The sequence below is a fragment of the Oncorhynchus keta genome, chromosome 27 (assembly GCF_023373465.1).
Source record: "Oncorhynchus keta strain PuntledgeMale-10-30-2019 chromosome 27, Oket_V2, whole genome shotgun sequence".
In the NCBI taxonomy this organism is placed as follows: Eukaryota; Metazoa; Chordata; class Actinopteri; order Salmoniformes; family Salmonidae; genus Oncorhynchus; species Oncorhynchus keta.
This window is the reverse complement of record NC_068447.1, coordinates 29,102,945-29,337,072: the sequence shown is the minus strand read 5'-3', so window position 1 is coordinate 29,337,072 and position 234,128 is coordinate 29,102,945. Positions and strand designations below refer to the sequence as shown.

General features: G+C 43.9%; 11 protein-coding genes, 1 long non-coding RNA gene and 1 pseudogene across 21 annotated transcripts; 6 read left to right on the top strand and 7 right to left on the bottom strand.

Annotated features, from left to right (window-relative positions):
• Window positions 1-1,702: 1,702 nt before the first annotated feature.
• On the top strand, window positions 1,703-19,942 carry LOC118359730 (leucine-rich repeat-containing protein 38-like). Its single transcript, XM_035738384.2, has 2 exons — window positions 1,703-3,903; window positions 16,842-19,942. The coding sequence occupies exons 1-2, from the start codon at window positions 3,276-3,278 to the stop codon at window positions 17,087-17,089; spliced, it is 876 nt and encodes a 291-aa protein (XP_035594277.1). The 5' UTR covers window positions 1,703-3,275; the 3' UTR covers window positions 17,090-19,942.
• A 10,221-nt stretch (window positions 19,943-30,163) lies between these two features.
• On the top strand, window positions 30,164-95,097 carry LOC118359729 (intermembrane lipid transfer protein VPS13D). Its single transcript, XM_035738382.2, is given in 66 exon segments — window positions 30,164-30,725; window positions 32,325-32,533; window positions 32,781-32,858; window positions 33,668-33,858; window positions 34,764-34,844; window positions 34,940-35,056; window positions 35,150-35,990; window positions 38,025-38,192; window positions 38,444-38,574; window positions 38,674-38,740; window positions 38,857-39,036; window positions 41,378-41,508; window positions 41,718-41,850; window positions 42,036-44,315; window positions 44,455-44,609; window positions 44,829-45,089; window positions 45,092-45,934; window positions 46,070-46,160; window positions 46,357-46,483; window positions 46,628-46,808; window positions 47,516-47,698; window positions 49,215-49,404; window positions 49,533-49,749; window positions 50,056-50,227; window positions 50,362-50,480; window positions 50,635-50,859; window positions 51,456-51,730; window positions 51,897-52,030; window positions 52,277-52,432; window positions 52,666-52,873; window positions 53,114-53,188; window positions 53,308-53,511; window positions 53,796-53,885; window positions 54,054-54,194; window positions 54,755-54,883; window positions 55,756-55,830; window positions 57,081-57,186; window positions 57,279-57,431; window positions 57,697-57,832; window positions 57,989-58,036; window positions 59,322-59,472; window positions 59,633-59,849; window positions 60,131-60,384; window positions 63,353-63,544; window positions 63,644-63,770; window positions 64,299-64,441; window positions 64,860-64,990; window positions 65,176-65,351; window positions 67,989-68,112; window positions 68,345-68,580; window positions 68,793-68,895; window positions 69,128-69,285; window positions 73,424-73,532; window positions 73,963-74,133; window positions 74,395-74,499; window positions 74,927-75,076; window positions 75,223-75,375; window positions 75,741-75,837; window positions 76,131-76,279; window positions 76,525-76,659; window positions 78,918-79,085; window positions 84,261-84,393; window positions 84,613-84,808; window positions 92,059-92,190; window positions 92,882-93,122; window positions 93,350-95,097. Coding segments are annotated over 65 exon segments (13,272 nt in total). The 5' UTR covers window positions 30,164-30,725; window positions 32,325-32,436; the 3' UTR covers window positions 93,482-95,097.
• A 7,552-nt stretch (window positions 95,098-102,649) lies between these two features.
• LOC118359728 (short-chain dehydrogenase/reductase 3-like) lies at window positions 102,650-113,101 on the bottom strand. The gene is made up of 6 exons (XM_035738381.2): window positions 112,492-113,101; window positions 110,554-110,700; window positions 108,458-108,577; window positions 105,049-105,287; window positions 104,471-104,596; window positions 102,650-104,243 (listed from the first exon to the last, which is right to left on the bottom strand). The coding sequence occupies exons 1-6, from the start codon at window positions 112,684-112,686 to the stop codon at window positions 104,159-104,161; spliced, it is 912 nt and encodes a 303-aa protein (XP_035594274.1). The 5' UTR covers window positions 112,687-113,101; the 3' UTR covers window positions 102,650-104,158.
• A 512-nt stretch (window positions 113,102-113,613) lies between these two features.
• Window positions 113,614-128,051, bottom strand: LOC118359440 (immunoglobulin superfamily member 21-like). The gene is made up of 10 exons (XM_035737962.2): window positions 127,686-128,051; window positions 120,407-120,519; window positions 119,515-119,636; window positions 119,189-119,307; window positions 118,410-118,525; window positions 117,774-118,290; window positions 116,304-116,404; window positions 115,707-115,899; window positions 115,587-115,625; window positions 113,614-115,479 (listed from the first exon to the last, which is right to left on the bottom strand). The coding sequence occupies exons 1-10, from the start codon at window positions 127,843-127,845 to the stop codon at window positions 115,400-115,402; spliced, it is 1,560 nt and encodes a 519-aa protein (XP_035593855.1). The 5' UTR covers window positions 127,846-128,051; the 3' UTR covers window positions 113,614-115,399.
• A 2,321-nt stretch (window positions 128,052-130,372) lies between these two features.
• On the bottom strand, window positions 130,373-163,655 carry LOC118359725 (rho guanine nucleotide exchange factor 10-like protein). 7 transcript variants are annotated; one of them, XM_052482113.1, is made up of 28 exons: window positions 163,637-163,655; window positions 157,819-157,882; window positions 154,412-154,693; window positions 154,215-154,242; window positions 150,654-150,718; window positions 149,182-149,259; window positions 147,752-148,051; window positions 147,526-147,665; window positions 143,906-143,986; window positions 143,434-143,542; window positions 142,727-142,908; window positions 142,341-142,520; window positions 142,049-142,165; window positions 141,635-141,727; window positions 140,538-140,708; window positions 140,228-140,373; window positions 138,680-138,834; window positions 137,945-138,060; window positions 137,693-137,820; window positions 137,144-137,244; window positions 136,849-136,970; window positions 133,846-133,932; window positions 133,418-133,638; window positions 132,903-133,060; window positions 132,477-132,619; window positions 132,078-132,249; window positions 131,734-131,859; window positions 130,373-131,536 (listed from the first exon to the last, which is right to left on the bottom strand). In XM_052482113.1, the coding sequence occupies exons 2-28, from the start codon at window positions 157,853-157,855 to the stop codon at window positions 130,965-130,967; spliced, it is 4,110 nt and encodes a 1,369-aa protein (XP_052338073.1). In that variant the 5' UTR covers window positions 157,856-157,882; window positions 163,637-163,655; the 3' UTR covers window positions 130,373-130,964. The 7 variants fall into 7 exon arrangements, with proteins under 7 accessions (XP_052338073.1, XP_035594266.1, XP_052338074.1 ...); XM_035738373.2 differs by lacking the exons at window positions 149,182-149,259; window positions 163,637-163,655 and adding exons at window positions 150,365-150,430; window positions 160,769-161,424; XM_052482114.1 differs by lacking the exons at window positions 149,182-149,259; window positions 163,637-163,655 and adding exons at window positions 150,365-150,427; window positions 160,769-161,424.
• On the top strand, window positions 162,502-169,724 carry LOC118359726 (protein RCC2 homolog). Of its 2 annotated transcripts, none has more exons than XM_035738377.2 (11): window positions 162,502-162,654; window positions 163,761-163,981; window positions 164,159-164,252; window positions 164,425-164,568; window positions 165,860-166,080; window positions 166,198-166,312; window positions 166,476-166,642; window positions 167,532-167,712; window positions 168,002-168,180; window positions 168,323-168,400; window positions 168,511-169,724. In XM_035738377.2, the coding sequence occupies exons 2-11, from the start codon at window positions 163,775-163,777 to the stop codon at window positions 168,613-168,615; spliced, it is 1,491 nt and encodes a 496-aa protein (XP_035594270.1). In that variant the 5' UTR covers window positions 162,502-162,654; window positions 163,761-163,774; the 3' UTR covers window positions 168,616-169,724. The 2 variants fall into 2 exon arrangements, with proteins under 2 accessions (XP_035594270.1, XP_035594271.1); XM_035738378.2 differs by lacking the exon at window positions 162,502-162,654 and adding an exon at window positions 162,823-162,986.
• Window positions 169,725-171,084: 1,360 nt separating this feature from the next.
• Window positions 171,085-173,807, bottom strand: LOC118359727 (60S ribosomal protein L22). Its single transcript, XM_035738380.2, has 4 exons — window positions 173,710-173,807; window positions 173,080-173,193; window positions 171,948-172,072; window positions 171,085-171,275 (listed from the first exon to the last, which is right to left on the bottom strand). The coding sequence occupies exons 1-4, from the start codon at window positions 173,719-173,721 to the stop codon at window positions 171,131-171,133; spliced, it is 396 nt and encodes a 131-aa protein (XP_035594273.1). The 5' UTR covers window positions 173,722-173,807; the 3' UTR covers window positions 171,085-171,130.
• A 4,459-nt stretch (window positions 173,808-178,266) lies between these two features.
• Window positions 178,267-180,310, top strand: LOC118360296 (RING finger protein 207-like; annotated as a pseudogene).
• Window positions 180,311-181,159: 849 nt separating this feature from the next.
• On the bottom strand, window positions 181,160-186,956 carry LOC118359724 (protein-S-isoprenylcysteine O-methyltransferase-like). The gene is made up of 5 exons (XM_035738372.2): window positions 186,690-186,956; window positions 186,172-186,260; window positions 185,583-185,752; window positions 185,123-185,340; window positions 181,160-184,781 (listed from the first exon to the last, which is right to left on the bottom strand). Exons 1-5 carry the CDS (start codon window positions 186,903-186,905, stop codon window positions 184,596-184,598), a joined length of 879 nt encoding a protein of 292 aa, XP_035594265.1. The 5' UTR covers window positions 186,906-186,956; the 3' UTR covers window positions 181,160-184,595.
• A 12,660-nt stretch (window positions 186,957-199,616) lies between these two features.
• On the bottom strand, window positions 199,617-209,308 carry LOC118359723 (uncharacterized). Of its 3 annotated transcripts, XR_008083025.1 has the most exons (5): window positions 208,530-209,308; window positions 202,218-204,192; window positions 201,924-202,093; window positions 200,925-201,361; window positions 199,617-200,648 (listed from the first exon to the last, which is right to left on the bottom strand). It is a non-coding gene; the product is annotated as an uncharacterized LOC118359723 (long non-coding RNA). The 3 variants fall into 3 exon arrangements; XR_008083023.1 differs by having other exon boundaries at window positions 202,218-209,308; XR_008083022.1 differs by lacking the exon at window positions 202,218-204,192 and having other exon boundaries at window positions 208,732-209,308.
• Window positions 209,309-214,561: 5,253 nt separating this feature from the next.
• Window positions 214,562-216,065, top strand: LOC118359722 (transcription factor HES-5-like). The gene is made up of 2 exons (XM_035738371.2): window positions 214,562-214,751; window positions 214,874-216,065. The coding sequence occupies exons 1-2, from the start codon at window positions 214,704-214,706 to the stop codon at window positions 215,294-215,296; spliced, it is 471 nt and encodes a 156-aa protein (XP_035594264.1). The 5' UTR covers window positions 214,562-214,703; the 3' UTR covers window positions 215,297-216,065.
• A 2,907-nt stretch (window positions 216,066-218,972) lies between these two features.
• Window positions 218,973-220,221, top strand: LOC118359439 (transcription factor HES-5-like). Its single transcript, XM_035737961.1, has 2 exons — window positions 218,973-219,086; window positions 219,235-220,221. Exons 1-2 carry the CDS (start codon window positions 219,027-219,029, stop codon window positions 219,673-219,675), a joined length of 501 nt encoding a protein of 166 aa, XP_035593854.1. The 5' UTR covers window positions 218,973-219,026; the 3' UTR covers window positions 219,676-220,221.
• Window positions 220,222-222,447: 2,226 nt separating this feature from the next.
• On the bottom strand, window positions 222,448-228,057 carry LOC118359721 (taste receptor type 1 member 1-like). Its single transcript, XM_035738369.1, has 6 exons — window positions 227,863-228,057; window positions 227,390-227,693; window positions 226,394-227,149; window positions 225,995-226,216; window positions 225,711-225,834; window positions 222,448-224,852 (listed from the first exon to the last, which is right to left on the bottom strand). The coding sequence occupies exons 1-6, from the start codon at window positions 228,042-228,044 to the stop codon at window positions 223,927-223,929; spliced, it is 2,514 nt and encodes an 837-aa protein (XP_035594262.1). The 5' UTR covers window positions 228,045-228,057; the 3' UTR covers window positions 222,448-223,926.
• Window positions 228,058-234,128: the final 6,071 nt, after the last annotated feature.

Genomic DNA, 234,128 nt, shown 5'->3' with positions numbered 1-234,128 from the left:
GTCTCATCTGTTTAGTCTTTTATCGTATTGTAATTACATTTCCAAATACAAGAATTAGAAGGCTTGATTCCAAGTTGTACATCAACAGTTTTCTTTCACTCACTGGGTCATTGTGTGGTCATGTGTGCTTTCGGAGAGAGTGCTGTCATTCTTTACCATCAAATGTAAACAAACTCGGAGCAAATCCGGATATATACATACATCTGTCAATGTAACGGACGTCGGTGCAACTTTCTCTGCTAGATTAGAGATTTCCTCAGCTGAAGACATTTGTGATCAAGTACTTCTGGATTCCTTTATTTCAGAAACATAATCTGGGTAAGTGCATCTCATTTCCCAGAAGGCACATTGTACTACACCCTCGAAAGCCCAACTGCCCATTGTCTGCCTGCCTGCCTGTTTGTCTGTCAAATTCCTGCAGCTTGATCTTGATTCTTGATCGTACAGAATGTAGCTAGACTTCAGTCAGATATCACAAAAGATGACTCACATAGCTGCCAACCTTGTTCAAGTCTCACAGTTGGCAGGTGTGGTGTTTGGACACACGCACGCACAAACTCACAGAACGACTGAAAGGTGGTCTCAGGTTTCTTTTGAAGAAGAACAAGATGTCTGTCTAACTTTCCACAGTGGCACTCCCCCTCAGAGCCCTAGCTCTCTGTCCTTGACTGGCACCCAGGGTATACAGCCAGCGGGCACAGTCACACCTGCCAACGTGCAACTAAAGAAGTGACAGCTGGGCCCCACTGTCTTGGATGCTTGGGTCACTTTGAAAATGACCGTTGGAAAGAGTGGCGCCATGCTTTTCCATTGGCACCTCCCTCCCTCCCAGCCCTGTATGTGCAGCTGTTTCCGACCCAGGGTGCCACACATCAGGTTACACTGACATTTATTTACATGCTAAACCTGAACTGCATTGGGGGAAACACATTAGCCTATTTTCACTTCATAGGGCCCTAACGGCCTCTGCAGGGAAGCTCCCTACAATTACACTAAAGAATAAAACTTAGCAACTAGTCAATAACAATAATAATTTTTGTGTTGGTGCCAATGAAATTAGTGATTAATGTTGATGCAGGCACGTGCACAGATAGGGCTCTAGGGGTGCCTGAGCACCTGCCCTGTTGCCCTCCTATAAGTGAAGTGCCCTTTCCATTTTTATTCAACTTTTAGTCTCATTTTTGTCCTGTTCTATAAAGAATTGCCCATCAAATTCGCTAATTTCTCATTTTTGAATCTTGGAAAATGTCCCCTCCCCCGCTCCTCTGCCCACACAGGAGTGCTCACTCAGCTGCACTGCACACATCCTCCTACTGCTGCACAAGCAGAAACTACAACTCAGATGTTAGCAGCAGAACAAACTTCAATCACAGGTAAAGACTAGTTACATTGTAACAACAGCATAGCTAACAGTTAGCTGATTTACATAATCTCAATTACTGGGATTCATTGGAATTTACCCTTCTTATAGGAACCTCCTACTCCAGGTGCACCCCCTACCTAACGTTCAAAATGATTTTCACCTGCAAAGACTGGGGAGTTTGTCAGGATCAAAAGAAATATGAAATCAAGACATCTTTTTTTTAAATGACATTTTATTATATTTTTTTAAATAGACTTTTTCTTCCACTTTGGAAATGTGGAGTACATTGGTAGGAAAAAAATCTAATTTAATAAATGTTCTATTTAATTTTAAGGCTGTAAAATGTCCAGATTGTGCAAGGGTGTGTAGACTTTTACTAGTGACTGTATACAGGTATTTGTTATACCAAGGCCTGATGGCCCTGTAGAAAATGTCCCTTCTTCAAAAGAAAAAACTATTTTTAAAAATGTATATTTAATTTAATTGATATTTTTCAGGGGGTGCTGCAGCACCCTCAGCACACCTGCTTCCCACGGTTATATCTGTGACATGCTATTCCCAACAAGCATGTTTGATGTATCAGGAAATGCTCTTGGTGGACATAGCATACATTCTGTATCTGTAACTGCGGTCTGTGGACATGATGTCTGACTACTGTACTGTAGCATAGAGGTACATAGCATGTAAACAACAGCTGGCAAATTAGCTGCCGTTGGTAAGGTAACTGCCATTGGGAACACATTGCTTAGTTTAAGGTACAGTATTTCTGAAGACCACTTGGCTTTTGCAGTGGATGTGTTAAAACTGTAGTGTATGTACTGTATGTTTTTCTAACTGTGAATGTATAGGACATGCATTAAAGCAACAGGAGTGGATTGTATGAGACAGCCATTCAGCTTGTTGCTCAGGAAAGGCACGAGACAAACGCATCACCCCGCTGTGGCAAGCTGTCATGTGATGGCGTTCCTCAATATGACACTTTTGGGATATTCGCCTGTGCTGCACAGGCAGCTTCACACCACGGTGTATGTTTAGAGCACGTTGTCATGGCAACAGAGCTGGGATGGCCAGATCGTGCAGCACAGTGAGACAGAGGACAGTTGAGGAGGAGATGTATGTGATGATGGTTCCCAAGGATCACGGTCATCAGGATTATATTCCTCCTGGGATTCTGCTGGGAGCCATGTGACATCATCACAACATGTGAGTTATCTGATGTCATTTGGACACGAGTCACTGTCGGTAGCTCCCCAGCCCATACGGTTGGATATAAATACCCATGCTTTCAGTGAGTCTAGCCTTCCAATGCTTAGATCCTCACAGTATATTCTTCTTCTGACTCACAGAAGGTGTCCCTCGTTAATTGTTCTGAAGAAGAAGTAATGAGACTCTGAGGGTCGACCCTCCTGCAAACTCACACCACCTTCTGGCTTACCCTATCGCCCTCCACCCCCCATCCCCCGCTCTCCCCACTCCCAACACACACCCTCCCCAGCGCACGTCTCTGGTTTGCTAGTTTCTATTTAACCCCCCTCCCTTACTCTCTCGCTCTCTCTCACTCACTCACTCCCTCTCTCTCACTCCTCCCCTTATTCCCTCAAAGCCAGCAGGCTGCTTTTCGATCCAGACCGCTTGCTACATGATCTCCTTGAAAACACCGTTGCGCATCTCTCTCGCCGCTCGATGGCTTAGCCTTTGTAGAGTACTCAACAAGAGGAAGAGAGATGCCAGCGCCAGGACATTGACTCCTTTCTTTCTTCTGCTTCCCCCTCCCCTTCCTTAATCTCCCACCCCTTGATCTCTACCCCCTCCCCTGTGCCCTCTCCTGTCCTGTCCTGTACCTCCTTCCTCCCAACCTCCTCCTCCCCTACCTAAACCCCTGCTCTCCCTCTCACCTCGCACCCCCTTGACAATGTTACCATGCATTAACTGGCTTCAGCCTTTCCTTGCCTTGCTTTCCTCCACCTTGCTGACTCGGGGCCACAACTGTCCGTCCAGCTGCCTGTGTCCGGACCACCACACTGTGGACTGCCAGGGTCAAGGTCTCACCAGCCTCCCTAGCCCCATCCCCCTGGACGTCCGGCGCCTCCTTCTCTCCGACAACTGGATTCCCTGGATCCCCTCGGACTTCCTGGTTCTGTACAGCGACCTGGTCTACCTGGACCTGAGGAATAACTCCCTGTCGGTGCTGGAGCCCGGCACCCTCAGCACCTCATCTCGCCTAGTCTTCCTGGACCTGGGCAGCAACAACCTGACAGAGATCCAGTCAGGGACCTTTGTGGAGTCCCGGAGCCTGATCAAGCTGCGTCTGGGGAACAACCCCTACCTTAGCCTGGTGGAAGAGGATGCTTTCCTGGGGCTGACCTCGCTGCGGGAGCTGGAGCTGGAGAGGAACGGCCTGCAGGGGCTGGATGTGGGGGTGCTGGAGCCCCTAACCTCACTCCGGGTGGTGCGCCTGGAGGGCAACCCCTGGGTGTGCAACTGTCACTTTGCCAAACTTTTTGTGTGGCTCACGGAGAACTGCCACAAGCTTCCAATGGGTATGTAAGCTGCTTAACAGCACGTATTTGTTTTACCATCTTTGCCTGTGCTAGGACATAGAAAACCAATCTTTTGTCATAATCCAGCAGCCCACTCGTTTCTGATTCAAACAATTTATAAGCTATCAAACCTTAAACCAATCAGTTATAGAATAATAATGTAAGACTGCACAGTACACTGAAAGACAGGTAGTGTAATGCATGTAACAGTGGTTAGTATTACATGAAATGTCTCTACTTGGCCCAATATCTATAAACATATCAAAATCAAATCAAACCAAATCAAAAATGTATTAGTCACATGCGCCGAATACAACAGGTGTAGTAGACCTTACAGACCTTACAGTGAAATGCTTACGAGCCCCAACCAACAATGCAGTTTTAAAAAATACGGATAAGAATAAGAAATAAAAGAAACAAGTAATTAAAGAGCAGCAATAAAGTAACAATAGCGAGACTATATACAGGGGGGTACCGATACAGAGTCAATGTGCAGGGGCACCGGTTAGTTGAGTTAATATGTTGGTAGAGTTATTTAAAGTGACTGCATAGATGATAACAACAGAGAGTAGCAGCGGTGTAAAAGGGGGGAGGGGCAATGTAAATAGTCTGGGTGGCCATTTGATTAGATGTTCAGGAGTCTTATGGCTTGGGGTAGAAGCTGTTTAGAAGCCTCTTGGACTTAGACTTGGTGCTCTGGTACCAGAGACAACAGCCACACTATGACCAGGGTGGCTGGAGTCTTTGACAATTGTTAGGGCCTTCCTCTGACACCGCCTGGTATAGAGGTCCTGGATGGCAGGAGGCTTGGCCCCAGTGATATACTGGGCTGTTCGCACTACCCTCTGTAGTGCCAAGCGGTCAGAGGCTGAGCAGTTGCCATACCAGGCAGTGATGCAACCATGCTCTCGATGGTGCAGCTGTAGAACCTTTTGAGGATCTGAGGACCCATGACAAATCTTTTCAGTCTCCTGAGGGAAATAGGCTTTGTCGTGCCCTCTACACGACTGTCTTGGTGTGTTTGTACCATGTTAGTATGTTGGTGATGTGGACACCAAGGAACTTGAAGCTCTCAACCTGCTCCACTACAGCCCCGTCGATGAGAATGGAGGCGTGCTCAGTCCTCTTTTTCCTGTAGTCCACAATCATCTCCTTTATGGTTCCTCCTCTTTGTTTTCAATTGTCTATCATTTAAACAGCTATTGGCTTTCAACCTCATCTTTATTTATTTAAAGTGCAGCTTGTTGCTCATACTACTGATAATCTGTATAGATATGGACAAGTCAATGTTGTTATGAATAAGATCACTCTGAGACATCTTGGTAAGCATGAGAAAAGCAGAAAGATAATTGTGGTAGACTAGTGGGGAGTCCCAGATTCAAGATACCAGATTGTGTCTGAATAATTAATTAACCATATGCCTCATTAGAGTCTGTTCTCAGATTGTGTGTGTGTGTTTGCATGTGTGTGTTTGTGTGCACACATTCTAAAATCACTGTTTATTGTTTACATCCTCAAACACTGTCCGACAAAATATACAGGGTATAGATCACGAGTAAGATCTTTAAGATCAAAAAGATATGAGGCCAGGGTAGCACATTTAATAGGATCTGAATCACTTAATAGATCATAATATACCTGCATTGTTTATTTAATTACAGACAAAAAGCATTTCTGATCCACTCGATGTACTGTTACAGTATGGACAGTGAGGCTATTAATATCTATTAATGTTTACATAATTCTTCCTTGTTTGCAGTGTTGACAGGTCATTGCACGCATTGTATAATGCTCACTGTCATTCTCCAGAGCTACTGTAACACGTCACATTGTATGCAGGTGCACAGTGCTGAGATCTGACCTGAACAGACATTCTATGCGTGGAAGTCCCACTGCATGCTAGCAGATACCCATAGACTTCCAGTCATTATGCCAATGCTAGTTAGCGTTGGCTCGCGAAACTACCTCTAACTTCCTTCATACTGGATACATACACATCAAAATGGTAGTTCATCTGAGTCTGGGGAAAATGGACAAATTCCCAAAGTATCCCTTTCACTGCTTCTCAAGAGAGCTTGGCTAGTGCTACTAAATACATGTTCTTACAAGTTTATTAAGGTCCGTCCAAATGAGACACATCAATATTATTTCCGCTAGAATTAGGGCCATATATGTGTCCCAAATGGCACCCCATTCCCATTATAGTTCACTACTTTTTACCAGGGCCCATAGGGCTCTTGTCAAAAGTAGTGCAGTATATAGGGAATAGGGTGCCATGTGGGAGGCAACCTATGTTATTACAGTACGCTAATCAAAGCAACAGGATGTTCTATGGATCATAATAATTATCAAATTGGCACATCAACAATCTTCACAGTGGATTTATTTTCAATAGCTGTGACCTGGACTCGTGGCAGAACACAATGTTATACTAACAACATTCTGTGTGGCACATTAGCGCCTAGCCTTCGGTGAGCCCAGACACATACAGTACACACACCGACACTATGGTGCTTTCTAAGTGCTCTTCTGTCCTCCTGAAACCCAGAAATGTATTTTTGTCCTCTCTAGTGGACATCAGTTCTTGGTCTGTGTCTCTGAGGCCATACAAGCCACTGTATTAAATCCTGTTGTCCCTTTGAGAGGACATTCTGGACTTTTCAATGATATCACGTGTAGGGGTGTGACCTTGACAACTTTATCTTCCTGGTTCTTTAAAAGATGGCTGGCATTAAAATTAGCACATTTTATGGACATGTGAAACGTGTGTGTAATTATTAATTATAGTTTTTGTGAGTTTGATATTCAAATGTTTTCTAGGAAGTGAGTATTTCAGCAATAGTTAAGTGAGTTGGTCAGGACTTTGTCATATTTATTTCACATTAAATAAGAGCTAAATATGAGCTTATCAAGAAATGTCCTCTGTAGTGGACACCCAGCTGCCACAACTATGTTTTTCACCTACAGTACTGTACCCATTGACTGTCATATTAATTTGTGTATATTTACATCCTAATGACCCCTACGGAGGACAATTTTGCACTTACAATAAAAATAACAATATTTGTTCCCACATTTTTTGGGGTTACATGTATTTTTCACCCCAAACACTTAAAAAAAAAAACTTGAAATCCCAAACACATTTTTTTCAGGTCTCAGGAGGCTATAGGCCTTAGCAACTTTAGGCTCCTTGCTAAGTAGGGCTCACCCTAGAAAACCTCTACTGTATGTTACTCTAAAGGACATATGGATGTACAGTATATTTTTACATATAGTCAGACTTAATCTTTCCCATTGCATTGGGGACAAACTAGTTGCATGCCATGCTAATCTTGTCATCATTCAGACAAGGCAGGAGACTAGAAACATGGATCGGAGTGTATATTCATTAATAAGACATTAAGATTTGATGGATTAAACAAGTCCTTTATTCGCTTATTACTGCATTCCTGACCCTCTGAGGCTTAATCACAATCAATACTTGTTAATTACTGAGTGTGAACTAGAACTGTGAACAAACTGGGGGCTGGAGGGCACAGGATAATGGATCACTTGTTGTCCTGGATGCTTCCACAGAACCATTCAATCTAGCGCAGTCACTTTGTGGAATAAGTCAAAAAGTACATTTGCTCTTGGACACTGTAATTTCACTGACCCAAACAGTAACATCTTTCTTTTACCCACTTTGCTATCTAGCATCAGTGACATTGCTCTGTCAGTTCCTGATTGAGATTATATTGATCTGTATAGCATCTGAGAACATAAATAGACATTTACAAACTATTGAGCTTTACTCATTGAGTTTGTGAGTGCTGGTTTCACATACACATTGTAGCCTGCTCTCAGGTACTGTATCATCAAGATGCAACAAAGCTCAGTAATAGGGTCAATCTGCGATTGGGACAGCTTTAAAAAAAAAAAAAAAAAAGATATATACTCATTGATTCTTGAAGAATATAACCACTTTGTTGTTGTTTGAACTGCAGATTGCCCCTTTAAAACACAGTAGCTGAGGATATTTCACAATGGTGCCTTTAGGTGAGTGTGTGTGAATGATTCAAAGCGCTAACCTGTATAATCATACCATAGAGTGCTGTTCTCTAGTGCTGTTGAGTCAAGGATGAACAATCAGCATACATGTTTTACTACACTTCATTTGATACTGACGACAGCTTACCATTGACACTGATATTGTCAAGACCAGGGATGGGCAAATGTAGGCCCGTGGATCACCCCCCCAAATAACATTTATATTAACTACAACCTGGGACTCAACTTCATGTTGAGAGTTAGAATAGTAGAATACACAAGATGCAATTTAGAAATGTGGTTGTGCATCGGCAGTTTTTCTCTTGTTTTGTGAGTCACTGACAGTCACTCAATTAGCCCATGTCAGCTAAAAGGTTTTTATTGTTGAGTTAGTCTAGCCAGCTATCCAAACTTGTAGTTATCATGGTCAAATTACCGACTGGGTGGCCCCCATTGATTTTTTTTAGTCACCCTTTTTAGTCACCCTCAATCAGATATCATATTCTAAATTGCTAACATTTCTCTCCACCCTATAGCAAAATGAGTCGAATTAGCTGTAAAACTGCAAATTCTTCTCTCTGCTCCATGGCAAAATGAGTAGAATTGCATGAAATTAGTTATGCAATTGAAAAATCTTCTCTCTGTCCTATGGTAAAATGTGTAGAATTGCATCATTTTCTCCACGCCCATGGCAAAATGTGTAAAATTTTATTTATTTCCGCTGTCAAGAGGAGGGCCGTTAAAATGTTTGGTTGCAAGGTGGGGGGGCTCCCCAACCAAATTTCACTTAGGTCCCCAAAAGTCTATGGCCAGCTCAGACTGCATGTGTGGGTATGGATGAGGGTATGCAGACCCATGAGTCACTGTGGCCCATCATAGTTAGTTCTGATTTTTTTGTGGACCCCAGCCCCATCGAAGTTGCACATCCCTGGTCTAGACTAATGTTCCCTCACAGTAAAAGATACTCCATTGCTCTAAGAGTGACACACACAGAAACGTATATATAAACAAACATACACAAAAGTACATGCAACCATGGATGCAGACAAGCACGCATGTTCATATGCAGATAAGTGTCACGTCCTGACCTTAGTTTCTTTTTTATGTCTCTGTTTTAGTTTGGTCAGGGCATGAGTTGGGGTGGGCATTCAAGGTTTTTGTTCTAGGTTTTGTATTTCTGCTTTTGGCCTGGTATAGTTCCCAATCAGAGGCAACTGTCAATCGTTGTCTCTGATTGAGAACCATACTTAGGTAGCCTGTTTTGTGTATTCACCTGACAGAACTGTTTCATTTCTTCCTTTCACTTTGTTATTTTGTCTCGTGTATTCAGTCGAATAAATAATTAACATGGACACTTACAACGCTGCATATTGGTCCGATTCTTCTTACTCCTCCTCAGATGATGAAGAGGTTTGTTACAGAACTACCCACCACAACCGGACCAAGCAGCGTGGTAACCAGGAGCAGAGGGTTCTGGACTCCTGGACATGGGAGGAGATTTTGGACGGTAAGGGACCCTGGGCACAGGCTGGGGAATATCGCCACCCCAGGGAGGAGCTGGAGGCAGCTAAAGCCGAGCGACTGCATTATGAGGAGTTAGCACGGCAGCGCAACAGTGTCCCCAGTGCGCAGGCATAGCCCGGTGCGCTACATCGCAGCTCCTCGTATCGGCCGGGCTAGAGTGGGCATCGAGCCAGGAGCAATGATGCCGGCTCAGCGCATCTGGTCTCCAGTGTGTCTCCTCGGCCTGGGCTATATAGCACCAGCCCTACGCACGGTGTCCCCAGCTCGCCAGCACAGCCCAGTGCGGTCTGTTCCATCCCGCAGCACTTGCCGGGCTACGGGGAGTATCCAGCCAGGACAGGTTGTGCAGGCTCGGTGCTCGAGACCTCCAGTGCGCCTCCACGGTCCGGTCGATCCGGTGCCACCTCCACGCACCAGGCCTCCTGTGGCAGCCCCACGCACCAGGCTGTCTCTCCGTCTCCTCCCTCCAGGTGCTCCCGCCTGTCCAGCGCTTCCAGAGTCTCCTTCCTGTCCAGCGCTTCCAGAGTCTCCCTCCTGTCCAGTGCTTCCAGAGTCTCCCTCCTGTCCAGCTCTTCCAGAGCCTCCCTCCTGTCCGGAGCTACCAGAGCCTCCCTCCTGTCCAGAGCTGCCAGAGCCGCCCGTCAGTCAGGAGCTGCCAGAGCCGGCCTTCACGCCGGCTGCCTCTCCGGCGCTGCCGGAATCTCGAGTCTATTCGAGGCCCGCTGCAAGGGACCCCAGGCCGAGGTCGGCAGCGAGGGTCGCCGCTCCAAATACACCACTTAAGCGGGCCAAGACTATGGTAGAGTGGGGCCGCGGACAGATGCCCAACCAGACCCTCCCGGAGTCTGAACCTTTGGGGGGGTTCAGGTCACGTCCTGACCTTAGTTCCTTTTTTATGTCTCTGTTTTAGTTTGGTCAGGGCGTGAGTTGGGGTGGGCATTCAAGGTTTTTGTTCTAGGTTTTGTATTTCTGCTTTTGGCCTGGTATGGTTCCCAATTAGAGGCAGCTATCAATCGTTGTCTCTGATTGAGAACCATACTTAGGTAGCCTGTGTTCCCACTATTATTTGTGGGTAGTTGTTTTCTATTTTGTGTATTCACCTGACAGAACTGTGTTGTTTCTTCCTTTCACTTTGTTATTTTGTTTTGTGTGTTCAGTCGAATAAATTCTTAACATGGAAACTTACCACGCTACATATTGGTCCGATCCTTCCTACTCCTCCTCAGACGACGAAGATATTCATTTACAGTAAGCACTAGCACGCACAGGCACAAAGTAAAATATAATTCCAACTATATAGCAGCATGGCAGCTATATATATATATATATATATATATATATACAGTGCCTTGCGAAAGTATTCGGCCCCCTTGAACTTTGCGACCTTTTGCCACATTTCAGGCTTCAAACATAAAGATATAATACTGAATCTTTTTGTGAAGAATCAACAACAAGTGGGACACAACCTAGAAGTGGAACGACATTTATTGGATATTTCAAACTTTTTTAACAAATCAAAAACTGAAAAATTGGGCGTGCAAAATTATTCAGCCCCTTTACTTTCAGTGCAGCAAACTCTCTCCAGAAGTTCAGTGAGGATCTCTGAATGATCCAATGTTGACCTAAATGACTAATGATGATAAATACAATCCACCTGTGTGTAATCAAGTCTCCGTATAAATGCACCTGCGCTGTGATAGTCTCAGAGGTCCGTTAAAAGCGCAGAGCATCATGAAGAACACACCAGGCAGGTCCGAGATACTGTTGTGAAAAAGTTTAAAGCCGGTTTGGATACAAAAAGATTTCCCAAGCTTTAAACATCCCAAGGAGCACTGTGCAAGAGATAATATTGAAATGGAAGGAGTATCAGACCACTGCAAATCTACCAAGACCTGGCCGTCCCTCTAAACTTTCAGCTCATACAAGGAGAAGACTGATCAGAGATGCAGCCAAGAGGCCCATGATCCCTCTGGATGAACTGCAGAGATCTACAGCTGAGGTGGGACACTCTGTCCATAGGACAACAATCAGTCGTATATTGCACAAATCTGGCCTTTATGGAAGAGTGGCAAGAAGAAAGCCATTTCTTAAAGATATCCATAAAAAGTGTTGTTTAAAGTTTGCCACAAGCCACCTGGGAGACACACCAAACATGTGGAAGAAGGTGCTCTGGTCAGATGAAACCAAAATTGAACTTTTTGGCAACAATGCAAAACGTTATGTTTGGCGTAAAAGCAACACAACTCATCACCCTGAACACACCATCCCCACTGTCAAACATGGTGGTGGCAGCATCATGGTTTGGGCCTGCTTTTCTTCAGCAGGGACAGGGAAGATGGTTAAAATTGATGGGAAGATGGATGGAGCCAAATACAGGACCATGCTGGAAGAAAACCTGATGGAGTCTGCAAAAGACCTGAGACTGGGATGGAGATGTGTCTTCCAACAAGACAATGATCCAAAACATAAAGCAAAATCTACAATGGAAAGATTAAAAAATAAACATATCCAGGCGTTAGAATGGCCAAGTCAAAGTCCAGACCTGAATCCAATCGAGAATCTGTGGAAAGAACTGAAAACTGCTGTTCACAAATGCTCTCCATCCAACCTCACTGAGCTCGAGCTGTTTTGCAAGGAGGAATGGGAAAAAATTTCAGTCTCTCGATGTGCAAAACTGATAGAGACATACCCCAAGCAACTTACAGCAGTAATCGCAGCAAAAGGTGGCGCTACAAAGTATTAACTTAAGGGGGCTGAATAATTTTGCACGCCCAATTTTTCAGTTTTTGATTTGTTAAAAAAAATTGAAATATCCAATAAATGTCGTTCCACTTCATGATTGTGTCCTACTTGTTGTTGATTCTTCACAAAAAATACAGTTTTATATCTTTATGTTTGAAGCCTGAAATGTGGCAAAAGGTCGCAAAGTTCAAGGGGGCCGAATACTTTCGCAAGGCACTGTATATACAGTACCTTCAGAAAGTGCTTAGACCCATTGACTTTTTACACATTTTGTTAGGTTATAGCGTTATTATAACATTTTTAAAATCCTCAGCAATCTACACACAATACTCCATGATGGCAAAATGAAAACAGGTTTTAAGACATTTTTACAAATGTACTAAAAATCAAAAACGGAAATACCTTATTTATATAAGTATTCAGACCCTTTCTATGAGACTCAAAATTGAGTTCAGGTGCATCCTGTTTCCATTGATCATCCTTGAGATGTGTCTACAAGTTGATTGGAGTCCACCTGTGGTAAATTCAATTGATTGGACATGATTTGGAAAGGCACACACCTGTCTATATAAGGTACCACAGTTGACAGCTCATTTCAGAGCAAAATCCAAGCCATGAGGTCAAAAGGATTTGTTCGTAGAGCTCCGAGACAGGATTGTGTTGAGGCACAGAGGTGGAGAAGGGTACCATAAAATTTCTGCAGCATTGAAGGTCTCCAAGAACACAGTGGCCTCTATCATTCTTAAATGTTTTTCAGCTGCAGGGACTGGGAGACTAGTCAGGATTGAGGCAAAGATGAACAGTGCCAAGTGTAGAGAGATCCTTTATGAAAACCTGCTCCAGAGCGCCTCAGACAGGGGCGAAGGTTCACCTTCCAACAGGACAACGTCCCTAAGCACACAGCCAAAACAACGCAGGAGTGGCATAAGGACAAGTTTCTGAATGTCCTTGAGAGGCCCAGCTAGAGCCTGGACTTGAACCCGACAGCTCTGAAGAGACCTGAAAATAGCTGTGCAGCAACGCTCCCCATCCAAGCTGACAGATCTTGAGAGGATCTGCAGAGAAGAATGGGAGAAACTCCCCAAATATAGATGTGCCAAGTTTGTAGCGTCATACTCAAGAAGACTTGATGCTGTAATCGCTGCCAAAGGTGCTTCAACAAAGTACTGCGTAAACAGTCTGAATACTTATGCAAATTCGATTTTTCCGTTAGATTTGAGATTTTTTAGCATTTTAATAAATTTGATTTTTAATAATTGAACAAAAAAACCATGTGTTTTTGCTTTGTCATTATGAAGTATTGTGTGTAGATTGATGAGGGAAAAAACGATTTAATACATTTTAGAATAAGGTTGTAACGTAACAAAATGTGAAGAAAAAAAGCCAAGGGGTCTGAATACTTTCCGAAGGCACTGTATATAACACATCAATATAGGACACTATACATACTCATGTCAAATATGATGCAGTGATTTTGTTGACGATGTTAAGTCTATAGGCAGCATCAGACAATGTAGGCATACTCAACCCTTCCCCACCCCCACATCCATCGCCATCACCACCAACACCGAAACCATGCGGACTCTGTCCATCTATTTACAATGTAGTATTCTGGTCCTCTCCACACGAGACACTATGGCTGTGGCGTGCAGAGCCAGGAATAGATCCAGAGACAGAGCCAGAGACAGAGAGAGAGACTACTGTATATATGCATAATATGACATTTGAAAAGCCTTTATTGTTTTGGAACTTTTGTAAGTGTAATGTTTACTGTTAATTTTTTGTTTATTTCACCTTTGTTTATTATCTATTTCACTTGCTTTTGGCAACGTAAACATATGTTTCCCATGCCAATAAAGCCCTTAAATTGAATTGAATTGAGAACAGAAGAGCCAGTGTCTGGGCTGAGTTTTGCTTGTTGTGCTGCGCAGTGAGGAGGAGAGGAGAACCACGTGACTGGAATTTCACAGAGCGATGAGGTCACTGAGTCCCTCCGCATGTGGAAAACCCCTTCTGGTCTAACTGTGACTCACCACACATATACACTTACACACACACATACATACACATGCACACACACCCACACACTTGATAATGATGTCTACTGACTGCTGGCCACTGCAGCTACAGACAGGCAGGATAAAATGGAAGCGCCCCAAACTGCTTTTTATTAGAACATGACTGAGGTACACCATATGTGCTTTTAGATTACGTAATGTTTTATTCAAATACTTCTTTCAAAAACACTGAATACTGATTGAAAATATAATTATAATTCACAATATAATCTATCTATATATAATTTGGTGCTGTTACATTATTGTCTGTTATCGTGTATTCCTGTATCTTATTACAATATTAACAAATCACCAGAGTGCAAATATCAGTCTCGTCCTTGTTCTGCACACTTCTGTTATTCTCATGCAGAAAGAAATCACGTGACTGTATATTTTCATCCTCTCAAATTAGGGTAGGCTGCTATAATACTCATACTTTATGCTCTGCTTATGCATTCTTACACGTCATATAGCAACTGAACACAAAACCATAACAAAACCTTTTGAACCCTAACTTATAAGTGAAGAGTTTATTTCCAAAACGCTATATCCACCAAGCTTTCACATTTGTGTGTTTTTGTCAGAAATGATTGCTTATGGGTACCTTCATCTGTGTTTAAAATGTTATTGTTCTCAGATGTCATTATTCATAGATTTTAGGTGTATGAAAAAAATGTTTTTGTGTGTTTTGCAAAACGCTAGCTATATATCCATGGTTTAGCTGCATCCTGTATATTTGACTATGATATGTGGTATTCTCACCGAGCTATTTTAAGATGAATGCACTTACTGAAAGAAGCTCTGGATAACAGTATCTGCTAAATGACTAAAATGTCAAATGTAAATATTTTACATACAGATCTGTTTTAACATGTTTTAAATGTTGATGTCAAAGATGTATCATTTGCACACTTCTTTATTAAAATGTAGTTATTTCTTACATTTGGCTGTGTAAAACCTAGAAGGACTACTTATAGCATTTAGCAAAATAAATCATTATTATTTGTCTCTCTGAAATGAAACCATCAAGTGATACATTCTAAACAAATACATGTCTGTCATTGAACAACCCCATTACATAATTAGATAGTGAAGTAAACACACCAATGTCGTTCAGAATTGATACAATAAAAGCTCATTTAGCAACGGATATATAGCATTTTGTAATTAAACTCTTCAAGTGTTGTGATGTTTTTTCTCCAAAACAGACAAGATCACAATGGACAAAGCATTTAATCTGAGTAGTGTTCTTCTAAAGCACGAATGCATCTGTCTCTGTTGTATTAATACCCAGGGGTTGTTCCCCTTTAAATCTGTCATCTGGTGTCTGCTAATAACACACTCGTTGGAGCAGAGATTACTCTCCTTCTTCTGTGTAAACCAAAGCAGATAGGTCTAATCGCAAAGTAGAAATTTCACAAATTAATGTTTGCCTCGGAGGGGTGAAAAATGCAAAGTTGGAGGGATCCATGGTCAAATCATATCAAGAAATTATGTAATTGGGGTGATGTGTGTGTCTGTGACAAGTGTTCAGCAAAGCCTCGTAGATCACACCAATCTACGACACCAGGAATATAGCACTAAACACATGTATTTATATGACTGTTTAAAGCATTGTGTTATCTCCAAATCGCCTAGCTATAACAGAGATGTGTTAAGACCACACACTTCTCTAGATGCATTAGGCCATTCAGCTCTGTGTGTGTTACTGTACATGTAGGTCAGAGTTTCCCAAACTCGGTCCTCGGGACCCCAGGGGGTGCATGTTTTGGTTTTTGCACCAACACTATACAGCTGATTCAAATTACCAAAGCTTGACGGTTATTTGATTATTTGAGTCAGCTGTGTAGTGCTCGTGCAAAATACAAAACGTGTACCCTTTGGAGTCAACAGGACCAAGTTTGGGGAACCCTGATGTAGGTGTTGATGTATGGTAATGCAGTCACTTGATACTGCCAAGAGACAAGCTTTTCATAATCGTTATATTTTTTAAGTGGGAAAACTAAACACAAATGATCAAATGGGTGGGTTTTTTAGACTTGATGTGACTCAATGTGTGGGAAATGGTGAGACACATGAACAGGCACAGTAGCTACTACTGTAGGCGTACTGGGCTATAGCTAATATATCAAACAACTCTGAGGCAAAACAATGGCACCCAACTGTTCCCTCAGTGTCCTCAACTGTAAATTGTTACAGTAAGATGATATCACAGACGAGACATTCTTAGTGGATTCCAACCACAGTGCCATTCCAAACTCTATGGTCAACATGCTTTTCAGCAGTTGAAAGTGACATTGAGTGACACAGTACTGTGAGCAGGCAGGACAGCTGATCCCCTGTGTATTTATTCAGTCATCTGAGGAGAGGTCAGCTCCACCATGCATTAGATCTGAAAGGACTGGATAGAAGAATGAAGCTGTTACTTTCACTGCTGCCTGTTAAGCTGTTACCATACTTATACATTTCTAATCATTTTAGATATACACTGTGTGTAGGCCGGGGTTGATTTGAGATTGGTCCATAGAGTGACTGTGTTCAAGACTGATGACATCATATCCTGTTCTCTCTCTCTCTCTTTCTCAGGTATGGAGGGGTTGCAGTGTTCCCTCCCCATGGATGGGAGTCTTATGTCCCTGAGCCTGCTCTCTGAGGCCAGTTTCCGGGAGTGCCGGGGCTACCTCTCTCTTACGGACATCCTCATTGTCATCTTCTCGGGCATCTCAGTCTCTGTGGTGGCCATTATAGCCAGCTTCTTCCTGGCCTCCATGGTCCACTGCTTTCAGCGACTGGGCAAAGCTGGTCAGGCGGAAGAGGAGGAGGGCAACGACTGAGGTGAAGAAAAAGCATGATCTGGGACCAGATTCAGTATCACTGCAGACATAGCAGACCCGACTAGGTGCCTCGTAAGAGTGCCAGGAAGATGGGCAGGACAATGGGAGAGCAAGGCATGGACAACGAGGAGGGAGTATATGGCCAAGGAATTGTGCAAGAAAGCTCTTACCATGTGAATTCCTGTGCGCTGCATTGGTGGCAGTCAGCAGCACACCAGGAGGGGTTAAACCATGTCAGGAAAGATTGTGTTAAATAACCTTGAATGATACACGTTTTCTTATCACTGAAGTACGAAATGTGCTACACTCTTAGAAAAAAGGGTTGGAAAAGGGTTCTTCAGGCTGTCCCCATTGGATAACCCTTTTGGGTTCCATGTAAAATCCTCTGTGGAAAGAGTTTTTACATGGAACCCAAAAGAGTTCTACCTGGAACCAAAAAGGATTCTTCAAAGGGTTCTTCAATGAGGACAGCTGAAGAACCCTTTCAGGTTTCTAAGAGTGTATGTTTCATTGATTGAACACAGCCTTACTACAGATGTAGGATTTTCATTCGACCTACACTATATTGTCACAGCAAAATGATCCTGCAGATACAGGATTTGAACATTTAGTCCATAATGTTGCTTGATCGGTGGTTAGGCTATTAGCTGGCCAAAAGTAGGCTACATGAAAAGTGCAATACAGTTAATATAACTGTGTGTTACTGTGGGTTTTCAGTGAATTTATGTATATATCAAAGCTCATCTGCATTTCATAGTAACAAAAGAGTGATCAAATTAAGATCATAAATCTGTACCTTACTTTGGAGAGATCGTTCAGCATTCTCTTGAAATCGTACTTGTACTATATTTGGCCTACAAACACCACCCTTTCAAAGAGGACTATTCCTCTGCTGCCAGGGGGTTCTTTAAGATCTGGCTTGAGCTGGGAAGTAAAGGGACAAAGAGGAGGACAAGGGACCGGCACACTGCAGTCTAATGCACACTTATGTCCATTGCATTGATTTGAGTAGCAACCTACGTAACCTTTGTTTACCAAAGAACAGTCCGAATGAGAATATTCTATTGTTACAATATAGAACACAGAAATGGGATAGCATGAGCAATCAAAATGGATGTTACACTAAACTTTGACACAAACTCAAAAAATGCAAAAAACTAGTAAATATGGAGGGCATTGTTACAATATCTGTTTTTGGAGCATAAATGTAGCCTGACAATGTTTGGTGTTACAAAACCCAAAGGAGTAGGCAAGAGAGCAGAAACAGACTGGCACTCAGGCTAGCATAAATGTGTTCTTGGTTAAGAAACAGTCACACGTTAGGTACAGTATAATGTATAGAACAATATGCTAAAATATCCTGCCAATTATCACCCATAAATGTAACTATGGAAATCATTATATTATACTTGTAAATGGACCAATGTATTTCCTTGTTTCAGGCATAATGTAACTTATTTTACATTTGACACTTATTTTACATATTAATACAGATTTCTTTATTCTTTTTTTTAACAAATTAAGTATCTTTTTTGTATGGAGATTTTACATCCGATGTGAGCGAAGTCTCTAATCCCAAGCTAACAGGGCTAAGGTTAAAATCTGTTAATTTATTTCAATATCTTGATCATCCTTGATGTTTGGGCCTTCCAGTCCTTTCCCATGTCGGCCTTTATTAAGACTGGGTACTGGAGCCATCCTCAATAGACCAGCAGCTAGTAGCAGCCAGGTGAAATTGATGAATGAATGCTTTTGGTCAATGATGGCATGTGTATTTTTTTGGCTTCCTGAAACGACTGGGAGATCATAAATGAAAACCAGCATACTCATAGATGCTTCAAGACCTGCGTTTTGAGAGGTTGTCTGTCAAACTATATCTGTCTCTGGCACTTGTAACCTACCAATGAGATTTGAGATCCCAAAAACAGATTAAAGGGCTTTTTTTCTGATGCACCATAACAAACACATTAAAAATATTAAGACGGGGTTGCAAAGTGCAATGTTACAAAATGTAAGAGAGAAAATGAAGCAGTAAAATAAACACATTATGCTCTGGAACTTTGCTTTTACAACTTTTATTTCACATAAACTTTCTGTTTCTTTGAATGAGGATGTACAGTAAGTACACTGTCGACTGAGTGTTCAAATCATTACGAACATCTACTCTTTCCATGACATAGACTGACCAGGTGAATCCAGGTAAAAGCTATGATCCTTTATTGATTTCACCTTAATCCACTTCAATCAGTGTAGATGAAGGGGAGGAGACGGGTTAAATATATACTTTTTAAGCCTTAAGACAATTGAGACATGGTTTGTGTATGTGTGCCATTCAGAAGGTGAATGGGAAAACAAAACATTTAAGTGCCTTTGAACGGGGTATGGTAGTAGGTGCCAGGCGCACCGGTTTGAGTGTGTAAAGAATTGCAACACTGCTTGGTTTTTCATGCTCAACAGTTTCCCATGTGTATCAAAAATGGTCCACCACCAAAAGGACATCCAGCCAACTTGACACAACTGTGGAATGCTTTTGACACCTTGTAGAGTCCATCCCCCAACAAATGGAGGCTGTTCTGCGGTCAAAAGGGGGGTGCAGCTCAATATTAGGAAGGTGTTCCTAATGTTTTGTACACTCAGGGTATGTAGAATATTTGTATTCTATTGATTTAACCCTTATATAACAAGGTGTAAATAGAGAACCAATTCTCATTTGCAATAACAACCCGGCTAATAAGTACACTTTGGAACCAACATTGTATACTAAACAAAATATAAATGCAACATGTAAAGTATTGGTCCCATGTTTCATGAACTGAAATAAAAAATCCCAGAAACTGTCTATACACACAAAAAGCGTATTTCTCTCAAATGTTGTGAACAAATGTGTTTACATCCCTGTTAGTGAGCATTTCTCCTCTGTCAAGATAATCCATCCACCTGACAGGTGTGGCATATCAAAAAGCTGATTAAACAGCATGATGCATCAGGTGGAACTTGTGCTGGGGATAATAAAAGGCCACTCTAAAAGGTGCAGTTTTGTCACACAACACAATGCCACAGATGTCTCCAGTTTTGAGGGAGCGTGCAATTGGCATCCTGACTGCAGGAATTTCCGTTTTAGAGAATTTGGCGGTAGGTCCAACCGGCCTCACAACCGCAGACCACTTGTAATGACGCCAACCCAGGACCTCCACATACTTCACCTGCGGGATCGTCTGAGACCAGCCACCTGGACACTTGATGAAACTGTGGGTTTGCACAACCAAATAATTTCTACACAAACTGACAGAAACCCTCTCAACGAAGCTCATCTGTGTGCTCATCGTCCTCACCAGGGTCTTGACCTGACTGCAGTTTGGTGTTGTAACTGACTTCAGTGAGCAAATGCTTACCTTAGATGGCCACTGGGATGCTGGAGAAGTGTGCTTTTTGTGGATGAATCTCGGTTTCAACTGTACCGGGCAGACAGCGTGTATGACGTTGTGTGGGCGAGGGGTTTGCTGATGTAAACGTTGTGAACAGAGTGCCCCATGGTGGCGGTGGGGGTATGTTATGGGCAGTCATTTTATCGATGGCTATTGGAATGCACAGAGATACTGTGACGAGATCCTAACACCCATTGTTGTGCTATTCATCTGCCATAACCTCATATTTCAGCATGATAATGCACAGCTTCTGAAAAGTGTCTCAGTTCTTTTTCTCTGTTAAACAAAACAAGTAAAAACAATCAATGTATGAAAATTGTTGACACTTTTATTGGTTGAAATAGTGGCCCACAATTTTCCATTATTGCTTTAGTTCAGGCTCCTGGATTTACACAAACATCTCAATGTGAGGAGCTGCTGTCACTGTCCAACCAAAGGACCCATATGGGTGCCCTTTACGCTCAATGAAATCTGTTTCTTCGGTCCAATAATCACAGGTGCCATAATGCTAAAGCTGGCATCCACATCACATGCCATAGAACAGAGAGACAGAAGTTTGTGGTGTTTTTGAACATGAGCTGTTCAATTTCATTTTGAAGAGCTGCCAAGGATGTTTTAATTTCCATTCAGGGTCAGGTCTTATTCCCATGTCATAACAGTACAGTAACAATTCTAGATGAACTCTACATAAAAGAGATTTAGTGATCATCACTTAATATAAATACAAACATTAACTATAGGCTTATCATTTTTTAGGTTTTGTTAAACTCAATAACACAATCGTGTATATTGTTCTGAAGATAATGCTAGTAAAATTTCTAATTTCGTGGTATCTAACTCATAACATCATAAAAATAACATATATTAATCAAGGCTTATGCTCCAGCTTGATGTTACAGTATTATACACACGGAAATAGTGCGTAATAATGGTAATCATGCACTGGGAGTCAGCGTGCTGTTAGAGAGTCTTTGCGAAGGGAGATGAACAACACTGTCTTGTGTGCTGTAAAACAACTGGACGGAGTACAGTTGTACCCTGTGGGCATGGACACAAACAAAACAAATGGATCAACAGTGGGGTGTGATGTCAGAACAGACCTCCGACCAACACGCCACTGATGAAGATGAGAGTGGAGGGAGTGTGAGCCTTCCTGCCAGTGCCATGCAGCTAGCTGAGTCACCATACAGAATGGATAGAAGTAGGATGAGAGAGGAGGGGGGAAAGAACAGCAGAAAATTTGGATTTTCCCGCATCCTCTGAATTCCTGTTGTCACCATGGTTACATGGCTGGAGGCCAGTTCAGAAAACGAAACAACCACTGAGGAAGAGCTTTCAAAATTGCTACGTCACTGCCCCCCCCCCTCCTGTAGCTTACACCGCTGCGTTAACTGCAGAGACAGTTAGAAGTAATGCTACATCTTTAGTGAGTTGAACAGTACAAATCATTTCTCTAAACTCCATAAAACGGATTGAAGTGACTTGAGGTTCACAACACTGTAACAAAAGTCATGACAAGACTGCCATAGCACCAACAAGTGACAAACTACTTAGAACCAGTTCAAGTTTAAAATCCGGTGATAATGATAGTGATCCAGTACGGTGTTAATGATTGAAATCAGAGGTTAGAACAAGAAGGAAGCACGATGCCAGAGCCCACACAATCTGCATGATCTTCTTTCCTATGCTATACATTGTAAATATTTCTGATACACCTCTGTGTATACTCAATCCCATGTTAAAGTGTGATTAATGGAACAACAGGTTGCATACATTCAAGCCTGTTATGTGCTGAAAGGGAGCTGCTGCCTGCTGCCTGCTGTAAGCTTTAGGCTTTTGTTGCACATTACTGTTGGTCACATCACATCACCAAGATACAGTGTGAAGCATGTACAAGATAAACAAATGATAACATAATGCAACCATATAAGGACAATATAGGAGGACGGTAGAATCCTATTACACCAGCTCCGACGCTCGTTATATGTGACAGGGCTTGCAGACTATAACGGATTACAAAGGAAATCCCAGCCGTGAGATGCCCTGTGATGCAGAACTCCCAAACAAACTAAATGCCTTTTATACTGAGTCTTGCATGAACACCCGTGTTGTTCCAGATGACTGTGTGATCTTGCTCTCCCTGGCTGATGTGAGTAAAGCGTTTATAAACAGGTTAACACTCGCAAGGTCTCCGGGCCAGACGGAATACCAGGGCGCATTTTCAAAGCGAACCAGTGCGAACCAGCTGGCAAGTGTCTTTGCTATCCCTGACCAGCTGTTGTTATCCTATCCCTGACCAGCTGTGTTACCAACTTTGTTCAAGCAGACCACTATAGTCACCGTGCCCAAAAACAGCAAGGTAACCTGCCTAAATGACTATCAGCCCATAGCACTCACGCCTATAGCCATGAAATGCTTTGAAAGGCTGATTATGGCTCACATCATCATCCCAGACACTCCAGACACCCTGGAGATGGGGAGCTTTGGGGAGGGGGGATGGAGGTGGAGTTTTTTTGGGGCGGACTGTGGGGGGTCTTGGATAGTTGAGCGGCTTCAATGCAGGTGGATTGTGGTTTAAAATAAGGTTTTCAAGAATGCTGTTCATTGACCACAGATCAGCATTCAACAGCATAGTCCTTTACAAGCTCATCACCTAGCTCTGGACCCTGGGACTGACCATCTCCCTCTGCAACTGGATCCTGGACTTTCTGGATTCCCTTGTGGGTCGCCCCCAGGTGATGAGGGTAGGCAACAACACATCTGTCACGCTAACTATCAACACTGAGACCCGTCAGGGGTGTGTGCTTAGTCCCCTCCTGTACTCTCTGTTCACCCACGACTGCATGGCCACGTATGACTCGAACACCATTGTCAAGTTTGCTGACGACACAACGTGGTAGGACTGATCACCGATGACAATGAGGCAGCCTATAGGAAGGAAGACAGAGACCTGGCAGCATGGCGCTAGGACAACAACCTCTCCCTCAACGTCAGCAAGACAAAGGAGCTAATCGTTGACTACAGGAAACAGAGGGGCGAGCACACCCCAATCCACATCGATGGGGCTGTAGTGGAGTAGGTCTTAGTGCTTCAAGTTCCTCGGTGTCCTCATCACTAAGGACATGGTCTACACACACCCACAAAGAGGGCACGACAGCGCCTTTTCCGCATCAGGAGGCTGAAAAGATTTGGCATGGGCCTTCAGATCCTCAAAATATTCTACAGCTGCACCATTGAGAGCATCTTGACTGGCTGCATGACTGCTTGGTCAACTACAAGGCACCCAATCACAGGGCGCTTCAGAGTGTCAAGCCCTGACCATAGAGAGCCCTTGGCATTCTCTATGGTGCAATAGGTCAGAGTGTGACTAGGGGGTGTTCTAGTCCTGTAATTCTATGTTGGTGTGAGTATGGTTCCCAATTGGAGGCAGCTGATGATCGTTGCCTCTAATTGGGGATCGTACTTAGTGTGGTCCGTTTCCCACCTGCGTTTGTGGGATATTGTTTCATTTTGGTTTAGTGCTATGTGCGCTACGAACTTCACGTTCGTTTATGCTTTGTTGTTTTTTGAAGGTTCACTTTAATAAATATGTGGAACTCTACTCACGCTGTGCCTTGGTCTGCTCATTATGTATACAACAAATGTGACAGAATATCCCACCACTACAGGACCAAGCAGCGTACCATGGAGGTAAAGGAGAGCTGGACATAGGAGGAAATAATGGGTGGATGCGAGACCCTTCCTTGGCGGGAGTCGCCAAGGAGTATAGGAGGACAGCGACGACGACGGGGTCCGCGGCCACAGAAACCCCAAGATTTATTTCTGGCGGGGCACAAGGGGCTGTCGGTTGAGCCGAGGAGAGAGCCAGAGACCATCGGGAGTCGATGGAGCTGTTGGAGGAGGGAGATCGGAGAGAGATGTTGGTTAGGTGTATTCTGCAAGGCTTTCGCCTGGAAGAGCGTGTAATCAATCCGGTGCCACCTGTGCCGGCTCCACGTACCAGGCCTACAGTGCGCCTCCCCAGCCCGGTAAGTCCTGTGCCGGCTCCCCGCGCTCGTCCACCAGTGCGTGTCATCAGTCCGGTGCCACCTGTGCTGGCTCCACGCACCAGGCCTCCAGTGCGCCTCCCCAGCCCGGTATGTCCTGTGCCGGCTCCCCGCACCCGCCCTGAAGAGCGTGTCATCAGTCCGGTGCCACCTGCGCCGGCTCCACGCACCAGGCCTCCAGTGCGCCTCCCCAGCCCTGTACGTCTTGTGCCGGCTCCCCACACTCGCCCTGAAGAGTGTGTCATCAGTCCAGTGCCAGCTGTGCCGGCTCCACGCACCAGGCCTCCAGTGCTTCTCCCCAGCCCAGTACATCCTGTGCCGGCTCCCCACGCTCGTCCACTAGTGCGTGTGTACAGTCCGGATCTCCAGCGACGGTCTACAGCCCGGAACCTCCAGCGACACTTCACAGTCCGGAGCTTCCAGCGACGGTTCACAGTCCAGAGCTTCCAGCGACAGTTCACAGTCCGGAGCTTCCAGCGACGGTTCACAGTCCAGAGCTTCCAGCGACAGTCCGGAGCTTCCAGCGATGGTTCACAGTCCGGAGCTTCCAGCGACAGTTCACAGTCCGGAGCTTCCAGCGACGGTTCACAGTCCAGAGCTTCCAGCGACAGTTCACAGTCCGGAGCTTCCAGCGAGGGTTCACAGTCCGGAGCTTCCAGCAACGGTCAACGGTCCGGAGCTTCCAGCGACAGTTCACAGTCCGGAGCTTCCAGCGACGGTTCACAGTCCAGAGCTTCCAGCGACAGTTCACAGTCCGGAGCTTCCAGCGAGGGTTCACAGTCCGGAGCTTCCAGCAATGGTCAACGGTCCGGAGCTTCGAGAGACGGTCAACGGTTCGGAGCCTTCAGCAACGGTCAACGGTCCAGAGCCTCCAGTGACGGTCCATGGCCTGGAGGGTTAGTGCAAAAAAGGGTCAATGCTGCTAGTTCGGGTAGCCATTTGATTAGCTATCTAGCAGTCTTGTTTAGCAGTCGTATGGCTGGAGGTAGAAGATGTTCAGGGTCCTTTTGGTTCCATACTTGGTGCACTGGTACCGCTTGCCATGCGGAAAGAACAGTCTATGGCATGTGTGGCTAGAGTCTTTGTTAATTTTTTGAGGCCTGGTATAGAGGTCCTGGATGGCAAGCGGCTCGGTCCAGAGATGTACTGGGCAGTACTCAACACCCTCGGTGTCACGTACTCGAGGGTGGTGAATTTGCCATACCAAGCGGTGATGCAGCTAGTCAAAACACTCTTGATGGTGCATCTGTAGAACTTTTTGAGGATCCGAGGGCCCATGGCAAATATTTTCAGCCTCCAGAGGGGGAAGAGGCGCCCTCTTTACGACTGTGTCGGTGTGTGGACCTGTCACGGACGTCGTCGTGGAAATGACCGGACCAAGGTACAGCGTGGTGAGCATACATTTTCCTTCATTTATATCAATGTCGCCAACAAAACAAGAAACAAAGAAACGACCGTGAAGCTTACTAGGGCTATAGTGCCACTAACAAAGTCAACTACCCACAAAATACAAAGGAAAAAAGGCTGCTTAAGTATGATTCCCAATCAGAGACAACGATAGACAGCTGTCCCTGATTGAGAACCATACCCGGCCAAACATACTGCATAAGCCAACACACATAACATGCACACATGCATACTGATGCCTCACACACACATTCACACTCGCCACATGCTCTGCTGCTACTGTCTATTATCTATCCTGTTGCCTAGTCACTTTACCCCTAACTATATGTACATAGCTACCTCAATTACCTTTTACCCCTGCAGATTGACTCGGTAATGGTACTTCCTGTATATAGACATGTACATTACTGAGGCCGAGCTCAGGGCCTCTATGTCAAGCGTTGTCAGAGGAAGGCCCCAATAACTTCCAAAGACTAAAGCTACCCAAGCAATAGACTGTTCACTCTGCTACAGTCCGGCAAACGGTACCAGAGCATCAGCTCTTGGGCCAACAGGCTCTGAGACAGTTTCTACCCTCAAGCCATAAGACTGCTAAATAGTTCATTAAATGGTTACCCGGACTACTTGCACTGACCTTACCTTACACTGACTCACAAGTCTAAATATAGACACTATAACATATACTTACTCACACACACTACACTCTCACACAAAACCCACACACATTCACATACAATACTGTACATACGCACACACGCACAACACACATGCATACTGACACAACACAAACACGCACGTGCGTACCGACACAACACGAACACATATACATACACATACCAACACAACACAAACATGTGCTGCTGCCACTCTGTTCTTTATTTGACTTGTATTGTTATCAATCCTGATGCCTAGTCATTTTACCCTGCCTTTATGTACATACAGTATCTTCTACCTCGAATACCTCGTACCTCTGCACATTGATCCGGTACTGGTACTGCCTGTATATAGTTCCACATTGATCTGGTACTGGTACTGCCTGTATATAGCTCCACATTGATCTGGTACTGGTACTGCCTGTATATAGCTCCACATTGATCTGGTACTGCTACTCCCTGTATATAGCTCCACATTGATCTGGTACTGGTACACCCTGTATATAGCTCCACATTGATCTGGTACTGGTACTCCCTGTATATAGCTCCACATTGATCTGGTACTGGTACTCCCTGTATATAGCTCCACATTTATCTGGTACTGGTACTCCCTGTATATAGCTCCACATTGATCTGGTACTGGTACTTGTTCCCTGTATATAGCTCCACATTGATCTGGTACTGGTACTCCATTGATCTGTACTGGTACTCCCTGTAGCTCCACATTGATCTGGTACTGGTACTGTATTTAGCTCCACATGTATATAGCTCCACATTTATCTGGTACTGGTACTCCCTGTATATAGCTCCACATGTATCTGGTACTGGTACTCCCTGGATATAGCTCCACATTTATCTGGTATGGGTACTCCCTGTATATAGCTCCACATTGATCTGGTACTGCTACTGCCTGTATATAGCTCCACATTGATCTGGTACTGCTACTCCCTGTATATAGCTCCACATTGATCTGGTACTGCTACTCCCTGTATATAGCTCCACATTGATCTGGTACTGGTACTGCCTGTATATAGCTCCACATTGATCTGGTACTGGTACTGCCTGGATATAGCTCCACATTTATCTGGTACTGGTACTGCCTGTATATAGCTCAATTATTGTGTATTTTATTCCTTTTGTGTTGCTATTTTTATTTCTATTAGAATTTTTTTAATGCATCGTTGGTAAGGGCTCGTAAGCAAGTATTTCATAGTAAAGTCTTCATCTGCTGCATGTGACAAATACAATTTGATTTGATTAAAATCATCTCAAATAACACATTAAGAAATCAGAGAGCTGTTGTGACAGGACGGATGTGTGTGTGTGTGTGTGTGTGTGTGTGTGTGTGTGTGTGTGTGTGTGTGTGTGTGTGTGTGTGTGTGTGTGTGTGTGTGTGTGTGTGTGTGTGTGTGTGTGTGTGTGTGTGTGTGTGTGTGTGTGTGTGTGTGTGTGTGTGTGTGTGTGTGTGTGTGTGTGTGTGTGTGTGTGTGTGTGTGTGTGTGTGTGTGTGTGTGGGTGTGGGTGTGAGAGAGAGATAGAAATGAGAACAATATCGATCCTTTCCCATTAGGGCCAGTTTGGGTGAGGGTGAGTGGGCCTCCCATCTTCCCCTTTCCTCGCCTCGTAGATGTGGAGGGTTACAGATCTGTGAGCTGGAACAGATGGCCTACTTTGACCCTGTGGGTTTGCCTTGGATTATGTGGTGGCACAGGACCAGCCTGTGGAGTGAGTGGGGGTGGGGTAGTGTTGTGGGAAGATTCACATCTGCCAGGACTAAATGCTGCTGGACGGTGATGGGAGATGGGGAAACATGGGGGGTTATGCTTGCAGGATATACTATAGGGGAGACCTAGTGCGGTTATTACCATAGAGATGCTATAATTAATGTGCTGTATTTAATGATGGGATTATTACACTGTTTACTCTTATCTGTATGTCTCGGCCCTTGTATAACTAATTTAACCACATTATTTGAAACAATACACCAATCCATTTTCAACCTAACATCATTAAGTATCTTAGTAATGGAATTATATCCTTTCCTGGTGAATCGACTACAGCCAAAGTAAGTAGGAAATCATTAAGATTTAGGTTTTGTGTGTGTGCATGCATGCATGCATGCATGCATGCATGCGTCTGTCTGTCTGTCTGTCTGTCTGTCTGTCTGTCTGTCTGTCTGTCTGTCTGTCTGTCTGTCTGTCTGTCTGTCTGTCTGTCTGTCTGTCTGTCTGTCTGTCTGTCTGTCTGCCTGTCTGTCTGTCTGTCTGTCTGTCTGTCTGTCTGTCTGTCTGTCTGTCTGTCTGTCTGTCTGTCTGTCTGTCTGTCTGTCTGTGTGTGTATATGTTATCTGATGAACTCTTGGGATCAGGCCAGCCAAGTAATTACAAAAGGGGTTTGAAACACAGTGGGGCCTAGAACGGGAGTCATTGTAGATGATGACAGTAGAGATGGATGGATGATGGGGGAATCATGGGAATCTAATGGATATGGTGTTAGTCCAGATGTAAATGTTGCCCTGGGATTAGAATTGGCACTTGGGCTCACAAGATTGCATTTCTGTAAACCTACTATAGAACAGCACAAACTGGACACTTTTTCCAGTGACAACGTTGCACAGGCCAACTTATTGCAGCATGTGGTAGGAGAATCAAATCAAACTTTTTTACAAGTGCATTTTGACTTTTTGAAACAATTTACAGTAAAATAAAAAACAAAGGTTACAAAAATATCTTGAAATGTTTTACATTTCAATTATAAAATATGTTAAAAGACAAAATGAAAACCTAAAAGAATGAAATTATACCAGTTATAGGCTATATTCTTCAAGGGTGTCTTGAAACCTCAATGGACGGCATCTTTTCCTCTTGACTCATTAAGATACAGCTCCTGGCAAACACACCCACTCCAAACACACCCACTCCAAATTCTACTTTGGACATCTACAATCTTCGGCCAAAGATGAGTTTTGTCAACATAGTTTCCTCGTTATTTCAACTTAATTCATCAACATGACTGTGTTTCACTATGGCAATTTGGTTGAATTAGTCAAATGTCATCAATTTAAACAGTTTATGGTCTATTGTAATTTATTTTCCCCATGGTATATGCCACAACTTGGCTACAATGTATCAGCCCAATGCCTGGAAATAAAAGCTCCTTAGTTTCTGACATTTTGAATGTTGGGAAGTTTGGTATGCCAGGTGATTTGCAGATCAGACTGCAGCACCAATAACTGACGGACAAATTGCACCCCCTTGTGATGATAGCTAGATAGCAGGATCACATAATTAAATGCATCTGTATGGGGAAGCTATAGTAATACATTTTGGTCAACTGTTGAGCCACAAATGACATAATTGCTATTTCTGAGGAAATTGAAATGGGCTCAAATGTTTAATTCTTGATGAATTTAGTGTCGCTCAAGCCAATGGTAAAAATCTCAGATCAATTTCACTTCCAGGCACTAGGGGTCCTCAGTGGCTAGCGGTGCATGATGTCTCAAAAAGTATTTGTTTTTATCACGTGACAGGAAAGTCCCTGTTGGAATGTTTGCCAAACAAGGAAGCAATCCTGCAGCTAGCTAATGCCCGCGACTTTGCTGACAGCTAGTGGGGGTGAAGTCCGAAACTAAATTTGAAGACGTTTATGATCACAGTCAGCTAGCTTCACGTCCTGTGGCTAACTTTCGGCACATTCAGCAAGGACTGTCTACTCGCTCTTGTCTTTCTGCTAATGCTATAAGATCCAACGAAGCTTGCCTGGCCAGTTTAGCTGGCTAGCTAGCATTCTCCTTGTCGACGAGTGTGTGGGCTGTCTGCATTCCTGTTTTGAGTTTTTGACAGAGGACTTTTCACTTAATTTGTCTTTCGCCCTAACGGTGGGTGACTGTCCTAGGTAGCTAGCAAGGACATTGTTCACCCAGTCACTTTTCATGCTAGGCTTTTGAATAGAGCGCTACGTAAGATAACTAGTTAGCTAGGTGGTTAGCTAACGGCGCTTTTCGACTGTCATACTTTTCTCTTGAGTTTTTGACACATCGCATCGGACTAGCTGTATCATGGGCACAAACACATTAACAACTAGCTAGTTAACTAGCTATCTTAAGGTAAGTTGTCTTCTAAAATCATTGGCAGCTGGGCTGGCAACTTTAGCCATAACTAACTACGTTATCTGATTTATCCAAGTAGTGACACAGCCATCGTTGTCAAAACAGAAACGACCTGTGATATCTGCCTATAATCTAGTCTGGTGTTAGGGTTATCCACTTCAAAAAACACGAGGATTTCGACACGCACCATCTGATTGTTCTGAAATCGTTTGTTAGAATTGATTGCATTTTAATTTATAGGATTCATATATTAATATTAAGTAAATATAATACCCAACATCCGATTTGGACCAAATGAATGGTCAAACGTCACCCATGGACACCCCACATTAATCCCACCCCAACAACCAATATATAGTAACAGTTCTGTGTCTGACAAGTAGTATGGAGGTGCGGCTCTGAGTATTGTTTCTTCATCCAATGTAATGAATTCCCAGTTAATTTGGTGATGTTTTCCCCTGTTAAGAAAAAATGGTCATGGAAATTGTTAGGTTTATGTCCCATCATACATCCTGATATTACCAGGTTCTGATCAATAGATGGTGCTGTTCATGCTATTAGGTGAAAAGTTTGAAAGAACCCCCCCTCTCAATGCTAACAGGGTACTACAAAATGACATTGGTTTCCTAAGCCTGTGAGCAGTCTATTGACATTGTATGACAGCAACTCATGCTTTAGTTTTGTTCGCCACTGTTCCAAATGCAAACCTTTTAGCATTTGTGGCACAAATCCAATGCAATTCAATGCTACCTATGTTAGTATTTTCACACTTAATGTTCAAATCATCCTAAAGTATCTGAAAATGAATTAAGGCAATAATGCTACTTATAGATTTGGATATGAATTTTGAAAATGGAAATATAGGTACCATTGACATGCATTGGATTTGTTACAAATTATAAAACGTTTTCGTTCAAAACATTGGCCAGGTAAACAAAACCAAAGCATGGGTTGCTGTCATACCTTGTCCATAGACTGCTTAAACTAATATGTAAAAAATATATATATAATAAATCACTTAATAGCAGGAACAGCACCATCTAGTTTTTAGAACTTGGTATTAACAGGATGCAGGATATGACATAAACCTAACAACTTCAATGACACATTTCTCTGATGATGAAACAATACTCTAAGCCACAGCTCCATACTACAGACATAGAAAACTAATACTGTATACTCGTAGTTGGGATTGGCTGGGGTGTGTGGGGTCCATGGGTGGATTTTGACAATTACTTTGGATTCCTCATGTGAGATGGTGGGTGTCCTGGCTTGCTGAAATGACATTGAATAATGGCCCATTAGCTTGGCATTTGTGTAGAGTTAACTCTAAAATTAATGCCAAACTTGAGTCAATGTTTTGGATAGTTGGTAGCATGCTAGTTGGCTACTGTCAGATTTAGTATCCAGGCTAGCTGTCAGGGAAACTGCCATCGTATGACTGTTGGGAAGAGCACCATCAGGTGTTAAGATTGCATTGCAACATAACTTTGTTCTAAATAATGTGTGTTGCCTCATACCAGTTCACTATAGAATGAGGACTCGAGCCATGCTGCTTTAATGTTTGGTTGTCTTTACCTTCTTTTTTTTAACCAGATTTCATGTTATTCTGGAGAGGCTGCAACTCCAAGATTCCAGACCTTTTCATCCAAGATTTCCCCCCACACCTTCCCCACAAAGCCCCACTCCCTCTCCCTGACCCCTCATAATGTTGGAGGGACTTGTTGCCTGGGTACTCAACACATACCTAGGCAAATATGTCAGCAACCTAAATACAGACCAGCTCTCCATCGCCCTCCTCAAAGGTACCCTGTCTGTCTGTCTGTCTCTGTCCGTCTGTCCGTCTCTCCCTCCGTCCGCCCGCCTCAGGGTGTCCACCATCAGTTTCTATGATGACATCATCCTCGCTCTTACCCTCATTGAATTTGACAGCTCTTCAACATGCTATGCTACCAGAATCCCTGCAGTATACAATATAGCACAATAAATATCATAATGTATCATGCATTTACTGTAGCTGTAGCACTGTATCTGAAACCCTTGTCTTCCTAGGGGCGGTGGAGCTGGAGAACCTTCCCTTAAGGAAAGATGCCCTCCGAGAGTTTGATCTGCCCTTTGAGGTCAAAGCAGGTGAGTGATCCATCAAAAAGCCTGACTGATCATTGAAAACATTCACAAGAACTATATAAAAAAAAATATAGAATTAAACTCAATATGCCCAATATGAGTTATTATGAGTTGAGCAAAAGATTGGCCTTAATTCCTGGGCACTCACCACACTTATCTTCAGTCCTTGCTGATCAATACTGCTTGTTTGACCTTTTGTTCACTAAAAGAATGTCAACAATCAGTGTTATTTAGTCTGGTAACAAGCATGCACCAATAATGGCAAAGGAAATAAATAAAAAAACATTTTTTTCACCTTTATTTAACCAGGTAAGCTAGTTGAGATCAAGTTCTCATTTACAACTGCGACCTGGCCAAGATAAAGATAAATGGTTCAACATGCCTTTCTTTCAACCAAACCAGTGATTGGTTTAATTGTTAAGACTAGTTGGATGGTAAGTGGCTGTATAGTCAGTGCAGCACAGTGATTAGTATGACAACAGTCTACAGTTCTTAGACATACAATAATAAATACACAACAGCAACACAATGCATTTCAAACAGTACATGACAGCTATACTGAGAAAGTATGCAAGTTCACAAAAGTCCTATTTGAGGTTGAGCAATGTTCATTTAGTCACTTCAAATGAATGTTATCTCAGCTTTTATGTCGTTTATCTTCATTATTTGATTTGAAGTTAGTGTATTGATAAGGAGAAGGGGCACCATTGTTATCTTCAGCAACTTCTTTACTAAGACAAAATCAAGACACAATACACAGAGAATTATGAGTACTGTAGTACTTCATGCTACACCATGCTTGCGCTCTCCAGGCTTCATTGGGAAGATCACACTCCAGATCCCGTTCTACCGGCCCCACAGTGACCCCTGGGTCATCTCCATGTCCCAGCTCAACCTCATCATCGGCCCGGTCCGACCCCAGGAGTATGACAAGGAGACGGAGAGGGAGGCCGAGCGCGAACGCAAGAAACAGCTGCTCAAGGCACTAGAGGACAAGTGGAAGGTGTGTGGGAATGGTGGCAAGAATCAGGCTCTGCTGTATTCTTATCTGTAGACTGTGTATGTATGCAGTATACAAAACATTATGAACACCTGCATTTCCCCTGACATAGACTGCCCATGTGAATCCAGGTGAAAGCTATGATCCCTTATTGATGCCACTTGTTAAATCCACTTCATTCACTGTAGATGAAGGGGAGGAAACAGGTTAAAGAATAATTTTTAAGTCTTGAGACAATTAAAACATGAATTGTGTATGTGTGCCATTAAGAGGTGGAATGTGCAAGACAGAACATTTAAGTGCTTTTTAACAGGGTATGCTAATAGGAGCCAGGCGCACCGGTTTTTGTCAAGAACTGCAATGCTGCTGGGTTTTTCACGCTCAACAGTGTCCCGTGCGTATCTAGAACAGTCCACCAGCCAACTTGACACAACTGTGGGAAGCATTGGAGTCAGCATGGGCCAGCATCCCTGTGGAATGCTTTTGACAACTTGAAGATTCCATGCCCCGACGAATTTAGGCTCTTCTGAGGGAAATGGTGGGGGGATGCGCAACGCAATATTAGGAAGGTGTTAATAATGTTTTGAAAACTCAGTGTTTGTATGTAGACAGTTGCATTACTGTACTTAGACTAATGCATAGTGACCTGTGTTTTATCTTATAAATGTGATTTATTGATTGCATGTAATCAATATGGCCTTACTTTTGGAATCATTGTATTATGCTATTGCAGTGAAGAGTGGATTGCTTCCTACTTTTGCTGTGAAATTATATGTATCCAAGTGGTCCACCAAGCGGCAGTTTACATATGATTGTGATATGTACAGTATCTTCAGCATTGTAATGATAGGGACATGTTGCTCATTAGACAACTAGTCGATGTTTTGATTGATGTACCTTTCCCTCAGAGCGAATGTGAACAGAAAGGAGAGTCGTACTGGTACTCTGTCACTGCCTCTGTAGTCACCAGGATCGTGGAGAACATAGAGGTAAAATATCACATTCCTTTGGGACATGTCATTGCAATCCACTTGACTTGTGTTTAGAATCAGAACTGACTTTTCCCTTTGGGGTTCCTCTTCAGCTAAAGATACAAGATGTCCACTTGCGATTTGAGGATGACTTGACCAACCCAGGGAAGCCATTTTGCTTTGGTGTCTGCATCAACAACGTATCTGCACAGAACTCTTCAATAGAACCGGTAAGAAACATGTGCCAGTCAGACATCGCTTGCCATATCAAGTGGGTATTGGCTGCTCTATCTAATAGTGAGTGTGTTCCTCCTTCTTTACAGGCACAAAGGCTCATGCGGCAAAAGCAACTGGAGATTAAAGAATTCAGCGTCTATTGGGACACAGTGTCGAGCATGTTGGGCGATCTCCCCGCCAATGAGATTCAGGAGGCCATGACCAAGTGCATGCAGAGCCGAGAGCACCAGTATATCTTTGAGCCGGTGTGTGCCTCAGTGCTGCTGAGGAGGAATGCCTCCAAGGAGCCTCTGAGGTCTCGTAACGTGCCCCGCATCGAGGGCCAGGTTCAGCTGAAGCCTCTATCCCTACGACTGTCACAGGTGCAGTACCAGCAGATCATGGCCTTCCTCAAAGAGCTGGACCGCAGGGAAAGGGAGATGATGTTCCGCCAGTGGAGACCCAAAGTCCCCGTCATCGGAAACTGCCGGCATTGGTGGATGTTTGCCATCCAGGCCAACCTGAGTGAGATTCGAGAGCAGAGGCGCAGGGGGAACTGGGAGTTTGCCCTGCAGAGGGCACGGGACGCCCAGCTTTACACCAACCTCTACTTCCAGAGGCTTAAAGGAGCCCCCCTCACCCCCCCGGAGGAGTGTGAATTGCAGAGAGTGGAGGATGAGCAGAATCTGGAGGAGTTGCAGAGCCTTAGGGGAGTTGTCCACGACTGCTTCCGCAAACAGGAGGAAATCGCAGAGAGTGTGAGAGAACCTATCGCTGAGAGCCCACCACCCTGTTCTGCCACAGAGAGCTCCATCCCCAAGAGTGGCAGCTCTGGCATGATCCAGTACCTGCAGTCTTGGTTCCCTGGCTGGGGCGGCTGGTACGGAGCGTACACTGAGACGGGCCCTGATGAGCTCCTACCAGGTCCTGGCACCTGGGATATGCTGGGTAAGCACTAAGGGACAAATTCTAACTTTCACTTAGTCATGCATTGATGTCAATGGGAGACTGAACATTTCAAGTAGAAGTTGAGATTCAACCCTGAGAGCTTTTCACCCGGATCGTGGAACAAAAAATTGTATGTACAGTGCCTTGCGAAAGTATTCGGCCCCCTTGAACTTTGCGACCTTTTGCCACATTTCAGGCTTCAAACATAAAGATATAAAACTGTATTTTTTTGTGAAGAATCAACAACAAGTGGGACACAATCATGAAGTGGAACGACATTTATTGGATATTTCAAACTTTTTTAACAAATCAAAAACTGAAAAATTGGGCGTGCAAAATTATTCAGCCCCTTTACTTTTAGTGCAGCAAACTCTCTCCAGAAGTTCAGTGAGGATCTCTGAATGATCCAATGTTGACCTAAATGACTAATGATGATAAATACAATCCACCTGTGTGTAATCAAGTCTCCGTATAAATGCACCTGCACTGTGATAGTCTCAGAGGTCTGTTAAAAGCGCAGAGAGCATTATGAAGAACAAGGAACACACCAGGCAGGTCCGAGATACTGTTGTGAAGAAGTTTAAAGCCGGATTTGGATACAAAAAGATTTCCCAATCTTTAAACATCCCAAGGAGCACTGTGCAAGCGATAATATTGAAATGGAAGGAGAGTCAGACCACTGCAAATCTACCAAGACCTGGCCGTCCCTCTAAACTTTTAGCTCATACAAGGAGAAGACTGATCAGAGATGCAGCCAAGAGGCCCATGATCACTCTGGATGAACTGCAGAGATCTACAGCTGAGATGGGAGACTCTGTCCATAGGACAACAAGCAGTCGTATATTGCACAAATCTGGCCTTTATGGAAGAGTGGCAAGAAGAAAGCCATTTCTTAAAGATATCCATAAAAAGTGTCGTTTAAAGTTTGCCACAAGCCACCTGGGAGACACACCAAACATGTGGAAGAAGGTGCTCTGGTCAGATGAAACCAAAATTGAACTTTTTGGCAACAATGCAAAATGTTATGTTTGGTGTAAAAGCAACACAGCTCATCACCCTGAACACACCACCCCCACTGTCAAACATGGTGGTGACAGCATCATGGTTTGGGCCTGCTTTTCTTCAGCAGGGACAGGGAAGATGGTTAAAATTGATGGGAAGATGGATGGAGCCAAATACAGGACCATTCTGGAAGAAAACCTGATGGAGTCTGCAAAAGACCTGAGACTCGGACGGAGATTTGTCTTCCAACAAGACAATGATCCAAAACATAAAGCAAAATCTACAATGGAATGGTTCAAAAATAAACATATCCAGGTGTTAGAATGGCCAAGTCAAAGTCCAGACCTGAATCCAATCGAGAATCTGTGGAAAGAACTGAAAACTGCTGTTCACAAATGCTCTCCATCCATCCTCACTGAGCTCGAGCTGTTTTGCAAGGAGGAATGGGAAAACATTTCAGTCTCTCGATGTGCAAAACTGATAGAGACATACCCCAAGCGACTTACAGCTGTAATCGCAGCAAAAGGTGGCGCTACAAAGTATTAACTTAAGGGGGCTGAATAATTTTGCACGCCCAAATTTTCAGTTTTTGAATTGTTAAAAAAGTTTGAAATATCCAATAAATGTTGTTCCACTTCATGATTGTGTCCCACTTGTTGTTGATTCTTCACAAAAAAATACAGTTTTATATCTTTATGTTTGAAGCCTGAAATGTGGCAAAAGTTCGCAAAGTTCAAGGGGGGCGAATACTTTCGCAAGGCACTGTATGTTGCCATTGAGTGAGTGTAGTCAAAATAATGGGATAGCCCTTTAATACTAAAGACAGCAAATGCTATGTTGGAGTGTAGTACAGATGCAGTCTGTGTCTTTTAAGGACCTCACACTCTCTCAATTGAAAATGGTTGCTTTTCCCCCTTGCCTATTCCCTATACATTTGTATCCCACTGTAAGGGACAAAAAGTCACAGTGCCATATGTCTGTCGGGTTCCAACCTAATCAACCAGATGGTGTCCCTCTCTGTTCCCTGTACAGAGGAGGATCTGTTTGACCCTCTGGAGGACTCTCAGACCCTCAACACCTTCACCAGGAGAGACCACCTTTTTGCCCGGCTAGAGTTCCAACTGGAGAAGGGAGCCGTCACCCTTTTCCACCAAGACAAGAGGGGAGCTGAAAGCGGCGTCATCGAGTTGAAGTTCTCAGGTACAGCATGGTGTCTAAAATGGCACCCCATTTCTTATATATAGCACACTACTTTTGGCCAGAGCCATAGGGGAATAGAGTGCCATTTCGGATGCAGATTTACTTTATAGTAGACTCCTCTCCCAAATACTGATATATGTTTGAGAACATAAGTTGATTGAGAATGCATGCTCATATGGGTAGTGGGTGCAGTGTGATAATGATTGCTGGTTTGCCCTGAGCAATGCTGTAACAGTGTCTCCTTATCTCAGAGGTGAAGGTGGGAGTGGAGTCTCTGCCCCGCTCGGAGTCCTCTCTTCTGTCTGTCAAGCTGGGGGGCTTATTCCTCAGAGACCTCACCACCCAGGGCACCATCTTCCCCTTCCTTGTTTCCCCCAAACCGGTGAGGGAGCAGGAGGCCCGTTTCAGTTGAACATGTGAATTGATTGAACCTGTGCTATATGTACAGAATATTAATCTGTCATTGTTATCTTCCTAAAAGGACCAGGTTGTGGTTGCCATAAACCAGCCTTTTGGCCAGCCTAGCGGTGCTGAAACAAGCAGCTCAGGTGAGTGTTTACGTTTACAAGAAGATTGAAAAATGCATTAATCACTTGTTAAATGAATTAATGTTATTTCATGAAATGGAATATAAATACAATAAAAGTTTATATTTTTTGGCCAGTCACTAGCTCAGAGTCATCGGCGTCCCCTGTGTTTGAGATGATATACGAGCGCAACCCTGTTAGGTGTAAATTTGAGCGGAGACTGGAGGTGAACACTAGCCCTCTGAACATCATCTACAACCCTCAGGCCATTAAGAAAGTCACTGAGTTCTTCTACAAAGGAAGAGTCCACACCTCAGGTAAGATATAGATGGATATATATAGATATCTATCTCTCTCTCTCTCTCTGTGTGTGTGTGTGTGTGTGTGTGTGTGTGTGTGTGTGTGTGTGTGTACGTGTGTGTACGTGTGTGTGTGTGTGTACGTGTGTGCGTGTATACAGTTGAAGTCGGAAGTTTACATAAACCTTAGTCAAATACATTTAAACTCAGTTTTCACAATTCCTGACATTTAATCCTAGTGAAAATTCCCTGTTTTACGTCAGTTAGGATCACCACTTTATTTTAAGAATGTGAAATGTCAGAATAATAGTAGAGTGATTTATTTAAGCTTTTATTTCTTTCATCACATTCCCAGTGGGTCAGAAGTTTACATACACTTAATTAGTATTTGGTAGCATTGCCTTTAAATTGTTTAACTTGGGTCAAAATTTTGGGTAGCCTTCCACAAGCTTCCTACATTAAGTTGGGTGAATTTTGGCCCATTCCTCCTGACAGTGCTGGTGTAACTGAGTCAGGTTTGTAGGCCTCCTTGCTCACACACGCTTTTTCAGTTCTGCCCACAAATTTTCTATGGGATTGAGGTCAGGGTTTTGTGATGGCCACTCCAATACCTTGACTTTGTTGTCCTCAAGCCATTTGGCCACAACTTTGGAAGTATTCTTGGGGTCATTGTCCATTTGGAAGACCCAAGCTTTAACTGATGTCTTGAGATGTTGCTTCAATATATCCACATAATCTTCCTTCCTCATAAAGCCATCTATTTTGTGAAGTGCACCAGTCCCTCCTGCAGCAAGGCACCCCCAAAACATGATGCTGCCACCCCCGCACTTCACGGTTGGGATGGTGTTCTTTGGCTTGCAAGCCTCCCCCTTTTTCCTCTAAACATAACAATGGTCATTATGGCCAAACAATTATATTTTTGTTTCATCAGACCAGAGGACATTTCTCCACAAAGTACGATCTTTGTCGCCATGTGCAGTTGCAAACCGTAGACTGGGTTTTTTATGGAGGTTTTGGAGCAGTGGCTTCTTACTTGCTGAGTGGCTTTTCAGGTTATGTTGATATAGGACTCGTTTTACTATGGATATAGATACTTTTGTACCTGTTTCCTCCAGCATCTTTACAAGGTCCTTTGCTGTGGTTCTGGGATTGATTTGCACTTTTCGTATCAAAGTATGTTCATCTCTAGGAGACAGAACGTGTCTCCTTCCTGATCCATTTGACGGCTGTGTGGACCCATGGTGTTTATACTTGCGCACTATTGTTTGTACAGATGAACGTTGTACCTTCAGGCGTTTGGAAATTGCTCCCAAGGATGAACCAGACTTGTGGAGGTCTACAATTGTCAATTAACCTATCAGAAGCTTCTAAAGCCATGCCATACTTTTCTGGAATTTTCCAAGCTGTTTAAAGACACAGTCAAATTTGTGTATGTAAACTTCTGACCCACTGGAATTGTGATACAGTGAATTATAAGTGAAATAATCTGTGTGCATATGACATTTTTGCAAATTTCTTAAAAATATATACACACACCTTGTGTGTGTGTGTGTGTGTGTGTGTGTGTATACACACATATCAAAAACAGGTTTGGACATTTTTGCAAATGTATTAAAAATAAAAAACTGATATCACATGTATTCAGACCCTTTACTCAGTACTTTGTTGAAGTACCTTTGGCAATGATTACAGCCTCAATTTTTCTTGGGTATGGTGTTACAAGCTTGGTACACCTGTATTTGGGGAGTTTCTCGCATTCTTCTCTGCAGATCATCCCAAGCTCTGTCAGGTTGGATGGGGAGTGTCGCTGCACAGCTATTTTCAGGTCTCTCCAGAGATGTTTGATCGTGTTTAAGTCCGGGCTCTAGCTGGGCCACTCAAGAACATTCAGAGACTTGTCCCAAAACCACTCCTGTGTTGTCTTGGCTGTGTGCTTAGGGTCATTGTCCTGTTGGAAGGTGAATCTTTGCCCCAGTGGATGCGGTCCTGAGCGCTCTGGAGCAGGTTTTCATCAAGGATCTCGCTGTACTTTGCTCCGAACATTTCTAAAAACCTGTTTTCGTTTTGTCTTTATTGGGCTATTGTGTGTAGATTGATTAGGAAAACATTTAATCTATTTTTGAACAAGGCTGTAATGTAACAAAATGTGGAAAAAGGAAAGGGTCTGAATACTTTCCGAAGGCACTGTATTTATCCACCACACGGCAGTGTTGTTTGCCCTTTTGTTGATGAGCCAGAAGGGTGGGATGTAAGGGCTGTATCTAGCACTGTAGTCTATATTTCCCATGTGCTCAGGAAACAACATTTCCATTCTGAGGAAAATAAAAGGTTTTAAAAGATATTATGGTCTGTTTGGCAGGTTTTGGGTACCAGTCGGAGCTGGAGGTGAGAGTGGCGGAAGCTGCCAGGAGGCAATACAACAAGCTCAAGATGCAGACCAAGGCGGAGATCAGACAAACCCTCGACCAGCTACTAGTGGGAGAGTTCATTGTAATTACTTTTGACTTCTTTCCTCTCACACCATGTGTCATTCTAATGTTGTAGTTGAACTGTGAACTTGATGATATGATCATTGATCACATAATTAATGGTTATTGTATATTGGAAAAATAATTCCCCCATTTTTTTTTAAGTGTCTGTAATTGGTTTATACTAATGTTGTGTGTGACTTTGTACTTTTGCTCTATTTGACATTACAGGAGAACAGTAAGCGCTGGACTATGAAGTTGGATATCTGTGCCCCCCAGGTGATCTTCCCAGATGACTTCCAGTCACAGGACCCCATGTTAGTGGTGGTTGACCTGGGACGGATTCTCCTCACTAACTCACAAGGTAAAATTAGCTCCCATCTTCGCACAACACATTTGACTAAGCTGATTCTTTCAAAGGTAGACTAAGCACAGTCTGCAGTCTTGTAAAATGGTTGTTGTTGAATAAGCAGGAATAGTCATTTTTCTTTGTCTATATTGTATTAAAGATATTCTGTTTAAAATGTACGTTTTATTTTCTCTTTAAAGATGACACTAAAACAAAGTCGAAGACCACTCAGCCGGAGGGGGAGGAGTATAACAGTGATGAAGAGTACCAGACTCCGCTTGCCACACCCCCAAATTCTCCACCCCCTGAAATGGAGACTGAGTTCAAAGACCAGAACAAGTACCCCCAGCTCGCAAGCCTTAAATCCCCCGAGGGGGTCCAGGCCTTCAGCAGAAACCTCTACGAGAAGTACTCTCTGTCCTTCAAGGACCTGCAGATCATGGTGGGACGCTACAAAGACAACTGGAAGCACCTGCAGGAGAGCGAGGTGGGGCCCACCCACGTGGTTGAGAAGTTTAACGTGCTGCTGGAGCTGGAGCAGAGGCTGCGCTACACCTCAGACCCCCAGCTCCCTGGGGCTGTGCTTTCCGGGACCCTGCCAGATCTTAAGGTCCACATCAACCTGGAGAAGATGACCGCCCTCAGGAGCTGCCTGGCCCGACTGGGCAGCCCCGCTGAGGAGGACGAGGGCCAGGAGAAAGCAGAGAACGTCAAGACGCCTGACCCCTCCAACCTGCGCCATGAGAAGATCTTCCAGAGGGAGGACAGCCAGTGGAAGCTCCAGGGCTCGGCCAAGAACCTTACCCAGAGCGTGATGACACTGGAGCAGCACACGAGGGAGGTCCTGGTGGAGTCGCGCCTCCTCCTGGCTGAGTTCAACATCAACTACATGCAGCTGGGCGTGGAGAGCAACGGACGATACATCTCCGTCCTTAAGGTCTTCGGCACCAATGCCCATTTTGTGAAGCGGCCTTACGACGCAGAGGTGTCCCTCACCGTCCATGGCCTGCTGCTGGTGGACACGCTACAGACCTATGGCTCCGACTTTGACCTCCTGGTGGCCTCCCACAAGCACCTGAGCTTCGATGTGCCTACTGGCAGCCTCCGAGAGAGCCAGCCCTCCTCCCCTGCCGGGCCCGAAGGGATGTCGCCCGAGCACCCTGCACTCCACCGAGACTCCTCCTCTGGGTTACTCTTCGACAGATCCTCCCCGTTCAGCTCCTTCCTCAGAGACCAGGAGGCCCTCATCAAACTGGAGTACCAGTTTGTCAGCTCCGACTGCCCCTCCATGAACCTGGACAGCTCCCTCCAGGTGACCACTATGCAGGTCAACAACCTGGACATCATCCTCAACCCGGAGACCATGGTGGAGCTGCTCAAGTTCCTCCAGAAGTCTTTCCCCAAGGAGGAGAGCCCCTTGGCCCAGCAGCCATCACCCCTTCCGGCGGGCCAGGGCCAGGAGGGTCAGGAGGAGACCTACCAGTCCACCTATGACCAGAACAAGGAGTTGACTGTGGAAATCCACAGGTTGAACCTGCTGCTGCTGAGGACTGTGGCCACTGGCAGCGTACTGGGCGGAGAGAAGAAAGGCTTGAAGATCGCCACGGCCAGTGTCAATGGCACTAAGGTCAACGTGTCCATGGGCAGCCGGCTGGATGTCAATGGCTCGCTGGGCTCTATCCAGCTAGTAGACTTGACCCAGGAGGGCGGCCGGAGCCAGTTTGTGGTCAGCATTGGCAACGTAGAAGATGACCCCTCGGCAGCAGGAGGCGTAGCCTTCTTCTGTGGCTCTGAAGGAGCCCCCTCAGAGGCGTTGAACTTCCGACTTCTGGAGCGCTCCCAGGGGGAGTGCTCATTAACACTGCAGATGGCCTCGCTGCACTACAACCACTCCGCCAAGTTCCTGAAGGAGCTGAGCCTCTCGGCCAACGAGCTGGAGGACAACTTCCGCTCCATGCTCAAGACAGCCGCCACCAAGGTGTCCACGGTGCTGGCAACCAAGACGGCCGAGTACAGCGGCATGGTCTCCCTGTTCGAGACGCCGTCGCGGCGCTCCAGGACCCAGAGCCAGAGCAACTGGAGCAACTATCCGTTTGAGGATGAAGAGGATTTGAGCGTGCAGGAGGAAGAACCCACCATAGACTCGTTTATGGTCAAGCTGATCCTCAATGTCAGCATCGAGTCACCAGTCGTGTCCATTCCCCGTAAACCTGGTCACCCCGAGCTCCTGGTGGGTCACCTGGGGAGTATCACCATCCAGAACTTTGTTGCCGGGCAGGACACGGAAGGGGAGAGACTACAGGTGCTAGTGAAGGATATCCGGCTCTACTCACTCAATACCAGTCACCTTGTGTTGAGGAAGGTAGCTAGAACTGACAGCAGTTCCTCTAACCAATCTCCTTCTCACAACGGAAATATCAATCAGGACGAGCCACAGTTTACTCGCCATGACTTCTTTGAATATCTGAGTCGGGGAAAAGGTGAGGAGAAATTATTAGAATGGGAAGTGAAGAGTTTCCCCACCATTTCCTTTCCATTGTTTTGCTATATTTAGAGTTACTGTATTGTTGTATTACTGTTTGGTTGTTATGATAACTCCCACTTTTCTCTCTCTCTCAGCCTTCCATATTCTGAAAGACACCACCATTCAGTTCACCCTGGAGAAAGTTCCTCCCATTGATGAGGATACCCAGTTCACCTTCCTAACCACAGACGAGCCCTATAACAGCACAGGGTTACTTCGGGTGGAGGGCAAGTTTGTCAACGCAGTACAGGTATACTTTTCTCACATTTGTGACTTACTGCTCATCTCAAATGTATTTTCTTTGCGTCTTTGACTGAATCAAATGACCCGAGTAGAATTAAATGTTTTAAATATTTTTAAATATAGATATTAAATATTTTCTGTTGTATTTTATATTGCAATGAGGGTAGTTTGCAAATGTTTACTGTCTATTTTGTTTTTAGATGATGTTTTGACTTTGTGCTCTCAGGTGTTCCTGGCCAAGCCTGTGTATGAGCAGGTTCTACAGACACTGGATAACCTTCCCCTCACTGAGCCCCAGAGATTGACGCCCAGCCAGCCTCCCACCCCACCGCCCCCCACCCCCTCCTCCACCAAACCCCACCGCTTCCCAGATCCCCAGGGTGGGCTCTTTGCCCGGGACCCCCGCTCATCGGCCTCTCCTACGCCTCCCTGTCCAACTCGCTGTCGTCCCCCAAGCCCCTGCAATCCCACAGTCCCCCGATGCAGACGCTCTCCTTCACCCAGGTCAGGGCCACCTTCAGGGTGGCAGAGCTCCAGGTGCAGCTGAGTGCTGACCTCAGCCAGGGTTCCCAGGGGCTGGTCAGCCTGCGCTTCCAGGACCTGGAGGGAGACTTTATCAAAGACCACCCCAACTGCCTGTCTGTCCAGCTCACGTTGCGCTCCCTCCTCATGGAGGACCTCCTGGAGCAGAACCCCGAGTCCAAGTACAAGCACCTAATGGTTTCCAGGGGTGCTCCCAAGCCCTCCACATTCAGCCCCAAGGAATACCTGTCCCAGTCGTGCCCATCGGCCTCCAACGCCCTCTACCCTGAGATGCCCCGCTCGCTGCCTGCCCACATGGAGGAGGCCCAGAACGTCTTCCAGCTGTACCAGAGACACCCCAGCACCCCGTCGGCCGCCAACCGTAAGAGCGGACCCAAGAAGGACCCTGCCTGCCCCAGCACCCCACCGCCCTCCCCCACCCGCAATACCCCTTCACCCCACCCTCCGCCCTCCGACTTTGACGAGTCTCTTGTTCACATCAACTTGCTGCTGGTGGACCCGCGCCACCCAGAGTTCCAGAGCCGATACGGTGGCGTGGGGCGGAGCATCGACGTGGACTTCAACTGTCTGGATGTGCTGATCACGCTGCAAACATGGGTGGTCATCCTGGACTTCTTCGGGATCGGCTCCACGGCCAACAACCACGCAGTCAAGGTGCCCTTCCCCCAGCAGCCTATGCCGGGACATCCTCTGTTCCAGCCTGGGAACCCACACAAGCAGGGGGACATGTACCCAGACCTCAGCCAGGAAGAAGTTGCTGAGGTGGTCAACACTAAACTGGATCTCAAGGTACAGTACTCACAGCAGCAGCAATGAAGACGCATCGACATGGCTTTTCGGTGATGTAGTGAGAGTTACAAGAAATCAAAATAAATATAAGTACAATGGTGAGCATGAATACATTTACCATGTTTTCCTCCTCAGGTCCATGCGCTTGCTCTTGTGCTAAACAAGAAAACCAATGAGCTTGCTAAAGCTAGCGTCTCCAAACTGTCTGCCCACTGGGAAATGATTGGTAGGTAATCAACTTAATGTTGCACTTAGATGTCAACAGTTTAATCATAGCAATTGAAAAAATGCTTGTATGAATATAATACAATATCAATCATGGTACATTCATATGAAGTATTTAAATTATGGTTTGTTGTATCACACTGTTGAAGAACAATGAGTTTGCATCTCATGCAGTGTGATGTCATCCTATATTTCAGATGGCGACCTAGCATTGCAGGGTAGTCTTGGAAGCCTGTCTCTGAGTGACCTGACCCCACATGGTGACCTCTACAGGGAGCGCTTCACCACGCGAGGCGGAGAGGCCCTTGTCTTCAACATACACAAGTAGGCTAGGTTTTCTTTCTACAGGAATCACTTCCCTACAGCTACATTAGCTTGACAGCTAGCTCTGGTCTTTGACAAAGAAATAGACCTTAATTTTCTCATTGTTTTAACACTGCATCTCACTGACTAGTGGTGTCTCTACAGATATGGGGATCCTGACCCCTGGCTTGAGCGGGAGTGTGACATGAAGGTGTCTCTGCAGATGGCCTCGGTGCAGTATGTCCACACGCAGCGCTTCCAGGCCGAGGTTGTGGCCTTCATTCAGCACTTTACTCAGCTGCAGGATGTCCTGGGCAGGCAGAGAGCCGCAATGGAGGGCCAGGCTGTGAGTACGGCCTTCGGGTCCACTCTGCTTTTCAGTTTCAAGCTGTAGTGTTCCTCAAGGCTGTGTCCGTGATCCACTACTGTTGTCATTATATATGCTACCTCTTGGGGATTTGAAAACATTGTCAACTTTCACTGCTTCTTAGACCATACACAGCTGTACATTTAGATGAAACATAGCTAATTGAACTGTAGTGTCTACCCTGGCGTTATGGCATTCCGTCGTACCCCCTGCCAACTAAGATGGCTGCAGGTAACCCAGGGAGTTGTCACCTGCTGTCACCGTCAGGTTGACCTTGGGTCACCTCAAGACAATATGGCCGTCTCTGTTGCGATCAGACTGGACACTGAGCACCATGTCTGGCCTGCTTGTTAAATCCCAACTGACATATGGTACAAGGCACTGCTTTGGACCAGCACACCAGGAGGCATCCAATCTCTCAAGTTGTCATTTATATGCCTCAACATGTATTTTAGATTCAAAGTATCTGAAGAAACAATTTATATATTTTTTTGTAATTGTAATTAATGTAATGAATATTTGGATTGTCCTTTAGCACTTTTACACCTGGTCAGCAGAGACGAGTGTGTAGTATTCAATCCCCTATCCATTTGATCCTAGGAAAATACCAGTCTACCTTAATGTCATTAGCAGAAGCTAAAAAAAGACAACCACCCCCTCACTTATTCCTGCCTCCTTCCCCACAGGTTCGTGAGCGACCTCAGCGGGCCTCCCGTGTGCTGCTGGACATCGAGGCGGGCGCCCCCGTGCTGCTCATCCCCGAGAGCTCGCGCTCGCCGCGCCTCATTGTTGCCAACCTGGGCCAGCTGCGCGTCCATAACTCTTTCCTGCCGGCTGGCACCCATGGTACCTTCTCACTCAGAGACAAGGTAGAGAAACTTACCATGGCCCATACCTTTTTCCCCTCTCTGGTGAGTCCTGACAGCGTGTCTACCGGTCACCCACATCCCTGCTACTGGACTAATATGGTCGTATTTATGAAGCATTTTACATTACTACATGTTTTCATATGACAAATGTGATGCAATGATTTATAACATTTTATAGGCCGATATGATACCTGTTTGAAATGTGATTTTGAAATGGCATCCATACTTGTCATCATTGTTTGGCTGCAGAATCGTCGACCACAAACATTCTCCAGTAACAATGCTCATTAAGCAAGGGTTGCTTTTTTGATGCCACTTTTCTTTATCCTCCATCAGACTTTGAATGAGGTGTGATGTTTGCTGGCGCCTACGTTGTATATTCAGCGTTTGTGGTACAATACGTACTTGCATTGTTGTTGTGCGCTCCAGCCTGATGTCTCTTTACTAGTGACATTCAAATGGAAAATGCTTTATGAATACAGGCCTCTCTGAGTTTTTAATTGAGCATGAGAACGTGGCCACTAAATACTAGCACTGTATGAGGAAATAGTTTTGTATACTTAACTCGTACTAACTTTAGTTGTTTTCTTAACTCTCATAGTAATGACTGCTTCAGGTGGAGTTTGATGTGGTAGCATAGTGTTTCATCACCATTTTGCATTTTTTGTTTTGTGAAGAATTTGATATTGCATGCTAATTCGTACAAGGACCCTTCCCACTACAAGGTACAAGGACATGTTTTTGGTGTGCTGCTTGGTTTGAGGTGTGAACCGTCTGCCCTCTATCTCAGATGGTTTTTCTGTGGACTTTCAGGGTCTTTGTGTGTTTTCTATCCTGAACCACTTGGATCAATTGCCTGGGTGTTTTTTTTAAATATATTTGTGTATTTATTCAGTGGTTTCCTGGTCATTTACTTAAATGGGCAATCAGCAGATGCTACATACATTTTTGGATTTAAAGTATAAATGTAATTCTATGTACACATTGATTCTTGAAAAATATAACTTATGAATGCATCATTAGCTTAGTTCAACTGTCGTACCCCATTAGAACCCAAAATATAAGCTTGTTTTTAAACAAAGTAAATGTTTTCAAATAAAGTGAATGTAAAAAAATATATATTTTTTTAAACTATATAGCCTCAACATGGCTAAAACTATAATTGTGATATCATGGATGGTCAGTCCTTGCATCCATAGCTCTGTCTATGAATTTGAAAGTGGTTTCATTTATCTAGCCACATCACTCAGCTTTTTATAGAAACAGGGCCAGGGAGATGGCTTTGTTATTGTTTCAACTGCTGATTGCCGCTTTAAAGTGATTTTTCAAATTCACTGTTTAGGCTGGGAAGAGCAATTGCAGCAGTTCCTTCTGACACTATGATAGAGGAACATTAGCTAAGTTGTCGTGCGAATTAGGTTTTGTCAGATGTGAAATAATAAGAGAAGGTTAATGTCAATGGTTCTTTCAGATGTTACAGTGTACGTTCATTAAGCAGTTCACCGTTCTTCCTAAGGATCGTGTGAGGGACAGCCAGTCACAGACTGGACCAGCAACGATTAGTGAGGAGGAGTCACCTGAGAAGCCCAAAACCTCCTCTAGCAACACCTCCACCCCTGCATCCTTTGGTTTCACCCTGGGAAGGCCCCAGGCCCAGCCCGCTGCTGGGAGGATCCCTGGCGAGGATGACCCACCCTTCATCCTGGGTGAGCCCAGTGACCACTAAACTCATATATTCTCTGCAAATGTGTATGAATCGCTGTACTTCAAGTCAATAAATAAATACTTGAAATTAATATTCAGAATAAGCTTCTTGATGTGTGTGTGTTCCCAGAGGATCATGTGTGTCTGCTGGACTGCATAGCCTTGGACCTTCAGGAGATGGACATCTTTGCTGCGGAGCGTCTGCCCTGCCAGCCTTGGGACAGCGCCGCAGGGAAGCAGCCTGACTCAGACCTGGTCTTCCCCTCCTACTCGGTCCGCCGCACCGCCGCATCTCTGCTCAAGGAGCGCTGCCACCTCAAACTCAAAGTGGAGCGCAACCTGGACAGGTGAGCCTAATATGAAGGATGGGCACTAATAGACATTGTTGGGCTTGCTTCAGCAACAACAATACTGTTCTCTTGCTTACATAATTGTTACCCACTGGGCAAAACTTGTGTCATTTCAACCATTTTTGTCTGTGGGTTAATGGATCTCTCAATGAGTTAAACTGACTATCTTTGTTGTATGTGTTTGAATGTTGCTGGTAACTATTGATTAATAATAGTTGTTCCTGTATGCTGATGACTTTTCCAAGTGGACAAAAAAAAAGATAGTATTGATTGGTGGATTTGACTGAATTATTGATTGATTAGTGCGCTGAGCCATACGGTACCAGACATGTCCATCCACGGCAGCCTGTCCTCAGTACACTGCTCCCTGGACCTTGAGCGCTACCAGCTGATCCGAGGCCTGTTGGACAACAACCTAGGAGAGCCTGTTGAGGAGTTCCTCCGCCCGTACAACCTGCAGGACCCCAGCAACTATGTGAGTACGCATACACGTACACACGCATACGCATACTCTCTGCAATGTGGCTGACTGCCAATTCTATACTTTTAATTGACTAACAATGTTCTTCTGAGAGTGATTCTTCTGAGTGACTTCATGTGTTTCCCCAGACGGTGTTGAGTGGTGATGTGTACACCAGCCTGTCCGTCCTGGTGGACATGATGAACGTCAGCCTGGAGTTGCTGGACAGCCCCAACGCCACGGGACGGAAACCATGCTCACTAGCCAGGTTGATATTAACGCTTCATTTTGAGCATGAGGAGATATCAAATGTTTTCTGTGTATTTACTTTTGCCAATTGGTTTGGGTTCATTTCAATTCAGGAAGTAAACGGACAATCCAAATCCGGTGTTCCTCACTAGCGCTCCTCTCCTTATCTGCAGGTTTGATTTCATGAAGTCTAAGCTGTTGTTTGAGAGTTTCTCCAACGGCTCCAAGTCGGTGAATCTGGTGTCTCACTCCCTCTTGGCATATGACACCCGTTACACCGGGCCTGGCATGGACGTAGGCAGCAGTGGCAGGGGCAAGCACAATGTTTTCGACTGCATCCTGCAGCCCTCCAAGACGGGCACCAACCGGGCCACACTCCAGCTGGAGCTGCATTACAGGTGCGGATAACATTTTGAAGTTGTAACATGTATGCAGAAAATAGCAGGGGTCCAAGCACAGAGCCTTATGACATGCCAAATACAAAGTCTGTGCCTATATTGGCAAATCTAAAATTACATAGGTAATAAGGTGCCATTTTGGACACGGTCATGGCCCTTTAAAAGCGCTGCTTGGTCAATCCGACGTCTGCATTGGCAGTACAGCATTTACAATGATACGGCCTCTGCAGAAGTCAGGACATTCATACTTCTCGCGCCTTGCGGAGCAGCGCAGCGCTTGTGATGGAAGTTGTCAAGGAAATGAACTTGTGTTTATATTGGACCTCCCACCCTCACCTACCGACACCCGACCATGTCAATATGGAGCTATACGGAGCCCTCCGCATTGTTCCAAAATTTGAGAGGGGGACGTCGATGTGGTACGGAGCTCAATTTGGCCTCAGCGTGCCTCTGAAGGCGCTGCGATTGTCACACCATCCATGCGGCGCCTCCGACCACATTTTCGGTTCAAGCATGAATTGGCTCTTAGGCCTGACGTAGACAGACACACAGACCCACATTTACTAATCATTATCTTCTCCTTTCTCTCCTGTCAGGTCCACAAGAGACTCGTCCTGTTTCACCATTGTCCTCAACAACCTGCGTGTTTTCCTCATCTTTGATTGGCTCCAGCTGGTTCGGGACTTCCTGCGCATGCCCATTGAGAAGGGGGCAGATGGTGCGCCTCGCCAGCGCTGGCCCAGTGGCAGCAGTGACACAGAAACCACAGGTGCCGTCATGCCCAAGACAGTCAAGAGCGGCGTGGTCACCAAGAGGTCCACTGTGCCCGTCATGCAGGATCGGTACCTGGAAGTCAAGATCAACGTGACAGGTGAGGAGCTACAGCAGGCAGACTCAGATATTGGCAAGCACAGATATCATTTGAATTGTCTCTCATAGTCGTGATGTTTCTTATGCTGCGTTGTCACCACTAGTTAATGACTGTAATCTCAAAAATAGACATAATGATAATACATAAAATACATGTTTTGTCCAAGGTACTGAGTTTGTGGTGGTTGAGGACTCGTCTTGTCTGGACACCAATGCCGTCATTCTGAAGGGCACTACTGTACTCACCTACAAACCCCGTCTGCTGGACAGACCATTCTCTGGCAGCCTGGCCGGCATTGAGGTGACTGACCACTACTTTCACACCTATGTCCTGAAACCACTGGACGACTAACCCAATACAGAGCCCTATGTCAGTTTGAGTTAGACCCATATTCAAATTGACACAAACTATGTTCCATAGAGTTAGAGGGTACAGAAGCTGTCACAGAAGTGATCATGCCAAAGTTGGGGGGTGCGACCTCTTTCCAACTCTTACTCTCTACACAAGGCTGTTTTGTCATGTTGGTGTCTTCCTGTCCATGTCCAGGTGTTCTCCTGTCGGCTTGGCAGTGAGCAGGAGACAGCCCTGTCCATCATCGACCCTGTCAATGTGCAGGTGGAGCTGTGTGGCAGTCCCACCTACCAGAGCAGCTCTGGCCTGCTAGACGCCTTCAACATGGCAGACTTTCCGCCTTTACTGGAGGTCAGGGTTCAGTCAGGGGTGGGGATGGGGGGGGGGTGTAATGTTCAGTAGGTACTAAATGGGAGAACACATTTGCTGAAAGTCCATTGAAAGCACGTGTTTTTATTCTCTGTTTCGACACATTTTGTGCCTAGTTACTGAACGTAACCCAGGTTTATTGGAGAGAAAAAAAAACACTTAGAACACTTTTTGTGATCATGCAAAATGTCAATGGGTCTCTGTTGTCTTCACAGATCCAGTTCCCTGCTTTGGACATCCGGCTTTCTTACAACGACGTTCAGCTCTTCTTGGCTATCGCCAAATCTATCCCCACCGCCGGCTCTCCCGGGCCCAGCGACACTGCCGAAGGCACCCAGGCCCTTGTAGTACCATCCACAGCCAACCAGGACCCCTCCAGCTCCCAGAAAGACAACTTCAGGCACAAGACCAAGGCCCTACTAGGTATGTCACCTCAGAGGCCTACAGGGGTGTAGTTGAGTTATATGGTGAATAGCGTTTACGTAGCTATTATATTAGAAAAGTCATGTTAACATTTATTTTTCTTTACCACTGGCTCTGTGATTGTTCTTGACCCATGAGTGTTGACCTCACAAGCTGTAATAACTCAGGTATAATAATAAAAGATACGTAGCACAGCTTGTTACCATAAACCTGGTATGATGTGATATGTTTTGTCTTCAGAGGGCCAGCTGACTCGGCTACAGGATCTAGGCTTTAGGAAGGAGGACTGCAAACGAGCCCTGGTCCAGAGCAAAGGTGAGGAGGCTCTAGCTACAATTTTCTAACAATGTCACATCTCCTCCCACTAGGAATGGAATGTGGCCACGCTTTTCATACACGGTATGGACTTGACCACCTTGTCTGTCCCCTCCCAGGCCAACTGGACCAGGCTGCCACATGGCTGCTGGAGAATGCAGAGACCATGGTGGGTCAGGCCCGGGGCAGAGCAGACCCGGACTCGGCCAGCCACTCGTCCCACCCTTTGTCCGGGGTGGAGATCAAGGCGGAGAGCGTGTGTATCTGCTTCATCGACGACTGTCTCGACTGTGATGTCCCGCTGGCCGAGTTCACTTTCTCACGTCAGTTTGAGCACCTTGCCCTTCATATATGTGGAAGGAAATCCCCTTTTCATGTCATTTCCACTGTGTGTTTTGGGAGTTTGGATGAAAGCAAAAGACAGAAGCTGGAACATTCACCTTTCTTAAAACTTGTTCTATAGCTACTTAATATACAGATAACATGCATACTGATAGTGTGTGTAATATAATGTAGGTGGTACATACTATAGTCAGTGTTAATACTATAAGGTAACAACAATGTAATGTCATCTGGGAGCTCATTCTCCTTTTAACTCCTATGGCAGGGCTGTATGTGCTGCAGCGGATCGGCTCGACCCAGGAGGGCAACGGCAGCTTCACTTTGTCAGGGGACTACTACAACAGAGAACTGTCAGGTGAGCTGCTGGAGATGACCGTCTGGGGGCCAGTCAGTCACAACATTTAGCTGTAACCCAGAGCCAAACGATCCTGTAATGATCTGAACTGTTGTTCCATTGTATGTTTCTCTCTGTTCCTATCCATATCTCTGTGTTTATGGCTGTGTTCATGTTCACGTGTGTCAGGTTGGGAGCCCTTCATCGAGCCCTGGCCCTGTTTCCTGACTTGGCAGCAGCAGGCTGCAGGGCGCCTCCACCCACCACGCCTCAAGATGGGCATCCGTGCCAAGCAGAGACTGGATGTCAACATCACCTCTGTCCTCCTGGGTATGAATTGCGCTCCCCACTATTTGGACACCGGAAGCATTTGACATGGCACCCTATTCCCTACGTCGTGCACTACTTTTGACAGGGTCCCACGGGTCTCTGGTATAAAGTAATGCGCTATGTAGTGAAAGGGTGCCTTTTTGGATGCGTCTTTGACTTCTTCACACCATGTTTAACTAAAGGGTTTTAGCCCCGGATATATACTGAACAAAAATATAAACGCAACATGTAAAGTTTTGGGACAACATTCCACAATCAACAGCCTGATGAACTCTGCGAAGGAGATGTGTCGTGCTGCATGAGGCAAATGGTGGTCACACCAGATACTGACTGGTTTTCTGATTCACACCCCTACTTTTTTGTTTATTAGTTATCTGTGACCAACATACCACCAATTCCAATATGAAGCGTAACTCAGTAAAATATTTTAAATTGTTGTATGTTGCGTTTATATTTTTGTTCAGTGTATTTAAGCCAGAGACCGAGTGGTCTGTAATGGTGGCCTTGTATGGATTTGAGTGTCCTCCTCACCTTGCTACCACCCTCTCCTGGCCACACAGAGCAGTACAGCCTCACCAAGAGCTCCTGGCTGGCTGACTACTGCAAGGAAGAGGAGCAGCAGCCTCCCCAGGCATCGGCAGCCCTATCCTGGATGGGTTCCTCAGTGGACCCCCCCTGTTTCGGACAGAGTGAGTACTGTTTCCCCCAAGTTTACTTTCTCTCATACACACACACCATTCACACAGCTGACATACTCTATAACATCTGTACAGTTACATATGAAACCACATACTGGTATGCACACATGCGCGTATCACTTGTTATGGGCTAGAAATAGCCACAGTAGAAAAAAGTAGGGCCCTCAATTGCTCCAGCACATATCAAACGCTAGTGAGTACTGACGACAATCTTATCGAATATACTGTAAATATGTGTTGGGAGTATTTGATTGTATGTTTCACACTTTATTCTGTAATAATGTTTAGGTAATACCAGAATATCTTTGCTACTGTATCACATGTCATTATGTGCAGATTAAGATTACACTGATTGAGAGGGACTTTTTGACAACGCAAACTTTACACGGATGCTTTGGAAATCTGCCTGAATAATCGCTGCCTTCGCATGGTTATTGCACAATTGGAGAGTTTGAAGATTACAAACACATTTCCTTCGCCTTGTCAAATGGTGTATTAAGAGTTAACTCACTCCATGTTTCTATCAAAACTTTTGAACTCTTTACTTGAACCCTCCGCCCTGGGCCTAGATAAATCTATCGTGTCTAAATTATGCTAACTAGTTGTAAAGACTGTTTACGACATGTTTTATCGCCTAATTATGACAGTGTTGTACCACCTTAGGGTGGGAGGGTTTCAAATCAAAGTTAGATTTCTGTTTATTGAGCTCTGATCCAGGTCTATTGATTGGTGGTATAAAATAAAACACACTTGGTCATGGTGGGTTTAAAAAAAATAATCCTCCCATCCTGACCTTTGTCCTCTCTCCTGACCCCTTGCATGTCTCTCTCCTCTCTGTGGTAACTGTCTCTCTCTGCTGTCAGGTGTCCCTCTTGCCCACCTTAGAACTAGGAGCACAGCCAGCTTGACTTGCCTTGAGCAGCAGATTCTCTCCAGAGGTACAGTCCAAAGACCATAGGTCAGATAGGCAGCAGTTGGCCTCCACCAAGGAAATAGAATTACTAGAATGGGGATCCTTAAGTAGAATGGGTGGATCGGTGGTCAGAAGCGGTATTTGTAATTCTATTTCTATGGTCTCCAAACCATGGGGTCATCATCGCTATCCTTACTTAAGTGCAACGTTAATGCAAAGGGACTCGGTTGGTAGAGCATGGCGCTTGCAATGCCAGGGTTGTGGGTTTGAGTCCCACGGGGGACCAGCACAAAATAAAACTATGAAAATACATACACTTACTCTACGTCGCTCTGGATAAAAGCATCTGCTAAAATACTAACATGCTAAATTACTAACATTACTAAAATGTAGAGTGTTTTGAGTAACACAAATGTTTCACTATCTTGTAACAATATTGGCAAATTTGTCCAAAGTTAAACTAATGTCAGTATAATCAGCGTCTTCAGGGATAGAATTGAATTGATCCATAATCCAACAGTGATTAGCAACTTGGACGCTAACGATGCACTTTTAAGTAGGATTTACCGATGAAGGTGACGCCCCCCCATGTTAGGACAGAGCCATTGTGTCTCGTCCCAGAGTCATGTTAGATTAGTAGCATATTCTCAGTGTCACACTTTCCTTTGTGTATTCTCTGTCTCATGTTGTCTCACCTCCCCCATTCAATATCAATCTATAGAAATCCAATCCATTGTGATTATTGTTTACTATTATTATTTACCTCTGAGTAACCAAGCTTAAAAGAGCATGCTCTGTCAATGTGAACCGTTGCTATATCTCATCTGTGCATCCTCCTCCCATCTTTATTTGAATGAGTATCGTTGTGGTAGGTATGGTCATGTTGTTAGCCTCCACCGTGGAACCATCTGTATAACACATGATTGAAAACTGACATTCGGAAATCCATGCTGACATTTGGAATGGGATTAATGATGTTGTGCATTAACTTTGGAAGCATCCAATGAATGGCATTTTGATGTGGATATCTGCATCTCATTTTTAAAAAGCCATTGTTTTTGTCATTGTTTTATATCATTTCAAATGCAATAGACAGAAATTCAAAAACATTCCATGAAAAATATGTTTTATATTCCAGAGAACCCAATATATTCTTTAGTATATTGAATATATTTTTCAAGTAACTGTGAGGAAAGTGGTTGACAGTTTGAAGTGTAGTTATAGGGCCCGTTCCTTAGTAAAGAATACCTCTCTTGTCTCTTGCCTGCTTTATAGCCGACGTGAAGCTGTCCAAGCGGAGGCAGCCGTTTGTACCCTATGCCCTGCGCAATCACACGGGATGTACCATGTGGTTCGCCACCCTCACCACCACCCCTACAAGGTCAGTGGAGTAGAGTCTTCCCATTGATAATGTCATGTTGCTGAGTCTACCTTAAAAAATGTTGGTAACCAGAGTGCTCCATTTGCCCACAGGGTGGCGCTGTCTCACAGTGGCAGTGCGGACTCCATATCCCACGTCCACGGCCCAGGCACAGATGACACCCACAATGTCAGCCAGTGGCGAGAGGTGCTGCCCGGAGAGGAGATTCCCTTTGAATTTGAAGCTCGAGAGAAACTCAGGCATAGGTATGGTTTCTGGTGCGTCACCGTTATTTCCGTATAGGGATTAAGACCTAAAAGGAAGAACAAGAAAGTTCAAGGACGAGTGAATAAGACTTTAAACTGGTGATCACACACCGATTCATAATTCATGCCAATCTGGGGAACTAACTACCTTGCACTGACTATAATCCCTCCGGATAAGAGCGTCTGCTATATTATTAAAATGTAAAAATCAATACAAACTGAGATCTGTGTATTCTGAACGGTTGGTTATTGTGTTTCTCTGCAGACACACGCATGAGCTGAAGCTACATCAGCTGTTGGTGCGTGTGGGGGGCTGGGAGCAGGTCAAACCCGTGTCCGTGGACAAAGTGGGTGTGTTCTTCCGCTACGCCGCCCCCGACCGCAACAATCCCTCTAACACGGTGAGTCTTCAGATCAAAGGTCAAGAGAGGTGGTCTTACTTGGCTATTAAATAAAATACAGCTGTATAGTTTACTCCAACACTGCTCTCACATGTTTCCTATATGTCACTAGCATTATGCTGCTTATTGTTTGTGATATTTCTTTACATTTTCTAGGTGGGCAGCCCTGTCAGCAGGACCAACATCATACACCCTCATGTCTATGTAGGTGTGCTTTCAATCACACTTCTATAAGCCAGTACTTTCCCCCTTTTATTCCCTGTTAGGATATGTCTGGGGTTCTAGGCTCTGATATGTCTGTGGGTCTAGGCTCTGATATGTCTGTGGGTCTAGGCTCTGATATGTCTGGGGTTCTAGGCTCTGATATGTCTGGGGTTCTAGGCTCTGATATGTCTGGGGTTCTAGGCTCTGATATGTCTGGGGTTCTAGGCTCTGATATGTCTGGGGTTCTAGGCTCTGATATGTCTGGGGTTCTAGGCTCTGATATGTCTGTGGGTCTAGGCTCTGATATGTCTGGGGTTCTAGGCTCTGATATGTCTGGGGTTCTAGGCTCTGATATGTCTGGGGTTCTAGGCTCTATGTCTGGGGTTCTAGGCTCTGATATGTCTGGGGTTCTAGGCTCTGATATGTCTGGGGTTCTAGGCTCTGATATGTCTGGGGTTCTAGGCTCTGGGGTTCTAGGCTCTGATATGTCTGGGGTTCTAGGCTCTGATATGTCTGTGGGTCTAGGCTCTGATATGTCTGTGGGTCTAGGCTCTGATATGTCTGTGGGTCTAGGCTCTGATATGTCTGGGGTTCTAGGCTCTGATATGTCTGTGGGTCTAGGCTCTGATATGTCTGTGGGTCTAGGCTCTATGTCTGGGGTTCTAGGCTCTGATATGTCTGTGGGTCTAGGCTCTGATATGTCTGGGGTTCTAGGCTCTGATATGTCTGGGGTTCTAGGCTCTGTCTGGGGTTCTAAGCTCTGATATGTCTGTGGGTCTAGGCTCTGATATGTCTGTGGGTCTAGGCTCTGATATGTCTGTGGGTCTAGGCTCTGATATGTCTGTGGGTCTAGGCTCTGATATGTCTGTGGGTCTAGGCTCTGATATGTCTGTGGGTCTAGGCTCTGATATGTCTGTGGGTCTAGGCTCTGATATGTCTGTGGGTCTAGGCTCTGATATGTCTGTGGGTCTAGGCTCTGATATGTCTGTGGGTCTAGGCTCTGATATGTCTGTGGGTCTAGGCTCTGATATGTCTGGGGTTCTAGGCTCTGATATGTCTGGGGTTCTAGGCTCTGATATGTCTGGGGTTCTAGGCTCTGATATGTCTGGGGTTCTAGGCTCTGATATGTCTGGGGTTCTAGGCTCTGATATGTCTGGGGTTCTAGGCTCTGATATGTCTGTGGGTCTAGGCTCTGATATGTCTGTGGGTCTAGGCTCTGATATGTCTGTGGGTCTAGGCTCTGATATGTCTGTGGGTCTAGGCTCTGATATGTCTGTGGTTGTAGTTCTCAGCTCTGCCGCCGGTGCGCGTGGTCTTCTCGATCACCATGGAGGGTAGTGCCCGGAAGGTGATCACAGTCCGTTCAGCCCTCATGGTCAAGAACCGCCTGGAAGTCCCCATGGAGGTGCGACTGGACAGCCCCTCAGCACCAGACAGTGAGTCACCCCAATGATATATCATGGTTCACCCTCACACTGGGACATACTCAACAGTTCCCATGCAAAAACAACACTGAACAGTGAAAAGAATTGACATGAAGATTAGACTAATTATTGGTTAAAGAAGGAATATAATTATCTCTAACTGTTTGTTCAGAGCCTGTGGTGCTGCCGCCCATCCTGCCCGGCGAGGCCCTGGCGGTGCCCCTCCACCTGACGTCGTGGCGGTTGCAGGCGCGGCCCAAAGGCCTGGGCCTGTTCTTCTGCAAGGTGCCCATCCATTGGACCAGCGTGGAGAGACCCGGCGAGGTCAAGAGCAGCAAGAGGGAGTGCCAGTCGGCCGACTTTGAGGACCACCTCAAACGGAGCTTCAGGTAAAATTCCAGTTCAGTACACACAGTCTGAGTCTGCTCAGTCCAGAAATAAATCCAACCAATCATACCAAATCATGTATTTATTTCTAGTCTAACCCCACCCTGGTGTTGATAGAATTTGTCTCCCAAGTTTACACTACTTGTTTAAGCAACACGTGCATGCTATTGGCATATCAGCCCTCAGGCTAAATGTAGAACATTCTTTATTTTCTTACATGGGATACCTTCTCAATTACGCTCTTCCTCTCCCATCTCGCCTCTTCTCTCCTGCCCTCTGTTAGGTTCTGCGTGGTGATCAAGAAAGAGAACTACCCGGACCAGCAGCCTGCCAAGACCGTATCAGGTTCCGGCAGCTCCAAGCAGATCTACTGGCAGCCAGGCCACACCATCTACCTGCTGCCCACGCTGGTGCTGGCCAACCTGCTGCCCTGCGACCTCAACTACTACATCAAGGGCACGTCCATCAAGGGCTCCCTGAAGCCGGGCAAGGAGGCTGTGCTGCATGCTGCAGACACCTCCCAGAACATGGAGCTAGGTCAGAGTCCCACCGCTGCCATTCTCATATAATCACCTATCCACCTATTAAGAATCTCAATGTTCATGACCTGGAAATAATACTACACTGCTCAAAAAAATAAAGGGAACACTAAAATAACACATCCTAGATCTGAATGAATGAAATATTATTATTAAATACTTTTTTCTTTACATAGTTGAATGTGCTGACAACAAAATCACACAAATTATCAATGGAAATCAAATTTATCAACCCACGGAGGTCTGGATTTGGAGTCACACTCAAAATTAAAGTGGAAAACCACACTGCAGGCTGATCCAACTTTGATGTAGTGTCCTTAAAACAAGTCAAAATGAGGCTCAGTAGTGTGTGTGGCCTCCACGTGCGTGTATGACCTCCCTACAACGCCTGGGCATGCTCCTGATGAGGTGGCGGATGGTCTCCTGAGGGATCTCCTCCCAGACCTGGACTAAAGCATCCGCCAACTCCTTGACAGTCTGTGGTGCAACGTTAAGCGTTGGGTAATAAAGCGAGACATGATGTCCCAGATGTGCTCAATTGGATTCAGGTCTGGGGAACGGGCGGGCCAGTCCATAGCATCAATGCCTTCCTCTTGCAGGAACTGCTGACACACTCCAGCCACATGAGGTCTAGCATTGTCTTGCATTAGGAGGAACCCAGGGCCAACCGCACCAGCATATGGTCTCACAAGGGGTCTGAGGATCTCATCTCGGTACCTAATGGCTTTCAGGCTACCTCTGGCGAGCACATGGAGGGCTGTGCGGCCCCCTAAAGAAATGCTGGAGGATGTTGCAGGCAGCAGAACTTTCTCCATGGCGTCCCCAGACTCTGTCACGTCTGCCATGTGCTCAGTGTGAACCTGCTTTCATCTGTGAAGAGCACAGGGCGCCAGTGGCGAATTTGCCAATCTTGGTTTTCTCTGGCAAATGCCCAACGTCCTGCACGGTGTTGGGCTGTAAGCACAACCCCCACCTGTGGACGTCGGGCCCTCATACCACACTCATGGAGTTTGTTTCTGATCGTTTGAGCAGACACATGCACATTTGTGGCCTGCTGGAGGTCATTTTGCAGTGCTCTGGCTCTTGCACAAAGGCGGAGGTAGCGGTCCTGCTGCTGGGTTGTTGCCCTCCTACGGCCTCCTCCACGTCTCCTGATGTACTGGCCTGTCTCCTGGTAGCGCCTCCATGCTCTGAACACTACGCTGACAGACACAGCAAACCTTCTTGCCACAGCTCGCATTGATGTGCCATCCTGGATGAGCTGCACTACTTGAGCCACTTGTCTGGGTTGTAGACTCCGTCTCATGCTACCACTAGAGTGAAAGCACCGCCAGCATTCAAAAGTGACCAAAACATAAGCCAGGAAGCATAGGAACTGAGAAGTGGTCTGTGGTCACCACCTGTAGAACTGTCTTGCTAATTGCCTATAATTTCCACCTGTTGTCTATTCCATTTGCACAACATCATGTGAAATTTATTGTCAATCAGTGTTGCTTCCTAAGTGGACAGTTTGATTTCACAGAAGTGTGATTGACTTGGAGTTACATTGTGTTGTTTAAGTGGTCCCTTTATTTTTTTGAGCAGTGTATATCATAGCCATGTAATCTAGGTATACGAGGGCCATGGTCCTGGACTTTTTGTGGACCAAGCCTCAGAGGCGGAAATACAGGTGTAAAAACCCCATAGTGGAAATGCACAATTTATGTGATGATAATATACAGTGCATTCTGAACGTTTTCAGACCCCTGACCTTTTACATACTTTGTTACGTTACAGCCTTATTCTAAAATGGATTAAATCATTTTTTCCCTCATCAATCTATGCACAATACCCCATAATGACAAAGCAAAAAACACGTTTCAATTTTTTTTTGCAAATTTAGAACGGAAATAGTGCATTTACTTAAGTATTTAGACCCTTTACTCAGTACTTTGTTGAAGCACCTTTTGGCAGCGATTACAGCCTCGAGTCTTCTTGGGTATGACACGACAAGCTTGGCACATCTGTATTTGGGGAGTTTCTCCCGTTCTTCTCTGCAGATCCTCTCAAACTCTGTCAGCTTGGATGGGAGTGTCACTGCACAGCTATTTTCAGGTCTCTCCAGAGATATTTGATCGAGTTCAAGTCTAGTCTCTAGCTGGGCGACTCAAGGACATTGAGATTTGTCCCGAAGCCACTTCTACGTTGTCTTGGCTGTGTGCTTAGGGTCAATGTCCTGTTGGAAGGTGAACCGTCGCCCCAGTCTGTGGTCCTGAGAGCTCTGGAGCAGGTTTTCATCAAGGACCTCTCTATACCTTGCTCTGTTCATCTTTCCCTCAATCCTGACTAGTCTCCCAAGCCCTGCCGCTGAAAAACATCGCCACAGCATGGTGCTGCCACCACCATGCTTCACCGTAGGGGTGGTGCCAGGTTTTCTCCAGATGTGATGCATGGCATTCAGGCCAAAGAGTTCAATCTTGGTTTCATCAGACCAGAGAATCTTGTTTCTCATGGTCTGAGAGTCTATAGGTGCCTTTTGGCTTCCATCTGGCCACTCTACCATAAAGGCCTGATTGGTGGAGTGCAGCAGAGATGGTTGGCCTTCTGGAAGGTTCTCCCATCTCCACAGAGCAACTCTAGAGCTCTGTCAGTGACCATCGGGTTCTTGGTCACCACCTTGGTCTCCCCTGATTGCTCAGTTTGGCTGGGCGGCCAGCTTTAGGAAGAGTCTTGATGAGGATTTGTTTAATCCATTTTTGAATAAGGCTGTAACAAAATGTGGAAAAAGTCAAGGGGTCTGAATACTTTCCAAAGGCACTGTATCTAGTATGTGTAGTGCCTTGAAAAGCATTCACCCCCTTGTTGACTTTTTGTATTTTATTGCTTACAGCCTGAAATCACACATTAGACTTTTTCATTGAACTATACAGCCTAGTCCACACCTTTTCACCCTGACCATGTCTGTGCCCCCCTCCTCCTCCCACTAGGGGTGCTGCTAGAGAACTTCTCTGTGTGTAAGGAGCTGCTGATTCCCCCTGGTACCCAGAACTATGTGGTGCGCATGCGGCTGTATGATGCCAACAAGCGTCTGCTCTGTCTCACCATACGCATCATCCTGCGGGCACAGGGGGCGCTCAAGATCCTCATCTCAGCACCCTACTGGCTCATCAACAAGACTGGTGCTTACTATCCCTCATATACAGAACACACACACACAGTGAATCGAATTAAAATAAGTATTGACCTTTTGACGGTTCTGACTGTTTTCATCCCCTCAGGTCTGCCGTTGATCTTCCGTCAGGACAATGGGAAGACGGATGCAGGCGGTCAGTTTGAGGAGCACGAGTTAGCCAGGAGTCTCAGCCCCTTGCTCTTCTGTTACACTGACAAGGAGCAGCCAGCCATGTGAGTGTGCTGTAGGGCCTGGTTCCACTTCTGATTCTAGACACTATCCCTTTTATTGTTCACATGTATAAAAGGAGCAGTGTTGCACAGTTTAGTAATACTTCCGTAAAACCATAATTTGAACAAATGTTCAATATACAATTATTTCAGTAGCGGTGATATCAAAAGTGTAAAAGCACTTTGCCTTTGCGGTGAGGAAAACAGGTTACTGCACGGTGTAGCAGGAAAAAAAAAAAATATATATATATATATAAAGTAGATCTAGTTTTCTCAAGGGAGATCCTCTCCAGTGGCTGCACTGTCCATAATGTGAATTTCTGTGTAAACGTTTCTGTCTGTCGAGAGACATTGCAGAAGGATGGTAGGCTATATATTGATAGACAACACATTAGCAGATATAAATCAAACTATAAATTAGTTCGCTAAAAGTTAACTAAGCTAATTAACTATGTATTAATTCACATCCTAAAAAAACAACTAAGTTGAGCTTCCACAATTCCGGTTCTCTTATGTCTCCATTTTTCTCAGGTGCACTATGCGGATAGGGAAAGGGATCCATCCGGATGGGGTTCCCGGTTGGTGCCAGGGCTTTTCCCTGGATGGTGGGAGTGGAGTGAGGGCGGTGAAGGTCATCCAGCATGGGAATAGACCTGGACTCATCTACAACATAGGCAAGTAGCCTAACAACAACCGCAAGTAGCCTAACAACACAGGCAAGTAGCCTAACAACACAGGCAAGTAGCCTAACAACACAGGCAAGTAGCCTAACAACACAGGCAAGTAGCCTAACAACACAGGCAAGTAGCCTAACAACACAGGCAAGTAGCCTAACAACACAGGCAAGTAGCCTAACAACACAGGCAAGTAGCCTAACAACACAGGCAAGTCGCCTAACAACACAGGCAAGTCGCCTAACAACACAGGCAAGTAGCCTAACAACACAGGCAAGTAGCCTAACAACAACCTCAAGTAGCCTAACAACAACACCTCACTAATGGTTAGCCTTGGGCATCGGTGCCCATTTGTTGCCCTTGTCTATTATATAGCCTGTCGCAGCCGTGAAATATGCTGTTTTGTGTTTTCACGCAGGCATCAACGTTCGTAAAGGCAAGGGCCGCTACAGAGACACCCACATCGTGACCTTTGCCCCTCGGTACCTGCTGGACAACCGCTCCACCCACAAACTGGCCTTCTCCCAGAGGGAGTTTGCCAGGGGCAAGGTGAGTGACTGACAGTGCAAAGACAGGAATTAGACACATCCAAAGGGACAAAACAAAGCAATGAAAAGAAAGCAGATGTCCACTGGTTTAGGACTCAAACAGGATCTTTATTGGATCTAGTCATACAGCAGCAATGCTTCATGATAAGGACCATGTCAACAACCCTTGTTGTTGTATGACTCCAGGGAACGGTGAACCCAGAGGGCTACATCTCCACCCTGCCGGGTTCCAGTGTGGTCTTCCACTGGCCCAGGAATGACTATGACCAGCTTCTGTGTGTGCGCCTCATGGACAACCAAAACTGCACCTGGTCCGGAGGCTTCGAGGTCAACAAGCCCAAGTCCTTCCATGTCAACATGAGGTAAAAGACTATAGGACTATCTGAGAAAACGGCTATACTGTCATGCATACAAAATAGTGCTCATTGTGAAAATACAGTAAGAACAAATCCCTGGCACCATAGCTGCTCCAAAGGCTTTAAAAATGCAATATGTAACTTAATATTACAATATTTTTGGTTATGGGAAATATATTTCACAGTGGTTTAGATTAGGGATGCAGCAATATGACATTTTTGATACTGATATCTGATATTTTCCTTGCCAAAATATCTGATTCCAATAACTAATATTAAAAATGTTAGAGGCATTTTAAGCATTCTAGTACAGTTAAATAGTTGAAACATACACTGACCAAAAAGTTATGTTGTTGGCATTTACATATATCTCCATTTACCAGTAAAACAATCAAAACCTATTTCTTTCACTTTCTTGCTGTGCTGTTTCGTTGTTCATTTGTTCAGTCTCAACCAGGATTTCATCATACATGTCAAGCAGTGAAGTTTCAGCTCTGTCTGTCCGTGGCCTCTTCCTCAGTGCGCACTGTCACTGTCCGTTTCCATCTTGTCCAGCTATGTATATAACATTTCACGAAAACCCTGTTTCTTGTCTGCATCGAAGTAGCGGTCCTTGTACCGAGCATCGAGCCTGGTGGCGACACAGTAAAGAGGCTCAGAGAGAATGCCACCGAATCGCTTGTTCACAGCCTCTAGAGTACTTTTCCGAGTTGACCCGACGGTATGAGTCCGCAGTTTTGTTGAGCAGGCGTTTCAATGCCATGACCGAGGATATCACGTCTGCTGCAGACGCAGTTGATGAGCTTATTTCTCCAGTCAGTTGTTTAAATGGAGCTGGGAATGTTAATGTTTCAAACATGTTCTCAAATGCCATTGAAATGGCAGCAGCGGTATGAGAACCAACACATTCTTGAGCATGCAATACGGCTTTCCTCAGTACAAAATCCTTGTGGACCCACTGTGCTGTCAGAATCATAATGCTCATGGGGCTGACATCGCTGGTCCAAATGTCAGTCGTGAAGCTAATAGCAGTGATGCCCACATAAAGTAGCTCATTAATGTGAGTTTCAACAATACTGTGTAACTCTGGTAGGGCAACATCTGAAAAATAGCGTCTTCTTGGTAGTGTGTACCGGTGCTCGACCAGTCGGCGAAAGCCAACATCATCCACGACAGAGAACAGTTGTCAAGGGCAATGAATTCCATTATCTTGGAGTTAATGGATTTTGCCTTTTGAGTTGTCTCACTGAAATATTCTTACTCTTTCAAATGACTCCTTGGCTTGTTGACTGTTCGATCCACACAGCAGACATTGTGGGCTAGGTTAGAAATGCTGTTTAGCGATGTATTTTTTTTAATGCTTTTGTTCTGTGCAGCACTGTATTTTTCATCTACCTACGTTATGTAGGTATGTACGTCATCTACCTACGTTGTGTAGGTATGTACGTCATCTACCTACGTTGTGTACGTCATCTACCTACGTTGTGTAGGTATGTACGTCATCTACCTACGTTATGTAGGTATGTACGTCATCTACCTACCTACGTTGTGTAGGTATGTACGTCATCTACCTACCTACGTTGTGTAGGTATGTACGTCATCTACCTACCTACGTTGTGTAGGTATGTACGTCATCTACCTACCTACGTTGTGTAGGTATGTACGTCATCTACCTACGTTGTGTAGGTATGTACGTCATCTACCTACGTTGTGTAGGTATGTACGTCATCTACCTACGTTGTGTAGGTATGTACGTCATCTACCTACGTTGTGTAGGTATGTACGTCATCTACCTACGTTGTGTAGGTATGTACGTCATCTACCTACGTTGTGTAGGTATGTACGTCATCTACCTACGTTGTGTAGGTATGTACGTCATCTACCTACGTTGTGTAGGTATGCACGTCATCTACCTACGTTGTGTAGGTATGCACGTCATCTACCTACGTTGTGTAGGTATGCACGTCATCTACCTACGTTGTGTAGGTATGCACGTCATCTACCTACGTTGTGTAGGTATGCACGTCATCTACCTACGTTGTGTAGGTATGTACGTCATCTACCTACGTTGTGTAGGTATGTACGTCATCTACCTACGTTGTGTAGGTATGTACGTCATCTACCTACGTTGTGTAGGTATGCACGTCATCTACCTACGTTGTGTAGGTATGCACGTCATCTACCTACGTTGTGTAGGTATGCACGTCATCTACCTACGTTGTGTAGGTATGCACGTCATCTACCTACGTTGTGTAGGTATGCACGTCAGCTTTGACATCGGTTTTGCACAACGGTGTTAAACTAGACAACGGGTCGATGTTGGCATTTTTAGCTAATACCGTCCGATTCAGATATACTTACCGATTTGGTATCGTGCATCCCTAGTTTAGATTGTATAATGACTCTTTACACTATACTTGCTTGTTTTGTCACAATTTTAGCAACCAGGAAATGGCGCAGCCATTTTTCTGCACAGTGCACTTTTAATATTCATAAATGATTAAACACTTACTCCTGACACTCATGTGTAAGACCACAGAGAGAGCCAACTTTATAATGCCATACCCAACTCATTATAATGGTTAAGTATTACAGAAAATGCCTCTACTGTAGTTGTGCTGTATTGTGTTGTTTCCATGACAGAGACACACTGGGCAACTGTTTCTTCCTGCGAGCAGAGATTACACTGAAGGGAGCCACCTATCAGATCTGCTTCAGCGACACCGACCAACTACCACCGCCGTTCCGCATCGACAACATCTCAGAGGTACAGTATTGGAGATGTCTGCAGGGGTGAACTCTCATATCACAGATTCTCTCAGCGCCATAGATGTACATACAGAGATTGGGAAACGAATCATGTTGGAGCCAAACAATCAAATAAAACATTGGAGTTTGCATTGTAACTGACATGCTGTTATTGGTGAATTTTGTGTGCCAAAATGGCACCCATAATCTTATTGAGATTCTAAGTCTCACACTGAGTTTGTTTACTGCAGGTGCCCATCCAGTTCTGGCAGCACGGAGTGGCAGACATCCGGCTTCACACAGAGGTGAAGGCGGGATCAGTGCTGGACTTTGCTTGTGACGAGCCCACCCTGCCCCCCTACCTCACCCTCATTGTGAAGGGTGCCGGCTCGTCTGAGGTCACCGCTGATATGAACTTCTTCCGGGAATACAACAAACTCTACTACGAGAACTTCATCTACATCGCGGCCACATACACTTTTTCTCAGTGAGTATGAGAGAGACTGAGGTTGGACAGGCATAGTTCAGAACCAGGGTCAGGTTCATTTGGTACCAAATGGACAAAAACAGACAAACAGGAAGGGACTACTTGGACTTGTCCAATAAAAATAGCATGTTTTTGGTTGTACAGTGTTCTGCTACGGTATGCTCTAATGAACCCAGACATAAACGCTGACTCATGTTGTTGTGTTTCTACAGGGATGCAGGGAAGAGGCCGGTGGGGAAAAAACGGGTGGTGGCAGGTGCTGAACTGGTGCTGGATGTGGAGACCAAGACCCAGAGAGTTGTCCTCAAGAAAAAGGTGCAACCATTATAGCAAATACACCTTAAAACGTAGCAGTGTTTATGCTTCAAATGTCAGCTACTTCACCCATTTTGTATGAGTGGGACAGAACTCTCCATTGGGTTTCGTATAACTTTCAGTAGTGAAGTGATCACTTGAAATCCATGAATAAAAAGGCTTTAAGACCGTTTACAGACTAATTTTCCAACTCCAAAATAACAATATTCCAAACTTGTTCCTGTTACCTCAGGAGCCGGGGAAGCGTTCCCAGCTGTGGCGAATGACGGGAACAGGAATGCTATGTCACGAAGGCTCCTCCCCTCCACAGAGCAAGCCTGCTCAGCCACGCCCCCTGGACTCCTCCCTGGTGCTGGACATCGCGGGGTTGGCAGCAGTCACAGACAATCAGTCAGTCACTGCTTCCCTGACTCAAAAATATTCTTATGTGTGGTTTCATCTTTATAGGATATGTCTGTATCTACACTCAACAAAAATACAAATACAGGGCCTCCCGGGTGGCGCAGTGATTAAGAGCGCTGTACTGCAGCGCCAGCTGTGCCACCAGAGACTCTGGGTTCGTGCCCAGGCTCTGTCGTAACCGGCCGCGACCGGGAGGTCCGTGGGGCGATGCACAATTGGCCTAGCGTCGTCCGGGTTAGGGAGGGTTTGGCCGGTAGGGATATCCTTGTCTAGTCGCGCACCAGTGACTCCTGTGGCGGGCCTGGTGCATTGCACGCTAACCAAATCAAATCAAATCAAATTTATTTATATAGCCCTTCGTACATCAGCTGATATCTCAAAGTGCTGTACAGAAACCCAGCCTAAAACCCCAAACAGCAAACAATGCAGGTGTAAAAGCACGGTGGCTAGGAAAAACTCCCTAGAAAGGCCAAAACCTAGAAAGAAACCTAGAGAGGAACCGGGCTATGTGGGGTGGCCAGTCCTCTTCTGGCTGTGCCGGGTAGAGATTATAACAGAACATGACCAAGATGTTCAAATGTTCATAAATGACCAGCATGGTCGAATAATAATAAGGCAGAACAGTTGAAACTGGAGCAGCAGCACAGTCAGGTGGACTGGGGACAGCAAGGAGCCTTCATGTCAGGTAGTCCTGGGGCACGGTCCTAGGGCTCAGGTCAGTTGAAACTGGAGCAGGAGCATGGCCAGGTGGACTGGGGACAGCAAGGAGTCCTCATGTCAGGTAGTCCTGGGACATGGTCCTAGGGCTCAGGTCCTCCGAGAGAGAGAAAGAAAGAGAGAAGGAGAGAATTAGAGAACGCACACTTAGATTCACACAGGACACCGAATAGGACAGGAGAAGTACTCCAGATATAACAAACTGACCCTAGCCCCCGACACATAAACTACTGCAGCATAAATACTGGAGGCTGAGACAGGAGGGGTCAGTTTCAACCAAGGTTGAACTTGTTTAGTTGTTGGAAGTGTGCACTTAGTATTTTTCTGCTTTTGTTCTGTGTAGCGCTGTATTTTTCGTGTGCACATATGCACGTCATCTACCTACGTTTATATAGGTATGCACGTCATCTACCTACGGTTTATATAGGTATGCACGTCATCTACCTACGTTTATATAGGTATGGACGTCATCTACCTACATTATATAGGTATGGGCGTCATCTACCTACGTTTATATAGGTATGCACGTCATCTACCTACGGTTTATATAGGTATGGGCGTCATCTACCTACGTTTATATAGGTATGCACGTCATCTACCTACGTTTATATAGGTATGCACGTCATCTACCTACGTTTATATAGGTATGGGCGTCATCTACCTACGTTTATATAGGTATGCGCGTCATCTACCTACGTTTATATAGGTATGCACGTCATCTACCTACGTTTATATAGGTATGCACGTCATCTACCTACGTTTATATAGGTATGCACGTCATCTACCTACGTTTATATAGGTATGCACGTCATCTACCTACGTTTATATAGGTATGCACGTCATCTACCTACGGTTTTGCACATCAGCGTTAAACTAGACATTGGGCCAATGCCGACGTTTCCATTTTTAGCTAATGTCGTCCGATTCCGACATGCTTACCGATTATATAGTGCATCCCTAGTTTACATCCCTGAGCATTTCTCATTTTCCAAGACAATCCATCCACCTGACAGGTGTGGCATATCAAGAAGCTGATTAAACAGCATGACCATTACACAGGTGTGCCACTCTAAAATGTGCAGTTTTGTCACACAACACAATGCCACAGATATCTCAAGTTGAGGGAACGTGCAATTGGCATGCTGACTGCAGGAATGTCCACCGGAGCTGTTGCCAGAGAATTTAATGTTAATTTCTCTACCAGAAGCCTCTGCGAACGTTGTTTTAAAAAATTTGGCAGTATGTCCAAATGGCCTCACAACTGCAGACTACGTGCATGGCGTTGTGTGGGTGAGCGGTTTGCTGATGTTAACGTTGTGAACAGAGTGCCACATGGTGGCGATTGGGTTATGGTATGGGCAGGCATAAGTTACGGACAACGAACACAATTTAAAAAAACAATTTTTGGGGCAGTTTGAATGCACAGAGATACCGTGAAGACATCCTGAGGCCCATTGTCGTGCCATTCATCTGTCGTCATCACCTCGTGTTTCAGCATGATAATGCACTGCCCCATGTCGCATGCATCTGCACACAATTCCTGGAAGCTGAAAATGTCCCAGTTCTTCCATGGCCTGCATACTCACCAGACATTGAGCACGTTTGGGATTCTCCTGATCGATGTGTACGACACTGTGTTCCAGTTCCCGCCAATATCCATCAACTTCGCACAGCCATTGAAGAGTGGGACAACATAGGCCATAATCAACAGTCTGATCAACTCTATGCGAAGGAGATGTGTTGCGCTGCATGAGGCAAATGGTGGTTACACCAGATAATGACTGGTTTTCTGACACACGCCTAGGCCTGTTGGGGTAACCGTATTACCGCCACACTGGCGGTCACGAGTCATGAAGGCAGTCAAATTCCACAGTAATTAGGCTTCTCCAAGTGCTGATGCTCCTGCTGGTCATTAATAGTCTACCAAACTTGATAACTGCCTGGTACTCGGCACTCTATTGTCCCTCTAATCACTCTGACATCAATGCAAATGTAATTGGAAATCTGATCAAACACTTCATGAGAGCCCATGAGCTCATGTTGCACAACATTTCTATAGGCTATGCATATAGAGGAGGATCCCATCAGCTTTCTATAGGCTAGGCCTACTATATTTATTTATTTCCTAATATTAAGCACATTGCTTATCTTTACAACAGAAGTATAGCCTACCTGGCTGGCATGAAAATGAACCACGGGGAAAGCATCACCCATTTGCTATTAAAGTGCATACTGTAGATGACGTGTTTTGATAATGGTGTTTTCCCGCTAATGAAACATTTTGCACTTATAGCCTACTGCAATGTGTGCATTGCTGCACTTATAATGTGAAGAAATAGCCTAATGGTTTATCAACATTTTAATCTAAACGTTCTGATCTGCTGTGTCAGCCACATTGCGTAAAAAGTTTTTTAGATGCTAGTGGCTGTATTAATTTGGGATCTATTGTATCCCATATCTGTCCCAGACTATGTTTGGAATATTTATTTCTTGCTAAGAATAGGTGGACTTTTTTATTATGGGGGATAGTAGATTGACATAGGCTAGTGCTTTTCATTAGGCCTACGCATCTTGTTTGCTGACGAAAGGTAATGTGGACAGTTCTTCCAGTATATTCAATATGCACCTTGGATTTGGATAAAGACGCGTGCAGTTTCATCCCCGATGTGTCTGTCTTCACTTGTAGCCTGTGAGAAAGGCCCGATCACGTGATGGATAGACATGGGAGTGAGACGCTTCCGAGCATGCAGCACTCTGGGAGAAGGGCACAACGGCCACTGGCCACAAAAGGAATGGATTTTTTTAGGGCACTCAATTGTATTCTTCATGCTATAAAATAATGCCACGGAATTCAAAGCAAAACTTGTCTGCTAAATGAACTATTGTAGCTCATGGCTATTTGGCATAGCCAGATCAGGACCTGACATAAGGACAACTCGGAGTATGTTGTTCTGTAATAGACTCCATTTTCTTCATATCATGCTGCTTTAGACCTGTCTAAAATAAATAATGGATTTATTGTGATGGTGTAGGCTATATTACATGGATTTATTAGACTTTTTAAAATGTAGATGTTCCAGAGGTCTGCATCAGTGGCTTGTAGGCTATGCGTGTTTATGTTAATCAACAGTCAATTACCGTAAGACGACTGTTATTTGCTTGTCACCGGCTGACAATTTCGTGACCCCCACAGCCCTATCCACGCCACTACCTTTTTTTTTCTGTGACCAACAGATGCGAATATCTGTATTCCCAGTCATGTAAAATCCATAGATTTATTTCACTTGACTGATTTCCTTATATGAACTGTAACTCAGTAAAATCCTAGAAATTATTGCCTGTTACAGGTAAATATGTACAGAAAAAATTATAATGTATCTGACATCATTGTCCTCTCCCTTTTCCCTAGCTATGAGCCCTTGATGCTGAGGAGGCCAGACCCGCGGCGCAGCACCACCCAGACTTGGCACTTCTCATCAGGCATGCTGACCTGTGGCCTGCCCCGGCTGGTGGTACAGGTGGGTAGTTCCCACAGAACGCCTCTTTACTATCTGCTGATCAAACATACTTTTGCTGTTACACTTCATTTTATTTTAGCTGTCCATATCAAATTCTTATTTGATTATAATTGGTTTTGGTATCTAATCTTGCATTGTTAAACACTTAATAGTATTTTTCAGAGATTAAGTAACACTTAATTTCCAGCTGAATGTGTTGAAATGTTTAATAGGTACTTCATAATGCTATTGAATAAGGTTCTTATGATTAGAGCATATAGACACTTTTGACAATGTGACCTATGAAGCTTAGAAACACTGGGCTAGTATATTAGGCCAATACTGTATGTAGACATCTAAAACAAAGTCTCACCAAACATTGTTTCCAATCCGAATATAGCTCCATTTCTATTTAATGTGCCCCTCTGTGTTGACCTCTGATCCCCCTCAGGCGAACGGTGGTGTGGAGGGGCTGTTTGACGGGGCAGAGGTGGTGCTGGGGCCGGCTGCAGGCCTGCTGGAGCTGGGCCCAGAGCAGCAGTTCATCAACCAGAAGATGAGGCCTGGCTCTGGGGTGCTGTCTGTCCAAGTCCTGCCGGATGGACCCACACGAGTGCTGCAGGTTAGCTTTGGGTGTATTTGGATCTATATAGTACCAGACAGAGGTTTGGGGACACCCATTCATTTAAGGGTTTTTCTTTATTTTTACTATTGTCTACATAGAATAATAGTGAAGACATCAAAACTATGAAGTAACACATATGGAATCACTTAGTAACTAAAAAAGTGCTAAACAAATCAGTTGACTGTATCGTTTCAATACTTTCATGTTGGTTCCATGTCTGCCGGTAACTGGCTTTATGTAATGCTGTTGCTACTGTAGATCAGTGACTTCAACCAGCGGCGAATGAACCGGACGTCCCCGAGCACAGAGGAGGACCAGAACAAAGACAACATTCAGAAGAAGAAGCCAGAACAGGAACTGGAGGTACACTTACTAACCATTAAAAGTGTATTGAAGATACATTTCCTCTTCCTACCCATAGCTTACCTTTAAGTCCCTCAAGGATTTTGCAGAGTTTTTTGGGATCATTGCCGTACAAAATGCTTGATTTTGCTGTAGCAATAATGACATTTCGCATTGCAATTTGTAATATTTTTGACAAATTTGTCAAATGTACTGATGAGGTAAAAGGTTTGTTGACTTGTTGCTTTGTTGAACCATTTTATGTGGTAATATTGCAATTATTTTATTATTTTATGCAGGAATAGTGCAGTGATTGGTCAAATTTGTAAGCCTTTGCATAACATGCGAGAAATTTTGTTAAATCCTTGAGGGATTGTCACATAAGGCTAACCTACCATGACCACCATTCTGTCTGTCTCTCCGCCTGTCCGTCTTGTCTGATGGTCAGGTGTTGGTGAACTTGGAGGAAGGCGTGGGTCTCTCCCTGGTTAACAAGCTGCCAGAGGAGCTGGTGTTCACTACATTGTCAGGTATAGACATCCACTTCACTCGCACCGCTGCCAACGAGGTGCTGGAGCTGAGCATCCAGAACATCCAGGTAACCCCTCCTGAACCATTCACCTTCTTAACCCCTTTAGTGCACCTTTTAAGTATCAACTGAGGAGTTTGAATTGTAGTTATTGATTGATTGCATCTTTTGCTGTCTTTCTCCCTCCCTCTCTCTTTCTCCCTCTCCTCCACCAGGTGGATAATCAGCTCCTGGGCACCACTCAGCCGGTGATGCTGTGTGTTTCCCCAGGCTCCAGTAGTGAGAGCAGCATCATGGACACTGGCGCCGCCCTGCAGATCAACTCTGTTAAGGTCCCCAGCAACCTCGTTCTCACCGACCTCTTCAAGGTAAGGCCTGACTGCCAAGTTCACTTCACAGCAACTCAGGCATGGCCTGACTCCATCAGGGTCTTATTCATGAGGCAGGAAATTGAAGGAAACAAATTGAAACAGGGAGCGACTACCATGTCTTGTCCAATAAGAAATGCTCGATTTGTATGTTTTTCTAATGTGTGCCCAAATGAATACGACCCATGTGAACAATCACTTACACCTGCTAGCAAATTCAAACTAGTTAGTTTGTTTGCCATACAGTAAGCGTTAGCTAACAGTCTACAAAGGAGGCAAGTTCATGAGTGTTTATAAACTGAATGATTGTTAAGGCTGAGGAGATGTTGTAATACTGAGGTCATGACACAGTGTTTTCTGCGCAGCATCTCATGGTGACAGCGAGGCGCTTCACTGTCATCATCGAGGAGAAACTCCTGCTGAAGCTGCTCAGCTTCTTTGGTTACGGCCACACAGAGGCAGGTGGGTAGACCCCTGGTTCCTGAACGGACACCATGACAGGTTTTTGGACTGTACGAGAGGCATTCTATATATTCTCATTTATAAGCAGACCGTGTATAAATGACTCTAGACATCATTGTATTATACATGTATAAGGCCTGTTGACCATGATGATCAACACCGTTTTTTGATTTATAATCAGACAATTTTGTTAGTGAGTACCTTTATAAAGAACAGGTGGTGTGTCTGTCTGCTGTGTGTGTGTATCTTGTATTTGGGATGGTCAGTGTTCATTGTCTGTCTTATGGTTCCAGAACTGGAGAGGTTGGATGAGAGTCTATATGAGAAGGCCAGTGATGACCAGGGAGCTCCCAAGCGCTACTACTTTGAGAACCTGAAGATCAGCCTCCCTCAGGTCAAGCTGAGTGTGTTCACCTCTCACAAGCTCCCGCCTGACCTCAAGGTAAAGGTTACTAAATTCAGTACAAAGAAATGATACAAAGCCGTACCAGGATATTCTTACAGGGAAGCATAGCGTGCTTTCTGCATTCATATGTCTGCCTTTGCCTGTTGGTTTTCTCTTTGACTTAATTGGTCGGCATTATAAGACAAACAAATGTACATGATTCTCCACTTACCTAGAATGTTGTTGATCCACCCAGACAATTTTCTTGTGCTTGTTCTAAAAGTGCTCTGTGCTCTCTGCAGGCCCTCAAGGGAACCCTGGGTATCCCGCTGATACGGTTTGAGGATGCAGTGATCAACATGTACCCCTTCACCCGGGTCCACCCTTACGAGACGCAGGAGATCATCATCAACGACATCCTCAAGCACTTCAGAGAGGTGAGCGGAAAATGAACAGACAGACTTTCACTGGAAGGGACATGTAATGACGTATTTCCAAAATGATGCATATGGCTTTAGCATTCATTTATGTTCATAAGCAGCTAAAGGTGGCAATCTGTTGTAACTTTCAATTTTGGTGATGCGTATTAACCTGGCAGACCTCAACCAGTTACTCAGACTCCGACATCAAGCAGATGTTCTACATAGAACAAGACAAAATGATTATGTAAATGGTGCATGACCTACTCATTTACTCACTTTGAAACCAAAGGCCAACGAGCAGTTTGCTAACATAGCTTCAATTCAATTTAAAAACCTGTCATTATGGGGAATTGTGTATAGATTGATGAGGGGGGGGAAACCATATAATACATTTTACAATAAGGCTGTAATGTAACAAAATGTGGAAAAAGGCAAGGGGTCTGAATACTTTCCGAATGCATCCGGGGCTGGATGGCATACCACCTAAATTTTACATAACATTCTGCCACTCATTATATATGATTCACTCTGCTGTCACCAACGAACGGTTCATTCACGAAAAATGATTCAAACCCTTATGCCAACCAATCTGCAATGGCTCTAACTGGGAACATCTGCTCACGTCCGTTTTCTCCAGGGATTTCTTCCTTGTTATTTGTCTTATCTGTTGAACCCATAGCCCAGACAGCACGCCAATCAGTCTGCCATGATCCTATCATAATCTATGGCTCCAAACATCACTGATATGCTCATTACATTAGTATTCTTCCAGAAAGTTCCTCAGTCTCTTCCCCACCTTTTTAGACATCTTCAGGTTTTTTTTATAGCAAAATTGCAGGATACAAGATCAATTGAGCGTCTGCATTATTACCACTAAACTATAGACCAGTCGTCTATTCCTTTAAATATCCCAGTGGTCCACAATTTCATATATCTGGGTGTTCAAATGTATCCCTCGTTGCAAAAGATTGTTTTGAATAATTTGAAGTCTTTAAAGATGTAGAGACCGATGTATGTAGACGGACTACATCTCCCTATTAATTTCAGTTGTTCAAATCAACATCCTTCCTCAAAAGAATAGTTTCAGGTCAATGCTCCCTATAGCACCACCTCCATATTACAGAGACAAAAAACCTCAGATGGACTAAGCCTCCCAATCTTCCAATGGTAGACTTGGTCCTTGCTCTGCATTCTCTTGCTACTTGGTTAAATCCAGAAGCTTGCTTGTCATGGCGTCCCATAGAAGAAAATGTTTTCAGCCACACAGATTACAAGACCTAATTTATTCCAATGTTCTTCTGAAACAATTTAAATTAATATTTGGCCCTATCATTTCACACACCTGTTCTGTTTGTTTTCCATAATCCTGGTCTCTGGGTGGGAGGCCCTATCTACTTTCCCCTGTGGTATGACAATGGAGTGCACACACTTTCAGACATTCTTGGGGATGGGGGTCTCTGCGCATTCCAAGACATCCAACAAAAGCACAACCTGCCTGGCACCTTGTTATTTTTCTACTTACAATTACGTTTGGTGATACCTTGGGAAACAAAGAGAAGCCTTTATACCTTTATAAGGTACTGCTTAGAAAAAGAGGTCTCATCTCTGAAATGTATTCCCTTCTAGTAAAGGCCTCGTCCAAGCCTCTTTTAAATTGACAGATTGTGGAATAAAGATCTACAATCATTCAACAATGTTCTCAATTGGCAAACAATATGGCACAGTATAGTTTTATCTTCCAGAAATTCACAGAACTTATTTTACTCCCTGGAAATGATATCAAATCAAAGCCAAACCATCACATAATTATACTCTCTGCTCTAATGACACTCAGGGCACCTTCTTCCATATGATGTGGGAATTCTAAAGGGTCAAATACTTCTGGAATATGATCCGCCTTGTGCGCTCTGTTGTAATATCAAAAACAATCCCATGTTTACCATCTGTTCTACTACTTAATGACTCAAATGTAGCTCAAATGTAGAGCTCTCTGTTAAACAGAGACTGCTTTCGTGAGACAACATTTTTTTTAAATGATGCCCCCAAAACAATCCTGGCAGGACTGTGGAGGAGGAGGCTCTTTGCAAGTATTATCCACACTGATTGTTTTAAATCAAACTTTTTCTAGTGTCTGGTCAATGCTTAACTTCAAACTTCCATTCAAGCCTTGGTCACAGTGAAGTAACCAATCAGGTGCTGCTGCATCTCACAGCCAATCAGGTTTTGTTGCTGTTGCACTTCACAGCCAATCCCATTGATGTGTTCCTCTTCAGGAGCTGATTAGCCAGGCGGCTCAGATACTCGGCTCGGTGGACTTCCTGGGGAACCCCATGGGACTGCTCAATGATGTCACCGAGGGCGTCTCTGAGCTTATCAAGTACGGCAATGTAGGCGGGCTCATCCGCAACGTCACACACGGAGTGTCCAACTCTGCCGCCAAGGTATCGTTGTTGGGGTTTACCTTCCTGTTTACTTGTGCTCTGTGTTGATGTTGATTGTGTTTAACTTTGCATTATGAAATTGCAGTAGGTGTCCCAGTTTCAAGACTACTAAGTTGAAATGAGGCAATGTGGAAATGAGGCGAAGCGAAGGTCTCCTCCTTGATGTGACACGCACACACACACACACACACACACACACACACACACACACACAGGTTGCTCTGTGCGCTGATGCTTTTCTATCACTTTCCATGAAAATGTGCCTCTGCTTACGTTGATGGATCAGTGCGTGTATCAGCTCTGTCACTAAATGTTATGTGGCTTCTAGGACAGGAGATGGAACAGCACAGAAAGAGAGCATTACAGTTGTATAACTACCTGACCCTAGGGCTGACCAACTCTTAGCAAACATCTAAAATATTGTTATATTTAATGGATACTCATAGTGAATACATAGAGGATATGACACGTTTACAGCAGGTATGTTCTATTTTCTTGATCAGTAACCTTCCAAGGACCAGTGTAATGCCCCAACCCTTTGGCCATTCTGTCCCTGAACAGTAATCAGTTCCTCTTCATTACAATGAGACGTGTCCTGGGGGGCACTGTTCCACGCTAAAGGACCCATTCTGGTTTTGGAACATTGTCAGTCCAGAACCCAGCCATTTAGCCCCAAGTCCTCCTCTCTCCCCTATCCTTAGCCAGCTCTCAGCAGGCCTCTGGAAGATACAGGCAGCCCCACACACTCCCCCTGCCAAACTGTGTCAGCCAGCTTAATGTCAGTCAGCTCACTCTCTTTCTGTCTCCCCCCTCTCTCTCTCTTTCTGTGCTCTAGCGCTCTCTCATTCCCTCCCTCCCCCTCTCTCTGTCTCTCTTTGTCCCCTCTCCCTGCACGGCAATTTACTCGTATTTGTGCTGCGGCATTGATGTCATGAATATCAGACAGCCAGTAGGCCCGGTCACACAGCCCTTGTCCTAGCTCTTGACCAGCCCATGGCCCCAGGCCCACACACACCACTCACGTCCTGCCCCAGATTTCAGCTCTGCTTTGTAACTGTAACTTGCTGTTGCTTATTGCAAATGGAATCCCTCTGTCTGCCTACGCTCGGGAACACACACATTGAGGTTGTGAGATCCTGGCACACCAACTTTTCCCATTGAGGCTAATCCATAATCCTAAGGCAAGGCAGCTCTACTCCTGTTAACTGGTTGAAATCTTTGTATCTGCGATTCTAAACACTCTGTCAAGGCAGTGTCCTGTAACGTTTGCTCTCCTGAAAATGAAGGATTACTTCTTCTCCACTGACTTGACATACTCCTCCCTCTCTGAAGAAAAACAAATGTCATCATTAGTTTACTTTCATGTTTTTCTTTCTTCCAATCAAATTGTGAACAATCGCTTTGTTTGCTGAACAATAATAAAATAGGAGGAGCCCCTATGCACACGGGCATGCCCACACACACACACACATACACACACACACATACACACACGGGTGTGTCCAACTTCTAATAAAAATGGCTAGCCAAGACGTGTGCCTTATAAAAATTCGATGCCACAGTATTCAATGGAAAAAAGTTAATCTCCCAATGGTATTTAAGTGTCTTGATGAAATGAATGACCTTGTTATTAACTCATTTAAATCAGCTCAAGAAGTATGTTGTCAAAAAGCAGCAAAACACTAGTTTTGTCACTTAACCATGTTAAACCAGTCATCTAATTGTTCATCATTTCTCACTTGAAACGTCCTCTCACTGTCACTTGGGTTTATTTTCAGCAAACTTAACCTGTGTAAAAATTTGTATGAACATCAGATTCAACAACTGAGACAGAAACTGAACAAGTTCCACAGACATGTGACTCACAGAAATGGAATAATGTGAACAAAGGGGGGGGTCAAAATCAAAAGTAACAGTCAGTAACTGGTGTGGCCACCAGCTGCATTAAGTACTGCAGTACATCTCCTCCTCATGGACTGCACCAGATTTGACAGTTCTTGCTGTGATATGTTACCCCACTCTTCCACCAAGGCACCTGCAAGTTCCTGGACATTTCTGGGGGGAATGGCCCTTACCCTCTGATCCAACAGGTTCCAGACGTGCTCAATGGGATTGAGATCCGGGCTCTTCGCTGGCCATAGCAGTAACACTGACATTCCTGTCTCGCAGGAAATCACGCACAGAACGAGCAGTATGGCTGGTGGCATTGTCGTGCTGGAGGGTCATGTCAGGATGAGCCTGCAAGAAGGGTACCACATGAGGGAGGAGGATGTCTTCCCTGTAACGCACAGCATTGAGATTGTTGTCATTGCAGGCAATCTCAGTCCGATGATGCTGTGACACACCGCCCCAGACCATGACGGACCCTCCACCTCCAAAACGATCCCGCTCCAGAGTACAGGCCTCAGTGTAACGCTAATTCCTTCAACGATAAATGCGAGTCTGACCATCACCCCTGGTGAGACAAAACCGAGACTCGTCAGTGAAGAGCCAGTCCTGTCTGGTCCAGTGAAGGTGGGTGTGTGCCCAAAGGCGACGTTGTTTCCGGTGATGTCTGGTTTTGACCTGCCTTACAACAGGCCTACACGCCCTGAGTCCAGCCTCTCTCAGCCTATTGCGGACAGTCTCAGCATTGATGGAGGAGTTGTGCATTCCTGGTGTAACTCGAGCAGTTGTTGTTGCCATCCTGTACCTGTCCCGCAGGTGTGATGTTCGGATGTACCGATCCTGTGCAGGTGTTATACGACGATCAGCTGTCCGACCTGTCTCCCTGTAGCGCTGTCTTAGGTGTCTCACAGTACGGACACTGCAATGTATTGCCTTGACCACATCTGTAGTCCTCATTCCTCCTTGCAGCATGCCTCAGGCACATTCACGCAGATGAGCAGGGACCCTGGGCATCTTTCTTTTGGTGTTTTCAGAGTCAGTAGAAAGGCCTCTTTGGTGTCCTAAGTTTTCATAACTGGGACCTTAATTGCCTACCGTCTGTAAGCTGTCTTAACGACCTTTCCACAGGTGAATGTTCATGAATTGTTTATGGTTCATTGAACAAGCATGGGAAACAGTGTTTAAACCCTTTACAATGAAGATCTGTGAAGTTATTTGGATTTTTACTAATTATCTTTGAAGACAGGGTCCTGAATAAGGGACGTTTCTTTTTGTTGAGTTTAGATGAGTTTAGTTTATGTAGGCCTCTACAACCGTGAACCTTTGGCCTAACTGCTTCTGCATTTCCACTTGATGGTTGTTATGCTTTCTTTATGGATGTTATTTTTCTCCTTTTTATGGGTCGGTCTGCTCAACTCATTCCCTGGCCCGGGTAGCAGACCTGCTACTAAAAACTCTTGCTGTATAGACCTATTTGACCCCTTCCATATACATAGCTAGCCTACATTGAGGATGTTATTGCAGGTTTAATTGAGAGACTTCAAAAGTATTGATAGGAAATGGAACTAAATATTGCCGTGCACGTGCTTATGTTTGTGCGAGTGTTATGTTGCAGCTGGTCACCTACACACCACATGTAAAACCACACTGAATAGTTTCATTGTTCCTTGCTGGGTTTAGTTTCACCTGATGCACCTTCACCCCTTTAATGACTGACACTCCATGTAATCTCTGAGATCCCTTCCTTGATCACCCAACGTTAACACACCAGACGGGCCCCAGTTTCACATTGTGTGTGTCCTTCAGCATAGAAGGGGAGGAGGGGGTGTAAACTTGAAAGCATCTTTATCTCCCCCTCACTCCTCACCCCCTTGGGGATACAGGTCTGGTACGTACATTGGTTTAGTTTCACAAAGAGGGGGAATAAAATAAAAAAATCGAGAAGGAGAGAGTTCATGCTGGCCTTCCAATGAACTCTCTGGGGACTTTGCTTGGCAAGGTCATCCCAAGTTCAGTCTTGGCGCTGGCTGCAGAGCGGCGGAGGGCCCGGGTGTGTTTACACAGAACCCAGCCTCCTCTGGGGAGCTTCCCCCGTAACACAAACCCACTTCCAGCAGGCACCTGCTGGGTGGAAGGGAGGAGAGGGGATAGGAGGAGGGGGAGAGAGGTCAGCACTGGGGAAAGATGGGGGTGTGAAGGCACTCCACTCCAGCAGACAAATTACTTGCTGATTATATTGGCCAGATGGATAAGGCAGGCGCTGTGTAAAATCTGTTTTCTTCTCTATCAGTCCCCCCTGTCTCTCTAGTTCAGTTGTGGGGGATGAGAACCAGCCAAGCAGCATTGGGCTATTGTAGAACTTTTTCACTCGGTGAGGTTGTGAGCTCTGGATATGTGACACGCATTTGTCTTTTAATATGGTCACTCAACAGCAGCTCATCACAGGATTCACTGGTAAACGGTAAAAGGAAAGAAATTGGGCTTGGAATTGCCAGGGACCTCACAATATGATATTATCATGATACTTAGGTGCCGATATGAGGTGTATTGTGATTCTATATTAATTGCGATTCAATACTGCAATTGTATTGTGATTTAGATTTTTTTCAAATCTATTGCTCTCTATATCTGTGGCAGAAGGACAAGAGAATAAATTAGACAGTTTTGCCTCAAGAAGATGGAGAACATGCTATAGAAAGAGATACCAGAGTTTTGGCACAGGAACAGCCAACTAGCGCAAGCTAACGTTAACTAACAACAAAAAATGCTCAATACATGGAGTCATTATCTATATAATATTGTGATACTGTATCGATTTCTTCCCCCATCACTAGAAAGAAATTGACAACATTTACAGTATGAGTTAGGTGGTTTTGTTGGATGGCTTCGACTTGAGTTAGTATCCTTTATAAGTTTTAAAGAGAGAAAGACATCATGCTTGTGTGAATTGAAAGGTATTTGACTGGGACAAATAAGAGCCAATCCATCATTCCACTGCAAGGCCTAGTGTGAGGGCTGCACTGGTCTAATGGCCCCTACATAGCGTGTGGGAGCACTATGTGGTCGAACTGAATCTTTTTAATACCTTTTTTAATCATTTATGAATATAGAAGGGTGGCCAAAACTGAGCCTTGAGGTACACCTTTTCTAAGAAGTGATAAATAGACGTGATTCTGCATTATTCAAGACTATTTCCAAATACTGTGTATAAAGCATGCTTGAAATGAAGGGTTTTGCTGATATGGTGTGAAAAAGACTGACCGAAGAGACTCTCTCTCTCTGTCTTAGTTTGCAGGGACTTTGTCAGACGGGTTGGGCAAGACCATGGACAATCGACATCAGAATGAAAGAGAGTACATCCGTTACCATGGCGCCACCAGCGGAGAGCATCTGGTGGCTGGGATTCATGGATTGGCTCATGGTATGTACTATTACAGTAATACTGTAGTGCTACTAATAATACTGTAGTAATACCACTGACTGTAGTCTCTTTCACTTTCAATATGGCACTTGCATTTTATTACTCAAACATTAGATAGATCCGCTGGGTTCTATCAGGCCCTTTTTAATCTGTAATACATCAGAATCCATTTAGCTGTTCGTGAGGAGTCATACCTGGTTCTTATCTGGTGTCTCACAGGTATCATCGGAGGGTTGACCAGCGTCATCACTTCCACAGTGGAGGGGGTGAAGACTGAGGGAGGAGTCAGCGGCTTCTTCTCTGGCCTGGGGAAAGGTCTGGTTGGTACGGTGACCAAGCCGGTGGCCGGTGCACTGGACTTTGCCTCTGAGACAGCACAGACGGTCCGAGACATGGCCAGCCTCAGTAACCACAGGTAAGTGCCTAAACCCGGAGAGACATGTCATAACACCAATTTTACCATGAGAATTACTCCTAAATGGCAACTTTCAAAGAAAAACCATTAGATCCCTGCCACTCTCAATGGGAACCAATCGCTTAAAAAATGCTTGCTATTTCCTCAGAGGATGATGTCATCCTCCTGAGGAGGAGGAGCTGGCCAGACAGGAGTCTACTCGCATTCATATTTTTAATGACCGGTATGCGCCCCCACACCATTCTGTTGTTGGGGTATGCCCACACCATTCTGTTGTTGGGGTATGCCCACACCATTCTGTTGTTGGGGTATGCCCACACCATTCTGTTGTTGTGGTATGCCCACACCATTCTGTTGTTGGGGTATGCCCATACCATTCCAACACAGAAAAGCAGCTTTTTTTTAGCATACTTAAAGGTCCAATGCAGAGAGAGGCAGGGAGAGACTCCAGATATAACAGTCTGACCCTAGCCCTGATATATAAACTACATACATTTATCAAGCAATAATTTTGTTAGGACAGTGTGGGTGAGGTCTGAGAGTGGGAAGGGGAAAACTAGCTGTTATTGGTAGAGAGATTTGGAACTCTCTTTCTTATTGGTCTATTAACTTCCGAGTGGCGCAGTGGTCTAAGGCACTGCATCTCAGTGCAAGAAACGTCACTACAGTCCCTGGTTCGAATCCAGGCTGTATCACATCCAGCTGTGATTAGGAGTCCCATAGGGCAGCACACTATTGGCCCAGCGTCGTCCAGGTATGGCTGGTGTAGGCCGTCATTGTAAATAAGAATTTGTTCTTAACTGACTTGGCTAGTTAAATGAGGGTTAAATAAAACATATATTTTTTTACTAATGTAAATCTCCATCCCACCTAACGGGCAAATATCCAGTGGTCTTTTCAAACAGCTCTTACACTAAAAGGGCATTATCATTTTCACAATATTGTTCCAACCTCCATAGTGTGGAAATATATAAAAAACACAATACATTCTAGTTTGACTGCACTGGGCCTTTAATAAAATGTAAAATGCCTAACTATTTCACTCAATGTAATTAATTATAGGTCATATTTCATAGAAATCTGAAAACACTGGACAGTTACTTTAATATGGTGCAGGTTCTCATGTATTACTTCAGAATGTTGGTCACCGCTGACTCCTCCCACATACTCCTATTTGTGCACGCCAACTAAACCCACCAGATGTGCTTGTAAATGCCACCTGCCATTTTTAATGGGGTCGGCTGGCTTGATGCTGGGTCAAGCCTCTCTCCCAATTAGAGTCTATAGCAGCGCAGCATGGCAGGTAACGGTCCTCACAGCCACTCTCTTTAACTCACACAGACACAAGGTGTGACACCTACTGACTGGGCTCAGCACTGTTTTTTGGATCCGGTCTCTGTCCTCTCCAGCTCTCACTGGTTTTAAAGCCACAGGCAGGTTGTATTACACAGGCTGTCTGGGAGTTCAAGCCATTTATACAGTGTGTGTACGTTAGGCAGACAAAGCGCACAATGGCATTTGTGTACTTGGAATGGTAAATATAACAGATTGCAATAATGCATGTCACTGTGGGTAGTGGTGTGTGTGTGGGAGGGGGGGACACTGACCACGCTATCACACCCACTCGCAGGTGACTAGGAAATGTTGTCTGTTTGGGAGGATTGTGTGTGTGTGATTTTTATTTTTTAACTAGGCAAGTCAGGTAAGAACAAGTTCTTATTTACAATGAAGGCCTCCTGCGGGAACGGGGACTGGGATAAAAAATTAAATACAAATGTAGGACAAAACACACATCGCAACGAGACAACACTAAATAGAGACCTAAGACAATATCAACAGCATGGCAGCAACACATGAAAACACAGCAGGGTGACAACACCATGATAGCAACACCACATGGTAGCAGCACAACATGCTAGCAGCAAAAAACATGATACAAACATTATTGGGCACAGACACCAGCACAAAGGTCAATACAGTAGAGACAACAATACATAACGTTAAGCAGCCACAACTGTCAGTAAGAGTGTCCATGATTGAGTATTTGAATGAAGAGATTGAGATAAAACTGTCCAGTTTGAGTGTTTGTTGCAGCTCGTTCCAGTCGCTAGCTGCAGCGAACTGAAAAGAGGAGTGACCCAGTGATGTGTGTGCTTTCGGGACCTTTTAACAGAATGTGACTGGCAGAATGGGTGTTGTATGTGGAGGAGGATGGCTGCATTAGGTATCTCAGATAGTGAGGCTTAAGAGGGTTTTATAAATAAGCATCAACCAGTGTGTCTTGCGGCGTGTATACAGAGAAGACCCATTTACAGAGGAGTATAGAGTGCAGTGATGTGTCCTATAAGGAGCATTGGTGGCAAATCTGATGACCGAAAGGTAAAGAACATCTAGCCGCTCGAGAGCACCCTTACCTGTCGATCTGTAAATTATGTTGTCGTAATCTAGCATGGGTAGAATGGTCATCTGAATCAGGGTTAGTTTGGCAGCTGGGGTGAAAGAGAAGTGATTATGATAGAGGAAACCAAGTCTAGATTTAACCTTAGTCTGCAGCTTTGATATGTGCTGAGAGAAGGACAGTGTACAGTCAAGCCAAACTCCCAAGTACTTGTATGAGGTGACAAACCTCAAGCTCTCTGAGGTAGTAATCACACCGGTGGGGAGAGGGGCATTCTTCTTACCAAACCACATGGCCTTTGTTTTGGAGGTGTTCAGAACAAGGTAAGGGCAGAATAAGCTTGCTGGACACTAAGAAAGCTTTGTTGTAGAGCATTTAACACAAAATCCGGGGAGGTGCCAGCTGAGTATAAAACTGTATCATCTGCATATAAATGGATGAGAGCGCTTTCTACTGCTTGAGCTATGTTGATGTAAATTGAGAAGAGGGTGGGGCCTAGGATCGAGCCTTGGGGTACTCCCTTGGTCACAGGCAGTGGCTGAGACAGCACATGTTCTGACTTTATACACTGCATTCCTTGAGAGAGGTAGTTAGCAAACCAGGCCAAAGACCCCTCAGACACTAATACTCTTTAGCCGAACCACAAGAATGGAATGGTCTAGCGTATCAAAAGCTTTGGCCAAGTCAATAAAAATAGCAGCACAACATTGCATAGAATCAAGGGCAATGGTGACATAATTTAGGACCTTTTAAGGTTGCAGTGACACATCAATAACGTGAGCGGAAACCAGATTGCATACCCGAGGAGAATATTATGGACATCAAGAAAGCCCGTGTTTGCATTTAAGGGGTTGATTTAGAGGTTTGTGCGTGTACAGGGAACAATAAGGGACCTGCAGATTAACTGTTTCTGATGTATGAGGGACGGGAGCGGAGGAGAAGGGAGCGAAGGGAGAGGAGGAGGGGCATCCGAAGCGTGCCTACCACAGTGTGTCTACAAGTTCAGCCAGAGTTCAACCCAGAGAATGTGCCGGAATCATGGTTCACAGCAGACACTGACCACGCTATCACACCCACTTAATAACACACTCACACAGGTAGACTAAACACACACACTAATGCTTTCACTCGCATACACACTTACACTCTCACATACCAACACACTCACATTCTAACACACATGCTCCCCAACCCTGTCATGCCTATTAATCAAGCAGTGATATTGATGTGATACCATCGCATACAGAAGAAAAGCTGTAAAATTATTTAAAGGAACAATGGTGGGGTTATATACAGTTCCTCCCTACTGTGGATTGAGTTGCTCATCACATGACCTTTTTCACTGTGCATATGAAGCCCTTTCTCTTTACCCTCTGTATGACTGGCTCAGATCACATCTCCAGAAAAGCACACACTAGGAAATAAACAAGTCAATGAGAAGCAGACGTTGTGTGATGGTTCGCACTCCCGTTGCTCTCCTGCCCTGCTCGTGAACTCTCCCTCCTGTCTTTCACACAACCCTCCCGCCACACACACACACACACACACACACACACACACACACACACACACACACACACACACTCTCTCCTTCCCTCGGTCCTGGCAACCCTCTAGAGCCAGCTCAATTACAATTCCCAAACAAAGCGGGAGAGACACACTCCTCACATCCCCTCAGCACACTGTCAACTCAGTCCTAGGCATTCTTTCACTACAGTGCACTACACTGAGGAGAAACAGAACATTAGACCCATGTTTTCAAAACCTGCTTATGGGAAAGATATACAGCACATTACAGTGCGTAATTGACCTAGGCAGCAGTGTTGTTGATATTTGTCATGGATTGTCATCAGATTTAGACGCGTATTCAATCTGTTGGTTTAAATGAATGAACCAAGGAGAAATCTACACTATGCACAAAGCAAGTCCACCTACTCTTTCTGGCCCAACATAGAAAATGAGCATGACAACAGCAGCGACTTCACAGTGAAACCACAGGGCTGGAAAGTGAGAGGAGAGGAATGTTTTTATTTTGTCAACCCTGCGTAAGAAATGCCAGACAGACATGCTAATGATGTGTCTCGCCACAAGCCATCTACACACTGGTACAGAATGTGTTTTAGCATAACCGCCATTCCACATCTCTAGGAGGATGGGGGTTATTCCACCGGCATTCCACATCTCTAGGAGGATGGGGGTTATTCCACCGCCATGCCACATCTCTAGGAGGATGGGGGTTATTCCACCGGCATTCCACATCTCTAGGAGGATGGGGGTTATTCCACCGCCATTCCACATCTCTAGGAGGATGGGGGTTATTCCACCTGCATTCCACATCTCTAGGAGGATGGGGGTTATTCCACCGCCATTCCACATCTCTAGGAGAATGGGGGTTATTCCAACGGCATTCCACATCTCTAGGAGGATGGGGGTTATTCCAAGATATTCACTTCTGTACAGTTGAGACATTTCATATAATCTATCTTCCAACAAGGTATACCTCTCTGCAGTGCATGCCATGAACACTTGAGCCAAATGCTGTTAGGTGTTCACTCACGGCTGTAGGGTCACATTTTATAGGCTCCATAAGATTTTCAAATGGAGGAACTACCAACTGAGCTTGTCCAATAGGAAAGGTCCTAAGTGACCTCTTCATATATCAATTTGGATTTGCAAATTCAGCCTTCCAGATGGCATAGTGGAGTTACTAGCATATTGCTTATGCAGTAACTACCCATCCAATCTGCTCTGATCTGCATGAAGTGCCTAGGGCCAGGGGCAATGTAAGAGATTGGGCGGTGCTGTCTCCTGGAGGAGAACGGCCGGAGCAGGGCGGTGCTGTCTCCTGGAGGAGAACGGCCGGTGCTGTCTCCTGGAGGAGAACGGCCGGAGCCGTTCTCCAGAACTGCCCACAAGGCTGGAACGCTTCTCACATGTCACAGCTATGCTGCCATTCTAGTGGACCTGGCTTGTCCTACGCTATTCACACTGATGTGGAGCTGTGCCACCCCCCCCCCCATTTCTCACCTGTGGCTGACAACGGCCAGCGCCTATCTTCATCTCTGTGTCCGTTACACCCACCTACTTACTTACTTACCAAGCCGGCCAGCCAGCCCGAGGAGCCCCCATCATATACAGCAGCCCCCTGGCTCCCGGCGCCCAGACTGCCCACAAGCTCCCATTCCACCACAGCAGCGGCTCCAGCTGCAGACAGCCTGGATACTGTCTCTCCCCAAGAAAAGCAAACCCCCGCAGCCCAGCTGGGTAGAGCAGAACAGCACAGTGCCGCCTTTGTGAATCCACCAGAGCCCATCGGGCCCTAATCAAAAGACCGCAGCCCAGGCAGATTCAAGCCAGATGTGGGAATTCCAGCCGGGGCCGGGCTGACTGGCAGCCGGAATGAGAGGGGAGGTGGAGGGGTTGTCTGAAGGGGAAGTGAAACCTTAGCTCAGACCTGGCATAGGCAGGCTGGCACCCGGGCACTGTGTGACCTCTTCACCTCTCGACAGCCTCACAGGTCCTTTCCAATCTGTACCAGTCTCAACCAGGGTTCTATAAACCACCTTACGCACTGTGTTGACCTGCCATGTTGACACCGTTTTGGCTCATATGTAAAGCTGCTGGCATATTGATGCTGTGTATTTCATAAAGCTGCTGGCTAAGCTGTTATATTGATGCTGTGTATTTCATGAAGCTGCTGGCTAAGCTGTTATATTGATGCTGTGTATTTCATAAAGCTGCTGGCTAAGCTGTTATATTGATGTTGTGTATTTCATAAAGCTGCTGGCTAAGCTGTTATATTGATGCTGTGTATTTCATGAAGCTGCTGGCTAAGCTGTTATATTGATGCTGTGTATTTCATGAAGCTGCTGGCTAAGCTGTTATATTGATACTGTGTATTTCATGAAGCTGCTGGCTAAGCTGTTATATTGATGCTGTGTATTTCATGAAGCTGCTGGCTAAGCTGTTATATTGATGCTGTGTATTTCATGAAGCTGCTGGCTAAGCTGTTATATTGATGCTGTGTATTTCATGAAGCTGCTGGCTAAGCTGTTATATTGATACTGTGTATTTCATGAAGCTGCTGGCTAAGCTGTTATATTGATGCTGTGTATTTCATGAAGCTGCTGGCTAAGCTGTTATATTGATACTGTGTATTTCATGAAGCTGCTGGCTAAGCTGTTATATTGATGCTGTGTATTTCATGAAGCTGCTGGCTAAGCTGTTATATTGATGCTGTGTATTTCATGAAGCTGCTGGCTAAACTGTTATATTGATGCTGTGTATTTCATGAAGCTGCTGGCTAAGCTGTTATATTGATGCTGTGTATTTCATGAAGCTGCTGGCTAAGCTGTTATATTGATGCTGTGTATTTCATGAAGCTGCTGGCTAAGCTGTTATATTGATGCTGTGTATTTCATGAAGCTGCTGGCTAAGCTGTTATATTGATGCTGTGTATTTCATGAAGCTGCTGGCTAAGCTGTTATATTGATGCTGTGTATTTCATGAAGCTGCTGGCTAAGCTGTTATATTGATACTGTGTATTTCATGAAGCTGCTGGCTAAGCTGTTATATTGATGCTGTGTATTTCATGAAGCTGCTGGCTAAGCTGTTATATTGATGCTGTGTATTTCATGAAGCTGCTGGCTAAGCTGTTATATTGATGCTGTGTATTTCATGAAGCTGCTGGCTAAGCTGTTATATTGATACTGTGTATTTCATGAAGCTGCTGGCTAAGCTGTTATATTGATGCTGTGTATTTCATAAAGCTGCTGGCTAAGCTGTTATATTGATGCTGTGTATTTGGCAAGCGATGCTGACGCTGCTCTTTGTTTTCCATCCTGTGTTGCAGGTTGAGTGTGCTGCGGGTGAGGAAGCCACGATGCTGTAAGGGACCCCAGGGCCTGCTGCCCCGCTTCTCCTCCACCCAGGCCGACGGACAAGAGCAGCTCTTCCACCTCACTGACAGCATCCACTCTGAGTTGTGAGTCACACGCCTGTTCTAAGCTTACAGAGTTAAGCCACTGTCTGGCCAGTCACCCTTGTTTTGGTTGGACAACAGTGTAAGAACAGTGGCCACTGTGTGCAGACTTGCTCCAGCCCTGCTCTAACACTCCTGATTCAACTCGTCTTTCATTTACACCATGATGAGTTGGTGATGATCTGGAACAAAAGCCTGCTGAATATGTTGACTTATTTAAAAGGTTTGAAGAAACTCACATCTCTGATTGATCTGATTTAATATTGCATTACGTTTAAGTTTATTAATAAAGATGTAGTATCTCCAGAGTAAGAAAGACTGGTAACTAGCCTTTATCCAGTCTTTCTGCTGGCCCTGAGAGCGTTTGTCTTCTCACAGGCTAATAAATCCAGAGAGGCAGCAGAACCCTGTCTCTAGCCATTGACCTCTGACCCTAGAGATGTTAACCAGACAATTACTCAGCTCAGCCTCTGGGCTGCCTAGGTCACACCATGTTTGTTAACGTTAGCATGTGTTGTGCAAAGCTCATGGGAGAGTTTTAGGAAATTACATGCATAGTGGTTACTTGAAAATAAGTGCCTCCAGCTTTTATTTTCAGCAGGGAGTCAACTCCGATCTTTCCAGCTCACACATTTTTGCCAAACAAGTCATGATTTCTAAATGTTTTTCTCCCTCTCTCTCCCTCCTCACTTAGTTTCATTGCTGTGGAGCCCATAGACACCTACTGCGTGCTCATATCTTCCAAAGTGGTCTACTTCCTTAAGCCTGGTGAATTTGTGGACCGCGAGGCCATTTTCCTGGAGGTCAAGTATGATGACCTGTACCACTGCCTGGTCTCAAAGGACCATGGGAAGGTGTATGTGCAGCTCACCAAGAAGGCAGAGAGCACCAGCAGTGGCGTAGCCATGCCAGGCCCTTCCCACCAGAAACCTATGGTAAAACTTCCACAACCCTATAAGAACTATTCTGTAGTGTTAATGAATTAACTTCTTAGTAATTGCAATATTATTATTTATTCATTTATTTATTCAAAATGTTGCACATTTTAAAATTGAAAAACATTCTTTTTTTACTTGTCAAGTAGAAACATTTTTATATTGGTGATGGTTTTCATAGGTTCCACAATGTTAAATTAGGTTCATTTTCCCTCATGTCCTAATAGGTTCATGTGAAGAGTGAGAATCTTGCTGTAAAAATCTCTCAAGAAATCAACTATGCCAAGAGCCTTTACTACGAGCAGCAGCTCATGCTGCCGCCCAATGAGACTGAAGACTGCATACTATTGGACTCATAACTGACCCCTGGAAAGGGTGGCATATACACATGTTCTTCCTGTTTCTTCCCACTGAAAGTAGTCGTCTTTAATATGTTGCGATAATGTCAGAAGATATGATCCACAATCACTAGATAATTTCTCCTATGTCTCTCTAAGGACGGAATGCCCTATCCTGGTCCTGGATGGCAACAGCCTGCTAATTTTCCACCGCCATGATATGAAAAAAACTAGGCCAGTGTAAAGTGAACAGGCTTGTTGGACTGACCATCTATATAGGTATAAGGGCTTAGGGTCTGGCTGCAGATTTGCGTGAAGTGAAGCCCATTTCGGGTCAGGATCGGCCCCCACTGCACTTAGTTTAGTAGCGCAACATAGTTTAGACTTAGAAGGTCCAACATCCCAAGATGCACACGGTTTAAACAATGAAAGAAAATATGCCAACAGCTATTTTATCGACTTCTGTATATTTAGAACACAATACGATGACACAGATGTTTTATTTTACAAAAATGTTTATAAGATAGGACCGGTATATGTCAGTAGATGTACACACATGCGAGTAGTGTTATATTATGTTTGTGTATAGAAACCTATGTACATATATAGCTACATACCAATATAACACTATAGCTATGTACATAACCAAGTTGGACAATATAATAATTATTTGGGTTGATATGAAGTGAAATGCTGTACAAAACTGCCTTTAAAATGTCTTTATTTTGTGTATAAAAGTATTTTGGGGTTGAATTCATTGCACTGACACTTAGTTTGGACACACTGGCTACTCTTGCCCTCCACCTGGGCCACACCCACCACACAGGGAAGGCAGTCGGGGGAGCTGCCACTCAAGTCCCTAGCCTTTTACAATCATGGCCCTCTGTCTGGTTTCGGTCACCGTTTTATTTACTGACTTTTTTTACCAGTGTCCTTTTTAACCGGTTTCTTCTGAGAGCTCTAGGTTTTGGAATGTGTTCCTTGAACATTGAGTTTCTATCTACTGTGATCAGACCAGGGGCCTTAGTTACACCCAACGCTTGTGAAAGGTGGAGAACAAGTGCAGGAGGAGGAAAGAGAGTGAATTGATGACATTGCTTATAATAAAGCACCACAACTGCAGTACTCAATACTATGGACCCTCTGTGCCTGTTACTTAACCAAATGTCGTGATTTCCATATCATCCGGTGCATCCTTACTGTTTATATCCCCAAATGAAAGGCACAATCTCTAACTCTCTCTGCGCATGAATTAAGGACCCACTGCTAGCACCTCATTTAAAGGCACATCTTTATACAGTGCCTTCAGTAATTATTGTGACAGTTAATCATTTTCTCTTCTTTTGGCTCTATACTCCAAAAAGTTTGGATTTGAAATCAAACAATGACTATGAGGTTAAAGTGCAGACTGTCAGCTTTAATTTGAGGGTGTTTTCATCCATATCGGGTGAAGCGTTTATAATAGAGAGCACTTTTTGTACATACAGTAGTCCCCCCATTTTATGGGAGCAAAATGATTGGGACAAATTGAACTGTGTAAAGTGGTAAAAAGGGAAGTATTTGGTCTCATATTCCTAGCATGCAATGACTACATCAAGCTTGTGACTACAAATCTGTCGGATACGTTTCTTCTTTGTTTTGATTGTGTTTCAGATTATTTTGTGCCCAATAGAAATTGTAAATAAGAATAGAATGTATCTAAACACTTCTACATTAATGTTGTTGCTACCATGATTACAGATAATCCTGAATTAATTGTGAATTATGATGAGTGAGAAAGTTACAGAAGCACAAATATCAAATATAGAGCCAAAGGAGGAAAAATGCTTCACTGTCCCAATCATTCTGGAGGGCGGTGTAGGTGGTCCAGGAATCCTCATGACATGGCACAAAAGTGGGGGGGAAGGGTGGGCTTTTGTTCTGTATTGCTCATTTAGTGCACACTATTTTGTTTTCACCCTTAAGTCTGTGTATTGTATTTATACTTGGAATATAATTTAACAGGAAAAGCTAGACTGTGTCTTTAAAGAAACAATTTGGGCTTTTAACATCACCTCCCCCAGTTTTGCAGTAGCAGTGGTATGTTTGGGGGGGTTTCAGCCCACCAACTTCTCTCAGAAAGGACCCCTTCATTATTCAACCTCAATACAATCCTAATGCAAAAGAGAATTGTACCTTATTTCAAATGATAACTATAGTTGTAACCTGTCTCCATGAAGCTGTTACTGAAGCTGAGTCTCCTGAAGTCCTTAGTCTATGCTGCACCATCCCTCTTCTTGATTGACAGGTCAGCGGAGGCTTGGGGTCTCCCCCTTGCTATGGGGCTAGTCCATTGCTCGTTTGTCTCCCTGACTCCCTCCCAGAGGACATGCTCTGCCTGGTGATGGAGCAGTCGCCGTGCCAACAAGGTGAAGGGTTCTGAAGCTTTCTACAATGGTGTTATTGTACATTGTTTATATTGTCATCACAGAAGAAGGTGTATGGATGGCCCCAGCGGAATTCAAACCCATGACCCTAACGTTGCAAGCGCCATGCTTGACCAACTGAGCCACACATGACCACCAAGCACTGAATGTGAGCTCTTAAATATGTTTAATCACCTAGTTAGCCCCTGGTCTAAGAATTCTGACACTATATTCAGTCCCACATGGATGAAATTCTCTTTTTAAGGGGGTTTAGAATAAGTGGCTTTGCAAGGCATCGGACCGCAAACCCCCATTGAGCCCCCAAGAAGCTGCAGTGATCTTAACAGTGAGAGATGAGCAATCTAAAGATCCTGGCTCATTTGGATTTCCCTGCCTCCGCTGGAGTCGCTGAAGTCTTTTAAAGCTCTCAGAAGAAGCTCAATCAAATACATGGCCAGGGTTTTTGTGTTTGATTGGAAGCTGGCTCTGAAGTCAATAATCAATCTGAAGTGTGTCTGATTCAAGAATTCATGTGATTATCAAAAATATGTACAAAGCTTGGACAATTACACAGATTAGTTTTCATTACAGTTTCATATCAGGTGACTGTTGTAAGAGACCCTACATTACGGAGCGAGACAGGCCCTGAGGTTCTGTGTAGTTGTAGTTCAGTGTCTCCCTCACCCACAAAGACTGTGAGGAGAAGTCTTTGCATACCGAGGTCATTGGTAGTCATGGAGCGGTTACACACTTAATTTGTATCGAAAGAGAAATGAGGTTGTGGCAAGGAAAAGCTCCCTTCACAGAGGAGAGCATAGTCAATGTATCTAAAGCCAAACTAAGTGCATTACTACACGGAACAAAAATATAAATGCAGCATGTTAAGTGTTTGTCTCATGTTTTATGAGCTGAAATAAAATATCCCAGAAATGTTCCATACCCACAAAAAGCTTTTTCTCTCATTTTGTGCACAAGTTTATATTCCTGTTAGTGAGCATTTCTCCATTGCCAATAATATGTGGCATATCAAGAAGCTGATTAAACAGCATGATCATTGCACCTTGCGCTGTGAACAATAAAAGGCCACTCTAAAATGTGCAGTTTTGTCACACAACACAATGCCACAGATGTCTTGTGTTTTGAGGGAGAGTGCAATTGACATTCTAACTGCAGGAATGTCCAGAACTGTTGCCAGATAATTCAATGTTAATTTCTCAATCACAATGTCATTTTAAAGAATGTGGCTGTATGTCAAACTGACTTCACAACAGCAGACCATGCATAACCACGCCAGCCCAGGACCTCCACATCCATCTTCTTAACCCACGGGATCATCTGAGACCAGCCACCTGGAAAGCTGATGAAACTGTGGGTTAGCACAACCGAAGAATTTCTGCACAAACTGTCAGAAACCGTCTCAGGGAATCTCATCTGTGTGCTCGTCGTCCTCACCAGGGTCTTGATCTGGCTGCAGTTTGACGTTGTGACCAACTTCAGTGGGTAAATGCTCACCTTCGATGGCCGCTGGAGAAGTGTGCTCTTCACGGATGAATCCTGGTTTCAACTATACCAGGCTGATGGCCGACAGTTTGTATGGGACAACATTCCACAGGCCACAATCAACAGCCTGATCAACTCTATGCGAAGAAGATGCGCTCTGCATGAGGCAAATGATAGTCACACCAGATAACTGACTTGCTTTCTGATCCACACCACTACCTTTCTTTAAAGGTATCTGTGACCAACAGATGCATATCTCTCTTCCCAGTCATGGTGTAAGCTGTTTTGGTCCATCTCTCGCAGCATCCCACTTCTCCTCTAGTTTCACAAGTCAGACAAGAGTTTTGTGAATGTGAAAGGCTGGTAATTGATGGACCACTCGTCCACTCGTCCACCTGAGCCTCCACTCAATTACCAGTCTTTCACATTCTTGTCTGACTTGTGAAACTAGAGCAAAAGGGGGATGCTGCGAGGGACGGACCAAAACATCTTACACCATGGCCCATGTGGTAGACAGACCATGTACCCATACAAAATACACTGAACAAAAATAACGCAACATGCAACCATTTCTAAGATTGATTTCCTTATGAACTGTAACAGTACAGTTAATTGAAGTCAATTCATTAGGCCCTAAATCGATGGATTTCACATGACTGGGAATAGAGATACCTTGGTCACAGATACCTTAAAGAAAAGATAGGGGCGTGGATCAGAAAACCAGTCCGTATCTGACCACCATTTGCCTCATGCAGCGCCAGAGCTGCCTGCCTGTCCAGGCATCAGGGTGAAGAGTTCAGCACCGGGGGAGTCATCTGTTTGTCCAACCACCGCCTCAAATCTGTCTGCTGTTTGGCTAACCTTGCTCTGACCTCGTCCCCTGAGATTTGAGCTGTCTTCTCCAACACACACTCCCAGAAACTGTTTTCAGGTCTAGATTCAATCAGATCAAGCATTAACCGGCGATAGCAGACACCTGCATAGCGGATGTTTTGGTGGTGTCAGAGGTGCTTTGGAGCTGTCAAATCGGTAAGCAACTGCTCTTGCAATTGTTTAAAAAAGAAAAAAATTAACCTTTATTTAACCAGGTAGGCCAGTTGAGAACAAGTTCTCATTTACAACTGCGACCTGGCCAAGATAAAGCAAAGCAGTGCGACACAAACAACACAGAGTTACACATGGGATAAACAAATGCACAGAAAATAACATACAGTGGGGCAAAAAAGTATTCAGTCAGCCACCAATTGTGCAAGTTCTCCCACTTAAAAAGATGAGAGAGGCCTGTAATTTTCATCATAGGTACACTTCAACTATGACAGACAAAATCCAAAAAATCCAGAAAAAATCCAGAAAATCACATTGTAGGATTTTTTATTTTTACCTGCATTTAAGAGCAGTTGGAGGCCACGGAAGGAGAGTTTTATGGTATTGAAGCTTGTCTGGAGGTTAGTTAACATAGTGTCCAAAGAAGGGCCAGAAGTATACAGAATGGTGTCATCTGCGTAGAGGTGGATTCGAGAATAACCAGCAGCAAGAGAGACGTCATTGATGTATTCAGAGAAAGAGTAGCCCCAAGAATTGAACCCTGTGGCACCCCCATAGAGACTGCCCGAGGTCCGGACAACATGCCCTCCAATTTGACACACTGACCTCTGTCTGAGAAGTAGTTGGTGAACCAGGCGAGGCAGTCATTTGAGAAACCAAGGCCGTTGAGTCTGCCGATAACAATGCGGTTATTGACAGAATCGAAAGCCTTGGCCAGGTCGATGAATACGGCAAAGTGGAGAAGGTACGGTGGGATTCGAAATGGTCGGTGATCTGTTTAACTTTGCTTTCAAAGACCTTAGAAAGGCAGGGTAGGATAGATATAGGTCTGTAACAGTTTGGGTCAAGAGTGTCTCCCCCTTTGAAGAGGGGGATGACCACGGCAGCTTTCCAATCTTTGGTGATCTCAGACGATACTAAAGAGAGGTTAGTAGGCTAGTAGGGGGTTGTAACAATTGTGGCGGATAATTTTAGAAAGAGAGGGTCCAGATTGTCTAGCCCAGCTGATTTGTAGGAATCCAGATTTTGCAGCTCTTTCAGAACATCAGCTATCTGGATTTGGGTGAAGGAGAAATGGGGAGGCTTGGGCAAGTTGCTGTGGGTGGTGCAGAGCGGTTGATCGGGGTAGGAGTAGCCAGGTGGAAAGCATGGCCAGCCGTAGAAAAATGCTTATTGAAATTCTCGATTATCGTGGATTTATCGGTGGTGACAGTGTTTCCTAGCCTCAGTGCAGTGGGCAGCTGGGATGAGGTGCTCTTATTCTCCATGGACTTTAGTGTCCCAGAACCTTTTGGAGTTTGTGTTACGGAATGCACATTTCTGTTAAAAGCTAGCCTTTGCTTTCCTAACTGGCTGTGTATATTGGTTCCTAACTTCCTTGAAAATGTGCATATCACAGGGGCTATTCGATGCTAATGCAGTACGCCACAGGATGTTTTTGTGCTGGTCAAGGGAGGTCAGGTCTGGAGCGAACTAAGAGCTATATCTGTTCCTGGTTCTACATTTTTTGAATGGGGCATGCTTATTTAAGATGGTGAGGAAAGCACTTTTAAAGAACAACCAGGCATCCTCTACTGACAGAATGAGGTCAATATCTTTCCAGGATATCCGGGCCAGGTCGATTAGAAAGGCCTGCTCGCTGAAGGGTTTTAGGCAGCATTTGACAGTGATGAGGGTTGGTCTTTTGACCGTGGACCCATTACGGACGCAGGCAATGAGGCAGTGATCTCTGAGATCCTGGTTGAAGACAGCAGAGGTGTATTTAGAGGGCGGGTTGGTCAGGATGATATCTATGAGGGTGCCTGTGTTTACGGATTTGGGGGTTGTACCTGGTAAATTCCATGATAATTTGTGTGAGATTGAGGGCATTTAGCTTAGATTGTAGGATGGCCAGGGTGTTAAGCATGTCCCAGTTTAGGTCACCTAACAGTACAACCTCTGAAGATAAATGGGGGGCAATTAATTTACATATGGTGTCCAGGACACAGCTGGGGACTGAGGGGGGTCTGTAACAAGCGGCAACAGTAAGAGACAGGGCGAAAGAGCTATAAGGTATTTTGAGCAGGACTGAGGGTTCTAAGTGAAATAAAACAATACAAACTAGCCAAGACAGCAGTAGACAAGGCATATTCAAATCAAATCAAATTTATTTATATAGCCCTTCGTACATCAGCTGATATCTCAAAGTGCTGTACAGAAACCCAGCCTAAAACCCCAAACAGCAAACAATGCAGGTGTAAAAGCACGGTGGCTAGGAAAAACTCCCTAGAAAGGCCAAAACCTAGGAAGAAACCTAGAGAGGAACCGGGCTATGTGGGGTGGCCAGTCCTCTTCTGGCTGTGCCGGGTAGAGATTATAACAGATCATGACCAAGATGTTAAAATGTTCATAAATGACCAGCATGGTCGAATAATAATAAGGCAGAACAGTTGAAACTGGAGCAGCAGCACAGTCAGGTGGACTGGGGACAGCAAGGAGCCATCATGTCAGGTAGTCCTGGGGCACGGTCCTAGGGCTCAGGTCCTCCGAGAGAGAGAAAGAAAGAGAGAATTAGAGAGAGCATATGTGGGGTGGCCAGTCCTCTTCTGGCTGTGCCGGGTGGAGATTATAACAGAACGTGGCCAAGATGTTCAAATGTTCATAAATGACCAGCATGGTCAAATAATAGTAAGGCAGAACAGTTGAAACTGGAGCAGCAGCATGGCCAGGTGGACTGGGGACAGCAAGGAGTCATCATGTCAGGTAGTCCTGGGGCATGGTCCTAGGGCTCAGGTCCTCCGAGAGAGAAAGAAAGAGAGAAGGAGAGAATTAGAGAACGCACACTTAGATTCACACAGGACACCGAATAGGACAGGAGAAGTACTCCAGATATAACAAACTGACCCTAGCCCCCCGACACATAAACTACTGCAGCATAAATACTGGAGGCTGAGACAGGAGGGGTCAGGAGACACTGTGGCCCCATCCGAGGACACCCCCGGACAGGGCCAAACAGGAAGGATATAACCCCACCCACTTTGCCAAAGAACAGCCCACACACCACTAGAGGGATATCTTCAACCACCAACTTACCATCCTGAGACAAGGCCGAGTATAGCCCACAAAGATCTCCGCCACGGTACAACCCAAGGGGCGGGGGCGCCAACCCAGACAGGCCGACCACAACTGTGAATCAACCCACCCAGGTGACGCACCCCCCCCCGCCCCTTGGGTGGGGGGGGTGCCTTTCCGTTCACCTTCCCACTCCTGGGCCAGACTACACTCAATCATATGACCCACTGAAGAGATGAGTCTTCAGTAAAGACTTAAAGGTTGAGACCGAGTTTGCGTCTCTGACATGGGTAGGCAGACCGTTCCATAAAAATGGAGCTCTATAGGAGAAAGCCCTGCCTCCAGCAGAGAGAGGCATAAAGCAGTCACAGGTGTTGATCAGGAGAGCTAAGACAACGGGTAAATGGCAAGGAATGGGCAGAACGGGTTAGTTAGGTACATACAGGACCTGAGTTCGAGGCTGGGGCCGACTGGTAAACAAAATGAGGTACCGTGTTATTGAAACAGTCCAGGGAACATCAGCTGTGTGATCGAGTGATCATAGGGTCAAAAGAGTAGCAATAGGTGAGTCAGGGTGCAGTTCAGTAGTCACTACTACGCTGGGCAAGCAGGGGACACAGCGTTCAGAAAAAGCTAGCGGGCCGGGGATAGTAGATGGTTCTGTGGTGATATTGTAACAGAATAGCCTGTTGTGATCGCCCGATGTGGTCTCGTCGACAGTCCAGTCATGATGGATCGGCGGGGCTCCGTGTCGACAAAGGGGTCCAGGCCAATTGGCAAAGGAGGTATTGTAGCCCTAGAATTAGCTGGTATATGGGCCTAGCTCGAGGCCAAGCTCAAGGCTAGCTGGTGCTTGCTTCAGGGCAGAGGCATTAGATTACAGTAGCCACTCGTTTGCAGCTCTAACACAGTTCCACTCCCGCTATGCAGATGTTGGCTAAAGCGGATCTGATTGAAACGAGCCCTATATATATATTTTTTAAATCTCATATATACACACACGCACACACTCTAGATGACTGACAGGGTGCTTTTTTCAATCCACCACCCCTCCATCTTGACACTCGCCCACCATTGTATTTTGGAAGCTATAGAAATTGATTTATTAAGGTCTACATTTGTTTTGCCATGTTCATTCTATTACAGACACCTTAATGCATACGTTTATATTATGTGAGCTAAAACAAACATTTAGAATATATTTAAACATTTTTCTTAAAGTCAAATAATTAGAAAGTTCTGTAACTGACCCCACTACAACAGGTAATTTTATCCTTGAAACATTTAATTGAAATACTGTGGAATTCCATTCATTTTTATGGAGGGCTGCTCCGACTGGGGAGTGCCAATATGGCCAACTGGTGGCTTCAAAGCCTCCCATTGGGCATTACATAGCATCTGCAATCCAGGGTGTATATACACACATCATTGGTTGGACCATTACATTCAGGATTCCATTCTGAAACATTTCTGGTCTAAAACAGTATGATTGTGCCTCCCTTGCTTTTGTGCACTAAATGTGTCCAAGTGAGTTAGTTTTATCAAAAAACTCTCCCAATTCAGGAATTCTTTGATCAAGATACATCAAGTTTGAATGTTCAATATCGTCACCTACTTAAGATGCTAACCATAACCACCATAACCCTAGATAACCCAAAGTTCAACATAATGTGGGAAAACTGATATTGGACAATAGAGCCCACCAGGCCAGGTATGATTCTCCAGCTGTCTGTGCTCCAGATGGATGACCATACTAAAGAAGATTAAAAGACAGAGCCGAGAGGGACAGATAAAGAGGGTACCAACAAGTGTGTTCAGTAGGCACAGTATAGGATCAAATAAATGTTATCCCATGTGTCAAATCAATGATGAATCTGAGAATGTTGATTGTATTGCCCGTGTCCCCCTGAAACCATTTCTATGGGTCTTCAAATGGAAGGAACGTCTCCGGTATACTTTCCTATGAAGCAGAGAGTGTTATGACAACCCTTACAAAATGAACAATGAGCTCACAATTGGCAGGGCTGCAGCACAGGAATGTTGACCATGAGAAGGCTGGAGTCTTTAGCAGACAATAAAAAAACTCAAAAGACTGGATCTGCGCAAACACACACAAGACAGCATATTCACAATACTGTCAAGTGGTAAATCCCCCAAAATATGACTATTGAATACAGATTTAACACCAGTTTTTTTCTTAACACAAAAACTCCAAGAAGTCACAAATGAAATGCAACTACCAGATGTTACTCATTTGTTAACATACTGAGTACAATCCATTCAACCTAATCTCTGTGCATTTTCAAATTAGTAATGGTATCATTAGTAAGACAGATGGGAAGTTTACCACAGTGGTAAGGCTTGATCAGTTCTGAATACCAGTCCATCTGGTGCTTAGTCCATGATCCCAAACTGAAAGGCTTTGGAGGAAACACCAACCAACTCCAAGCAGCATAGAAATCAGTTTGGGGCCACCCAATCTGCCAACCCAAACACCACTATTCAATTCAAGATTCCACAGCCGATCTCTTCTTGCACCATCAGGGCACTGTGACCCCAAATACCCATAGTTCCTAAGGCCTCTGTTGTCTTGGAGATACTTCCACTCATTTGATAGGAAGCTGTTGTGCGGTTCTTAGTGCCAAGCCACAATGTTCGTGCTTCTGATGCTCACTACTCGCGTGTAGCCTCTCCGTTCTTATGTACGTCCCTTGAAGGTGTCCATGCAGGTGTAGCACCCTGAGAAACGCTGGATCTCCTCCAGAGCTGCCTGAGGCAGGAAGCTGTTGGAGATGGAATGGAGCATGTTAGTGTAACAGAGGTACTTAAGTGGACTTAAATAATTAACATTGTCTGAGACCTGAATACTTGCGTTAGCACCCTAGACTAATCCCTACGGCTTTAGCTCAGAGGACTAACAGTTTCCGACGCTCAGAAAACCTGTTGTCACAGCTTCATTAATCTAACCCAGTACACTACTTTGGTGTCATGACAGATTGGGTCCCCCTACCTCTTGAGAATAACGAGAGCATGCATGGTCCAAGGTAAGTAGATGAATGGAGTGTTGGTCCGGACTGCGTCCACCGTCCGCTGGGCCACCAGCTCAGGATTTAGCGGGGGGAAGAGCTGAGGGAACCTGGGGGATGAACACAACACTTCACCTTTACTCTTTTTTCAGCAGCAGGTAGCCTAGTGGTTAGAGAGTTGGGCCAGTAACCAAAAGGTTCTGCCCCTGAACAAGGCAGTTAACCCACCGTTCCCCGATAGGCATTCATTGAAAATAAGAATTTGTTCTTAACAGACTTGTCTCGTTACATAAAAAAGGTTCAATTAAAAATATATATATTTAGCCATGCAAGACATGTGAAATGTGTTATGAATTTATCACAAAATGGATGAATCAACAATACTGAACTTATTCCTCCAGCCATTGGTTATTCCATCTATGGTTTTCTTAAGGAACCTCTATCTGAGCCCATGTGTCATTTCTGTGTGCTGACTCACTATACACTGGTTGACCCATAGCAAAACTAGAGTGCCATGTATAGTAGGCCCAATGTATGGGAGGCCCATGGTGGTCCGACTTACCTGACTCTCATGCCCTGGAACATGTCAGTGTTGGTGTGGAAGGGGAGCACGGTGGTGCAGCCCACCCCAGGGCAGTCCAGCAGGCCCAGGGTGAGGCTCTCCATGAACGCCAGGGACGAGGCCTTGGAGGTGCAATAATCTATGGCCCCCGGGATGGAGGACAGGGACAGGATGGAGTTGATACACACCACATGGCCATGGCAAAGCTCTAGCATGCGGGGTAGGAAGGCTTTGGTGGTCTAGAGAAAGAGAGACTACAATTAAATAAGGAAATAATCTCAGCAAAAAATAAAAACCTATATCCCCCCACTAGAATCCCCATACTTTAATGAAGACACCTTCTCTATCCTAGAAGGGGAGATCAATCATTTCCAGATCAAGGGACATGTACTAGTCTGTGGTGACCCAAAATGCTAGAACTGGACAAGAACCTGACATCAAGACACAGGGGGGGAGGGGTGGGGGGACACCTACCTGAAGATGACAGCATTCCTGCCACAATATGCCACCTCTACGACAAAACCACCAACAAAAACGGGTCACAACTCCTTCAGCTTGGTCACATGCTGGGTAGGTATAGTCAATAGTAGGATTTAAGGGGACTCCTCACCTACAGCTAATTTCTTGGAAGCAGTACAGTAGACTACTTTATCACAAACCTCAACCCAGTCTCTCAGTCAGCCCACTGACATCCCTATCAGATCACAGCAGAATCACAGTCTACATGAACAGAGAAATACTCAATGATTGAGGCATCAAAATAAACAACTTGCATACTATAGATGGGAGGGTAGTGCAGAAACCTAACAAAAAACAATTAGCCAAAAACCAATTCAATCCACAACATCCTGGACAAAACATGTCACTATGGTGAAACACTGAAACAATACAGAAACAGACTAAGAAAAAAGAAAGAACAGCATGTCAGACATCAGCTCAATGTAATTGAAGAATCAATAGAATCTAACCACTTCTGGGAAAATTGGAACACACTACACAAACATGAAGAGCTATCTACCCAAAATGGAGATGTACAGATAAACCACTTCTCCAAACTTCTTGGCCCTATAATAAAATTAAAAACATATACATGATCAATTAAAACAATCTTAGAGTCAGCTTTTAAAGACAACCAGAACCCACTGGATTCTCCAATTACATTGCATGAACTACTAAACCCTTCAACCCAAAAAGACCTGTGGTGTTGATGGTATCCTAAATGAAATGATCAAATATACAGACCACAAATTCCAATTGACTATACTTAAACTCTACAACAACAACCTTAGCTCAGGCACCTTGCCCATTACTTGGAACCAAGGACTGATCACACCATATCCACAAAAGTGGAGACAAATTCAACCCCAATAACAGAAACCTTGGGAAAGGTTTTAAAATCCATGTACACAAGCAAGTATGCTGTTAAAAATGGGCAGAAACAGATTTGCGCCTCCAGGGGGGTACTCCTGCGTGGTAAGACAGGGATGCAGCTTGAGCCCCACCATCTTCAAAGTTTATAGCAACATATTGGTGAGGGATATAGAACAGTCTAAAGCACCCGGCCTCACCCTACTTGATTCTGAAGTCAAATGTTTACTGTTTGGTTGGTGCTTCTGTCCCCAACCAAGGATGCAACTAGATCTTCACAGAGTCTGCCAGACCTTGGCCCTGACAGTTAATCTCAGTACGACAAAAATAATGGCGTTCCAAACTATTTTCAGTTGCCAGGATCACAAATTCTACCATGACACTGTTGCCCTAAAGCATATGACAATACATACCTCGGCCTAAACACCACAGGTAACTTCCACAAAGCTGTGAACGATCTGAGAGACAAGGCAAGAAGGGCCTTCTATGCCATAAAAAGGAACAAATTTCAGCATCCCAATTAGAATCTGGCTAAAAATGCTTGAATCAGTTATAGAACCCATTGCCCTCTATGGATGTGAGGTCAACTCACCAACCAATAATTCACAAAATAGGACAAACACCAAATTGAGACTCTGCATGAAGAATTCAGCAAAAACATCAGTGTACAACATACAGTAAAACACACATAATAATAATAATAATAATAATAAATGCTGAGCACATTTAGGTCAATTCACGCCAATTATCAAAATTCAGAAAAACCAATAGAATTTTACAACCACCTAGATGAAAGTGATTCTCAAACCTTCCAGAACAAAGCCCTCACCTACAGAGAGATTAACCTGGAGAAGATTGCACTCTGTCAGCTTGTCCTGGGACTCTGTTCAAACACAAACAGACCCCACAGAGCAACACAACTAGACCCAACCAAATACTTACTTGACACACAGGAAAGAACAAAAAAAAAACAAGCAAACTGGAATGTTATTTGGCCCTAAAACGAGAATATACAGTAGCAGAATACCTGACCACTGACTGAACCAAAATGAAAAGCTTTGACTATGTACAGACTCTGAGCATGGTCTTGCTATCAGAAAAAGGCCACCATGGCCTGTCTTCAAGAGCCAGGTCTGCCTATGTGCCCACAAAAATTAGGCGGAAATTGAGCTGCACTTTCTTACGTCCTGCCAAATGTATGACTATAGTAGAGACACATAATTCCCTCAGATTACAAAAACCCAAAGAATTTGAAAGCAAATACAATATATTTTTAGGTGAAATACCACAGTGCCACCAAAGCAGCAAGATGTGTGACCGGTTGCCACAAAAAAAAGACAACCAGTGGAGCACAAACACCATTGTAAATACATCCCATATTTATTTTCCCTTTCATACTTCAACTATTTGCACATTGTTACAACTGTACATAGCCAATAATAACATTTGAAATGTCTACATTCTTTTAACTTTTGTGAGTATGTTTGTTATTTTCTTATTGCCAAAGCAAGTGAAATTGACAATGTAAACATATGATTCCCATGGCAATAACACCCATTGAATTGGAGAGAGCGAGAGAAACGTGACAGTCTGCACATTGTTCTGCTCCACTCACTACTATTCCCTAGCTGTTCCTTCACTCTTCTCTCATACTAGGTTCCCTCCCTACTTCCTGGAATTGGCAACCATGACAGAAGGGTTTCAGCACTCAGAGAGAAGGGGAACCAAACCTGTTCCACATCCCATCTGTGTAGATCAGAGGACAAACACCAATATCATGTAAGATCATTTTATTAAGAGTGTCAACCAGCACTCTGTTGCCAGCATTTTACCTTAGATCCAATGATTCAGTACTTAGAGTAAAGTATAGTTTCTCCCCTTCACATGTGGGATCAATACATTGAAAGATGACCCTAATATTTCCAATACTGAGCCTCGGAACTGAAACAAATCTAAATTCATACAAGCTTCATAACATAATGCCATAATGAATGAGCACTTTGCTGCATACTTATCTAAAGTACATATTTTTAACACTCACCCAAAACTGGCCCAACGTGTTGATGTGTTGAGTCTTCATCAGAGCATCATCGTCACTGGCCATCAGACTCTTCCCATGAACCACTGCAGCGTTATTCACTAGAATGGTGACGTCGCCCACCTAAGATACAAAAATAAACATATTTGGTTGTAAAAACCCAAATCTCGTTTTATGCCAGAAGTAAGCATTTCACTGTTTGTCTACAACGGCTGTTTACGAAGCATTTCACTGTTTGTCTACAACGGCTGTTTACGAAGCATTTCACTGTTTGTCTACAACGGCTGTTTACGAAGCATTTCACTTTGTTTCCCTTGGTATAATTGAAAGGCTGATAAGTGAGCGATAATTGTCATGTTAATCCTTGTTTTATTATAATACTTGAGTTAAACTCAGTGGTGTAGGAGGGTATACACAGGTATAGACCCACGGATTTCAGTGTTTATTACGCATACTCACTTCTTAATCCCTACGATGTGCATCAAAGTAGCCTTGTGTATTGGAGGTATATGCTGTATCAATTAATATGACTGATGGAACCTATCAGAATGTTCACCTAAAAATGTTGATAAACTATTTCTTCACATTTTAGGTGCAGCAATGTGAACACAGCGGTAGGCCAATGCACGAATGTTCCAAAATGCAATTTGAGGGAAAATACCGGTCAGCAGGTAGGAAGGCGCGTTAGGCCAGTAACCGAAAGGTTGCTGGATCGAATCCCAGAGCTGACAAGTTATTATTTTTTTAATCTGTCGTTCTGCCCCTGAGCAAGGCAGTTAACCCACTGTTCCCCAGGCGCCGATGATGTCAATTAAGGCAGCCCCCCCTCTGATTCAGAGGGGTTGGGTTAAATGTGGAAGACACATTTCATTTGAATGCATTCAGTTGTACAACTGACTAGGTCTCCCCCTTTCCCTAAAATGCACACCAAACATGACAGATAGAAATAGCTTTTAGACATTTAGAAAGAGGGGAGACCTAAAGATGCAACAACTATCATGTGTTGCTAATATGACTACGATAATGCCTTTGGCTGCTAGATGGAAACCAATAATGAGGTCTTTGTAAACACATGAGGAAGTTATAAAATAATTGCCTTCACGGTTCTATGATGGAATTTTGGCTGTAGTCTACTTTAAAGCAAGGTAAGACGTGCCTCATAACATGAAGGAAAATGTCCATGCTTTTTTTTTTAAATGAAGGAACAGGAAAAATAGAGCTGCTAATGATGGGCCCAAGCGTCTTCTGGTAGATAGAAAGGCCTTCCCAAAAACCTTCTCAATTAAATGTTAACTACCACTTGGGTTAGCAGGGTAAGAGCGTTGGACTAGTAACTGGAAGGTTGCAAGTTCAAACCCCCGAGCTGACTAGGTAGTTAACCCACTGTTCCTAGGCCATCATTGAAAATAAGAACTGACTTAACTGACTTGCCTCGTAAAATAAAAAGGTAAACATTTTTTTAAATATAAAAAAAAAAGAAAAAGTAGCCTGCAGAATGATATCATGAAATGCCTCAATCCAGTGGCCATTTGTTTTGCAAAATCCGACTCATGTGCTACAGAACGACTGAATTAAAGGGTAACTACACAAAAAGAAAGTCAAACTAGTCTCCTGATGTGGTTTAAGAACATCCAATTTTATTGTTTTACTATTTAAACAGCAACTTTGAGAGTGAACATCAAAAACCTGTACATTTCTGACTCAGTTGACAGCCCAATTTATTCGTTCAATAGTAAGCCTACTTGCACAGTACGCTTGGGTTGACCTGACTGAAATACCAATATGGGATTTATAATTGTAGGCCTTTCAGAGAGTGTATGTAACCGTTTGTCATATAATTTCTAATACAGGGCACCTTTCCTTCACTGGGCAGGCCGTTTGGAACATTTGGGGTTGAATTAGAACATAGTCACTTCTCCAGGCACCACTACACCACTGGTTAAGTTGATACATAATACTGTGAAACACTGGAAGATTCCAAAGGCAACCTTTGAAAGACTGGTTGGATGTATAACACAATTTATTACTGTCAGGTGTTTGTTATCTACTGTAAATGACTTTGGAACTAGGTCATTAATTTGGGTGCATCTCTACTGTACCTTCTCTCGGACCACCTTGGCCTGCTTGTACACCTCCTCCCGATTGGCCACGTCACACAGGAAGTAATGGCACTCGGCTCCGGTGGTGAGAGAGATCTCCTCGCAGGTCTCAATCAGACACCTCTCAGTGCGGCCCCACAGGATCAACTGACAACAGGCAGAGCGGTCAAAAAGGGCAGTCCAGTGACATGAGAATGCATATTTGGATTTGTGTTCTTGTAGGAATCACAAATAAACATAGGCTTTCTGGGTGGTAAGAGGAAGGTTGTTTTTAATTTAAGATATATATATATATATATATAAGGGTTGTAGATGAATATTATAAAAATCCTTTTGTCAAACCAATGTATCATTTTATGTTTCAAATTGCATTGGTAAAATGTTGCATGCATTCTTAAACTAGTGCTCAGGTAGTTTACAGTAGATTCAAACTATACTCTATTACGTTATTAACATCTTTGCCATCTGTTTGAGATTGCTGTGCGTTTGAGTTCTATATGATTAATTGCCAATTGAGGCATTAGCTAGAGATTGCGCAACCACAGACAAGTTATTTGATGTGCAGTTGAGGGAAATCCAATGACTTAAGGCTCTGAACTTCAGTGTTTGAAATTTGAAGGCAACGTTCCCACTTTAGCGGAGACTATTTACGGTAAATTCTGCATGTCAGCTCAATCTAAAAGTATCATGAGTCTAGCGCTTCAGCTTTATGGATTGAGTAGAGCCCTAATTAATCAAACGTTGACCGGCGATAGCCAACATGCGCATAGCTGATGTGTCGGAGCTGTAACATGGTTGGTGCCATCAAATCAGTGAGCAGCTGCTCTTGATCATTGTCATGAAGCCACACTTGTCCCACTCGCGTTAGAAATTCAGAATGAGAAAATGTAGGCTATATAGAAATAACGCTCGAATTGAAAATCATTACATAAAAATAATTATTTCTATCAGCCTAATCAAGGTGTAAATTACGTCGCACATTCCATCCAGTGTTTGAACTTGTAAACAAGGCTGCATGGAATTTCTCTTAATGCGACGCAGTGCAGCCAACGACAAGGTCCGCTTTAGGTATAAAGCCATGAGCCGCTTGGGGATTTGACAGCTCTAATGCAGTTCTACCTCCGACACCGCCAAAAAACTGCTATGCGGTTGTCGGCTAAAGTGGATCTAATTGAAGAAACTTTCAGATCTAATATCTTCTTCAGAGGGGTCCCTGTGCACTGATAACCCAGGATGGATGGCTACTGGCCAGACACACACACACCAGATCATTTTACAACAATGACAAATGCTTTGATGATAAAAGGAATATTTTCACCTTACTCTGAACTGTGCGTTCCACTACCCTGTCAGTGAACTTTATTGAACAGTCACTGGGGACCCAGAGGAGCTAGAGTTGAGGTTAAAAAGGCAATATCATTGTAGTTCCACGAAGCCATCCACCCAACCTGTCATCGCCCCCATTGTAAAGCACAGGGACCGAGGAAACACCTGTGTTTGTGTGCCTTTACAATAAAAGGGGAAGAGAACACTACACATCATACATCACCCAGGTCAGCTAGGGGCTAAGAGAGTTCAGGCTCCTTTCCACTAGTGTAGTAAGTACTGGGGCTTTCCCAATACTTTTCACATGGAGAAAAGTAAAAACTGAACTGAAGTAATACAAAAATACTCGATTCTGAAGTTATGCTAGAATAGAATAAGATATACATCATAAAACACTTCCAGACAACTGTCCCTTCCCCCCAACTTTCAGATTATTCAATTGTTTTTGGAATTCCTGTTAATATTCTATTTATGAAAACCAGGATAACAAAGGTGCTGTGTGAAGCGATGTGAGCTGTCTGTTAATGCTTTGCCTTTTTGTTATTATTACTGGGCGTGTATCAAGTATAAAACAGAAATTGGTAATAAAAAAAAGGGCAGTAATTAGTTTACCTTTTTTGCGCCATGTTTTGCAAACTCTTTCCCCAAATGCCGACCGATGCCCCGTCCACCGCCGGTGATCAATACCACCTCTCCGCGAAGGTCTTTCCGTCTGTTCCGGATCAACAATCCCAAGCATGCTTTCAATATGCAGAAGATGATGTGGAACGTGAAAAGCACCGCGTTTCCGAAATTATTTAAATCCATTACGAATTTGTTAGGTATAAAGATGCCTTTTGATGAGAATGAAATTAGAGTAGCCACATAGACAACCCACACCTACCCAAAGTGCGTGGCTCATGCCAGATGGACGTCTAAGTGTTCTCCATACCACTACCCCTCTACGACAAAATTCTTATCAATCCAGTTTTAATATCAGAGGTACGACACACATACGGCTTTGTCATAATAGGAACAGTACGAAAATGCAGTGATAATAGCTGACATGGAGCGCCAACACAGTGCGTGCGTCAACCAACAGAACGACTGGATCTCGCGTCTACAACTGCCTATATGACTGTTCTATCCCAGCACTGTCTCACTACCCGTACTATGGCTTTATATAGCCCTTTCATCTTGATTGACAGTTTGAATGTTGGAGATTAGCCAATAGCCCCTCCGACTTGACAGTGCGTGTAGCGCTTTTCCTTCTTCCAAGAAAGCTGCTAGAGAAAGTCGCAGAAAAACAATAAATGATTTGCCGGGGTTACGTCAGTGTTGTCAACCTCAGTCCACGCAGGGACGAGTGTCTGCGGATCTAGACAACCAGGTGAAGTGAGTTACTAAGCAGTAACCTTCATTTGTCAATCAGAGGGTGGAGCGAAAACCCTCAGTGACTCCGCCGTCCGTGGAATGAGTGACATGATCCACGTTTACAACCACCACTGTTTTCATGGTATGAATTGGCAATAGACTCCAGTAACCATATAGTCTGTAGCCTGTAAATGAAATTGTCTCGGGTGATATTCATTACCTGGGTGTTATACGCAATCACTAATGCCATAAAGATCCAATTACATATTCATGTAGTTTTTAGGTGACAATATTCAACATGACATATCATGTCATCGTAGGCTTAAGTTTCATCACAGATCTCTATGCCCCGCACAGCACATATCCAAACGATAGGCAGAATATTGGTATTTTATTAAGATCCCAAATAACTGTTGCTAAAGTAGCAGCTACTCTTCCTGTGGTCCACACAAAACTTGATAATACAGAACATTTATAGACAATAACAGCTTAAAGACAGAACTACGTAAATGAAAAACATCACACATAGCTTACATATCAGTACATACACACAAAATATCTAGGTCAAATAGCAGAGGCATTGTGCCGTGAAGTGATACTTTATCTGTTTTTTTAAACCAGGTTCGCTGTTCATTTGATCCATCTGAGATAGGAGTTCCATGCAATCTAGGCTCTATTTAATACTGTATGTTTTCTTAAATTTGTTTGGGGACTGTGAAAAGAGCCCTGGTGGCATTTATAGTGGGGTAAGTGTGTGTAAGTTTACTGTGCAAACATTTTGGAATTTACAACACATTATTTCTTATAAAAAGAAGTGATGCAGTCAGTGTCTCCTCTACTTTTAGCCAAGAGAGACTGGCATGCATAGTATTGATATTAGCCCTCTGATTACAGTGAAGAGTAAGACATGCCGCTCTGATCTGGGCCAGCTGCAGTTGTTCTAGGTCCTTCTTTGCAGCACCTGACCACACGACGGGGCAATAATCAACATAATAAAAAAATAAAAAATAAAGCCTGCAGGCCTTGCTTTGTGGTGTGTGGTGTCAACAAAGCAAAACATATCTTTATCACAGACAGACCTCTCCCCATCTTTCCAACCATTGAATCAATGTCACATTGGCTCCGTGACTAAGATTTCTCATTGGTAAAAGAAACTAGGCTGTGCATTAAAGTAGGGCCAGTAGGCCTACCACAGACCATACATTTTCCTTAAAGAAGTGCAAGCATTTTAGCCAATGGCCTAAAATATACAGCTCTTTACCTAATTCAATTATTATTTTTCCGACCAAACATTTATTTCAATCAAGGTCTGGCTGACCAAGATATTTCAAAAACATGTCACATTGTATGTGTTCTGGCCTTCAAATAACAGGAAGATGGGGAAAAACATGTCACATTGTATGTGTTCTGGCCTTCAAATAACAGGAAGATGGGGAAAAGCATGTCACATTGTATGTGTTCTGGCCTTCAAATAACAGGAAGATGGGGAAAAGCGTGTCACATTGTATGTGTTCTGGCCTTCAAATAACAGGAAGATGGGGAAAAGCGTGTCACATTGTATGTGTTCTGGCCTTCAAATAACAGGAAGATGGGGAAAAGCGTGTCACATTGTATGTGTTCTGGCCTTCAAATAACAGGAAGATGGGGAAAAGCGTGTCACATTGTATGTGTTCTGGCCTTCAAATAACAGGAAGATGGGGAAAAGCGTGTCACATTGTATGTGTTCTGGCCTTCAAATAACAGGAAGATGGGGAAAAGCGTGTCACATTTTATGTGTTCTGGCCTTCAAATAACAGGAAGATGGGGAAAAGTATCTAATGTGGGCCAGCCCACACCAACTCGGTTAAAAAGACCTCTAACACACATTGGGGTCAAACATAAAACATAGCCACTGTGATAGTTGATCGTAGGATGTTGACAAGACGAAAAGGGAACATGCAGTTAGACAGGCAGAGTGACAACAAACACGAAGAGAGTTAGAATGCATGTAGTTCTTATCTCTCATATTTCTGACAATGTTTTTATTATCAGACGTTGCTTTTATGAAAAGTGAACAGTGCTTCTTCAGGTCCAGTGGCTGGAACTCCAGAAGATGGGGAAGTGAGTGACGAGGAAGAGACTGGAGAGATTAGAGTGACTGAATAAGGTCATGGGTCCATTTTGCTGCTCACGTCATCTCCCATGTCAGGGTTAACATTAACACCATGGTGGTCAGCCCCAGTCCCTCATTGCAATAGGCTGCATCTACTAATAGAAGGAAATAAGTGTTAGTTACCTCATCTTCAGTAGGATGATGTCTTACTTTGACCATGTAAAGAATTGAGTTCTCTTTTTTCCATTCTCTCTATGCTTACCAACAAAATTGTGTCTCCCCTTCTTAAGTCTGGGGTTCTCTGTTAAAACAGAGAAAACAAAGTAAGTCATGTGCATGAGGAGAGAGGGTAACCTGACACATAGAACCCTCACACACTCACCAAACACGATAAGCCGTGTGTATGTGTCTGTGGAGCCCAGAGGGTTCTGGGCAGTGCACCGAAACATGGAGCCGTTGAGCTTGGCCGGTACTCGCTCCAGCACCAGCTCCCTCCCAATATGATCCTCTCTCCCGTCCAGCAGAGGACCTCCCACTCTGGTCCAGGTGAACAATGGCTCGGGGAACACCATGTTCTGGGAAGTGCATATGGAAAAGCATCCTTTGTAAATAATGTGTGTAATGAGATTGACAACATTGCAGTCAGACTATACAAGATCATTGATATGCAAGACACATTGACTCCCAAATAAATAGTATGTGATCAAGATGATCAATTGTGCGCCTTGCCAGCTCGCATTACTCTTACAAATTCCCTCAAACATGCGGAATGACTTTCATTCAAATGTACATACGACTTTCATTCAGATGTATCTCCCAGTTGTATTATATAGTTGTAGCGCAACACCTGCTGGAGAAATGTTGTATTTTTTAAGAAGGTTTTCTTTCAATGATGGTGATATGTGGTTGGTCTTTCCTACAGTTGAATGTACTTACTGGTATGAATAATTGAAAAATAAAGCATTTATTTTGTACTCACCCCAGTGGATGAGATCTGGAGGCCCTGAACTGTAATGCGGACAGTGTCTCCTACTTTAGCCTTACCAGGCGTCATGGACAGTTTGGGGCCCCTGGGAGCAGCTAAAGGGAAACAAATAAAAAAATATATTAAAAAATGAATGCTACATATTTTCAATCTTTTAGCATTTAGCAAACACTATTTTTCCTTATGTCTCAAATTATTTCTAAAGGAATAAATTAAGCATCTATATTCTCTGTATACTTCGCAAACAGCTCTCAGCTTTAGAATCCATTTTTATTTGAGCATGCCTGCTAAACCATGGCTGACTGGGAATAACTGTTTTTGATGATGATGACGTCTCCACTATATCTAGTAATCCACTCAAACTAACTGATATGAGGTTCGACGTGTATTCATCATGAACTGATGCCGGTGGCTGTGCTGCATACAGACCATGTTTGTGTAGGTGTGTGTGCTTATGGAATTACATATGTAACTGTGCAGAAAATGGCTAATCTACTGTGAGATTTCTCAAGCATTTCTAAGCAGAACTAATGGATCCTCTGAACAAAATACTCCATTAAGGAGCATCCTCATTAAGTGAGTCACTGCCTATAAACAGTTGCTGGCTGCTGCTGGATCCTGAGCTAAAGCAGTGATCAGATTCTCTGTACTGTATATTCCTGTAGTTGGCTGATGCTTAAGGCTGGGAAGTGCCTGTTTTCTGCCATTACTGAATGCATTAGCTCTAAGTAGGGTTGTACATACACTGAGCACACCAAACATTAGGTACACCTTCCTAATATTGAGTTGCACTCCACCTTTTTGCCATCAGAAAGAACAGCCTCAATTTGTCAGGGCATGGACTCTACAAGGTGTCGAAAGAATTCAACAGGGATGCTGGCCCTGTTGACTCAAATGCTTCCCACAGTTGTGTCAAGTTGGCTGGATGTCTTTTGGATGGTGGACCAATTCTTGATACACAAAGGAAACTGTTGAGTGTGAAAAAAGCAGTAGCGTTGCAGTGGTTGACACAAACCGGTGCACCTGGCACCTACTACCATACCCTGTTCAAAGGCACATAAATAGCAGTCTTGCCCATTCACCCTCTGAATGGCACACATACACAATCCATGTCTCAATTTCCTCAAGGCTTAACAATCCTTCTTTAACCTGTCTCCTCCCCTTCATCGACACTTCATAATGTTTTGTATACTCAGTGTATATTCCCCAAATTACGAGCTTTCAGACACCATGTTCATTTTCCGTTAATTCAGTAAAAATACATAAAGAGAATTTGAACTATTATTTTAACAAGCTATTATTTTAGAATGTTCTCTATCCTTGCATCCCTAGCTCTGATAGGTTAATACAGACATGGACTCCTTGGGAAGCCAGTATTTGGGTGGCATTAAAAAGTGGGTTAATGTCCTCATGGAGGAGATATTTGGTATCCAGCTGATTGTCATGGTCTAATTTGGTACTCACACAGAGTGACCTCAGCCTGCATGGGCATGGACAGAGCTGGGTGCTTGACCTCGCAGCTGTAGAGGGCGTCGTTGTCCAGCTGGGGGTTGAGGCTCCAGGTGAGCATGGCTCTGACCTCCATGGTGCCGTCACTGGACACCTGCCGCCGGTGCTGGAAGTAGTAGAGCGGGTCAGTGCTCTGCATCCAGCGAGGGAACTCCCGGCTTACCACTGTCTCTGGGATCACCTCCGGGGTGGTGGGGCTGGGTTCAGACCCCTCCAGACTTCCTGGCTCCCTCCCGGCCCCTACCATCTTCCCCATCCCTCCTTTCCCAGGGGTGTCATGGTCCAGACGGGGTGGCTTCCCCTGGTCAAGCAGGGAGAGGGACTTCTTCAGCTTGGTGTCATCCAGGTCTCTACTGATCGGGGGCCTAGAGATCCGTAGCCCTGCCTGGCCCCTGCCCTGGGATTTTCCCCCGCCACCCTCCATAATAGAGGGGTCCACCTCGATCAGCTCGCCGTCACGCTTGAAGTACACCTGAAAGGATAAAGACATAGTATGAGCCCGTAACAACCAATCACACCCATCATTTCAAAAGTGTTTTTACTTCAAAACATATTTCAGTATGAGTACTGTTTGCATGTGGGCAAACTCACCATAGGGGCTGGCTTTCCTCCCATGACGATGCAGACTAGAGTGAAGTTCTGGGTGTCATAGCGACTGAAGGGAGCCGAGCAGTCTGCTGCCACTACAGAAATGGACTTAGGAGGAACTATGGAGGAAAAATAGCATAGAACCTGTGACTCAAAACGAGAGAACCATCTACATATAGGCACATTTTGCATCTAGTATTTTCAGATGGGCTACATATAAAACTAACTGAAACATGAAACAAAAATGTATGTACTGTACTTGAGGGCATAACGTTAGTCTCGTAGACCTGGTATACAAGATGTTAGTCTGGTATACAAGATGGACTCTCTTGGTAACCTTGATCGGGGGAGGGATTCCAGGGTGTCAGACAGACAACTCTCCAACAAATCACAAGGTAGACATGCCAGAACGTCGCAATTCGAAACCAACGTTATAAGGCAAAACATTTGCAGTGGTTTAAATTAAGTTAGTTGATGCAAACTAGCCACTTGCGAAATGCACTCATTCAAAATAACCTCCGTGATCTCCATCTTGCTAGATACTATTTTGTGTTGTATTCATGCAGATCAGGCAGTGGCGTGGTCTCTGTATGCCAAACTGACGTTCTATTACGTACAGACGTGTTAAACGGGAACATTGTGGGAGGCAACACGGATTTATATAAAAGACTATCAGAAAGTAGTCTCCTGTGCATTTCCCACATCTCAACAGAGGGGGAGGCAGAGGTGATTAAAATACCACAGGATCATATCATTATAGCGTTAATTCTCTTGAATCTTACCCATGACAGTGAGCACGATGCTGCCAGAGGCTAAGACCACCCTGTCTCTAGAGGCCTTGTCGTAGATCCCCACGTGGCACTCATAAGGCCCATCATCATCCATCTGGACCTCAGGGAGCCTGGCAGTACAACAACAAACCCCACGAAGATAATAGCCATATAGGTTAGGAGTTTTCCAGGTACTCAAAGCATTGAATAAGATCAGATAAAATACAATAAGATACGATAAAATAATGTAAGCTCAAATCAAATAAGCCTACACTTGTGAGTGAAAACACTGACCAATATTCTCTTTCTTGAGGCTGCCGCCTACAGTTCAAGCTTACCGGACAGTTGATTGGTAGACCAAGTCTTCTCGTCTGCGGAAGTCCTCCATATGGGAGAAGTTGGTGTTGGTCATGGCATCATAGGTGAAGATCTTCTGCTTGGCACTGCCACCCTCTGTCACCTAGAAAGTGAAGGAATACCTCATATTACACAGCCTGGACATGTATCCACCTACTTGTAACACGTGTCTACACAAAACACGATCTTGGTATTTGATATTTTATTAGGATCCCCATTAGCTGTTGCAAAGGCAACAGCTACTCTTCCTGGGGTACACACAGAACATAAAACATGACAAAATAGAGAACATCTATAAACAAGAACAGCTCAAGGACAGAACTACATACATTTAAAAACGGCACACATAGAGTACATATCAATGCATACACACAAAATATCAAGGTCAATTAGTGGAGAGGCATTGTGCCGTGAGATTAATCTGTTTTTTAAAATCGATGCACACAGTTATTCTTTTCCAATTCATGAAGGCTAGAGAGCTTTGAAGCCTCTTCTTTTGCCACTTTAATCAGTTTAGTTAGTTGTTACTAGGTATTCATTTTATTTTGGAGGAGCTGGGAGCTCAGGGTGAAACAAACTGTCCGTGTGGACTACATTACATACCGCTACATACATTCATAGTTTAAGGAGCTTATCAAACCTAGTAGCTCTTCAAAAGCCATCAGATATAGTACAGTTATATTGGGTATATAATGCACTCTCTCTTTGCATCAAAAGCTTTGATGCGTTTGTCAGCGTTTTAATTGAAGTGTCAATGGAAAATGTCAGAGAACAAAGCCGACCTAATCAAAAGCTTCTCCTAGAGGTAAACAGTATGTGCTGTTGCAAACAACCATACGCTTCGTACAGTGACATCAAGGCCACCCTACTCACCCGAAACCACACAATCTCTCGCAGGTTGCCATTTGTCATGAAATTGCACTTGAGCGTTACTGTGTCTCCAATGACAACGGGAGGGAGAGGCTCAAGAGTGACAGTTAAATAGCCTGTGGGTCAAAGAAAGAAGTACAATATGTTACACACATTTCCACACATGTTTATCTCTACAATATACAGTCCCTTCTATGAAACCCATAACATAGTCCAGCACAAAACTTGCTAAAGGCATTCGTTAGACATAAAGTTGTTCTATTGTATTTTATGATTCTTAAAGACCCTCTTGTGTTTGTGTTACTATAGTTCTCAAATGACCATACCACCATACCACCATACCACCATACCACGTCTCTGGAGCATTTGAAATCAAACCTTATGGGCTAGCTGTAATTACATGGATTGTTAATAGTGCACAATCAAGGCTAAATGGCCAAAAGTTTTTTTTTTCGCAGGCTATTACAGCTTTGGATAGGAATATTGTGTGCACACATTTCCCCCTTTTACTTTCATGATCATTATGGACTTGTTCATTCATTAACTGTGGTGCTGTAATAGTAGGTGTCCATATCTGTGTAAAGGTAGGGTGGCAATGGCAGCACAAGTGCATGTTTATGTCTCGCTATTTCTCCCATTATCGTGGTCTTAGTGTGTGCTAAGTGCTGTGGCTCTGGGTAAAAAGTAAAGTATGGTCAATTAAAAACCAACCTGTTTCCTAAACAAGCCAAAGACATGATATAGTGCTGAGAAGCACAGATCTCTATCTCTAACCTGGAGAGGCAGAGATAACCTAGTAGCGACCTCATTCTCTCTGAGAATTAATGCACTGTCATTATGTGTTTTCATTTATAATAATTAGGTGGTTGCTTATATTTGTCTTATTTCCCATGTACAAGTGTGTATTATGTGCATGTGTGAGTTGGAAACTCCCCCTGAGACACCCTTAGAGAGTGGGGTCATGGCCAGGGTCTGCCATTATCAACGGTGACCCTGGAGCAATTAGAGTTATACATTCCTTGCTCTTGGGCACATTAATAGATTTTTCAGCTTGGTGATTGGAACTACCCACGTTTTGGTTTCCTGGCCTAACGCTCTAACTGCTAGGTTATCTGCTGCACTTTCATCAGCGCATTCTGTGGCAGAAAGAATCTCACCTAGCTTTAGGGTAAGTAAATATTGTCAGTGTTATTATAGTGTTGTATGGGTCATTCCACAAAATGAGTCCCTTCTGCACCAATATTGGAATTTAAAAGCCTGTTGTATTAAATAAAGTGCCATATGGAAAATTCAATAAATCAGCATTTTGACATGTCCCTCTGTGGACTCTCTGTGACTTCTTTGAAGATTTTAACCCACTTAACCCCAACATTTCTCTAAGTTTTCACCGTCATTTGACAACATAATTTCTGAAGATTATTATTTATTTATTGTGATTAGTGATTCATTTTAAGCTAAAAATACATGTCCCTTATTTTAAGGTCCACCCTGTTACGTGAACTGAACTCTCATTTTATAATGGTAAAACTATTCCTTTTTAAATACATTTTTATTTGTCACATTTTTTTACCCCCTTTTTCTCCTAAATTGCGTGATTACGATCTTGTCTCATTACTGCAAGTCTACAACGGGCTCGGGAGAGGGGAAGGTCAGGTCATGTGTCCTCTGAAACATGACCAGCCACCCGCCCACTTAACCCGGAAGCCAGCTGCACCAATGTGTCAGAGGAAACACTGTTCAACTGACGACTGAAGTCAGACTGCAGGCGCCCCGGCCCGCCACAAGGAGTCGCTAGAGCGCAATGAGCCAAGTAATGCACCCCTGGCCAAACCTTCCCCTAACCCGGATAGCGCTGGGCCAATTGTGCGCCGCCCTATGGGACTTCTAGCCACAGCCGATCGCAGGCTGTAGTGACACCGCAACACTGCGATGCAGTGCTTTAGACCGCTGCACCACTCGGGAGGCCTTAAATACATTTTCCTAAAGAGACATTGAACCTCTAATAGTCAAATCAGGTTCTACTCTTTTTGACAATTTTCTGGTGTTTTGTGGTGGAAACTGAGTGGGTCGAGCATAACACGTCAACCCTGTTACCCATAGGTAGACAGGATAGAAATATTTGAACAATTATAACAGCTTGCATTCAATTGCCCCTCCCGGTTGTACACAACAAGCTTCCATTCCGCCTGTCACAAGGGGATTTATGGCTTATTTAAGGTTAAATTGTCAACCCTGTTACAGTCAACTATGTTACTTTATTTGGCACTTAATTAGGCATTTCCTATAGTCCTTTTTGTTATTTAACCTCTTTATATAGTAAAACATGTTTTTTATTAAGTTAAACATGTGCTCATCAGAGGGCCTCTCGGGTGGCTTAAGGGCTCTGTACTACAGTGCCAGCTGTGCCATCAGAGACTCTGGGTTCGCGCCCAGTGCGGCTTGGTTGGGTTGTGTATCGGAGGACGCATGACTTTCAACCTTCGTCTCTCCTGAGCCTGTACGGGAGTTGCAACGATGAGACAAGATAGTAGCTACTAAAACAATTGGATACCATGAAATTGGGGAGAAAAAGGGGTAAAATGTATAAAATAAAAAAAATAAAAAAACGTGCTCATCAGGACAGAATGTTAAAATAAGTTAAATAAACCCAAAATGACTTATAAACAACCTATATAATAATATAATAACCTATATAATAACACCAGGGTGTACATAGTACAGATTAAATCTTTAGGATCAGGTATCCACGATGACCCTTGACTTTTTGGCATGTTGAGTGTGATGGTGTGATGGCCCAGGACTGATCCCAGAGCACTTAAAGAGACATAAGCGTAGCACAGTGCTGGGCAGCTGGTAAAGAGTATAATCTCCTGTTTCATACTGCTACTCCAGTATAGAATCCCCACCCCTCCTCCCACCTTGGCCTCTACACCCTGACGTCAAGGTGGATTCTTTTTCCTCATGTTTTTCCGCTAATCCCCCATTTTTCCATCGACTGACCCAGGACAGAACTGGAGGGAGCTTTGTACTCACAAACATTTGAAAAAGAAATAAAGAAATTGCAGCATTTTGGAGCAGAGAGCTGCCATTCAACCATGTAAGCGTGAGCCCTGTAGGTGGAGGCAAAAATACTTGACTCAGGTGTTTTTATGATGTCAGTTGACATTTCTTAAAGGGGCCCTTCCACTAAGAATATACAATCCCAATCAGAGTTGTATTTATAAGGGTTTCTTATAGAACAAGGTAGTCCGTCCCTATTTAGGTCCGTTTTCTTCTGTTTGGTGACTATCGAACTGCAGATTACTCATTTATTTGTCTCCAGCAACACGACTGAATTAGGTAACGTCTCGATCCCACCGATAGTGTCATTGTGTTTTGGTACATCAGAAGTACTTTCATTTCCAATGGAATAGTGCGTTTCCAGCAGAGACAGCTGCAGTGCGTTCTATGTGGTGCATACGGTGATTTATCAAAGGTTGTATGCGTAGACAGCTTGAATGAAATGGTACCTGAAGGTGAATGTTTAACTTTTGTTGCACACATATCCAGATGATGCTGCATACCATTTTGAGCAATGACACTGTAGGTGTGAGTATGAATACCAAATACTTACCAAATACTGAGAAGTGCGTAGGAAAGGTATGCGTAGGAATGGTATGCGTAGGAATGGTATGCGTAGGAAAGGTATGCGTAGGAAAGGTATGCGTAGGAATGGTATGCGTAGGAAAGGTATGCGTAGGAATGGTATGCGTAGGAATGGTATGCGTAGGAAAGGTATGCGTAGGAATGGTATGCTTAGGAATGGTATGCGTAGGAAAGGTATGCGTAGGAAAGGTATGCGTAGGAATGGTATGCGTAGGAATGGTATGCGTAGGAAAGGTATGCGTAGGAAAGGTATGCGTAGGAATGGCGTAAATTCTTATGTCAGAATTGGCCCCTGAATGCATCACCATTGTCTTACACAGTTAACAAAAGGCAGCAATAGTCCCTATTCACCCAACTAGAGCCCAGACTCACTATATTACCACCAGGAAATATAAATGAATGCGAGTTAATGATGAATGGTTTAAGTACAGTAGTTTTTGTACTTACAGTTGAAGTCAGAAGTTTACATACACCTTAGCCAAATACATTTAAACTCAAGAACTTTAAGAATGCGAAATGTCAGAATAATAGTAGAGAGAATGATTTATTTCAGCTTTAATTTCTTTCATCACATTCCCAGTGGGTCAGAAGTTTACATACACTCAATTAGTATTTGGTAGCATTGCCTTTAAATTGTTAAACTTGGGTCAAACGTTTCGGGTAGCCTTCCACAAGCTTCCCACAATAAGTTGGGTGAATTTTGGTGCATTCTTCCTGACAGAGCTTGTGTAACTGAGTCAGGTTTGTAGGCCTCCTTGCTTGCACACGCTTTTTCAGTTCTGCCCACACATGTTCTATCGGATGGAGGTCAGGGTTTTGTGATGACCACTCTAATACCTTGACTTTCTTGTCCTTAAGCCACAACTTTGGAAGTATGCAACTTTTGTCACAACTTTGGAAGTATGCTTGAGGTAATTTTCCATTTGGAAGTCCCATTTGCGACCAAGCTTTAACTTCCCGACTGATGTAGCCTAGTGGTTAGAGCGTTGGACTAGTAACCGGAAGGTTGCGAGTTCAAACCCCCGAGCTGACAAGGTACAAATCTGTCGTTCTGGCCCTGAACAGGCAGTTAAACCCACTGTTCCCAGGCCGTCATTGAAAATAAGAATGTGTTCTTAACTGACTTGCCTGGTTAAATAAAGGTTAAACATTTTTTATTTTTTAAATGTCCTGAGATGTTGCTTTAATATATTCACATCATTTTCCTCCCTCATGATGCCATCTATTTTGTGAAGTGCGCCAGTCCCTCCTGCAGCAAAGCACCCCCACAACATGATGTTGCCACCCCAGTGCTTCACGGTTGGGATGGTGTTCTTCGGCTTGCAGCCTCCCCCTTTTTACTCCATTATTATGGCCAAACAGTTCTATTTTTGTTTCATCAAACCAGAGGACATTTCTCCAAAAAGTACGATATTTGTCCCCATGTACAGTTGCAAACCGTAGTCTGGCTTTTTTATGGCAGTTTTTGAGCAGTGGCTTCTTCCTTGCTGAGTGGCCTTTCATGTCGATATAGGACTCGTTTTGCTATGGCTATAGATACTTTTGTACCGGTTTCCTCCAGCATCTTCACAAGGTCCTTTGCTGTTGTTCTGGGATTGATTTGCACTTTTCGCACCAAAATACCTTAATCTCTAGGTGACATAACGCGTCTCCTTCCTGAGAGGTATGATGGCTGCGTGGTCCCATGGTGTTTATACTTACATACTATTGTTTGTACAGATGAACGTGGTACCTTCAGACATTTGGAAATTGCTCCCAAGGATGAACCAGACTTGTGGAGGTCTACAATTTATTTTCGGAGGTCTTGGCTGATTTCTTTGGATTTTCCCATGATGTCAAGCAGAGAGGCACTGAGTTTGAAGGTAGGCCTTGAAATACATCCAGTTACACCTCCAATTGACTCAAATTATGGCAATTAGCTTCTAAAGCCATTACATAATTTTCTGGAATTTTCCAAGCTGTTTAAAGGCACAGACAACTTAGTGTATGTAAACTTCTGACCCACTGGAATTGACACAGTGAATTATAAGTGAAATAATCTGTTTGTAAACAATTATTGGAAAAATTACTTGTGTCATGCACAAAGTAGATGTCCTAACCGACTTGCCAACACTATAGTTTGTTAACAAGAAATTTAAGGAGTGGTTGAAAAACAAGTTTTAATGACTCCAACCTTAGTGTATGTAAACTTCCGACTTCAACTGTATGTATTGTATTTTATTTTTTTTGTGATGTGGTTTTCATGTAAGCCCTTGGGCTTCAAACCTCACCTGCACATCTTTTTAAAATGTGTTTTAATCTGTATATCACTTGTTTTCTTTAGTGCAAATAAATGTCACTAAATTAAACAGTAGAAGACCCACTGCAAATACCCAGGGTGCACTTCATCTCAAGTTAGTGCGCTACAATGAACAACAAGCTTCTCAGCCTCGCTCCGTCTTCTGAGCAGACACCATGACAGACAGCTGTCATCTACTGTATCTAACAGAGGACATTGTAGGCCTTCAATACAGTACACACAGTCCAATTATTTTGAATTATACGGTGATCAGAGAAATAAACACTGGCACTGTTGTGAGACTTGATTCTTCTGAAAATAGGCACAATCAAGGCCTAAGCTTATGCTTGAAGCCTGCAAGCATTGACTCTGCGAAGGAGGAGGTTGTGAATGAAGCACTGACAGAAAGCTAGCAAGGAGATTACTTTCTCTCTCTCTCTCTCTCTCTCTCTCTCTCTCTCTCTCTCTCACAGACCAACTTGATCTCACGAGCCGCTGGGGGTGGAGTGCCATTCGTCTGGCAAGCGAGACTGCAGAGCCAGACTCAGATCCAGAGACACACAGATCCAGGCATACACACGTGCAAACACACACGCACACACATGTGACAGAGCAACTTCAATAGGAACTGCATTCACTGAAATCACAATTATGCTCTCCCTCCCCTCCATTTCCATAGCATATATTATTGCCATATGATGAGATTGAAATGCTATACTTACATGTTATCACAGATCCTGATTGCAAATCATGTTACTTAAATTAGATGCTTGAAATAATGCATATCCGCAATGTTTTGTTGGCTTGCATTCTGTCAGGTCCTAGAGCCTTGGGACAGTGGCATTTAATCATTGTAGAGTACAGATTACCTGTCAAATGGGTCAGCCAAATAGCCTTTATCCCTCAGATAATCAATCACAAACTGGATTGGGTAACTAGGATTGTGACATCATAGCCTCACTAGCATGAGACAATTTTTAGCCTATTTAAGTCAAACATGCATTCAACGAGTGTACTCAATGTACAGTCTACAGAAATTGCTGTATGATACAGTGCATCTCCTCGTGGACAAACTAATCGTTTTGGATGGCTGTCAATACCTTGGAACTGTTTACGGTCAATCTAGGCTAGTGTAATGAGTTTCAAATATGTAAAACAAGTAAGTTTGCAGCCTATAATCATTGCAATGTCATTTCAATCTGCAGGCTTTAGAGCTACAGCCTAACACAGAAGTATGTTAAATGTGAAATATATAGGTTAGTAAAAAAGGTCTACAGCATGGAGCTTTAGAAATAAAATCAAAACGTTTTAGCTAATAACAACAAAATGCTCCATGTAGTACAAAAAACGGAGACATACCAACAGCTAAATCCAAAACATATACGAGGATACACAGAGAAAACGCACAAGTCATCTTCCACGTTCGTGTGGTCAAATTGACTCTCCATCTGTTTTTCAGGCGATAAATCGTGGATAAAGTGCCATCCACAATGTCCGCGGCACGGGGTCTGGTCCCCATTCGGAACGCTTCATTCTGCACCGAAACGCAGAGCTACTTTTCTGTTTCTGTCAAGCGACCAGTGAGAAAATAAATCCTCATCCCGATATTGCTTCCAGAATAGTGTGAGGATTAAAAACTACAACAGATTTGATGTGAATAAAGTCTCATCAGCTCTTTCGCGCTCTCTCAACACACGCTTACGCGTGCGTGCGCACACACCTTGGTGCTTCCCCTCTCTCTCACATTACATTGAGCCTATCAGTTGTGTTGTGACAAGGTAACGGTTGTTATACAGAAGATAGGGACTTTTACCAAATAGGGCTATTATGGCTAGAACAGCTCAAATGAGCAAAGAGAAACAACAGACCATCATTTGACATGAAGGTCAGTCAATCTGGAAAAGTTCTAGAACTTTGAACGTTTCTTCAAGTGCAGTCGCAAAAACCATTGCTATGATGAAACTGGCTCTCATGAGGACCGCCACAGGAAAGGAGGACCCAGAGTTACCTCAGCTGCAGAGGATAAGTTCATTAGAGTTACCAGTCTCAGAAATTGCAGCCCAAATAAATGCTTCAGAGTGTTCAATTAACAGGCACATCTCAACATCAACTGTTAAGAAACTGTGTGAATCAGGCCTTCATGGTACATTTGCTGCAAAGAAACCACTACTAAAGGACACCTTTAAGAAGAGACTTGCTTGGGCCAAGAAACACAAGCAGAGGACATCAGACCGGTGTAAATCTGTCCTTTGATCTGATAAATCCAAATGTGAGATTTTTGGTTCCAACTGCATGTCTTTGTGAGATGCAGAGTAGATGAAAGGATGATTTCTGCATGTGTGGTTCCTACAGTGAAGCAAGGAGGAGGAGGTGTGATGGTGTGGGGGTGCTGGTGACACTGTCAGTGATTTATTTATAATTCAAGGCACACTTAACCAGCATGGCTACCACAGCATTCTGTAGTGATACACCATCCCATCTGGTTTGCGCTTAGTGGGGCTATCATTTGTTTTTCAACAATGTCCCAACACACCTCCAGGCTGGGTAATGGCTATTTGACCAAGAAGGAGAGTGATGGAGTGCTGCATCAGATGACCTGGCCTCCACAATCACCCAACCTCAACCCAATAGAGATAGTTTAGGATGAGTTGGACCGCAGAGTGAAGGAAAAACAGCCAATAAGTGCTCAGCATATGTGGGAACTCCTTCAAGACTGTTGGAAAAGCATTCCAAGCTGGTTGAGCGAATGCCAAGAGTGTGCAAAGCTGTTATCAAGGCAAAGGCTGGCTACTTTGAAGAATCTGAAATATATTTAGATTTGTTTAACACTCTTTTGGTTCCTACATGATTCCATGTGTTATTTCATAGTTTAGAAATCTTCACTAATATGCTACAATGTAGAAAATAATAAAAATAAAGAAAAACCCTTGAATGAGTAGGTGTGTCCAAACTTTTGACTGGTACTGCATATATACACTGAGTGTACGAAACATTAAGGACACCTAAATATTGAGTTGCACCCCCCACCCCCACCCACCCACCCATACCCCTCCCCAATTTGTCAGGACTCTACATGGTGTCGAAAGCGTTCCACAGGTTAGCTGGCCCATTTTGACTCCAATGCTTCCAACAGTTGTGTCATGTAGGCTGGATGTCATTTTGGTGGTGGACCATTCTTGATAAACACAAGAAACTGTTGAGCATGAAAAACCCAGTAGTGTTGCAGTTCTTGACACAAACCGGTGCGCCTGGCACCTACTACCATACTCTGTTCAAAGGCACTTACATATTTTGGGTTGTCTATTCACCCTCTGAATGGCACACATACACAATCCATGTCTCAGGTCTTCAAAATATCCTCTCCTTCATCTACACGGATTGATGCCACTTGTTAAATCCACTTCAATAACTATAAGGGATCATAGCTTTCACCTGGTCAGTCTATTCCATGGAAAGAACAAGTGTCCTTAATGGTTTGTACTCTGTGTATTTATTTAATGCATTTTAGGATACATGTGAAATATAAAAACATTGGCCAAATGTATTTTGTATGCATTTTTAAAATGTATTTTAATGCTTGACATACATTTGTTCGTAAAAGACTTTTCACATGTATTGTTTTTGACACACACACCATGTCCCCCTCAGTGTCCAAGATAATAATAGTAGTCTGTTAGCTTGTATCTCAACTGCCTCCCCAAAGGCATTAACTGAGTTGGCAAAAATCAGCAAAAGAGCTTGTATCAGACCATGATCCCTTTATTCAAATAACAAAGTAACACACTGTAAACACACTGTCCAAAATAAGTACCTGTCAAGCATAAAGTAGCTAAGACATTCTTTCCCTTGGTGCTTTTTCTTCTTCTTCACATCTTCTGGATTATTGAAATGGAAAACAGGACATTAGACAAAATTCTCACAGAAAGACAGGACAAGATGTTATTACACAGTATGTTGATCATCAAGTTGATTTTAGAGAAATGTTACATGTAGATTTCTCTTTTCCCCCCAAAAGCAGGATACCTGTCAGTGTACTGTATCTCTACTTTACATTAAGTTAACTGGTAACACTTTACATGAACGTACCCTATAAGGGGGGTGTAAAGAGTTTAGAAGTACTTTATAAACATGCTCCCATACACCCTAACATTAACATTAACATGTTCTGTGTTAGCAACACACGTGATACACTGGCAATAGGAGTCAATTAGAGTGACAAGAAAATCGAAATCTAACATTCGTAACTGTCACTTTTCAATCACTTGTCAATTATACTTTTTTCAAGAACGTGCAAAATGCAAAATCATGTTGAGTGAACCTCCCCAAATTCCATTTGACGAGACCCCCTGGTCTAGATCTGCCAGACTGAAGAAGCATCTGCTGGGAGGAGTGTGTGTGAGGTCCTGAAACATGTCAAACACAGTTTGCAGCACACCACTACTCCCTCAGACTCCATCCAGAAATCCAACCACCAAGGTGGTAGAGGAATGTACCATCCTGTATAGCCCTTCATGACAGTCTAGTCATCCTGAATATATATTGTTTAATAGTCTCTTCTTCATAGAGCACGCAATACATCAGGCGAGTGGGAGGAGCCTGCGGAGCCAGCTCTCGTCTCGTCCAATCAGTCTTGTATCCTCATGGACTCACTGTTAGTGGGAGTTGCCAAACCATGAGCGTACTTTCATCTGGGTCCCCATTGGCTGCTATAGTCTCCTCCCCAAGTCGACGGAACCCCCTGCCTCCGGAGAAGACGGCAGCCGAGGTCACCTTGTCCTTCCCACGCCCCTCCCTGGCCGGGGGCTGCCCCCGTACCCATACCTCAGGGTCCTCGCTCAGCTCATAGATAGAGCCGTCCTCAGGGCTGTGCTCCGGGGTCTCCGGTGGGGCGTCACATGGGCTCTGGTCGGGTTCGGCTGTCAGCAGCTTGCCGGGCAGCTGGGTGGTTGAGCGGAGGCGATACTGAAGCAGCATTCCCTTGGCCTTGGAGGGCTCTCCCTGAGGGGAGGAGCAGTCAGGTTGCGAGAGTGACTCCTGGGACAATTCATTCCTCCGCTCCCCACCCTCTCCTCCTCCCGCTCCCCCATTGGCCTGGTCGGCAGTCTCGCAGACAGAATCCCGTTTGAGCATGTCTGGGGACAGGGTGCTGGAGGTGACCACAAGGAAATCCACAGGGCCACAGTGAGCGTTTAGAGACGTCATCCCTTTACCTATGGGACAAATAGCACACAAGGCCTCGGTTAGAAAACACACAACTTGATTGGTGGGTTGGTTGGTTGATTGATTGATTTTATTACACAATTATAATACATAATACAGCCAGTCACACCAATGCAATGGGAGTAACCGGATGCCACCTGATGCCAGTGTTCATGTGAAAACATCAGTTGTCTGTGCTAAGCCTGACCTGTTATTTTGGGGATACCCTCCAGTTTGGGCACGGGCAGGGTGACGATGATGCCTTGGGCAGTGCCCACCCACAGCAGCCCCTGGCAAATGAGTAGGCTGGTGACCCGGACGCTGCCCTGCTGCCCTGGAAGAGAGACACAACCACCATTCTGTCACTTCCTCCTGTTCATGTCAACGTTACAGTTGCCCTCGTCAACATTTATGATCCATCCATCCCTAATAGCAGTTTGCTCATACCTGTATCCAATCCTTTTAGACCTACCCAAGTGTCTAAGGACTGGTTTTGAATCATGTAAATGAAACAAGTGGTCGGTAACCTGTGACCTTCTACACGGTACTTGCCTGGGCTGAGGAAGGTGGAGCGTGTGGAGATGTTGATCTCCTGCAGGTGCTCCAGTGTCTCCGTGTGGAACAGGCGGATGGATGAGCCCTCGGAGAAGGCCATCCACACCCCTCCCCCCGCCCGCACCATGTGACTCACACTGACCAGTGGCTCAGGGTGCGCATCAAAACTCTTTCAGAGGGGGAGAGAGAATTAGTGAATGAATGAGAAAGAGGTGTTATGATCAAGCGAGATAGGAGAGAGGTTGTCAATTCACGTGTCCTTTCCTTACTAGCTACAGTATCATATTACACCTATCCAATCCTTTTCGGGTCATATAGTCGCTCTGTCCCTCTTTTCTTCCTCATTCCTTCAGCCCTCTGTAAATGAGGGTGTATAGAAGGGTGTGTTTTGCCAACCTGTGTGTGGAGGCTGGAGCCCTGGATGACGGTGACGTGGTTGGCACAGCTGGCCCACACAGCATTCTCTAGGGTTAGGAGGGTGCGGATGGGGCCACTGCCCACAGTCACCAGCCTGCACGATTCAGGGTCCCACAGCCCCTCTGGAAAGAAGAGAAAATGGTCTATGTTAATGATGGTTACTTATTTATCCATCACACTGACTTAACCAGGTAGATTATTGAGAACACCATAGAGAAACATCATTATTAAATTCAATTTAAGTCTGAGAGCACTGTTCAGGAGGATGTAGTGGTACAACAGCAGACTGAGAGGCAGACCTATAGTATGTTCATCTTGATGTTGTCTTGTAACTTGTAATGGAATACCTTGATTATACAAGGACATGGCAGGATACAATATTATACAGTTGGTTTGCGGTCTCACCTCCACTCTTCCGAGCATAAACAGACACTTTTCCATTCCCCAGCCCAGCGAACAGGAAGGAGGCAGAGTGTTTCAGGCACAGAACTGGACAACTGTCTGGGTTGGAGAAGGTCAGCAGGCACTGGGTCGAAGTGTCCACGGTACCGTACACATGAATGCTGGGAAATGGAGTTCATGAGAAATAGGGTGACCTTTTACTAGTTATATGACAATGACAATAACATGAGGCAACTTGAATTCTACTGATAGAGTTGTGTGTGGCCACTTGGGCTGATACGTTCCGGTTTCTACTAACATTGATATGGACAATACAAAAGTCACAATGAACTGAATGGTAAATGTTAAGTCTGGCACTTTTTTCTGATTTGTTGGTTCCTTGGAGAATAGTGGATAACCAAATCCAAAAGGTGCAGCATGAAAAATTCAGCCATGTTCACTAAACACATGGGTGTCAGCATATTGTGTAAACTCATTCTGCAGTGTTTGCTTGTACTACAGTACACACAATGACTCACTTGCCATCCTGCAGGCCTACACAGATGGTGTTGCCAGTCCTGGCTGTGCTCTTGACAGCAGCCTCCCCCTCCCCTTCCTCCTCTGTGGGACAAGGCTCCATCACGTGATCCAGACACAGGACTGGCGCCCCCATCTGGATGGACTTGACCATGCGCGGCATGGAGCGGTTCAGAGAGAAGATTTCCACTTGACCATGGTTGCGGTCACCTCCACTGGCCACCTGGTCATGACAGATACAGGATGTTAATGGGGCTGACCAGCTATCGAACACAGGTCTACTGCGTGACTCTAGATCACATGAGCCCGCTGAGCAAAAAAAAGAGCTAAAGCCTATAGGCTTAGGTTACTCATCACATGAACCATTATAGTTAATTGGACCACCTTCGCGACACTTCACCACAACTCAACCACAGTTTGCAGTACTCACCCAAAGGTAGCCCTGCGGCAGAGAGGTGCTGGCTGCAGAGAATGCCAGCAGGGCACATTGGACCGGGTTGTGAAGGGCCGTCTCCAGCTACAGACACAACAAAAGCTCACTTTTACCCACAGACCGACTGTACTCAGTTATATAGATACACGGAGTGTACAAAACATTAGGAATACCTTCTTAATATTGAGTTGCACCACCTTTTACCCTCAGAACAGCCTGAATTCATAGGGCATGGACTCTACAAGGTGTCGAAAGCGTTCCATAGGGAAGCTGGCCCATGTTGACCCCAGTGTGTCCCACAGTTCTGTCAAGTTGGCTGGATGTCCTTTGGGTGGTGGACCATTCTTGATACACACGGGAAACTGTTGAGCATGAAAAACCCAGCAGCGTTGCAGTTGACACTCAAACCGGTGCTTTTGGCACTTACTACCATACCCCGTTCAAAGGCACTTAAATATTTTGTGTTGCCCATTCACCCTCTGAATGGCACACATACATGTCTCAATTCTCTCAAGGCTTAAAAATGCTTCTTTAACCTGTCTTCTCCCCTTCATCTACACTGATTGAAGTGGATTTAATGTTTTGTACATTCAATGTATATGTATTCGGGATTATAGACAATATATTGTATATTATATCTTAATTCTCTCCATAAACGGGATATAACAGCAGCCCATTGAATGTTTCAGCTGACCGTTCCTTTACCTCAATAGCTTTACTTGAATGACATAAGAACATTTCTGGAACATCCTGCTAGACTTGATGTTCAGAATCAGAGGAAAGTAATTGGCAGTATTTCGAGTATGGATCTAATGCACTAATCCATAATAATATCAAGCATTTTTTCTGACACTGAAGACCCATGACAGCCTTATTCAAATGAAGCTGAGCTGTGGTTCTGGGTGCTAAGATTACACTCTGTGTAGTAAATTGTTTTGTTGAATAATTGAATCCAAACATGTATTTATATTTGCAGCTGAAGACTAATTAGATTTCCAATGGGGTTTGATTGGACGAGGCAGACGGTATTATAGGAACAGGGATCAAAACAAATCAGCACACACACACACAAGTTTGTTGACCCACAATAATGCAGCATATGGATGCAAATTGGAACATTGTGTGTGTCCTCAAACAAAGTCTAGTCCATCGTCTCCGTATACCTTGCAGTGGTGTGAAGTCCCATGATAACTAGCATCTGCCACTGCTGCTGCATTTCCATACAAATGGTGTACATGTATATTTTCGCCAGGAGGAAATTTTAAAAACGTCATCCAACACACACACAAGCTCTCTTTTCAGAGACAGAGGCATCTGAATTTCAAATAGTTAAGATGAAGGGAATGGTGGTGAACAGTATGTAAGAGCTTGGAGGAGTGGAGGGAGTGTGGATACCCTTCCAGAAAAGAACAGTGGGTTGCATACAAAATGGCACCCTATTCCCTATATAGTGCACTACTTTTCACCAGAGCCCACACAGAGGGAATAGGGTGCCATTTTGGATGCATGCTGGTCTGTGATTTACTGTTTACTTGTAATTTATGCAGGCGTAATTGTGGGAGAGCCTTTCCGGAGAGTCCAAGGGGGGTTTAGTTTAGAGAAACCAGCCGTTAGTCTTTCAATTTCAACTTGAAAAGACTACTTGGAATGCCATCCAGCATTTTCCTCGCTTCGTGGATTATCTTCAGGAGTCAATGGCCTCAGCCGAGTCCCCAGAAATAAGGTGCTTACCCTTTGATCTCTCCTTTATCCCTAGACACAGATACTATGAAAGCGGAAACTGAATCAAATTCACTTATTTTAAAGGTAGAGTATGACCAGCAGTTGAGTATGTTGATACGTTTTTGGCAGTGTGTGTTCTATCCTCAATCAAATGTATTTATAAAGCCCTTTTTACATCAGCAGTCACAAAGTGCTATACAGATAGCCAGTATAAAACCCAAAAGAGCAAGCCATGCAGATGTACAAGCACAGTGGCTAGGAAAAACTCTAGAAAGGCAGGAACCTATGAAGGAACCTAGAGAAGAACCAGGCTCCGAGGGGTGGCCAGACCTCTTCTGAAAGGGGGGACTTAGATTATCACTAGATCGAACTGATGACATGACTCCAGATTGAAACAAACTATGTCATTCATTTTTGTGCATCTTTTAGTGGAGGCTGTGGGTGATCTCTTTGCTCAAAAAATGAAACAGAGGAATAATAGTATCCCATCTCCTTAACAGGACATGTGCACACACACAAGCACACACTCCCACAGGCTTTTACAAAAAGTTTACTTTCAACTACAACTGCATTATTCTAATATAATGAGTAAGTTTGGCACATTCAAGGTGCCAACAATGCATATTTCATATCCTTTTCAATCCTTGTTTCTTTAACCCTGCCAGGCAAACTAAGGGGGTGTGTTAGCATGGCATATCATTACACCTTTCATCTCAACATATTTGCTTTTTACGCAATAATGGCTTCTTTTGTGACAGCTCAAAATACTGCTTTAAGTTACGGTGCAGATTGTCTCTCTCTGAGTAACGGAAATGTGCCGGGGGAAATGCGTAGATGAGACCGAGACTTCATATCATCATACCAATCATAATATAGATGACCTCAACTCAGCAGTCTTGAAATACAATCAAGTGTCGGTCATTGCAATGGTAATGTAGGGGTCCCTTAGATGAGCAAGGACTGCTGTTCTCCTCATGCGAGTGAAGGATTCCATTTCCTTTATCAAACAGCTTCCATAATCTCATCAGTCAGCCTTATCCAGCTCAGCTGCCAGGAGACGTAGAAGAGACTGGCAATGAATGAGATGGGACTATAGCATAAACTGCTAATCATGGCCTGTGACACACAAAGAAACCCCAGTCACACTTCCTTGAGTGGCAATTACTTGATGGTGTTCCGATTCCCGTTGGATCTCTTGCCTCCGCTCTCCGTTCGACAGCAAATCCAGCACTGTATCAGACACCTTCACTGAGCTTCCTCTCAGCTGTAGATGCTTACCTTTTGGTCTTGTGTTTTGGAGGAGAAGATGGGAAGTCGGCAGGCTAGCAGGGGACACCAAAATGGATGTCTAGTCTTCCCATCATCCTCTGCAAACACCCAGCCTGGCGTGTTCTCTTCCCCTGTATCAACAGTGATACGTTTAGTTGTACACCTCTGCAACATCCTATCCCAGTGGACAAATTATGACCAATATGCCAAAAAGCGCCAACATTTATTATTTCTGTTTTATGAGTCCAAAGCAAAGCTAGGTTTGCTATAATGTTAAATGGCATTGTTGGAGAGCTCGACTTACTCTTGGCTATCTTGGCGAGGTGTAGGCGGTTGACCCAGGAGATCTTGCTGAGGGGACTGGGAGTGTTGAAAACCACCATAAAACTGACCGGTCGTCCAGATCTGAGGAGCAACAAAATACATGCATTAACATGTAACACACGTGCATGAACACAGACAATCACAATGAAGGATGGTGTGGATGGGAGAGGGACTTCATGAACATCCAGACTACCCCTCAGCTCTCCCTGATCTAGCCCGGTCCCTTTGTTAATGCTGGACCTTGAATTGCTTCAGTAGAGATTGAGTTTCAATCAGAAACATGAATAAACGTGTAAGCTCTAACTGCCCATTTTGGCATTTAAATGGAGAGTTGTAAAGATTCCAATATCAAACCACACAGGAAAAGACTAGAGCTGAGAGAGTTCCATCCACAGCTTGGCAGTAGAGGATTAAGAATGTGCCAGCCCTTGCCACCCACTCCAAGCTGCCCTGCCATCTTCTTACAACCTACCCACACATACACACCCCCCACATACACAGGGCCCCAGTTAACCTCCTGGGCACTCACTTGTCAGGCTTGCCTGGCACAGCCAGCCGCAGGCGGCACTTGTTGGCACACTGGATCTGTTCATCTTTGATGTGGACGAGCCTCTGCAGTGCAAGGCACCAGTCCTGCCCTACTGTTGTGTTCAGGTTCTGGAGAAAAACAAAAAAAGAGCGTGGTAGAGGGATGGTATCACATGATAAACTGCCAATGTGATACTGTCTGTCCAATAAACAGAGTTGAAAAGAAAACGTAGTGTGTGTGTGTTTCTCTAACCTGGTAGGTGCCTTGTAAAGTCCCCACCAGCAGGGTGATGTTTTCAACCACATACAGGTCGTGTTGTAGCTCCTCCAGCTCCTGGTACAGTCTGGGAGGGCCCAGGAACACTTTACCTGGCACACACAGTCACATCTTTACTGTCTGCGTCATCATCACCATCCTCCATCTCATCCTATTCTTACTCCTCTTAAAGCAGGCATGTCCAGTCTTATTTACAAAGGTCCGTTGTGGTTGAAGTCTTTCTCTGTCGAACATCTGATTCAACTAATTCTCTTTCTTGAGGTGTGGACTGTGATCAGCTGAATCAGGTGGCTGGAGAAAAAGACGACACCTATACCTGCCCTTTGCGGTAGGATATCCTGTCTCTGTCACCATCATTCTCTGGCCTTTCAACAGTTAGGAAATGTCCTGCTGGGTTTATCCACCAAAAGACTTCCACAGTAAGTTAACTCCAAATGAGACTGAACCGCAAAATAATACAGGGATGTTTATCTCAGAAATGAGACCGGAGGGACAACATCTGAACTACTCCCAGAGGGTTACAATGTAGCCTCTTATCACTCAATTATGGAACTGAAGCCTTTAGAGAGATTTCAAAACTAGTCCGTTCCTCACAAGCAGGTACCCAGTAATAGAGTGGGAAAAGTTGCTTTTCATTACAATAGTATTTTGTCTTGAATGTGAAAGTGTACAATGCATACTTTTTTTATTGAACTGAATGTGTGTTCTTACCAGGAACATTAGCAACGTTTGGTCGTTTCCCAGTATCTTTGCTCTGGAAGCTCTCCTGTCCCACCTCCACTACCTGCGTCTGCAGCAAGGGGGCACTCCACTTCACTGTGTATTTAGGACCAATGGGAACTAGACTGCTGATATCAGGGGGACCCCTAGTGGAGGAAACAGGAACACATTTCACTGGCCTGAACATAGAGATGTTCCCAAAACTTGTTCTCAATGGCGCCTCCCATGCTGTCCAAGAAGCCGTCACTACAAAGATATTGTCCTCTCTTTTTCCATCTCTATGGGCATCTCACATGGCAGCTTCTTGTCATTGTTGCTAGTTATCTGACCGTTCAGAATCTTAACACTGTCACACTGGCTTCTGCCTCGTCGATGCGTGCATCATTTTTGTGAAAAAACTTTGAATGTAAGTGATAATGCAAATGCAGTTCATTCTCTTGGTTGTTGGTGTATTGGGGGGGGGTTATTGGAAGTGGGGAATGGAATTGTTTTTCTTCTGGGGGGGGCTGTGGGAGGGGTCTCGAATGGTTGAGGGACAGCTATTGGGGATCTGGGGGGGGATCTTGGAGGGTTCGGGCTTCACAAGATTGTGATCTTCAAAAAGGAAACTATGACATATTTTATATCACTATCATGCACACGCACCCTCACACATAAGGATGGCTCTGCTGCAGAAAGACTGATACATGTTTGATAGTGTCTTGATGCTGTATTGTTTGTCCTTCATGTTCTAATACTTTAATGTTAACCCTTCCTTGTGTTTTATGTAATAAATAATTATTTAAAAAATAATATAAAAAGAGATAATGCAATCCTAACAGCAATTGAGAAATCCTGTTAAAAGTGTCAGGGCTCTTTGAATCAACAGCATGAAAGGAGGTCAAGGAATACGTAATGCAATTACAGTCCTTCTGATAAGTTGAATCCTTCTCCAAACACCAGCACCCCCTAATGATTCAGGGCACGTTACTAATCATCAATCCCCATAATTGTGCATGAGAAGAATTGTAATCTGTTCCTCCGGAACATGTGAAAGTTGGGGGTAAAGTTGGCATGAGGCATGAGCCGAATCAAGTAGGGTGCAACAAATAATTTATCAGGCTCTCTGATCAAAACTGAGGGTCTCAAGCGCAAAGTTGCAATACATTTTGGGGAAAACTTTACCTTTGTTCATTTATGACACTATCAATGCCGTGATTCTCATATCTACAATAGGTGTGTTGGACAAGATGGAGAAAAAGAGAGTTGGTCGACATGAATACACAGTGTGGTTGTCATTCCACAACATGACATTAGACCAGTGGAGGCTGGTAGGAAGAGCTATAGGAGGACAGGCTCATTGTAATGGCTGGAATGGAATAAATAGAACAGAGTCAAACATGTGGTTTCCATATGTTTGATGTGTTTGATACCGTTCCATTTATTCCATTGCAGCCTGTCCTCCTATAGCTCCTCCCACCAGCTTTCTCCGCATGAGACAGTATGTCTCGTACATAGATGATCTATTTCTATGGTCTCATCCTGGTAGTGCTGACTCACTTGACGTTGATGTTTGCACAGATGAGGGTGTCGTTCAGCAGGAAAACTTTGCGCTCCTTGGACTTAAGGATCTGTCCTTTCTCCCCGTACACTGTCTCAATCAGTACCTCACACAGTATCAGCTGCCTCTGGTCTGAGTTCAAGAGCTATAGAGGGGACACAAATATCACACACACACTTCCTCTTACACACAATGGAATTGACTAAAACATTTGTTTTTCAAATTTACCTTAAAAAGAAAAGATGTTTCGAGAAAGACAGACAGACATTGGAAATCATTGGTTGTGTCTTTAGCATGTATATACGTCACCTTGCTCAGTTGACGGTCACCAATGCTGCGTGCCAGCTGCTGGATTTCAGCGACCTGGTCAGCGACTCGTTTCTGCTCGTTCAGCCTCTCGGCCAACGTCTCCAGCTCAGTGAGGGCCAACTGCAGGGGCAGGCGGTCAGGGTGGGCTAGGGGAGTGTTCTTCAGCATGTCCTGAAGGAGGGAGGGAGAGAGCAAGTGGGGGAGAGAGAGAGAGAGAGAGAGAGAGAGAGAGAGTGTGTGTGTGTGTGTGAGAGAGAATGAGAGAGAGAGAGAGATAGTAACAGAGTATTCGGAAAGTATTCAGACCCCTTGACTTTTTCCCACAATTCCATCGACCTCATAGCTTGGTTTTTACTCTGTCATGCACTGTCAACTGTGGGACCTTATATAGACAGGTGTGTGCCTTTCCAAATCATGTCCAATCAATTGAATTTACCACAGGTGGACTCCAATCAAGTTGTAGAAACATCTCAAGGATGATCAAAGGAAACAGGATGCACCGGAGATCAATTTCGAGTCCCATAGCAAAGGGTCTGAATACTTATGTAAATAAGTTCTGTTTTTGATTTGTAATAAATTTGTTGTGTCATTATGGGGTATTACGTGTAGATGAGTGAAAAAAAATATTTAATATATTTTAGAATAAGGCTGTAATGTAACAAAATGAGGAAAAGGGAAGGGGTCTGAATACTTTCCAAATGCACTGAAGGGAGCCACATTTCACTACAAACACTTGCCCTCTCACTTCCTCAGTATTAATGAACTCATAGGATTCCCCTAAGAAAGCTGTCTGGGTTTCTACCTGACATGCTTGGCAGAGCACACTATAATAAGGCCTTTTTCCAAATACATGTTCATGAGAAGGTTTTAAATAGTTTTGTTTTTTCTTTGTTCCTCTTCTTGACACATGCTTTGTTCCATGGAGCTTAATAAAGAATACTTCAACATAATCAACAAACTAAAATAGAAGTAAAGATGAGTAAATGTTAGTGTACAGCCTATAGCATATATTTATATAGATCATGAACGACAAGTATTATACATGAATCTTTGAAAAAAAGACAAGATGCTTGTTTTTGCTGTGTCTTGGTACTAACCTGTAGCAGCAGGATGAACTGAGGGAAGCGCTGGATTGGTTTAACCATAAGGCCATAAAGAGTGATTCTGTCAGGACTTGACACTTGCTTCTTCTGTGGGGGCACAAGCATAGAGGCCAAGTCAACAGGGAGTTCATTACATCGTATCTAAGAGGATGATATACAGTACATAGTAGCCCTGAGATGTCAAACACATTCTCACTTTCAAATTCAGAATTAACCGTCTGGAGGCGAATCTGACTGACCATTTCACCAAATGCTACAAAAAAACATTGAATGCAAATAGATGCCGAACTTTGAACTTATTGCATACGAATAGATATACTGTAGCAGCAAACAATTTTACAGCCTTGGGAGAGGTAAGAAGTCTAATTCATTGTAAACTGAATGATCAAAGAGGAGAGAGTAGGCCACCTTGAGAAACTCCAGGAAAGCTGGCTTGGAAATGCAGGCTTTCTTGATGAGCGCCATAGCGTTAGTGAAGTTGTTGACGTAGTCGCTGTACACGTCTAGTACCATTGACTTGGAAAACTGTGGAGAGAAAAATGGATGCAACATCCAGTCATATAATATTAGTGGAAGGATACATAGAAGGAAAGGATAGATTTTCTAAGTATTCCAACAGGGCCGTGTTCATTTGCGTTGTGTGCCCTAATGAACTGGAGCCTGATCACTGCACTTGGATAGATCCATCCTCCATACTGACCGAGGCCACAAAGAGGTCTCCGATCTTCTCACTGAGGTCCCACTCGGCCACACGGGATGCCAGGGCGATTTGGAACATTGAGTGGCACTGCAGGATCTCCCGCAGCCGGTAAAATATGGGCCGCACCTTCTTATCGCTCAGGATCCGGGCCTCTGGCTCAAGCAAGGGCTTCTGGTACTCCTGAGAGCAGCAAGGAGGAGAACCAATCAGTGATGCTCACTGATATCTGGTTAGCTGGACTCATCATCGGGGGGGGGGTTAGGTGCTGCAACCAGCCACCCGGATGATGACCTCTGAAGTTAATGTCAGTGAATCAAAATGACTTCAGACTGTCTGGGTATGGTTCAAATGAAGTGTTGGAAAAAAGAACAGTGGAGGTCACTCACCACTAAGATTCTCTTGAGAGAGTCCACATAACTCCTCTCACTTTGTACAATGGAACCAACGATGTGGCGTCTGATAATCTGTTGGGTGCTAAGCCCCTTTGGCATAGGGCTCAGCTGGGGCGGTGGGTGCTTCACTTCAGACACCATCACGTCCAGATAACCAGCGTCATCATCACTCTCCTCTGTATGGTGACAGTGACATACCTTTAAACTCATTTGCCTGTCTACCAATACAGTTCTGTTCTCACATGGCCTGATGATATAGTGTAGCCCCAGCCCAGGGTCCTATTCATTAGGGAATGCAAATGTTTTGCAACAGAAAACATAAAATATGTGTTTCTTATTGAACATGTCAAGGTTGTCCCCGTATGTTTCAATCCATTTTCTACCATTTGGTGCCCAATGAATACGACCCAGCCCTCGCCTTGTGTCCTTGTCTGTGGTTGTCTGACACCTTGATGATGGAATTGACAGCCCAGTGCCTCCCACAGCCACCTCAAGAACCGAATGAGTGACGTGTTAAATCTCTGATAAACTTCTTTGATAACTGTGACATTTCACTTTTACATTTGTTTAACCAGCATTGACTAGTGATATTGACAACAACAACGATGCTAAAAATGACAATATATGAGTTATGACAACTGACATTAACCAATACATACTGTGTTTAAAAAGAAGAAGCTGGTAATAATAATAATGCTTACCCGCGGTTTCTTTTTTCTGCAGGAAAGAGACTTTACGCATCATAGCTAACTTAGTCTTTTCCAGTCCGTCCTTGGTGCCATTTCTCGCTGCTTTCATCAGCATCTGGACCTGAAAGAGAAGTGAAGGGGAAAGTAGAGAGAGAGAGAGAGGGTGAGAGAATAATGCTCTGTAAATATGTGAGAAAAGAGAGGAGACACCGCAGAGCTATGCTTCCCCTTTACAGAGACCACATCAACCATCCTCTGACCAGAGCTAGGCTAGTCAGAGGCTGTGTCCAAAAGGTTTTACACTGCCTCCTATCCCTTTTGACCACTTGATACCCAAACAATCCAGATAACAATTATAGACTAGTCTTTTCACTTACCAGCAGTCAAGGAAGGTAAGATAAGGTAAAGGAGCCAGTTAAGAGAAATGGGACACAGTCGCTGTCATACAGTATTTTTACTGTACTCTACAACAATGATTCAGTACCTTGAAGTCACAGCTGCGCATGGCCAGATCCTGCTTGGTCTTGGCACAGCGCTCTTTCAGTCGCCACATGTCCTGAGAAAGCTAAGTTCATCGCCATGCCAATGCCCCCGACCCCACAAGCAAGGATGAAGGACAGGACACCAGATCAGGTGAGCGGACAGTAGGGTTGAGGGAAAGAGAGAGGAAGGTGAGAGGAAAGAGAAGGATAGTCAAGGTGAAAGCAAGAGAGGCAACCAGTGAAATCATAAGATGTGAAAAGGGTTGACAATATTATGTCAATTGAAGGTAGAACAATGATTGGTTTCAGAAAGTACAGAGAATCTCAAATAGTCATTCTCCTTAGATAGTCATTATAAAAATACATTGGTTCTATTTGTTGAATTGTCTTATGAATAGTCTTTCATTCAGCAAGCAAAGACAAGACACTTTTGTTGCCTTCCCTTAAAAAAAGAGACCATTTCCCCTTGCTCCTAACCCAAACAAAATATAATTTCAAATCTACAATTAAACCTTTTTTGAAATGTTGAAAAACCTTGTGATACATTTTTTTTTAAACATACAAGCATATCAACAATACCTCATATTATAAGAACCATACTCCTGCCTCTTCAGAAAAACATATCTTAAATCAAACACAGATTCAGGGAAGAAAGAAACTTAAGCAGCAGCAGTGGGAGGAGCAGCAGTAAGTGGATGGACAGGGAATATCCAGAGAGGAAGAAGAGGAACCAAGAGAGACTGCTGACAAAGCCACTAACTACTGAACCCACGTGTATCACTTCCTCATCCAGCGAGCAAGGCAGTGCGTTTAAACCAGCTGTGTACATTTCCTCCTCAGTATATAAACATTAATTGACTACATTACCAAAAGTATGCTGGGGTCACACCATGAGAGGGCACTAGACAACACCACACACACACACACACACACTCAACAAACTAACTAAACTACACCATGTTGTTCCTACATGTATTGTTGTCTATAGGTATACACTGTAAGTATACTCTAGGGTCCCCCAGCTGGCAGCCCGTGGGTGATTTTATTCCCCCAAGCAAAAATGTCAATTGTTGCACATAAGACTATAAAAACACAAGCAAATCAGCTCCAAGTGACTATAATCTGGGAAATCTGTTCCAAAGTATTCCCATGCGTAATAGAGAGATACACTACATGACCAAAGGTATGTGGACACCTGCTCGTCGAACATCTCAATCCAAAATTATGGGCATTAATATGGAGTTGGTCCCCCTTTGCTGCTATAACAGCCTCCACTCTTATGGGAAGGCTTTCCATTAGATGTTGGAACATTGCTGCGGGGACTTGCTAACCATTCAGACATAAGAGCACTACTGAGGTCAGGCACTGATGTTGAGGGATTAGGCCTGGCTCGCAGTCGGCGTTCCAATACATCGCAAAAGTGTTTGATGGGGTTGAGGTCTGGTCTCTGTGAAGGCCAGTCAAGTTCTTCCACACCGATCTAGACAAACCATTTTTGTATGGACTTCGCTTTGTGCACAGGGCATTGTCATACTGAAACAGGAAAGAGCCTTCCACAAACTTTTGCCACAAAGTTGGAAGCATAGAATTGTATAGAATGTCATTGTACGCTGTAGCGTTAAGATTTCCCTTCACTGGAACAAAGGGGCCTAGCCCGAACCATGACAAACAGCCCCAAACTATTATTCCTCCTCCACCAAACTTTACAGTTTGCATTTGGGCAGGTAGCGTTCTCCTGGCATCCTCCAGATTGCCAGATGGTGAAGCGTGATTCATCACTCCAGAGAACGCATTTCCACTGCTCCAGAGTCCAATGGCAGCGATGTTTACACCACTCCAGCCAACACTTGGCATTGAGCATGGTGATCTTAGGCTTTAAGTTCAGCCATGGAAACCCATTTCATAAAGCCCCCGACAAACAGTTCTTGTGCTGACGTTGCTCCCAGAGGCAGTTTGGAAATCGGTAGTCAGTGTTGCAACCGAAAAACTTTTACACGCTTCAGCGGTCCCGTTCTGTGAGCTTGTGTGACCTACCACTTCGCAGCTGAGCCGTTGTTGCTCCAAGACATTTCAACTTCACAATAAGACCACTTGCAGTTGACCGGGGTAGCTCTTGCAGAGCAGAAATTTGACAAACTTGTGCATTGTCAGCTCGGGGATTCGATCTTGCAACCTTTCGGTTACTAGTCCAACGCTCTAACCACTAGGCTACCTGCCGCCCCATATAGTGTACCTTTGTATAGTCACTTGTTGGATGCATTTGCAGTTTGTTTCGGTTGCGTTTCAGATTAGTTTGTGCCCAATAGAAATGAAATCGTAAATAATGCATTGTGTAAATAAGAATAGAATGTTTCTAAACATTTCTACATTCATGTGGATGCTCCCATGATTACTAATTACTAATACCATGATTAACATACCATGATTACTAATTACTAATACCATGATTAACATACCATGATTACTAATTACTAATACCATGATTACCATACCATGATTACTAATACCATGATTAACATACCATGATTACTAATTACTAATACCATGATTACCATACCATGATTACTAATTGTCCTGAATGATTTGTGAATAATGATGAGTGAGAAAGTTAGATGCACAAATATCATAAACCCCCCCCTTCCCCTGTTATTGTAATGGCGAGAGGTTAGCATGTGTTGGGGGGGTATGATATAAAATGCTAACCTCCCCTGTTATTGTAATGGCGAGAGGTTAGCATGTCTTGGGGGTATGATATAAAATGCTAACCTCCCCTGTTATTGTAATGGCGAGAGGTTAGCATGTCTTGGGGGTATGATATAAAATGCTAACCTCCCCTGTTATTGTAATGGCGAGAGGTTAGCATGTCTTGGGGGTATGATATTTGGGCATATTCTATTCTCATTTAACATAAATGGGACTACAAAATGACATAATACATTATTTACCATTATCGTCTATTTGGCACAAAATAATCTTAAACACAACCAAAACAAACAGCAAACGCATCCAACAGTTCGTAGAGTCACAAGCTTGATGTAATCATTGCATGCTAGGAATATGGGACCAAATACTAAACTTTTGACAACCTTAATACAAACATAAGTGAATTTGTCCCAATATTTTTGGTACCATAAAAAAACAAAAATCGGTGGACTGTGTACAAAAAGTGCTGTAGTTTCTAAACGATTCACCTGGTATGGATGGAAATACCTTCAAATTAAAGCTGACAGTCTGTACTTTAACCTCAGTCATTGTATCATTTCAAATTCAAAGCACTGGAGTATAGAGCTAAAACAGCAAAAAATGTGTCACCGTCCCAACACTTTTGGAGCTCAGTGTATGCGAGCCGACATAGTTTCTGACATCTTGTGGAAAAGACATAGCATCAGACACAATGCCTACATTGATCCTGGGGCGGCAGGGTAGCCTAGTGGTTAGAGAGTTGGACTAGGAACCGGAAGGTAAAATAAAAAATAAAATAAATAAAAATTCAACAAACATCCTTGGGTGTCATTAAATAATTGTAGCAAGTATTGAGCAAAAAGGTCTGAGCAACAAATACAATACATAATATAGACATTGCAAAAGCAGCAGAGTGGAGTATACAAGACCGGAGGCTTACCTTACTACTGCTTCGGGCAACAGTGGGTATTTTGGTCTCGCTGTCTGACTGCTCATCATAGCTCTCAAACTCACTGTCGCTCCATCCGTTGTTGGTGCCATGATGGCTTTCTGGCCTCTGGACGTCCTCGTAGATGTCATCTGACACAACAGGGGAGACATTAATCACACACAGACAAACATGCATCCATGCACAAACACACACACCACTGTATCAGAGTCCCCACCTTCCAGAGGAGAGAGAAGGCTCTCACAGGGCACGTCATCATAGATGACCTCTGGACGACTGGTCCTAAAGATGGCCTCTGGACTAGTCATGATGATATCATCAGGGCTGGTCGAGTTGGTCATGTCATGGCGGAGGGCTGGATCGGTCATGACGTTATCGGGACTGGTGGGGCTGGGTGGGCTGTCTGTGCAAGCCAGACCATCTGGACTTTGCAGGCCCTCTGGACTAGACACATTTTCATTTTCAGGACTTGCTGCATCACCTGGACCTCCTACATCAAGAATAGGGGGAGGTTTCCCTGGAAGAGAGAAGTGCACCATTCCAACCTTAGATAATTGGCTAAAAGGCTCAATTGGGCACCAATACCAGTCCCAGGTTTATTTTGCCGTAAACATAGTAAATAGCAAAGTAACCAGACTAAAATGGTGGGTAGTAGGCCAATAGACTACACTAAAGGTTACTACAAGATTACCAAAGCAAGGGCACTAGAAGAGACAGAGCAGAGGCAAGTCAATCTGGTGTACAATCCCACTGGATTTTCCTCTGCAATGGGTATCGTGGGCCACTTTCTGAAGAGTATGCAATCATGGCACATCATCATCATCATTGAGGACGTCACGTACCAAAGCGAGGCGTCTGAGGGAAAGTGTTTATGCTGGCAGGAATCTGCAGGGTGACCGAAGGCAGCTGTATCTCACAGGCATTTCTGCCCGGCACCATGAGCATTAGAGACAGGAGTCTCTGAAAATCTCAACAATCCCTACGAGCCTGACTAGTGTGGGGCGAATTAGCTATGGCCCTCTCAGCGTGGAAAAGTATGCCCTATCGATGAAGAATAGGATTCATGTCCTGGTCAATAAATACACTCCCATTACAGAGTTGAAGGTGGCTGAATTGTAAAGTGACAGATCTCTGGCCCCTGTAAGAAGTCCAGTTGTATATCTAGCTCTACAGCACATGTTTTGTATTTATATTAGGGAGTATTCAGTTTGCCAAGGGGTGTAATATGTTTAATATCCAATAATGAGGTTTGCACAGTGCAATGTCTATTTTCTAACTTGAACCCACACTTACCTGTATAACTAGGGATATCTAAAGAAATTAAAAGCATGACCAAGAAAGACAAATAGACAAATTCCCAAATTCCAATATTTCAAAATTAATTTTACGAGGGCTTCATTGGGTAGGATTTTGCTACGCTGGGTAGGATTGATGTTGAGGTGACACTGACTAGGGTTGCAAAATTCCAGGAACTTTCAATAAATTCCCTGCTTTTCCAGAAATCATGGTTGGATGATTCAAGGTATTTATTTGAAAGTTCACGGAATTTTGCAACCCTAATAGTGACAGGTGCCTTATACTAGAGGAGCTTAGACTGTGGGTCACGTACAGGGTGGCTAAACTAGACTAGTCTGGTGTTTAATATACCTTTATGCAGTCGCAGAGTGAGCTCTGAGACCACACTGAACCACTCCTTGGCTGAGGTGGCTCCATACGGTGCCTGAACTGAACAAATAATGCACACACTGCTGTGAGGACACACACCACTGAGATCACACATACGTGGAAACCGGATAGATAGATAGATATATATATATATATCTATATACACACACACACGCACGCATGGGAGAAATCACACATGCAACTGAGATCTCTCATAAACATGCGTACGCACACACAAAGCGGAGAGAGAGACTCTGCCTATGAGAGAGAGAGAGAGAGAGACTGCCTATGAGAGAGAGAGAGAGAGACTGCCTATGAGAGAGAGAGAGAGAGAGAGAGAGAGAGACTCTGCCTATGAGAGAGAGAGAGACTCTGCCTATGAGAGAGAGAGAGACTGCCTATGAGAGAGAGAGAGAGAGAGACTCTGCCTATGAGAGAGAGAGAGAGACTGCCTATGAGAGAGAGAGAGAGACTGCCTATGAGAAAGAGAGACTGCATATACAGGGATTTGTAGCCTATCTTGTACTATTATACTCAAATAGATATCTCTGTTTTAGAGCAATGATTACTCTGAAACTTGATTAATACAGCCTAGATTTGTCTGCAATTGATTGATAAGCCATCCATTTCCATTGGATGGATAAGGATCCGATTGGTTAAGTGTGATTCTGGGCTGGTGCCCCATGCAGTGCTGATGTCACATTTTTATTTTTTGTTTCACCTTTATTTAACCAGGTAGGCCAGGTGAGAACAAGTTCTCATTGACAACTGCGACCTGGCCAAGATAAAGCAAAGCAGTGCGACACAAACAACAGAGTTACACATAAACAAACATACAGTAAATAACACAATAGAAAAATCTATGTACAGTGTGTGCAAATGTAGAAGAGTAGGGAGGTAGGCAATAAATAGGCCATAGAGACGAAATAATTACAATTTAGCATTAATACTGGAGTGATATATGTGCAGATGATGTGCAAGTAGAGATACTGGGGTGCAAAAGAGCAAGAGGGTAAGTAATGGGGATGAGATAGTTGGGTGTGCTATTTACAGATTGGCTGTGTACAAGTACAGTGATTGTGCTACTTGTGACTCAGTATGATTGTAAAAGTAGGGAAGTGCACAATGTGTGACACCACAGCCCTGCTGAAACAGGGTCACAGACCTGTCTGAGTGTCTATGTGGTCAGCCTTTAAGATAGGGGTGTAGTAGCACTCATTCATAGATCCTGCTGGAGATGGCATTGACAAAGATAAGGGGCGAACATTACAATGTGTACTGGCTTATGGCATTGTATCACACAAAGTCAAATTACCAGGGAAAGTTGTCTCAATAGACTATAAAACAACAAGGAAATGTCAGATGTAGTGTATAATATGATTACACTCAGAAGTAACATGTACAGTGGGCCTTGGGCCTACAATTTGAACAAAGCGTTCAAGAGTGTCCCTTACCTTCATAAATGCTATTTCTTCTCCCAGAGCCCTCTGTGTCTCCTGACAATCCCAGCTCAGAGCGGCTGAAACAATGACAACAAATATGGTCATCAAAAAATCTGGGAGTGACACTGCTGCCATGGGTGGTTAATTAAGGGGAGATGTCATTTGAGCAGTAATTGATGTCAAAGATGACAATTAATGTATTCATTTATTTTTATTTTACTAGGCAAGTCGGTTAAGAACAAATTCTTATTTACAATGACTGCCTACCCTGGCCAAACCCTGACACAGACGACACTGGGCCAATTGTGTGCCGCACTATGGGACTTCAAATCAAGGCCGGTTGTGATACAGCCTGGAATCTAACCAGGGTCTGTAGTGACGCCTGTAGCACTGAGATGCAGTGCCTTAAACCGCTGCGCCACTCGGGAGCCCCAATACAGTGGACATTGTGGTATATAACATAACATTACAGTGGACATTGTGGTGTGTAACATAACAGTGGACATTGTGGTGTGTAACATAACATTACAGTGGACATTGTGGTGTGTAACATAACATTACAGTGGACATTGTGGTGTGTAACATAACATTACAGTGGACATTGTGGTGTGTAACATAACATTACAGTGGACATTGTGGTATATAACATAACATTACAGTGGACATTGTGGTGTGTAACATAACATTACAGTGGACATTGTGGTGTGTAACATAACATTACAGTGGACATTGTGGTGTGTAACATAACATTACAGTGGACATTGTGGTGTATAACATAACATTACAGTGGACATTGTGGTATATAACATAACATTACAGTGGACATTGTGGTATATAACATAACATTACAGTGGACATTGTGGTATATAACATAACATTACAATGGACATTGTGGTGTGTAACATAACATTACAGTGGACATTGTGGTGTATAACATAACATTACAGTGGACATTGTGGTATATAACATAACATTACAGTGGACATTGTGGTATATAACATAACATTACAGTGGACATTGTGGTATATAACATAACATTACAGTGGACATTGTGGTGTGTAACATAACATTACAGTGGACATTGTGGTGTATAACATAACATTACAGTGGACATTGTGGTATATAACATAACATTACAGTGGACATTGTGGTATATAACATAACATTACAGTGGACATTGTGGTATATAACATAACATTACAATGGACATTGTGGTGTGTAACATAACAGTGGACATTGTGGTGTGTAACATAACATTACAGTGGACATTGTGGTATATAACATAACATTACAGTGGACATTGTGGTGTGTAACATAACATTACAGTGGACATTGTGGTGTATAACATAACATTACAGTGGACATTGTGGTATATAACATAACATTACAGTGGACATTGTGGTATATAACATAACATTACAGTGGACATTGTGGTATATAACATAACATTACAATGGACATTGTGGTGTGTAACATAACATTACAGTGGACATTGTGGTGTATAACATAGCATTACAGTGGACATTGTGGTGTGTAACATAACATTACAGTGGACATTGTGGTATATAACATAACATTACAGTGGACATTGTGGTGTGTAACATAACATTACAGTGGACATTGTGGTATATAACATAACATTACAGTGGACATTGTGGTGTGTAACATAACATTACAGTGGACATTGTGGTATATAACATAACATTACAGTGGACATTGTGGTATATAACATAACATTACAGTGGACATTGTGGTGTGTAACATAACATTACAGTGGACATTGTGGTATATAGCATAACATTACAGTGGACATTGTGGTATATAACATAACATTACAGTGGACATTGTGGTATATAACATAACAATGGACATTGTGGTATATAACATAACATTACAATGGACATTGTGGTGTATAACATTACAGTGGACATTGTGGTGTGTAACATAACATTACAGTGGACATTGTGGTGTGTAACATAACATTACAGTGGACATTGTGGTGTATAACATAACATTACAGTGGACATTGTGGTATATAGCATAACATTACAGTGGACATTGTGGTATATAACATAACATTACAGTGGACATTGTGGTATATAACATAACATTACAATGGACATTGTGGTATATAACATAACATTACAATGGACATTGTGGTGTATAACATTACAGTGGACATTGTGGTGTGTAACATAACATTACAGTGGACATTGTGGTGTGTAACATAACATTACAGTGGACATTGTGGTATATAACATAACATTACAATGGACATTGTGGTATATAACATAACATTACAGTGGACATTGTGGTATATAACATAACATTACAGTGGACATTGTGGTATATAACATAACATTACAGTGGACATTGTGGTGTGTAACATAACATTACAATGGACATTGTGGTGTGTAACATAACATTACAGTGGACATTGTGGTATATAACATAACATTACAATGGACATTGTGGTATATAACATAACATTACAGTGGACATTGTGGTGTGTAACATAACATTACAGTGGACATTGTGGTATATAACATAACATTACAGTGGACATTGTGGTGTGTAACATAACATTACAGTGGACATTGTGGTATATAACATAACATTACAGTGGACATTGTGGTGTGTAACATAACATTACAATGGACATTGTGGTGTGTAACATAACATTACAGTGGACATTGTGGTATATAACATAACATTAGAATGGACATTGTGGTATATAACACAACATTACAGTGGACATTGTGGTATATAACATAACATTACAGTGGACATTGTGGTGTGTAACATAACATTACAGTGGACATTGTGGTATATAACATAACATTACAGTGGACATTGTGGTGTGTAACATAACATTACAGTGGACATTGTGGTGTGTAACATAACATTACATTGGACATTGTGGTATATAACATAACATTACAATGGACATTGTGGTGTATAACATTACAGTGGACATTGTGGTGTGTAACATAACATTACAGTGGACATTGTGGTATATAACATCACATTACAGTGGACATTGTGGTGTGTAACATAACATTACAGTGGACATTGTGGTATATAACATAACATTACAGTGGACATTGTGGTATATAACATAACATTACAGTGGACATTGTGGTATATAACATAACATTACAGTGGACATTGTGGTGTGTAACATAACATTACAGTGGACATTGTGGTATATAACATAACATTACAGTGGACATTGTGGTGTGTAACATAACATTACAGTGGACATTGTGGTATATAACATAACATTACAGTGGACATTTTGGTGTACTGTATAACATTGTATAGCAAAGTTGATCAATAGTGTTTGTGACACTGAGCAGTAAAAGTGACTAGATTCTCCTCAGAGTTAATGATCTCTAGTAACTTATGAGAACATCTGCTACTGTTTAACTTCTGTTCTCACCCAATTGAAACAAAGTTTGGGAAGAAATTGTGATGATATTACAGATAAGGTGTTTGAATAAATGTATGAATGGGTTTCGTCTATACAGTTTAATCATAAGTCATTATAGATATAAAAGGTAAATATCCTACCCCTCAGGAGACCTTCTTCCAGCCATCTCTGTGGAAAACAAAACATTCACGTTTAGACTAAGTTATTACATAGATAAAAACAATGCAGTCAATAGCAGTCTCATTCTACAAGCTTATCTATGATAGCATGGCAGAGCTCACCCAAGCAATTATGAATGAGATCCAATGGGACCATGACCATGCTGAGACAGACTCACCTGAGCTATTGGAATGAGGGAGTGAATGCATGCTCTGGTCCTCCTTTCCAACAGACGGCCATCCATTGAGTCTTGGCTTTACTGTTGGGTCTTGGGCAGAACTAGGGCCCATTGTGTTCCTTTTTGATGCAAGCCCCGCCATCACAGTGGCTTCAAAGCCCTTGGCCATGGTAGAGACAGAGTTCGCTGGTGACGTAGTGCACTCTTCATCACTGTTGTCAAAGTCAAACTTCATACCTTCCTCTTCCTCCTCCATCTTAGAGGCCATGTTGGACACAGGCACTGGAAACATGAGGGGAGAAAGTTATACAAAATGAGACGTGCTGTTACAAATTACAATTACACAATGCATCTTCAATCATTCCGGAGACAACACATTATTTCCAAAACACTGCAGTGATCTCATATGTTGTCAGTGTACTATTGACTACCAGCGCTATTTTTACTGATCAGCCTTTTCTCTCAACAAATACTGTAGGTCTAAATGAGGTATTCTCACACTAAGGCAAAGTATTGGGAAGATTGAGGTCTGCAACAGCATTTACAGTATACAGTGCATTCTGAAAGTATTCAGACCGTTTCCCTCTTTCCACATTTTGTTACGTTACAGCCTTACACCAAGATTGATTAAATAAATAAAATCTCATCAATCTACCCCATAACGACAAAGTGAAAACAGGTATTTAGACATTTTTGCAAATGTATTACAAATAAAAAACAGAAACACCTTACTTACATAAGTATTCAGACTCTTTGCTATGAGACTCGAAATTGAGCTCAGGTGCATCCTGTTTCCATTGATCATTCTTGAGATGTTTTTACAACTTGATTGGAGTCCACCTGTGGTAAATTCAATTGATTGGACATGATTTGGAAAGGCAAAGATCTGTCTATATAAGGTCCAACAGTTGACAGTACATGTCAGAGACAAAACCAAGCCGAGAGGTCGAAGGAATTGTCCATAGAGCTCAGAGACAGGATTGTGTCGAGGCACAGATCTGGGGAGGGTACCAAAAAAATGTCTATAGCATTAAAGGTCCCTAAGAACACAGTGGCCTCCATCATTATTAAATGAAAGAAGTTTAGAACGACTAAGACTCTTCATACAGCTGGCCACCCGGCAAACTAAACAATCCTGTTGGAAGGTGAACCTTCGCCCCAGTCAGAGTTCCTTAGCGCTCTGGAACAGGTTGTCATCAAGGATCTCTGTATCTCATGGTCTGTGTAGACAGGTGAGCCTTTCCAAATCATGTCCAATCAGTTGAATTTACCACAGGTGGAATCCAATCAAGTTGTAGAAACATCTCAAGGATGATCATTGGAAACAGGATGCACCCGAGTTCAATTTTGAGTCTCATAGCAAAGAGTCTGAATTCTTATGTAAATAAGGTATTTCAGTTTATTTGTAATAAATTTGCAAAAAAAATCTAAAACCTGTTTTTACTTTGTCATTATGAAGTATTGTCTGTAGATTGATGACAAAAAAATATGTAATCCATTTAAGAATAAGGCTGTAACGTCACAAAATATGGAAAAGGGGAAATGCACTGTTGGTGATCCGAATGCACTGTTGGTGATTTATATACTGTGTTATATTTTAATGCTGGGTTGGAACAAAAGCCTGTACACCTGGTACTGTAGCTCTCCAGGAACAGGGTAGGTGACTATCACATTAAACACAATGGTCTAGTCCAGCCATACTCAATAGGCAGACTGCGCCACTGCAGTTTGCATCCAGACCCAGAACAGGGTCAAAATGGACTGCGGATCCCGACCAAAATAAACACCAAAAACATTTTACTTCTTAAGCCTCCCTGCAGTCTGTCATTTTATTTTTTAAATCATGTGTTTAATGAAAATAACTCAAATATATTTTCATAATTTCCCTGCGCCTTGTTTGGTCCTTGAAATGCTCAGTCTGATCGTGTGGGTGTAATGAAACAAATTTGAAGATATTTACACTGACTGGCTGAAAGGATGGCTTAGAGCCCACCCCCTTACACAGATGAAAAAGTAATTGGTCTATTATAAATCAGATCACATTAGAATGTCATGATGTGAGCCAAAAGTTCCATCCTACCTCAAATTCAGAGGTTGCCCTTGTCCTATCGTGCTCTAGCGACTCGTGGAGGGCCTGGCGCAATGCATGCTGACACGGTCGCCAGGTGTACGGTGTTTCCTCCGACACATTGGTGCGGCTGGCTTCCGGGTTAAGCGAGCATTGTGTCAAGAAGCAGTGCGGCTTGGCGGTTTGTGTTTCAAATTGTATTCGAGTACCACTTGTCTAGCGGATTATAGGTCATTGTGGTGCCTAATAAGGTCTAATAAGGAAAACAGTCGCTGGGCAGGACTAAACCTTAACATATGGTAGCATTTCATTTTAAGGAGTGTAGCCTATGCCTGGATATGCCTGACAGTCAGAATCAAGCAGGAATAACATCACCTTGCTGACTTTCCTGGGATCAATCAACTTAGACATAAATCCCAGGACTCTTGGCCCTGTAGATGACAGTGGCTAACTGACTCGCCACGCACTGTTATTCTGCTACATTAAACCTTACCCTGTCGAAAACATTATTACACTTCAACAGGTACATTGATGCTAAGTTTACGGCCATCCTCTTTCATGCCACAAAAAAAATATAGGAGCAATGAACATAACTAAAAGAGAAGCATGTCATGTCAGGGGCCTAACATTGCTCTGGCTAGTGCATGTTAACTGCCCGTACTCCTATTCTCTGCAGGTGGATTCGTGTGGAGGGTGAGACATATGGCCCGCGTGGCAGCAGGAGTCCTTCTGACGCAGCATATGGTCATTAGGCTAAGACCCCATGCTGGGAGCTCTCACCTTTTCCCCTAGCCCTCCCCTAGCCATGAAGGGATTAAGTAGCTCCAGACTGGAGCCTGTTAGCTGCCAGGATGTTATCAGCACTGCACTCTGTTTGTCTGGGACAGGTTCCTTGTTTATGTTTGAGTGTACAGATTCCTCAGGTAGCACGTAACACTAGTACTGCTGCTGCCACTGCTATGTCACTGTGTGTCTGCTGACCTAATTTAATGGTAAAACTCACAAGTCAATGTTTGTCTCCACATTGTTACCAAATAGGATTTGTAAGGAATGCTCCTCAGATGGAACTTCTGCTTGAGGAAGCCCAAATAGATTCACAAATCCTTTATCACACATGGACATAACTTATGTACATTACTACAACCTGAACCACCTACCACCCGCCTCTGTTACATAGTACTAATCGCTTTGTAATTGTATATAAATAGGGATTTGTTACAGAATAGTCCCCATAACTCTTGTTTATTTATGACTGTTTTAATAAGATTTGACCTAAATCTCCTCTTTGTAAGGCAGAAATCTACAGCACATAACGATACTGACGAAAGTAGAAACTCACCTGAGGTTGGAGGGGGTGGGGGGGGTGGAGAAGCCATTGGTGTACTCTGTGGTCACATCAGCCTCTGTAAAAACAAATCAACCCAATGAATCACTGAGAACATTCTTTAACCTGATACGATGTGACAAAATGTCAATATCAGATTTGCTCCAATATAGATTTTTTTAGGCCATTGGACTTTTGGGTCTATTGGATTTTTGGGTCCGTTTCATAATGACCTTTTTGAAAGTATCAGCATAAAAGTTTGTTTTTCTTATAAATATCCATAAATGTTACATCAGTGACTTATGGTAACATATTTTTCCAGGGCTAACTATCCACTAAAATAACTCCATGAAAACGTATTGCTGCATTTCATGGTGACGGAACTCTGAACAACTCACTCAAATGGTCTGTAATAGTTGACACTTCACCTCTCTCAACCTCAAACCTACACTTAGAAAGACAGCCTGTGAAGACTAGACTGACCAGACAGTTTATTAGGTACACCCATCTAGTACCGGGTCGGAGTGCCCTTTGCCTCCAGAACAGCCTGAATTATTTGGGGCATGCTACAGGGTATTGGAAAAATTCCACAGGGATGGTGGTCCATGCTGACGCGATGGCATCATGCAGATGCTGCAGATTGGACAGCGGTACATTCATGCTGCGAAGATGCTCTATTGGGTTGAGGTCTGGGGACTGCGCAGGCCACTCAAGTAAACTGAACTTCCTGTCATGTTCCAGGCAATGTTTTTCCACTCTTCAGTTGTCCAGTGTTGGTGATCGCGTGCCCACTAGAGCCAGTAACTTCTAAGTTTTAGCTGATAGGAGTGGAACCCAGTGTCGTCGTCTGCTGCAATAGCCCAACCGTGACAAGAACCGACAAGTTGTGCGTTCCGAGATGCCGTTCTGCACACCACTGTTGTACTGCGCTGTTATTTGTCTGTTTGTGGCCTGCCTGTTAGCTTGCACGATTTTTGCCATTCTCCTTTGACCTCTCATCAACGAGCTGTTTTCACCCACAGGACTGGTGCTGACTGGATGTTTCTGTTTGTAGCACCATTCCCAGTAAACCCTAGACACTGTTGTGCGTGAAAAGCCCAGGAGGGCTTCCATTTCTGAGATACTGGGTCCGGCAATCATACCAGACTCAAAGTCGCTAAGGTCACTCGTTTAGCCCATTCTAACATTCAGTCGAACAGTAACTGAATGCCTTGATGCCTGTTTTATATAACAAGCCACGTCTGTAGGAGTGATCCATTTTTGTGAACGTGGGATGTACCTAATAAACTGTCCGGTGAGTTTATATGTACAGTACAAACACACACGTACACCTTGCGACAGTTCCTTGCATGCTCACAGTTGACTGTTCTGCCATAGGCTACCTGCGTGTGTTACATTCTTCAGATGTGTGTGGCAGATCCAGACATGCAGTACAGACTGACTTCACTCAACTGTGATCTGGGCAAGGCAGGCAGAAACTATAAACACATAACACAGGATGACTATCATCTCAGGCATGAAAGATCATAAATGCTCATTAATGATTAACAAATCAAAATGCTCCCAACTCGGTGGACTTTTTAATTCTAAAGACACACCCACACTGTGGTCAAAGGTCTTCATTCAAAGAACGCTTATCAAAACAACTAGCGGCTGTAGCTGAATGCAAACACTCTGATAAATGAAGGTGGTAGCAGCGTGCTGTTCGAGGGGGCGTATTGAACTTCTAGCTCTCACACTCCAGGGAGGGTCATTCCTGGCCTGTGTCCCAAATGGAATATCATTCCCTATATAGTGCACTACTTTTGACCAGAGACCATAGGCCCACAGAGCTATGGTCAAAAGTAGTGCACTATATAGATAATAGGGTGCCATTTGGGATACAACTTTGATGAATAATTCACAAGGCTATGGGGAGAAGGACGCCCATAGATGGAGCGGTCTTATGAATAGACCCCAACGGAGAGAAACCTCTGATCTACAGTCAGTCTGAGAACAGAGAACAGCGCATGGATTGTTTGGCTGAAGGGAACCCCAGTCAGTGACTGACTCCATACTCCCACACCAAGGACATTACTCAATCGAAACCTCTATCCCGGTTTCTGGGATGTATGTCGCAAACATCACTGCCCCACTGTAGCAAGAAAGCATGTAAAAACTACTGACAACATGTGTTACAGCGGCAACACTGAAGTTTTAATAGTTCATACATGTGTCACTTTTAATATTGATATCTATATTCAACTAGCAGATTAGTTGTGTTGGTATTTAAAGTAATAAGGGTGGTTAAATGTATTTGGTCACGGACAAGAGATTGGATTACTATGCAATAGTCAGTTCTGCTTGATCAAACATAAGAGTCAGACAATACTGTGGGAATGAAAATTAACCTGCATCATTTTATGACCAGCAAGTGAGTATTACATTTCAAAATGCACCACATAACATTGCAACAAAATATGCCCACACATGACATTTCCCAGACTTTACGAGAGCATGTGACAGACCACATGCATCAATAAAGGTAATAGCTGTTCTTATAGCAGGTGCTGCAAACTAAAGTTTACCATGTCATCCCATCTAAAGACAAAAATAATATATGAAACTGTTGTACTTTATGTCATTACACCTAGACTTATCTCCCTAGGTAAAAACACTGGATATTTTAGAAGATACTTACACCTCTCTCTCTCTCGAGCAGTCAAAAGGAGTCAACCTCAGGCATTTAAAGACCCTGTGTAGTATTGCATAATTTGTTATCTACAATCTTTTCATAATGCACTTCTCCTCAAAATGGGTTGCTCTGTAAGATTTTCAAGTGCACCAGGTCACTCTCCTGAAATCTGGAGGTCACTCCCCAACACACACACCACCCCATCCTCCATAGTGGGGTCCAGGCTTTGTTGCAATGTGATGATGCAGAGAAACGGAGTGTAATGGACAGGCAAAAACAATGAGATCTCACCTCCTTGTTCTCTGTAAAGATTACCACCAGCCAGCCGAAAGCCTTCCTCCAGCCCTTAATCCCAAGGACTCTCCTCTACACACCCCCAAGTGTTAACAACGAATCCGGTTTGTCGAGTCTGCACCATCCCTAATACACTCACTTGACTTGATGACCAAGCCCCTTCCCTTGAAGCTAAATCAAGGGAGGGTTGTAAAGATGTCCTCTGTACGGTCCACTCTCATAAAACAGGGTTAGCTCTGAGCTTCTGGCTCTTACCAAACAAAGGCTGTCACTAGTTGCTGCTCCCACACTAGGATCAGGAAACTCCTCTCTCTATGCTTAGTGCTCTCGCTCCCTCTCTCCCCGCAGTGCGTTAACCGGCTCTTGATTGGCTGGTGGGGTGTTGAGCGCATTTATGCCTCTCGTGTCGGGATGTGCCGGTTAACGCACTGCGGGAGAAGAGGGAGGAAAAGGGAGGGCGATTGAGCGCTAAAGCATAGAGAGATGAGAGTTTCCTAATCCTAGTGTAGGGACAGCAACTAGTGACAGCCTTTGTTTGGTTACAGGGAGAAGCTCAGGGCTAACCCTGCTGTGTGAGAGTAGACTGTACAGAGGACTTCTTATACAACCCTCCCTGGAGAGCAATGGCTGAGTTCGTTTTGCATGGCCCGGTGCCCCACGTGAGTGGAGATTTTTCCTAAGGACCAGTGGTATTGTCTAAAATGAGCAAACCCCGCCTACCCGGGGCATATACATGTACAAATGACCTCGACTAACCTGTACCCCAGTACATTGACTCCGTACAGGTACCACTTGTATATAGCCTCTTTATTGTTATTTTGTGTTCGTTTTTATTATTTTTTACATTAGATTATTTAGTAAAAATTTTCTTAACTCTTTCTTGAACTGCATCGTTTGTTAATTATGGGCAAGTAAAATAAGCATTTCACGGTCATGTCTACTACACCTGTTTTATTCGGGTATGTGACAAATACAATTTGATTCGACTTGAAATCAAACTCGACCATTGTCAGATGTCAGAGGCAAGACTGACACCTATAGGCCTTTACTAAGTTACACAGGCACAATGTATTAACTCATTATACTGTTGTCACTAAATTTACCCTATTATAAAAATCTAAGGTTATATTGCCCTATTTTTTAATACATTGTCTACAATGTATAGCTCCAAATGTGTTTCAAAAGATCATGCCAGCTCATGGACTTTCAGTGGTGACATTTCCCAAACCCCATCCCTAAATTTACCAAACAAAGTGGCAGGGTCAGGCTGTTGAAATGAACAGTTAAAAAGGATGTAATTCACTGACATTGAGCAATTAGCTCTGGCAAATAATTGTTTTAACTAAGTCCCCTTTTATCTGTGGCTCTATCTTATATAGAGGGCTCCCGAGTGGCCCAGCGATCTAAGGCGTCACTACATTCCCTGGTTCGAATCCAGGCTGTATCACATCCGGCCGTGATTGGGAATCCCATAGGGCAGTGCACAATTGGCCCAGCGTCGTCCGTGTTTGGCCGGGATAGATCGTCATTGCAAATAAGAATGTGTTGTTAACTGACTTGCCTAGTTAAATAAAGATTACATTTAAAATAAAATACAAAAAAATAATAATAAACAATTTGCATTTGTAAAACATGTTACACTCATGGATTGTATTCACACCCCCGCCACGAGAGGGCGACATAATACTTTGGTAGCTTAATGGGTTGTAGTTTTCTTTACATTTTCTAAGTCCCATGTGTTTTGTAGTACCGACCGGTATGTCACGTCTCTGCACATATTTACATTTTAACAAAGAAGACAGGCGAAAAGGAGGGAGGACTCATAACGATAAAAGACCATCAATCAAAAGACCTATAGGCCAGACATCCACAACGAATCCCAGGTAAGCATTGAAACATATAACTAGCTATATTTTACAACTTTAATCACATGCAGCAGCTAATATACAAAAGGGAAAGTTGTAAGTATGTCACAAGTTATGGCTTTTTGCATTATCCAACTAACTAGAATTTAACCAATGTAAGGCAGTACCCACGTGGTTTCACAGAGCCGGAGACTGCAAGATTCTATTGTTTAAAATCAATCAAAGACGTGGAAGACGGACAGATGCACGACAGCCGCAGAATTAGGGATATCTCTCTCGCAAGCTTGTTAATTACAGTAACGTTAGTCACCGAATTAACGTTAGAAGGAAGATTATCTGAAAGCCAAAAGGTTTAGCTAAATTTTCTTCTCACCTTCAACTTTTACAGTTTGGGGGGGGAGAAAGTATTTTAATCGGGTGTATTGTAACTAGTTAGCTAAGGTTACCCAATGTTTGTCTTAGTTTAGAAATCGATTGCGAGTTTACGCTAGCTAGCTAAGTAGCTAGCACCGTTGGCTTGCTAACTCATTTAACAAAGTCCAGTAAACCGTCAGTGTGGCTATTTGTCATTTCCCGTAGCTAACTGACGTTAGCTAGTGGTATGTTTGCTAACAGGCCCTTTTTGAGCAACAATCTAGTAGCCACTGATTATGCTAGCACGTAGACAACAAAGAAATGCGGACAGGAATGCTAGCTAACCCGCGAGCCGCTATGGCTAATCTTGGCTAGCATTGGTGGCTTTGGCTTGTATACTTGAACGTAGTCTTTTAATGTTAAGTTTACGTATATGCTTAGTTTTCTTTGACTGTTTGTTTACATGTCTTCCTCGAGTTCAAAAGCATTGCAAATTGCTATGTCATCAGTTCAGCGTAGCAAGAGTTTGATTTCAGTATTGATTTTTAAAATATTTAACTAGGAAAGTCAGTTAACACATTTTCAAAGACGGCCGAGGAACAGTGGGTCAACTGCCTTGTTCAGGGGCAGAACGACAGATTTTTACCTTGTCAGCTCGGGGATTCAATCTAACAACCTTTCAGTTACTAGTCCAACGCTTCAACCACTAGGCTACCTGCCGCTCCATTGATATCACAATGCATGTCTGTTTTTGTTTACCCCCCCCCCAGATACCTTCACAAACATGCCACGCAAGAAGGTAACTGAAGTCTCTGGAAATGGTGGGATCAAGAGGAAGAGGGCAGGAGGCAAAAAGAAGGAAAGGGAGTTCAGCAGTGATGATGAATTTGATGATTATGAAGAGCAGGAGAACACAAAGAAACCTGGCAAGCCTGCTGCAAAGTCAGGCCTTCAACCAGTCACTGTGCCTGACGACATTAAAGAAAAAATAGTAAGTTTCCTGACCTGCAGGAGGTCAAATCAAAACGTCCAGGTCACCAAGAGGGGTTTGTGACTATAGAATTGTGGTTAACATGACTAGATATGTTGTTAGTCAAATGAATAAGGAGTGGTTATGCAGAGTAAAAAAGACCCACTGATCTTAAACACTGATCTGTCATTTTTGTAGAAACTTGACTTACCTAAAGTCAAAGGTCAACTGCTCATTTTTGGGGCCACCAACTGGGATCTCATTGGAAGGAAAGAGGTTCCGAAAGCACAAGGTATAACCCTGCCAAGTCCTGTAATGAAAATATTGCGTAATGCAAGGCTCCAGACTCAAAGCTATCCCTCAATAGCACTAGTGCTACCTGCTTTGGAAGTTTATTAAAGTAATCATCCTAATTGACTGCAGTATTGAAGTCAGTTGTTGTGTGTGTGTGTGTGGTCTCGCAGCGGCCTTCAGGAACCTAGGCCAGAACCTGTGGGGTCCTCACCGTTACGGCTGCCTGAATGACGTGCAGGTCAGCAGTGTGGTGTCTGGGCCCTGTGCTGCCCACAGCCTCCTCATCACCACAGAGGGCAAACTCTGGAGCTGGGGTAGGAATGTTGTTCTGTAATAGATTGTAGTTTATATACTTTCCAAATGCACTGTATTCAGACCCCTTGACTTTTCACATTGTTACAGCCTTTTATAAAATGGTTAATTGTTTTTCAACTCCTACACACACACCATAATGGCAAAGCAAAAACTGTTTAGAATAGTTTGCAAATTTATTACAAATAAAGATCACATTTGCATAAGTATTCAGACCCTTCACTCTGTACTTTGTTGAATCACCTTTGACAGCAATTACAGGCTATAAGCTTGGCACACCTGTATTTGGGGAGTTTCTCCCATTCTTATCAGCAGATCCTCTCAAGCTCTGTCAGGTTGGATGGGGAGTGTCGCTGCACAGCTATTTTCAGGTCTCTCCAGAGATGTTCGATCGGGTTTAAGTCTGGGCTCTGGCTGAGCCACTCCTGCATTGTCTTGGTTTCATGGTCTGAGTCTTTAGGTGCCTTTTGGCAAACTCCAAGCTGGCTGTCATGTGCCTTTTTACTGAGTAGTGGCTTCCGTCTGGCCACTCTACCTTAAAGGCCAGATTGGTTGACTGATGCGGAGATGGTTGTCCTTCTGGATGGTTCCCCCCATCTCCACAGAGGAACTCTGGAGCTCTTGTCAGTGACCATCAGGTTCTTGGTCATCTCCCTGACCAAGACCCTTTCCCCTTGATTGCTCAGTTTGGCTGGGCGGCCAGCTCTAGGAAGAGTCTAGGTGGTTCCAAACTTATTTTTAATTAAGAATGATGGAGGCCCCTGTGTTCTTGGGGACCTTCAATGCTGCAGAAATGTTTTGGTACCCTTATCCAGATCTGTACCTCGATACAATCCTGTCTCGCAGCTCTACAGACAATTCCTTCAACCTAATGGCTTGGTTTTTGTTCTGGTGTGCACGGTCAACTGTGGGACCTTATATAGAGAGGTGTGTCTTTTCAAATCATGTCCAATCAATTGAATTTACCACAGGTGGACTCCAATCACGTTGTAGAAACATCTCAAGGAAGATCAATTTCAACTCTCAAAGCAAAGGGTCTGAATACTTATGTAAATAGGTATTTCTGTTTTATTTTTAATACATTTGCAAACATTTCTAGTCCTGTTTTCACTTGGTCTTTATGGGGTATTGTGTGAAGATTGGTTAAAAATGTAATGTAGTCCATGTTAGAATAAGGTTGTAGATGTGGCAGAAGTCAAGGGGCCTGAGTGCACTGTATACCTCAGATGCAATCATTCTAGCTGGTTTGAGTCCAGGAGGAAAGGTCCATGTTGACGACCTCCTGCCTCTTAGGTCGAAATGAAAAGGGTCAGCTGGGTCACGGGGACACTAAGCGCCTGGAGGCCCCAAAGCTGATTGAGGCCCTCGCAGACGAGGTGGTGGTGGCTGCAGCCTGTGGACGCAACCACACCCTGGCATTGACTGAGGGTGGCACCGCCTACTCGTTTGGCGAGAACAAACTGGGTCAGCTGGGCCAGGGGAACCAAACTGATGCAGTCCTCAGTCCAGCCCCGGTAAGCAACATAAACTTCCCTATTCATATGCCTCATTATTGTTGCTGCTTTATTATAGGTCTAATATGGCCACTTAATGAGCCTGTGTTTATTGAATCTTCTCCTTGCCCCTCTCAGATCCAGTACAACGGGCAGCCCTTGGTCAAGGTGGCGTGTGGGGCAGAGTTCAGCATGGTGGTGGACTGCAAAGGGAACCTTTACTCGTTTGGATGTCCAGAGTATGGCCAGCTAGGTATGGTTTTAACTAATAGTACTGGACCGATTTAAAATCTATATCTCTATCTTCGCCAAAGTTATTCTTTGAAGAGTTAAATGGCAGCACAGTGACTCAGTCAAAAATCATTCCAAATCAAACGCTGACGTAGCACTTATTTTTACCTTGTTTTGGGTCACAGGACACAACTCTGATGGAAAGTTCATTGCCCGCGCCCAGCGCATTGAGTTCGACTGTGAGACCATTGCACGTCGCGTGACCATCTTCATCGAGAAGAGTAAGGATGGCCAGGTGACGCCTGTACCCAACGTGGTGGTCCGAGATGTCGCCTGCGGAGGCAATCACACGGTGAGGAGAGAAAAAAACAGGTCCTGTATTCATTGTCTTAAAGAAGGAATGCTGAGGGCCTCCCGAGTGGTGCAGCAGTCTTAAGGCACAGCCAGCTGTGACCGGGAGACATGTTTGGCTCAGTGTCGTTTGGGGGGGATTTCCTTCTCCCATCGTGCTATAGCGACTCGTTGTTGCGGGCTGGGCGCCTGCAAGCTGACTTTGGTCGCCAGCTAGACTGTGTTTCCTCCGACACATTGGTGCGGCTGGCTTCCTGGTTAAGCGAGCAGTGTGTCAAGAAGCAGAGCGGCTCGGCATGGTCGTGTTTTGGAGGACTCATGGCTCTCGACCTTCGCATCTCCCTAGTCCGTAGGGGGGAGTTGCTGCTTTGAAACACTTTATGAATACAGGCTTTGATCCCTACTGCCACAATTACCCCCATCAGACAGAAATGTGAATTTTAGAAATGTGCGTTTAGCCAAAATGTTGATTTACATTAGTTGTCCCCCCCAGTTAGCAGATGTTCTTATCCAGATCGACATAACAGCGAGTGCATACATTTTCTTACTGGTCCCCCGTGGAACCCACAACCCTGATGTTGCAAGCGCCATGCTCTACCGACTGAGCCTACTCTCTGCTTTTGCATAAATTCTGAATGTCGAGTAATTCCCTTCATAGTTAATGAACCCTGCAGATGGAGATGCTTGCATTCTGATCCTTAAATCTGGGTCCAAAAAGGAACTAAGCTGGTCTGAACATTTGTCACCAGCCTGCATTGAAAGCGATACTCTACTCAATGTGTTTTCACTGTCAATGGCTCTGGTTAATTCACAAATACCTTTTTTTTCTCTACCATGTTTTTTTTTGCACGAGGCTAACTCGGGTCAGTGTGTAAACTTTGTGTGTCCAGCTGATATTGGATTCCCAGAAGCGGGTGTTTTCCTGGGGCTTTGGTGGCTATGGGCGGCTGGGTCACACAGAGCAGAAGGACGAGATGGTGCCCAGACTGGTGAAGCTCTTTGACTTCCCCGGGCGCGGGGCATCCCAAATCTACACTGGCTATCAGTGCTCCTTCGCTGTCAATGAAATGGGTATGGGACACAATGCGTAACTCCTTTGAATGTTGAGTAATGAATAGATTTTTTTTTAAATTAAATGTTTTTTAACACCTATTCTCAATATAACACCACTATACCCATAATACTGTTACTTCCCTTAGTACCTGATGTATATTGTGGTGATTTCAAAGGGTACACCAACCAGGATTTGAACCTAGCATCTGTCAGTCTAATGCCTTAGCCATTACGCGATTTGGAAACTCTTGACCAGGATGCTGGTGTTTTTAATAAGGAAGCTATGCTAATTACCTTCCGTGTGCAGGGGGGCTGTTTTTCTGGGGGGTCACAAATACCTCGCGGGAATCTACCATGTACCCCAAGGCTGTACAGGACCTGTGTGGATGGAAGGTCCGCAGTCTGGCCTGCGGGAAAAGCAGTATCGTTATCGCTGCAGACGACAGCACCATCAGTTGGGGACCCTCCCCTACCTTTGGCGAGCTGGTAAGATGTAATATTTGTACGTATAAAACACATTTCTCACACCATTTTAGAAACATACCGAGGTGCTGGTGTGCTCATAAGACTGCTGAATTGGCGCATGTGTTCCAGGTTTTCCACCTATTATGACGTGTGTTTGTTACAGGGTTACGGTGACAACAAGGCCAAGTCCTCCACTACTGCTCAGGAGGTTAAGAGCCTGGATGGAGTTTACGCTGAACAGGTATGGAGCGGTAACAGAGACTGAATAAACACTATGAATCATTCTGTAGATGGGAACTGCATTTGTGTGTTCACTAGTTTGGGCCCATTCTCACTGTGGTGTGGTTGCAGGTGGTGATGGGATATGCACACTCCCTGGTCATCGCCAGACAGGACACTCCACAGGAACAAGAGAAGCTCAAGAAGCTGCCAGAGTACAACCCACGCACACTCTAATATGGTATCCTCCAGCCACCTCTCACTGTTTTGTTTTTTTTGCTTTCACTTCAGAGGCCCTCTAGGTCAACTGTAAGTCATGATGGATGGCTGGGGAGGGTGGGCTCTCACGAGTATGTATGTATGTATGTATGCATACGCCTTGAAAAACAAGTCGGGCCTACATATATTCCGAGGTTAATTCAGAGAAAATACGCTGCAAAAACTGAAACAAATCCACTCTGGACAGAATTCGCCCTGACCTCACAACAGTCAGACATCTACAGCTGGAGAGAGGATCTCTTACTACTCGTACTCTCCTTTCATTCCCCTTGCAAGTCCACTGAAGCATTCTCTATTTTCACGTTGTCTCTTTTTATTCTTCAGTTGTGAACTGATCAATGCCCTCGTCTCCCTCACAATAATGGGTGCTACATCAAAGTCCTCTTCGGGCTGATTTTAATTTCCAAGCGAGGGATCAATTCAAGACCAACACTCCATATCTGTGCCTTTTTGAAACAGTCTTTCGGGGTATGGAGTGAATGCATTTGCTATTTGTTCCCAAAGACCAATAGCAAAATTTAGTTTAAACTTTGTTCTTGAAGTCCATGGCAGTGTTACTGTTTGCCTGGTTGATCGGTGTGCACTGTCAGAGCATAATCAGGATCTGAGATGTGCCACCAAGTCGATGCTCTCCAGCCATTGACTTCTGTTACATTCCTTGGTTTTATGTCTCTTCATTTGTATGATTAAATGTTGGTGTTGAGGATGCGTAACTGTCCCTCAAATGCCAGTGTCTGCTTGTTGTCATTCTTGCCTTTTTTTCAGTGACTCTTTTTAGCCTGGGAAACCAGGTGTGGTCACTGTGCACTCTCGGCAATGAAAACCAGCAGAAATGTGGGTTGTGAGGACTTGAGTCTTACGCTTCTGTTTTAGTGCAAATGGTCAACTAAGTATGTATGCAATGAGTGGATATTCTGGTTTTAAATCAAGATGGGTTGTTTTCTTTTCATTTGTTAGTCTACCTGTATTGCAACAAATTGTTTTTGTCCGGGTCAGAAGACCTACATCTTGTTCAACATTTTGAAACTTTTTCATGGAAATGGTAATAAAGGTTTATGTAAATTGGGTGATTTTTCTTGAGTCTTTTTTTGCCTCCTGCCACACCACTTCAAGTGGGGAGGGAATGCTAGCTTCTGCTCGTCTCAGTAAATCTTGTCATCACTACTGTTCGTGTGAGTACATTTGATAACCAATCAGCCACTGTATTTTGCAGTTGCTAGGCCAGTTTTGTACATACTGATGGCTATGTCCACTACTTCATTTGGTGTCACTATTCTAATTCATCTTACCAGGCTTTGTCTGCCATAAGCACATTTCCCCATTTACTAATGAACATATCACACCTTACACAGGTTCCGAGTTGCCAAATACTAAAGATTCATGATGTACAGGTAACTACCAAAATAATGGAAACTTGAGTAAATGAGGGATCCCATCATGCTTGGGCATGTATAATTTATTTTGGCGGCGATGGCTATGCTCCCATCCACAAGCGGTCACAAGACTGGTTTTATGAGCATGAAATCGATTTAATTAAACCATATGCCATGGCTGTATCAGTCAGATGGAAGTGCCTTAGCGTTTTTCACCACCAAATGATGGAATGTCTCGGAAGAATGGTGTTGCATCCCGCCAATCTAGTTCCAGACACTTGTAGAATCTATGCCAAGGTGCTTTGAAGCTATTACGGTGGCCCAACACTTGGCATTTATTTGGTTATGCTGGATTAACAGCAGTAGGTTGACTACTGTCCAGATTTTTAAATGGCTAGCTTCATTTTGTGCAGGGTTGGGCAACTTTGATGGGGGTGGGGGCTGCATTTCCCCGGTCTGTGTGCCCACATTGCAAACTAAACATTTTAGCAGCTCCCCTCGACAGCGGAGGAAATATGCAATTCCACACATTTTGCTGTGGGGTGTAGAGAAAATTATGCAATTCTACTCATTTCGCCATTGTCCATGGGGGGGGAAAATGAGCTGTTTTGCCTCTAATTTCCTGCAATTTTACCATAGGGTGAAAAACATTTGCCGGTTTCAATCAGACTAACAAAATCAATGGCCCCCCCCAGGCCGGTAATTCAACCATGATGACTAAATTTAGATGGCCTCGAGATATAAGCAGAAAAACTGATGCACAACCAAATTTAAATTGCACCTTGTCTGTTCTAACTTGCAATAATACGAGACCCTGACAATTTTATTTTAAATTGATCCAATGGCCTTCAAAAAGGGCTGCCAGTTGCCCATCCCTGATCTCGTGTACTGCATTGTCACAACACTATGTTGACTGATCGTCACCCAGACACAATGAGTTTCTTGCTGGACAAATTCAGCTAGATCCCTCCCATTTTTTGACCATTTGCCTTTGTTGGTTCCTAGTGAACATACCTGTTGTCTTGTCACCATAGAGAAATAAGTACAAAAGAAGTACTCTAAGAATTTATTAAATGTACAAAATCCAGCAGACAGGAGGTTTAATCCTCATCTTCCTCCTCCTCCTCATCCTGGTTGATCTGGAAGTAACGCAGCTCGTAGCTCTCCTTGGTGTTGGCCACAACACGCAGCCAGTCGCGAAGATTGTTTTTCTTCAAGTACTTCTTGGTCAGATATTTCAGATATCTACAGACAGATGGCATTCAGATGTGTGAGGTTGCGCTTTGGCTTTCAATGTTTTCCCCAAACAATATACACATACAAAACAACCTAGTAACGCTAATGTTTTTTGATGTTGCTGTACACCTCAACCCAACTTAATGAATCACAAAAACACAGCACAAAGGTTGAAGAATGATACTGTAGCGCAGTCACGTGCAGTTAGCGTATTCATGGGCAGATAGACTTCCTTGTTGAGTTTGAGGGAGAATTCAGTTCACAGCCAGTGTATTTTCATGCACATAATGTTACTGGTGCATGACAGATGCAGGAGAAAAGTCAAAGCATTTGGGAGTTGGTTAAGTGGGAATTATTAAGTTGAATTCTACATAGCCAAAAGTCAATATTGGCATCATCAATATCAACACCAGCAACCTAAACAAAAATATTACAGATAAAGGCTACAAAAACACAGGGCCTCTTATCCATCACAAGCAGTGCAAGTCAATTATTCATATGAGCAATTATTTTGTGAGGACATAAGCATTTACCAACATTTTAATAGCTTGAACATGTAAACAATGTATTGGGTGAAAGACATTTAATAAATATTTTCTTTTTTTCCCAAGAACAAATACACAAATGTCTGCATTGCAATTTGATTACTACAGTCCTGAGTTGCCAGTGCAGTTACCATACCTTTTGGAGAAGGGGACCTCGGAGGAAACTGTGATCTTGCTCTTACTCCTCTCAATAGACACCACACCACCACCCAGGTTTCCAGCTTTCCCATTCACCTTGATGCGCTCCTGGAGGAACTGCTCCTTTAACCATTAAAACATACTGCGTAAGCATATACTTCTAATTTCCAACAACAAAAGATTGACAGTTAGTTGCCCAACGTTACTTTTTATAAATGTATTTTTTATTTCACCTTTATTTAACCAGAGACTAGTTGAGAACAAGTTCTCATTTACAACTGCGACCTGGCCAAGATAAATCAAAGCAGTGCGACAACAGTGTAGTGGATGTGAAACTAGCCTGTTGGCTGGAACACATCAGTGAAATCACACCTTCACTTGGATCTAAAGCCAACTGTTGTTCATGGAGTGACCAGTCTCTTGCTCTGTCAGCAAACACAGTTGGCTTTTAGTTGTGTGTTGTTGTGCAGGTCGCTAGCTAGTGTAAACCCCACTTGAGATTTAAAGGCCCAGTTTTATATACATTTCCACACTATGAGGTTGGAATAATGCTGTGAAATTGTGAAGATGATAAAAACCCTTTTAGTGTAAGAGTTGTTTGAAACGACAGCCTGAAATGTAAGCCTGTTTTGGTGAGATGTTGGTTTGTCCTTCCTGGTGACATCACTAGACAGTAAATTAGTTAATAGACCAATCAGAGTTCCAAACCTACCAATAACAGCACATTTTCAGTGTCCTCCTCCCCACTTAAGACCACTCCCATAGCCCTACCAAAATTCTTGCTTGAGAAATTGCTCATTGCTAAGAAGCTATGTTTTCTCTTAAAATGATAAAGAAACAATCACAGTACAGTACATTGTTACCCATAAATTAATTGATAATGAGGAAAAAAACAGCTGCATTGGATGATTCTTTTCAACATGTCGATCCCATGAACTGTCATTTCATAAGCTCCTTCCATCCTTCAGTTTATACTAAACCAAGTGACCATTGTGGAAGGGTAAAAATCATTCAGGATTGTGGCTAATGGGGGTTTCGAATAAGGGCGTTTGTGCAACTAAAATATTAGTATCTTCCTTGCAACCAGTCACAGGTATAAAACCTGTCAGTGTAACTATTAAACTACTTACAAAGTTGGCAGCATCCATGATGCCATCTTCAACAGGGTGGGTGCAGTCCAGAGTGAACTTCAGGACCTGCTTCTTCTTCTTGCCACCCTTGGACCCCTTGGTGCTCTGCTTCTTCTGCAGATAAGATTGACAGCCAATTAAAACTATGACAGTCACTACCATTGTAGCTGTTCCGTTTAGTTAGCTGCCTAGAATCTAACAGTTAACGTTACCGAACATTAGTTCACCACCATACGCGCTACAACCGCAGACATCAACTATGTCTAGGCTAATCCCCAATTAAGATGACGTTTTAGTCAGGTGGCTCCTTATAAGTAAAGACCAACATTTTTGTTATTTAACTAATCAAACTACTGCTGACCATAAAATGAACAGAAAAATGTTAAGCTAGTTTTGTGTAGCTACAACGTGGTGGATCTGGCAAGCTAACGTTAGCTAAACTTTTTTTTTAAACTTGCTAATTTAGCGGGCCTCGTGAAAAACAAAAGCCAATTCAGTGCCTTGTTTGGCATGATTAACGATTACATAAGCCCTCTCAAATATGCCCCGATTTATACAAATAATGTACAGCCATTTTAAGTGTGAAAAATGTATATATTTGAACAATTTTCCACACGCGATTGTACCCACCACAGGAGCCATTGCGAAGAATTTAGCAGAAAGGAAGAGCTGGGTTTGCGCGTGCGTTACATTTTGGCCTGATGAATCAATCGCAGATCTAGTCGATACAATCACGGCATCAGAGTTCGATTAAAAGGCTTAACATTATTGTTTATACATCTTATTGAAATTCCATATATTTTGAAGGATAACAAGTACAAACGTGTTAGAAACAATACATCATTCTACAAATTGTAACAAAAAAAACAATACAAACCAAAAATATACAGGAAAACACTTAGGATGTTGTTGTTTTTTGGTCCATATTTACCTATTTGGGAAAGGGGATACTTAGTCAGTTGCACAACTGAATGCATTCAACCGAAATGTGTCTTCCACATTTAACCCAAACCCTCTGAATCAGAGGTCCATCATAATGGCGTTGTCAAAACCCTGCTCTTTGAATGGTCCTTCATAATGTCATCGTCATAACCCTGCTCGCTCATTGGTTCTTTGTTACACTGCTCTCTGATTGATCCCTTGATTATGACATCACCATAACCCTGCTCTGGTAGGTTGTTTATTATGACATTGCCATAACCCTCCTATCTGATTGATCCCTTCAGAATGGCATCATCATAACCCTATCTGATTGGTCCCTTCATAATGACATATACAGTTCTTGGGCTTTAGCTCCTTGCCAATAGTGACATAATAAACTCTGGCATTAGTGAGCAGAGAGGCAGACAACAAGGTAAAACATGACAAGATATACTATGTGTTCCCTTTATTGTTCCGCTCTGCATTAGGAACCAATGCATGACATTTGACAGGAGTCAGTGGAGCCTGCAGTGTCCCCTATGAGGCTCTACTAGGCCAGCACTCCATCCCCTCCAGTCACACTCAAAGACCCTCCTCATATCTGTCATTCCTGCTTTCTTTCTCTCTCTCGGAGGACCTGAGGCCAAGGACCATGCCCCAGGACTACCTGACATGATGACTCCTTGCTCCTTGCTGTCCCCAGTCCACCTGACTGTGCTGCTGCTCCAGTTTCAACTGTTCTGCCTTATTATTATACGACCATGCTGGTCATTTATGAACATTTGAACATCTTGGCCATGTTCTGTTATAATCTCCACCCGGCACAGCCAGAAGAGGACTGGCCACCCCACATAGCCTGGTTCCTCTCTAGGTTTCTTCCTAGGTTTTGGCCTTTCTAGGGAGTTTTCCCTAGCCACCGTGCTTCTACACCTGCATTGCTTTCTGTTTGGGGTTTTAGGCTGGGTTTCTGTACAGCACTTTGAGATATCAGCTGATGTACGAAGGGCTATATAAATACATTTGATTTGATTTGATTTGATAAGGCAGCAAGCAGCAAGGTAATTGTTCAGACCATATTCTTATTATATTTATTAAATATCTGCTTCTTAACATATTCATTAAGTATAGGCTTGCATTTTCAATCATTCTCTGAAACGTCACTGACATAGATCAGCATCACTATGATGGGCTTTCCTGTGTTGTATTTTCAGATGTGTGGAGCAGTGGAGGCTGCTGAGGGGAGGACGGCTCATAATAATGGCTGGAACGGAGCAAATGGAATAGCATCAAACACATAGAAACCATGTGTTTGGTGTATTTGATACCATTCCACCAATTCTGCTTCAGCCATTACCACGTCCTCCCCAATTAAGATGCCACCAACCTTCTGTGGTGTGGAAGAATATTCTGCCTTTTGGAGAAGCTATATGATCCAGACAGTACCAACTGTCACCCCTTGGTATGCCATGAGCAGTACAAACATCCCTGTCTGCTGAACCTTTACCACAAAGGCCAACTCTACTGCCGCCACTGTGGGTAAGAAAGTTTTGGTTTCTTGTGACTCTATTACAGCAGCTTGGAAACATAAAATGGGTCATTCCATTGATTTAGTGGATGGCATGATATAAGTATTTTAATTTCTTATGGAACAAATTATCTTTGCTTTATCAAATCAATGACCAACTAAGGGGCCTTGTTGGCGCCCCCCCTTGGGTTGTTCCGTGGCGGAGATCTTTGTGGGCTATACTCGGCCTTGTCTCAGGATGAATAAGTTACTGGTGGAAGATATCCCTCCAGTGGTGTGGGGGCTGTGCTTTGGCAAAGTGGGTGGGGTTATATCCTGCCTGTTTGACCCTGTCCGGGAGTATCATTGGATGGGGCCACAGTGTCTCCTGACCCCTCCTGTCTCAGCCTCCAGTATTTATGCTGCAATAGTTTATGTGTCGGGGGGCTAGGGTCAGTCTGTTATATCTGGAGTATTTATCATGTCTTATCCGGTGTCCGGTGTGAATTTAAATGTGCTCTCTATAATTCTCTCTCTCTCGGAGGACCTGAGCCCTAGACCTGAGTCCAGGACTGGATTACAGTGCCTTGCGAAAGTATTCGGCCCCCTTGAACTTTGCGACCTTTTGCCACATTTCAGGCTTCAAACATAAAGATATAAAGCTGTATTTTTTTGTGAAGAATCAACAACAAGTCGGACACAATCATGAAGTGGAACAACATTTATTGGATATTTCAAACTTTTTTAACAAATCAAAAACTGAAAAATTGGGCGTGCAAAATTATTCAGCCCCCTTAAGTTAATACTTTGTATAACATGTCTAAAAACCTGTTTTTGTTTTGTCATTATGGGGTATTGTGTGTAGATTGATGAGGACATTTATTTATTTAATCAATTTCTAGAATAAGGCTGTAACGTAACCAAATGTAGAAAAAGTCAAGGGATCTGAATACTTTCAGAATGCACCGTATATACCTATAGACAGCAATACGTGTGGAGGAACTTGGTGGAGTTTAGTTTGTTAGGTATGTGTGTGTGTGTGTGTGTGTGTGTGTGTGTGTGTGTGTGTGTGTGTGTGTGTGTGTGTGTGTGTGTGTGTGTGTGTGTGTGTGTGTGTGTGTGTGTGTGTGTGTGTGTGTGTGTGTGATGGTGTAGTCTAGTGCCTTCTCATGGTGTGACTCCTAGGCGGTGAAGGAGCTCCAGACATCGGCCAGAGGCCATCATCCTGCTGAAGGCCATGATCGAGGAGGTCAGAGAGAATGTTGATGAGGAGGAGTGCGCAATCAGCACTATTTTCAACAAAGTGCAGGTGAGCTGACATAGTCATCGGCCATTTTGAAAACATTAAACTCAACTCAGGGGGTGGCAGTTAACTTAGAAGTTAAGAGCCAGTAACCGAAAGGTCTCTGGTTTGAATCCCTGAGCCAGCAAGGTGGAAAAAATCTGCCATTCTGCCTTTGAGCAAGGCATCTCTCTGATTCAAAGGGGTTGGGTTAAATGTGGAAGTCTGTTGTACAATTTCCCTCGATTTCCTCAATTAATCAATGTTGTTGTTTTTTTTATGCAGTTCCGCAAATTGTATTAAATTCTACCACAAGGTGTCACTCTTCATGTCCTAGCTCGTAAAGTAGCTGAAGGTTCAATACCTTGCACAACATTACATTAGAGCAACATTTTATTAACTTATACTGGATACAGTTGTAATGCTCAAGTAGTGCTTTTCATTTACAAACCGAGAGGAAATTTATGTAAATTAGTTTTGGTTGGGAAAGTATTCATTAGAGTACAGTACATTTAATCTTGAGAGATTTGCAATGCAATTAAATGACCCAGATAATATTGTCCTCTTTTGAATGAAAAACTGTCAGATCGAAAACAAATTATCCTAAGAGCAGCGCAAAGGTGAGAATACATTTTGCTTCATGCTACCTTGCATGAAAATCATGTTTATCATGTAGCCCTAATGTATAGCCTATGCTCAGAGAAACTGTTAACCTGTTATTGTTTGAATGGGCCTTCCGAACAGAGCGCACACAGATTCAGCCTCAATGGTTGCCTCTAGCCATTAAAAATCGCTATAAACTCAATTAACTCTCGAAGAAGGAAGTCTTACCACAGACAGACAATATGCGTCCCAAATGCCACCACATTCCCTTTATAGTGCACTACTTTTGACCAGAAGTAGCGCACTATATAGGAAATAGTGTGACATTCGGGTGCACAAGACTTCCTGCTTTGAGAATTCATTAGACTGTATAATACCAAGAGATAATGAACAGCCTAATGGCTTGTCTAATGCCTGCCTAATATGTATCCTGTTCCACATGTATATATAGATCCTACTGGGAGATTAAGGTGTCCCTGGCAGCAGACCAATATAGATTAAAGCCAAATGAATAACAATTTGTCAGGACTAGCTACATCAGGCTTGCCTGGCACCACTTCCAACCCAGTAGCAAATGAGTACAGCTGTCTCATCTGTCTGCACTCTAACCCACTCTCCAGGTAATATCCTGTCTATGGTATGCCTGTTTATCCTGGAGTAGTGATACATGTTGCCTATTTTTACAATGTCTTATTCACAGTGCCCAACTGTATTTGTAATCCTAATTGATGTTCCATCTTGAGCAGGTGTAATATAATCAACTCAAGCCAATGTTCTCCTCCACCTTGCTATAGTGTAGTATGATGCATAATGCCTAATCTGGTTCTATGAATCCAGAAGGGCACAAACCAAAACATTAAATGGAATATTAGCAATTATGAATACAGTCTTTAAGCAAATTTGTTTGACTTTGATATCTGTTATCCAGCGACTAAAGAAGATTGACAAACTGCCACACAGATTGAGACCAGCTCAGAATAGCAGTATTAAGTCCCTCTCTCTTGTCATCTTGCCTCCTCAACTGATGTTTGGTCATGTCACATCCCAAATATACACCCCATATGTCTTCTTCTATGTTTCTGGTTTAGATCAACACAGAATATCGGTCCGAGTTTGCTTATTGCCTTGAGTCTCTGTTACTGCTGGGCTAAAGACGCTCCGTGTCCATTGCCGGGAGTGTCGGGATGGAGTTTGGGCAATGCCAGCAGACTGTGAGTCATATTTCACCCCTACCATATGGAAATTGTGCAGACCTACACGCTCAAGGGGAAAATGTAATCAGCATGTTATTGATGTTCCCAATGAGTGAAACCTCAACATTCAAGACAGTATGCTTATACTTTCCAAATATGCTCGTCATGTTCTGAAATAGCCAGCATAATATGAGGACACCCCTACCTGTTGTGTAAAAGATATTATGTAAAGATATTTATTTATTGTGTAAATGTCCTTCTGTCTCCTCAGCCTGCAGTCATCCCTATCCGTGCCCTGCCACTTCCCTCCCATCAGTGACATGTCCATTCATCCATGGTGCCGAAGCCCACTGCTATATCATCACCAAGGTCCTCCTGGTAAAGGTTGGGGAGACCCCATTTACTGAGCACTGTCGCAACTCTGAGAACAGCTACAGGGTGAGTGAGCTTCTACAACATTTTAATGTTACTGTACAACTCTGATACCCATTGTTACAACATTACTGAGGGATTTCACAGCCAATCACAGTGTTTTTGTATGTGTATTTGAAATGTTTCATGAAAAGATCTGACGTTCAGGGGTGCCTGGTTTATTGATTTGAAGGCACTACACTGAATCCACTACGGTCCTGTAGCCCCCCCAAAAAAAAATCCTGTGTTTTCCTTACTGTGTCTAGACGCTGCAGTCATCCATTCAGCAGCTGAATGACCAGGAGACCCACAGGGATCTGACCAAGCGCCCCTCCCTCATCAAGACAGACCCTGTGGAAGACATCCTGGATACCTCCGTACAGCCATATCTCCTCCAAGTACTCTGCAGTGGAACTCATGAAGGCTGTTTGAGGAGGTGGGAATCACCAAAGCAATGAGGATTCTGATAAAAGTATTCAGACAACACTGTTTATAAATGTAACCCAGCTCTCCTTTTAAGGCTCATCTCCATCTTGTTATCTTTCCCCTAAGTCTGGGAGGATATCTTTCAGAGGGTTGCAAATGAACAGAAAATCTATGAAGGTAAAAGAGGTTTTGTTTTTCTGTTAGATATGGTGAGTTGGTGTTTTATATACTGTATGTTTCCATTCTGTTTTCTCCCCAGCTTCATGAGCTGACGCAGCTAACAGAAGAGAACAGATACCTGACCACCATCGCCAGGCAAATCGGCCCCTACATCCGATCCATCGCCAAGGTGAAGGAACGCCTTGAACCCAGGTACTGGAACCAAGCCACTGTAACTACTGTACATATCACAAACTACAACATTATTTTGACTAACAAGTTACTCTGGCAAATGTACAATTTGAAATGTTTGTTTCTATCATGGTGACCATGGAAGACATGGTGTTCCGTGAAGTATTCTCTATTCAATGTTCCCACAGACTGAAAGAGGACAGAGGACATGCTGAAGACCTGAGGACACCACTATGGCCACAGATACTAAACAAACCATTTTAACAACACAGATGTAAGCTAGCTAGATTACTTAACTTGTTGGAAAAATGTATAATTGATTTGAGTGAGAACTAACTTCTTTGTTAAACCTCAACTTTATGCTCAGCAGAAATGACCTGACCTGTACCAGATGATAACCACACTCTCAGCAACCTCTCTGACGAGGCTGCCCTCAAGAACAAGAATCTACTGGCCAGGGAAGCAGAAAAACAGAGATTTGGAAGATGTTTCCCTAAGCAACTGGATGGGGTCATGAGACTTCAATGTGCTCACCCATAACTTATGTAAATTATATTGAATATAACATTTACATGTTTCTAACATTACCCATATTAGGACTACAGTAGCAAACCCATGAAAGAAAACAATGAAAGGAAGACAATTTTCTTAGGATACATTTTATTTTATTTCACAGGACAAAGTTGTTCAATCAATTCAGAACATTTCAGTCAAGTGAATAAAAGTAATCAGCCAAGAGAGATAAATATTCTCTCTGCATGATACATTTACATTACCTGTAATAAACTGTAGTATTGTTATACTGTAGTGCAACAACTGGCTTTTTCCATGTTCAGCTCAGCTGGATCATGCTTGGAGCAGTAAACAGTTGTACGTCTGCAGCCAACAATGTGCTCTTATATTATTGAATCTACAGATAATCTTCTCATCTTTATTCATCTAATACACATTACTTTTACAGTGCTCGACTGTCCTCATTTCAGAAACTCTAAACACACACACACACACACGTGTCTTGTGCAACATACAGTTACAGTGCTCGACTGTTCTAATTTCAGGAATTCTCTTTCAATCACACACACACACACACACACACACTCCATACAGTCTGGGCATACAGAGTAGAGGGCAGAGGCAACCTTTCACCTGAGACAAGCGGTAGTTCAGGAGGAAGCAGTGCTGGGTTGAGCTTATCGCAAAGGAGACTACCTTTCCTCTGAACCCCTTAGCCATAGGAATGCATCTATTGGTTGGTTTCAATACAAATGAATAACAGGTGGTGTGATGATCAAGTGGTGGTTGAAAGAGAAACAGTCTTGAGTGCATTTTAAAGATGACTGTACCATGTGGGTGCCCCTATAGTTAAAACCTTATGGAAGAAACAACACCCCTGATTCATAGTTTATATACCAAAGAACAATGTTAAAACTTACAGCACACTGGAATAGAACAGTGAATGGATTGTCAGTGTTCATTGTTTTCATAATTCACAAAGTAGACATTTCTGACTTGATACGCTGTACCGATTGGAAGAATCAGAGAACCAGGCTGCAACTTGCCCAGGTTGTCAAATTAGCAAAATATTAGTGATTGTGCAGCCTTTTGATTCTGAGTGGACATGGGATGTGAATTTAAAATAAATCATTATTTTGTGTAAGGATAAATCAATATTGAAAGTCTGGGCTGATACCTAAAACCAATACATTTTCATAGCATACATTATATTAATAACTTTGACATTCATCAAAAGGCTTTTTTCTTATAATTTATGAAAGAGCAAAATAATTTAAAGAGGAAAAGACCATGTTGCAAGGGGCCCCATTTCCGTAACTTTCGGGCATTTTTGTAAATGTATAACAAAGTCACTCAGAAATAAATGTTTCTTACTGGGACAGAACACACACACACGTGTATGTGTGTGTGTGTGTGTATGTGGACACCTCTTCAAATTAGTGGATTCAGCCACACCCGTTGCGGACAGTTTTTATTATTATTATTATTATTTTTTTAAATCGAGCACACAGCCATGCAATCTCCATAGACAAATATTGGCAGTAGAATGGCCTTACTGAAGAGCTCAGTGACTTTCAATGTGGCACCATTATAGGATGCCACCTTTACAAGTGAGTTCATAAAATTTCTGCCCCGCTAGAGGTACCCCGGTCAACAACAAGTGCTGCTATTGTATAGTGGAAATGTCTAGGAGCAACAATGGCTCAACCGCGAAGTGGTAGGCCACACAAGCTCACAGAAAGGGACCGCTGAGTACTGAATCGCATTGCACATACATTTTTTAATATATTTTTTTAAATGGCCTGTTTCTCAGGTTGCAACACTCACTACCGAGTTCCAAACTGCCTCTGGAAGCAACGTCAGCACAATAACTGTTCGTCGGGAGAATCATGAAATGGGTTTCAATGGCTGAGTAGCCGCAGACAAGCCTAAGACCACCATGCGCAATGCCAAGTGTCAGCTGGTGTGGTGTAAAGCTCGCCGCCATTGGACTCTGGAGTAGTGGAAATGCATTCTCTGGAGTGATGAATCATGCTTCACCATCTGGCAGTCCGAAATCCAAATCTGGGTTTGGCGGATGCCAGGAGAACGCTACCTGCCCCAATGCATAGTGCCAACTGTAAAGTTTGGCGGAGGAGGAATAATGGTTCGGGCAAGGCCCCTTTCCCCTGAAGGGAGATCTTAACGCTACAGCAAACAGTACAATGACATTCTAGACAATTCTGTACTTTGTGGCAACAATTTGGGGAAGGCCCTTTCCTGTTTCAGAATGACTACGCCCCAATGCACAAAGCAAGGTCCACATAGAAGTGGTTTGTGGGGGATCAGTATGCAAGAACTTGACTGGCCTGCAGAGCCCTGACCTCAACCCCATCGAACACGTTTGGGAATTGGAACGCCGACTGCAATCCAGGCTTAATAGCCCGACCTCACTAATGCTTTTGTGGCTGAATGGAAGCAAGTCCCCACAGTAATGTTCCAACATCTAGTGGAAAGCTTTTCCAGAAGAGTGGAGGCTGTTATAGCAGCAAAGGGGAGACCAAGTCCATATTAATGCTCATGATTTTGAATGAGATGTTCGACAAGCAGGTGTCCACATACTTTTCTTCATGTAATGCATGTATGAGGGCTGATAAATTTAGCATCCAGAGCTCTACATAAAAAATAAATAATGGGTAAAACTGGTGCTCCAAACTTTGAAACATTAAAATGCACAACCTGAAATGTTAGAAATGTCCTTGTCCCAGAATGACCCAGCATGCACCGTGCGGCCCCATTGAAGCCGCATGGGCGACAATACAATTCCAATGGGGTTTCCCCATCTCAAAAGTATCTCTGATATGGGTCAGATTTTTCAAACTGTTTGTATTAGAAACTAGCTATTTTTGCTGTGCAAGCATGACACTAACGAATCTGCACCCAGGAAACAACTGTACAGCGAAGCCTTACCATTACAACTAATTGTTATAAAAATGTACTTTCTTTCCGTACCGGTACTCCCAAATTAAAACTGCAGTTCGCACAGCAAAATATTTTGCTGCATATGCAACCAAATTGGGTCACACTTTAGATCCCTGTGTGCATCCCTAATATTGTGTAAAACCATTCTGATGTCAACGCTGAGGCCTAATAATGATGACTCTGTGATGTGACAGACAAACAAGGAATAGAAGAAACTCAACCAGGCTCATTACAGCACTTCTGACTCAGTAACCAAAGCTAAAATCAATTCAGCATCCACTTAAGGCCAGGCACCACAGGCTAAAATGTTGCACAAACCTAGCAATTTAAAGTTTTGGGGGAGGGGGGGTATTTGTCAAATAATATTAGTATTTTTTTAAAGTAAAAAATATCCAAAAGGTTTATAAAAAATATTTGTGTTAGTTTATCATACTAAGATCAGTGTCATGAACTGTAACCACTTTTAAATGGACATACATTCATAATTTGAACGCTCACTACATTGAAATCACACATCGCTTAAAAGTCTATTTCTTAGAGAATGTTACTTTGAAGATATGGTGATTGGGTGTAAGGTAGTCTTAATTCAGTCCTTGTCTTACTGCCATTTCCTGAAAAATCACACTCTTCCCAAACGCCAACTTATTTTCTGTGGTTATCTTTAGATGTATTCTCCAGACTTATACATTGGGAATTGTTGATATGTTTATGACACAATCAGATGTGTATGTAAATTCGGTCCTAGAATGTCTTAACAAAATAAAAACCAAAATATTTAGGTTGATTTTTACTTCATCCAGTGTCCAGAAAAATTGGTTTGTGTTATATGCAAATATTTAATGGTATAACCTCATTTGCATATTTGTATACAATTTTTCAGAAAAAAAGACAAAAATATTAGTGCCCACACTCAACTGGTAAAAGTTGATTGTAATATGATTAAGTGTGTGTGGGGGGGGGGGGATACCCTATTAGGGTGTGTTGCCTGGCCTTAAGATACTCAACTCCTCTAAGGAAAAAACAGAAAAGGGAGCCTTCATCAGAACATTGGAGATGAAAGAAAAATACAAACTCAAGTCTTTAGTAGTTAATTTAACCAAACAAAAGAGAAAACAGAGGTGGTTGAATATACGGGGGGGTGTGATTTCTTTTTGAGAGTCTACCCAGGCCTTGGGGGTGGTATGGGGATGGGAGCCCTTCACAACACTCATAGGTGTCAATCTCTGTGAGCTCTAAGCACCCCAGGGCGGGCAACCACAGGAGCTAATCCACACGCTGACCAGGGCTGCCCTTCACAGTGCCTGTCTGTCTGCCTGCAATTTTCATACGTCCAGGACTCCATCTCTCACACCTAGGAGCTGTTGATGCGGATGCCCGAAATAAAAGGCAGGCCGGTGCCCACCTTCTTTTTGTACTCCAGGTAGTCCTCTGCAAAGAAATGGATGAGAGAAAGCTCCTCCTCCTCAATCCGTTCACGGAAGAAGCGCCAGCTTGCCATGGTATAGCCCGCGATGCAGACAGGGTTGCACAGCATCACCTGGAACATTGGACATAGAAAAGTGAAATCAGCGTAGTGGGCTTGACTAGAACATGTTTAAGAAACAAACATGTCTGGATTCTTAAAAGGGAACAGAGTTTAGCTTGTGTATTAGCCTGCATGCTAATATTGCTGTGACAAGGGTTGCAATAGTCTGGTAACCCAAGACTGCAAGGATTTCCAGAAATCGCAGTTGGAGGATTCCAGATTTTCTGTTTCCAGGAATATTTCTACCGAGATTTCTGAAAAATCTGGACATTTTGGGAACATTTCCAGAATTTTGCAAACCGTGCCTTGCACATTCAAGAGTTTCCTTAGCTATTGACAGAATAGGCTGGTACCTGTGTGCCAATACTCCAGTAGAACCATCCCACGTAGGAGGGGTGTCTGAAGAAGGCATAGACCCCATCCGTGACCAGCACGTGGCTCTGGGCCTTCTCGTTCTGGACGATGTGGTTGAAGTTGGAGCCGGCTGTCAGCATGGCAGACTTACGCAGGAAGTCCCCACACAGCACCATCACCAGGCCCACCAGGCTGAGCCAGCTCAGCTGCTTCAGCTCTGAGACATAAAATGCACAGCCTATTAAGACATTTAACTCCTACTGTGACAACATGTCATGCCCATTTCAACTGAGGCATTGAAACGTTATTGGCTACGTTCCAGGCTGACTAAAACGCAGAAGCCTGCACGACTGCAATTGATGACGTGGCACACAATCATTGGTTGATGCAATGCAACACAAGCAATGTCGTCAGGCTGGAACACAGCCATTGACCCCAAGTGTGGTATGGAGGACAGACCTGGGACAGTGAGCTTCTCTATGGTGAACTCCACCCATGAGGACACAGCAGCCACGGTGTACTCCACACTGTGGTTGAGAAGGAATGAGTCCAGAGACAGGCTGCGGGGGTTAATGATGGCTGTCACCAGGTACTCGGAGTAGTGGAAGAAAGACAAGGAGCACATGTACCTGCAAAGACATGCATTGACTGAGAACTATGCATAACACGTATCGAACTAACAGCGGTAGTATTGTGCATGTACACACACACACACACACACACACACACACACACGAGAGAGAGAAAAAGAGGCATCGTCCGAGAGGATCAAAACCCTAATGTATCATGGGTAAATTGACTGACTGATCTACAAATAATAATAAGTTGTTATTTTATGATACAAGGTTCTTTGTAGATCTGTCAGTCGCCTGTAATATTGAACAAACCCGGAGAGTGTGTATGAGAGGAGAGAGCATGTACAAAGGTTTATTCATTACGGAAACAGTTTAAGAACCAAACAGAGCAAAACTAGTAGGTACAAAACAAAGGTAGGTACTTCCCCATTTCGTTCAGTTTAAGAAACTTTTTTAAAGACGTTTTTGCTTACCAGCCAAAGTGTGTCCATGTGGTTTGGGAAAAGCTTATGATCAAGCCACACCCAAAAGTAAAGCCAAGGAAGCAGGCTCGCACAGCAACCTGGGAGAAAGAAGAGTATGCTTAGGACACATTTCTACCTTCAATTTGTTTAACTAGCTAGTTATCTAACTATACAAGTAGCTCCAAATCAATAGCTAACACAATAACCTGCTCTTAGGCATAGAATATCTGTCTAACTTCAATAGTGTTATCTAATTTACAGTTTAGGGCTCTATCTTTAGCCAATCAAGCTGACAGCTGTCTCAATCCAATTCAGATAATAGGATTAGCTAGCTAGCACAACATATTGTTAGGAATAAGAGGGGCAATAAAAGTGTACCAATAATTTAGATAGCTAAAGCCTAGCCATCTGGCTGCCGTTTTGGCTAATGGGCAAATAAAATAGAAATCAAGATGGCTAGCTATCTAAGGAGCTTAGCTAACGTTATAGCTATCCATCTTCTTTCAGACGTTAGTTAGCTTGCTTACCTTATATAGAGGTCCCTTGTATATGATAAGCAAGAAGCCATTGATAACAGCGATGTACACAGCAATAGCGATTTTCCCCCTCACTCCAGTGAGATAGTCGAATACCCAGTCAAGATGTCCAGCGAATGTTCTAATAAGGGGAATTATAACAACACCCAGTCCTAAAAGAAAGCTTATAATACTTATTTTCCCCTCTAACACCAACTTGCCTGCCATGATGAAGTACCGTTACTCCCTATGGGCTCTCGCGAGTTTTCCACAATGGCAAAATTTACTCACTAATCTTGGCTGCGTTCCAGGTGGTCAGGCGGCGCAGATGCATATGGTCACTTCATCATCACACACACTCAGCAGGAACCACATCAATATGGCAGCAATCTTCTGAGAACGCCTGGGAATATTTCTTTATTCTATTTATGTTGTCCCTGACACGTTAAACACTTCTCCAGGCGTTGTGAAATGTGATCAACTTCGCAGCGCGACTCTAATAAAGACTACCTACCTGGAACGCCTATATACGTGACGTGACAGAGGACCTTTTACTATTTATTGGCTGTAGATGGCGCTTTAAAGCCATATAATCAAAGGTCACTTCTTGAAGCCCAGCAAGAAATGTTTGACCAGACATCACTTTTGCAACTGTCGAGCAGAGGACATAGCACAGAGCAATGACTGCATATATGAAAGGACAAAGCTCTTGATCACGTGACACCATTCGTTCATAAGTGAAGAATCAATCGCGCCACAGAGTTTCTAAAAGACAGAGGCACAACATCGAGAGACTTTCGGGAACGTATGCGAAGCAGACCAAGCAAACCAGACCGGGGGTTTGAGAACTAAATGACCCTATGAGAGAAGTTGTTCGTTTTCTAAAAGTACAACCTACATTAAAGCCAATGTCTTACGTAGTTTAACATGTTATTACTCCAACCTCGTGAAAGTGACAAACTGCCACATTTATTTTTTATAAAAAAAGAGGAGTGCCTTTGATTTGACAGCACGCGCATCTGCAGTTCGGCGCGAGATGCCTACATAACCTAAAATGAAGACCAAAAAGCACCTTTTTAAAAAAAATACATTTTCAGGATATTTCTAATTTTTACTTTGTGGCTGTGGTAACTAGTGGAAAACCGTTAACCCCAATGATGACTGATAGGGGCGCTGTATTCAAATTAAATAAAAAAAATGAATGGTTGCATACACCTGTTTCGCAGATTTTATTGCAGGTGTAGCGAAATGCTTGTGTTTCTAGTTCCAACAGTACAGTAATGTCTAACAAGTGATATCTAACAATTTCACAACAATACACACATAAAGTAAGGAATATATATTGTAATGACCTGACTAGATGATAAATGAACAATTGTCCAGACAGAGGCTTGAGTTTGCGAATTGACGGTTTATTAAACCAACTTTACACAGGCTACTGTTTGGGCCGTAGCACACGCCAAATAGATGACAGATAACCCACAAGCCAATCGTGACCTTCTCTTGTGAAGCCCAGACGTAAGAGAGAGAGAACAAAGGCTGAACCTGGTCTTAACTTCCAATGCTCCACCCCCCTGCCCAACCCCCCTCCACGCCACTCCGCCAACCACCAGGATGCCCGGCATCAGAACATTCCAGGCATTCCTGTGATTGGCAGATAGCAGGTTGATTGACATGTCGGACCCCGCGAACACCGGGTACTGGTCAGTACAACACAACCACCTCCTAGCCTAACACATAACACACAGCTGTCTGTGCGGGTCGCTACACAGCCCCCCCCCACCACAAAGTCCCTCGTCCCCGAGGGAACAAACAAAGTCTCTGAAGCGACCCAGAGGTCTCCTTTGCCTGCGTGGCCGTAATGGTCGCAGAGTGCCCCTCTGGGACCCAGGGGATGAAGGCAGGGATATGGGTGACAAGGAAGCGGGAACGGGTAATACAGTCCGTGGCTCTGGGGAACCACGCGGTGACACAGGGGGAGACAGGGGAGTGGGCTGTCTGGAGCCTTGTCTGCGGCACTTGAGGGTGGGTGCCTGGAGAATGTCATTGCCAGAGAGGGGAATTGTGGGGGTTCCTGGGGTTTGGGGAGAAGAGGCCCCTCTGTATGGGGCTAACCTGTCCCGGTGCAGTGCCACCTTTCTCCCCCTGGGAGGAAGCTGCACCCGGTACACAACCTCCCCTACCCTCTCCAGGACACTGCAGGGTCCCACCCAGTGACTGTCCAACTTGGGGCATCTGCCTTTTTTTCCTTAGGGGGCTGTAGACCCAGACCAGCTCCCCAGCCACAAAGTGCCTTCCCCGGGTGTGCACGTCATAGTTCCTTTTCTGCCTCACACCTGCATTCACCAGCTGCTCTCTGGCGAAGGTGTGGGCTGTCTCAGGCGGTCCTGGAGTCTCCGGGTATACTCCGGCCCCGGAGGAACATGAGGGCTATCCAGGGGCCGACCAAACGCCATCTCCGCAGGGGTGCGGATCTCTCCCCCAGCATGAGGAGGGCAGGCGTGCAGGAAGTGGAGTCTTGGACAGCGGAGCGGCATGCCATGAGGACCATAGGCAGGTGCTTGTCCCAGTCACGCTGGTGTTTGGAAGAGACGATGGCCAGCTGCTGTCCAAGCGTTTTGTTGAAGCGCTCCACAAGGCCATCACTTTGAGGATGGAGAGGAGTAGTGCGGGTCTTGTGCATACCCAGCCTCTCACACATGGTGGCGAACACACGGGACTCAAAGTTTCTGCCTTGGTCGCTGTGGATGGACTCTGCAGCTCCAAACCTGCTGAACATCCCCGCTGTCAGGGCGTCGACGATGGTCTCTGCCTCCTGGTCAGGCAGAGCATAGGCCTCGGGCCATTTTGTGAAATAGTCCATGGCCGTGAGCACCCAGCGGTTTCCACTGTCTGTGGTGGGGAACGGCCCAACTACATCCACTCCCACCCTCTCCATGGGAGCCCCCACTGGGAACTGTTGGAGCTGAGCATGAGAGCGGCCTGGGGGGCCCTTTCTCGCTGTGCAGTTGTCACAGCGGCGACAAAAGTCCTCCACATCCCTCTTGTGCTGCCCCCAGTAGAAGCCCTGACGGAGACGGCGCAGTGTTTTTGTGACCCCAAAGTGTCCAGTCCCCACCCCCCCATGAGTACTCTGGAGCACAGCCTCCCGCAATGCTTTTGGGACCACCACCTGCCACCTCTCCTCTCCCGTAGCTGACTCCTTCCATGCCCGCTGTAGCACGCCATCAGCCAGCCGCAGTCTCTCAAACTTCGACCACAACCCTTTGGTCGCAAGTGAGAGCGCTGTCACCTCTTCCCATGGTGGCCTCACCTGCGCCTCTACCCACTGTAGCACTGGCTGTAGGTCTGTGCCCCGTCCCTGCTGCTGCCGCCATTCAGCCACGTCGACAGTCTGCAGATCACAGCAGACAGGCCCGCTCGCCCGACACACTGTGGCACAGACACCCTCCTCTGCCCGCAGCTTTCTCTCTCCCGTCCCTCTCTCCGTTCACAGTGGCGGCAGCCGTCTGCAGTACAGGGCCGACGGGACATGGCGTCGGCGTTGGAGTGGCGTGCCCCTGCCCTGTGCACCACCGTGAAGTCATGGCTGAAGCTTCACGGCTGAAGCTCCTCCAACCAGCGTGCCACCTGCCCCTCTGGCTCTCTGAAAGACATGAGCCACTGGAGAGCAGAGTGGTCAGTCCTTACAGTAAAGGGCAGACCACCCAGGTAGTACTTGAAGTGTTTGACGGAAGCCACAACAGCCAAGAGCTCCCGCCGGGTGACACAGTAGCGGCGCTCATGTTTGTCAAATGTTTTGCTGAAGTACGCCACCACTCTCTCCCCCTCTGGCCCCACCTGGGCCAGCACCCCACCCATGCCCACATTGCTCGCGTCTGTGTCCAGGATAAAGGGCAAGGTGAGGTCAGGGGGCGAGCACGGGGGCCTCGATCAGTGCACGTTTGAGGGTGTTGAACGCCTCCTCACACTCCACTGTCCAAGTGAAAGCCTTGTCCTTCGGCAGCAGGCGGTTCAGTGGAGCAGCAACGCTTGAGAAGCCCCGTACAAACCTCCTGTAGTACGAGGCCAGGCCCAGGAAGCTCTTCAGCTGACGCTGGTCGGTGGGGGTGGGCCAGTCTCTGACAGCCCCTACCTTGTCCTCCATGGTGCTGATCCCCTCCTTCCCCACTCGGTGGCCCAAGAAGGACACCTCTCTCCTCATGAAGTGGCACTTCTCGGGGTGGAGCTTCAGACCTGCGGCAGCCACCCTCTCCAGCACACGCCGTAGCGCCACCAGGGCTGACTGGAAGGAGCTGCCATGGGCCAGGATGTCATCGAGGTATACCAGACACTGCTGTCGGGGGATGCCATCCAGCACCCTGTCCATCAAACGCTCAAAAGTAGCTGGAGCGTTGCACAGGCCAAAGCACAGGACCTTGAACTGCCAGTGTCCTCTGTTAGTGGAGAACACAGTTTTGGCTCTGGCCTCTGGGGAGAGGGGCACCTGCCAGTAGCCACTGCGGAGGTCTAGTGAGGAGAACCAGGAGGACCCCCTAACCAGGTCCAGCGACTCATCGATACGTGGTATGGGGTATGAGTCCTTCCTGGTTACCTCATTCAGCCGCCTGTAGTCCGCACAGAACCTCAGCTTGCCCCCCTTCTTCGGAACCATGACGACTGGCGCCGCCCAGGGGCTGTCTGAGGGCTCAATGAAGTCTGCCCGCTGCATCTCCAACACAGCCTTGTCTGCCGCCTCCTGGCGTGCCAGCGGGATACGGCGGGGACGCATCTTGATGGGTCGAGCATCACCTGTGTCGATCTCATGCTGCACCAGATGAGTCTGACCCACCTCTTCCTCACTCAACGCAAAGCTGTCTCTGAATTCAAACAGCAACTGCCACAACCGTTCCTGCTGCTCAGGGTCAAGACCAACACAGTTCCTCCCCCATATCTCCCTCACTGCAGACAGTGTCCTCTCCTCTCCCATCTGGGGTAGCTGGGCTGGGGGGGGTGCGGCCCGGGCTCACAGAGGGCTGTGTCATGGAGGTAGCTGGGGGAATGTAACACACCGCCGTAGGTGACAGGGGGACTGGGGAAAAGTCACACACAGCTGTGGGGGAGGGGGCACAGCCATGAGTCTCTGCTGCTTTAACTGTTGGAGTAAAGGGTTTGTTGGGTTGAGTGAATGTGACATTAGGGGGGGCCATGGTGACTTCCGTCCCTCCCTGGAAGCTCAGTGTGCCCCTATTTAGGTCTAACTGGCAGCCTGTGCTCCTAAGAAAGTCCAACCCCAGGATACAAGGGTCCTGCACAGCCGCCACCCACACAGGATGACGCACAGTCCTGCCCCTACTGTCAGAGTCATTATTCCCTTCCCTTTCATGGGTGCCAGCTCACCTGTGACTGTGCGGAGCTGCACAGTTGTAGGCTCACACTGAGTCCAACCTGGCACAATATCTGGCCTCACCAGGGTTACTGTGGACCCAGTGTCCACCAGGGCGGAGCAGGGCACCCCTCCACAGTGACAGGGACATGACAAAAGTCCCCAACACAGGTCCGGCCCACCACAACAACAGGCTCCATCCGCTTGCCCTCGTCTGCTTCTGGGGGAAGTGGAGCCTTGCTTCCCGTCTGTGCCGGTGGGCTCCTCCTGAAGATGATGGAGGTTGGGATAGAAAGCCAGGGGTCCGCACTACCCGGTCTATGCGGACCCCGAGCCGTTTCCCTGAGCTCTGGGGGACATGGGGCAATCTCGGCGCAGATGGCCTGGCTGGCCACAACCCCAGCAGACCCTGGGACCAGGGCGTGTGTTTCGTTCCGCCTGTAGCGACACAGCACGAATGAGTTTTGTCATTTCGGCCACCCAAGCAGGCTTTTCCGGCTCCGGGCTGCTCTGCCCCCAGCTCGCACAGAGGGTGTGTCTCCCTGCACCCCCACCAAAGCCCCAGCTGAAGCCCCAGCCCACACCAGCTCCCTCTCCAAAGCCATCTCCAAGGCTGTCTGCAATGACTCAGGATGAGCCAGCTGGGTCTGTATGCGCAGCTCCGTAGGAGAGAGCGCCTGTATGAACTGGTCCCGTGCTAGCTCGCTCTGCACGGAGGGGGGCATGTGAGCATATGCCCGCCGAGAGAGGCTCTCAATGTCATTAGCTAGCACCCGTAGAGGCTCTCCAGGCTGCCTGCGTCTATTACTCAGTTCGGAGCGCAGTAGCCCGGGCTGTACACACTGTCCATAGCGCCTCCTCAGTGCTCCCACTAGAGCACCATAATCATGCCTGTCCTCGGGGCTAATCAATATCAAACAGGCCAGAGCTTCATCCGTGAGGCATAAAGCCAACTGCAGTGCCCTTTCTTCATCCGACCACCCCCTAAAATGAGCTAACAGTTCAAACTGAGCATGAAAAGCTTCTCAATCCGCCTTACCGGAATACTTCGGGGTCTTAACAGATACGGACGCAGCCGGGAACTGGGCGCCGCCATGTTTGTTTACATCCTGAGCCCCAGATTCCTCGTCACGCCGCGTCGACGTCACCACTTCGGTCCGCCCACCAGAATCCGCGCGAAATACAGTCGACGAAGCACTCATGCCCGCTTCAGCCGCCATCGCTCTAACGTCCTCCCTCAAGCGGCCTCTGCGCTCCGACGCCCTGGCGATCTCCTCAGACAGAGCCCCCGACGTCCATTCACATGCACCTCCTTGGCCATAATCGTCCCCTACCTCCACCTTCACTTTCGGATTCCCTCGAAGCATTTTCAATCCCCGTTCTCACCTACGGTAGCTAGCCACATAAGTCAGCTAGCTAGCTGGCTAACTTGTATCAACGTTTTTACTTCTGACACCAATGTAATGACCTGACTAGATGATAAATGAACAATTGTCCAGACAGAGGCTTGAGTTTGCGAATTGACGGTTTATTAAACCAACTTTACACAGGCTACTGTTTGGGCCGTAGCACACGCCAAATAGATGACAGATAACCCACAAGCCAATCGTGACCTTCTCTTGTGAAGCCCAGACGTAAGAGAGAGAGAACAAAGGCTGAACCTGGTCTTAACTTCCAATGCTCCACCCCCCTGCCCAACCCCCCTCCACGCCACTCCGCCAACCACCAGGATGCCCGGCATCAGAACATTCCAGGCATTCCTGTGATTGGCAGATAGCAGGTTGATTGACATGTCGGACCCCGCGAACACCGGGTACTGGTCAGTACAACACAACCACCTCCTAGCCTAACACATAACACACAGCTGTCTGTGCGGGTCGCTACAATATGTTTGTTATCCTTTATTTTACTAGGCAAGTCAATTAAGAACAAATTGTTTTTCACAATGACGGCCTACCCCGGGGATGCTGGGACAAATGTGTGCTGCCCTATGGGACTCCCAATCACGCCTCTTGCACTGAGATGCAGTGACTTAGACCGCTGCGCCACTCGGGAGCCCAGATGAGCAATGTCGGAGCAGCATAGACTAAAATACAGTAGAATAGAATACAGTATATACATATGAGATGAGTAATGCAAAATATGTAAACATTATTAAAGTGACTAGTGTTCCATTATTAAAGTGGCCAGTGATTTCAAGACTATGTATATAGGGCAGCAGTCTCTAAGGTGCTAGTGATGAAGCCACTGTGCAGCCATCTTTGTACTCCTCCATTGAAAAAAAGATTTTGGAAGCTATAGAAATGCATTTATTAATGTCTACATTTGTAGACGATTACACGGAACCCAAACCGGCTACGCGCGTGCGCTATTGTGCATAAATGTATTTTGTCCCCCTACACCAAACGCGATCCAGACACGCAGGTTAAAATATCAAAACACTCTGAACCAATTACATTAATTTGGGGACAGGTCGAACAGCATTAAACATGTATGGCAATTTAGCAAGTTAGCTTGCACTTGCTAGCTACTTTGTCCTATTTAGCTAGCTTGCTGTTGCTAGCTAATTTGTCCTGGGATAGAAACATTGAGTTGTTATTTTACCTGAAATGCACAAGCTCCTCTACTCCGCACATAAAATGGCCGACCAAATCGTTTCTAGTCATCTCTCCTCCTTCCAGGCCTTTTCATGTTGAACTTATATGGTGATTGGCATCTAAACTGTCATAGTATTACCACAACGACCGGCAAAACAGTCCGTATCACCCACGTGCGTATAACCAATGAGGAGATGGCACGTGGGTACCTGCTTCTATAAACCAATGAGGAGATGGGAGAGGCAGGACTTGCAGCGCGATCTGTGTCAGAAATAGGAATGACTTCTATTTTAGCCCTTGGCAACGCAGACGCTCGTTGGAGAGCGAGCAGTGTGGGTGCAATGATTGAATAACATGGATTTCTAAATTTATTTTGCAACGCTCGCGCACGCGACGTGTCCATTCTGGTCAGCATGTAGACACATCAATGGTTAGACCGGATGACATGTTTCTGCACCGGATGTTTAGCTACCCAACGTCACCATGACATCGCCTACAAGCGTGATCTGGATTTTCTATTGGTGTAAAAAAAATACCGTCCTGCTCCTCTCCTCTCTAACTAACTTCCCCTCACAATCCCTTCAATTTCCCCTAAATCCCGTTAGTTTGGCTGTTTAACCTACCTTAATTATCCCTCACCCATTATAGCCCTGCCATTCCCAACCAATCAGAGTGCCTGGAATGCTGCTCTTGACACCGCACCCGCCCACTCAGGTCAGAGTTTTATCGTCGTCTGAAGGGAGAAGACGCATGTTACTGAGGACCTTTTATTGTCGACAGTAACACAAATGTCTGAAGGTTGTGCATGCATTAAAATAACCACAACAATAAGATTCCAAGTGATTCGGATTACCAAAATCATATGAACATCCTCAAATTGAAACAGTTGTGTCTGTGTGGTGGAGACGATCAAGACTACAGTGATGGGCCTCAACATCATGTTCTAACCAGACAGCACTATAGAGGTCAGAACCAAACTAATCACTTATAAGTATATAGTGGAGAGGGCATTCACAGCTGACCACTCAGACGGCTGAGGGCATACCAGCTAACTGTTTTTAGGTAGTCATTCTAGACGGATTTAGTGACCAACAGTTTTTTATATGGTCCGTCATTTCCCCCGGATTTAGCTACCAATAGTTTTGACAATTGGAGAAGCAGTTTCTAACTATCTTCATACTGTACTGTCTTTGATAGTACCTGTTTTTATTTTGTAATTATGGGTATTGTGTGTAGATTGATGAGGAATGTTTTTTATTTAATCCCTTTTATAATGCTGTAATGTAACAAAATGTGGAAAAAGTCAAGGGGTCTGTATACTTTCTGGATGCACTGTACTCACGGTCTCACATGCAAATTCGTGGGAATTGACATCTTGCTTGTTCTGGTTGCTGGGTTGTGAATATTCGTTTAGTGGGGAGGGGAAATCTTCAGGCATGAAGCACCACCACACAACCACTGGTAACATTAATAGAATGCTGTCTGCAAGTACATTATTCAGGACTAAGAGAAATGTGCTCTAGCTTGTTCTACACTGAACAAACATGTAAACGCAACATAAAGTGTTGGTCCCATGTTTTTTGAGCTGAAACAAAAGATCACAGAAATGTTTCATACACGCAAACAGCTTATTTCTCTCAAATGTTGTGCACAAATTTGTTTACATCTCTGTTAGTGAGAATTTCTGCTTTGCCTAGATAATCCATCCACCTGACTGACAGCTGGTGCATAATAAGAAGCTGATTAAATGGCATGATCATTGCACAGGTACACTTTGCGCTGGGGACAATAAAAAAAGCCCACTCTAAAATGTTCAGTTTTGTCACACAACGCCATAGATGTCTCAAGTCTTGAGGGAGCATGCAATTGGCATGCTTACTGCAGGAATATCTACCACAGCTGTTGCCACAGAATTTAATGTTAATTTCTCTACCATAAGCCGCCTCGGTCATTTTAGAGAATTTGTCAGTACGTCCAACCGGCCTCCCACAACCGCAGACCACGTGTATGGCGTCATGTGGGCAAATGTTTTGCTGATGTCAACGTTGTGAACAGAGTGCCCCATGGTAGGGTTATGGTATGGGCAGGCATAATCTAAAAAACAATGAACACAATTGCATTTTATCGATGGCAATTTGAATGTACAGAGATTCCGTGATGAGATCCTGAGGCTCATTGTCGCGCCATTCATCCACCGCCATCACCCCATGTCGCAAGGATCTGTACACAATTCCAGGAAGTTCTTCCATGGCCTACATACTTACCAGACATGTCACCCATTGAGCTTGTTTAGAATTCTCTGGATCATAGTATACGACACCGTGTTCCAGTTTCTGGCAAAATCCAGCAACTTCGCACAGCCATTAAAGAATAGTGGGGCAACATTCCACAATCAACTGCCTGATCAACTCTATGCGAAGATGTCTCGCGTTATATGAGGCAAATGGTGGTCAGACCAGATATTGACTGGTTTTCTGAACTGCGCCCCTACCTTTTAAAAAAAAGGTATCTGTGATCAACAGATGCATATCTGTATTCCCAGTCATGACAAATCCATAGATTAGGGCCTAATGAATGTACACTGCTCAAAAAATAAAGGGAACACTAAAATAACACATCCTAGATCTGAATGAATGAAATATTCTTATTAAATACGTTTTTCTTTACATAGTTGAATGTGCTGACAACAAAATCAAAAATGATCAATGGAAATCAAATTTTTCAACCCATGGAGGTCTGGATTTGGAGTCACACTCAAAATTAAAGTGGAAAACCAGACTACAGGCTGATCCAACTTTGATGTAATGTCCTTAAAACAAGTCAAAATGAGACTCAGTAGTGTGTGTGGCCTCCACGTGCCTGTATGACCTCTCTACAACGCCTGGGCATGTTCCTGATGAGGTGACGGATGGTTTCCTGAGGGATCTCCTCCCAGACCTGGACTAAAGCATCCGCCAACTCCTGGACAGTCTGTGTTGCGACGTGGCGTTGGTGGATGGAGCGAGACATGATGTCCCAGATGTGCTCAATTGGATTAAGGTCTTGGGAACGGGCGGGCCAGTCCATAGCATCAATGCCTTCCTCTTGCAGGAACTGCTGACACACTCCAGCCACATGAGGTCTAGCATTGTCTTGCATTAGGAGGAACCCAGGGCCAACCGCACCAGCATATGGTCTCACAAGGGGTCTGAGGATCTCATCTCGGTACCTAATGGCTTTCAGGCTACCTCTGGCGAGCACATGGAGGGCTGTGCGGCCCCCCAAAGAAATGCCACACCACACCATGCTGGAGGATGTTGCAGGCAGCAGAACTTTCTCCATGGCGTCTCCAGACTCTGTCACGTCTGTCATGTGCTCAGTGTGAACCTGCTTTCATCTGTGAAGAGCACAGGGCGCCAGTGGCGAATTTGCCAATCTTGGTGTTCTCTGGCAAATGCCAAACGTCCTGCACGGTGTTGGGCTGTAAGCACAACCCCCACCTGTGGACGTCGGGCCCTCATACCACACTCATGGAGTTTGTTTCTGACCGTTTGAGCAGACACATTTGTGGCCTGCTGGAGGTCATTTTGCAGTGCTCTGGCTCTTGCACAAAGGCGGAGGTAGCGGTCCTGCTGCTGGGTTGTTGCCCTCCTACGGCCTCCTCCACGTCTCCTGATGTACTGGTCTGTCTCCTGGTAGCGCCTCCATGCTCTGGACACTACGCTGACAGACACAGCAAACCTTCTTGCCACAGCTCGCATTGATGTTCCATCCTGGATGAGCTGCACTACTTGAGCCACTTGTCTGGGTTGTAGTAAGACTCCGTCTCATGCTACCACTAGAGTGAAAGCACCGCCAGCATTCAAGAGTGACCAAAACATCAGCCAGGAAGCATAGGAACTGAGAAGTGGTCTATGGTCACCACCTGCAGAACCTCTCCTTTATTGGGGGTGTCTTGCTAATTGCCTATACTTTCCATGTGAAATGTATTGTCAATCAGTGTTGCTTCCTAAGTGGACAGTTTGATTTCACACAAGTGTGATTGACTTGGAGTTACATTGTGTTGTTTAAGTGTTCCCTTTATTTTTTTGAGCAGTGTATTTCAGTTGACTGATTTCCTTATATGAACTTTAGCTCAGTAAAATCTTTGACATTTTAGCATGTTGTGTTTATATTTTTGTTCAGTATATATTTGCACCTCAGGAGACAGTTGTATGATATTTTCTGTTTAAAACAACGCAATCACACAACCGTGACTTCACGCAACTGTAGCTTGGAAACATCAAGTGTACTCTGGGAACTGTAGTCCTCTTAATTCAGCAAATCAAAGGTGTTTTTGATTTTGTTTATTTTTTTTGTTGAAAACTGAATCAAAAATACAAGTTTATTAGACTTTGGTGTAGGCTACAGTAGATTCTGACTCGAGTCCCCTTCCCAGTGCCTCATGTTTGTTTTTTAGATAATACATTCCCTTATTGTGAAACTAAAGCATGTAGAAAATGTATAGTGCAAGATCGTAATGTAGCTGTATCTGGTGTGTGCTCAACATCCTGACCTGTCCCCACTGAGTTAATCCTCTCTCTTAAGTGCACTGAAGTGCCAATGCATCAGTAGATACATGTACATGGATGAAATGTTGCTTTTAATTTGCACTCAAATACCATTTAGTCTATTTTATAGGGGTGAGGGAGTTTGGTATGGAAAGTCAATGCTGTCATAAGGCTTCAGTATGTTTCAGTTTGGTTGGCGTGTATCCAAACTCGGCTAGTCGAATGAGTGTGCTCTCACTCCCTTAAAAGCGACAATGGTACCGTTTGTCAATTTTGAGATGCCGTAGCCAGTCTCACAATAGTCCGAACTAATCTAAGATAACTCAGGAAATCTGTCATTAATTCTGACGTTTTTGCCGAAGAGATCTTCGTCCTGCAATTCTACATCTAACTAAGATGTTTGGTACAGTATTTTTCAATGAAAAACTGTGCATGAAAACAAGTCGTCTCTCATTGAATGACAACAAAGAATTTATTGAAACTGATGCTCCAGTTTAAATTGTACTGCCTTGTTATTATTTGACCATGCTGATCATTTATGAACATTTGAACATCTTGGCCATGTTCTGTTATAATCTCCACCCGGCACAGCCAGAAGAGGACTGGCCACCCCACATAGCCTGGTTCCTCTCTAGGTTTTGGCCTTTCTAGGGAGTTTTTCCTAGCCACCGTGCTTCTACACCTGCATTGCTTGCTGTTTGGGGTTTTGGGCTGGGTTTCTGTACAGCACTTTGAGATATCAGCTGATGTACGAAGGGCTATATAAATCAAATTTGATTTGATTTTGATTGAAGAACCCCTACTGTTACCCAATCACCGACGAAGGGACATGGACTTCGGCTTTGAACTTTGGCTTGCTTCTAGGATTTTTTGTTGTTGTATCCAAACAGCTGAAAAACACACTCACTAAAGTTCAAAACATCACAAAATGCAGTTATAATATATTTACAAACTCTGCTGAACTGTTTCAGCTATTAAGCAGACCTTTAGTCTGCCTTGCAAGATTGTCTGGACTATTAATACACATATAATTGTATTATTCAAAGGCTGTTACATTCCTAGGCAATCTGGGCAGCAAAGTTATACAATAGTTTACTTTTTGAGTCAGATGAGCATGAGTTGATTGGAATGTTTCAATACAGCTCATGCAAACAAAAACAGTAGACAGTAAAAACAGTATTACAAAATGTAAAAACAATACTCTAGGATCTCGAGGGCCACTGTACATACTAGTGACAACTGCTAACCAGAATAGTATTGTCCTCACTAAAGGGCCTTTGAGAGGAAGCCACAGTATGTCCTCAAGGTGAAGAGGTGTTGAAGAGGCCCCCCAGGGGAGAAGTCTTCACAGGCGAACATGATGACGTCGCTTGGTTTTCGTAGTAACAGGAACTGCAAGAAGTCGGCCATCATGGCTCGGAAATCCGGGTGCTGCCGCAGGTACAAGGCATGCTCCCCCTTCAATTCCTCCTGTAACACCCTGTGTAACACACACCAGGTCATATTGGAAACTTATGGGTTTACTAGTTTGAAAGTAAGGGGCTAGGCCAGGGTATGAGTAGGGGTTAATGGTTAGGGTGTAGAGAAATACTTAAATGTCACCTTTCTGTTCAGGAAATTGGAGTGCATCCACAAGTCCTAACACACCAGACGCTTCTACTCAAACACTGGCTTATCATCCCTCACCTCTGACACACATACACCCAAACATGTAAATAGTGGAAGACTCCTAATTTTGTGTGTGATGTCCTCTTACCCATCAGGTAGGAAGTAGCAGTGCCAACACTGAGGGAGTTCTATTAACCTGAGCTGCGGTGCACCCAGCTATGGTCAGTGACGTGAAAGGTAAAACGCGGCGAGGGAGGGCCCTTCTCAGATGGAACAGTAATCTTGTGCAGCTCAGTCATGTTGTCAACAAAGCAGCATGGTGCATCATTCAGAAACATAAATCTATTTTCTGTAAATATATGTTCGACATTTCAAACTATTTTTCATTGGGAAGGCAGATAAATGTTTTTTTTTTAATCAAAAGCAATCAAATAACTTGAGCTGACTTCGCCGTTGGTCAGAGCTGGGCTGTTGGCTCACGCCCGGCATGCCCTTACTGCCAAGTGGCTGGGATGTCCTCCACTGAGTCCACTGTCCTCTCCACCCCAAACACCTCCAGTGTCTCCAGATTCATAAACTGGTAGGCTGTTTGGAATGAGAAACATAAACAGTAAGCACAGACTTAGAAAGTCCAACTCTCAGACCCCCTCCCCACCATCAAGCAAACATCATTACATGACTAGCTAGTAGCCTATAAGTAAATAGCCAGCTAACCATTTATACACAATATTTTTCAGTCACACAATAGCAAGTACAGTAACGTTACAGTAGCGTTTGCTAGCTAGTTATCTAGTAGGGTCATCACTAGTTACCACAAAGTTATAAACCCTGCCTATATTCTACAATTTATCATATAAAAATCATATTTTAAACCAAACGTTAACCGTATGTCTAACCCTTACATTAAATTAAGACCAAAAAGCTCATTTTTGTTTATATGCATTTTTTACGACAGACCATTTTGACTTTGTGGCTGTGCTATCTAGTGGAAACCGCTAGCTAGCATGAAATTATGTTGAAATTAACCTAGCGGCTGTGCACATAAATGAACATTAGCTGGCTAGATTTTCATTATCAAGACACTCAACTAGCGAGCTTGTCTAGCCACAAACAGGTATGAAAATTCACGAAAACAAATTACGCTCACCTGAGACTGTGATATTAGATCACTAAGAGCAGGTACTGGACGAGAGTGCATGAGTGATTACACTGTTCCATTCCTTCTGCGTGTGCATTGTGAGCCAATCTCGTCCATGTATCAGCATGAAGATTAAAACGTTAATTACTGTTAGTGTTCACATACTGGAGAGTTGAGTGCTTTTACACCTGCATTGTTTGCTGTTTGGGGTTTTAGGCTGGGTTTCTGTACAGCACTTTGAGATATCAGCTGATGTACGAAGGGCTATATAAATAAATTTGATTTGATTTGATGATTTGAGACCAAATCACGGACGCTGGACAGAGTGGATTTCAGTTGTAACAAAAGGCAGTTTATTGAGTCAAAAGATATCTTGTCCTGCAGATTTAACGTGCACGGACCTAGTTCATATAACTCAGTAAGGAGTCAGGTGAAAAAGGGACTTAGACATTGGTTACAGCAGATTTTATACATGGAATATGTAGGTGGAGTCTTGTCGTGTTGGTCTTCTGAATGGTCCCGAAGGGTTGGAGGCGGACCTGTTCTAGCCAGAGCAGGAGCCCCATTGGTGCACATCAGAGTCTTCTGCTCTGAGCACCCGACCAGTAGAGGGGGTGAGATGTGTGTGTTTAAGCAAGAAGATATTTGTGTGTCAGGGGAACGTGAGGTAGAAAACTGAGAGGGGCAGTTTTATGGCTGGGTGTATGTGTTCTTGCGATGGAATGTCTGTGTTTCCTGGGGTCGTGAGACAACAGAGCTGAGGGGGGGCAGTTTTATTGCTGGGTGTGTGAGCTGCTTCCTGTTTTAGCAGGGGTACGTAAAATGACTTGAGTCAGGCGGATTAGCTTAGCGCTGTATAATATATGAGCTATGTGTATGAATATTTATATAACTGTTAGTGGAATTTTAAATTCCTATATGTTTTGTAGCCAAAACCAAATTAGCACTCTTTCTATTTCATTAGTGATTTGTAAGTTCATTAAGTAGAGTATACATGAAGTAGAGTATAGTAGTAGTAGTAGTAGTAACAGCGTTTAATTCAAGAGAGTACTAGCACACATTGGGGGCGGCAGGATAGCCTAGTGGTTAGAGCATTGGACTAGTAACCGGAAGGTTGCAAGTTCGAATCCCCGAGCTGACAAGGTACAAATCTGTCGTTCTGCCCCTGAACAGGCAGTTAACCCACTGTTCCTAGGCCGTCATTGAAAATAAGAATTTGTTCTTAACTGACTTTCCTAGTAAAATAAAGGTACAATTAAAAATACACATTTTTCTACAGGTTATAAACTGTATAAACTTTCGCTCCACGCCTGAAGTCAAGGTCAGTCAGTATAAATCAGCATTCTAGACAGTCTGGAGTCTGGAGAGTCTGTTCCTGCCACCTGGAGATTGTACAAATGAATGAACTAAGACCTTCATTGTTACCAAACTCCTGACTACATTATATACAATTGGGAATGGGAGCAAGAGAGAAAATTCATATGTACAGTACATTATAGCATTTGGACTAGTCAGTTCTGATTGGAATGTATACATAATTAGTCATTTCAACCATAATTTCCTCTAACAATAACAAATCCCCCTCTTCACGTCTTTTAAGACGTGAAAACTATAGTGCAATGGTGGTGGTTGCATTCGTGGGTATACATAAGGTGGTGCTTCTAACCTTGTCTGGTGTGCATGGTGGGTCTGTAAGTGTAGTGCTACGTTTGGTGTGTGTGAGATTGAAAGGAGTGGTGCTAGGAATGGTATCAGGGATAGGGGTTGGGATGAGAGGGGTTGATGCTTTAGTATGTGTTTGTTGTTCTATTAACCATGTGAGAGTGCCTAGGGTTACTCCAAATATCAGTAGGAATATCACAAACAGTGGTTCAGATATTCCTAGCCTTGCCCAGGGAGAGAGAAATATCCCTCTAACTGGGCGCGGTTCCTTTTTCAGGGGAGGCGGAATTTGATGCCGCATCACCTGAGTCAGGAATTTCTTCATTTGGAATCAAATTTAGGCTGTTCAAATCAGCTCTGACTTCAGTCAGTGTTCTAGAAGGAATTGGGGCTGGAGTGCAATGTGTAAGGTGGTGTCAAGGTGCGCCTGATTTACCTTTGACCTGGACTGAGTGTGAAGTAACTTCCTTCACTTCGTACGGTCCAGTCCACCTGGGTTCCAGCCACTTTCTCTTGTGGACTTTAACCCTCACCCAGTCACCAACCTTTACCTTCAGTGGTGGCGTGTCCCCCGGAAGCTCCCCCTCCTGGACCTTGTGAACCTGGGTAGAGAGTGCTGCAGAGAGAACCGTCAGTTTTTTCACATAATCAGACATTACGATTTGTTGTACATCAAGAGCGGGCATATGACCTCCCTCCCTTGGTGGACCAGGCATGACTCTTCCAGTCATTATCTCATGAGGAGAGAAATGGGTGCCTGCTCCTGGTGAGGCTCTCATGGCCATCAACACCAGAGGCAGGACTTCAACCCATGTCAACTTCGTACCTGCACATACTTTAGCTATCTTAGCTTTTGCACATTCCACCAGACCTTGGGACCGGGGGGTGGTACACAGAACCGAATCTGTGTGTTATGCCAAATCTTTCTTCCACCTGTCTTAGGTGGGTGTTACTGAATTGTGAGCCATTTGTCAAATCTGATTTGTCTTGGGATGCCATACCTAGTTCGGTTTGTAGCCACTTAACGACTGACCTAGCGTCCCCCTTTGCTGTTGGTATTGCTTCTACCCATTTGGAGAACCTATCTACCATAACTAGGAGATAGCGTTTCCCTTTGGTTACATTATCGGCGCCCATGTTGGTGTATTCTATACTAATGTCCTGAAAACATGCATTAGGTACTGGGTATGAGCCCATTGGTGTTTGATATGGTTTCTTTGGGTTGTGGCTGCCACATATGTTGCATTCGTCACAAAATAAGTCAGTCATTTCTTTCATGTGAGGGTGCCACCAGATGTGTGAGACCTTTTGAAGGGTCTTTAGTTTGCCTTCGTGTGTGGGGCCATGTGCTCCTCGTAAAAGTTATGGGTCCATCAGTGTGGACTGCTCCATGGGCATAGGCTGAGTCTGTATAGATATTCACAGTCTTTCCTTTTGCTCTGATGAGGGCCTGTGTCAATCCGATGGTTTCAGCTAATTGGGCAGGTGCTGGTTGAGGGATGATGGCTGATTCAAGTGTGACGTGTGAGCCGTCTGGGAGTTGCTGTACCACCGCGTAGGCTGCTATGTTTCCTTCTTCTCCTTTGTAGCAGCAGCCATCAGTGTACAGCCAGTGGTCGGGATTAGTCAGTGGTTCATTCTTCAGGTCTGGTCTCAGTTTTAGGTCTTGTGCCACTCTTTCAGCACAAGAGTGGGGCAGTCCTTCTTCTGCGTTGAGTGCATCTGCCATGTTTTTTGTCGGTGTTCACAAACGTGATATGTGACTGAGTGCATTTGTTCTGGATCTTGGTTTTTCTTTCAGCACTGAACGTGAATTCTTTACTCATTAGATATGCAGCAACGCCATGGTGGGTGTGGATCTCCAATGGATGACACATCATGAGGTGAGCTGTTTTTTCAATAGCTTTTGCTACTGCAGCAACATATCTGGAACATGTTGTCTGTCCTACCTCAATGTGGTCAAGTTTGGAAGAGTGGTACATCAAGACCCTTCTCTCCCCCTCTTGTTTCTGGAATAGGACGGATGAGGTGAATCCTTCCTTTTCAGAAACATCCAAATGGAACTTGTTCTTGTAGTCAGGTGCAGTCAGAGCTGCTGCCGCTGATAGATCTGTTTTCAGGAGTGCAATGGCTGTTGATGCTTCAGCCGTCCAGGCCAGGGGTGCATGGAGGTTCCTTGGTCGTAGGATGACCGGTGCTGCCACCCCCTCAGGGCCACACACAATGGTACAACACCTGATAGGCGGGGTCAGGTGCATCATGTCTTCGTCCCAGTCTTCAGTGTAGGGGCAGTCATCAGTGTCTCAGCTTGGGGAGTCTTATATGGGTGCAGAGTGTAGATTTGAGCTTTCAGTTGGTTGAACTTAAACTGGATGTGAGGGGTGACAGGCCCTGTGGGTAGGCATTTTAGCCAGTACACTTCTTGGGTTTCAGACAGCGTGGGCGTCGGCAGGAGTGGCATCATCATAATTCTTACTGGGTGATCAGATGTTGAAGAGGGAGGGTTGGTGGATACTGCCATTCCACTGTCAGTAAGATATATGGTGCACCACATTTTGCATGAGAGGTCCTAGTAGGTTTATCGGGCATTTTGGACAGTACAGGAACTGGTGTTTCAACTGAGATTTCTCCCAGGAGAATGTTAAAGGGATAGTGCGGCTTTGAGCCTCAGGTGATCCCGTGACCCCTACCACCGATATGGAATCAGATGACAGCATTTAAGGGAACTTGATAGCAGAATAGGTGCATCCTGTGTCTACCAGGAACTGATGGGGGAACACCCTCAACTTCACACATCATAGTTGGTTCAGTGTGTAGTTGAAAATGTCGGCTCCCCCTCCTGCCGCAGGTGGTGGGCATCTTCATGGCCAGGGCATGGTGTCCCCAGCTATTCCCTGGAACTGTGGTTGGTTGTATCCTCCCTGCTGCTGTTGCATGTGAAATTAAACAAAAGGCCCGCCTTGACTTTTGGGCACCGATTGTAGCCGACACTAAACATTTCCACTAGAATTTTGCGTAAGAAGAAATAGACTTGCTCTCTGACTGTAAGAACAGACGATCATTGTTGTAGTGTAGATGAGGGGTCCTCCTCTTCCTCTCCCTCTTCCTGGTGCTCCTCCATGTCCTCTTTCTCTCCATTGCTGTTGCTGAGTGGAGAGTGGCTGTTGACAATACCGTGAATAATGGCCAGGAGTTCCACAGTTGTAGCACACCCCTCTGGGTGGACCGGTGGTCAGGTCAGTCATTTTCCAAGGTTGGTACTCTAAGTAGTGTGGACCAGCTGCTGGGCGTAGGGGATACATGCTGGCTCCACCCCGTTCAGAGTCCCAGTGTTCTCTAGCGGTCACTCCTTTAGCTCTCAGTCCAGCCTGTCGGACAGACGTCCGGGTGGTGGTGACCCTCTGGGTGTCGGTCACGTCCGTCACCTTTCCCTTCACTATGCCTTCGATGTGGGTGTCTTTCTATTACTGTCCTTTCCCTCCCGCTCTATCAGTCATGCGCTGATCTAAAAAGTCATTGAATTTAAGTTTGGGCGTGGTGGCTGCAGCCATTTTATCACAAAATAATTACGTGAACTGCTAAGGTAATTATTAACGCGGTTAGGCAGGATATAACTAAGGCAGTGATTATCTGAAAAAAGGTCTCATTTAGTTCCTGTCTGTAATGTGTCCTATGTCCTGTGTATATGTGTTTATTTTTTATCTTTGTATACTTAGCCCGTCCTTGATCGAGACATTTACATTTACATTTCCAGGGATGTATTGTGGTGCTGGCTCAGACTTATCTCATGCGTCCCCACCCTCGCACAGAAAGATTTTATCAGTAATGTGGTGGCAGTTACGTGTGTGCCTCTCCGGCATGTAATTTGAATTTGTTCAGCGATTTATTTCGGTATTTTCTAGAAATGATTCAGCGATTTCCTTTTGGAACAATATATTAGTGAATTTATGAGGTTCTATAACAATTGTCAGAGTAATTCTAGCTCTGTAGGAAATGTAGATAGAAATTTGGAAAACTAAAAGTTGTTCAACGAATTATTTAAATACTTTCTGAAAATAATTCAGCCATCACCTCTTGGAACAATATGTTAGCAAAATGAAGCGGTTCTATAACAATTGCCAGAATAATTCTAGTGCTTTAGGAAATATCAAATAAAAATAGAAAACTAAAAAATTGTTCAACAAATTATTTAAATACTTTCTGAAAATAATCCAGCAATCACCTTCTGGGACAATATATCAGAAAATTCAGGCGATTCTATAACAATTGTCAGAACAATTTTAAACTTTAGGCAATACCAACAGGAATGAAAAAGTGAAAATCAGTGTTTGAGCCCGGCGGCTGTCAATCAAAGCTGCACGGTGATTCGACTACGAGGTTGCTAGGCTAGCAGTACGCGTACATAATAGCCCAGTTACGTAACCTAGCATGGCGGTTACTCAACAAACGTTTCTCTCAATTTAATTTCCCCGGTCTCAAAATCGTGGAATGTCAACTCTAGTTCATACGTTTTCTCAATACTACATTCATTTGTACGAAAGTCACATTGAATTTCCAACATCCATAATTGTGTCCTTTACGTGTTAGAACACAGCCACTATTTAACGTCACCTCTATACACAACCCAATATTTATATAATTAGGACAGTTTTCTAAGCAGATTTCAGAACAAATAGGGTCCCAGAAGGAATCTAACACATTGGTCAATCACAATTCACACATTCCTATTAAAATAACTCAGTATAGGCCAATTAATAAAAAATAAATAAAAATAAAAAAATTATTTTTATTTTCCCTTCTTTTAGCAAAACAAGATCTCCTTGATCAATGCCTTAGGTTCTTATGTAAAAATAATTTGGCAACGATTCATACTCACGCTCAGTACTTTCTGATCAAAATTTGGTTTAGGCTAAGATACAATATGCAGATTTCGATTTAACAGGCTCTGCTTACCTTTTAAGTAGAGCACTCTGATCAGGTTTCCTGAGGCAAGATGAATGGCTGATTTTTTCCTGTGGACAGGTCACTCTTCCGTCTGATTTTGAGCCGTTGATTTGTTTCGTCCTCTCACACCAACTTATCATAGATCGAATTCAGGAATAACCATCCTCATGCTACCAAGTTTGTTAGTGTTTAAATACTGGAGAGTTGAGACCAAATCACGGACGCTGGACAGAGTGGATTTCAATTGTAACAAAAGGCAGTTTATTGAGTCAAAAGATATCTTGTCCTGCAGATTTAACGTGCACGGACCTAGTTCATATAACTCAGTAAGGAGTCAGGTGAAAAAGGGACATTGGTTACAGCAGATTTTATACATGGAATATGTAGGTGGAGTCTTGTCGTGTTGGTCTTCTGAATGGTCCCGAAGGGTTGGAGGCGGACCTGTTCTAGCCAGAGCAGGAGCCCCATTGGTGCACATCAGAGTCTTCTGCTCTGAGCACCCGACCAGTAGAGGGGGGGTGAGATGTGTGTGTTTAAGCAAGAAGATATTTGTGTGTCAGGGGAACGTGAGGTAGAAAACTGAGAGGGGCAGTTTTATGGCTGGGTGTATGTGTTCTTGCGATGGAATGTCTGTGTTTCCTGGGGTCGTGAGACAACAGAGCTGAGGGGGGGGCAGTTTTATTGCTGGGTGTGTGAGCTGGTTCCTGTTTTAGCAGGGGTACGTAAAATGACTTGAGTCAGGCGGATTAGCTTAGCGCTGTATAATATATGAGCTATGTGTATGAATATTTATATAACATTACTTCGGCTGTGAGTGATTCAAAAATAATAACCCTCAAAGACAATTCATGCAAAAAAATATTGATATTTTTTGCACAAAGGTGATAACCAAAGTATCGTTTTAGGAATGTTGTAAATGTACTTCTCCATGGGAGCGTCTGTGGGAATTGTCTTTCTGGGCTTGGCATCAGTTTTAAACTGTAGTACCGCCAGTCTCTGTGCACATGAGATCAGAGCATGTGAGTTTGAGTTGAGCGGCGCTCAGCTAAAAACTGCCACGCTCACAGGGAAAAAAAGCTCTCGCACCAAATTCGTTCCATTCATTAAAATCATAATTTAACTTAGGGATAGCCCCCTTTTTTCAATATTCACCCAAATAACATACCCAAATCTAACTGCCTGTAGCTCAGGCCCTGAAGCAAGGATTATGCATATTCTTGGTACCATTTGTGGAAGACAATCATGATACCATTAATTGCATCTAATACACCAGATGTATGGCCTTGAACCGATTATGTTAAAATCGCACACAGGATCATTAAGTTGCTAATGGCAGCATGCAGTACCCCGGTCGGCCTTCTACAAAATGAACTGTAAGAAGAAAATATGCATTTATTACCCAGATAAGACTGAGTATCGTTTACATAAAATAGTAGACAGAAAAGCAGCACTTCTCTCATTTGTTTGTTGGCTACCAGCAAAATAGCCATATGCAAACTGTGTGTTGGGTTCGGTAAAGTTGAATGTGTGCCTGCTTGCATGTATATGTTACATGAACATACGAAAAGACTGGCTAGTAGAGCTGCACATTTAGGACTATTATGTTATTTGGGAAATGCTTATTAACCTCATAATCTACCAATACCGGATCCGGGTTCGTGACTACGGCTCAAGCTCATTAGCATAACGCACAATGCGAAAAAATATTCCTAAAAATATTTAACCTCCACACATTAACAAGTAAAATAGCTCAAATGAAAGATAAACAAGTTGTTTATCTACCCAGCAAGTCAGATTTCTAAAATGTTTTACGGCGAAAACATAGCACATATTTATGTCAAACCACCACCACAGACATAGCTCATTTGCATAGCCAAGTAGGAAAAAATATGCAATCAACAAACGCAGGATTAAAAGAAAAATCATTTCACTAACCTTTTGAAATCTTCATCAGATGACAGTAATATAACATGTTACACAGTACATTCATTTTTTTTCAATAATCTGCAATATATATCCATAAATCTCTGTTTACAATGATGCATCATTAAAAAAATGCTACTAAAATGTCAGGAGAAATGCCGATAGCTCCGGCAGATAACGTCAGCTAACAAGGAATACACATCATAAACTTTGACTAAATATGCATGTTTTACATATGTATAGGAAGATACACTTCTTCTAAATGCAATCGCTGTGTTATATTTATTTTTAACGTTACAGGTTGCGTTCACTAGGCTATACTAGGAGTCGGCGCTCCAAAATTAGCATTATCGCTCCTCTATCTTGGAGTCGACAGAAACCCAAATTTACCACATAAATATTCCCTTACCTTTGCTGTTCTTCCATCAAAAGACCTGGAAGGGATTATACTTACCAAACCAGCGTTTAGTTTTCAAGTCTGCGTCTTTCGGTTCTCAAAATAGCCACATTTCAGTCTAAATGTAGGCAAAATTCAAGTGGATGCGCACCAAAACGTCGAAATTACATATTATATGTCGAGTAAACTTGTCAAACTATGTTCATAATTAAGCTTTAACATGTTATAAAGGTGCACAGAAATCTTGAGGACGAACAGAAACACACACGTCGTTTAATCGATCCTGAAGAAAATACATCACCCGGCCAGAGCGCGCGTAACAGTCACCTTTTTTTTCGCTTGGCCGAGAGGTTTCGGCTCGCTCAAACTCCCGTGAGCGCGATTCTCACAATGAGAAGCCCCAAAGCAGGCTTCGCGCTGAACACGTACAGACTGTTCCCAGAGCGGTAGCTGTTTGGGAAGTGCGTGTGAGATGACGTCAAAGTTGGGCCAACTTTTTCCATGACAAGAGAGCATTTGGGAGAATGCATGCCCTGAGGGTTCTGCTTTACATAGAGACAAAATTTAAACGGTTTTAGAAGCTTTAGAGTGTTTTCTATTCGATAATATTTTTTATATGCATATATTAGCAATTTTGGGGAAAAATATGTTCAGTTTACTATGGGCACGCACTTTCTCCAACAGGGGCAGTATGGAGCAAGAGTTCTAAGAGGTTAAATAAATGTGATGTACTCTTTATCATGATCCATAGTTGTCAAGTGATTTAGCAATAGAGAAGAAATGACTGAGAATGAACAAAAAAAGCAGACATTTTTTTTAACAACAAATGTTTTACATTGCATATCAAAAATATAATTTATTTTGTGATCTAGCCTACCATGAGGCTCTACTGTAGCCTATACCAGGGGCGCAACTTTCACTGGGAAAGGGGGGACATGTCCCCCCCACATTCTGAAATTGCATTTTTGACCCCCATGGATTTATCAATAGAATGTGATACCAAACAAGGCAAAGGCGTGCTTTAGGACCGCGTGGACAACTCCGAGCATTCGGGTAGGCTGTTTGGAGTGCTTATCCGACTTGATAAAAAAAAAAAAAAAGATGTCCCCCGCACTTCTAAAACCAAAGTTGCGCCCTTGGCCTATACTATACTTATTTCAACATAAGCATAGGCATAAAAAACAATATTGTTCCTTTTGTATGAAGGAATATGGCTTTCCGTTTCAACTCTTTTTTCAGAGAGTAGTCTTCAATGAACATCTCTGCAAGGAATACTAAAGCAATTCATGCTTTTCTTAAGGCCTACAATGCACATTTTATGGTTATTTTATTGACCAAAGAATATCACAGTCTGGACAGCATATACATACAGTATGGAGACAAAACTCTATTTTTACAAAAGACCATAGATTAAAAGTCAATCACTTTATCAATAATAGTCTCTGGAAAAATATATACATAATTTTATCGTTAAAAAAATATATCCCAATCATTTCAGTTGCAAAATAGTCCACAACAATTGACATAGTCCACATCTTTAATTCTTCCAGAGATAAAGATGGATTTGGTGTGAGAGTAACTTTGCATAGGCTACAAAAACTACTCATGGTTACTATGCGCAGTCCCACTGCTGGTTTTGGTGTTTCCATGGAGATCCTAACTGGATAAACAGTGGGGCAACATCTTCAACATCTTCAACAGGTAATGGAGACAGTCGTAGAGTATCTCTGGAGTACTTTGAGTAGCCATTGTGGAAGAGCAGGGGACTCTTGACTGAGAAGGACGTGTGGGAGACCCCATTGTCTGTGCTGGAGACCCCATTGTGGCATTGGCTCTTGAGCTGTAAACGCTGTAAAGTTTCTCCACCCTGTCAGTGCACTTTCTCTCTTTACCACTGTGGGAACAAAGAAGGGAAACATATGTTAAATAACCTCAGAGTATATACCTCCAATAACATCTTCTCATCAGTTTAATATCCAGGTCCATTTGATGTGGTCTTTACCGGGTCTGTTGGTCCTTCATGCAGGGCTCTACAGTGCGACCATTTTACTCACATATGAGCTTAAATATTTTGATGTGTGGCCTGGAATTTAAATGTACGATTCTAGCTTTATTACCTCAAATATTTTTCATTGTGCTCCTACATTTCTTTGTGTTCGCCTATAGTTTTCAACTTAGGCGCACGTGTGCTTCTTGTAAAAAAAGATCAGCATAGAGCTCTGTCATGTTGAATGTGCTGTAAGATCTTTGTGTTTTGCCTGCTTTGAAATGAGGATGACTCTGTGTATTTCATGTGGCAATAAGAAGTGCATGAATGAATTAAATACAATGGCCCTGATCTAAATTAACAGGTTGGAGGTGCCCTTTAAAACGGTATTGCTAAATTGATATTAGTAATTCGCATTGACTATTTGATTTGGTGGTAATAGTATAATTAAGCAATAAGGCCCAAGGGGGTTTGGTATATTGGCCATATATCACAAACCCCCGATGTGCCTTTTTGCTATTATAAACTGGTTACCAACATCATTGGATCAGTAAAAATAAATGTTTTGTCATACCCCTGGTATACGGTCAGATATACCATGGCTGTCAGCCTATCAGCATTCAGGGCTCGAAAACACCCAGTTTATAATATAAAATCGTACATTTTCATGTATTAGTCAAATAGTCTTCATAATATCTAAAAGACTTTGAAGTTTGACTTTTTATTTTATTTCCTTCTCTTACTTTCTCACTCATTCTATTTCATCTCCCTGTTTCTCACAAAGCAGGTCTCACATGGTCCATTGGGTGATAAGTGTCCTATCTGTCCAGATGGTGTTCCTGTGAGATCCCTATGAGAGCCTTGTTGACTGCACTGTGCATGGGCAGTAGGGAGGAGGGGGGCCCTGGTCACTCGAGCTTTGTTTGACAGGGCACACTTCCTTTGTGTGTTCGCCCCAGTGTCATTAACACTGAAGTGTGGGAAGCACAGGAGCACGGCGGCTCTCACGTTCCACTGGGGAAGGAAGGGGGAGCGTGTGACTGGGACACAGGCAGAGCGAGCAGGTGTGTGCTGTAGCAACGCTGGCAATCTATATCTACATGTGTTTGTTTCCAAAACTCAATTCTGGATAAATACTGGGTTACAATGCAGACTATTCATGGCAGTTACAACTGTGCAATGTTTATAACACATAAATCTACTACCTGACAAATATACAGATCACACCAAAGTTGAACTTAAAACTTAATGTTGCCCAATCACCACCCCATTAATACATCTTTACATGACATGGCACCAAAGATCCAAGGGAATGAACAGATCTTCATGGATCTGAAAGCAACCCTTTTGATTAAGCTAGTGGACACACAGTAGCCCCATGAGCTATTTGACTCACAGTCCTATCTCAGTCTCACACCCACGTGTGCCCTGTGCCAAAGCACTTTGTGCTCACCCTTTATTCTGTGATCCTGGCAAGAGACGAGCACACTCCTTCCTCTGGGGTCACCACTTTCCCAGATCCACAACGCGGCGCCATGTCCGCCCCCCTCCCTCCACTCCCTCTCCCTCCCTCCCACCCATCCCTCTCCCTCCCCATCCCTCCACCTGCTCCCTGGAGGCACACTCTTTGTCCCCTCAGCAATAAACACTTCATTGAGCATGTGGCAGCCCAGCATCTATCAATGCCATTCCCAGCCCTCTCATTGGCTCCGGACTGTGAGAAACTCCAACAAGCCCAAGACCCACACATTCATATGGAGATTTAGGAGTATAAATAGGAGGGAGAACCAGAGGGAAGACAGCACATATCCAATTGGCTCTTTACTGAGACTTCAGCTCAAAAGAACTACTACTGCTATATCCATTGGCACCAACTATGATTAGACAGATGACTAACCCTAAGCAGCACCTCTCACTTACTAAGGTAAACAAATGCTTTTAAGTCTTTGAATACATAAATACATTTCTTTCTTATTCTATTGCTGTTGATACCAGTACAGGGCAGATCAAGTTGACTAAATTGTTCCTTGTTTTCTCTTTGTCCAGATAAGGAAGCCAGTGGTGGAGAAGATGCGTAGGGATCGCATCAACACCAGCATCGAGCAGCTCAAGTCCCTCCTGGGTCCCGAGTTCCTCCGCCAGCAGCCCGACTCCAAGCAAGAGAAGGCCGACATCTTGGAGATGACTGTCTATTTCCTGAGCCGCCAGCAGCAGGCAGGAAGTTCCTCCACTGCAGCAGCCAATGAGGGCTACTCTCGCTGTGTGCAGGACGCTGTCAGCTTCCTGTCTCAGTGTGAGGTGAAGACACAGTCCTACAGCTCGCTGCTGAGCCACTTCCAGAGCCTGCAGACATCCAGCCAACACAGTCAGGCTCCCTGGTCCTTCTCCCCGCCGGGCTCCCCAGTCCACCAGGCCACCACCAAGGGTGTGATGAGCCCTGTCTCCCATCCACTCTGGAGGCCCTGGTAGAGCAATGCTTCAACCTTTTTCATGTCAGACAAACGGAATTGGACAGGCCAGTCTATATTATGACAGGCATGGACAGTGGTGTTCGGAGTGACGAAGGTCTAATTCTTTTGCATTTGGCAAGAGATGCTACGTCAGTAGTCTTCATCCAGATGAAGCAAGGGCATATTTAGCCAGTATTCCTTTGAAAGGAAGGATTCTATGAAATTATTCAGATTGGTTTGTATACATACTCTGTATATGAAAATGTACACTGAATTAACAGTGTTACTATTATGCATGTTCTTGTCTGAGAACGATAACTCTGAAAGTACAAACAGAGTTAAATTATGCTAATAACGTACTTTTATTGTATGTCTAACCCATAATGGGTTGCTACTGTTTATTTGGTGTCTGTGACACCACCTGTTTTTTTTGCATAAAAAAAAAAATATTTACAATAAATTGTCACAATGATACAATGTATCAATTTGGTGATGTATGAATATTATGCTACAAATGGATCCAATGAATCTACTTTAAATGTACATCATGTCATGATTATGTCAAATTTATGTTATTAATAATACAAATATTCAATGTTCAAGGAAAATGCTAAAATGTTCATTCTAACTTCGAAGAGACCCCATTCATAAAGGGATGTTGTGTATTCAACACGAGTTTGTGTAACTTTGTTTGTTTGCCTTTATTGATTTAAATTACACTATTTGAAGTGACATGTCATCAAGCTTTTTAAAATAAATGAACTTCAATGGAAGTTTCTCAACATTTACATTTCTGGTTCTATTTTCTCTGTCGTATCAACTCATATCTGCACAAAGTTCACCACCCACATCCACTGTGATGACATCAGTAGTGGCTAACTTTTTCATCCACAAATTTATAAAGACAACAACATACTATCTAGTAAGTATATTGATTGACTATATTCACAAACCTAAATCTAGATTGCGAGGAGCACCTATCCCACGATGTCCCACGATGTCAGATCGATATTGGTTCCTGGTTGACAAACCCCAACCTTGAAACCTATTGTTTATTTGTGGTTGGACAAAATCTGTGCCTAAAATAATGACTTTTTGTCAGAGGAATGCATGACCATAACTATGAAGGGCTCCCATCAAGAAAACCACATTACTGAGGACACCTGTCTAAATGTATATCCTATCTACTATATATGCCTATACTTCACTCATATAGAACATAACCTGTTATTTTTAACTGGTTCTGTCACACCAATTAATCACACTATGGATTAAGGGATGTGATTAATATCGTATGATATATAGTATGTCCTGATCTTTAGCAGTACATGTAGGATGATTGTAATAATGGAACAACAGTGCAGAGTAGTGGCAAAAAAAGTGAGTCACCAACTTGAACATCTATATAGTTCTTAAGAAGAGTAAACTTCCATGACCTTAAACTTTAATATTTGAACTATTTTTGTCAAGTTTTTGTTCCAACATCTTTGCTAACAAACCAGATACAAATAATCAACTAATCATGGTCGTCAGTCTAGGCCATGACTAGCTGAGTCACATGTATTACACCCCCCAGTGGCATTGCTGAAGTTTCTCAGGGTTAGTCCTGCAGATGGTCTGGCGGTGACTATGGTCCCCTCTCTCCCTTCAACCAGAGATCAAACACCGTGGCTAATGTGATGTGTAACAAGACACACTTCTATTGTCCCCTTATTGAGGCCAGTGAATGGACAGAGAGTGTGGGAAACAGGGGCTAGCACACTCCCAAAGGCAGAGGGCTGATGGGAACCTGCCTTACTCCTCCACAGGCCTGGCAGTCCAGAGTGTATGACAGGAATTGAGTCTGTGGGTGGGTCACTGTTCACACACACTTAAAGAGCCACGGACAAAGGCTAGCCAAAACTGTCTCGTCACCACACTGTCAATGTGGTCAATTCACGGCTAGCCCGAAAGGGAATGTCTCGCAAACAGGTAAATAATTTTTGTATAGATGAAGTTGACAAATTCCCCTTTATGAGTAGCTCTAACTGTCTTCATGGAAAACGTTCAATGTTCATCCAGGCCAAAGTGGAAGAAAAATACAGGGTGATCGTGTAGCTCTTTGTCGATGTGCAAGGCACCATTAACTCGATTTCTTCCAGATGGTCTGTGACATAGGGTTTCTGTTTGTCATGTGACAAAGGATCAATTAACATTCCCAATGGGGCATTGGGGGAGCGGCCTGGCTTTTGTAGCTCATCTACCCCAGTGCTGGTGACTGGTGGGAAACTAGGAGGAGAGAGTTCTCCTCACAGCACCCACAGGCCAGGCCACACATCTGTGACCTTTGCGCTGCCTGAACCACAACCATGGCATAGTGCCAGTGACTGTGGCATTGTCCCCAGTCTCCCCACCCTGGCCCAGCAGCACATAGTCCATCAAATATCATAGATAGAAGTTCTGGGATTTTTCTTGGGAAAGTATCCATTTATCTTATTAGTTACAGTGTTACACTGTAATGCCTCTTCTTTGTATTCAATGCCATAATATTTACCTCCAGGAGATATAATAACTCTTCAGTTATAGGGCTACATTCAATTGGAAAAATAAACTGTTGCTGTGAGATAATACGTTCTTGAATGAACCTTTCCTGGGTGCAATAAATCCACGCGTGGGCATGAGTTGTCTTGAGCTTTCCCACACTCAACAGACAATGAGAACAGATATAACAGATATAACGGACAACAGATAACACAATGGTTCAATGACTCAACTGTCTGTCAGTGGGGAGACTGCTTGTCTGGACGGAGTGTGTGCGAGGGGTGAGTGTGAGGACAGTGTGGTGTGTGTGTGGGCACACAACCTCCTCCCTCCGCATACCGCTGGATGTGTGAGAAAAGTCTGAAGTATACATAAGTGTGTGTGATCCCCACATTCCAACACAGCGACAGCCTGTGTCTATGTGATTGTCTACTGTATCAGACATTAGCATAATTTAGCATTAGCATAATTTAACATTAGTATCATTTCATAACAATACTAGCCTACTGGTTATTATACCACTAACTTTAAAAAGTGTTGTAAACACTCTATTACACAATTGGCTGCTTAAATAAAATGAATTGTATCCGGATGTTATGTCTTTTGTCGAAACTATGCAACAGTTCAACAAATTTTGGTTAATTATAATGAATATTGCTTGGAGAAAGAAAACTCAAAAGATTTTTGTTTTTTTGTGAATTCTATACTTGCTTGATTATGTTAGATGATAGGGTTCTCAGGACGTCAACTAGAACATTTAATGAACTGAAACTACATAGATATATTCTTTATGGTCTAAATTAGAAATTTTCTTTATTGTCTAATTTAGATATTTTCTTTATGGTCTAAATTAGTCTCTCTGAAGAGGGCTCTTCCCTTCAAAAGTGTGTCTTCGTTTCACTTGTTTTTACCTGTCATTATGTTGAATGTTAATTGCATGTATAATGTATTCATGTATTATTAATCAATAGTTGCTGCTTATCTTGGGAAACATCCCTGTATTGCCTCTACTACCCCGTTACCCATCAAGTTATTGATGTTTCTCCTATTGTTGCGATGGGCAGCTCTGTGGTCTCCGTAGTGTGGGAACCCCAGCTGGGCCTGGGCCACATGGCTTTTTCATGCTAATCCCTTGCTATATAAAGGGGGAGAGATCCCTCAGAGGTCCCAGACCACACTCTGCAGCCCAGGAAAAGTAGCCAACAGACCTGTCACTCTCTCACGCAGACATGGCTCCCTGCTTAACTTCCTCTTTCCACCATCTGAAGTTCGCAGAAAAAGACATTAATGTATGTGTTAGGTTCAATCAATGTATGTGTGTACATACAGTATAAAATGTGTATATTCATGTATATTATGGCTTTTTATAGTACTGAATTTCTTGTTGTCATATATTAGAACTGTTGACTAATCAAATGTTCTTCTCTGCCTCCTCAGATAAGGAAACCCATCGTGGAAAAGATGCGTCGAGATCGCATTAACGGCTGCATAGAGCAGCTCAAGGACATCCTGGAGAAGGACTTCCACAAAGAGGACCCCAATACCAAGCTGGAGAAAGCCGACATCCTGGAGATGACCGTGAGATTCCTGAGGCAGCAGCAGCAGCCGCAGCCGGCTCCATCTCAGAGGGACTACAGCGAGGGTTACTCACAGTGCTGGAGGGAGTCTCTGCAGTTCCTCTCTGGAAGCCCCAAGAGAGACACCACCACGACCTCCGCTGGACCTCTTCAGGGGCTCCAACAGCAGCTCTCCTCCCAGGCCCAGATATCCTGCAGCAGCCCGATGGGCCGCTCCACTTCCCCAGTCTCCTCCATCTTCCGTGCCACCGCCAAGCTCCAGGACAAAGGAGTTAAAGGTCCAGTCTGGAGGCCCTGGTAGAGAGAGTTACTGGAATCACTGTAAAACCTGAGGGAAACACTGGACTTTATGTCCCTCACTATGTAGGAAATATGCATTTCCAACCTCCTCCACCGTTGTGGGTTTACTGAGCTCTTATTGTCTCATCACATTGATGGCCATATATGTGTGGCACATTTGATTTCTGGCATATTTGAAGTGAGGGTTGTCACTTTTTTGTGAAGATTGTTATTTCTCCTACTTGTTTTGTCACATGAGTTTTTTTGTTTGTATTGAAGAATTTAGGTAATTATTGAGTTATGATATTTTATTGTGAAATTTGAATTGATGGTGAAATGATTGCTTACTCCAGTGGAGTTCATGTGTTATGCTAGACTTAACCAGTAACTACAATATGCTACTGTATTTTCGCCAGCAATTATTTGAGGATATTTCTCTTTTATTATTAATATGTTATGTTTGGATGGATGTATCTTTTATAAAGGGACTAGTGTGTTGGTATACTTTGTAATAGCACTGTTGCTATTGTTCTGATATTATATTGCATTAAAGAAGCTCTTAAAACTATGTATGACGTGTATGACAATGAAACTATAATAACAACCTGTCTTTTGTCCAGGATTGTTATTTTTGACCAAATTGTAGTGGATCTTGCAGTCCACTAATTCTGTTCTAACCAGTTCATATGATCCTTCTCCATGAAATGTCTTCTCACATTTGATTAACAAATTCAGGAAAATCCACATACAATTTTTGCAATAGTTTCCCTTTATAGGCATCTGTATGGGTTTAAATCAGCTGTCCCATTGAGCTCCTGAATCCTGCCACCACAGATACCCAGTGAGAGGGCACACAGACAGACGGGCGCTCACACCAAAAGAAGGCAAGGCACCTCTCTATGGCCTGCCCGTACAGTGCCTTCAGAAAGTATTCAGACCCCTTGACTTTTTCCACATTTTGGCTGTAGCCTTGTTCTAAAATGTATCAAATAAATAAAACATCTCAGCAATTTACACACAATACCCCATAATGACAAAGCAAAAACAGGTTTTTAGAAATGTTTGCAAATGTATAACAGATAAAAAAAGAGAAATACCTTATTTAAGTATTCAGAGCCTTTGCTGTGAGACTCGAAATTGAGCTCAGGTGCATCCCGTTTCCATTGATCATCCTTGACATGTTTCTTCAACTTGATTAGAGTACAACTGTGGTAAATTAAATTGATTGGACATGATTTGGAAAGGGAGGTGACCAAGAACCCAATGGTCACTCTGACAGAGCTCAAGAGTTCCCCTGTGGAGATGGGAGAACCTTCCAGAAGGACAACCATCTATGCAGCAGTCCACCAATCTGGACTTTATGGTAGAGTGACCAGACCGAAACCACTCCTCAGTAAAAGGCACATGACATCCTGCTTGGAGTTTGCCAAAAGGCACCAAGATTCTCTGGTCTGATGAAACCAAGATTGAACTCTTTGGCCTGAATGCCAGGTGTCACGTCTGGAGGAAACCTGGCACCATCCCTACGGTGAAGCTTGGTGATGGAAAAATGCTGTGGGGATGTGTTTCAGTAGCAGGCACTGGGAGACTAGTCAGGATAGAGGCAAAGATGAACGGAGCAAAGTACAGAGATACAGTGCCTTGCGAAAGTATTCGGCCCCCTTGAACTTTGCGACCTTTTGCCACATTTCAGGCTTCAAACATAAAGATATAAAACTGTATTTTTTTGTGAAGAATCAACAACAAGTGGGACACAATCATGAAGTGGAACGACATTTATTGGATATTTCAAACTTTTTTAACAAATCAAAAACTGAAAAATTGGGCGTGCAAAATTATTCAGCCCCTTTACTTTCAGTGCAGCAAACTCTCTCCAGAAGTTCAGTGAGGATCTCTGAATGATCCAATGTTGACCTAAATGACTAATGATGATAAATACAATCCACCTGTGTGTAATCAAGTCTCCGTATAAATGCACCTGCACTGTGATAGTCTCAGAGGTCCGTTAAAAGCGCAGAGAGCATCATGAAGAACAAGGAACACACCAGGCAGGTCCGAGATACTGTTGTGAAGAAGTTTAAAGCCGGATTTGGATACAAAAAGATTTCCCAAGCTTTAAACATCCCAAGGAGCACTGTGCAAGCGATAATATTGAAATGGAAGGAGTATCAGACCACTGCAAATCTACCAAGACCTGGCCGTCCCTCTAAACTTTCAGCTCATACAAGGAAAAGACTGATCAGAGATGCAGCCAAGAGGCCCATGATCACTCTGGATGAACTTCAGAGATCTACAGCTGAGGTGGGAGTCTCCGTCCATAGGACAACAATCAGTCGTATATTGCACAAATCTGGCCTTTATGGAAGAGTGGCAAGAAGAAAGCCATTTCTTAAAGATATCCATAAAAAGTGTTGGTTAAAGTTTGCCATAAGCCACCTGGGAGACACACCAAACATGTGGAAGAAGGTGCTCTGGTCAGATGAAACCAAAATTGAACTTTTTGGCAACAATGCAAAACGTTATGTTTGGCGTAAAAGCAACACAGCACTTTTCAAAATCATATTAATTCTCTCCAAAGCTATATCAATGTCTACAAATATGGAAATAGCACATTTCTACATTTTATTGTAGAAAAAGAAAAACCCTGGAATGAGTAGGTGTGTCCAAACTTTTGACTGGTACTATATGTTTACACTGATATGGTGCTGGAGATAACGAGTATGACGTTGAAAAGTGGTGGAATTGCCCTTTAAGGAAATACAAAGAAGGAAAACAAGGTTATTTATTTATTTCAAATAGTTATTTTATTTCTTTATTTCTTTATTTCAAATAGTAAAAAGCGCTATACAAAGAAAATTATATTAATTGATTAAAGCAACAAGTATCAGAGTACCAAACTTGTACAGGTAACCACAGCAGTGTTCTAGAATATTGGACCTTTGGGTTTTATACTTTTCAAATTCTCAGTGCAGCAAAAGCAATTTCTCCAACTGTCAACAGATTCAAATGATTAGAGGATGCGTACCAAGAGACGCATTGGTTGGGAATTGTGGTTAGTTGTGCGTTCGTCTGTGCGTCCCATTGGATGGGAGTCTAGCTATGTCACAATGGGACACCAGACTATTGTGTCCTAGCTTCTGTGCTTCTGATTTACACTTTATGTAATGTACATAGTGACTCACACATTTGGATGTAAAACCATAACGATAGATAGATCTTTGTAAATTCACAATTATAGCGTCTGTGGCAGCACCATTGAGGCTTAGTCAATTTTCTTCTTCACGATTGGCTGATCCCTCCTGATGACCCGGTTGGACATGACTCCAACAGGGTCACCAACAGGGATCAGCCCATGAAGTTGGAACTCCCACCCAGTTGACTACATTAAAATGGTGGAAGCCCTCAATGGCACTGCCCATGCTAATACAGTTTTTAAGCCACTAGAGCCTCTTTCATTCTCTGTTTTAAAGCAGAGCACAATGGGACATGTGTATGGGTATTTTGGATAGCTGGTTTCAAATCAGAGGCTTATACCGATGTAGGATCCCAATTTGTTGCTGAATGTTCCTGCACTGCAGGGAATGAAAATGTGTACTGTATTTGATTTTTTAAAGGCTTCTAAAGTTTGTCATTTACATTTTTAAATTTCAGACTTGATTTGCCCTAAGGAGAAATGTATCAACTCATACAAAAATGTCCATTAATTATAATCCACATAATAATTCACATTTCCTTTGGCTGTAGGATTATTTTCCTGCTGTAGCAAATGGGCTCACATTAAGATCCTACATCTGTAGGCATCTGTATGGGTTTAAATGATCTGTACCAGCTCCCGAATCCTGCCACCGCAGTGACCAAGTGAGAGGGCACACAGACAGACGGGCACTCACACCAACGGGAAGGCAAGGCACCTCTCTAGTGCCTTCGGAAAGTATTCAGACCCCTTAACTTTTTCCACATTTTGGAGACCAGACATGACACACACAGACACTGAAGAAAGACCACAACACCAGCTGCAGCTAAAGAAGGTTAGCTTTGGTTTTCTCAATTCCCCCCAGTAAAAACACACACTTAAAAAGAAGTGCTTTAAAAAGCTACATGACAACCATGTTAGAGAAAGTTATACATACACTTAAATGTGCAAGGGCAACATGTATTTTCTACCAGCTAAGAGCAGAGCAACATTTACTATGTCATTTTTAAAGCCATACAATGGATTGGGAATAAGTATCCAGAAATGCAAAATGCAAAATCTATGATGAAAACATATCTTTCAGTCTTTGTTCATGGTATAAATCTGAATACAGTTTTGGAAATGGGCCGTTGTGTTCATTTGGGGCCTCAGCACCATGATGTAGACCTTGGGCATGAAGTAGCCACCGAGTATACCGAGCACACTGGACACTATGGCCAGCACATGCATGGCCATGGCAAATTCCCCCCTGCTGACAAAATATATGGTGAAGAAGCTGATCCAGGAGATCATGTATATCATGAGACTAAAGGTGATACACTTGGCCTCGTTGTAGTTGGCTGGCAGGTCTTTTCCCATGTAACTGAAGGAGAAGCAGAGCGTGCTGAGCAGAGAGACATAGGCTAGCTCTATCATGGCCCAAGAGGAGAGGGTGTTACTACACTCCGTGACAATGCTGTCGGAGTAAAAGTCCACGTCCTGGGAGGGGTACGGGGGGTTTAAAGTAACACGGAGCACAGAGATCAACAAAACTGTCATGGAAACAACGAGGACGGTGACTTCAGGCCCATGGTTCTTAGCCCAGGTATCATAGGCCCGAGGAAGCTTGGAGGACAGCTTAAAGATGCACACTACCTGGAAGGAACGCACGGTGACACAAGCCAGACAGACGGTGAAGCTGAAGACGAAGAGAGGCTGCTTGAGAAGGCAGTCAGTCTGAGATGGGAGGCCAAAGTGACACAGGGCACTGGCAGCCGCGGCGGTTAGGGCTAGAAGCATCACCAGGCAGGTATGCCCGCCGGCCGACTTGACCACAGGGGTGTCCAGGTTGAGGAGGAAGATGACCCCTGTCCCCAGGGTTATGAGCAAGGTCAGAGCCAGGAGGAGTAGCAGGGCGATAGACAGGGGACCGCCCCAGGCCAGCACTAGGACCGTCCGATCCAGACACACCTCGCTCTCCGCTGGGGACCACTGGTAAAGCTCACACTTCTGGCACAGGGTGGATCCTAAAGAGTGACATACCATAACATCAATGCTGGGGTCAGTTCAATATTTATAGTACCACGTTTCCAAAGATTAAGGGGTTTAGCTACATTAATTAATTGAGATTAAAAGCATCCCCATAATTGAATGGATAGCAGTGATTACAACACCATCAGAGATCGTATTCCCATCATGTGTTATTCGAGTAGACTGCTAAATAGCTAACGAAATGGCTACACAAACTATCCGAGTTGACCTTTGTATTTGATTCTCTATGCACACACAAAGGGCCCTACACACTACAAACACTGATACTCCAACACACATATAAACACTCACTCCATAAATTGCTCACACACACATAAAACGCACATACATACTGACTCTACACACACTCATCATATATGCAGCTGCTACTCTGTTTATCATATATCCTGATGCCTAGTCACCTTACCCTGATACATACTGTATCTACCTCTATCAATCCAGTATCCCTGCACATTGTAAATATGGTATTGGAAGTGACCCTGTATATAGTATGCTTACTTACTTTATTGTGTTCTTCTTGTTTCTTATTTTTATATATTGTGTGTTTCAGTTGTACCTTGTTATTTTTTGTATTACATTGTTATTGATTAGTGCATTGTTGGAGTTATAGCTAGCAAGAAAGTCATTTTACTGTACTTGTGTGCATGTGACATTAAAACTTAAAACTTGAAAACTAGTGCTACCACCTGCTATAGGAGGCAGTTTATGGAAGGGCAACATATGCCACCTGCTGGACACTTTCAAACAGTACAAATGGAATGTTATTCAACAGACATGGCTTGGACAATGGATGACCATACAAGACAACTGGTTGGTGTAATCTGTAATCTCACCCGTCTTGTTGAGGAAGTTGTGAGCAGCACAGGCCAGGCAGTCGAAGCAGCACTTGTGTTGTCCCGTCTGCAGCTTCCTGTGTCCTTTGGGGCATTCTGGGGAGCATATCGACGGAGGCACCTCCTAGACACACCCAGAAACACACACTGATGTTCCTCGTCCACCTATAACTAAGGTTTTCTCTTTCTATTTCTATAGTACCCAAAAACTTTTCTGCAATTTCACCTGACAATGGATATGATTATAATACTACTGCGCAAATGCTGTAATTCTGAGCCTTTACTTTTCCTGTGTATCCGTCGTCACTACCCCATTCAATTTGAGCAGGGTCCACTGTGAGGTCAGTGGGGTCTGCAGTATAAGAGCCCACCTCACGGAGAGACCACTCTGTTCCCCTCCAAATCCAGTTCACGATGTCATATCCTGTGGGCGGGTCTCCGTTCTCATTAAAGTAAATAGACGAGTTCCCAACAGAGAATCTCACCTGCTTTAACAGTGGCACAAGCTGAGGGATAGACAGAAGATAAAAAACATGTACTAAACATGACTGTAACATACCTGTGATAGTAAATATGGTTTACTGTTGACTTCCAATAGTACATGGCGTTCAAGTGTATAGTGGACTTTGCTTTCTTTAGAGCAGGCTTTTTGACTACAGTACCGCCATTTTGAAAACACTAACCTGCCAAGGTAGCACTTCAGACTTTTGGCATTCATCCAAGCCACAACCAAGTGCTTGATGCAGTGCATGTGCCACAGCATATACAGCTTTGTAAACATTATAAGAGGATTTGATGTCATAGTCCCCCAAAGAGAAGTTTTCTGCTGCCATGCTGGAGAGGTCCGTATTTTGCAAACATTCAACACTCAGGTCCATCGTGCCATTGGAGGTGCCACTAAGTAACTTTGGAACAGCATGGCTTTCGAACTCCTCAAACCCAGTTATTGCTGTGTATTTGATGGAGATGCCTAGTACAGTCCCAATGGTGTGAATACCTGGTATTCCCGACACTAGAGTGGTGACTGACCAATCCTCTGTCCCTATCCACACCTTACCAGTTACACCCTGCTCTATGACAAACGGGAAGAACTGACTGACTTTGGTCTTGCTGGAGAACACAACAATAGTGTTGACCTTGGTCTTCAAAATGTTCTTGACTATGTTCTTCATGGTCTGGTTGTTGGCGGAGGTGAGTTCGGGGATGACCCCTTGGTAGGCGATGCAGATGTCAAAGTGAGCAGCCTGAAGGGAGAGACTCTCTATGCCCTGGAGGCCGTAGGAGTCGTCGCTGCCCAGTAGAACGATCCAGGTCCAGTTAAAACGCACCAGCAGCTGGACCATGGCGTCCACCTGGTTCTTGTCACTGGGGATGGTGCGGAAGAAGGCTGGGTAGAGGAGCTTGTTACTCAGCATCTCATTAGAGGCTTCATAGGAGATCTAGGAAAAATATCACAGATAAGAGGAGGAGGAAGAGGAGGAGGACAAAGTATAAAGTATAGGATAAATATGAATAGAATATACAATAAATATTTACATATATAAATAGGTTTGAAAAAACAAGTAAGATCAAAAGGAAGAGCAAAAGAAGACTAACACAAATGGTCACAACTGTATTCCATACTTAGTCTAGAGAGAATAGATATTAGCATTAGTATTACTGGTGACCATACACTGTACCTGTGGCACTAGATAAGAGCCCAGCACTGCAGCAGGGGTGAAGGTGTAACTGCTACTATCAGGCCCGATCACTGCCACTGCCCTCTGGTCACCACCTGTGTTGTTCCCTAAAGTTCTCTGGTACTGTTGGGCCAGCATGGCCAGAGTGGCCAGCACACTGGCTGGTTGATTGCAGGTGTCATACGCCTGGTAACCCAGTGATACCCCTGGGAGAAGATGCTGGTTTTTGGTACCGTTGTTGATCTCCTCCAAAGCGAATCTCATGGCTTGTATCAAATGATAGCCATGTTTATTAAATTTGCCTCTGAACAGGAGAGAATTGATTGCAAGCAGAATCAAAATAAATCTATAATATAAATAAAGTGTTTGACTCAAGTCCCAATAACTCCCTGATTCTCTAAAATTAACTAAAATGCCAGGGAAATAGATAAACAAAATATGTCCTCTTGTGAGATCTTTGCTATTGTACTTACTCTTTACAGGCTCCCAGGTCTGGTAGGTTGGAGCTGGAGGGGGCCAACTTGTGTAGGGGAAAGAGACCAGAGATGGAGTAGTCCCCTGGAAGCTGCAGACCGGTTCCCTCAGTCAGCTGGTGGCCAGTCAGGATCAGTACCAACCAGCCCAGGACGACACACACACCACCACACACATCCATACCTCAACCTCAACAAACCACAGCCCTGAACTGGAAATATGGGCATTCTACCTATTTTTATATTAGAATGGATGGATGGGTGGAGTGGAAAGAAGGTGGAATGGAGGGAGAGAGGGAGGGGAATGTGGATGGTTTTGCATCTTTCCCAGTGATGAAGTAAGGAACATTTGCATTTTGAGATTGGTTTTTCCTACAGTAGAGTTAGCTTTATATTGAAATGAACTGCATGAATGTACAGGAGTAGAATCTTATTTTGATCACTCTTTTGTGATCACTGGTAGGCCTGATCATGACAACGATGAGACAGCCTATAAGGAGGAGGTCAGAGACCTGGCAGTGTGGTGCCAGGACAACAACCTCTCCCTCAATGTGAGCAAGACAAAGGAGCTTATCGTGTAATACAGGAAAAGGAGGGCCGTACAGGCCCCCATTCACATCGACGGGGCTGAAGTGGAGCGGGTCGAGAATTTCAAGTTCCTTGGTGTCCACATCACCAACAAACTATCATTGTCCAAACACACCAAGACAGTTTTGAAGAGGGCATAACAACACCTTTCCCCCCTCAGGAGACTGGAAAGATTTGGCATGGGTCCCCAGATCCTCAAAAAGCTCTACAGCTGCACCATCGAGAGCATCCTTACCGATTGCATCACTGCCTGGTATGGCAACTGGTCTGGATCTGACTGTAAGGCGCTACAGAGGGTAGTGCATATGGCCCAGTACATCATTGGGGCCAAGCTTCCTGCCATCCAGGACGTATATACTAGGCGGACCTATATACTAGGAAGGCCCCAAAAATTGTCAAAGACTCCAGTCACCCAAGTCACTGCTGTTCCCTACCGCAAGGAAAGTGGTACCGGAGTGCCGAGTCTAGGACCAAAAGGCTCCTAAACAGCTTTTACCCCCAAGCCATAAGACTGCTGAACAATTAATCAAATGGCCAACCAGACTACTTACATTGATCCCCACTGCTACTTGCTGTTTATTATCTATGCACAGTTACTTTACAAACTACCTCGACTAACCTGAACCCCTGCACATTGACTTGGTACCGGTAGCCCCTGTATATAGCCTTGTTATTGTTATGCAACTTTCTTGTGTTACTTTTTAATTTTATTTTTATTTTTTACTTTAAGAGAGACACCACACACTTAAAATCTGTGCAAAAGTCAGACTGTGGCTAACCTTTCAGTCAAAGCAATGTCAATCAGAGCTGGTTAATTTTTTTCTATCTTATCTGTTTTGTCTTGATTTTTGAGGGAGTGGCGAAGGGGAATCCCGATTAGAATATGTTGAGGGGAAAACACATTTTCTAACAAGAGCACATCAGGGTTCTAAAATCTTTCCAACATATCTTCTGCTCCATTTTCCATGACTGGTGGACAGTCGATATAGAAACCTTTCCGAAGTTGTTATTGCTGCCAACACTGTTGGGCTGAATTTCCATTCTCTATCCATTACCAAAACCACAGTGACATTCGAGGCCCAGATTGTGCTCCATGTGTAAATGTGTAAACACACCTTTAACCACTGACAGCCTATTTGCCTCATACTCACACACTGCAGGATCTGCAAACTCAAAAGAAGACCACAGTTTCCCTTTATTTTGACAGCAATATTAGACATTTTGTTAACCTCATTATTACAAATGCAAATGCCATGTAAAGTAAAAACATTGTACAAGCTTGGCAAAATAAAGTATTTCCATGTCCATCAACATAGTTGCACTGAGGACATTTGCCTAGATGTAGGTTTCTAGCCACGGGAGGGGCAAAGAATGCATCTGTGGTTTTTAGTGCTGAGAAATTAGTGCTATTTGATAGGGGCGCAACGTTGGTTTTAGAAATGGGGGGGGACATAATATTTTTTAGTATTATTATTTTTATCCGGACAGATAAACACTCCACACAGCCATCCTGACTGTTCAGAGGCATCCGCATGGTCCTAAAAAACACTCCTGCCCCCAGTGAAAGTTGCACCTTTGCTTTTTGAAGTTGGTTCGGTTTGGGTTCGATAAAAAAAAACCTCATGGTTTTTGATTTCGGTTTCCATTATTTGGGTTGAACACTGTAACAATACAGCATAAACAAGTAATACAAGTCCCATGATGGTGGTGACTGCTCATTACTGCTCATCACTTTATTAACCATCATTTATTCAAATGTCTTTACTTTAATAAAATATGTCAGATGTTGTGTATATTACATTTGTCATCATCTCATCTCTGTAGAGCTGTTGCATATGCTGTCTGACAAAATCACTATTTTGTAAAGAAGGCATACATTTATGACTGCTGAATACCAACTATCAATCACTTAGCTCATGTATTTTCAGGTAGAGATACAGTACCTCCCAAAGCAACAGCTGTTCTCTATACCTCACGATCGCGCATTCTTCTACTTGTTCCATAGCAGGCATAAAATAAACAAGGGGACAAGTAGTTTCGCAATGAAATGGTCATATGGTCATTGTAGTTAATTAACACTTTTTATGCACTAAACTATGTAAAAAGCCAGACTATGATTTGCAACTGCACATGGGGACGAAGATCGTACATTTTGGAGAAATGTCCTCTGGTCAAAAAGTAGAACTGTTTGGCCATAATGACCATCTGTAACGACGTTCTTCGTTTGTCGAAAGAGAGTCGGACCGAAATGCAGCGTGGTGGTTACTCATGACTTTAATAGGAAAAAGTGACACATGAAATAACTATACAAAATACAAAACAACAAACGGAACGTGAAACCTAATTACAGCCTATCTGGTGAAACTACACAGAGACAGGAACAATCACCCACGAAATACACAGTGAAACCCCGGCTACCTAAATACGGTTCCCAATCAGAGACAACGAGAATCACCTGACTCTGATTGAGAACCGCCTCAGGCAGCCAAGCCTATACAACACCCCTACTCAGCTGCAATCCCAAATACTACAAACCCCAATACGAAAATACAATATATAAACCCATGTCACACCCTGGCCTGACCAAATATATAACGAAAACACAAAATACAATGACCAAGGCGTGACACCATCGTTATGTTTGGAGGAAAAAGGGGGAGGCTTGCAAGCCGAAGAACACCATTCCAACCGTGAAGCACGGGGGTGGCAGCATCATGTTGTGGGGGTGCTTTGCTGCAGGAGGGACTGGTGCACTTCACAAAATAGATGGCATCATTAGGAAAGAAAAATATGTGGATATATTGAAGCAACATCTCAAGATATCAGTCAGGAAGTTAAAGCTTGGTTCCAAATGGGTCTTCCAAATGGACAATGACCCCAAGCATACTTCCAAAGTTGAGGCAAAATGGCTTAAGGACAACAAAGTCAAGTTATTGGAGTGGCCATCACAAAGCCCTGACCTCAATCCTATAGAAAATTTGTGGGCAGAACTGAAAAGGCATGTGTGAGCAAGGAGTCCTACAAACCTGACCCAGTCACACCAGCTCTGTCTGGAGGAATGGGCCAAAATTCACCCAACTTATTGTGGGAAGCTTGTGGAAGGCTACCCTAAACATTTGACCCAAGTTAAACAATGTAAAGGCAATGCTACCAAATACTAATTGAGTGTATGTAAACTTCTGACCCACTGGGAATGTAATGAAAGAAATAAGAGCTGAAATATATAATTCTCTCTACTATTATTCTGACATTTCACAATTTTAAAATAAAGTGGTGATCCTAAATGACCTAAGACTGAAAATGTTTACTAGGAATTGTCAGGAATTGTGAAAAACTGAGTTTAAATGTATTTGGCTAAGGCGTATCTAAACTTCTGACTTCAATTGCAGATATACATATATATATTTATTTTTCTTGTTATTTTACAATTATTTGTATTGTTAGAAACTTCAGGTGTAGGGTCTTAATTTTTACCAGTGTCTCACAGCAGGAAAATAATCCTGCAGCAACAGGAAATGTGAATTATTATGTGGATTATAATTGATTGCCATTTTAATAGGGGTTGGTAAATTTTGTGTTAGGACAAATCAACTCTGAAATTTGAAAGTGGAAATCACAAACTTTAGAGGCCTTTTAAAAATAAAATACAGTACACATTTTCATTCCCTGCTGTGCAGGAACATTCAGCAACAAATTGAGATCATACATCGGTATAAGCCTCTGATTTGAAACCAGCTATCCAAAATACCCATACACATGTCCCATTGTGCTCTGCTTTAAACAGAGAATGAAAGAGGCTCTAGTGGCTGAAAAACTGTATTAGCATGGGCAGTGCCATTGAGGGCTTCCACCATTTTAATGTAGTCAACTGGGTGGGAGTTCCAACTTCATTGGCTGATCCCTATTGGTGACCCTGTTGGAGTCATGTCCAACCGGGTCATCAGGAGGGATCAGCCAATCGTGAAGAAGAAAATTGACTAAGCCTCAATGGTGCTGCCACAGACGCTATAATTGCGAATATACAAATATCTATTTATCTTTATTAGATATTGGTATTACATATTGGACCATTTTTCATGTCTCCTCTGGTTGCTTGTACAGTACATTATCAGTTGGAGATGTCCTATCAATTATGACATCATCTTTATGATACCTCTCAAATTCAACATAAGCAATTAGGGCTCCCTAGTGGCAAGCGGTCTAAGGCACTGCACCTCAGTGCTAGAGGTGTCATTACAGACCCTGGTTTGATTCCAGACTGTATCACAACCTAGCCGTGATTGAGAGTCCCATAGGGCGGCAACAATTGGCCCAGTGTCATCGTGGTCAACAACGTCTTTGGACTGTAGTGTTGACACAGGTGTAGGCATGTGAGTAGCCTGTGTCAGACTCATCGCACACTTGTGCGGATGAGTCAGTGTCCCGGGAACGTGACTGTGAGCCCCTAGGTGATGACTGCTGGGTCAGGGTGTCACCCAGTAAAAGTTCTGGACAACTCACGACTTGTGGTTCTGTCGGTGTTGCTTTACTCAACAGTAACTAATCAAATCAAATCACATTTTATTTGTCACATACACATGGTTAGCAGATGTTAATGCGAGTGTAGCGAAATGCTTGTGCTTCTAGTTCCGACAATGCAGTAATAACCAACAAGTAATCTCGCTAACAATTCCAAAACTACTACCTTACAGACACAAGTCTAAGGGGATAAGAATATGTACATAAAGATATATGAGTGTGTGATGGTACAGAGCGGCATAGGCAAGATACAGTAGATGGTATTGAGTGCAGTATATACATATGAGATGAGTATGTAAACAAAGTGGCATAGTTAAAGTGGCTAGTGATACATGTATTACATAAAGATGCAGTAGATGATATAGAGTACAGTATATACAAATACATATGCAATGAATAATGTAGGGTATGTAAACATTATATTAGGTAGCATTGATTAAAGTGGCTAGTGATATATTTTACATCATTTCCCATCAATTCCCATTATTAAAGTGGCTGGAGTTGAGTCAGTGTGTTGGCAGCAGCCACTTAATGTTAGTGGTGGCTGTTTAACAGTCTGATGGCCTTGAGATAGAAGCTGTTTTTTAGTCTCTCGGTCCCAGCTTTGATGCACCTATACTAACCTCGCCTTCTGGATGATAGCGGGGTGAACAGGCAGTGGCTCGGGTGGTTGTTGTCCTTGATGATCTTTATGGCATTCCTGTGACATCGGGTGGTGTAGGTGTCCTGGAGGGCAGGTAGTTTTCCCCCGGTGATGCGTTGTGCAGACCTCACTACCCTCTGGAGAGCCTTACGGTTGTGGGCGGAGCAGTTGCCGTACCAGGCGGTGATACAGCCCGACAGGATGCTCTCGATTGTGCATCTATAGAAGTTTGTGAGTGCTTTTGGTGACAAGCCGAATTTCTTCAGCCTCCTGAGGTTGAAGAGGCGCAGCTGCACCTTCTTCACGATGCTGTCTGTGTGGGTGGACCAATTCAGTTTGTCTGTGATGTGTACGCCGAGCAACTTAAAACTTACTACCCTCTCCACTACTGTCCCATCAATGTGGATAGGGGGGTGTTCCCTCTGCTGTTTCCTGAAGTCCACAATCATCTCCTTAGTTTTGTTGACGTTGAGTGTGAGGTTATTTTCCTGACACCACACTCCGAGGGTCCTCACCT

Coding starts and splice junctions, on each gene's coding strand:
- LOC118359730 (XM_035738384.2), top strand. CDS start 3,276: ATGTTACCATGCATTAACTGGCTTCAGCCTTTCCTTGCCTTGCTTTCC. Junction 3,904..16,841: donor CTGCCACAAGCTTCCAATGG/GTATGTAAGCTG, acceptor TCTCTTTCTCAG/GTATGGAGGGGTTGCAGTGT.
- LOC118359728 (XM_035738381.2), bottom strand. CDS start 112,686: ATGGATTTAAATAATTTCGGAAACGCGGTGCTTTTCACGTTCCACATC. Junction 108,578..110,553: donor CCAAGGTGGTCCGAGAGAAG/GTACAGTAGAGA, acceptor TTTGTATCTTAG/GTGGGCGACGTCACCATTCT. Junction 104,244..104,470: donor GCTCTCGTTATTCTCAAGAG/GTAGGGGGACCC, acceptor CATCTCCAACAG/CTTCCTGCCTCAGGCAGCTC.
- LOC118359440 (XM_035737962.2), bottom strand. CDS start 127,845: ATGGGGACCAGACCCCGTGCCGCGGACATTGTGGATGGCACTTTATCC. Junction 119,637..120,406: donor GAGAGATTGTGTGGTTTCGG/GTGAGTAGGGTG, acceptor TTCACTTTCTAG/GTGACAGAGGGTGGCAGTGC. Junction 116,405..117,773: donor GCAGGCTGAGGTCACTCTGT/GTGAGTACCAAA, acceptor GTTTCCCTTTAG/CTGCTCCCAGGGGCCCCAAA.
- LOC118359725 (XM_052482113.1), bottom strand. CDS start 157,855: ATGGCTTCTCCACCCCCCCCACCCCCTCCAACCTCAG. Junction 148,052..149,181: donor CACTCTGCGACTGCATAAAG/GTATATTAAACA, acceptor TCTCTCTTCCAG/GGAAACCTCCCCCTATTCTT. Junction 131,537..131,733: donor GGGTATCCCCAAAATAACAG/GTCAGGCTTAGC, acceptor TTTGTCCCATAG/GTAAAGGGATGACGTCTCTA.
- LOC118359726 (XM_035738377.2), top strand. CDS start 163,775: ATGCCACGCAAGAAGGTAACTGAAGTCTCTGGAAATGGTGGGATCAAG. Junction 166,081..166,197: donor CAGTCCTCAGTCCAGCCCCG/GTAAGCAACATA, acceptor TGCCCCTCTCAG/ATCCAGTACAACGGGCAGCC. Junction 168,401..168,510: donor ATGGAGTTTACGCTGAACAG/GTATGGAGCGGT, acceptor GTGTGGTTGCAG/GTGGTGATGGGATATGCACA.
- LOC118359727 (XM_035738380.2), bottom strand. Junction 172,073..173,079: donor TCATGGATGCTGCCAACTTT/GTAAGTAGTTTA, acceptor TAATGGTTAAAG/GAGCAGTTCCTCCAGGAGCG. Junction 171,276..171,947: donor GAGGTCCCCTTCTCCAAAAG/GTATGGTAACTG, acceptor ATCTGTCTGTAG/ATATCTGAAATATCTGACCA.
- LOC118359724 (XM_035738372.2), bottom strand. CDS start 186,905: ATGGCAGGCAAGTTGGTGTTAGAGGGGAAAATAAGTATTATAAGCTTT. Junction 186,261..186,689: donor ACAAGGGACCTCTATATAAG/GTAAGCAAGCTA, acceptor TCTTTCTCCCAG/GTTGCTGTGCGAGCCTGCTT. Junction 184,782..185,122: donor ACTGGAGTATTGGCACACAG/GTACCAGCCTAT, acceptor CCAATGTTCCAG/GTGATGCTGTGCAACCCTGT.
- LOC118359722 (XM_035738371.2), top strand. CDS start 214,704: ATGATTAGACAGATGACTAACCCTAAGCAGCACCTCTCACTTACTAAG. Junction 214,752..214,873: donor AGCACCTCTCACTTACTAAG/GTAAACAAATGC, acceptor CTCTTTGTCCAG/ATAAGGAAGCCAGTGGTGGA.
- LOC118359439 (XM_035737961.1), top strand. CDS start 219,027: ATGGCTCCCTGCTTAACTTCCTCTTTCCACCATCTGAAGTTCGCAGAA. Junction 219,087..219,234: donor TCGCAGAAAAAGACATTAAT/GTATGTGTTAGG, acceptor CTGCCTCCTCAG/ATAAGGAAACCCATCGTGGA.
- LOC118359721 (XM_035738369.1), bottom strand. CDS start 228,044: ATGGATGTGTGTGGTGGTGTGTGTGTCGTCCTGGGCTGGTTGGTACTG. Junction 227,694..227,862: donor GACCTGGGAGCCTGTAAAGA/GTAAGTACAATA, acceptor TCTCCTGTTCAG/AGGCAAATTTAATAAACATG. Junction 227,150..227,389: donor GCTCTTATCTAGTGCCACAG/GTACAGTGTATG, acceptor TATTTTTCCTAG/ATCTCCTATGAAGCCTCTAA.